This window comes from Ranitomeya imitator, chromosome 3 (assembly GCF_032444005.1).
Source record: "Ranitomeya imitator isolate aRanImi1 chromosome 3, aRanImi1.pri, whole genome shotgun sequence".
NCBI classification, from domain to species: domain Eukaryota; kingdom Metazoa; phylum Chordata; class Amphibia; order Anura; family Dendrobatidae; genus Ranitomeya; species Ranitomeya imitator.
Window position 1 is genome coordinate 111,732,957 of NC_091284.1, and position 234,207 is coordinate 111,967,163.

General features: G+C 43.6%; 1 protein-coding gene across 2 annotated transcripts; it reads left to right on the forward strand.

Moving 5' to 3' along the window:
• Nucleotides 1-10,261: 10,261 nt before the first annotated feature.
• METTL16 (methyltransferase 16, RNA N6-adenosine) lies at nucleotides 10,262-145,690 on the forward strand. 2 transcript variants are annotated; one of them, XM_069761283.1, is made up of 10 exons: nucleotides 10,262-10,298; nucleotides 19,846-19,980; nucleotides 42,258-42,457; nucleotides 82,853-82,993; nucleotides 87,932-88,047; nucleotides 91,486-91,628; nucleotides 97,720-97,789; nucleotides 100,819-100,908; nucleotides 118,004-118,168; nucleotides 144,905-145,690. In XM_069761283.1, exons 2-10 carry the CDS (start codon nucleotides 19,853-19,855, stop codon nucleotides 145,481-145,483), a joined length of 1,632 nt encoding a protein of 543 aa, XP_069617384.1. In that variant the 5' UTR covers nucleotides 10,262-10,298; nucleotides 19,846-19,852; the 3' UTR covers nucleotides 145,484-145,690. The 2 variants fall into 2 exon arrangements, with proteins under 2 accessions (XP_069617384.1, XP_069617386.1); XM_069761285.1 differs by having other exon boundaries at nucleotides 10,297-10,324.
• The last annotated feature ends 88,517 nt before the right edge of the window (nucleotides 145,691-234,207 follow it).

A 234,207-nucleotide genomic window follows, 5' to 3' on the forward strand; every position in this document is an offset into this window, starting at 1 on the left:
GCAGCTCCACTCCTATGGGAGTGGAGTGGGGTCCATCTTCATTACTGTAATGAGCGGTACCATGTGACCGCTCAATACAGGAAGAAACTGTCGGCGCTGGGGAACCAGGGACCATGCCAGGAGCAAGTGAGTATGATTACATAGCTGCTGCTCCACCTCCCCTGCCGACCCCTCGGTATGACTCGAGTATAAGCCGAGAGGGGCAATTTCAGCCTAAAAAAATGGGCTGAAATTCTCAGCTTATACGGTAATTGTTCTATCTGTGATTTTCACAAATGGACTACATACCCATTATAGTCTATGTGGCTGTTCACATATCCATGTTTTTTGCAAACCATCTGTCCATGTAAAAAATCATGGAGACATGTCCATTTTTTCCTGGCATCATGGATCAAAAGCTCCAATACAAGTCTATGGGTCCATGAAAATCACAGACAGTACATGGGCGGCATCCCTGTATGTGAGTAAAAAGGTGGTCCAAAGGCAAAGTCATTTTCATTCTAAATCCCTATTTAGTGCCATAATATAAACTATTTTCTAATATACTTGGACTGAAAATTCCCTACCGTTCTCTAACTACACTATCTAATTGTTATTCTATTTTTTCCCTACTTCCTTTCTGATGATGTGTCATTTGAGAATTCCAGTGCATAGTGGGATACTCAAAGCATCATCAGGGGGCAGAGGCTGCAGTCACTGCCGCAGCCCCTGCACCCTGCCAGAAATGAAGTGTCATCAGTGATGCGCGATTCAGGGGCTGGGCTAGGACTTGTGCACTGTGTAGTGTGCACAATTACAGTGCACGCTCTGTTGTCAGCTCAGATCAGCAGTAACGAGTCGGCAATAGAGCGATGTCATAATACTCTTGCTAAAACCAGGACCGCCCTGACGTCACTGGTCTTTGCACCAAGTGTCCCGACACCCCACTGTTGCCTGCTCATTACTGCTGATCCGAGCCAACAATAGAAAGTGTGCTGTCATTGTGCACATTGCACAGCGTGCATGGACTAGCTCAACCCTTGAAATGAGCATCACTGGTGGTAAAAACTGATTTACTGACCAAATACTGATGAAACTCTAATCCAAAGCACTGTTGACACTTGTACCATTTTTTTTTGTGTTCATGAACAAACAAGGCTGTCCGGATAAGGCCTTAAATTGAGTATTCCACCAGTCCAGAAAAAAATTGATTTCCTAAAAAAAAAAAAAAAAAAAAAAAAAATTGATCCCAGACATGACTCATCATTGGAAACAGCAGCTTACCTTCAAGCTATCTATATGTATGACATGTTGCTATCTCCTGGGAGAATGTGAAAACCTTGACATTTCATTTTATTTATTTTTTTTGTACAGGTTGCATACAAAGCAAATAATATTGAGTAAGAAACCCTGATACCATTTCATCTCTTTGATACATTTTCATCATAATAAACTTTCATGCGCCCCTTTATTAAAGTCATTTTTTATAGATGCCTGATGGTTACAAAAACTCATTAATTTAATTTGATTTATTTTGATAAAAAGGATTACTGTCAAAACCTTGGCTTTACTTGCAGGAAACTCACAGAGTGCAATTATAAGAATCATGGCCATTTATAAGAATTGTCATTACTGTTTATACAGACATGGCCATTTCTGCTCATACTTGTTCAACACATTACATTTTGTGCCCACATTATTAAAAATATACCCAAAAGGCTTGAAAAGAATCCAGATTTTAAACATTGTCAAAATTTTATTCCTTGGACATAGCATCAATATGCATCAAATATAATCCCAGTATTTGATTCTTGGAGTCACCAAATCCCCGACCCCTAGGATTAAATAGCTTGACTATCTTCATTTTAAGCTTTGTGAAAAAAATGTAGAAAACCTGAATAAATTCACCAGAGTTTGTTACATGGTCTGGAGTAAAATTAGTATAAATCCCCCAGAATACAGACAAATTAAGGTTACAGAACTTTGCTTTTCTTACATGAAAAACAAACTCCTAGTTTGTATTAAGAATTTGAGATACATGAAATCTGTAAATTCGCAGCAACAATATCTTATAAATTACATCTTACGGTGAAGTACTTGCTCAGTTATTATATCACATAGAAATATTTTTAATGTATTTTTTAATCACATAATATATGGTATGCTAAGAAACAACTTATTCATATTACAAATTACATCTCAGTGATGCGCAAACATAGATGAATATTGAAGCTTCGTTGATGATTTGCTGATTGCTGTAGGTCAATGAATAGCTGTCATCGCCTGCAGAATCATCAATTGCCAATGCAGCGGTAATGTAGTACTACGCAGGATCCGTGCAATATATGTCAGTGCAAAGTATGAGAAGAGAAATACATGACGGCGCAGATTTATGGTCAGCGGAAAGTTGGAGGATATATACGATCTAAACACTGTAATAGGAAGGCTGGCCACGCACGCTAGATGGCTGCCGGCAGAACGATGCTTCGGCCGATCATTTACCATGACAGCCATCTCAGCCGACTCTACTGTATAAAGGAAAGCTCATTGGGCTGAACGCTCGTGTTCTCTATGAGAAAGTCGCCAGCTGACATGTTGGCCAGCGGCTAATATTAGGTAGAATAATGCGATTGGCAGGCCGACATTTATGCAAGACATCCCTCGCGACCACCAGTTGACCGGCGCCCCCCACCCACATTAGACCGTTGTCCGACTCCGTCGATATTGGTTGATTCAGCCAATTCTAGTCTATCGCGTATGGGGATCTGCTGCAAACACTATACGCAACAAATCCAGGCATACTATCTGCAGTGAAGTCAGCCACATCAGATCCAGACAGAATTGTGCTGATCCTGCTGCAGATTATCCCACGGATTAGCAGCGTATTTGAAAACCTCTGCAGGTGATTCTCCAGGCTCAATGCATCCAGGCCTCCTGCTCCAACACTTCATCCTATGTGATCACTACAGTTTATGATTGGTTGTAGCTGTCACGTGATGGAAAATCTGCACAAGATGTGTAGAGACTGGCACAGAGGCCATGCTAGAACGGGAGAAATCACTGGCAGAGATGACAATACCGATTTTCCTACTAGGATTAGTGATGAGCGAGTATACTTGTTGCTCTGGTTTTCCCAAGCACGCTCAGGTGTCCTCCGAGTATTTGTTAGTGTTCTGAGATTAAGTTTTCATCGCCGCAGCTGAATGATTTACAGCTATTAGCCAGGCTGAGTACATGTGGGGGTTGCCTGGTTCTAGGGAATCCCCACATGTACTCAGGTTGGCTAGTAGATGTAAATCATTCAGCTGCGGCGATGAAAACTTAATCTCAGAACACTAACAAATACTCGGAGGTCATCCGAGCGCGCTCGGGAAAACCAGAGCAACAAGTACACTCGCTTATCACTAACTAGGATGCAAATTTATTGATATTAGCCTCCCACTCTTGCCCATCATTTATGCAAGCGAAATTGACATACTGTTAATTGAAAAATCCGCAATCACGTGCATTAGAAAAATTTTGACCGATTTGCTAGGAGTACAATCCATTGCATATTTTGGGGCCCCAAAATTAAGATTTAAGCCATGTTCACATCTTGCGTTTTTGCTGCTTTTTTTTGCAGGCAAAACCTGCTCTATTGGCAGTGAAAAAGCTGCTTACAAAAACAGGTTTTGCTGCTATTTTGTGGTCTCCTGTGCACACTGATAAAGTTTAGTGACCCCCCAAAAAATCGTGATGCAACTTCCTTAAGGTTTTTGCACCAAAAACGCAGCATAACCCGATCGCTGCGTTTTTGCACTTATTCATTGCTTTCTATGAATGAAAAAACGCTGAAAGAAATGACATGCTGCAGTTTGCAAAAACGCAGCAGTTTTCCAAATCAGTCAGGAAAAAAACCCAATGTGTGTGCATGAGATTTCTGAAATCTCATAACTTTTACCGGTACTGTAAAACGTAGCTTAAAATTTGCATTAAAAAAATGCAGCAAAAACGCAACTTGTGAACATAGCCAAAGTCTGATCATATTCTAATGGTGTAACTATTGTTGTTATTATTATTTACATATTAGTAAAGCAACATTGATTCCATAGTGCTATTGATGCAGAGAGGGATACATACAAATGCATACAGTATAGAAGTTACAATAGACAAACAGTTACAGGTACACAGGGGGACCCTGCCTGCACGGGCTTACAATACAGTGGTTACCCTGTGTCTGTTAGGATATATTCACATTAGCATTATGGTTTTTAATTCAGAAAATATTTGAATTTTGCTGATTATATAGTGAATTTGTCATTAATAGCAGAAAAAATAATGCACAAAGACCTACTGATGCATCATTGAATAGAAACCTTTTTATCTATATATTGTGATATACCCCAGCTCCCTAAGAAAAAAAATAATTCTGTATTTTGCAATTTAATACATAAATATAAGCACATAACTACATTTTGTAAGGGGGAAAGGTCAGGGTGACTAATAGCTCACCCCCTTACATATGTGCCTCGTTTACTGTAGACACTGGCAATAGAGCAGACGTATGCATTTGATCAATACTGAATAGGATTGCTAGGTTTAATTGGGGATAGCTGTCAGCAGGGCAATAGCCGATGGTCAAGCTGAGAGCGGCAGACGCTGCAACAGAAGCTCAACACCAGGGGCTTTATTAACAGACCGTTAAGCAGCTTTATGTGACGAGCAGTTGGGCAGTCTGTGCGAGGTTCTGAGGTGGTGGATAGCCTTTGTGTAAGAAAAAATTCTGCTCTGTTCTAAAAAAAAAAAAAAAATTGCAAAATAATTTCATTTTTTTTCAGGATATTTTATAACATTTGAAGGGAACCTAGGGCTATAGTAAAACACAGCTTATAAAAAATAATATTTTGCCAGACGCAAAACCAACACAGAAGCCAGGCTGGTTTACATGAAAAAATGCAGCGACTGAGGATTTTTGACATTACATATTTAGATGTACAAAAAAATATGATAAAAATCCATTTAATACAAAAGCTGCTAACACTAGTTCTGCTTCAAAGCTTGCACAGCAAATACAAGACCCATGATAGTGATTGACAAGACAACCCCTGAATAGGATTTCTCTGATCTTGGGCAAGTGGTGCCTATTAGCATATATCATGGATCAGCAAGCTCAATTTCACACCTGCCCTTCCAACCATTATAACCTTGTCCATAGTGGAGCAATGAATAAGAAATACTTTGAAGATACAATGAGAATGATATCTTATGCCAACATCTCTGTGTATTACACAGGCCAACACAGTGCGCACATACAAGCTGTATCCAAGACCATGTTGTGCCACGTTGTGTGCTGTATATACGTTACACTCCGCTCTACAAATACTAAACTGTTATTTCTAATGAAGAATAAAGCCCTATAAATGCCACCGGATAAAACTGTATGCTGCGGTTATGTAAATTCACACAAGTCATACACCGCCTTTATAGGAATTGTGGTAGGTCGGCTCACTCTGCTGCTTAGCGAGGCAGTCACGGGAATGCTTTCTGTTTAAATTTTCAACTGGTTTATTAAAACAGGCTTCATAAACCAGTGCAAACAAAATAAATAGACAAGTTCAGTCTTCTTGCCATCAACAAAAAAAAAAAGAATAGCACTCACTATAGTCTTTATAATTGCAGGGATCTTCCCGCAGCGGATTTTTCCGGGCAGAAACGCTGCAGTTCTGCAAAGTGATTTACAGTACAATGTAAATCAATAGAAAAAAGAAAATGCTGTGCTAATGGTGCGGAAAAATCCGCATGCTACTTCTTTTGTGCGGAAATGCAGTGTTTCTGACCCATTCCATTCTAGAAATCCGCAGGGGTAAAAAACGCAGAAAATCCGCATCAATTCCGCAACAAAACCGCACAAAATCTGCGGCAAATCTGCACCTGCGTATTCTGCCAGCAGATGCAGATTTTGTGCGGAAAATTCTGCACCCCAATCCGCAACGTGTGCACATAGCCTAACACACTGATGAAAATCATATAGTTTTTTTTTCATACCGGAAAAATCACAGACATTTGATGATGCCTAAGTAAGTCTTAAGGTACCTTCACACATAACGATTTCGTTAACGATATCGTTGCAACGTCACGCTTTTTGTGACGTAGCAACGATCCCGCTAACGATCTCGTTATGTGTGACAGCGACCAACGATCAGGCCCCTGCTGGGAGATCGTTGGTCGCTGGGAATGATCAGGACCTTTTTTTGGTCGCTAATCACCCGCTGTCATCACTGGATCGGCGTGTGTGACGCCGATCCAGCGATGTGTTCACTTGTAACCAGGTTAAATATCGGGTTACTAAGTGCAGGGCCGCGCTTAGTAACCCGATATTTACCCTGGTTACCATTGTAAAAGTAAAAAAAAAAAAAACAGTACATACTCACATTCCGATGTCTGTCACGTCCCCCGCCATCAGCTTCCTTGCACTGACTGCTTTACGGCCGGCGCTGACACAGTCAGTGCGGGAAGCTCTCGGCAGCAGCGCGTGCATTAGCAGCGCTCTTGCCGAAAGCAGTTTTAACCCTGTGGACGCCGGCGGGGGACGTGACAGACATCGGAATGTGAGTAGGTAGTGTTTTTTTTTCACTTTTACAATGGTAACCAGGGTAAATATCGGGTTACTAAGCGCGGCACTGCACTTAGTAACCCGATGTTTACCCTGGTTACCCGGGTGCTGCAGGGGGACTTCGGCATAATTGAAGACAGTTTCAACTATGCCGAAGTCGTTCCCCTGATCGTTGGTCGCTGGAGAGAGCTGTCTATGTGACAGCTCCCCAGCGACCACACAACGACTTACCAACGATCACGGCCAGGTGGTATCGCTGGTCGTGATCGTTGGTAAGTCGTTTAGTGTAACGGTACCTTAAGACTAGATGCAACTATAAGCCAAAATTTGGTGCATTTTCGGCTAAGGTCAAGGCAAACTCACAATAGTAATAATGTGCCTTAGGCTACTTTCACACTAGCGTCGGTACGGGGCCGTCGCCATGCGTCGGCCCGGCACAAACTGTGAAAAAAATGAACAACCGGGGCAGCGGATGCAGTTTTACAACACATCCGCTGCCCCATTGTAAGGTCCGGGGAGGAGGGGGTGGAGTTCCCGGTGAGCATGCGCGGTCGGAAATGGCGGACTCGACGCACAAAAAAAGTTACATGTAACGTTTTTTTGTGCTGACTGTGCGCCAAAACACAACGTGTGGCAATACGTCACTAATGAAAGTCTATGGAGGAAAAACACATCCTGCGGGCAACTTTGCAGGATGCGTTTTAAAACAGTATAGCTAAGGCATATAATGGAATAGGCCCTGTCTATATCCTCAGGATCGAATATAATAACATAACAGCAGTGGAGGATATCCATTATATAAAACATAACTTTTAATACATATAGTTAAAATATGGATCCTAACAAACACAAACAGAAAAGAAAACCGTGCTCAAGTGAAACAGTGCTCAAGATAAAAAATTGGAGCAGTCTTACCAATTAGACGGACAAATAAGGGAAATCCCTCAGATTGTAGGAGGAAGGTGGTACCGATTGTACTAGCCAGGTAAGAGGGTAGGGAAATAATATGTAAACCACTGTCTTCCCTGTGAACCCTCCACGAGCTCCTGTCCTGACAAGGACAGGCCCCAAGTAGATCCTGCTATGGATACCCACCAACCAAAGAGAAAAAACAACAGAAAAAAAGAAAAGAAAATAATGTCTATAATCTCCCAACGCGTTTCAACTCCGATGGGGGAGAATCATCAGGGGAGTTGTATGATTCACGACCAATGGGTCTGCGATAGTCCGTAAAAAATAATCAGATCTCATTCATGAGGGTCCGTGTAGAGCCTGGGTCCCGCAGTGGCAGGGAATACCCATATGAGGTTAACAGATATCCGTTGTATCCGTAACTTGTAAGGAGTCCCTTAGGATGCGTTTTAACTCCAAAACGACGCATTGCGACGTACGTCAAAAAATGCTAGTGTGAAAGTAGCCTTAGGTCTCCATCACATGTCTGGAACTCCAGTATAATCTATGCTGCTATGTAGGACCATGTGTCCATGCAAAACACACAGACATTTTCCGGCATCCGTTTTTTTCCGGCAGCACGAATGACAAAGGCCAATACTATGGGTCATTGAAAAACACGTACAGCACAGGGATGGCGTCTGTGTGCTGTATGTTCTACACTACAAAGTATAGTAGAAGCTTGGTAACTTTTTTCTTTATCCACACAGGAAAAACACTGATGACGACAGTGATGGTAAACATGGATGACACACTGATCCAAAACACTAATGACACCGATACCATTTTTCGAGTAAGTGATTAACCATGGTCATGTGATGGAGGCCTTAGGGTATGTGCACACAGCTTCTTAGGCTATGTGCACACGTTGCGGATCCGCAGCGTTTTTTTTTCCGTGCAGAAACACTGCAGATCCGCAAGTGATTTACAGTACAATGTAAATCAATGGAAAAAAAATGTTGTGCTAATGGTGCAGAGAATTCCGCACGGAAAAGCTGCGGATTAAAAGGAGGAGCATGTCATTGATTTGTGCGGATCTGCAGCGTTTTTTGTACCCATTCCATTAAAGAAATCCGCAGGGGTAAAAACGCATGAAATCTGCACAAAATCTGCATAAAAAATGCATCAAATCTGCCAAGAGATGCAGAATCCACACAAAAAAATCCAGAGGCAAATCCGCAACGTGTGCACATAGCCTTAGGCTATGTTCACACTTTGCGGATTTTGCTGCGGATCCGCAGCGGCTTTGACCGCTGCGGATCCGCAGCAGTTTCCCATGAGTTTACATTACAATGTAAACCTATGGGAAACAAAAAATGCTGTGCACATGCTGCAGAAAAATCCGCGCGGAAACGCTGCGGATTACATTCCGCAGCATGTCACTTCTTTTCTGCGGATTTTCACCTGCTCCAATAGGAAACTGCAGATGAAAATCCGCAGAAGAAACCGCAGTAAAAACCGCGATAAATCCGCAGTAAAAACCGCAACGGGTTTTCACTGCGGATTTTGGAATTCTGCTGCGGAAAAATCCGCAGTGGAATCCGCAACGTGTGCACATAGCCTTATTGGCACACAATATTTTTTTCAGGCAGATTCTGCCCAGAATCTACGCGTAAAAACCACCCAACAAAAAGAACATAATGCACAGCAATGTCAAAACCACTATGCACGTTACATTTTCTTTCACTTCTTTTAACCACTTCAGGGCTCAGAAACCCCAAAGCAATTAAAAAGTGACTTGTTTATTCTAGCGGAAGCCACCGCTCTCTACATCTAACATTATAGAGAAAGGGGCGCTGCAAAAACAACGGCAAAGCCACCGAAAACGACTGCTGGTGATATCCTGGTGCAAGCACTGATTCCGGCCAGCTTTAGGCCACGTTCACACGCTGCGGATTACACTGCGGATTTTTCCAGACTGATTTTGGTAAATCCACGGGTGAACCACACTGCGGATTACCTGCGGAATTACAACCGAATTTTTTTTGCATATTTTGTGTGGATTCCACCTGCGGTTTTACACCTGCGGATTCCTATTATGGAGCAGGTGTAAACTGCTGCGGAATCCGCACAAAGAATTGACATGCTGCGGAATAAACAATGCTATGTTTCCGTGCGTTTTTTTCCGCATGTGCACCGCAGATTTTGTTTTCCATAGGTTTACATGGTACTGTACAACGCATGGAAAACTGCTGCGAATCCGCAGAGGCCACTCCGCTGCAGAGCCGCAGCAAAATCCGCAGCGTGTGCACATAGCCTTAGGCAGCCAGGTTGCATCTGCGGCGACTGTTGTATGAAACTTTGGAAACGTCCATTATTTGGGTTTTTTTTTACACTAAAATAAATCCAAATTAAAAACCAGTCCTTTTCTTGCAGAAATGGGGAATCACTCAGGTGTGAATTCTGGCCGAGATTTGTTTCCTGGCTAATATTGTTTAATGTGAACGAGGTTGTTGAAGCCCCCAGTTACCTACACGGGGCATCACGTGGGTTGGGGGGCCTTGTCCACACAACTGTTGTTGCCAATAGCTAATAGTTACTGAATTTTACCATTACAAAATTAAGACTAAAAATGACTCTTTGTGAGACAAAGAATTGCATCTCACTGCAGCCACATCGCCCCCGGCCACGTGCCACTGCTTCTGTGCGGAAAATTACACATTGCCCGGTGGTAAACAATTGCTTATTATGCAACATCTAGAAACGCGACGTGAAAAGGTTTGTCCCAACCTTCGCGCCGTACCGGTCTTTCCCGTCACGTGACAGAACCAGCTGGGTGAGTTACTGAGTTTCGAACCTCATGTGAGTCTGGTAGCGGAGTGTGTGGAGGCGGGAGAGGGTTAAACGAGTCGTGTGAGTGCGTCACGTCACCGGCCGCGTCTTGTAGACACGGTGTGCTCACTGCTTGTGTCTGTGTCACAAACACACCGTGCTCTGTAAAAGCGGCGCGCTTCTCTATGCATGTTATCTGCCAACCAGACTCCAGCTTTCATTTCAGTGCTGGTTACAGAATGACAGCAGTGATGTGATTGGTTACGTCTGCCTGCTTCTGTGGCAGTTCTACATGAGGCAAGTTGTGCCCAACTCCCAGGAGCCAAAGGGGCAATTACTGAGCCACAGTCACAGCGGGGGGAGGGGATATATACATCTATATCTGGGGGGAGGGGGTATATACATGTATTTCTATATCTGGGGGGAGGGGGTAGCTACATGTATATCTATATCTGGGGGGAGGGGGTATATACATGTATATATCTGGGGGGAGGGGGTATATACATGTATATCTATATCTGGGGGGAGGGGGTATCTACATGTATATATCTGGGGGGAGGGGGTATATACATGTATATCTATATCTGGGGGAGGGGGTATATACATGTATATCTATATCTGGAGGGAGGGGGTATCTACATGTATATATCTGGGGGGAGGGGGTATATACATGTATATCTATATCTGGGGGGAGGGGGTATATACATGTATATCTATATCTGGGGGGAGGGGGTATATACATGTATATCTATATCTGGGGGGAGGGGGTATATACATGTATATCTATATCTGGGGGGAGGGGGTATATACATGTATATCTATATCTGGGGGGAGGGGGTATATACATGTATATCTATATCTGGGGGGAGGGGGTATATACATGTATATCTATATCTGGGGGGAGGGGGTATATACATGTATATCTATATCTGGGGGGAGGGGGTATATACATGTATATCTATATCTGGGGGGAGGGGGTATATACATGTATATCTATATCTGGGGGGAGGGGGTATATACATGTATATCTATATCTGGGGGGAGGGGGTATATACATGTATATCTATATCTGGGGGGAGGGGGTATATACATGTATATCTATATCTGGGGGGAGGGGGTATATACATGTATATCTATATCGGGGGAGGGGGTATATACATGTATATCTATATCTGGGGGGAGGGGGTATCTACATGTATATCTATATCTGGGGGGAGGGGGTATCTACATGTATATCTATATCTGGGGGGAGGGGGTATATACATGTATATCTATATCGGGGGAGGGGGTATATACATGTATATTTATATCTGGGGGAGGGGGTATCTACATGTATATCTATATCTGGGGGGAGGGGGTATCTACATGTATATCTATATCTGGGGGGAGGGGGTATCTACATGTATATCTATATCTGGGGGGAGGGGGTATCTACATGTATATCTATATCTGGGAGGGGGGGGAATATACATGTATATCTATATCTGGGGGGGAGGGGGGTATATACATGTATATCTATCTGGGGGAGGGGGGTATATACATGTATATCTATATCTGGGGGGAGGGGGTATATACATGTATATCTATATCTGGGGGGAGGGGGTATATACATGTATATCTATATCTGGGGGGAGGGGGTATCAAAGATTCAAAGAAGCTTTATTGGCAGGACCAAATACACATCAGTTTTGCCAAAGCAAGTGTATAAAGGCAATAGGGATAGGGACTGTGGGGATGTTGGGTAGGAGCTGTAGGGAAGGTGGATGGGGGCAGATCCAGGGTAGGGACTATAGTTCATGGCGTAGGGGAGGTGGGGGTATCTACATGTATATCTATATCTGGGGGAGGGGGTATATACATGCATATATTTGGGGGGAAGGTGTAATATATATATATATATATATATATATGTGTATATATATGTGTATATATATATATATGTACATCATAGGTAGACCTCAACTATGGGAGACAAACTGAGAAAAAAAAATCCAGAAAATCACATTGTCTGTTTTTTTAACATTTTATTTGCATATTATGGTGGAAAATAAGTATTTGGTCAGAAACAAACAATCAAGATTTCTGGCTCTCACAGACCTGTAACTTCTTCTTTAAGAGTCTCCTCTTTCCTCCACTCATTACCTGTAGTAATGGCGCCTGTTTAAACTTGTTATCAGTATAAAAAGACACCTGTGCACACCCTCAAACAGTCTGACTCCAAACTCCACTATGGTGAAGACCAAAGAGCTGTCAAAGGACACCAGAAACAAAATTGTAGCCCTGCACCAGGCTGGGAAGACTGAATCTGCAATAGCCAACCAGCTTGGAGTGAAGAAATCAACAGTGGGAGCAATAATTAGAAAATGGAAGACATACAAGACCACTGATAATCTCCCTCGATCTGGGGCTCCACGCAAAATCCCACCCCGTGGGGTCAGAATGATCACAAGAACGGTGAGCAACAATCCCAGAACCACGCGGGGGGACCTAGTGAATGAACTGCAGAGAGCTGGGACCAATGTAACAAGGCCTACCATAAGTAACACACTACGCCACCATGGACTCAGATCCTGCAGTGCCAGACGTGTCCCACTGCTTAAACCAGTACATGAAAACAAGACCACTAAGGGCCAAATATACAATAGGGTGCTATAACAACTGATCCCCATGTGGGAATCTGCACCACAAGGACACTCCCGAGATAATGTTACAACCCAAATAGAACAAAAAATAGGAGTAAAGAACGTCCAAATAGAAAAGAATAATTTTATTAACAAGGTCAAACCGCACCTTGAAGAAGTTTAGCGAAACGCGCGTCGGTGCTGGCGTGGCGCTTGTCCGGCCGCAGTCACATTATGGGTAAGCTAGGATAAGAGGAGGGAACGGGAGCTTTATCTATTGTGTACACATTTGTTTCACCGCCATTGCGGTGCTAGATGGTTTATGCCCTGCATTCTCTGATTCCCTTATTTACAATATGCACGTAGCACTTTATGTACTTGCCCATTTATGTTTTCTGTGTGTCCGGACATTAGTGGCCATCACTATTTGATCCCAGTCTATTATATTGTTTCTATATTTGTTAATAAAATTATTCTTTTCTATTTGGACGTTCTTTACTCCTATTTTTTGTTCTATTTGGGTTTAAACCAGTACATGTCCGGGCCCGTCTGAAGTTTGCTAGAGAGCATTTGGATGATCCAGAGGAGTTTTGGGAGAATGTCCTATGGTCTGATGAAACCAAACTGGAACTGTTTGGTAGAAACACAACTTGTCGTGTTTGGAGGAAAAAGAATACTGAGTTGCATCCATCAAACACCATACCTACTGTAAAGCATGGTGGTGGAAACATCATGCTTTGGGGCTGTTTCTCTGCAAAGGGGCCAGGACGACTGATCCGGGTACATGAAAGAATGAATGGGGCCATGTATCGTGAGATTTTGAGTGCAAACCTCCTTCCATCAGCAAGGGCATTGAAGATGAAATGTGGCTGGGTCTTTCAACATGACAATGATCCAAAGCACACCGCCAGCGCAACGAAGGAGTGGCTTCGTAAGAAGCATTTCAAGGTCCTGGAGTGGCCTAGCCAGTCTCCAGATCTCAACCCTATAGAAAACCTTTGGAGGGAGTTGAAAGTCCGTGTTGCCAAGCGAAAAGCCAATAACATCACTGCTCTAGAGGAGATCTGCATGGAGGAATGGGCCAACATACCAACAACAGTGTGTGGCAACCTTGTGAAGACTTACAGAAAACGTTTAACCTCTGTCATTGCCAACAAAGGATATATTACAAAGTATTGAGATGAAATTTTGTTTCTGACCAAATACTTATTTTTCCCTTCACCATGACAGCGCCGCACGTGAGAGATGGCATCCGCCCCCAGGAACAGGAAACCTGTAGCAGAGATATAAGAATGGGGCGGCCCCTCTCTCCTCAGTTTGGTTTCCTGTTCCTGCAGGTGGACGCCTGTCGCAGAGCTCCTACCTCCGGAGGGATCTCCCTCTGTTGATGCCGGTCCGGAGGCCGAGGTCCACGCGGGGGCCAGCCGTACTCGGCGGCATCGCGTGCGGTGCTGTCCGGTGTCAGGCTGCTGGATCCGCGCCATCCCTTTCCCTCGCTGGACTCCCCGGCGACCGCTCTGTGCAGGAGGCCGGTCCGGGGATAAGGGGGCGTGTCCTTCACTGACGCTGGCGCCGAAGTGAAGGATGACGACTTCCAGTCGCAGGAAGTGACGTCACACGCCGAAGGAGCCGGTGTGCTGGACACTTCCGGGCGGAAGCTGATCCAGTGGCGCGCACACCGCTCCTCTATATAATAAAGCAGCAAAGAGGAGTTGCTGGTCCTGCTCTTCAAACGGAGATGACCGAACCAGCGGTAGATCCGGAGCTGCTGATGCCTGCGCCCAGAATGTCGGAAGACACTCAAGCTGCAGCGGTACCCAGGGTCCTGGAGGGGTGAGTGCCTTTGTAAGGCAAGCCACACACACACTGATACCCTGTACACTGTGTTTTATAGGAAGGGAAAGCCACCTCCAAGCAAAAGAATAGGGTCTGTCCACTATGTAAAGAAAAACTCCCTAGGCTATACAGCAAAAAAATCTGCCAGCCCTGTATCGACAGAACAGTTGCGGAGGAATCTTCTTCCTTATTGCAAAACATTAAAACAATTATACGGGAGGAAGTTAAATCTACAGTTAAAGAACAGTTGAAACATCATACAAAGGAGACCCCCCCTCCCCCAACAAGTGAACAAGGGTCGGACATAGATTCAGGGGATGAGCCGGGAGCCTTAACCCCCTCTGATGCCTCAGATTTAGACTCCTCAGATGAGTATGGCCACCCATGTTTTCAGTCGGAGGACATTGGAAAGCTGCTCAAACTTGTCAGAACGACTATGGGGGGTAGAAACCCCTAAAGAACCGCGGACAATCCAAGACACCATGTTTAGCAATTTGGAGGAAAAGAAGCGGAAGTTTTTTCCCTTCCATGATAACATAATCAAATTAATAAAACGTGAGTGGAAAAAGCCTAATAAAAAGATGTCCATCCCTCAGGCTTTAAAATGCAAATACCCCTTTGATGAGGAAGTCTGTGAAAAGTGGGATAAGGCTCCTAAGCTAGATGCAGCCATCGCTAGCACCTCTAAAGGGGTTGCGTTACCATTTGAAGACATGGGAGCCCTGAGGGACCCCCTCGACAAGAAAGCAGATGCTTTTCTAAAGTCGGCTTGGGAAGCAGCGACATGGTCATTTAAACCCAGGGTTGCTGCCACTTGCACGGCACGTGCTATGGTCAAGTGGTTAGAGGAGTTAAGTGACCAAATCAAAAACAAATGCCCGAGAGAGAGACTTCTGGAAGCATTGCCCTCTCTGCAAGGCGCCGCGAGATTCCTAGCAGACGCCTCAATAGATTCTGTTAGAAGTGCCGCACGGGTATGTGCATTATCCAATTCAGGAAGGAGAACATTATGGCTAAAAAATTGGACGGCTGACTTCCAATCAAAGGTCAAACTCTGTGGAGTACCTTGTGAAGGGCAATACCTTTTTGGCAAAGCTCTAGGCGAGATCATTAAGAAAGTGTCGGACAAAAAGAAGCGGTTTCCACCTCCTTCCTTTCCCAGGCGCCGATGGGATGCCTCACGTTCGTCCTTTCGTGGATCTGGATATAGAGGGACCCGCGGCCGATCAGATGACAGGTCTAGTCGAGACAGACCCTGGAGGGAGCGGAAAGAAAGGGGATTCCTTTTCAACAAACCTCCCCCCAAGCCTGATCCCAAAAGTCAGTGACGCCAGCATTCCGGTGGGGGGAAGACTCCGGCGGTTTGTCCATCACTGGGCAGCACTGCCGGCTTCTCAATGGGTAATAAATTTGTTGTCAGAGGGTCTAAGGTTCAAGTTCTCCAACCTCCCACCAAATCGTGTACAAATGACCCAGGTGGCGGGAAAAAATCAGGCCATATTAGAAAGAGAAATTCATCTCCTCATGCAAAAAGAGGTGTTAGTAGAAGTACCCCATCAAGAGATAGGGAAAGGGTTCTACAGCACTTTATTTCTAACACCAAAACCAGACGGCTCGCTGAGAGTAATATTCAACCTAAAGGCCCTAAACCATTACATTCAAATAGACAAATTCAAGATGGAAACTTTAAAGACTGCAGTGAAAGTACTCGACCCAAACTGTTACATGGTGGTGATCGATCTTACAGATGCTTACTACCATGTGCCAATCGCTGTCCAACACCAACAATATCTAAGATTAGTGGTAAATCTGGAAAAAAACCCTGTCCATCTACAATATCAATGTCTTCCTTTTGGGGTAGCCATAGCGCCCCGTATATTCACAAAAATTATTTCCGAAGTAGCATCTTTCGTCAGAAAAGACGACATAATGTTGGTACCCTATTTGGACGATTTTTTGATAATAGCAAAAAACAAAGAAAGTTGCGAAAAAGCGGCCGCAAGAGTACTGGAGGTGCTACCCAGTTTAGGATGGATGATAAACCTGAAAAAATCAAGGCTTGTCCCAACTCAAACTCAAGAATTCCTCGGAATCGTGTTAGATTCAGTCAAGCAGGAGTGTGTCCTCCCACAGAGGAAAGTTCAATCTATTCAACAGAGAGTACAGTCATTCCAACTACAACAGACTATCTCTCTGAGGAATGCAATGTCGCTCTTAGGAGTCCTAACGGCAACAATTCCAGCAACGCGATGGGCACAAAGCCACACACGAGAGTTACAATGGCAGATACTAGCCGAACAAGAAAGAAATTCATACAATCTGAATCGGAAAATTCTTCTATCACCAAAGGTTCAAAACTCACTAGAGTGGTGGCTGAAAAGAGAAAATCTAACCAACGCAGTGCCATGGTCAATACGGGATCCAGTAGTCATTACTACCGATGCGAGTCCGTGGGGTTGGGGGGCACACTTAGAAAATCAGGTCCTACAGGGTCAATGGGAGAGCCCAATGACAACAGCGTCCTCCAATCTGAAGGAATTATCTGCGGTAAGGCTAGCACTTCTTCATATAGGAGAAAGGATTCTAGGAAGACATGTGGTGGTGTTGTCCGACAACAACACAACGATAGCTTATATAAACCGCCAAGGGGGCACAAGATCAACATCCCTAATGGCAGAGGCCAAAGAACTTGTTATATGGGCCGAAAACAACCTTCTTTCACTAACCGGAACATACTTAAAAGGGTCAGAGAATCAAGTAGCCGACTACTTAAGCCGTCACACGTTACATCAGGGGGAGTGGTCCCTGAACCAGCGAGTATTTGGAAAAATATGTGCCAGCTGGGGGGTTCCAGACATAGACTTGTTCGCCACAAAAGAAAATCGGAAGGTGAAGAGGTTCTATTCTCTGAACCCGAGAGAACACCCGGAGGGGGTAGACGCGTTCCTATATCGGTGGAACTTCCATCTAGCATACGCATTCCCCCCAATACCATTAATCCCGACAGTCCTCAGGAAAATTCGGGAAGACAAAGCACGAGTGATCCTCATAGCTCCTTTTTGGCCGAAAAGAGCATGGTTCACGTGGCTCAGGCGCATGTCTATCTCGGACCCGTGGATCTTTCCGGATGCCCCGGATCTCCTACACCAAGGGCCAGTTCAACATCCCCAAGTTCACAGGTTGCATCTCATCGCATGGAACTTGAAAGGGGACTTCTGTTAGCAAAAGGATTCTCAAACCCTTTAGTGACCACATTGCTCGCTAGCAGGAAAAAGGTCACCTCAGACAAATACCAAAAAATCTGGCAAAAATTCCTAGATTTCTCGGGGCGACAATTGTCTAACTCGAGTCAACAAGTCCCGGTAAAAGAAATTCTTGAAATTCTCCAAAAGGGGTTGGAAAAAGGTCTGTCTACTAGCACCTTAAAGGTGCAAGTCTCTGCCCTGGGTGCACTGTTTGATCATAAACTTGCTGACCACCCTTGGGTCTATAGGTTCATTCGAGCCTCCTTTACTTCCAGACCCTCAAAATTATTACCTAAGGTAGCTCCCTGGGATTTGAATGTAGTTTTGAAGGCTCTAACCGTTTCCCCCTTTGAACCTCTTGATTCTATATCAATAAAATCCTTGACTCTAAAAACGGTTCTCCTAGTTGCCTTAACGTCAGCCCGCCGTACTTGTGAGCTGCAAGCTATGTCGGTGAACCCTCCTTACACTATTTTTCATGATGACAAAGTGGTTATTAAAACCGATCCTGCCTTTCTTCCGAAGGTCAACTCTAAATTTCATAGAGACCAGGAAATTATTCTGCCCTCTTTCTGTTCCAAACCAAAATCCCAGGGGGAGCAAACCTTCCATTGTCTCGATGTCAGACGCTGCCTCCTTCAATACTTAGAGGCCACAAAATCTTGGCGTCAGTCATCGGCCCTTTTTGTCACCTTTCAGGGGACAAACAGGGGAAAAAAGGCCTCAAAGGCAACTATTGCACGGTGGTTGCGTACGGCTATTTCACTTTCATATTCTTTTTCTGGTCAAGTTCCCCCACAGGGTGTTACGGCTCACTCCACGCGTGCTATAGCCACATCCTGGGCGGAAAGGGCAAACGCCTCGATAGAACAGATTTGTAAAGCGGCAGTATGGTCCTCACCCTCTACCTTCTTCCGACATTATAGGTTAGACTTGGGTCTATCGGACTTGTCTTTTGGGAGAAAGGTGTTGTCTGCTGTTGTCCCACCCTAGGAATCTTCTATTTCTTCCTCTCACGTGCGGTGCTGTCATGGTGAAGGGAAAAATGATAATTACTTACGGGTAATTTGATTTTCCAGAACCATGACAGCGCCGCATTAATTCCCGCCCTATCTTGGTGATGGTTGTGTGATTCACAAAAAAAAAAAAACAACAAAAAAACAAAAAAAACTTATTGTATATAAGTAAATGTATATATGCAAAACATGTGTGTAGACAGAAGCTAACGAAAGATTATACAAATGTAAATATGATACATAACTGTGTACTAACAAAGCGGTCATCTTCCATACTCTGGAAACAAACTGAGGAGAGAGGGGCCGCCCCATTCTTATATCTCTGCTACAGGTTTCCTGTTCCTGGGGGCGGATGCCATCTCTCACGTGCAGCGCTGTCATGGTTCTGGAAAATCAAATTACCCGTAAGTAATTATCATTTTCCACCATAATATGCAAATAAAATGTTAAAAAAACAGACAATGTGATTTTCTGGATTTTTTTTTTCTCAGTTTGTCTCCCATAGTTGAGGTCTACCTATGATGTAAATTACAGACGCCTCTCATCTTTTTAAGTGGTGGAACTTGCACTATTGCTGACTGACTAAATACTTTTTTTTGCCCCACTGTATATATATAAACAGTCTCCATTTCTGTACATTGGGGCACGCTATTTAACACTTTAGGGTGCTCTCCTCTATGTGGGCAGTGAAGGGTTGTACTCGTCTAAGCACAGCCCTATTGAAACAATATAAAAGTGTCAGAAAACGTTCTCACCGTCTGTGTAGTGTGAAATAGTCAACACTAATGGGACCTATAGGGGGCGCTGTAATATTTTCTATTCTTTCGCTTCAGATAAGGAATGGCCTTTTTTAAATCCATGCACCCAAGGAACCGCTACAAGGATAAACCTCCGGACTTCGCGTACTTGGCCTCCAAGTATCCTGAATTTAAACAGCATGTCAATGTCAATCTGTCAGGAAAAGTTGGGTGAGTGTATTCCTTGCTATGTCTGTCTGTTATACATGGTAACATTGCTCTTGTCAGTGATTGTGGCTGTAGAGGGGATGGAAGAGTCAATGATCCCATTGTAATTGTGAAATGCAGGCACTGAACCCGCCGTATCCCTTTAAAGTCCGTGGTTCATACATTTTAAGAAAACCTGTTGGATTTCAACCCACCCGCAGCACAACCCCGACCTGATTGTATTCTTCCTGCCCTTAGTTGCCCCAGGCCCTGAGTCATTTTGCCCACTTATCTTCAGGGACCTCAATCAAGACAAACGTGGGGTGGACAGCTAGCCTTGGCTCTGCAGCGTTTCCATCCCCCTTACGGGACAGACCTAAGACTCTGTCACCCCCCAAACGTCAAATTCAGCTATTTAAACATTTATATAGTGGACTTGGCCCCTATATTAATCATACCAGTAACATATATTTTAGTGGTGCACCGTATCTTGCACTGTCCCTGAGTTTGATAGGCAGCACACCTCTGTGTTGCACATGGGTGTTCAATCCTTTTTTTTCATGCATAGACACTGCTGGAAGAGACGTATTGGGTATTAGGGGTTGTACATTGTCACGGATCCTGTACCTCTGTGCAGTTTGGGGTCTGTTACCAGACTGTACAATACAAACTGCATCACATTATTATTTTGTAGGGGGCTATTATAGCTGGGGCACGAGCGCATCAGCAGTCTCGCAGCATTCGTGTACTTGCTTTGAAAATACGAGTCAGAAGGATTGTCCCCCAACAGTTATCCCCGCCGTACACTGTATAGACCGTTTCCAGGTGATGCAGCTCAGCACTGATTCATTTCAATAGGAGCTAAGCTGCAGCACCCGAGCGGCCATTGTTCTGGCTCCGGACACTGTTGACATCCTTTCAGCCTTGATGACAGCTGATCGGTCGGGCTGCCGGGTGTTTTACCCATGCTGACCTGATATTGATACGGATGATTGACCTTGTGGAGACCAAAACATCCAACACCGCGGAGACACTATCACGTGTTTCTCAACGCAGTGATCCAGAACACTGCCCCCAAATATGCAAATGCATGTAGAGGAGCTGCGGAGACACCATCACGTGTTTCTCAACGCAAGCAATGAATAGCCAGGCCTTTCCCCGGGAAGGAACAACCAAGGGAAGGGCAGCATCCAATAAAGGAAAACATCCAATAAAGGAAAACCACCTATGCCAAGCATGGTATCCATCCACAGACAGCTGTTTCGGGGAAAGGCCTGGCTATTCACTGCCTGCGTTAAGAAACACGTGATGGTGTCTCCGCAGCTCCTTTACATGCATTTGCATATTTGGGGGCAGTGTTCTGGATCACTGCGTTGAGAAACATGTGATGGTGTCTCCACGGTGTTGGATGTTTTGGTCTCCCCGAGGCCAATCATCTGTGCCTTTATAGACTTTTCCCTTCACCATGACAGCGCCGCACGTGAGAGATGGCATCCGCCCCCAGGAACAGGAAACCTGTAGCAGAGATATAAGAATGGGGCGGCCCCTCTCTCCTCAGTTTGGTTTCCTGTTCCTGCAGGTGGACGCCTGTTGCAGAGCTCCTACCTCCGGAGGGATCTCCCTCTGATGATTCCGGTCCGGAGGCCGAGGTCCGCGTGGGGGGCCAGCTGTAGTCGGCGGCATCGCGTGCGGTGCTGTCCGGTGTCGGGCTGCTGGGTCCGCGCCATCCCTTTCCCTCGCTGGACTCCCCGGCGACCGCTCTGTGCAGGAGGCCGGTCCGGGGATATGGGGGCGTGTCCTTCACTGACGCTGGCGCCGAAGTGGAGGATGACGACTTCCGGTCGCAGGAAGTGACGTCACACGCCGAGGGAGCCGGTGTGCTGGACACTTCCGGGCGGAAGCTGATCCAGTGGCGCGCACACCGCTCCTCTATATAATAGAGCAGCAGAAAGGAGTCGCTGGTCCTGCTCTTCAGACGGAGATGACCGAACCAGCGGTAGATCCGGAGCTGCTGATGCCTGCGCCCAGAATGTCGGAAGACACTCAAGCTGCAGCGGTACCCAGGGTCCTGGAGGGGTGAGTGCCTTTGTAAGGCAAGCCACACACACACTGATACCCTGTGCACTATGTTTTATAGGAAGGGAAAGCCACCTCCAAGCAAAAGAATAGGGTCTGTCCACTATGTAAAGAAAAACTCCCTAGGCTATACAGCAAAAAGATCTGCCAGCCCTGTATCGACAGAACAGTTGCGGAGGAATCTTCTTCCCTATTACAAAACATTAAAACAATCATACGGGAGGAAGTTAAATCTACAGTTAAAGAACAGTTGAAACATCACACAAAAGAGACCCCCCCTCCCCCAACAAGTGAGCAAGGGTCGGACATAGATTCAGGGGATGAGCCGGGAGCCTTAACCCCCTCTGATGCCTCAGATTTAGACTCCTCAGATGAGGAATATGGCCACCCATGTTTTCAGTCGGAGGACATTGGGAAGCTGCTCAAACTTGTCAGAACGACTATGGGGGTAGAAACCCCTAGAGAACCACGGACAATCCAAGACACCATGTTTAGCAACTTGGAGGAGAAGAAGCGAAAGTTTTTTCCCTTCCACGTTAACATAATCAAATTAATAAAACGTGAGTGGAAAAAACCTAATAAAAAGATGTCTGTCCCTCAGGCATTAAAACGCAAGTACCCCTTTGATGAGGAAGTCTGTGAAAAGTGGGATAAGGCTCCTAAACTAGACGCAGCCATCGCTAGCACCTCTAAAGGGGTTGGGTTACCATTTGAAGACATGGGAGCCCTAAGGGACCCCCTCGACAAAAAAGCAGATGCTTTTCTAAAGTCGGCTTGGGAAGCAGCGACATGGTCATTTAAACCCGGGGTTGCTGCCACTTGCACGGCACGTGCTATGGTCAAGTGGTTAGAGGAGTTAAGTGACCAAATCAAAAACAAATGCCCAAGAGAGAGGCTTCTGGAAGCATTACCCTCTCTACAAGGCGCCGCAAGATTCCTAGCAGACGCCTCGATAGATTCAGTTAGAAGTGCCGCACGTGTGTGTGCGTTATCCAATTCAGGAAGGAGAACATTATGGCTAAAAAATTGGACGGCTGACTTCCAATCAAAGGTCAAACTCTGTGGAGTACCCTGTGAAGGGCAATACCTGTTTGGCAAAGCTCTAGACGAGATCTTTGAGAAAGCGTCGGACAAAAAGAAGCGGTTTCCACCTCCTTCCTTTCCCAGGCGCCGATGGGATACCTCTCGTTCGCCCTTTCGTGGTGGATATAGAGGGACCCGCGGCCGATCAGATGACAGGTCTAGTCGAGGCAGACCCTGGAGAGAGCGAAAGGAAAGGGGATTCCTTTTCAACAAACCTCCCCCCAAGCCTGATCCCAAAAGTCAGTGACGCCAGCATTCCGGTGGGGGGAAGACTCCGGCGGTTTGTCCATCATTGGGCAGCGCTGCCGGCTTCTCAATGGATAACAAATTTGTTGTCAGAGGGTCTGAGGTTCAAGTTCTCCAACCTCCCACCAAATCGTGCAAAAATGACCCAGGTGGGGGGAAAAAATCAGGCCATATTAGAAAGAGAAATTTATCTCTTCATGCAAAAAGAAGTGTTAGTAGAAGTACCCCATCAAGAGATAGGGAAAGGGTTCTACAGCACTTTATTTCTAACACCAAAACCAGACGGCTCGCTGAGAGTAATATTCAACCTAAAAGCCCCAAACCATTACATTCAAATAGACAAATTCAAGATGGAAACTTTAAAGACTGCAGTAAAAGTACTCGACCCAAACTGTTACATGGTGGTGATCGATCTTACAGATGCTTACTACCATGTGCCAATCGCTGTCCAACACCAACAATATCTAAGATTAGTGGTAAATCTGGGAAAAACCCCTGTCCATCTACAATATCAATGTCTTCCTTTTGGGGTAGCCATAGCGCCCCGTATATTCACAAAAGTTATTTCCGAAGTAGCATCTTTTGTCAGGAAAGACGACATAATGTTGGTACCCTATTTGGACGATTTTTTGATAATGGCAAAAAACAAAGAAAGTTGCGAAAAGGCGGCCGCAAGAGTACTGGAGGTACTGACCAGTTTAGGATGGATGATAAACCTGAAAAAATCAAGGCTTGTCCCAACTCAAACTCAAGAATTCCTCGGAATCGTGTTAGACTCAGTCAAGCAGGAGTGTGTCCTCCCACAGAGGAAAGTTCAATCTATTCAGCAGAGAGTACAGTCATTCCAACTACAACAGACTATCTCTCTGAGGAATGCAATGTCACTCTTAGGAGTCCTAACGGCAACAATTCCAGCAACGCGATGGGCACAAAGCCACACACGAGAGTTACAATGGCAGATTCTAGCCGAACAAGAAAGAAATCCATACAATCTGAATCGGAAGATTCTTCTATCACCAAAGGTTCAAAACTCACTAGAGTGGTGGCTGAAAACAGAAAATCTAACCAACGCAGTGCCATGGTCAGTACGAGATCCAGTGGTCATTACTACCGATGCGAGTCCGTGGGGTTGGGGGGCACACTTAGGAGATCAGGTCCTACAGGGTCAATGGGGGAGCCCAATGACAACAGCGTCCTCCAATCTAAAAGAATTGTCTGCGGTAAGACTAGCACTTCTTCATATAGGAAAAAGGATTCTGGGAAGACATGTGGTGGTGTTGTCCGACAACAACACAACGATAGCTTATATAAACCGCCAAGGGGGCACAAGATCAACATCCCTTATGGCAGAAGCCAAAGAACTTTTTATATGGGCCGAAAACAACCTTCTTTCACTAACCGGAACATACTTGAAAGGATCAGAGAATCAAGTAGCCGACTACTTAAGCCGTCACACGTTACATCAGGGGGAGTGGTCCCTGAACCAGCGGGTATTTGGGAAAATATGTGCCAGCTGGGGCGTTCCAGACATAGACCTGTTCGCCACAAAACAAAATCGGAAGGTGAAGAGGTTCTATTCTCTGAACCCAAGAGAACACCCGGAGGGGGTAGACGCGTTCCTATATCGGTGGAACTTCCATCTAGCATACGCATTCCCCCCAATACCATTAATCCCGACAGTCCTCAGGAAAATTCGGGAAGACAAAGCACGAGTAATCCTCATAGCTCCCTTTTGGCCGAAAAGAGCATGGTTCACGTGGCTCAGGCGCATGTCTATCTCGGACCCGTGGATCTTTCCGGATGCCCCGGATCTCCTGTACCAAGGGCCAGTTCAACATCCCCAAGTTCACAGGTTGCATCTCACCGCCTGGAACTTGAAAGGGGACTTCTGTTAGCAAAAGGATTCTCAAGCCCTTTGGTGACCACATTGCTCGCTAGCAGGAAAAAAGTCACCTCAGACAAATACAGAAAATCTGGCAAAAATTCCTAGATTTCTCGGGGCGACAGTTGTCGAACTCTGGTCAACAGGTCCCGGTAAAGGAAATCCTTGAATTTCTCCAAAAAGGGTTGGAAAAAGGTCTGTCTACTAGCACCTTAAAGGTGCAAGTCTCTGCCCTTGGTGCACTATTTGATCATAAACTGGCTGACCACCCTTGGGTCTATAGGTTCATTCGAGCCTCCTTTACTTCCAGACCCTCAAAATTAATACCTAAGGTAGCTCCCTGGGATTTAAATTTAGTTTTAAAGGCCCTAACCGTTTCCCCCTTTGAACCTCTTGATTCTATATCAATAAAATCCTTGACTCTAAAAACGGTTCTCCTAGTTGCCATAACGTCTGCCCGCCGTACTTGTGAGTTACAAGCTATGTCGGTGAACCCTCCTTACACTACTTTCCATGATGACAAAGTAGTTATTAAAGCCGACCCTGCCTTTCTTCCGAAGGTCAATTCTAAATTTCATAGAGACCAGGAAATTATTCTGCCCTCTTTTTGTTCCCAACCAAAATCCCAGGGGGAATCAACCTTCCATTGTCTCGATGTCAGACACTGCCTCCTTCAATACTTAGAGGCCACAAAATCTTGGCGTCAGTCATCGGCCCTTTTTGTCACCTTTCAGGGGACAAACAGGGGAAAAAAGGCCTCAAAGGCAACTATTGCACGGTGGTTGCGTACGGCTATTTCACTTTCGTATTCTTTTTCTGGTCAAGTTCCCCCACAGGGTGTTACGGCTCACTCCACGCGTGCTATAGCCACTTCCTGGGCGGAAAGGGCAAACGCCTCGATAGAACAGATTTGTAAAGCGGCAGTATGGTCATCACCCTCTACCTTCTTCCGACATTATAGGTTAGACTTAGGTCAATCAGACTTGTCTTTTGGGAGAAAGGTGTTGTCTGCTGTCGTCCCACCCTAGGAATCTTCTATTTCTTCCTCTCACGTGCGGCGCTGTCATGGTGAAGGGAAAAATGATAATTACTTACGGGTAATTTGATTTTCCAGAACCATGACAGCGCCGCATTAATTCCCGCCCTATCTTGGTGATGGTTGTGTGATTCACAAAAAAAAAAAAAAAAAAAGAAAAACTTATTGTATATAAGTAAATGTATATATGCAAAATATATGTGTAGACAGAAGCTAACAAAAGATTATACAAATGTAAATATGATACATAACTGTGTACTAACAAAGCGGTCATCTTCCATACTCTGGAAACAAACTGAGGAGAGAGGGGCCGCCCCATTCTTATATCTCTGCTACAGGTTTCCTGTTCCTGGGGGCGGATGCCATCTCTCACGTGCGGCGCTGTCATGGTTCTGGAAAATCAAATTACCCGTAAGTAATTATCATTTTCTACTAGGCACTGCTCCTGATAGCCAGTTCCTACTCCACACTGATGAGGGGCAAAAACCCCGAAACAGCTGTCTGTGGATGGATATCATGCTTGGCATAGGTGGTTTTCCTTTATTGGATGTTTTCCTTTATTGGATGCTGCCCTTCCCGTGGTTTTTCCTTCCCGGGGAAAGACCTGGCTATTCACTGCCTGCGTTGAGAAACACGTGATGGTGTCTCTGCAGCTCCTCTACATGGATCTGATATTGATGACCTATTATAAGGATAGTTCATCAGCATCACAGTTTAACCCCTTTACCCCCAAGGGTGGTTTGCACGTTATGGACCGGGCCAATTTTTACAATTCTGACTACTGTCCCTTTGAGGTTATAACTCTAGAACGCTTCAACGGATCCCGGTGATTCTGACATTGTTTTCTCAAGACATATTGTACTTCATGATAGTGGTAAAATGTATTTGATATTACCTGCGTTTATTTGTGAAAAAAAAACGGAAATTTGGCGGTTTATATCGCAGAGCCGTGAAAATAAAAAATCCTTTTTTTTCCCACAAAAATTATTTTTTAGCCCCCAGTTTTGTATTTTCCCAAGGGTAACAGGAGAAATTGGACCCCAAAAGTTGTTGTCCAATTTGTCCTGAGTACGCTGATACCCATATGATGGGGTAAACCCCTGTTTGGGCACACGGGAGAGCTCGGAAGGGAAGGAGCACTGTTTTACTTTTTCAACGCAGAATTGGCTGGAATTGAGATCGGACGCCATGTCGCGTTTGGAGAGCCCCTGATGTGCCTAAACAGTGGAAACCCCCCAATGATAACTGAAACCCTAATCCAAACACACCCCTAACCCTAATCCCAACGGTAACCCTAACCACACCTCTAACCCAGACACACCCCTAACCCTAATCCCAACCCTATTCCCAACCGTAAATGTAATCCAAACCCTAACTTTAGCCCCAACCCTAACTGTAGCCCCAACCCTAGCCCCAACCCTAGCCCCAACCCTAGCCCTAACCCTAGCCCTAAACCTAATGGGAGAATGGAAATAAATACATTTTTCACATTTTTTAATTTTTCCCTAACTAAGGGGGTGATAAAGGGGGGGTTTGATTTACTTTTATAGCGTTTTTTAGCGGATTTTTATGATTGGCAGCCGTAATACACTAAAAGACGCTTTTTATTGCAAAAAATATTATTTGCGTTACCACATTTTGAGAGCTATAATTTTTCCATATTTTGGTCCACAGAGTCATGTGAGGTCTTGTTTTTTGCGGGACGAGTTGAAGCTTTTATTGGTAACATTTTCGGGCACGTGACATTTTTTGATCGCTTTTTATTCCGATTTTTGTGAGACAGAATGACCAAAAACCAGCTATTCATGAATTTCTTTTGGGGGAGGCGTTTATACCGTTCCGCGTTTGGTAAAATTGATAAAGCAGTTTTATTCTTCGGGTCAGTACGATTACAGCGATACCTCATTTATATCATTTTTTTATGTTTTGGCGTTTTTATACGATAAAAACTATTTTATAGAAAAAATAATTATTTTTACATCGCTTCAGGGACAGGAAACCCACAGGTTAAAAAGGCGGGACCTCTCCTCCACCTCAGTTCGGTTTCCTGTCCCCGACGGGGATCCCACAGCTCACCATTCAGGAGTCCAGGGACCATCGGGCCGAGTTCAGGCAGCGGGGGGCCCTGCCACGGTCTCAGGTGGATTCCTCCCTGAAGGCGCGTTCCGGGGTCGGCGGGCCTCGTGGATATGCGCGGAGGGGAGGCAGTGAAGAGGTTACCGAGCCTGCCTCTTCTCTTTTCAATGGAGTGGTCGGTAATAGGTAGCGGCGGCTACCTGGAGGTTTTCCTCCGCCGGTCCATGAGGCGCACAGGGGGTGGTGACGCCGGTCACCGACAAGCGGCAGGACGCAGGGTGCAGCGGCGGCTGCAGAAGCTCCGTCCCTCCTGTGAGCCGGCAAGTAGTGAGGCCGCGCGCGAGGTCCGGCAACTTACTGCGCAGGCGCGGGGGTCACTTCCGGGGTCGGCGCAAGGTACCTCTGGGTAAACCGGAAGTTACCTGGCGCCGCTCTGTCAGCATAAAACCGGGAAAAAAGGGGCATACCGCTGCTCAGTAATTACCACCATGAGTGGAATAGAGCAGTCGGTGGAAGAAATTTCACAGGCCCCTGTGACAAAGAATCCGAAGGAGCGCCATTCGTCACGGAAACCTACGCAGCGCAGCAGCTCAGGATCCCAGCGCAGCAGAGGCTCTGGTGGATCCAGGAGGGAGACGGTGGTTCAAGTGGAGGAGGCATCCTCAAAGCCACAACCGGTATCTTCCTCACATTAGGAGGGTAAGTGACCTCCGTGGAAGTATATATTCTAATAGGGGTTTATTGTTTCCTAGGGAAAGAAATGCCAAGGGAAAAGTAAACATAAAGTGTGCCCACTTTGTTCAGCAGATTTGCCAGATTCGTGGGTTAAAAAACTCTGTGCGTCATGTATTAGGAACACCATTAATGAGGAGACGCCGAGTTTCACATCTGAATTAAAAGACTTAATTAAAACCCAGGTGGCAGACGCACTAAAAAGCGTAAAAAACCGTAAAAGAAAACGTAAAGAAAAAACTCCAGATTACAGCTCCAGCGAGGGAGATAGCACGAGTGAGGATTCAGATAGCTCTACAGCTTCAGCATCCTCCTCCGCATCTTCAGAAAGCGGCCGCAACTGTTTCCCAATAGATGAAACGGATGCACTGGTAAAAATGGTTAGGGCGACAATGGGCCTGGCGGACACTCGTTCCAAAAAATCCGTACAAGATCTAATGTTTAGTGGCCTGGAACAAAAGAAGTACAGAGCATTCCCATTAAACGAAAAAATACAAACCCTAATAAAAAAGGAGTGGAAAAGACCAGACAAAAAAGTACTGTTGACACCCAAAAGAAAATACCCATTTGACGACCCAGCCTGCGCATCATGGGGAAAGGCGCCAAAATTAGACGTCGCCATTGCGAAAGCCTCCAAAAAATTCGCTCTGCCTTTTGAGGACATGGGAACCCTCAAGGATCTTATGGATAAAAAGGCCGATGTCTTTCTAAAGGGGTCCTGGGAGGCCGCCAGCGGGGGGCTAAAACCCGGTATAGCTGCTACTTGTACAGCGAGAGCTCTGATGGTCTGGCTAGATCATTTAGAGACTCAATTAAAAAATAAAACCCCGAGAGAATCTATACTGGACTCAGTGTCAGCAATGAGAGGTGCCGCTGCGTATCTAGCAGATGCCTCAATAGACTCAGTTAGGCTGACGGCAAGATCAGCTTCTTTCTCAAATGCGGCTAGGAGAGCATTATGGCTGAAGTGCTGGCCGGGGGATCTGCAAACTAAAGCCAAGCTGTGTTCCATACCGTGTGAAGGGGAATATTTGTTCGGTCCCACCCTAGACGATGTCCTCGAAAAAGCGGTGGATAAAAAGAATGCCTTTCCAGGATTCCCAAATCAGTCTTACAGGCGGCCCTTTCGAGGGAGAAGGTTCACACAAAGACGCCCCCCAAAAAACCAAAAGGAGGGGTGGGAAGACAGAAAATTCAAAAAAGGAGGGTTTATGTTTAACAAACCGGAGAATAAAAAACAGCCACAATGAGGGTGCGCCCCAGGTAGGAGGGAGACTGACTCACTTTCTTCAAACCTGGGGAAAAATTTCTGGAAGTGCCTGGACTTTAAACATCATAAAGACGGGCCTAAAACCAGCCTTTCACACAATGCCACACAGTCAGTTTGTGGTTACACCACAAAGAAAGTCGGAGATCGAGCAACTGAGTATCCAGAGGGAAGTTCTCAGTCTTCTGGAAAAGAAAGTCTTACAGGAAGTTCCACCACAGGAAGAGACGAGGGGATTTTATTCTCCACTTTTTCTTCGAACGAAGCCGGACGGGACTTTCAGGGTGATAATAAATTTGAAACTACTAAACAAATACCTGGTGATAGAGAAATTCAAAATGGAAACAATAAAATCATGTGTCAGATCCCTTATCCCGTCTTGTTTCATGACTGTAATAGACCTAAAAGACGCGTATTATCACGTGCCAATACATCCGGAGTTCCGAAAGTACCTCAGAGTGGCAGTGATGATACAAGGGAGATTAAAACATTACCAATACAGAGCTCTTCCGTTTGGTCTAGCCATTGCCCCAAGGGTATTTACAAAATTAATGGCGGAAGTAATGGCCCATATAAGGGAACAAAACATATTGATTGTGCCTTATCTGGACGACCTACTAGTGATGGGCAGTTCCTCTCTTCATTGCAGCCAGCAACTAGACAGAGTGATGGTAGCCCTATCAAATCTAGGATGGTTTCTGAACCTGGAAAAGTCCAGGCTTATCCCGTCTCAAGTGCAGCTGTACTTAGGGATAGTAATAGACTCGACAAAGCAAGAGTGTCGTCTACCAGAAGAGAAAGTATCCAATATGATACATCTAGTGAATCAGTTAAGTTTTTCTCCTCTGATCACTCTAAGGAAAGCCATGTCCATACTGGGATCAATGACATCTTGTATCCCAGCGGTCCAGTGGTCTCAGAGCCACTCGAGGGATCTCCAGTGGGAAATACTAGAAGCAGTATCCCACGCAGGAGGAAATTTAGAGACGCAATTAAAAATATCCTCTCGGACAAAAACTTCCTTAAGCTGGTGGACAAATCCATCCAACCTCAGGAGAGGGGTTCCATGGGTATGGCCGGTCTCGATAATCCTGACCACAGACGCAAGTCCTTGGGGGTGGGGGGCCCACCTAAACAGGCAAATTGCCCAAGGTCCTTGGTCAGGGGAAGAAAAAGACCTTACTTCGAACATGAAAGAGCTTTTAGCAGTTCAGTACGCCATCAATCATTTTTTAGCATCTCTCCGTTCCCACCACGTGAGAGTACTGACGGACAACAGGGTGGTAGTAGCATATTTAAATCATCAGGGAGGGACGAGGTCTCAATCCCTAATGAAAGTGACAAATTTCATCATGTCGCAAGCAGAAGCCAACTTGTCCTCCCTGACAGCCCTTCATATAAAAGGGTCAGAAAATCAAACTGCAGATTTTCTAAGCAGGACCCAATTAAAACAGGGGGAATGTGAGTTAAATACAAAAATATTCAAACGCATAGTGGATCTTTGGGGGGCCCCGGATATAGATCTATTTGCAAACAATCAAAATCGGAAAACGGAGGCCTTCTGCTCGATAGATCCTCGGGGGAGTCCAGTGGCTATAGACGCGTTGTTAATTCCATGGAAATTCCATCTAGCTTATGTGTTTCCTCCGATAGCTCTAATTCCCTTAGTCTTGAAGAAAATCAGGGAAGACAGAGCCAAAGTGATACTGATAGCTCCGTTCTGGCCGAAAAGAGTATGGTTCCCATGGCTACGCCTAATGTCCATAGCGGATCCATGGGTACTCCCAGATATCCCAGACCTTCTGCATCAAGGGCCAGTGAATCACCCACAAATAAAAAGTTTGCACATGACGGCCTGGCTTTTGAAAGGGAACTGTTAACAAAAAAGGGATTTTCTTCAAATTTAATTTCTACCCTGCTGGCCAGTAGAAAACCTATAACTACCAGAGCCTATGGCAAAGTCTGGAAAAAGTTCCTCTCCACGTCAGGGGTTATCCTATCAAATCAGATGCCAATTCAGGAAATTTTAGAATTTCTTCAAAAAGGATTAGAGAAAGGCCTAGCAACAAACACTCTGAAAGTTCAGATTGCAGCATTGGGTGCCCTTTACAACCAGGATTTGGCGGGGAATCACTGGGTAAAAAGATTTGTTAGAGCATCTACTAGGTCCAGACCAGTTATACATCTCACTGCTCCTCCCTGGGATCTGAACTTAGTCCTTTCAGCACTAACTAAGGCACCGTTCGAACCTTTATCTCAGGCTTCACTGAAAATAATATCTTGGAAAACCTGTTTATTGGTGGCCCTAACCTCAGCTCGCAGGATTAGTGATCTGCAGGCCTTATCAGCTTACCCACCTCTAACCCAAATATTAGATGACAGAGTAATCCTTAAAACTGACCCTTCTTACCTTCCCAAAGTGGCGTCAAAATTCCACAGATCTCAAGAGATAGCGTTACCATCTTTTTGCCCCCAATCCAAAAAACAAAAAAGAGGAGGCTCTACACACACTAGACGTAAAGAGATGTCTAACACACTATCTGTCAGCCACAAGGGAGTGTAGGAAAGGGAGGGCTCTGTTTGTCTGCTTTCAGGGACCAAATAAGGGTCACAAGGCATCGAAAGCCACGTTGGCAAGGTGGGTAAGAGATGCCATCAAGATGTCATATACCTCTTCCGGAGAACAAGCTCCGGACACAATTAAGGCCCATTCAACCAGGTCGGTGGCAACCTCTTGGGCTGAACATGGTGGAGCATCAATAGATCAAATATGTAGAGCAGCCACTTGGTCTTCTCCCTCTACATTCTTCAAGCACTATCAGCTTAATCTATCTTCTCCCTCAGACTTAACTTTTGGTAGGAGAGTTCTTGAGGCAGTAGTCCCACCCTAAAACTTTCATTCTTTGAAATTCTCTCGTTAGTGCCGTCATGGGGTAAGAGAATATCGTAGTTACTTACCGATAACGGTATTTCTCTGATCCCATGACGGCACCTGTATATTCCCTCCCTTCACTTATGGGTGTCCACACTACTAATAATTTAAGTCACGAGGTGTGCAAAAAAAAAAAAAATATATATATATATGAGCTTATATAAGTTATATAGTTATGATTTGTTGTGTAAAAGTAACCAATTAAGTTACAGCAGAAATTCCCTGCAAGGCTCTGTAAACCAACTGAGGTGGAGGAGAGGTCCCGCCTTTTTAACCTGTGGGTTTCCTGTCCCTGAGGGCGGATCCCTCTCTCTCGTTAGTGCCGTCATGGGATCAGAGAAATACCGTTATCGGTAAGTAACTACGATATTTTTGCTGATGATGCTGTATGGCGGCTCGTTTCTTGCGGGACAGGATGACGCTTTCAGCGGTACCATGGTTATTTATATCTGTCTTTTTGATCGCACGTTATTCCACTTTTTGTTCAGTGGTATGATAATAAAGCGTTGTTTTTTGCCTCGTTTTTTATTTTTCTTACGGTGTTTACTGAAGGGGTTAACTAGTGATATAGTTTTATAGGTGGGGTCGTTACGGATGCGGCGATACTAAATATGTGTACTTTTATTGTTTGTTTTTTTTATTTAGATAAAGAAATGAATTTATGGGAATAATATATGTTTTTTTTTTTTCATTATTTAGGATTTTTTTTTTTAATTTTTTTTTACACGTGTGGAAATTTTTTAAAACATTTTTTTACTTTGTACCGGGGGGGACATCACAGATCGGTGATCTGACAGTGTGCACAGCACTCTGTCAGATCACCGATCTGACCTGCACCACTGCAGGCTTCACAGTGCCTGCTCTGAGCAGGCTCTGTGAAGCCACCTCCCTCCCTGCAGGACCCGGATGCCGCGGCCATCTTGGATCCGGGCCTGGAGCAGGGAGGGAGGTGAGCAGACCCTCGCAGCAAAGCGATCACATTGCGTTGCTGCGGGGGTTTCAGGGAAGCCCGCAGGGAGCCCCCTCCCTGCGCGATGCTTCCCTGTACCACCGGCACAGGTGTGCCGGGGGTGGTCCGTGACCGCACCTGGCACATAGTGCCAGATGTCAGCTGCGATAGGCAGTGAGCGCGGCCGATCGTGCTGGACGAACTATTCCGTCCTTGGGAAGTAGGGCCCACCCCACATGGACGGAATAGTACGTCCATTGGCAAAAAGGGGTTAAAGGGACTATGTCGGCACAGAATGACTTTTCAGACCAAGTAAATTCGCTCGCTGCACCCTTGGCGTGGCCGAACATTTAAGTGCTCTTTCCCACCTACAGTTGTGGCCAAAAGTATTGACACCCCTGCAACTCTGTCAGATAATACTCAGTTTCTTCCTGAAAATGATTGCAGTCACAAATTCTTTGGTATTATCTTCATTTAATTTGTCTTAAATGAAAAAACACAAAAGAGAATGAAGCAAAAAGCAAAACATTGATCATTTCACACAAAACTCCAAAAATGGGCCAGACAAAAGTATTGGCACCCTCAGCCTAAAACTTGGTTGCACAACCTTTAGCCAAAATAACTGCGACCAACCGCTTCCGGTAACCATCAGTGAGTTTCTTACAATGCTCTTCTGGAATTTTAGACCATTCTTCTTTGGCAAACTGCTCCAGGTCCCTGATATTTGAAGGGTGCCTTCTCCAAACTGCCATTTTTAGATCTCTCCACTGGTGTTCTATGGGATTCAGGTCTGGACTCATTGCTGGCCACCTTAGAAGTCTCCAGTGCTTTATCTCAAACCATTTTCTAGTGCTTTTTGAAGTGTGTTTTGGGTCATTGTCTTGCTGGAAGACCCATGACCTCTGAGGGAGACCCGGCTTTCTCACACTGGGCCCTACATTATGCTGCAAAATTTGTTGGTAGTCTTCAGACTTCATAATGCCATGCACACGGTCAAGCAGTCCAGTGCCAGAGGCAGCAAAGCAACCCCAAAACATCAGGGAACCTCCGCCATGTTTGACTGTAGGGACAGTGTTCTTTTTTTTGAATGCCTCTTTTTTTCTCCTGTAAACTCTATGTTGATGCCTTTGCCCAAAAAGCTCTACTTTTGTCTCATCTGACCAGAGAACATTCTTCCAAAACGTTTTAGGCTTTTTCAGGTAAGTTTTGGCAAACTCCAGCCTGGCTTTTTTATGTCTTGGGGTAAGAAGTGGGGTCTTCCTGGGTCTCCTACCATACAGTCCCTTTTCATTCATACGCTGACGGATAGTACGGGTTGACACTGTTGTACCCTTGGCCTGCAGGGCAGCTTGAACTTGTTTGAATGTTAGTCAAGGTTCTTTATCCAATATCCGCACAATCTTGCGTTGAAATATCTTGTCAATTTTTCTTTTCCGTCCACATCTAGGGAGGATAGCCACAGTGCCATGGGCTTTAAACTTCTTGATGACACTGCGCACGGTAGACACAGGAACATTCAGGTCTTTGGAGATGGACTTGTAGCCTTGAGATTGCTCATGCTTCCTCACAATTTGGTTTCTCAAGTCCTCAGACACTTCTTTGGTCTTCTTTCCTCCATGCTCAATGTGGTACACACAAGGACACAGTACAGAGATTGAGTCAACTTTAATCCATGTCAACTGGCTGCAAGTGTGATTTAGTTATTGCCAACACCTGTTAGGTGCCACAGGTAAGTTACAGGTGCTGTTAATTACACAAATTAGAGAAGCATCACATGATTTTTCCAACAGTGCCAATACTTTTGTCCACCCCCTTTTTTATGTTTGGTGTGGAATTATATCCAATTTGGCTTTAGGACAATTCTTTTTGTGTTTTTCATTTAAGACAAATTAAATGAAGATAATAATACCAAAGAATTTGTGTTTGCAATCATTTTCAGGAAGAAACTGAGTATTATCTGACAGAATTGCAGGGGTGTCAATACTTTTGGCCACAACTGTACTTGTTGAGCACCTTTACTTGATTTGAACAGTAATTCTTTGCTGACAGAGTCCCTTTAACCCCTTCACCCCAAAGCCTGTTTTCACCTAAGTGACAGGGCCAATTTTTACAATTCTGACCACTGTCACTTTGAGGTCATAACTCGTAAACGCTTCAACGGATCCTGGTGATTCTGACACTGTTTTCTCGTGACATATTGTACTTCATGATAGTGGTAAAACTTCTTCGATATGACTTGCATTTATTTGTGAAAAAAACAAAAATTTGTCGGAAATTATGAAAATTTAGCAATTTTCAAACTCTTAGTTTTTATGCCCTTAAATTAGAGAGTTATATCACATAATATAGTTAATAAACAACATTTCCCACATGTCTGCTTTACATCAACACAATTTTTGAAACATAATTTTTTTTGTTAGGACGTTATAAGGGTTAAAAGTTGACCAGCGATTTCTCATTTTTGCAACAAAATTTGCAAAACCATTTTTTTACGGACCACCTCACACTTGAAGTGACTTTGAGGGGTCAGACAGAAAATGCCCAAAAGTGACACCATTCTAAAAACTGCACCCCTCAAGGTACTCAAAACCACATTCAAAAAGTTTATTAACCCTTCAGGTGCTTCACAGGAATTTTTTGAATGTTTAAAAAAATTGAACATTTAACTTTTTTTTCACAAAATTTTTACTTCAGGTCCAATTTGTTTCATTTTACCAAGGGTAACAGGAGAAATTGGACCACAAAAGTCGTACAATTTGTCCTGAGTACGCCAATACCCCATATGTGGGAGTAAACCACTGTTTGGGCACATGGCAGAGCTCGGAAGGGAAGGAGCGCCATTTGACTTTTCAATGCAAGATTTGCTGGAATTGAGATCGGAGCCCATGTCACGATTGGAGAGCCCCTGATGTGCCTAAACAGTGGAAACCCCCACAAGTGACACCATTTTGGAAAGTAGACCCCCCTAAGGAACTAATCTAGATGTGTGGTGAGCACTTTGAACCTCCAAGTGCTTCACAGAAGTTTATAATGTAGAGCCGTAAAAAAATTTTTATATTAATTTTCACAAAAAATGATCTTTTTGCCCCAAATTTTTTATTTTCCCAAGGGTAACAGGATAAATTGGACCCCAAAAGTTGTTGTGCAATTTGTCCTGAGTACGCCGATACTTCATATATGGGGATAAACCACTGTTTGAGCGCATGGCAGAGCTTGGAAGGGAAGGAGCACACTGTCAGATCAACGATCTGACAGGCAGTTTAGCTGGCTTTCCAGCGCCTGCTCTCAGCAGGCGCCGGCTAGCCAGGTCATTTCATGACCCGGAAGAAGTCCGGCGGCCATCTAGGATCCGGGGACTCCTTCCGGGTCACCGGAGCAACGCGATCTCATTGCGTTGCTCCGGTGGGAGAGCGCAGGGAGCCCCCGTCCCTGCGCGATCCCCCTCTATGCCGCTGTCACTACTGACAGCGGCATCAGAGGGGTTAAATGCCCGCGATCGGCGTTAGCGCCGATCGTGGGCATTGCTGCGGGGTGTCAGCTGTTATATACAGCTGACACCCGCACCCGATCACCGCAGCGCTCAGCGCGAGACCGCGGTGATTGGTGCGCCGTACTAGTACTGCTGCTGGCACAAATGCAGTGCCGGCAGCGCAGTACTAGTACGGCGCGTGGCGCGAAGGGGTTAAGGGTAACATATTCATTCTGACATCGATTTTCAAAGTAATTACACAGGTCTCATGAGGTCTAAAATACCTATTTAATAATGTGTGCGGTTTGGATTGTGAAATCTGAAGACTGGTCCCCCTTTTATATGAATCTGTACAGACTCCACTGGAGTGATTATTCCCTAGAAGCAGTGCTCTGTGTAAGGTTGGAGACAAATCAGTTCCCTTAAATGACTTGTCTTGTAACAGATGATTATTATTTGTCTGAGGAATTTGCATTTGACTGGTCACGTCCTCTGCAGTTGCTGTAGAGTATTTTTTCTCTCCGTTTTGGTGGTTATGGTTACTTTCCTTTGCCTCATAGAGAAGTGTCTTGGGCAGACGACCCCTCTAATGTCCATATACCCTAATAGGACTTATAGAAAGGGCTTGTTGAGATTATACAGTCCATATAAACTGCTAATAAATATTATACAAACCCAATAATTAGGCTGCATCCCAGACGATCTAATGTGTATGGGGCCTCCAGACGTTAAACTTGTCCTATCCTTTGTCTCTGTGGCAGATTACTAATGTATCACCTGCTTTACAGGGGGACACACAATATTCAATATTGCCTCTAGTTTTTATCTACCCTTTTAGATTTTTCATTTTTTGCCCTTTTGTCTTTTCCCCTTCTCCCAAGAGTTCTAACTTTTTTTTTTTTATATACGGTATATTTAATTCAACATAGCAGTTTTTAGGGGGAGAGAGTGGGTTGGGGAAAATTGTAGTTTGGTGTGACGCCATTTATTATGCCATACAATAGATTGAAAAATAAAAAGCAAATTCCTTGTGGTGAAATGGTGAAGGGAAAAAAACCCAATTCCTGCCATGGTTTTTTTGGGTTACATTTTTCCAGTGTTCATTATGCTGTAAAATGACTAACATGATTTTCAAATTTTTCAGGTCAATTAGGTTATGATGATGCCAAATTTGCTCAGCGTATTTTTTGTTGTTTTTCAATTACTTTAAGTTCTAAAAAAATAGTTTTATGTTGCCATTTTTTGAGACTTGTAACTTTTTTTTATTTTTCATTGTTGGAGCTGTATCAAGGTATGTGCATACGATCCGCTGCGTCCAAAGCATTGCCGTCTATTGAATGCAGGTGATTCTGCATGTGTTCACTGAACCGTGCGGATTCTCCACGTCCAGTACATTGTATGGGTGACATTTCTCTTGCGTCTTCACAAGAGAAAGTGACATGCTGCGGTCTGGTAAGACGCGCCGCACATCCTTCTCCACAGGTGATCTGTGAGCATCTCTGGACGCATAGCGGACATGCGATTTCTTGAAATCCCATCCTCTATGCTGTAACATTTGTACGCTGCAGAAGTATGCAGCGTCCAACCTTATAGACCTAAGATGGCAGCCATGGGGACCTACTGCCATGACAACCCATCAACACCCCATTATCACAGTAGGGGGAGTGAAGGGGAACAGATCTGGTGCTTGCACACATTGGTAGTCATGCAGATTAAATGCTACTGTCGGTGACACAGTGGCATTTAAATGGTTAAAGAGTGTAGCTAAACATTAGCAATTAGAGGGATCTCCATTTGCTGCTTTGACAGGCAGTGTCACAGGGATACCGCAACAGACAGGAGCCAGAAGATTGTGGTGTCTGGTTTCACGAACTCCTGCACTGGTTAGAGGTTCCTCACCATCTTATTTAACAGTTCAGGTTTCTTCCTTGCTGGCAGTGCAGGGGTTAATCTGTTCAGTTGAAGCTCCTGGAGCTTTCCAGCCTTGATGATCTCAGCTGTTCAGTGTTGGCCCTTCCACTCTTCTATATATGCTCTTCTCTGGCATTTAGGGTTTGCCAGTGTTAGTTCTTACTGCATGATTTGGAATTGGAGGTGTAGTTTGTGGTTGGAGTTGGTTTTGTGTTAGTTTAGGACATTGTTGCTTGGAATTTTGTCTGTATGCACATCCCCTCCTATTTGGTTTCACCTTTCTAAACCTCCCCTGTGTTCCACTCTGTTTGGTGTGTGTATTTTGTACGATTGTTATTTTCATTTATCCCTGTCCGTCTTGCCTTGTTTGTCTGGTTAGTATTATCCTATACACTTGGCTTCTCACCTCCCTGGATAGGGGAAGGGAACACGTAAGTAAGGGTCGATAATAGAAGCATAGCAAGGCTTGTGACCCTGGCATCTCCACCTTCAGGAGTTATCCAAGGGACAGGGACAGATAGGGAAGCCCTAGTTCTAGGGACCTGACTAGCACCTGCAGTCCCAAGGCACTGCGTGACAGACAGATGCCAACTGTGTATCACACATGACATCTACAATGCGTGGTACGGGCTCATCTCCATAGCTAGCTTTATACACCGGTACCTGACATGTGACAAATTATAATGTTACATGTATGGGAAGGAGCGAACTCATACTGATAATGCTCTCTCCTATATTTTTTTTTAGGCTTTGTACACACGCGCAGGATTTTTGCACCAAGGCTTTCAATGCAAATTCCTTTAGATTCTGAAGAAAATTTTTCATGCTGTGGATTTACCCAAATACCGTATATACTCGAGTATAAGCCGAGATTTTCAGCCCAAATTTTTGGGCTGAAAGTGCCCCCCTCGGCTTATACTCGAGTCACGGTAGCGGTGGGGTCGGCGGGTGAGGGGGTGAGGGCGCTGAGGCATACTTACCTAGTCCCAGCGATCCTCGCGCTGTCCCTGCCGTCCCACGGGCTTCGGCGCTGCAGTTTCTTCCTCTCTTCAGCGGTCACGTGGGACCGCTCATTACAGAAATGAATAAGCGGCTCCACCTCCCATAGGGGCGGAGCCGCTTATTCATTTCTCTAATCAGCGGTGCCGGTGACCGCTGATAGAGAAAGAAGCTGCGGCACCGAAGACAGGAGGGGACAGCGCGAGGATCGCCAGGACTAGGTGAGTATAGCATATTCACCTGTCCTCGTTCCAGCCGCCGGGCGCCGCTCCATCTTCCCGGCCGGCGCCTCCATCTTCCCGGCGTCTCTGCTCTCTGACTGTTCAGGCAGAGGGCGCGATGACGCATACAGTGTGCGCGGCGCCCTCTGCCTGATCAGTCAGAGCAGAGACGCCGGGAAGATGGAGGCGCCGGAACGAGACGCCGGGAGCTGCAATCAAGGGAGGTGAGTATGTGGTTTTTTTTCTTTATTGCGGCAGCGGCGGCACAAATTTATGTGGAACATCTATGGGGCACAGTGAACGGTGCAGAGCACCGTATATGGCACAGCACAGCTATGGGGCACAGTGAACGGTGCAGAGCACCGTATATGGCACAGCACAGCTATGGGGCACAGTGAACGGTGCAGAGCACCGTATATGGCACAGCACAGCTATGGGGCACAGTGAACGGTGCAGAGCACCGTATATGGCACAGCACAGCTATGGGGCACAGTGAACGGTGCAGAGCACCGTATATGGCACAGCACAGCTATGGGGCACAGTGAACGGTGCAGAGCACCGTATATGGCACAGCACAGCTATGGGGCACAGTGAACGGTGCAGAGCACCGTATATGGCACAGCTATGGGGCACAGTGAACGGTGCAGAGCACCGTATATGGCACAGCACAGCTATGGGGCACAGTGAACGGTGCAGAGCACCGTATATGGCACAGCACAGCTATGTATGGGGCACAGTGAACGGTGCAGAGCACCGTATATGGCACAGCACAGCTATGGGGCACAGTGAACGGTGCAGAGCACCGTATATGGCACAGCTATGGGGCACAGTGAACGGTGCAGAGCACCGTATATGGCACAGCACAGCTATGGGGCACAGTGAACGGTGCAGAGCACCGTATATGGCACAGCTATGGGGCACAGTGAACGGTGCAGAGCACCGTATATGGCACATCTATGGGGCACAATGAACGGTGCAGAGCACCGTATATGGCACAGCTAGGGGGCACAATGAACGGTGCAGAGCACTATATGGTTCACACCTATGGGGAAATATGAACGGTGCAGAGCACTATATGGCACAGCAATGGGGAAATAATGATCTATTTTTATTTTTGAAATTCACCGGTAAATGCTGCATTTCCACCCTAGGCTTATACTCGAGTCAATAAGTTTTCCCAGTTTTTTGTGGCAAAATTAGGGGGGTCGGCTTATACTCGGGTCGGCTTATACTCGAGTATATACGGTACATCAAGGGGGCCAAATTCACTGTGGAAATCTGCAACTTAGATAACTAGCTGTGTATTTGACAATTGCTTTTATAATCCTAATTGTATCTTTTAACCCCTTTTTTTTAAGCCTCCAGCTACAGCCCACAGTACCTTTTTTCTTTAACTTATGCTGTCTATTTTTCTTTTTCTAGCTTGAACTTCAAAGACCCTGAAGCTGTCCGTGCGTTGACCTGTACGCTGCTGAAGGAAGATTTTGGCTTGACCATAGACATACCCTTAGAGAGGCTCATCCCCACTGTGCCACTAAGGCTAAACTATATTCACTGGGTGGAAGATCTGATCAACTTCCATGGTTCTGACAAAACAACAGCCCGACATGGGATTGACATAGGTAACATAGTGCTTAGATTCAAACTGGGATAACATTGTGTTTAACCTCTTAATGACCGGGCTACATTTTTGACATCTGACCATTGTCACTTTATCTAAGCAATAACTCTGGAATCTAGCCCAATGATTTGGAGATTCTTTTATCTTGACACATTATACTTTATGATAATAGTAAACTCAGATTGATATGTTTTGTGTTTATTTATAAAAAATATCAGCAGTTTGACAAATTAAAAAAAAAAATAGCAATTTTGAAACTTTGAATGATTATCCCTTTAATCCAGATAGTCATACCACACAAAAACAATAGTAAATAACATTTCCCTCCTGTCCGCTTTACATCAGCACCATTTGTAAAATGTTTTATTGTGTTAACATTTAAAAAGGTTTAAAAATGTACCAGTAATTCTTCATTTTTTTTCAAGGGAATTTACAAAACTTTTTTTTTTTTTTTTTAAGCGACCAATTCAGTTTTGATGTGACTGTGGGGATCTTATATATTGGAATCCTCCAAAAGTGATATCATTTTTAAAACCACGCTCCTCAACGTATCCAAAATTGCTTTCGGGTAATTTATTAATCCTTCAGGTTCTTTTCAGGAATTAATGCAAAGTGACAGGAATGAAAAAAGAATATTTTTACCACCTAAATGTTTCTAGCTTCTGAACTGGCCACTGTAGCTGGAAGACTTTGAGGTTATCTGGAAGACTTTGAGGTTATTTGGTCATGAATTGTCATCGAAAACATCAGCACCACACGATCAAGATCTCAGGGTGCCGTACAGCAGTATTTAAGAGGTTAAACAGCCATGGTCGATGCAGAAAGTTGTCAGTTATAGTGTACAGTTGATAATTTCTGGATTGTCACCTGTCGGCGGATGCTATTCTCTTATGTCGCAGGTCAGTTTTAACTCGTATCGGTGATCATTAACTGGTTAAAATACTGGTCACCTCCAGAAAAAAAAGCTGTTTATCTGCAGGTATAGTGGTAATGTGAAGGTTTATAGTGTTTACTGTAAGCCTCACAGCGGCTGCAGTGAGAATAAAACTTAATTTTCTCCCTGTATCCGCTGCTCCAGTAAGCCTGCCATAAATTATTTAATCGCTGTTTACCTGCAGATTAACACTATATTTGCAGGTAAATAGCATTTTTTAGAGGTGATGGGTTTGATTCAATTGTTAACCAATAGGTCATTCTTTATTAGATCAGCATTGCTTGGGGATTTTCAAGTGTTGCAGTAATATTTGGGGTTTGCTCACCAATTCCCAGTATTTCAGGAAACGTCTGTTCTTGTTGTGCTCACTTGGCCTGTGTACCGCATCTCTCATTCATGTCCCTTCCTGCTGTGCTGTCTGCACTTGCTGATGCTTCTTCTTGCTCACCATCTGCTGCATGAGAGGAAACTGCAGATCTGTTGCTTTTGTGGGGTCGACAGTTGTTGCTGGAACTCTTCTGATCGATGTTTAGCTGCACCGATGTGTTTGCTGGATCAGAGTATGCCCGCATGCAAATATTTGGATTGTTTTTATACATTAAGCTTTAATGTGCACTGATAGTTGTCAGATTTTCTTGTCTTGTTACCAGACCTGCTGTTTTGTGACATTGCTTTAAAACCACCCCACCCCTCCTCCCAAAAAAAAACCAACAAAAAAAAACGTTTTGGAAAATGTGATCTTTTTTTTTTTTTTTCCAGTTTGTAAATGCACCTCAGTGTGTATATTCAAAGTTGCAATCTAGAATTGAAAATTAAAGGGATTGTCTACCCCAGTGATATTATGTACTAGTATAGGTCATCAGTATCAGATAAGATGGTGTCCAACACTGATTTTAGCAGCTGGGTATAACCATTGAATGGTGCTGGACAGTGCGGCGCCAGCCACTATGTTGTGGCCATTGTCAAGAACTGCAGCTCACCTCCATTGGATAGCAGCCAAGCTGCTGTTTCAGCCCCGCACACTGTTTACTGAAAGTAATAGATGGGGGTGCGGATGTCAGAACCCGCACCTATGTGATATTGGCCTATGCGAAGGATAGACAGGGTAACCCCTTTAATAGTTGCTTCATTCAGGTGCAGTCTATTCATTCCTTTTCTGTGGGAATAGTTGAATTACAGGTGCCCTTTACTTCTTCCCTGTTTATGTCAGCTAAAGGAGCAGAAATAATATGATGGCTAAGATAACGTGCTGTTTTTACCAATAAATGAAATGGATGTTAAATGGAATCTGTCAGAATTTTTTTCTTCTTTGTAGTCTGAGAGCAGCATAATGTAGGGCCAGAGAGCTTGACTCCAGTGATGTCACTGGTCTGCTTTCTGCAGTTTTGATAAAGAATTTCACGAACCAATAGGGTTAAGTCCAGCGGACTAAACAACTTGCTCCAAACAAGCAGATGGAACGGGGAGAGGAAGGCCCTAACAGTAGGGAAGAAGGGATGGGGCACCTCCTGAACTCCAACCTGTGCCTGTCCCTAAACTCCCCTAAGGCCCTAAGCGGGTCCTACCCCCTCCCACCGGCGTCTGATGCCTAAACCCTGTTTGTCTCCTCACTATTCCCTGGCTAGTGCACTGGCCGGCAAGGACGCTAGCCTCAACAACAACAAAAAGGCAGAGAGGAAAAAGGAAAATAGAACTTAACACTGTCCCCCCTGAGAAGCACCACCCAGCTGAGGGTAGGCACCAGGACCACAAACTTCACGAACGCAGCAGAAGCACCACTGTAACCAGAGAGCTCTTTACTCCAGGCTTGGTCAACATAGATTACTCTCTCCCCGGCAGTCAGCTGATGGGTCATGTGACTTTTTAAAGGATGGTGGAAGTGGTCACCACCCACATCAGCTGACTAGCAATCAAAGCAGCTGCCAGCAAGTAAACTGACATTTAACCCTTGCTGACCTGAAAGGAAAAAAATCTACATTTCAATTATAGCAGAGCCAAAATGAATCGTGACAAAGTCCCTGTTTTCTCAGCTCTAAATGTATCAGTATTATGAATGCTGAGCTCTGCGTAACCCCGCCTACACCCCTGATTGGCAGCTTCCTGTGTACACTGTCAGCCAGCCGCCAATCAGTGGTGGGGTGGGGTTACAGAGATTAGCTGGACTATCCGGCACATGACACCTAGTCCTGCAGTGATATGTTGGAGCAGAAATTGCAATGTAAGGCCGGGTTCACACTAGCGTTTGTGTACGCAGCTTAGGGCTGCATACTTCTTACCTTCAGATCCGCATCCTTCCTGCGTACCTATCTTTAACATCGTGTACCCAGGGACGTGCGTGGTCATGCTTTGTATGCGGATGCGTCCCCGTGCGGTGTTTTGACGTGCCCGCCGAACGTGTAACTGTGTAACCCAAATCTAGAAATATTGATAACAATATATTTTTTTTTCTATAGTATTTGATGCCTAATTTTAACCTACGGTATTTGTATTTTTTAGAACTTTATTTTTTATTTCAGCCTTACTAAGGGAAGAAAAAACATGAATTGGAAAATTGTGGTCTCAACTGCAAATAATAATGATCCCTTAAATACGGCTTAGTTTTCCATGCCGTTCATGCAGACTACAAAATGAATTGTGCCATGAACGGGAATATAGGATTTCAGAAGACAGTCTAACTGGGAACTCATTATTTATAAATGTACTTAAATGGGACCTGACTTAATGTTCACTGGTCCTTCAATAATCATTCTAAAGGTTCTGCTCAATTTAACACATTTTTCAAGTGGCAACGGGTAGGCATTGTCATAAAATAGGCACTGTCCTATTTACCTCTTCTGTTCTTCTGACGATCTTTGTTTATTTGATTTGATTGACTTTAGTATTGACATGTCACCTACTCTTGACTGCTGCAGCCGATCACAGGCCTCAGCAGTGTACAGCGTGAAACCATTGAGGCAAACGATTGGCTGCAGCAGGCATATATGTAAACTGCTCATTAGCACTACAGCCATGTAAACAATGACGGCCAGTGAGCAATTTAATGGTTTAGTGCAGGATCTTTTGCTGTTTTATCAAAATAAATGTCACTGGTTTACAGCGACGGAGAGGCGCCAGAAAACTGCAGTGTATGATTTCTTTTACTCCTTCACGGAATAGAAGCACTTCAGCTTCTTATTTAACGGTGTAAATTTCTATAGGCACTGCAGGGGTTAATCTTCTCTGTTGAGATCTCCTGGAGCTAAGGCTCTCAGCTGTCCACTGTTAGCCGCTCCCATCTTCTACATAAACTGTGCCCTGGCTAGCACTCATTGTCAGAGGTAGCTTTTGCTGCATGGCTGTGGGTTGTTGCTGGTGGTTATTGGAGAATGCGTGTGGTGGATTCATCTGTGACTGTTGCTTGGCTTTGAGTGTGTGATAATTCCCTTCTCCTTCTTTACCTCATCCTCCTCTTCCTGCTACATACCTCTGTTAAGCTAGGTTCACATTGCGTTAGTGCAATCCGTTTAGCGGATACGCTAATGGATTGCGCTAACGCAATGTCCAAAAAGGATTGCGTTCGGCAATCCCACTAGCACAGATGCCCGATCTGCGTTAGCGAGGAACGGACCCTGAACGCTGCAAGCAGCATTCGAGGTCTGTCCGAAACTAACGGCACATCGCAGACGCATGCCAAAAATGGCATACGTTTGCGATCCGTTAGCACATTGCAGTCAATGGATCCGTTACATAGCGTTAATTGCGACAATTGTGCCATGTAACGGAGTCCGTTAGCGGACACCCAATAACACAATGTGAACCTAGCCTTATTATATGTGTGTATGTTTGGTATTTTTCATTACCCCTGTTCGTATTACCTTTTTAGTCTGGTTGATATATTACGGTACACTACTTCTCCCCTCTTCCCTGGGCGGAAGAAGGGTACAGACCGAGGGCGGATTCAGGAGCTAAGGCAAGGTGCGTGGCCCCGGCATCTTCACTGTAAGAAGTAACTCAGGGAACAGGGTGAGCTAGAGCACCCACTAGCGTTAGGACCAGGGAAAGAGCTTCTGCTCCTGGAACACCTGACGAGTTGTGACAATACCCTTTGCTAATGTTTTTTAATCTTGGAAAACCCCTTTAACCCCGTTCTGACATCGGACGTACTATCCCGTCGAGGTGGGGTGGGCCCCCATGACCACGGACGGGATAGTACGTCCAGCGCGATCGGCGGCGCTCACGGGGGGAGCGCGGCCGATCACGGCCGGGTGTCAGCTGCCTATCGCAGCTGACATCCGGCACTATGTGCTAGGAGCGGTCACGGACCGCCCCCGGCACATTAACCCCTGGCACACCGCGATCAAAGATGATCGCGATGTGCCGGCGGTGCAAGGAAGCATCGCGCAGGGAGGGGGCTCCCTGCGGGCTTCCCTGAGCCCCCCGCAGCAACGCGATGTGATCGCGTTGCTGCGAGGGTCTTACCTCCCTCCCTGCTTGATCCAGGCCTGGATCCAAGATGGCCGCGGATCCGGGTCCTGCATGGAGGGAGGTGGCTTCACAGAGCCTGCTCAGAGCAGGCACTGTGAAGCAGCCTACACTGCTATCAGATCGGTGATCTGACAGAGTGCTGTGCAAACTGTCAGATCACTGATCTGTGATGTCCCCCCCTGGGACAAAGTAAAAAAGTTAAAAAAAAAAATTTCCAAATGTGTAAAAAAAATAAAAAAAAATATTCCTAAATAATGAAAAAAAAAAAAATATTCCCATAAATACATTTCTTTATCTAAATAAATAAAAAACAATAAAAGTACATATATTTAGTATCGCCGCGTCCGTAACGGCCCAACCTATAAAACTGGCCCACTAGTTAACCCCTTCAGTAAACACCGTAAGAAAAAAAAAAAAGAGGCAAAAAACGACGCTTTATTATCATACCGCCGAACAAAAAGTGGAATAACACGCGATCAAAAGGACAGATATAAATAACCATGGTACCGCTGAAAACGTCATCTTGTCCCGCAAAAAACGAGCCGCCATACAGCATCATCAGCAAAAAAATAAAAAAAGTTATAGTCCTGAGAATAAAGCGATGCCAAAATAATTATTTTTTCTATAAAATAGTTTTTATCGTATAAAAGCGCCAAAACATAAAAAAATGACATAAATGAGGTGTCGCTGTAATCGTACTGACCCGAAGAATAAAACTGCTTTATCAATTTTACCAAATGCGGAACGGTATAAACGCCTCCCCCAAAAGAAATTCATGAATAGCTGGTTTTTGGTCATTCTGTCTCACAAAAATCGGAATAAAAAGCGATCAAAAAATGTAACGTGCCCGAAAATGTTACCAATAAAAACGTCAACTCGTCCCGCAAAAAACAAGACCTCACATGACTCTGTGGACCAAAATATGGAAAAATTATAGCTCTCAAAATGTGGTAACGCAAAAAATATTTTTTGCAATAAAAAGCGTCTTTCAGTGTGTGACGGCTGCCAATCATAAAATTCCGCTAAAAAACCCGCTATAAAAGTAAATCAAACCCCCCTTCATCACCCCCTTAGTTAGGGAAAAATTAAAAAAATGTATTTATTTCCATTTTCCCATTAGGGTTAGGGCTAGGGCTAGGGTTAGGGCTAGGGCTACAGTTTGGGTTGGGGCTAAAGTTACAGTTAGGGTTTAGATTACATTTACAGTTGGGAATAGGGTTGGGATTAGGGTTAGGGGTGTGTCAGGGTTAGAGGTGTGGTTAGGGTTACCGTTGGGATTAGGGTTAGGGGAGTGTTTGGATTAGGGTTTCAGTTATAATTGGGGGGTTTCCACTGTTTAGGCACATCAGGGGCTCTCCAAAAGCGACATGGCGTCCGATCTCAATTCCAGCCAATTCTGCGTTGAAAAAGTAAAACAGTGCTTCTTCCTTCCGAGCTTGCCCGTGTGCCCAAACAGGGGTTTACCCCAACATATGGGGTATCAGTGTACTCAGGACAAATAGGACAACAACTGTTGGGGTCCAATTTCTCCTGTTACCCTTGGGAAAATACAAAACTGGGGGCTAAAAAATAATTTTTGTGGGAAAAAAAAGATTTTTTATTTTTACGGCTCTGCGTTATAAACTGTAGTGAAACACTTGGGGGTTCAAAGTTCTCACAACACATCTAGATAAGTTCCCTGGGGGGTCTAGTTTCCAATATGGGGTCACTTGTGGGGGGTTTCTACTGTTTAGGTACATTAGGGGTTCTGCAAACGCAATGTGACGCCTGCAGACCATTCCATCTAAGTCTGCATTCCAAATGGCACTCCTTCTCTTCCGAGCCCTCCCATGCGCCCAAACGGTGGTTCCCACCAAAATATGGGGTATCAGCGTACTCAGGACAAATTGGACAACAACTTTTGGGGTCGAATTTCTCCTCTTACCCTCGGGAAAATACAAAACTGGGAGCTAAAAAATAATTTTTGTGGGAAAAAATCTTTGTTTTATTTTTACAGCTCTCCATTATAAACTTCTGTGAAGCCCTTGGTGGGTCAAAGCGCTCACCACACATCTAGATAAGTTCCTTAGGGGGTCTACTTTCCAAAATGGTGTCACTTGTGGGGGGTTTCTACTGTTTAGGTACATTAGGGGCTCTGCAAACGCAACATGGCGTCTCATCTCAGTTCCTGTCAATTTTGCATTGAAAAGTCAAACGGCGCTCCTTCCTTTCCGAGCTCTCCCATCTGCCCAAACAGTGGTTTACCCCCACATATGTGGTATCAGCGTACTCAGGACAAATTGTACAACAACTTTTGGGGTCCAATTTCTTCTCTTATCCTTGGAAAAATAAAAATTTGGGGGCGAAAAGATAATTTTTGTGAAATAATATGATTTTTTATTTTTACGGTTCTGCATTATAAACTTCTGTGAAGCACTGGGTGGGTCAAAGTGCTCACCACACCTCTAGATAAGTTCCTTAGGGGGTCTACTTTCCAAAATGGTGTCACTTGTGGGGGGTTTCAATGTTTAGGCACATCAGGGGCTCTCCAAACGAAACATGGCGTCCCATCTCAATTCCAGTCAATTTTGCATTGAAAAGTCAAATGGCGCTCCTTCGCTTCCGAGCTGTGCCATGCGCCCAAACAGTGGTTTACCCCCACATGTGGGGTATTGGCGTACTCAGGACAAATTGTACAACAATGTTTGGGGTCCATTTTCTCCTGTTACCCTTGGTAAAATAAACCAAATTGGAGCTGAAGTAAATTTTTTGTGAAAAAAAGTTAAATGTTCATTTTTATTTAAACAGTCAAAAAATTCCTGTGAAGCACCAGAAGGGTTAATAAACTTCTTGAATGTGGTTTTGAGCACCTTGAGGGGTGTAGTTTTTAGAATGGTGTCACACTTGGGTATTTTCTATCATATAGACCCCTCAAAATGACTTCAAATGAGATGTGGTCCCTAAAAAAAATGGTGTTGTAGAAATGAGAAATTGCTGGTCAACTTTTCACCCTTATAACTCCCTAACAAAAAAAAATTTTGGTTCCAAAATTGTGCTGATGTAAAGTAGACATGTGGGAAATGTTACTTATTAAGTAATTTGTGTGACATATCTCTGTGATTTAATTGCATAAAAATTCAAAGTTGGAAAATTGCGAAATTTTCATAATTTTCACCAAATTTCCGTTTTTTTCACAAATAAACGCAGGTACTATCAAAGAATTTTTACCATTGTCATGAAGTACAATATGTCACGAGAAAACAATGTCAGATTCACTGGGATCCGTTGAAGCGTTCCAGAGTTATAGCCTCATAAAGGGACAGTGGTCAGAATTGTAAAAATTGGCCCGGTCATTAACGTGCAAACCACCCTTGGGGGTAAAGGGGTTAATGGAAATCGCTTCGTAAACATATGACACCAGGAGAAACGCTTTTAAATAGCTATATATATGTGTATATAGAACCAGAAACACATGGGCTACTTGCACAATGAACAAGTCTGTAGGAACTTGTTCACACACCACCAAGAAACTTGAAGACACAAAAGAGCACAGTGAGGTCAAAAATACTCTGTGGTAAAAAAAATCAGAGTAATAAGCAAGTGCCAGTCAAAAGGTAGAAAAAAACAGGGTATTTAGTTGATACGTTTTTTGCAAAAAAAGTATACTAAGCTGCTCCACCAATTGTCAAGGTATACCCATATAGAGCTGTCCTTCCTAATGTATATAATCCCTATCTGATGTATTTAAAAACCTGATCATCTGTATAGTACCTGTATAAACAGGGTTCAGAGAAGGAATTTTCATGTGGACATGCTGGATGGAACAGCTTTGCTGCAAATGACCCATAACGAGTGGTGGACTCCCTAGTCTTGCAGAAACAAGAGAATAATTACAGAACCAGAAACACATGGGCTACTTGCACAATGAACAAGTCTGTAGGAACCTGTTCACACACCACCAAGAAACTTGAAGACACAAAAGAGCACAGTGAGGTCAAAAATACTATATGTGTGTATATAATCGTATACTGCTCAAAAAATAAAGGGAACACTTAAACAACACGATGTAACTTGAAGTCAGTCACACTTCTGGGAAATCAACCTGTCCAGTTATGAAACAACACTGATTGTGAATCAATTTCTCCTGCTGTTGTGCAAATGGAACAGACAACAGGTAGAAATGAAAGGCAATTACCAAGATATCCCTTTATAAAGGAGTGGTTTTGCAATGGGAGACCACAGACCATTTCTCTGTTCTTATCCTTTTTGACTGGTTTGGTCACTTTTGCATTTTGTCATAGCCCTCACCCCTAGAGGTACTGTTCAGTAGCATGAGGCGGTGTCTACAACCCACAGAAGTTGCTCATGTAGTGTAGCTTATCCAAGATGGCACATCGGCGCTAGCTGTGACAAAAAGAGCAGCTGTGTCTTTTAGAACAGTGTTTGAGGAGATACCAGGAGACAGGCCAGTACACCAGGGAAATTGGAGGGGGCCATAGGAGGGCAACAACCTAGCAGTAGGACCTCCTCCTTTGTGTAAGGAGGTGCAGTGCCAGAGTCCTGCAAAATTACCTCCAGCAGTTGACTAACATCCATGTGTATGCTCAAACTGTCAGAAACGGACTCCATGAGGGTGGTATGAGGGCCTGACATTCACAAGTGGGTGTTGAGGTTACAGCCCAATACCTTGCAGGGTGATTAGCATTTGCCAGATGACACCAAGATTGGCAGATTCGACATTGGCACCCTATGGTCTTCACAAATGAGAGCAGGTTCACACTGAGCACACGTGACAGAGTCAGGAGATGCCGTGGCTGTGGGTCAGTAATAGTATGGGGAGGCATTTCTTTGGAGGACCTCACAGCCCTCAATGTCCTAGCCAGAGGTACCCTGATTGCCATTAGGTACTGGGATGAGATCCTCAGACCGATAGTGTGACCATATGTAGGTGCAGTGGGCCCTGAGTTCCCTGACAATGCTAGGCCATATAAGGCTGAATTGTGTCAGCAGTTCATGCGTGGTGAAGGTATTGATGCTGTGCACTGGCCCGCCCATTCCCCAGACCGAATCCAATTTAGCACATCTGTGACATCATGTTCCATCCACCAACGCCACATTGCACCACAGACTGTCCAGGAGTTGACTGATGCTGTAATTCAGGTCTGGAAGGAGATCCCTCAGGAGAACATCTGCCACCTCATCAGGAGCATGCCCAGGCGTGGTAGGGAGGTCATACAGGCAAGTGGAGGCCACACACTACTGAGCATCATTTCCTTGTCTTGAAGCATTTCCACTGAAAGTTGGATCAGCCTGTAACTTCATTTTCCACTTTGATTTTGAGCATCATTCCAACTCCAGACCTCCCATGGGATATTAGTTGTGATTTACGTTGATCATTTTTAGATTTTACTGTTCTTAACACATTCCACTATGTAATGAATAAAGATTTACAACTGGAATATTTAATTCAGTGATATCTAGGATGTGGGATGTTAGTGTTCCCTTTATTTTTTCAGAAGTATACATGCACATATAGCTATTTAACCCCTTAACGAACCGCCGATACGCCTTTTAACGGCGGCAGTTAAGGGTACTTAAACCACAGCGCCGTTAATTAACGGTGCTGTGGAAAAAGTGAATAGCGCCCCCAGAATCGGATTTTCTCTGGGGGTCTCGGTTGCCGGGGGTAGCCGAAACCCCAGAGAACATGATTCGGGTTTTTTTCTACTGACCCCCGGGTTGCGATCGCCGGTAATTAACCGTTTACCGGCGGTCGCAAAAAACAAAACAAAACGCAATTTCCCATTTAATTTCTCTGTCCTCCGATGTGATCGCACATAAGAGGACAGAGAAATGGGGTCCCCGTTAGCCCCCCGATACTCACCTGTCTTCCCCGGTGCTCCTCGTGACTCCTGATGGGCGCCGCCATCTTTTTCCGGCAAAAAAATGGCGGGCGCATGCACAGTGCGCCCGCCACCCGGAAGATCTTTGGGGTCTCGGCTGCCAGGGGTAGCCGAGACCGAAAAGAACATGATCGGGGTCGGTTTTTACCGACCCCTGTTTTGTGATCGCCGGTAATTAACACTTTACCGGCGGTCGCAAAAAAGAAAAAAAAAAACAAGCGATCTGTCATTCTCTGATCGCACATCAGAGGACAGAGAAATAGGGGGATTCGGGGACCCTGTTATACTTACCGGTGTCCCTGGATCCTCCTGCGTCCCCTCCTGCCCGCCGGCTTCTTCATCGGTAAAGAAAATGGCGAGCGCATGCGCAGTGCGCCCGCCATGATCTGCCGGCCGGCAGCTAGAGGAGTTGGGGCTAAAATTAGGGTTGTGGCTAAATTTAGGGCTAGGGTTAGGCTTCTTTCACACTTGCGTCAATACGTACCGACGCACGTTGTGAAAATTGTGCACAACGTGGGCAGCGGATGCAGTTTTTCAACGCATCCGCTGCCCAGTCTATGTCCTGGGGAGGGGGGGGGCAGAGTTACGGCCACCCATGCGCGGTCGGAAATGGCGGACGCGACGTACCAAAAAAAGGTTACATTGAACTTTTTTTTTGTGACGACGGTCCGCCAAAACATAACGGATCCAGTGCACGACGGACACGACGTGTGGCTATCCGTCGGCAATACAAGTCTATGGGCAAAAAAGGCATCCTGCGGGCACATTTGCAGGATCCGTTTTTTGTCCAAAACGACGGATTGTGACGGATGCCACACGACGCAAGTGTGAAAGTAGCCTTAGGGTTGGGGCTAAAGTTAGGGCTAGGGTTAGGGTTGGGGCTAAATTTAGGGTTAGGGTTGGGGCTAAATTTAGGGTTAGGGCTAAAGTTAGGGTTAGGGTTGGGGCTAAAGTTAGGGCTAGGGTTGCGGCTAAAGTTAGGGCTAGGGTTGGGATTAGGGTTAGGGTTTGGATTAGGGTTGGTATTAGGGTTAGGTTTGGGATTAGGGTTAAGGTTAGGGTTGGGATTAGGGCAGGGTGTATTGGGATTAGGGCTAGGTTTGAGGTTAGGGTTGAGATTAGGATTAGGGGTGTGTTGGATTTAGGGTTTTGATTAGGGTTATGGTTAGGGTGGAGATTAAGGTTGTTTTGGGGTTAGGGTTGTGGTTATCGTTAGGGTTGTGATTAGGATTATGGATCAGGTTGGGATTAGGGTTAGGGGTGTGTTGAGGTTAGGGTTGGAGTTAGAATTGGGGGATTTCCACTGTTAAGTTACATCAGGGGGTCTCCAAACACGACAGCCAATTTTGCGCTCAAAAAGTCAAATGGTGCTCCCTCCCTTCTGAGCTCTGCCGTGCGCCCAAACAGTGGGTTACCCCTACATATGGGGCATCAGCGTACTCGGGATAAATTGGACAATTATTGGGGTCCAATTTCTCCTGTTACCCTTGTGAAAATAAAAACTTGGGGGCTAAAAAATCTTTTTTGTGGAAAAAAAAATTATTTTTTATTTTCACGACTCTGCATTATAAACTTCTGTGTAGCACTTGGGCATTCAAAGTCCTCACCACACATCTAGATAAGTTCCTTGGGGGTTCTAGTTTCCAAAATGGGGTCACTTGTGGGGGGTTTCTACTGTTTAGGTACATCAGGGGCTCTGCAAACGCAACATAACGCCCACAGACCATTCTATCAAAGTCTGCATTCCAAAACGGTGCTCCTTCCCTTCTGAGCTCTGCTGTGTGCCCAAACAGTGGTTTACCCCCACATATGGGGTACCAGCATACTCAGGACAAATTGGACAACAACTTTTGGGGTCCAATTTCTCTTGTTACCCTTGTGAAAATAAAAACTTGGGGGCTAAAATGTCTTTTTTGTGGAAATTTTTTATTTTCACGACTCTGCATTATAAACTTCTGTGAAGCACTTGGGCATTTAAAGCTCTCACCACACATCTAGATAAGTTCCATGGGGAACACTAGTTTCCAAAATGGGGTCACTTGTGGGGGGTTTCTACTGTTTAGGCACATCAGGGGCTCACCAAACGTGACATGGCGTCCGATCTCAATTCCAGCCAATTCTACATTGAAAAAGTAAAACGGCACTCCTTCTCTTCCAAGCTCTGCGGTGCGCCCAAACAGTTGTTTACCCCCACATATGGGGAATCGACGTACTCAGGAGAAATTGCACAACAACATTTGTGGTCTAATTTCTCCTGTTACCCTTGTGAAAATAAGAATTTGTGGGCAAAAAGATAATTTTTGTGTAAACAAATGCGATTTTTTTTTTTTTTTTTTTTTTTTTTCACGGCTCTGCGTTATAAACTTCTGTGAAGCACTTGGGGGCTCAAAGTGCTCACCACACATCTAGATAAGTTCCATGGGGGGTCTAGTTTCCAAAATGGGGTCACTTGTGGGGAGTTTCCACTGTTTAGGCACATCAACGGCTCTCTAAACTTGACATGGCATCCAATCTCAATTCCAGCCAATTCTGCATTGAAAAAGTCAAACGGCGCTCCTTCACTTCCAAGCTCTGCGGTGCGTCAAAACAGTGGTTTACCCCCACATATGGGGTATCGGCGTATTCAGGAGAAATTGCACAACAAAATTTATGGATAAATTTCTGTGTTTACACTAGTGAAAATAAAAAAAAATGGTTCTGAAGTAAAATGTTTGCAAAAAAAAAGTTAAATGTTCATTTTTTCCTTCCACATTGTTTCAGTTCCTGTGAAGCACGTAAAGGGTTAATAAACTTCTTGATTGTGGTTTTGAGAACCTTGAGGGGTGCAGTTTTTAGAATGGTGTCACACTTCATTATTTTCTATCATATAGACCCCTCAAAATGACTTCAAATGTGATGTGGTCCCAAAAAAAATGGTGTTGTAAAAATGAGAAATTTGCTGGTCAACTTTTTAACCCTTATAACTCCGTAACAAAAAAATTTTTTGTTTCCAAAATTGTGCATATGTAAAGTAGACATGTGGGAAATGTTATTTATTAACTATTTTTTGTGACATATCTCTCTGATTTAAGGGCATAAAAATACAAAGTTTGAAAATTGCAAAATTTTAAAAATTTTCGCCATATTTCCGTTTTTTTTCATAAATAATCGCAAGTAATATCGAAGAAATGTTACCACTAACATGAAGTACAATATGTCATGAAAAAAAAAATCTCTGAATCAGCGGGATCCGTTAAAGCGTTCCAGAGTTATAACCTCATAAAGTGACAGTGGTCAGAATTGTAAAAAATTGGCTCGGTCGTTAAGTACCAAATTGGCTCTGTCACTAAGGGGTTAACATCGTTTCTCCTTGCATCATATGTTTGGTCTTTACTGAGCGATTTCCATTTAAGGGGTTTTCCAAGATTAAAAAACGTTAGCAATAGGTATTTTGATATAACAGCAAAATATCCTACACTAAACCATTAAATTGCTCACTGGCTGTCATTGTTTGCATGGCTGCATTCCTAATGAGCTGTCTACATATACGTCTGCAGCCAATCTTTTGCCTCGGTAGTCTCACGCTGTACACTACTGAGGCCTGTGATTGGCTGCAGCAGTAGACTAGGTGACTTATTATATGTTCATATATGTACACGGTGAGCCTGTTTGAAATAACCCCCAAGCATTGCAATGAGTAGTCTCTGGGGGGGGGGGGTGGAACAGAGAATCTTGTCAGGATGGGTGATGATGTTCTCATTAGTTTTTGAGGCTGCATCTTGTAGGCAATGTGCTGTGCCTTGTGTGCGCTGCTTCCACTGATCCCAGCATTATTCTGGAGCATAGGGACCGAGAGGAGCACGCAGAGCTGTGTGTTCATTACCATAATCCTGCCGCCTTCCCTGCTGTACAGAGGGTTAGATGTCGCATTTGGCTTCCAAACCTCCTAAATCACAGTTCACTGCATGTGCAGAGGCTATGAAATCAGCCATGGAGGGGGCAGCCTTCCCCTTTAGCACAAGCAGCCATGTGTGACAATCATCCAGGTTGTGCCCCTGGTGTATGTGACTCCCATGCCTCATCCCACTTGTGGGGTCAGGACTGCTGTGTCACCACATCCACTGTGTCTGTGCATAAATTAATGAATCCCTGTCCACAAAACGAGCTGACTGCACAATTAACAATTCTGAAAAAAAAAAAAGATCAATGGTATCAGACGAGAACTTCTTCAGACAAGGTCATTGTGAGAATATACCCACTCTATTTTTTTTGTACAGTAACAAAAAAAATCAGCTTTTCCTGTTTTTTTTTTATTTGTTTTTTTTAATTTTTTTAAACTTTTTAAACTGCTTTCCATTATTTTTGTAATGAATATGAATAATATATACAATATTCATTACAAAAAAGGTAGAAAATGGATTAATTAATTTTTTGGGATACTGTGCAAAATGTTTTTTTTTTTTTTACGTTTTATTCGCTTTTCTTTCACTTTTTTTGTAGTCTATCTTCTCAGTAATGGGGAAAACTAGCTTTCTCAAAATAATCTTCCCTTTTGAGGTCTGTGCAAAGAAAGATTATCTGCTGAGTTTTTGGAAAAATGTTTTTGAGGAGTTTTGAGATTTGGAGGAGGATTTTGAGAGTTTGCTCTCAGTTTCTGCTCCAAAAACTCAACGTGCACACGGGGATCCAGTACGACCCAGTATCATGACATTCATGTAACTACCAAGATCAACTCACTGCCTCTATTTCTGTTCACAGTACCTATCTTATCTACTCCTTCCTTATGCCAGTGATAGAGATAGTAGTGAAGAAGGACATTCTATCCCAGTGTGGAGATAAGGAAAGCATCCAAGTCATGAGGGAGGGCAGAGCACACAGGCTGTTCTGTGCTTACTGTAGATAGGGAGATAAGTACATACAGAATAGTCAGAAGAGGGGTTGTGGAGTCTTGTATCCTGTGTATGAGTGTGAAGAGGAAGCATAGAAGAGGAGGGGGAATCGCAGTCTGTCGGTACATGGCAAAAGAGAGCTCTCACGAACTGCAGAAGTGGAAATTACTCCAGAAATGACGTTGCGCCAATACATTCTCTCTACTGGAGACTGTGGCACCTTGGACGCACTTCCTGGATGTATTTCTGGGGGGAAAAAGACCACAAATATAAAAGTAGGAGCAGTTTGAAAATTTCATGTCAGGGGTCCTGAGGATGAATGGTGACGGCAGCGTGACACTTTGTGCAACTCAGGTACTAACCTATGTAAGGGTGTGTTCAAACAGACTTTTCTTTAACCTGGATTTTTTTTTATTGATTCAAGACCAAAAAACAAGTTTTATTGAGCAATCTGTGGTGATTTTTTTTTTTGTGAATGTGACATTGTTTATTCTTCAAGTGATTCATTGTGGAAATTTGAAGCATTTTTTAAAATAAGAAATGTCCCAAAATTGTAAATGTTGCTTCTTTTTCCACTCTGAATAAAAACAAAGTATTCAGTATGCAGAATCTACATTCAAAAACGCTGGTAACATACCCTTAGGCTATGTGCACACGTTCAGGTTTTTTCGTGTTTTTTTTTTGCGGTAAAAACGCTATAAAAACTCATAAAAAACGCATACATTATGCATCCTATCATTTAGAATGCATTCTGCATGTTTTGTGCACATGATGCGTTTTTTTCCGAGAAAAAAATCGCATTGCGGTAAAAAAAGAAGCATGTTCATTAATTTTGCGGATTTTCTGCGCTTTTCCGGCTATTATATGCATTCGGGAAAAAAGCATGAAAAAACGCGAAAAAAAACGCATGTGGATTTCTGGCAGAAATGTCTGTTTTTTGTCAGGAAAATTTCTGCAAGAAATCCTGACGTGTGCACATACCCTTTAAGTATGTTTGACAAAGCCTTCACGTAGTTAAGTACCTTCATCATTTTGGTTCATGTAGCACTACTCTCATGGGAGACTTCAAGGGTGCAGTTTTCCGGATAGCTGACTATCCAGCATAATCCAACCAGTAGTAACATTTGTGAGCAGAATTCCATAGGCAACGGTCCTGCTTGAAGATCATTTATTGATGCGCAAAAATCCAAAAGTTCACAGTGGAAGAGCAGTATTTACAATTGTAAATGGAGCCGGTCAGTAGGTTTATTGCAGCCAGGCATGTCTGTATTTGTAGGGCTACAACCTTTAGGCTATGTGCACACAATGCGGATTTTGCTGCGGATCTGCATCAGTTTCCAATAAGTTTACAATACAATGTAAACCTATGGGAAACCAAAAACGCTGTGCCCATGCTGCGGAAAAAACGCGCGGAAACGCAGCGTTTTATTTTCCGCAGCATGTCAATTCTTTGTGCGGAATCTGCAGCGTTTTTACATCTGCTCCAATAGAAAACTGCAGATGTAAATCCGCAGCGGAATCCGCAGTAGAAAACTCGATAAATCCACAGGAAAAACCGCAGCGGTTTTCCCCTGCGGATTTATCAAATCTGCTGCGGAAAAATCTGCAGTAGACCATTCAACGTGTGCACATAGCCTCAAGAGAAAACATGCTTTAAAAAGCCAGTCAAGGATTATAGGGAGAGACCTGATTAGTCCTGCACTTCCCACGGACAGCTTCTGCCCACTCCAGTTGATTGACAGGTCTGTTCTAGTGATGAGCGAACATGCTAAGAGTGTCTTCTGCGTGCTCGAAAAATATGTTCGAGTCCCTGCGGTTGCATGTCTCACGGAGGTTCAACAGCTGCAAGACATGCGGGGATTGCCTAACAGCCACGAGTCATGCAGGCGCAGGAACTCAAACATATTTTTCGAGCACACCAAAGACACTCTGTTAGTACCTGAGCATGCTCTGATAACACCTATGTACGCACATTAGAGATCTGTCAATCAATTGGAGCGGGGCGACAAGACGCTGACAAGTGCAGCGCTGGAATTGTCAGGTCCCTGCCTGGCTTTTTAAACTGTTTTCCCTGAATAAGTGTTCACCCCTTTTGTGAGGACACCCCTAAAATTTTTGTGCTCAAGCAATTACCTTCATAAGTCACATGTTTAGTGACAGGACCTCCACCTGTGTGCAATCTAAGTGTCACATGTCTGTCAGTATATATTGAGCTGAAAAAAAAAAAAATGTGTGTGTGTATATATATATATATATATACACCTACCAAGATAGGGCCGTCCACCAAAACTCTCAGCCCCGGCAAGGAGGGCATTATCAGAGAGGCAGCACAGAGACCAAAGGTAACACTGAAGGAGCTGCAGAGTTCCCAAACAGAGACTGGAGTATTTGTCCATACGACAACAATAAGCCGTACACTCCATAGAGGTGGCCTTTATGGGTGAGTGGGCAGAAAAAAGCCATTATTTACACACAAAAATTGTAAGGCTCGTTTTGAGTTTGCTAAAAGATATGTGGAAGACTCCCCAAATGTATAGAGGAAGGTGCTGTGGTCAGATGAGACCAAAATTGAACTTTTTGGCCACCAAGGTTGTTATTTATTTTTAGAGCACCATTGATTCCATTGTGCTGTACATGAGAAGTGAACTATCAATGACAGACAGGTACAGAGGGGAGAGGCTCCTGCCCTAGCGGGCTTACAGTCTACCAAGGTTAACGCTATGTCTGATCCCAAACTATCACAGCTCATTACCCCAAGAACACCATCCCCACAGTAAAACATGGTGGTTGCAGCTGTCGGGATGTTTTTCAGCAGCAGGGATAGGGAAAATGGTGTGAGTCAATGGGAGGATAGATGGTGCAAAATACAGGGATATTCTTCAGCAAAACCTGTTTGTCTGTCAGTAATTTGAGACTGGGACTGAGGTTCACCTTCCATCAAAACAATGACCCAAAGCATACTGCTAAAGCAACACTGGAGTGGTTTAAGCTGAAATGTGTAAATGTTTTGGAATGGCCTAGTCAACGTCCAAACCTTAACCAATTGAGAATCTATGTTCACCAGAGGAAACCGTTAGTGATGAGTTAGTGTACTCGTTGCTCGGGTGATCTCCAAGTATTTGTAACTGCTCGGAGATTCAGGCTATGTGTACACGTAAGAAAAGAGGTGCAGAATTTTCTGCACAAAATCCGCATCTCCTGGCAGAATCCGCAGCCGCGGATTTGGCGCGGTTTTTATGCAGATTTTGTGCGGTTTTTATGCGGAATTGCTGCAGATTTTGTGCGGTTTTTGCCACTGCGGATTTTTAACATGGAGGGGTGCAGAAACGCTGCAAATCCGCACAAAAGAAGTGGCATGCACTTCTTTGAAATCTGCAGCAATTCCGCACTGATTTTTCCGCACCATCTGCACATCTTTTTTTTTTTCCCCATTGACTAACATTGTACTGTACATCACAGTGCGGATCTGCAGCGTTTCTGCGCGGAAAAATCCGCTGCGGATCTGCAGCAAATCCGCATTGTGTGCACATAGCCTCCGTTTTTGTTGACGCAGCTGTATGATTTATGGCTGCTAGGCAGGCGGAATACATGTGGAGGTTGCCTGGTTGCTAGGGAATCCCCACATGTATTCAAGCTGTTTACAACTGTAAATCATTCAGCTACGGCAAGGAAAACTAAATCTCCGAGCAGTTACAAATAATCGGAGGACACCCAAGCGTGCTCCGGAAAACCCGAGCAACGAGTACACTCGCTCATCACTAGAAACTATCTAACTAGGAGGAACTGGAGCCGTTTTGCCTTGAGGAATGGGCAAAAATCCCAGTGGAAAGCTCATAGATATTTATCCAAAACTATGTAATCATATAGTACCCTAAAACAAGAAATTTTATTAAATATAAATTTAAAATGCCAACAACCAATGGCATACCAGAAACAACACACCGTGAAAAAACTAGAGTGGGGGAAGAGTCATACCCTAGTATATGTATATGCTGTGAAGCTGCCTATCTGCGGGGGTTGGCACCCTAGGGGAAGCGTTGTGGCGCCCCCCGCTCCGCGATGGCTGGCCCTGGGGTCCCTAAATTGACCCTGATTGACCCACAAGGTCCCTCTACCCAGACAAAGTAGCACTAAAGGTACCCCTATTAGCTATACATAGACCAATCCTATATCTAGGGAGACCTAAACCCCACACTGTGCATATTAAAAACAATAAGAGAACATGTTGTTAAGGCGTATAGTGGCAAAATTTGCAAAAAGACCCTGATTGTAGATACTCTTTGGCAGAAAATGCCCAAAAACGGATTATCACAGTTTAATAAGCCCCAGCTCAGATGCAAAAAGCAAATGTTTCACCCAATAGATGAAGTATTGAGTACATAAAATGGTGAACTATATAATCCAGAGTTATTTGATGAGTTTTTGTAGATAGCCACAATATCATTATCCGCAGCTCAAAAGCAATGGCAATTGTTTCACCCAATAGATGGAGTTATGAGCACATAGAGTGGTGAACAATACATTTCAGAATTATTTGATGAGTTGTAAATGCACAACATCTTGCAAGAGCTAGAGCATATCTATCCATATATATTTGGTACTCATCGTTCAGATGCAATGCCGCCCGCCTGCTGTCTGCTTAGCCTCAACGCGTTTCGCCTCTCTGGCTCATTCTGGTTCACTCTATTGAGAAACATGATGAGTAATCGGGCCTCCTGATGAGCCAGAGAGGCGAAACGCGTTGAGGCTAAGCAGACAGCAGGCGGGCGGCATTGAGTATCAAATATATATGGATAGATATGCTCTAGCAATATGTTGTGCATTTTAAACTGTGATAATCCGCTTTTGGGCATTTTCTGCCAAAGGGTATCTACAATCAGGGTCTTTTTGCAAATTTTGCCACTATACGCCTTAACAACATGTTCTCTTATTGTTTTTAATATGAACAGTGTGGGGTTTAGGTCTCCCTAGATATAGGATTGGTCTATGTATAGCTAATCGGGGTACCTTTAGTGCTACTTTGTCTGGGTAGAGGGACCTTGTGGGTCAATCAGGGTCAATTTAGGGACCCCAGGGCCAGCCATCGCGGAGCGGGGGCGCGACAACGCTTCCCCTAGGGTGCCAACCCCCGCAGATAGGCAGCTTCACAGCATAGACATATACTAGGGTATGACTCTTCCCCCACTCTAGTTTTTTCACAGTGTGTTGTTTCTGGTATGCCATTGGTTGTTGGCATTTTAAATTTATATTTAATAAAATTTCTTGTTTTAGGGTACTATATGATTACATATGTAAAATTACTACCCCTTTGTATTTATTTAAAATATAAACTTAATTTATCCAAAACTACTTGCAGCTGTAAATGTCAAAAAAGGAGGCTCTACAAAGTACTGACTTTCGTAGGGTGAATAGTTATGCACACTGAAGTTTTCTGTTATTTTGTCCTATTTGTTGTTTGTTTCACAAAAAAAACAAATGTTCGCAGCTGTAGGCATGTTCTTCACACGAACTGATGGAAACCCTGAAAAAGAGTGAAATTCCAAATTATGTGGTAGCAAAGTACAAAAAATTCCAAGGGCAGTGACTTCTTTTGCAAGCCATGGTATACTTGCATTTATGTGGTGCTATTTTATGAATTAGTTTCCTATATTTTTGTGTATATGTAACTATTGCTATGACTAATAAAGAACCCCTTTTACACCACAGTAGTATCTCAATGAGATTTATTGCGCACTAGATGAGCTCCATGTTGCCACTTCTATAAGAACTAGATGGTGGCCCGATTCTAACGCATCGGGTATTCTAGAATATGTATGTCCACGCAGTATATTGCCCAGCCACGTAGTATATTGCCCAGCCACGTAGTATATTTCCCAGCCACGTAGTATATTGCCCAGCTACGTAGTATATTGCCCAGCTTGCCCAGTCACATAGTATATTGGCCAGCCACATACTACGTGGCTCTGTGCTGTATACTATTCAGCACAGAGCCACGTAGTATACAGCACAGAGCCACGTAGTATACAGCACAGAGCCACGTAGTATACAGCACAGAGCCACGTAGTATACAGCACAGAGCCACGTAGTATACAGCACAGAGCCACGTAGTATACAGCACAGAGCCACGTAGTATACAGCACAGAGCCACGGCCACGTAGTATACAGCACAGAGCCACGTAGTATACAGCACAGAGCCACGTAGTATACAGCACAGAGCCACGTAGTATACAGCACAGAGCCACGTAGTATACAGCACAGAGCCACGTAGTATACAGCACAGAGCCACGTAGTATACAGCACAGAGCCACGTAGTATACAGCACAGAGCCACGTAGTATATTGGCCAGTCAAGTAGTATGCACCATATCCCTGTTAAAAAAAGGAATTAAAATAAAAAATAGTTACTCACCTCCTGGAGCCTCCGGATCGAAGCGGCCGGTTCCCGATGCTCATCGCGTGCTCCGGTCTGAAGATTGCATTGCGGTCTCGCGAGATGATGACGTAGCGGTCTCGTGAGACCGCACATCATCATCTCGCGAGACCGCAATGCATGCAGCGGTCACCGGGGCGTCGCGCGGAGCGGGAAAGGCAGGTTCCTGATCCGGATGGGGGCCACCGGAGGGTGAGTATGTAACTTTTTTTTTTTTTTTTTTTTTAATTATTTTTAACATTAGATATTTTTACTATTCATGCTGCATAGGCAGCATGAATAGTAAAAAGGTCACACAGGGTTAATAGCAGCGTTAACCGAGTGCGTTACACCGCGGTCAACGCTGCCATTAACCCTGTGTGAGCGCTGACCGGAGGGGAGTATGCGGGCGCCGGGCACTGACTTCGGGGAGGAAGGAGCGGCCATTTTCTTCTGGACTGTGCCCGTTGCTGATTGGTCGTGGCTGTTTTGCCACGACCAATCAGCGACTTGGATTTCCATGACTGAAGAGGCCGCGACCAATGAATATCAGTGACAGACAGAAGGACAGACAGACAGACGGAAGTGACCCTTAGACAATCTATAATATAACGGTGGGAGCGTCACTCTGTCCGAAGCCTTTATAGACTGCGCAAGCGCGACTCACCACGCCTGCACAGTCTGGACAAGAGTGACGCAGCCGAACTTACTTATCCCCCCCCCCCAATATACCGGCCATGGGGGCTCCACACACCCGTGTATCCCCCATAATATAGCGGCCATGGGGGCTCCGTGCTCTGCAGCTCCGGTCAGGGTAGATGTAGAGCCCAGCGGAGCTCCAGGACCTTCGATGATGTCACCAGCATATGACCAGTGACACGAGTGGGCGGAGTCAGCCCTCGCTGTGCTGGCTGCAGGGGTGCTGTATCCATTATAGCCAGCGCCGCACTCAGGCAGTAAGTACAGCCACACTAACGCAGTACAGCCACACTCGCCCGCACTCACACAGTACAGCCACACTCAGCCACACTCAGTACAGCCACACTCACACAGTACAGCCACACTCACACAGTACAGCCACACTCAGCCACACTCACACAGTACAGCCACACTCACACAGTACAGCCATACTCAGTACAGCCACACTCAGCCACACTCACGCAGTACAGCCACACTCACGCAGTACAGCCTCACTCACGCAGTACAGCCTCACTCACGCAGTACAGCCTCACTCACGCAGTACAGCCGCACTCACGCAGTACAGCCGCACTCACGCAGTACAGCCGCACTCGCAGGACAGCCGCACTCGCAGGACAGGCGCACTCGCAGGACAGCCGCACTCGCAGGACAGCCGCACTCGCGCAGGACAGCCGCACTCGCGCAGCACAGCCGCACTCGGGCAGGACAGCCGCACTCGGGCAGGACAGCCGCACTCGGGCAGGACAGCCGCACTCGGGCAGGACAGCCGCACTCGGGCAGCACAGCCGCACTCGGGCAGCACAGCCGCACTCAGCACAGCCGGAGAGAGAAAGATGGGAGCAACATATGGCAGAATGGAAACAGGAACAGGCAGAATGGGTACAGCACATTACAACAGAATGGGGGCACAGGATGGGAGCAGAACATGACAAAATGGGGACGCAGGATGGGAGCAGAACATGACAGGATGGGGGCAGGATGGGAGCAGCACATGACAGGATTGGGGGGCAAGATGGGAGCAGCACATACCAGGATGGAGACCATATACCAATATAAATGCTCGCCACCTGGGCGTAGAACGGGTTCAATAGCTAGTTATATATATATATATATATATATATATATATATATATATATATATATATATATATATATATATATATATCTGAAACCACAGAAAGTCTTAATAATCTAGCTTCGGCAGTGCACTCCTATGAATCAGAGATGTAGTTATGTTTCCTTTTGTGTGGTTCATACTTTTACATCTAAAATGTTTGTTCCTGCTTATTGACTTAGGTCAATTTATTCCTCTTTCCTAGGAATTTGATGTGTTAGAGTCCCCGTGATACTTTTTATTTTTCTTTCATGGCCAAGGTCTCCACATAATCCATCTGGCATCGGATTCCTCCCTTCTCCTGCTTGTCTACCTCATTTGGCTCCCTGCCCTCTGCGTCCCACAGCTATTCCTTGCAGGGCAGAAATTAAACTGAATGTCAGTGTGTGATGAGACTTGGTGGGGGAACCACAGCTTACAGACGGCTGCTCCCCCACCCCTCCACCCTCTCCTCTAGACCACATCACACATGCAACTCGGGCGGCACATATTTCCCCTTATTCACCATCATGCATTAAAAAAAAATGTGGTTAATATTTCATAACAGTATTTTACTCGTGATGGATGTGTAATAGTATTGCTATGTGTAGATTTGTTACATTGTCGTTCTGTGCAACAGTGTCGTTACATGCAACATCATCATGCAAACTATTCCAAGTGCGATGTTACTAGACTATAAAGTTGCCCATGCATGTGCTAAACCAAGGCATAAGTCCTAGTGCAATCGAAAAGTACTGGTAGTTTATATTCTAGATCCTTTTTTTTTTTTTCATGCGGACCCTATACCAAAAGATGACAGCAAAATAATTGCTGTTTTACAGAATTTTCATAAGTGTCCCACTGTGAAGTGGCCGGGTTTGTAGAAATACTGCACCATTTAACAGCACAGTAGCCATAACTCAAAGAAATGAACTACCTCTATGGGAAACCTCATTTCAGTCGTTCATGTTTAACTCTGATTTTACATATCAGTTGTATCATCTGTATTTTGGAATCAGTGTGGAATATACAACCTGGCAGTTAAAGAGATTTTTTGGGTTCTGAAACGCTTTAATATCTTATACTTGTACACTTTCTTTCGATTTCCCCATAAATTTTTAAGCCATCTACTTTTAAGCAATGGAGGCATTCATTGTTCATTTGACCTAGGGGTAAATTCAACAAACAAGTCTTCATAAAAATCTTGTGACTTTAGGTATTTTTTTGCCAGCTCCACCAATAATACTTAGCAAGAAGGCACATATCTAATCGCAACTCGATAAATTCATCATAATTTACGCCTCAAAAATGGCGCAAATAACAGATGTGTTATCCAGTTATGGACTCTACACCATGACTGGATGGAGTACATTTCTGATGGAAGCTGAAAGGTACACCAAATTTGCCTATATTTGAGAACAGGCCTATGCACCACAAGGAGAACTCCATGCAAACTTGACTTGGTCTTCCACCCAGCCAAAGAAACGAAAAAAAAAAAGTTGGTGTTGGGCACCACTATTACAATAGATCAAGAGTGCTACAATATGTATTTTACTATACAAAAGAAAAAGATTCACATAAAAATAAACCTGTGCATACCCGCAAAAATAATGAAAAAAAAAACAATACAACAAATTTATTTAACCTAAAAATACAAAACAGGACATACAGAAATAAACCTCATAACGTTTGTTATAGGTGAAAATTGCATTTTATTGTATGTTTAACAATGCATAGCTTATATGTACTGCATACTATGTTCAATAACCGTGGACGCAAATGTGTATGTAGCACAGTTTATTTTGTTGTTAATAAACTAATTAAAAAAAGAAAGAAAAGAAATGAACCTCTGTTTGTAGCTAAAAGAGAGAACTCATTTCAATTGCACCTAAAATAAAACTATAACCCCTCAAAGGCCAAATTAATAAAGGTTAAAAAAAAAATAGCACAATAGGGAAACAGTAACAAAAACTAAAATAAAAAAAAAATGAATGCATAAATATTACATTTTGGCACAATGGAAATCAAAAACCAACAATGACTGTATTCAAATACCATAAATAGTTGTCATAAACTGATATTGCCAAGAAGGAAGAAAGAAAGGCAGGGAAAGAGCGCCCATGTGTTACTCTACTTCCAAGGGCAGCATCATCAGGAACCTCAGGATTATGCAATTTCCTACTTTATTAACTTGGCATTTAAGGTGTTTTAGTTGAGTCTCGCCCTGTATTTTATAGGTAACTCCCTTTAAAGTGAACCAGTCCGCTGATATATGCCGCCCAATCCACAGGCAGCATGTATCAGATACTGGGTGTAGAATCTTAACCAGGTATGTCTGACGCTGCAGGGTTTCAGAGAGAGACATACTTTAAAAACCGCCGGTGACTGAGACTGTGCTGTAGACTCGTTGGACAGGCAAATGGCAGCTTTCCCCCACCGCCCTGGATTGACCGGTCTCTGCCTATACGCGCACGTAGAGGAAACTTACAGAATTGGACAAAGAGTGCACAATAGTGGTAATCATCTAAGGAGGGAGAGTCGGTAATTGCTTGGTAGCGCTCACCTTGTGGAGTTGGGACAGTCACAACTCCTACAAAGACATGAAGAAACAGATGCTGATAGCCCTGTCGCTGGCGGAAGAGATTCTCCAGGAGATATTGGATCCAAAAGGATAAGGCTATGTGCACACGTTCAGGTTTTTTCGCGATAAAAACGCTATAAAAACTCATTAAAAACGCATATATTATGCATGCTATCATTTAGAATGCATTCTGCATGTTTTGTGCACATGAAGCTGGCTAGAAATGGTATATGAAGTGAGCGAAGGGACACAGATTACCAAGCTAGTTTAGAACCCTAGATTTAGCTAGTTAGCTATACTGACATTTATGTCCCTTCAAGCTATCCACATTTTACATTGTACGTGTGATATATTTCTCCCCCTGTCCTATTAGGGCATTGTAGGGATAGTAGGAATAGCCGGCGTGGAGCGGGGGCGCCACGGCGTAGGCAAATAGGGTGCCAACCTCCGCAGGCAGGTAGGGGACACATAGAGAATGTAGGGCTTGGCACTATTCCGGCCTTTCCTATAGTACGCTTGTATTTACTGGTGATGGTTTTTGTCAAGTGCACACGTATGTTTTTAATATATTAAATAAAAGTTATATTTTATGGTTATCTTGGAAATTGCCTTTTGGGGATTTTTCTGTGAGTTGAGTTTCAAGCTACCCTAAGCATTTATATTATAGACTGTGAGAGTTCATCTAGTCCCGCTAAAAATAAGCCACCATACAGCAGCTCCATCCGGGTTAAATAAAAAAAGTTATAGCTCTCAGAATAAAGCGATTCAAAAATAATAATTTTTTTCTATAAAATTTTTGTTGTTTAAAATCGCCAACACACAAAAAAACCTATATAAATGTGGTATCGCTGTAATCGTACTGACCCGAAGAATAAAGCTGCCCTATCAATTTTACCAGACGCAGATCGACATACAAAAAGCAATTCCTCAATTCTGCCTGCCAAATATCGGAATAAAAAGCGGTCAAAAGATGTCATGTGCCCGAAAATGGTCCTGCAAAAAACAAGCTGTCGCATGACTCTGTCGGCAGAAATATGGAAACATTATAGCTCTCAAAATAGATCTGGTGATCTGCCAATGTGACATGCACCCACTGAACTCCAATATGATGCTTCTTCCCTTCTGAACTTTGCACTGTGCCTTAAAAGTAGCTTTCGACCTCATATGGGGTATCTGCGTACTCGGGAGAAATTGAGCAACACATTTTTGGGTCCATTTTTTCCTGTTACCCTTGTGAAAATAAAAAATAATGGTGTCTTAAGTAAAGTTTTTGTGACAAAAAGTTAAATGTTCATTTTTTTTCCTTCCACATTCTAAAAATTCATGTGAAGCACATGGAGGGTGAATAAGCTTCTTGAATGTGGTTTTGAGCTCCTTGAGGGGTGCAGTTTTTATAATGGTGTTACTTTAGTGTATTTTCTGTCATATAAACCACTTCAGATGTGAGGTGGTCCCTAAAAGAAAAATGGTTTTGTAAATTTTGTTGAAAACAAAAAATGAAAAATTGCTGGTTAATTTTTAACCCTTATAACTTAAAGGGAACCTATCACCCCCAAAATATAAGTTGAGCTAAGCCCAGCAGCATCAGTGGCTTATCTACAGCATTATGTTATGCTGTAGATAAGCCCCCGATGTATCCTGAAAGATGAGAAAAAGAGCTTAGATTATACTCACCCAGGGGCGGACCTGGTACGATGGGTGTCGCGGTCCGCCTCCCATCTTCATAGGATGACGTCCTCTTCTGGTCTTCACGCTGCGGCTCCTGCACAGGCGTACTTTGTCTGTCCTGTTGAGGGCAGAGCAAAGTACTGCAGTGCGCAGGCGCTTGGCCTCTCTGACCTTTCCTGGCGTCTGCGCACTGCAGTACTTTGCTTTGCCCTCAACAGTGCAGACAAAGTACGCCTGCGCTGGAGCCGCAGCGTGAATACAAGAAGAGGACATCATCGTAAGAAGATAGGAGGCCTCGGACCGGACCGCGATGCCTATCGGACCAGACCGCCCACCCAGGTGAGTATAATCTAACCTCTTTTTCTCATCTTTCAGGATACATCAGGGGGTTATCTACAGCATTAGGCCGGTTTCAAATGTCCAGATAATTCTGGTATCGGAGTTATCCGTGTCCGTGTGCTCACGTAGCACATCAGTGTGGCACACGTGCGGCAGCCAGGTGCCGCCCGTGTGCCGACTGAGGACCACACAGACCGTGCAGGAGACAGCGCTACAGTTAAGCGCTGTCCCCTGCTTTTGGTGCTGAAGCCGGCATTCATTCCTTCTCCCCAGCAGCGTTCGCTGGAGAGAAGGAATGAAAAATCAAGGTTTTTTTTTTTTTTGTTTGTGTTAAAAATAAAGTTTGGGGTCACCTCCCGCCTCCCATCCCCTGTGCACCTGCCCGCTTGCCGAGAAATACTCACCCAGCTCCTGCGATGTATGCTCTCAGCGCCAGCAGCCTGTCCTGTGTGAGCGGTCACGTGGTACCGCTCGTTACAGTGATGACTATGCGCATATTCATCACTGTAATGAGCGGTACCACGTGACCGCTCACACAGGACAGGCTGCCGGCGCTGAGAGCATACATCGCAGGAGCTGGGTGAGTATTTCCCGGCAAGCGGGCGGGCGCACAGGGGGTGGGAGGTGACCCTTTAACTTTATTTTTAACACAAACAAACAAAAAAAACTTGATTTTTCATCTCTTCTCTCCTGCAGGGGACAAGAGATGAATGCCGGCTTCAGCACCACACGCAGTGGGGACAGCGCTTACTGTAGCGCTGTCTCTCCTGCGGGTGGTAAGTGCACACGGAGGAGAGTGCACACTGTTCTCCTTATGCATGTGTGTGGGATGTATTGCGGTACGTGCTGCTGGAGAAAAGCGGACATGTCTCCGTGTTTTGCACACGGACACACTGTCCGTGAAAACACGGAGACATGTGCATAGACCCATTCATTTGAATGGGTCTACGTGTGTCAGTGTCTCCGGTACGTGAGAAAACTGTCAGTACACGTACTGGAGACACTGACGTGTGAAAGAGGCCTTACAGAATGCTGTAGATAAGCCCCTGATGCCGGTGGGCTTAGCTCACCTTCGATTTTGGGGGTGACAGGTTCCCTTTAACAAATAAAATTGTTTAAAAAATTGTGCTGATGTAAAGTAGACGTTTGGGAAATGTTATTTATTCATTTTGTGTGACATAACTCTCTGGTTTAAGGGCATAAAAATTAAGTTTGAAAATTGCAAAATTGTCACCAAATTTTCATTACTTTTTCACACAAAAAACACAAGTCATATCGAAGAAGTTTTATGACTATCATATGTCACGAAAAAGTAATCTCCGAATCAGTGGGATCCTTTGAAACGTTCCAGAGTTATTACCTCATAAAGTGACAGTGGTCAGAACTGTAGAATTTGGCCTGGTCATGAAGGTGAAAGCAAGCTTGGGGGGTGAAGGTGTTAATATAGTTTCCCCCATTTTTGCTGATTTATATATGCATGTTGCATTTAGCACTATTGTTAAAGTCCCCATGTTTTTTTTTAGTTCATGTCGCTAAATCCAGGATATTTGTATTAAGAGCATGCTTTCTGCCTATTGCAATCATTTGCCTATTGTTATAGGTTCTGCAAATGCGGTAAGTGCTCGAGCGATGGAGATTAACTTTTAATTCAGCTGCTGTGATTAGTGATTCAGCAGGTGACTAGCCAAGCAGGGATATCCTGAGCCGCAGACACCGCTCCGTGGAGGATTAATCTATAGAAACAATCCGTTCTGTGCAATGTATGGGCTGCTGGATCCATCAGTCTGTCAATCCCATGTGTAATTACACCTCAAATTGTTCAATTAGAAACCTCTTGAATACAAGTGGGTTGATAAATTGATTTTATTTTATATGCATGCCTTGAGCAGGCTAATAATTGATTGTACCCGGCAACAGTACACATGCATTTACTCTTTGCACAAGAACTACTATGATCTGAATATTTTATCATATATAAATTCTTTTTCTGGGATTTTTACAGATGGTTAGACATCTCATATACTCTAATATGTCACTTTCTACCATCTTCTGATTTTCCTATATTTTACTTATTATTATTTAGTTAACTGTCATAATGGATATGTACTAGCTAGAAAACTAGAGGGACATTCACTGAACCCAGAAAAAAAATCAGATTGCTGCAATGTTTGGATCAGTGGCGGGTCTCTTGACCTGAACTCAACAGTGTCATATGAATATAAGAGGATGTTGACTTCAGGTTCAGAGATGTGTAGCTGGTCTAGACATTGTTTTGTACGTTTACTGAGTGTTGGAAACCGACCCAATATTAAAAAAAAAACAAAACAATAATTCGGCTAATGCATTGAAATTGTGTAAGAAATATATATACCTTATATACTCGAGTATAAGCCGAGACCCCTAATTTTGCCACAAAAACTGGGAAAACTTAATGACTCGAGTATAAGCCTAGGAAATGCAGCCGCTACTGGTAAATTTCAAAAATAAAAATAGATACCAATAACAGTAAAATTAATTGAGACATCAGTAGGTTAAATGTTTTTGAATATCAATATTGAATCAGGAGCCCCATATAATGCTCCATACAGTTCATGATGGGCCCCATAAGATTCTCCATATTAAAATGCGCCCCATATAATGCTGCATAAAAGGTTAATGGTGGCCTCTTAAGATGCTGAATGGAATATTATGCCCCATATAATGCTCCATAAAAGTTGATGGCCCCATAAGATGCTCCAAAGAATAATATTCCCTATATGCTGCTCCATAAAGGTTAATGGCCCCATAAGATGCTCCATAGAATAATATGCCCTATATGCTGCTCCACAAAGGTTAATGGCCCCATAAGATGCTCCATAGAATAATATGCCCTATATGCTGCTCCATAAAGGTTAATGGCCCCATAAGATGCTCCATAGAATAATATGCCCCATATGCTGCTGCTGCAATTAGAAAAAAAAAATGACATACTTGCCTCACGTCGCTAGGGGTCTGGTGGCGGTGTCCTGAGCAGGCGGGGACACCGGTGCGCTATGGCGGCCAGGTGTGGGAGTCGCCATTGGCTCAGACCCCTGGCACTTGCGATATTCACCTCTCCCCGTTGCACCGCCACGCGCCGCTGTGTCTTCCGGGTCTCTGCAGTGACTGTTCAGGCAGAGGGCGCGCACTAACCTCGTCATCACGCCCTCTGACCTGAACATCACAGCCAGAGGTCATGGAAGACAGCCCGGCGGTGGAATGGGGACAGGTGAATATCGCATGGCTCACCCTCCCCTGTCATACTTACCCCCTCCTGGCACGGTCTCTGCTTCTCAGATGGTCTCTGGTGCCTGCAGCTCTTCCTGTGTTCAGCAGTCACATGGTACCGCTTATTAAAGTAATGAATATGTGCTCCACGCCTATGGGAGTGGAGTCGCGTCCATATTCATTACTTTAATGAGTGGTACCATGTGACCGCTGAACACAGCAAGAGCTGCGGGCGTCGGAGACCATCGGAGAAGCAGGGAAGTGCAGAGACCGCACCGGGAAGAGGTGAGTATGATGTGACAGCTGCCGCTCCCCCTCCCCCGCCGACCCCTGAGACAATGACTTGAGTATAAGCCGAGAGGGGCAATTTTAGCCTAAAAAAAATGGGCTGAAAATCTCTGCTTATACTCGAGTATGAACGGTACGTATTGTTACTCGCAAATTGATTCCCTCTTTATCCTAGTGGTTTCTTCAGGAGTGGAACTGATGATGTTTTATTTTTTCTGGCAAATTCCACTTTAGTACCCCACGCTAAAAGTCGGGTTACGTTAAACGAGGTGCGGCACTAAACGACCGGCTGACCAGCTGCTTGCTTGCTGATCGGCTTTTGTTTAACAGCCTGTTTACGCAGGCAGGGCACGCTTCAAATAAGCACTGAATGATCTGTAACAGATCGTGCAGGGCACATAAGGTACAATTGTTCTCGGCAGCACATGCCCTGGTTATACAGAACAATGCACTGCCAAGAACTTTTTTTTGTGTAGCGCAAAACATAGTTTCACCCAACGAGCAATCGTTTTGCCCAATTGTCAGGTGTGATAGGCAGCCTATTACATCATTACAGCATTTGTGAGGTGAGGAGCTGATCCTGAATTCAGAGGGCTTGGCCCATAATCTTAGAAATTAACTAAAAGGAAGGTGTTTCATGTTTTGTGTTTTTTTTTATAACCCTTTCATGACCTTTGAAATACCTATACATTATGGTTCGGAAGGGGTTCCGGCCTTTGAAGTATGGCTACGTCATGGCGATCACATGCGACACAGGAGGTCTACCCTCACTATTGCCTCTGGGAACTCAGCTTATGTGACAGCCGCGACATGGCTGTCACTGCTAGGAGCGGTACACGCACCACCCCAGGCTGGTAACTCTCTAAATGCCACGATCGATATCGATCGCAGCATTTGGGAGGCCGGGAAAGGGAGGGGGCTCTCTGTTTCATCTGATTGGCGCCCCCACAACATAATCGTTATGTCCTGATCTTTTACATGGCAACCCAAGGTCGTCATGATGACCTCCGAGTCAGCCAGCTACGGCACGCATTTTAGACCATGCCAGGAACATGGTCTAACAGGTGATCTGACAGTGCAGCACTGACAGGTATAATGCATTGAGCGTCCACATGTTTGGCATTTCTGTAGCGATGAGAACCCCCTTAGTTTATGGGTAAATGTCTCCAGAAGCACGAGCTGGGCACTACATTGATTGGGTACTACAATGTAGGGCTGTGGAGTTGGTGTCCATTTTGGTGGAGTCTGAGTTGGAGTCGGTATATAGTGGCACAGTAGTTCAGTACGAGATATGCTGTAAATTTTTTCATTAGAATTTGGGAAAGTTATGACATGTCTTAAAAATGCCTGTTCTTTTCCAGACCTAAGGATTTAAGCTTTTAGGTGTGATGAATCTGTGCTGCACTTTATCAACATGCTCAGTAGTGACCAGTGCTGTGGAGTTGGAGGTTTGGCTTAGCACTACACCACTACAATGAGTACTGGGTACTATAACGTACGGGCCTTACACTGGCAGATCCACAATTTTCACTTAACAACATCCTCTGCTTCTTGTTTCTGGAAAACACCCATGGAATCAAAATAGTCAATACACCAGTAAATAAATTCCCAGTCGGGTGTAATTTCCAAAATGGGGTCACTTGAGGAGGGATTCTGCTCTTCTAGCACTTAGGGGCTCTGTGTATAATGTCCACAAACTATTCTACAATAAATGTTATGTACCCCAAAATGGTACCACAAAAAATAAGCCCCCTGGCTGACAGCTCTGTTTGCCAAATAATAAAAAAGCTACAGCTCTCAGAATATGGCGATGAAAAAAACTACTTTTTATGAACAAGAATTTTTGCTGTGTGATAAAAAGATGACATAAATCTATATTGTATTGTATATTGTATTGCTGTAGTCACACTGACCCAAAGAATATATCCATCTTATCACATATACCGCACAATGAACTGCGCAAAAATGAAAATAAGAACTATTCTTGTAATGCTATTTGTTCATTCTACCTCCCAAAAGTGGAATCAGGCTCCGCTGACAGTTATCCTGCGCTCTCTTCTGAGCGCTTTTGTTTTGTTTTCTGTGTAAATTCCCCAAAATTGCGATTCAGACAAAACCCCGGAAGGAACCACTCACTTATGAGGCAGACGGCGTCACTGTGGACTGGTCTCTGTTCCAGCGGTGTCCCATCATTTTAGGAGTCATTTTAGCGCACAAGTGTGAGTGACCACAGATCTGAGCATGCCTAATAAGATGGATACCTCCGGAGCAGACACTAAACAGAGTCAACGTGCCTCCATCTGCCTCATGGTGGCTCTGTTGGGGTTTTGTCTGAATCACATTTTTGTGGAATTTACTCAGAAACCCAGACATACCGTAAGTGCTAAGTGTTGAACATGAACAGGAGAATGTGCTCCAGCCTTAGTCTGGAAGCTATCAAAAAATATTACTTACCTCAAGATGTTACCAATAAAAACCCTAATTTCTCCAGCCCCCACTCAGGTCCATCACCTGTCACTGGAACTATAGGGGGTTCCCACATTACTGGCAGATCAAAGACTGTGGACTCCGGCTCCCTTAAATAAAATCAAGTGAATTCTGCTCTCCCAAATCCAAATGCCCCCTCCTGAGCCCCACTGTGCCCAAAGCACAGTAGGCAGCCACACGAATAGCATTATTGTAGTGGGGACAGAGCACTTACAGTGTGCTTATCACTAGAAGCACAAACTGGGCACAATGGAGCGCTGCAATATATGTGGGCACAATGTATGGGCACCAAACTGGCATATTTGCAATTCTGCAGAAAAAAGGCCTTGTGTGGATGTCACAAAAAAGTCACTGCAGCCATAGAAAAATTAATTCTATTCTTCAATGGGGGTCACTTTTGGTGGTTTTCTGATGTTCTGGCCCTTTAGGGTCTTAGGGTTTCGCCCGTAAACTATTCTACCAAAATCTGTACTGCAAAAGCCAAATAGATCTCCTTCCTTCTCAGCCCTGGCCAAACAGTAATTTCTGACGACACATGGGTCATCACCGTGTTCGAGAGAAGTTTCGTGATAAATTATGGAGTCCAGTTTCAGATATTAACTCTTGTGTACCTGACAAATTTGCAACGAATGCAAAAATGTCATATTTTATTGCCTCAATGTTATAAAATTCTGTGAGGCACCTATGGGTATAAAATAGTCACTGCACCCTTAGATAATTTCCTTAGGTTGTAAGGTTTCTAATAGGGGGTCACCTGGGTGGGTTTCTGCTGTTCTGGTACCTCAGGGGCTCAGCTAATGGAGCCCACAATTTATTAAACATTTGAAATCTGAGTGCTAAAAGCCAAGCATAGCTCTCCTTTCCAACCGATCCCTGTCTTGTGCTCAAACAGTAGTGTACAACCACATGTGGGGTACAGCCATATTTGGGAGAAATTGCATAACAAATTGTGGGGTCCAATTTCTCCCTTTACCCCTAGTTAGTAAATTATAAATGTGGTGTTAAAACAGTATTTTAGTGAAAAAATATATATATTTTTGTTATAAATGTGGTGTTAAAACAGTATTTTAGTGAAAAAATATATATATTTTTGTTCTCACATCTGAAATATTATAAAGTTTTGTGAATCACCTGTAAGTTAAAAATGCTCAGTACACCCCTAGATGAATTACTTGAGTGGTCTAGTTTCCAAAATGGGGTCACGTGGGGGTTTTCACTGTTTAGGCACTTCAGGGACTCTCCAAATGCGATATGGTGTCCGCTCTCGAATGCATTTTTGCCTTCCGTGCCCTGCCATGTGCCCAAACAGTAGTTTCTCCCCCCATATGGGGTGCCTGCGTACTCAGGAGAAAATGGACACCAAAAATTGTTGTGCAAACGAGCCAAAAAACAACGCTTTATTGTCATACTGCCGGACAAAAAGTGGAATAACACGCGATCAAAAAGACGGATATAAATAGCCATGGTACCGCTGAAAACGTCATCTTGTCCCGCAATAAACAAGCCACCATACAGCATCATCAGCAAAAAAAAAAAAAAAAAGTTATACTCCTCAGAATAAAGCGATGCAAAAATAATTATTTTTTCTGTAAAATAGTTTTTATCGTATAAAAGCACCAAAACATAAAAAAAAATCTAAATGAGGTATCGCTGTTATCGTATTGACCCAAAGAATAAAACTGCTTTATCCATTTTACCAAACGTGGAACGGTATAAAAATCAGAATAAAAAGCGATAAAAAAAGTCACATGCCCAAAAATGGTACCAATAAAAACGTCAACTTGTCCCGCAAAAAACAAGACCTCACATGACTATGTGGACCAAAATATGGAAAAATTATAGCTCTCAAAATGTGGTAACGCAAAAAATATTTTTTGCAATAAAAAGCGTCTTTTAGTGTGTGAGGGCTGCCAATCATAAAAATCCGCTAAAAAACCCACTATAAAAGTAAAGCAAACCCCCCTACATCACCCCTTAGTTAGGGAAACATAAAAAAATTAAAAAAATGTATTTATTTTCATTTTCCCATTAGGGCTGGGGATAGGGTTGGGGTTAGGGCTAGGGATAGGGTTGGGGTTGGGGCTAGGGCTACAGTTAGGGTTGGGGCTAAAGTTAGGGCTGGGGCTAAAATTAGGGCAAGGGCTACAGTTAGAGTTGGGGCTAAAGTTAGGGTTTGGATTACATTTACGGTTGGGATTAGGGTTATGGGTGTGTCAGGGTTAGGGGTGTGGTTAGGGTTATGGTTGGGATTAGCGTTAGGGGTGTGTTTGGGATACGGTTTCAGTTAGAATTGGGGGTTTCCACTGTTTAGGCACATCAGGGCTCTCCAAACGCGACATGACGTCCAATCTCAATTCCAGCCAATTCTGCGTTGAACAAGTAAAACAGTGCTCCTTCCCTTCTGAGCTCTCCCCTGCGCCAAAACAGGGGTTTACCCCAACATATGGGGTATCAGCATACTCAGGACAGATTGGACAACAACTATTGGGGTCCAATTTCTCTTGTTACCCTTGGGAAAATAAACATTTGGGGGGCTAAAAAACATTTTTGTGGGAAAAATTTTTTTTTTATTTTCACGACTCTGCGTTATAAACTGTAGTGAAACACTTGGGTGTTGAAAGTTCTCACAACCCATCTACATAAGTTCCTTGGGGGGGTCTAGTTTCCAATATGGGGTCACTTGTGGGGGATTTCTACTGTTTAGATACATATGGGGCTCTGCAAACGCAATGTGACGCCTGCAGACCAATCCATCTAAGTCTGCATTCCAAATGATGCTCCTTCCCTTCCGAGCTCTGCCATGCGCTCAAACGGTGGTTCCCCCCCACGTATGGGGTATCCGCATACTCAGGACAAATTGGACAACAATTTTTGGGGTCCAATTTCTGCTGTTACCCTAGGAAAAATACAAAACTGGGGGCTAAAAAATAATTTTTGTGGGAAAAAGAAATAATTTTTATTTTCACGGCTCTGCGTTATAAACTGTGGTGAAACACTTGGGGGTTCAACGCTGTCAAAACACATCTAGATAAGTTCCTTAGGGGGTCTATTTTCCAAAATGGTGTCAATTGTGGGGGGTTTCAATGTTTAGGCACATCAGGGGCTCTCCAAACGCAACATGGCGTCCCATCTCAATTCCAGTCAATTTTGCATTGAAAAGTCAAATGGCGCTCCTTCCCTCCCGAGCTCTGCCATGCGCCCAAACAGTGGTTTACCCTCACATATGGGGTATCGGCGTACTCAGAACAAATGGCACAACAACTATTGGGGTCCAATTTCTTCTCTAACCCTTGGGAAAATAAAAAAATTGGGCGAAAAGATCATATTTGTGAAAAAATATGATTTTTTTATTTTGACGGCTCTGCATTATAAACTTCTGTGAAGCACTTGATGGGTCAAAGCTGTCAAAACACATCTAGATAAGTTCCTTAGGGGGCCTACTTTCCAAAATGGTGTCACGTGGGGGGTTTCAATGTTTAGGCACATCAGGGGCTCTCCAAACGTAACATGGCGTCCCATCTCAATTCCAGTCAATTTTGCATTGAAAAGTCAAACGGCGCTCCTTCCCTTTCCCGAGCTCTGCCATGCACCCAAACAGTGATTTACCCCCGCATATGGGTATCAGCATACTCAGAACAAATTGTACAACTTTTGGGGTCCATTTTCTCCTGTTATCCTTGGTAAAATAAAACAAATTGGAGCTGAAGTAAATTTTTTGTGAAAAAAAGTTAAATGTTCATTTTTATTTAAACATTCCAAAAATTCCTGCGAAGCACCAGAAGGGTTAATAAACTTCTTGAATATGGTTTTGAGCACCTTCAGGGGTGCAGTTTTTAGAATGGTATCACATTTGGGTATTTTCTATCATATAGACCCCTCACAGTGACTTAAATCGTGATGTAGTCCCTAAATAATATTGGTGTTGTAAAAATGAGAAATTGCTGGTCAACTTTTAACCCTTTTAACTCCCTAACAAAAAAAATTTGGTTCCAAAATTGTGCTGATGTAAAGTAGACATGTGGAAAATGTTACTTATTAAGTATTTTGTGTGACATATCTCTGTGATTTAAGGGCATAAAAACTCAAATTTGTAAAATTGCTAAATTTTCAAAATTTTTGCCAAATTTCCGTTTTTTTCACAAATAAACGCACGCTATATCGAAGAAATTTTACCACTATCATGAAGTAAAATATGTCACAAGAAAACTGTTTCAGAACCGCCAAGATCCGTTGAAGCGTTCCAGAGTTATAACCTGATAAAGGGACAGTGGTCAGAATTGTAAAAATTGGCCCGGTCATTAACGTGCAAACCACGCTTGGGGCTTAAGAGGTTAACATAAAAACTTGATTTTCACAATGCATCATTTTCTTATGACACGTTCCCTTTAAATAGATTGTGCAGCTCAATATAAATAAAAATAAATCATCGTAACTGATTTAGCAGGGAAATTCTTACTTTTTGTGTTGTGTTCCTGAAGCTATGGAGCTGCACCGTAGGTGATGTTAAGCTTTGTGTTGTTATGCTTTTCCTATAAATTAGAAATTGAAATATTGGACATTACTTCATGTTTCTAAAGGAGCCGCCCCAATCATCCAGAGCGGTATTAACTAATGAGATATTTTCCCGGGCCTTTCAAGGACAAATCTGCGGCTGCTTTTTGCTTCCCATATATTTGGTTATTAGGATTTTCAGCCCACACTCCCTGCTGTCTATTGATTTAGCTCATTAAGTGTGGGAACATAGTTTCATTTTCTAAGATTGAATACAAAACCTGAATGTAATATTATTGTTTTTTTTTTTTCCTTTTTGGGGAAAAAGCTAATGAAATTACTAATAATCAGGTATTAAATTACTAAATCTGTTGATTAAGATATAGTTAAAGGAGCTTGGCTTGTCTGTAGCTCTGGCATTGTGGAGTCAGATAAATGTACCGTATTGAGCAGGTCTTCCCCATGCTGTTTCCTTCTTGGGAGAGCGGCCGTTCATACCGTGGAAATCAGGGGACCACGTTCTCCTTTGTCTGCATGTGTTCTAAAAAACCAGACATCTATGGGTCCGTAGGTGAATGAAAACTTCCAGTTTAGATGGTATTTTCTAATTGAGGTTTTGGTTACCCCTGCAGGAGAATGTTATAAAAGTATACATGTTATTAACAAATTTGCTGAATATATTCTTTTCAAGATTCTGTAGGTTATATTCAAAAGAAACAATACATTAATCATCATGTGTGCATCAAGATGATGAGAAAATAGCGCTATGATTTTGGGTGGTTGTTTTTGTTTTGTTTTTTTACATTTGTGGAGTTAGTCCTTATTCTTTTGTCATTAGACATTGAAAATGTTTTGTTTTTTTTTGTTTGTTTTTATTACATTTTTTGTTTCATTGAGTAAAAGAACCCAAGTAGCACATGAAATATTCTACTGTTTCTTTGCGCCCAGGTACCGGTGCATCCTGCATATATCCATTACTGGGGACCACGCTGAATGGCTGGTATTTCCTTGCAACTGAAGTGGATGACATCTGTTATAATTACGCCAAGAAAAATGTTGAGCAGAATCATTTGGCAGAGCTCATTAAAGGTATGTATTCAAGACGATGAAGATCTAACGTGAGTGATAGAGTACAGTATTTTATTACTTGACATACAGTAGTTGTGTATTGACCCTATGGCCACCGCAAATGCTGTTCATACAAAGTGACGGACATGTCATTATTTTATTATAATTTTTAAAGGTTACATTTCTGTGTCTGACTTGTACTGGTCCTCCCAGATGTATACGTAACTTTTTGCATTTATCTTTTGTCTAACTCCATTTCTATAGAGACCTACAGATGGGTCCAGAAATATTTAGATAGTGATACAAGTTTTGGCATTTTAGCTGTTTACCAAAACAAATTCAAGATAGTGATATAATCAATCTGGGCTTAAACGGAACCTGTCAGCAGTTATGGCTGCTATAAGATGCGGCCACTGCCTCTTCATTGCTCCCCAACATCGCGCTCCTGTGCAGGCGTACTTCTCTGTCTTGTTGATTTGTTGAGGGCAGAGCAAAGTACTGCGGTGCGCAGGTGCCGGGAAAGGTCAGAGAGGCCCAGCACCTGCAGTACTTTGCTCAACAGGGCAGATAAGAACACCTGCACAGGAGCGTGATGCCGGGGAGCGATGAAGCAACAGGAAGGCAGCATCGCAAGAAGATGGGAGGTACCCGGACCTGCAACACCCATCGGACCGGATCTTCCCCTTGGTGAGTATAATATAACTTATTTTTCTTCACTTGCAAGTTGGATCGGGGGCTTGCCTACAGCATTATAGAATGCTGTATACACTGTGTTTCAAATTATTATGCACATTATATTTTTCTCGGATTTTCCTAAATGGTCGGTGCAAATGACAGTCAGTCTAATAAAAGTCATCACCCGTTAGAGTATACATCTAATCTTATTGAAGAAACCTCCCAATGATAACAGTATAATCTCCAAAATGAATAATAACTCAAAATGCACTGTTCCAAATTATTAGGCACAGTAGAATTTCTAAACATTTGATATGTTTTAAAGAGCTGAAAATGCTCATTTGTGGAATTTGCAGCATTAGGAGGTCACATTCACTGAACAAAAAAGCTATTTAACTCCAAAACATCCTAACAGGCCAAGTTACATGTTAACCTAGGACCCCTTCTTTGATATCACCTTCACTATTCTTGCATCCATTGAACTTGTGAGTTTTTGGAGAGTTTCTGCTTGTACGTCTTTGCATGAAGTCAGAATCGCCTCCCAGAGCTGCTGTTTTGATGTGAACTGCCTCCCAACCTCATAGATCTTTTGCTTGATGATACTCCAAAGGTTCTCTATAGGATTGAGGTCAGGGGAAGATGGTGGCCACTGACCACACCATGAGTTTATCTCCTTGTATGCCCATAGCAGCCAATGACTCAGAGGTATTCTTTGCAGCATGAGATGGTGCATTGTCATGCACGAAGATGATTTTGCTCCTGAAGGCACGTTTCTGCTTTTTAGACCATGGAAGAAAGTTGTCAGCCAGAAACTATATTTACTTTGCAGAGGTCATTTTCACACCTTCAGGAACCTTAAAGCACCCTACCAGCTGTTTCCCCATGATTCCAGCCCAAAACATGACCCCTCCACCTCCTTGCTGACGTCGCAGCCTTGTTGGGACATGGTGGCCATCCACCAACCATCCAATACTCCTTGCATCTGGACCATCCAGGGTTGCTAGACACTCATCAGTAAACAAGACTGTTTGAAAATTAGTCTTCATGTACAGTGCCGGCAAAAAAAATCTTTACATTTGCGCAGCAAAAAAAAAACTTTACATATAAAATCCACATCATAATTTCACTTTTTAAAAGTGTGCACCATGGGGGAGATAATAAAAAACTGTCTAATATTAAAGCTGGCTTTGTTGCAAATATCAACCAATCAACGCTCAGTTTTCACTTCTTTGGTAAAGCGAAAGCTGCCCTCTGATTGGTTGCTATGTGCAGCGTAGCCGCTTTTGCTATTTGGCAGTCTTGTAAAGATTTTTTTTTGCCGGCACTGTATGTCTTGGCCCACTGCAACCATTTCTGCATGCGAACACTGTTTAGGGTTGGACGAATAGTAGGTATACGCACCACAGCAAGCCTTTGAAGGATCCTACACCTTGAGGTTCGAGGGAATCCAGAGGCACAAGCAGCTTCAAATAACTGTTTGCTGCATTGTAAAGGTATTTTGGCACCTGGTCTCTTAATCCAATGAATTTGTCTGGCAGAAACCTTCCTCATTATGCCTTTATCTGCATGAATTCTGTCTGTGCTCTGTTTCAGTCACAAATCTCTTCACAGTATGATGATCACTCTTAAGTTTTCGTGAAATATCTAATGTTTTCATCCCTTGACCAAGGCATTGCACTATTTAACTTTTTTCAGCAGCAGAGAGATCCTTTTTATTTCCCATATTGTTTGAAACCTGTGACCTGCTTAATAATGTGGAACATCATTTTTAAGTAGTTTTCCTTTAATTAGAATCACCTGAAAAACTAATTATCACGTGTTTAAGATTGATTTCAGTGATCCATTGAGCCCCGAAACACAATACCATCCACGAGTTTATTTGAAAAACAAAGCAATTAAATCTTTGTGACACTTAAATCCAATTTGCATAATAATTCGGAACACAGTGTATAAGCCCTGAAAGGCGGGGGCCGCATCATATATCGGCCAAAACTGCTGACAGGTTCCCTTTTAATATGCAGACTGTCTGCTTTAAAGGAAACCTGTGACCCCCAAAATCGATGGTGAGGTAAGCTCACCGTCATCATGGGCTTATCTACAGCATTCTGTAATACTGTAGATAAGCTGCCGATGTTAACTGAAAGAGGAGAAAAAGAGATTAGATTATACTCACCCAGGGGTGGTCCCGCTCCAATGGGCGTCGCAGGTCTGGTCCGGGGCCTCCCATCTTCATTCCATGACGTCCTCTTCTGGTCTTCACGCCGCGGCTCCCACGCAGGCGTACTTTGTTTGCCCTGTTGAGAGCAGAGCAAAGTACTGCAGTGCGCAGGCGCCGGGCCTCTCTGACCTTTCCGGCGCCTGCGCACTGCAGTACTTTGCTCTGCCCTCAACAGGGCAAACAAAGTACGCCTGCGTGGGAGCCGCGGCGTGAGGACCAGAAGAGGACGTCATGGAATGAAGATGGGAGGCCCCGGACCAGACCTGCGACGCACATTGGAGCGGGACCACCCCTGGGTGAGTATAATCTAATCTCTTTTTCTCCTCTTTCAGTTAACATCGGCAGTTTATCTACAGTATTACAGAATGCTGTAGATAAGCCCATGATGACGGTGAGCTTACCTCACCATCGATTTTGGGGGTCACAGGTTCCCTTTAAAGCAGACAGTCTGCATATTAAAAGGGAACCTGTCAGCAGTTTTGGCCGATATATGATGCGGCCCCCGCCTTTCAGGGCTTATACACTGTGTTCCAAATTATTATATTTCTATAATGGGACTTATGACTGCGTTTTTCTTAGATTTGTGTTCTTTATGAATATGCAGTTTGTCCGTGATGGTCCTAGTCAGTCATATATTGGTACTTAGATCAGTAATATGTTGTTATTGACTGATATGCTTCCCACTAAGTACTTTCTATTGACCAGATACTGCCAGTGTGACGGCAGCCTAAGGGGTGCAATTTTTAGAATGGTGTCAGTTTTTAGTATTTTCGGTCATATAGGCCCCTCAAAGTCACTTTAAATGGAATGTGGTCCCTAAAAAAAAAAAAAAAAATGAGAAATTGCACGTCAACTTTTAACCCTTATAACTTCCTAACAAAATAAAATTATGTTTCAAAAATTGTGCTCGTGCAAAGTAGACATGTGAGAAATTTTATTTATTAACTTTTTTTTTTTACATAACTGGCAGGGCATAAAAATTAAAAGTTTGAAAATTGCAAAATTTTCACCAAATATCCAATATTTTCACGAATAAATGCGAGTCATATCGAAGAAATTTTACCACTATCACGAAGTACAATATGTCACGAAAAACAGTTTCAGAATCAGTGGGTTCCGTTGAAGCGTTTCAGATTTATAGCCACATAAAGTGACACTGGTCAGAATTGTAAATTTTGGCCTGGTCACGAAGGTGAAAACAGGGTGAAGGGGTTAATAAAGATGTCTAAATCTAGCATCATAGGCAGAATGGCATTGTGGGCTGTGCGAGGGCCCAAAGCGGCTTGTTGTGCACGTTGGCTTGACATGTACAAAGCTACAAATGTTTGTTTTTTTTTCCTTTTTATTTTGTTAGTGAAAGACTCCTAATTAAAGTAGAAATATACCCGTGTCCCTGGATGTAGCCATAGAAACCAGATAGAAAACCTCCATTGTTTACATCGGTACCTGCATTCAGAGATCTGCAAAATGCTTCACAATAGAATAAAAGGTTTAGATGACAAACTCCTCTCTGCTCTTTATACTTATTAAAGGCAAAATCGCTTATTAAATTTAAAAAAAGCCCTTTAAAGTTCTTTATCTGGTCCAATCCGACAAGCTGGTGATTTTCCATAGGTATGTTTTTTGCTTTTCCATGTGAAAAGAAGCCGCTCTTTACATGGGTAACATCGGGCAAATAATGGGGGTGACAGATACTTTCATTGTAGCATTTCCATGGGGCACCACTTTCCCAAGGTAGATTTCCAGACCAGCTTAGCCTGAAACGTTTGGCCCCATATAACCCCCCACATTTAGACATTGGCTTTCCTCCATTGGAAAATTCACCATGAGCACCAGATTCATGCTGCCTTCCATAAAGACTGTTAGGGAGGATTAATTATCTGTTTTTTGGTTTGTTTGGTTTTTCTTATGTTTGGGTCCATTAGATCCATAGAAAGATAATGTTAATGTTACAACATGCAGGAAATTCTCGATAATAATTGGTGAGCGTTTCATGTTTTGCAATTATTTACAGTGAATTGTGGTTAAATTGTCTCACTTTAACATCATTTTTTTTTGTCCTTTAGTTGTTAAAGTCCCTCAGAAAACACTTCTGATGGATGCGTTGAAAGAGGAGTCTGGCATCATCTATGATTTTTGCATGTGCAATCCTCCTTTTTTCGCCAATCAAATGGAAGCTCAGGTACAGACGGTCACACCGCGTTCATTAATCACTAGTGATCTCAGTATAGAGTGACACGTTAGCGCCTGTCTGTCTCACTAATGTTTCAGGCCTGGATCATAGCAGGATACATAGCAGCCTGTTTGTGCCTTAAAGGGGTGGTCCGTTACCTATAATGCCCTTTATAAATATCTATATTTAAGCCCCAACTGCTTAATTATAATAATTAGCTTTATTCTACATTTTCCTGGTAGGCTACCTATTCTCACCCCCTCCCACCGAAAGAGGACGTCATCAGGAGATGGCAGTGACAAATCTGTGGTAAGTGGCCACAACGCTGCCCCCTGATGATAGCCTAATTCAGGAGGGGTGATGGAAGCTGTGGGGCATTGACTGCAGGGCCATCCTCCTGTGTTGTCCTGCTCGAGACTCCCCTCAAACGAAACATCACAGGAAATAACATTAAATAACAAATATAGGGATGTGCTGTATAGGGAGAACACTGTCAACATTTATAATTAAGCAAATTACAAAGGTAGTTAGGGCTAATATATAACGCCCTTTATAAATGTGTATCGGACCACCCCTTTTAATTTCCCAACATGTGACAGAGCTACATATATGTCTCTCCTGGCTGCAGTTTTTTGGCACAAGGTTAGAGGAGGCTGGGTTTTTAAATAATTTAATAATAATAATAATAATTTAATTAATTTATATAATTTGTTATTGTGAACCGTTAAGCAAGTTGAAGATGAAATGATCTCTAAAGTTAAAACACATTTCCTTTGTATGTTAGGCACAAAAATTATTATATATATATAATATAATGTTGTCATTTTTTAAATTTTAAAAATGATAAAAGTGGAAATGGGCTAATGAAAAAGTTTGGGCACCCTTGGAGATTTGTGTGCTCAGATAACTTTGCCCAAAGTTTCAGGCCTTAATTAGCCTGTTAGACCTACACAATATTGGAAAGGTGCTTGTAATGTTGTGGTTTATTGAAGTATATGGTTACAAGGCAAATACATGGAAGTTTTTGACCATTTTAGCTTGGAAAGAATTGATGCTCTGACTTCCTGATGTGTCCTATTTTTTTTTATCTTTTGCATAAACCATATCTCCTATGCAAGCAGCAGAGTGTTCTAATTGTGCTGCGCAGGATGCTCCCCGCTGACTCCTTCTTCCTGAGGTTTCCAAGGCAGCTCTTATTAAAGGAAATTATTTTTTACTTTGAGCTGCTCTAGAATAGTCTTCATGGCTAAAACTGTCATTGATTTTTACATGATGGTACATTCATCAAAGGAAATGCACCAGAAAAGTGGCATAATGTCCTTTTGATAAAATCGTACGACTGGTTTGTGTAATATTAACAGTCCGTGTATTTTTATTGGGTTTTTTTTTTATGACAAGCATGACAAGTTTGCAAAAAAAAAAAAATTAAAGAGACACAGATTATTTACAAATTCATTCAGCTCTCAAATACCACTATAAGCACGGATTAAAGGGGTTGTCCACTTGTACACTACTCGGATAACTACTTATCAATCACTATATTTCCCCGATGTAAAATAATCACAGCCTATACTCCCCTATTGTGCCGGCATCGGCTCTCCCGGGGCATGTGTGCTTGTGTGACGTTGTTGCGTCATGTGAGCCCAGGAGCCAATCGGCAGCCGCTTCCCTCTCACTTCCTTCGGTTGTAATTGACATTCATAGGAAGTCAGAGAGCAGCAGTCGCACTCTCTTCCTCCAGGAGTCCGTTCTGTCTGAAGGAAGTGAGAGTGAAGTGGCTGCTGATTGGCTGCTGGGCTCACATGACACAACAACGTCACACAAGCCCCGAGGGAGGCGGCACTGACATTGCTGGAACAGCGCCGGCACAATCGGGGAGTATAGGCTGTTGTTATTTTACATGAGAGTGATATAGTGATTGATTGAGAAGGGGTTGTCCAAGTATTGGACAATCCCTTTAACAGAGGGATGTCTGCTCTAATTAACCCCATGTACCTGTGCCCTGTTAGAACATGTTTATATGTCAATACAGTTAGAAGGGAAATCAAAATGGAACTCTTTAATTGCATGAAGAACCAAACACCAGCAAGATTTACAATTAATCATTAATATTCTAACCCTTCATCAGAGGAGAAGGGGTCACTGTTTCTCATTGTTCAGATTGACTGCTGGTAGCGGGAGACTTACAGGCCAGGCATTGCTCTCTTGGGAAAATGTATGCAAATTAGCTCCCCTCCAGAAGGATGAAAACTGCCTCTGTAGCGTCACCTACCGTCATTGGTCTCGAGCAGTATACTCCCTCACAAAGCCATCCAGTACCTTGTTCTGCAGTGACAAGGAGCAAGACGCTTGCAACGGCTGTCTGCAGATGGGTGTCCTTTTCTTTTAAAGCACCACTCCAGCGTTTCCTGTTGTTTTTTTGGCAGCATTAGAGTGGTGCCACTAATCTACGTTCCCTGCTCCAGTACTATACTTCCCAGCCTCCGTCTTCATCTGTTATCGAGGCTGCTCCCGTCATCTTCTCCAGCTTGTGACCTGTCAGATTACTCCAGAAGTCACAGCTTAATGTAAGTCTGTAAGAGGCAGAGCGAGGCTCTCATAGACTTCCATTTAGAGCTTGCGGCTTTCAGTCAGCCAGAAATTGCGTTCACAAGATGGCAGCTTGAGACCGGAGCGGCATCGGGAGCAGCTGAAGACGATGGCTGGTGAGTATAATACTAGAGCCAGGGCCGACTTAATTTAGTGGCCCCACTCCAGCGCTGAAATGTAAAAACAAAACTCTGGAGTGGTGCTCTAAGAGGCACCTTAATTTTGGCTATCGTACATAAAGTCCCTATGCACAATGGATGAATGTCCGTACATCAAATGTGTTTGGAGGCCTCTGCTTGACAACTTGTATCAGCGGATATAAGGATAGAAGATGCTGCCACAAGATTCTGGCAGCGGCTCTGGCTTAGAAGTTGAGCGGAGAGTCATGTAGGGAGTTGGAAGAGATAGCTGTCAACCAGGCAATCATTCGGCCGATGGCGGTCAGATGTGTATGGTCCGCTTTAGTCATGTTGCAAGACTTGTTAAAGGATTGGTCACAGTCTTCTAGGCGAATGTGTCCCCCACGAGGAGGCACTGTAGAGCGAGCTTTCTTACCGTTGTCATTGTGTGGCCATTCTCCTTCGTCGTGTTGCAGGGCCCCTAGCCTCCGGTGGGGTTGTGTTAGACCGCCAGCGTACGTCTGCTTTGGTCGCCCTGTGATTGATGGACAATTTTCTTGTTCTCACTTTGTGAAAACTTTGCTATTAAATCCACTGATCTACTGTCCTGGATCGGTGTAGAGGATTAGAATTCTCTGAAATATAATTCTTATTTCACAGCGTCTTCCATATAAATGTCTTCTAACTATACTATTAGTTTTTTCCTTAGTAAACTTGAAACCATCCTCTGCCCTCACAGGGAGTGAACTCTAGAAACCCTCGCCGGCCGCCCCCCAGCTCTGTGAATACCGGGGGCATTACCGAGATCATGGCCGAAGGGGGAGAGTTGGAGTTTGTGAAAAGAATCATTCATGACAGTCTGCAACTGAAGAAAAGGTTAAGGTGAGACGTTTCTGTCCTGGCGGAAAAGAATAGCGAGTCAGTCCTTGTATAATGTCCGGGTGCTTGAGATTGCCACATGGAACGTAATAACTTGCAACTAGCGCTGTCCACTTCCTCTCAGGTTATTCTTCTCACTCACATACGTAATAACCTGCAACTAGCGCTGTCCACTTCCTCTCATGTTCTTCTTCTCACTCACATATGTAATAACCTGCAACTAGCGCTGTCCACTTCCTCTCATGTTCTTCTTCTCACTCACATACGTAATAACTTGCAACTAGCGCTGTCCACTTCCTCTCAGGTTATTCTTCTCACTCACATACGTAATAACTTGCAACTAGCGCTGTCCACTTCCTCTCATGTTCTTCTTCTCACTCACATACGTAATAACTTGCAACTAGCGCTGTCCACTTCCTCTCAGGTTATTCTTCTCATTCACATATGTAATAACCTGCAACTAGCGCTGTCCACTTCCTCTCATGTTCTTCTTCTCACTCACATATGTAATCACCTGCAACTAGCGCTGTCCACTTCCTCTCATGTTCTTCTTCTCACTCACATACGTAATAACTTGCAACTAGCGCTGTCCACTTCCTCTCAGGTTATTCTTCTCATTCACATATGTAATAACCTGCAACTAGCGCTGTCCACTTCCTCTCATGTTCTTCTTCTCACTCACATATGTAATAACCTGCAACTAGCGCTGTCCACTTCCTCTCATGTTCTTCTTCTCACTCACATAAGTAATAACTTGCAACTAGCGCTGTCCACTTCCTCTCAGGTTATTCTTCTCATTCACATACGTAATAACCTGCAACTAGCGCTGTCCACTTCCTCTCATGTTCTTCTTCTCACTCACATAAGTAATAACTTGCAACTAGCGCTGTCCACTTCCTCTCAGGTTATTCTTCTCATTCACATACGTAATAACCTGCAACTAGCGCTGTCCACTTCCTCTCATGTTCTTCTTCTCACTCACATAAGTAATAACTTGCAACTAGCGCTGTCCACTTCCTCTCAGGTTATTCTTCTCATTCACATACGTAATAACCTGCAACTAGCGCTGTCCACTTCCTCTCAGGTTATTCTTCTCACTCACATATGTAATAACCTGCAACTAGCGCTGTCCACTTCCTCTCATGTTCTTCTTCTCACTCACATATGTAATAACCTGCAACTAGCGCTGTCCACTTCCTCTCAGGTTCTTCTTCTCACTCACATACGTAATAACTTGCAACTAGCGCTGTCCACTTCCTCTCATGTTCTTCTTCTCACTCACATACGTAATAACTTGCAACTAGCGCTGTCCACTTCCTCTCAGGTTATTCTTCTCACTCACATATGTAATAACCTGCAACTAGCGCTGTCCACTTCCTCTCATGTTCTTCTTCTCACTCACATAAGTAATAACTTGCAACTAGCGCTGTCCACTTCCTCTCAGGTTATTCTTCTCATTCACATACGTAATAACCTGCAACTAGCGCTGTCCACTTCCTCTCAGGTTATTCTTCTCACTCACATATGTAATAACCTGCAACTAGCGCTGTCCACTTCCTCTCATGTTCTTCTTCTCACTCACATATGTAATAACCTGCAACTAGCGCTGTCCACTTCCTCTCATGTTCTTCTTCTCACTCACATATGTAATAACCTGCAACTAGCGCTGTCCACTTCCTCTCAGGTTCTTCTTCTCACTCACATACGTAATAACTTGCAACTAGCGCTGTCCACTTCCTCTCATGTTCTTCTTCTCACTCACATACGTAATAACTTGCAACTAGCGCTGTCCACTTCCTCTCAGGTTATTCTTCTCACTCACATATGTAATAACCTGCAACTAGCGCTGTCCACTTCCTCTCATGTTCTTCTTCTCACTCACATAAGTAATAACTTGCAACTAGCGCTGTCCACTTCCTCTCAGGTTATTCTTCTCATTCACATACGTAATAACCTGCAACTAGCGCTGTCCACTTCCTCTCAGGTTATTCTTCTCACTCACATATGTAATAACCTGCAATTAGCGCTGTCCACTTCCTCTCAGGTTCTTCTTCTCACTCACATACGTAATAACTTGCAACTAGCGCTGTCCACTTCCTCTCATGTTCTTCTTCTCACTCACATACGTAATAACTTGCAACTAGCGCTGTCCACTTCCTCTCAGGTTATTCTTCTCACTCACATATGTAATAACCTGCAACTAGCGCTGTCCACTTCCTCTCATGTTCTTCTTCTCACTCACATCGCCGGAGCAGCTTCTGACCAGCAGAATAATACTGATGGACGTTATGGACGGTGATTTACACTTTTTGGTATTGCATAGAAAGATTTACAAGTTATGCCTGAAGCTTTATTTGCCTTTCCCTGATGGAAAGAATTAAAAAGAAACAATAAATTTGTGGAAAAATTAGTTTTCACAATAAAAAAATGCCCTATAAATATGTAAAAAAAAGCATTTGCAAAGCACTGCTAGAGATGACATAATACTGTTTTTTCCATGCTGTAAAAATTCCATAGAAAATAAAAGCCATGTACACTATAGGTGCAGTTTCACATTGAAATAAATAGAAAAGGAATCTGTCTGTAAGATCATCCGTTACCCCACCCCTCTCCCCCATCACATATGTGGGCATGCAGGTCTTTGAAATGTAATTAATGTGGCGTTTTTTTCCTTCCATAAGCAAATAAATGAAGTGCTCTGGGCGTAACAGAGCACTTAAGATGCCCTTACCTCCTGAGGTTGTTCCTCCATCTAGCTCCAGCCTATTTATCTTCATTCATAGCTCATTGTCTGACTTCCATGCCTGTTGCCTGACGTCGCACAGGCAGTGAGCTATCACTCAAGCTAAAGAGGTTGATGGTGAACTGGAGGCAGAGGCTTGTTAAGTGTTCTGTTATGTCCAGAGCACTTCATGTCTCATGTACATATTAATTATACACTAATTACTCAGGAATGCAGCAACAGATGGAAGATATAAAGGTGTCGATGGATTTACCCTTCAAAGACCTGCATGCCCATATATGCAGTTAGGGGCGAGTTGATCTTACTGTTAAATTCCTTTTAACCCGTTTTCAATGTCTTTTTACCATGTGGATTTTGGAACTGAGTGCTAAAATCTACATTACAAAACCCTTATGTACATATCCTTCCTAAAAAAAGAAAAAATGTATCTAGCTGTGGCCAACTCTTCTGGCGGGACAATGACCACACGATTTTGTTTGATAATCGTGTGGCCACTGCAGTTGGGCGGATGTTCAGCCTTGGTGTTTGGCCTCGCCCGTACTGCTGGGTGTATAAGCACCTCTACCGTACGCTGCATTATGATCATTACGACACCACTGCCATGTTACCGGGAAGCGCCTTCTGCTTGGCGGCTCATGGATAATGTGTTGTGTCAGCCTCGCGGTGGGCAGTGGGTGCTATTATGCTTAATTACTAATAAAATCTCTGCATTTCACAGCTGATCTGGGCCGAACCGCTGCGACAATTTACTCTGTGTGATCCCGCACTCTTATCGCCCTCTGTAACAGTCAGGTGTGGCATTAAGCATGATTGGTGAAGACTGTCTCGTTCCTGACATGACACCTCTCTGACAGCGAGCACAAGTGACTGCCGTGCTTTGTGATTAGGAAACAGATGGGCTCCCCGACTTAAATCCTGAGCATGGCTGCTCTGAGCGCGCGATAAATCCTCCAGCGGGCTGCATTTATAGGAACGGCCCCAAACATGTTACCCGGGACTGCTGCATTGAGCTGTCAGGGGAACCCGATATAACATAGTAACATAGTAACATAGTTAGTAAGGCCGAAAAAAGACATTTGTCCATCCAGTTCAGCCTATATTCCATCATAATAAATCCCCAGATCTACGTCCTTCTACAGAACCTAATAATTGTATGATACAATATTGTTCTGCTCCAGGAAGACATCCAGGCCTCTCTTGAACCCCTCGACTGAGTTCGCCATCACCACCTCCTCAGGCAAGCAATTCCAGATTCTCACTGCCCTAACAGTAAAGAATATAGTGAATCCTTTCCCGGGGAAAGTGTGATGGAGATCTGCTTTTGAAGCCTAATTACGGGAGTATTTAACTGGAAGTAGAAGTCATAAAGAAAAAACACACCGGCAGCAGAGCTTTGGGTTCGAAATGAAAAACGTCAAAAACAGCAAAAAACAATTATTCAAGAAAGTAGTCACATGCTAAGATTGAGAATTGTAGAAAAGAACTGAAATTCTGGGTTAACTTCATGAGCTAAAAAAAGTGATAAAAATGGCTGATTTCATTCAAGGCTCGTGCACACGACCGTATTCTTCAGTCGACCATGAAAACAACGAACAGCACTCGGACTATTGTTAATCAATGGGACAGTGCCAATGAGTGATTAATTTTTTTTATTTTATATTTTTCCCACTGACCGAATCCATTGATGTTTTGTAACATAAGAAATTATTGTAAATGTTCTTGTAAATGATTAATAGCTGCTTTAAAAAATGAAAAAAAAAATCAGACTGCACTCGGATGATAAGTGAGAAAAAAATCAGCAGAGTTTAATGGATGAAACTAATTTTTCAAACACTCGTGTGAACATGTACTCAAAACGTGAGCACTGATTCACTGGGGAACACAATTTTTTAAGAGTTAGGTCACACAACTGTTCTTAATTAATTTTTGGATGCTGAATCCAGAAATGATCTCAGTTTTTCTCTATCACGTCAAGTTTTTGAACTATAGGATTTTTGTCTTCTCAAAACTATGTAAACTACTGTACCTAAAAAGTGTTGTTTTTTTTTAAATAGTACAAATATGAACAAAAAATGAAATCTATAAGAAATGGGCATGACAAAGTTGTGACTACTCTTACAAGTTGCCACGTAACTCTATATGAGTCGAATTGTAATCAGATAACAAGTCTTATTACAGATATCAGTGCAATTTTGCTTCTCTGGCAGGTAAGTTGTGGAGGAAAAACTTGACGTGCTAGAAAAAAACTGACTACATTTTTGGAATCAGCATGCCAATTTTAGTATAAACCAGCTCAAAAACCTAACTCAACAGAAAATGTTTTTCAAATTGTTCCCCTGTGTATCATTTGGAAAGAAGTCAGTTCACAGTTTTTGACAGATAATTGCGAGTCCAACAAAGATCTGTCCATGTTAGAACGTTCCCATAAAGATTATCGACCACAAACATGTGACCACTCTGAACGCTTTTCAATTCTTTCAGCGTTTTTTTGCTGTGTTTTTGGTGAATAAAACTAAGTTTATTAAATATGTACGATGTACAGATCCGACATGTAAACAGCTGTGCTTTATATGCAGCGTTTTTACTGCGAAGAGGGATGGTTTTGGCTGCAGAAAATAAACGTTGCGTGTAAACGAGGCCGTACCCTGCACAGTGGTGGTCCTGGCAACCCACCGTACAGGGAGCTGCAACACCGCTTTAGGCACATGTTTCAATGTTCAGAAGCTCGATCAACTTTCAGCCAATGGATTACTTGAATCAGGCCCCCCTGCAATACCAGACTCAACCCATGGAAAAGAGTGGTGCTGTTTCTTGAACAAAAATCAAAACTTTTTTTTTTAAGCTCTATCAACTCCTTTGGTTCGTAGGAAAATCAACTCTTATTCCACATTCTTATAATTTTTTTATTCTGTTTTTAAACAAAGGCAAATGTTTAAACAAAAAAAAAAATTAACCAAAACGCAAAGCCCTCTAATAAGATCTACAGTGTGGTCTTTTACCTGGATTGTAATGCTTTGATTGCACCAAAATGTTTGACACTGCAGTGTACCGTCCTGGTTATTTAGATATTGGCTTTTGCTCCTGAGGTCTTTGTCTCCTAAAATGTGCAGTCAATTATCTCCCTATGCGACATTTCCACAGTGTCACATTAGAATGTTTTAAAATTGATTAATTAATGCAAATCAGAAATTGTGTTTCCTATATTCATGCTGTTGCAGGGAGAGATGTCAAGATGTCTGAATCACTACCTAATAATTTATTCATGATACGGGGGCTGCCCCTGGCGCATGGGTTTTCCTGCAGTGATTTAAAGCTCCCCAATTATGTACCCTGTTGGCTCTTTCTTTGTAGATGGTACAGCTGCATGCTGGGGAAGAAGTGCAGTTTGGCTCCATTAAAGGAAGAGCTGCGAATACAAGGGGTAGGTTTGTTCTTATACCTATTATTCCATCATTGCAATTTTTGCTCTTGAATTAGAAGCTGATGCGAGATTTCAAGTGAGTCAGCAGCCAGTATAGATTTTATTGCACGGCATCTGTCAAAGTATAAAGAACTATATCTAAAATAGACGTTGCATGGAATTTAGCAAATAAGGTATCAACTTCAAAATCTGTAAAATCCATCTAATAGTCCAGTAGTTAAAAATCAATAATTGGGAATCTCCTGGAGCTCAGGGCATCTGTGCATAATGTAATAGGCAGCGGTTAGTAAATGGCATCCACAGTTCTAAAGTAAAAATGCCATAGCTGTAGAAAGACATAGGACCGCACATCCAAAAATCTCACATTGATCTATTGCAGCCAAACAAAAATTTCCAAAACTGAACAAGAGCTTCTTGGTTTCCCATTCTGATCTGATTGTATGAAGCCCATTGACACGTCACGGTGAACTTTTTCAGACCTAAAGGGTACGGCGTCATGAGCCGACTATTGTCCAGGCCACAGAGCACCAGCAGGAGGACAGACCTGGTGCCTCATGGCACGAGTGCTGCAAGGCAAAGCCTCACTGCCCCACAGTCACAGCACCGCAGCAACAATGGCCACCGCCAAGCACCACTAACACCCAGTGAGAGAAGCTAAAAACTCACCTTCCCCTTGTATATGGGGTAGATTTTAATGTACCTGATTTATTGAAAAGTAAAAGGAACTACATCAGGTGTATGATTATAACTTTGGATGCCATTTAGAGTATAAAGTAAAAAGCCTACATGTTACGTGCATGGCGGAGCAGCGTGCAGAGAGCTTCCTAGGGCTCTCAGAAGCATTAGCGGGGCTCACATGATGCTAGATGTTTCTGCAGCAAGGCATGCAACTCCATCTTTGCAATGATGGTCTATTTACAAGGACGGACTGGCAGCACGATACAACCGTTGATCGGTAAACTTTCACTGATCGGCGGTCATTTCCTTGTTTATACAGACAGACCAAAGTAAACTGTGCACACCGTGATTTATGCCAGATCGCTCAGTGCACACAGGCTGCCATAGTTCTCAGCAGTGCACAAGCCGATGCACCACCAAGAGCTATGATTTTTTTGTTAAATAAAAGCTCATTTCAGCTGATGAACGATCGTTTTGCTCTTTCATCAGGTGATCCGTCAGCCTGCTTACACAGGAATATAATAGTTTAACGAGCAATTGTTCATGATTATCTTGCAGGGTAAATGCCCCTTATATGTCTTCCCCTTAACTATGCCCCATTCCCTTCTAATGGTCCTTTTTCTATCAAAGCCCTACAGGAGTTGACAAATAAGATAATTTTTTTTTTTTTTGCTAGATCCTTGTGGGAATGACTAGGGAACAGTTTTTGGTCTGATCCTTTAGATTAGGACAGGATTTCACCCCCTAAACTATTAGTATGCACATATAGCTCTTTCAAAGACATGCCCAGCAATCAAGTGTTTGAATTGACATGCTAAAGATTGTTTTTGTAGATGTAAAACCTCTTGCACTCCAGCTCTATTTCCCTTCCAGTGCCGCTTCCTGCTTGACCTTGCATGAACTCACAGCACAGAGGATGGCAGTCAAGCAGGAGGCGGTGGCGCAGGGAGGGGAATAGAGCTGGAGTGACAGAGGCTTCAGATCTACAATTAGCTCTTGGCCTCGTTTTCATATAATTTCAAACACTGGTTTCTCAGTAACACAGGGATGAACTGTTCATGGGAAGGTATTGCTGGACTTGTCTTTGATCTACATATTCTTTCTACAGTCCCGCTGACAGATTTATTTTTATAGTTTTTTTTTCTAGGTAGAGACTTGCTATAATGTGTGCACAGATCAATAGTGTAACTGTGTCCTCATATGAGCCAGGGTGAATGTGAGAGTGATTCAGAGGTTTAATATGCATTGGGGTCTGCATTGAAATCTCACCCATGAGACATTATTACTGGTAGATTATTCCTATCAGCTTTCCCATCATGTCTGTTATAGTAAATGTAAATACTCCATGAAAAAGCGGTGCTTTAGCTATTTTTTTAGATTTTTCTGCATTATTCCTAAATTTCTCATGGGATATATGGACTAATAACCAAATGGGAATTCTCTTCCTCTTGTCAATAGTGTGTATCCCTACAGTCTCACATAGTGCTGTAGGCTGCATTCACACATCGCCGTAACACATCCGTTTGCTGGTCGTGTTTTTTTTCTCCCCCAGACAGCACACTGAGCCATGGAGTTTACTAGACCCATTCACACATCACTTTTAAAAACGCGATCCGTGACCCCGGTCCAAGAGACTCAGAGCTTGTATTTTTCTCATTCGTTTTTTGCGAATCAGACTCTGCCATTAAAGTCTTTGCGGACCCATTAAGACCAGATGAAAAGAAGACGCATCCAAGTTTCATCCGTTTTTAACCGATTAATTGCGAAGTCAATAAATAAACAGCAGATTGCAGAATTCGAGAAATGCTAAAACACTGCTATTTCATGAGGAGTAAAAGTGTTTACTAAAACAAAAATGTTAGGAAAGATGACGCTCCTGTTTGGTGGGAACCTTGGGGACAACAAATGTGTTATCTGTGCCAATCTAGGCCACAAAGCCAGAGGAGGGCACCAGGGGTTATTTATTACTCCTTATAGCCGTCACTTGTTAAATTTGATGGACGGACCAGAGGGACACTTCTTCCTTACCTGGTTTTTACGGCCCGGTTAATTATGTTCCAAAGACATACTGATAGGGAATATAGATTGTGAGCCCCATCGGGGACAGCGATGATAATGTGTGCAAACTGTAAAGCGCTGCGGAATATGTTAGCGCTATATAAAAATAAAGATTATTATTATGTGGTTTATATATTGGTTTAGGGATAGGGAGAGACACTGCATTTTCCCTGACATGTTTTATATGCTTCAAACATACATTGAAATTGGCCTGGGATTTTGGGGAACATTGTTGATATTTTTTTTATTTATGTTAATCAGACGATTGTCTTTGTCTCTTTATTGCATGTTAGGTTCCTAAAGTAGCACACACGGAATTTTACCAGGGTCGTACAATGCGGTGGGCACTGGCGTGGAGTTTTTATGACGATGTGGTCATCCCCGTAAGTATAAAACCTTATATACTCTTCTGACACTAACAGTTTTTTTGTGACCCAGGTAAACTTAATTTTCTGGCTGACACAAAATATGTTTCAAACCTGATATTGGCAGTGGTATGTCAGGTCTTCACCATAAAACTATCATTTTGTGAAATGTTGCAGATCTGAGAGCACGTTTTCTATACATGTGACATGTTGAGATTACATGTTTTGCAAATACAGTTGAGTGAAAGTGTTTGCCCCCTTCCTGAATGTTTCAGATCACTAAACAAATTTAAATATTAGTCAAAGATAACACAAGTAAACACAAAATCCAGTTTTTAAATGAAGGTCTTTATTAAGGGAAAAATAAATCCAAACCTACAGGGCTCTGTGTGAAAAAAGTGATTGCCTTCCCCCCACCCTTTAAAACATAAATTACCTGTGGTTTATCACATCTTTGGGATGCAGAGTTCAAATTCCATAGTCACACGCAGGCATGATTACTGCCACACCTGTTCTCAATCAAGAAATCACTTAAATAGGACCTGCCTGACAAAGTGAAGTAGACCAAGTGATCCTCTAAAGCTAGACATCATGCCACCTTCCAAGAATAGTCTGGAACAAATGAGAAACAAAGTAATTGAGATCTATAAGTCTGGAAAAGGTTATTAAGCCATTTCTCCAGCTTTGGGACTTCTGCAAACCACAATGAGAGCCATTATCCACATATCGAAAACATGGAACAGTGGCAAACCTTCCCAGGAGTAGTCGGTGGACCAAGATTAACTCAAGAGTGCAGTGACTACTCGTCCAAGAGGTCACTAAAGACCCCACAATAGCATCCAAAGGACTGCAGTCCTCACTTGCCTCAGTTAAGGTCAGTGTTCGTGACTCTCAATATATGAAATAGACTGGGCAAAAATGGCCTGCATGGCAGAGTTCCCGGATGAAAACCACTGAAGAGCAATAAGAACATAAAAGCTCTTCTCTGTTTTGCCCGAAAACCTCTTGATGACCCCCAGGACTTTTGGGACAATACTGTGTGGACTGCTGAGACAAAAGTTGAACTTTTTGGAAGGTTTATGTCCCATTGCAACTGGCATAGAAGAAACGCAGCATTTCAGAAAAGGAACATCATACCAACAGTAAAATATAGTGGTGGTAGCGAGATGGTCTGGGGCTGTTTTACTGCTTCAGGACCTGGAAGACTTGCTGTAGTAAATGGAACCATGAATTCTGCTGTCTACCAAAAAATCTTGGATTTGTGACTTCAAGCTGAAGCGCACTGGGGTTATGCAGCAGGACAATGATCCAAAACACACCAGCAAGTCCACCTCTGAATGGCTTAAGAAAAACAAAATTAAGACTTTGGAGTGGCCTAGTCAAAGTCCTGACCTTAATCTGATTGAGATACTGTGGCATGACGTTAAAAAGGTGGTGCATGCTCGGAAACCCTCCAGTGTGGCTGAATTACAACAGTTCTGGAAAGATGAGTGGGCCAAAATTCCTTAGGGAAGCATAGTAAAAGACTCATTACCAGTTATCGCAAACCCTTGATTGCAGTTGTTGCTGATAAGGGTGGCCCAACCAGTTATTAGGTTTCGGAATCAATCACTGTTTCACACAGGGCCCTGTATGTTTGGATTTGTTTTTCCCTTAATAATAAAGAACTTCAATTAAAAACTGCATTTTGTAGTATTTAAATTTGTTTGTTGATCTGAAACATTTAACATGCACAAACATGCAGAAGAAGAGGAAGTCAGGAAGGGCGCAAACACTTTCTCACACAACTGTATATCCCCAAACAGATAGGTGAAGTGAGCAAACCGATGTCCTAAGTATTTAGACATCTCTCTTAGGGCTGTGAAGTTGCTAAACCAAGGTCAGGCTCCTCTATTTTTTATACTCCACAACTTCTTCATAAATTGGCTATAATTTGTAAAAATAATCCAGCTCAAAGGTAAGAGAGGCCACGCCGTTATTTGGTGCAAAAACCGGAAGAAATAAACTGGTATATAAAGTGGGATACGTGCAATGTGTAGGCGCATGTTCACACTGGCCACTAAACAGACAAAACCTAAGATAAAAACAAATTGATAGCTATATTTCCTTTGTAAAAAAGTATGGAGAATGTGTCGGCCAGTAATTGCGAACAAGGGCCAAGTATTATTTGGTAGTAATTTTCTCTAGTAACCCCCCACGACAGCACACCTGGAGGATGTTACCCCTTTCCTAATAGGGACAGGAAATGACAAGAGGTTAAATAACCCCTCCCTCATCCTCCCCTCAGTGTTCTTTCCTGTCCCTACTAGGGATGAAGAGGTCATCCCAGGTGCACTGTGCCGGCAGCGGTCACCGGGGGGAATACAGATAATCTGGCCGGGCAGCTGGGATCAGACTTACGTCCATTCCCTGTCGCTGCTCCCGTCTCCTCCGACTCGGGACTCCTTCGCCACCATTCCGCGCCTGCGGGTAAGGTCTGGGGCGTTCTTCGGCTGGAGGCCTCTCTGAGCTCTCCAGCCCTTCTCCTCCTCCGCACCGCGCGCGCGTGTGTGGGTACTTCCAGTCTGAAGCCGGCGGCCGGATGTGACGTCAGACGCCGGCCGGCTTCTCTGAATCAGGAAGTTCCTCGTGCGTTCCAGCCAGGAACGCTAGGAGATAGCATGGAAGACGTCGGCGTTCTCCCCCCACGTACTTCCGGACACCGGAGGAGGAGGTCCTCATCCAGGAGGACAGGTGCTGCGTCCGGTCGCCTATATATTCAGGCCCTGGACAGGAAGACATCGCAGGTAGGACCACTGTGTGGTGAAGACTATGGAGATGTCTGCTTCCTCGCGCTCTGCACCTGCAGAACACAGCACCATCCCGGCCCCAGTGAGTAGTCTGGCCCCGGGTGTCCATTCCCTGATGTGGGTTGTAGTCTTATGATTCCTTCTTCCCTTTCTTTTTAGGGGGACAAGGAACCCACATCAGGAAGCAAAACAAAAACTACCCGCAAATGCGCAGTTTGTATGAAGAAGCTGTCCTCTTCATACAAGAAATCATTGTGCAAAGAATGCACAGACAAAATTATCAGCGAGGAACGGCCATCCCTGATAGAGGAGATTAAAACCTTAATCCAGCAGGAGATTAAAACATCTCTGGCCACTCTTTCTCAGCCTACACCATCTCCTAGTGCCCCTCCTGAGGCTAAGAAAAGGAAACTTAATCCACAGGAGGAAGAGCAGGAGGACTCTCAGGGAGAGACGTCGGACGAACCCCCAGAGGAGGGTGAATTATCCCTGGACTCTGAAACTGTCCAGCAAGAGAGATACTACTTCTCTTCATCTGATATAGAAGAACTCCTTACGGCTGTAAGGAAAACTATGGAGGTTGAGGAAGAGAAGACGGCACAGTCCGTGCAAGAAGAGATGTTTGGAGGACTTCGTTCTAGGAAGCGTCAGGTGTTTCCTATTCACCAAAACATCCGAGATTTAGTTCTGGATGAGTGGGAATCCCCAGAAAAGAAGCTGACTACTCCAGCGGAAATTAAAGACAGATTTCCTGTGGATGCCGAGACAGCGTCATGCTGGTCAGAAGTCCCAAAAGTGGACGTCCAGATTGCCAGAGTAGCCAAAAAGACCACGCTACCATTCGAGGATGCCTCCCAACTGAGAGACCCTCTGGAACGTAAGATGGACGGACTACTAAGGAAGTCGTGGGAAACGTCAGCATCTTTACTGAACATCAATTCAGTATCCACTTGCGTGGCTAGATCGATGCATCGCTGGCTGGGGCAGCTAGAGGAGCACTTGTCCTCAGGTACTCCGAGAGAAGATATTCTGGCCTCCTTGCCTATCTTCCAGAAAGCAACAGGCTTTTTAGCAGATGCTTCTGCAGAATCCGTGAGAGTGACGGCAAGATCATCCGCACTGTCAAACTCGGTAAGGCGTGCACTCTGGCTAAGATCCTGGTCTGGGGATATGACTTCCAAGATGAGGCTGTGTTCTATTCCCTTTAAAGGAAAGTATATGTTTGGACCAGCCTTGGATGACCTTTTGGAGAAGGCTTCAGACAAGAAAAAGACCTTACCAGAACCTAGAAACCCTAGGAAAAGACCCTTCCGCACTCAGCAGGAGCATACTCCTCAATACAGAGGAAAGGGTAAAACAGGTCGCTGGAGCTATCCGAAAGGAGGGAAAGACAGGAATCTTTTTCTTTCACAACCCCAAAACCAGAGAAAGCAATGACGCCGTCATAGTGGGGGGTCGGATTTCGAACTTCCTCCCAGTCTGGCAAGAGATCGGTGTGGATCAGTGGACCTTAAGATTGGTCAAAGAGGGGATGAAAATAGAGTTTACATCATATCCCCAAAAAAGAATGAAAACTACAACGTTATCAACACCGAAGCTACAGTCCACCCTGATAACTGGGATAGAAGATCTCTTAATCAACAAGGTGATCTCCACAGTCCCAAAAGACGAAAGAAACAAGGGCCATTATTCCAGCCTATTTCTGATAAGGAAACCAAACGGAACCCATCGGATGATAATCAATCTGAAACCGCTGAATCAATATGTAACCTACAGAAGATTCAGAATGGAGTCCGTCAGATCGACAGTACCCTTAATAGGGCAAGACTTCGTCATGGCAACCATCGACTTACAGGACGCATATTATCACGTCCCAGTCCATCCAACCTATCGGAAATTTCTAAGGTTTGCAGTCACCAGAGGAGAAGTTATAGACCACTTCCAGTTCAATGTCCTCCCATTCGGACTATCATCAGCTCCAAGGATCTTTACAAAGGTCATGTCCGAGGTGATGGCGTACATCAGAAGTCGACGGATATGCATAATCCCATACCTCGACGACCTCTTGGTAGTGGCTCCCACGGTTCCAATTCTACAGGAACATCTTCAAACAACAGTCCAGATCCTGTCATCTCTGGGTTGGGTGATAAACCCCAAAAAATCGGATATGGTTCCGTCCACAACGAAGATCTTTTTAGGGGTCTTATTAGACTCCCACAGACAAACATCTTTCTTGCCCGAACAAAAACGGTCCCTGCTTACATCAAGGATAAGAACATTGCGGGACAAGAAGAGAGTATCTCTAAGATGGGCCATGTCGGTTCTAGGTACCATGACATCTTGCATCCAGATGGTGGCATGGGCTCAAGCCCACACCAGGATACTTCAGACTCATATTCTGTCAAGCTGGGACGGATCCCCAGGTTCTCTAGACAAAAAGATCCGGATACCACCGCATGTAAAGTCCTCATTAACATGGTGGCTACAAAAAGAGAACTTAATGAGAGGAGTTCCCTGGTTGCAGGTCCCCAGCAGTGACCATAACAGTAGATGCCAGTGGAAAAGGTTGGGGAGCTACGGTAGACCAGCACATATTCCAGGGATTCTGGTCAGCCGAAATAACACAACAATCCTCGAATTACAAAGAGCTAAAAGCAGTAGAAGAAGTTCTCAAAGCGGCGGTAACTCTTGTACAAAATTCCCACTTAAAAATATACTCAGACAACATGACAACAGTTGCCCACCTTCGCCACCAGGGAAGTACAAGACACGAAGATCTAAAAAGAATATCAGCAAGAATATTTTCGTGGGCCGAAGAACATGTTCTCTCCATATCCGCCCTACACATAAAAGGGGAGATAAACGTACAAGCCGACTTCCTGAGCAGAACAGAGGTCCATCCAGGAGAATGGAGCCTAAACCCAGAAGTCTTTCAGATACTAGTCAAAAGATGGGGACAGCCAGAAGTGGACTTGTTCGCGAACAGTCAGAACGCAAAGGTAGACCAGTTCTTCTCGCTAGATCCGATGAATCCGGGGTTAGCTGTGGACGCATTGGTCCAGCCATGGACATTCTCGCTAGCATACGCGTTCCCGCCATTGCCGATCCTACCAAAAGTCCTGCAGAAAATAAGGGCAGAAAAACTCAAGGTGATCCTAGTGGCTCCACTTTGGCCCAAAAGAGGTTCGTTTGGGGCCCTCATCAGTCTAAAGATAGATGGGCCAATAGCACTTCCACCGGTCAAAGACCTTCTCTACCAGGGGCCAATACTGCATCCAGATCCCGAGAGGCTACACCTAAATGCCTGGCTTCTGAATTCTCAATTCTGAGAACTAGAGGACTATCAAAGAGAGTAATTGAAACATTACAAAAAAGTCGCAAAACGGTAACTAATTCTATTTACCAAAAGATCTGGAAGACGTTCATCACGTGGTGTGCTCCTGAGCAACCTAACCCAGATAAACCAAACCTAGCCAAGATCCTGGATTTTCTACAAGATGGGCTGGAGAAGGGTCTCAGACCCAGCACCCTCAAGGTACAAGTGGCAGCCTTGAGCTCTTATTTTGACCAGTCTTTAGCCAACCATAGATGGGTAAGAAGATTCATGACGGCGGCATCCCGCATATCTCCAAGACCCATAAATATAGTTCCATCCTGGGACCTGAATATAGTCCTGAAAGGACTTACACTGCCACCATTTGAACCCTTATCTTCCATAACCATGGATGAACTCGCTTGGAAAACCACCTTCCTGGTAGCTATAACAACAGCCAGAAGAGTGGGTGAACTACAAGCCCTATCAATCAACGAGCCCTACATGAAGATTCTTCAGGACAGGCTTATCCTACGATTAGACCCATCCTTTCTCCCAAAGGTCGTCTCCGATTTCCACAAATCGCAGGAGATAATTCTTCCATCATTCTATCAAGAACCAAAGAATGAGGAAGAGGAACATTTCCATACTTTGGATGTTCGAAGAATGGTACTCTATTATCTTCATGCATCAGAAAAGATTAGAAAAGATCAAAATCTGTTTATTCATCTTCTCGGCCAGAATAAGGGGAAGAAGACTTCCAGATCCACAATTGCAAATTGGATCAAAAGAGCAATCCTGGAGGCTTATCAAATTCAAGGCCTTCCACCACCAGGAAAGCTTACAGCCCATTCTACTAGAGCAACAGCTGTCTCCTGGGCCGAGAAAGCCAGTGCTTCCATCGAGCAAATATGCAGAGCGGCCACGTGGTCCTCGGTCCATACGTTCTCCAAACATTACAGGCTTGACCTGATGTCAAAAGAAGACTTAGCCTTCGGAGAAAAAGTCCTTAGTGCTGTAGTCCCTCCCTAAAAATTACTCTTGGGTACTGCTCCAGGTGTGCTGTCGTGGGGGGTTACTAGAGAAAATAGAATTATTCTTACCGTTAATTCGGTTTCTAGTAACCCACCACGACAGCAGGAGTAATCCCTCCCTTTGCTTAATATACGTTCTGAAAAGAATAAATATAATTTGAAGCATTCATTCTCCTGTGGTCCTTTATAATAACACTGAGGGGAGGATGAGGGAGGGGTTATTTAACCTCTTGTCATTTCCTGTCCCTATTAGGAAAGGGGTAACATCCTCCAGGTGTGCTGTCGTGGTGGGTTACTAGAAACCGAATTAACGGTAAGAATAATTCTATTTTTTATACTGCTGTAGATTGGGCTCCGCAGTCCATATTGCACCTCCGTGTCGTTTTCTCCCAGATTGCGCTGTGTCTCTATTATTCCTCCTGAAAACTTGTAATATCTTGGACATGACCATTCCCCTTTTTCTATAGTGCGTCTTAATAATAATAATAATAATAATAATCTTTATTTTTATATAGCGCTAACATATTTCGCAGCGCTTTACAGTTTGCACACATTATCATCACTGTCCCTGATGGGGCTCACAATCTAAATTCCCTATCAGTATGTCTTTGGAATGTGGGAGGAAACCGGAGTGCCCGGAGGAAACCCACGCAAACACGGAGAGAACATACAAACTCTTTGCAGATGTTGTCCTTCGTGGGGCTTGAACCCCAGGACTCCAGCGCAGCAAGGCTGCTGTGCTAACCACTGAGCCACCGTGCTGCCATCTTCCTATACTCTGACACTGTCAAGGCTGTGCTGACGGAAAACACTTGTCAATTTATCAGCCATTTCCCAGTATATTCTTCAATTTCCTGAATCAATAAAGGTTGTGCCCATGCGTTTCAGATGGCGATGTGGACGATATTTTGCTTCACAATCAAGTGACCATTGGCTCACAGTAGGTGGGGGGTTGGCCGCATCGCGATCTGTAGCGCGTGGATGCCCCCAGCTTGGGTTTTTATCTAGGCGCTTTGTAGAGGGTTCACTTTGAAAGCTGCCTGAAAAAGCGCTAACAAAACTCTGAAAAGAATGAAGATTTGAAGATCTATGTAAAATAGACTGTTCATATGTTCAGGCTTTCAAGCGTCTTTTATCAGGTTCAGGTTTGGCAGGAAAAAGCTGCAGAAAAAAGCATGTTTTACTTGTTTTTTCTTCTGTTTTGTTGCTGCGGTTTTTGCATGTTGATAAACTTTAGTGTTGAAAAAAAAGTCCAATTTTATACAATCAGGTTTTGGCACAAAAAACGCAGCAAAACCGGATACCTACGTTTTTGGTGCGTTTTTTCATCACCCATTCATTTTAATGGGTGAAAGAAGTGACATGATTCATTGTTAAAAAAAAACCACAAACCTGATGACCTAGTGTGAACTTAGCCTAAAAGGGAATAAATGTAGTTTCCAAATTAGAGCTGACAGGGTCTTTGTAAAGTGGGGTTCCAGAAAAGTGTTGGCTACAGGGACCGCACTAATCCTGAGACCTTGGCAGTACCCTTTCCTATCTCTGGTACAGAGCTGGCTGTGTTTGTGTTGCCCCTTTCCTTTAAGTGATTATCAGTATGAAAAGCCCTTGCGTAAATGGAAGAATGTTCATATACCTGTCAGTGTCTTTGGAAAGCTGGGTGACCTCCCTTCTGGGTACGATCAGCTGATCTGCGTAGTAAATCGCGTCGATCCTGACATTGCGCTGCTGGCGCCTATAGATATGTGCTTCCTTGTCAGTATTGCATCGCGGCGTTCGTTCCCTGGTCTGACCGGCCTGACCTGTGCTCCCGTGGGGATGTGTCCGCTGCGTTCCACACTTAGGAGTTTCTCCAATCCTTGCACATCGCCTCTAGGTGAACATGCTCTCTGCCCCGCGTCTGATAACCGCCTATTGTACCGCCGTCTTGTGACAGACCGCCCTGCTAATGCCCATTTGTCTGGAGGATTAGACATGCACACTGATTTTTCCAGGCTTAACAAATTAAAAAGGCATTAGCTGACAGCTTCTATCACAATATCGGCATAATCATGGGCTGGTGTGAAACAATGAAAGTACCATGGTGTCTTGGGCGACCTGTCAGACCTCCTTTTGTAGCCCAGGCTAGCGAGAAGGTGGTTTATCGATTTTCAAGACTTTTTTTTTTTTGTCTTTCTTCACGTGGGTTGGGGGTTAACTGCAGATGTCTAGCCTGGCAATTACCATTCAGAGGGTTGGCATTAAATTGGTATGATTGTAAGCAGCCTGTGAAAGGCCTGAAAGGATGACTAACTGTGATTTCAAGCCGAGCGTGGCTTGATAAAATTGATTGTTTGTGCAGCCCGTCTCGCCATTTAAAGCTGTCGTGCTGCATTTTATTCCCCTTTTTTTCCCTTTTTGTTTAATGTGTAATCTTAAGCATGTGTATTCTGAACATGTTCAGCTTGTAGCTTTAAAGGGAAAACACTTAAATCTTAAAATACCCTAGATTTGTACCCCCAGCTCGTCAATGACAGACGCCGGCTGCCCTCTAAGATGCACCCCTGCGGCTCTCAGTGAGGGGAAGAAGGCATTACTGGAGATTTGCAGCATAATTTAGATGTTAAAAGGTGACCTTAAATCTGCACCTGCCAATGCTCCTTATTATCAAGGGTTAAGGAGCTCTTACAGATTTACACCAAAGATTCCACATCTCTAGTACCTAAAACAAGAATATAGTAGAGTAGTGATTTTGTGTCTGACGTGCTTTTCGTGAATCATTGCTATATCATTAGAAGTAGTTTTCAGATATTGTTCACTATGTCCAGTAATTAGGATTGATAGAATAAGTCACACACACTATCACTACCTGCTCCCATGGGATTCCATATAAAATGTACCAGTTTTTTTTTTGCTACCCCGTCTGAGAGCAGCATGATATAAGGGCAGAGACCCTGATTCCAGGGATGTATCGCTTACTGAGCAGCCTGCTGCAGTTATGATAAAAATCAGTGTTTTATTTGCTGCAGATCTAGCAGAACTCAGAATGCTGAGCTCTGTATAACCCCATCCACAGCACTGATTGACAGATTTCTATGTACACTCTGCATAGGCCATTAGCAAACGCTCCCTCCACCATCATTCCTCCTCGGCGTCTGATGTCTCTGCACAGTGGAGGCGATGACGTCACTACAAAGCGACCCTACGCAGAGATGTGCGACACTTCAGAATGCTTGTAGCAGAGACCGGTGCCTGAGGAAATGAGGATGATAGTGACTATTTACTTTGCCATAATACTGTATGGAGGACTATAGGGTGAATTATGCTATGTAGACGACTGAGAGGAGTGCATTATACTATATGGAGGACTATGGGGAGTGCAGTGTACTATATCAAGAATTATGGGGAGTGCCTTATACTATACGGAGGACTGTTGTGAGTGCATTATGCTATATGGGACTTTGGGGGGCGTATTATACTCCATGAAGGACTATGCAGAGTGCATTATACTCTATAGAGGACTATGGGGAGATCATTATACTATATGAAGGGCTATGTGGGGTTCATTATACTATATGGAGTGCAATGTGGGGCCCATTATAGTGCCCTCCATATAGTGTAATGGACCCCACATAGCCCTCCATATAGTGTAATGGACCCCACATAGCCCTCCATATAGAATAATGGGCCCCACATAACCCTCCATATACTATATGAAGGGCTATGTGGGGTCCATTGTACTATAGTATACTATGTGGGGCCAATTCTACTACATGGAAGACTGTGGGGGCTTTTAGTTTATTTGTAAAGCTATGTGGAGGCTATTATAATTTTTGGATGGCTATGCGGAAGCTTTTATACTGTATGCAAGCAATTATACAGTGTGAAGGTTTGTGTGAGGTCCATCATGCTGTGTGGGGACCATTATACTGTTCGGAGGGCATTGAAGTATGCTGCATCAAACCCTCATTGTGGGAACTTAACCTGTGATATAAAGTCTGAAGTTCCTCTGTCTGCAGCACACACAGAGGAATCGTGACAGTGTGTACGCTGCACACTGAAATGATTTGGCGGTCTGAGATTTCATGAACAATAGAGATTCAGGAAACAGTTGAAGTACGGGAGTGAGTCCGGCCTCAGAGCGGCGTGTTCGTACAGGGGGTCGCTGTCCTTCCAGCACACAGATGACAACGCTTTTCCTTCACATTTGGAATTGCTTTGCTCCAGCCATAGACGCTTCTCCGCACATGGCAGGCTAACAAATGGAAAGTTTGTGTATAAATTCAGATCGCCCAGGAGCTGGAAACTTTGACTGTGTGTATACTCGCGTAAACCTCCATAATTACGCATACTAATAAGGAATTTAAAATGTACGGTCATTTTTTTTTTAATTACCAGTATTTGAAATGGGCATCATCTGTATGTCATTGCATTCTTATAAATGGCTAAATTCTGTATATTAATTAAAGGGAACCCTTCACCATGAAGTTGCAGCGGAGCACACTGATATACAGCTATGTGAGGAAAGATTCAGTATAACGTTTGTTTTCATCATTTTATTTTCTGCTATTCTAGGATTTTCAGTCCAGTGGGCGGTCCTATCAGTGACTGACAGCTAGGTTTGTATACATTATTATACAAAAAGGCTGTCAGTCACTGATAGGATCGCCCATTTCGCCGTTGGCTTCTTCTTCACACTCGCAATTTTGCTGAGTACTAGTTCCGTTGATATTGCTATAGGTAACTGCATAGTGGTCCATGTAGCTGATGTGCAGTTTCTCTGCCGGGAGATCAGAAATGTATGTTTTTTGACGCCTTAGTAATTTATATGAACCTCCAGGATGGGTCACCGGTACATAAAATTATATTGCATTGTTGCCAATTTCTTTGTTTCCTTTTCTATTGGTAGATGACCATTGTTTTCACTATTGAGTGCTGTATATTTTCATTAGCCTTTGTCTTTAACACTACTTTATAATCAGGATTATGTAGTGTCTCATCCATGAGCTACTCTGCTTTTCTATTTCTTTGTATTTTGGATTTTAAAATAATTAATAAAAACGTGATTTTATTATAATGGATCTTTTCATTGCTGCGGAAGAAATTTTGTACCAGGGTTTGGGTTCAATATTTATGTGAAGTGCCATTGATTTTCGTAATGTGGTCATTTTTTCCTAATTATTTATGGAGAAAGGGCTACACCTAGGACCGAAACATCGCCATATGGGCCAATAAAGGGCACCTTACAACTGCATTATGGAGTGCTGCTTCAAATCTACTATATAAAGCTGAATGTGTGTGTGTGTGTGTGTATGTCCGGGATTGGCATCTGCACCGTCGCAGCTACAGCCACAAATTTTTGCACAGTCACACGTCTGGACCCTGAGAGCGTCATAGGCTATGTTGTGAGGTGAAATTTTAACTCCGCGCTTTCCAATTCACCAAACTATTTTTCCCCTATCTACATAATGGGGAAAAGTGAAAGGAAAAGTGTTGGAGGCAAATTGACAGCTGCCAGATGTGAACAAGGGGGACTTAAAGAGTGAGAGCGATGGCGCAAAAGAGTATATACTGTACAGTTGCTAAGGTGGGGCCCCGACATGAGATATTCACCACACACGGGGATATGAACACACACACAAAATGCACCACACACTACCACGTGCTTGAACACATATACCACCCTCAGCACACATTTCACCACACATACACCAACCTCGCCACATAAAAGTCGAAACACAAAAGTCGCCGCTCAAAATTCGCCACGCGCAAAACTCGCCACATGCAAAAACTAGGCTCACGCAAAACTCGCCACAAGTGCAAAACTCACCTCATGGAAGACTCGCCTCATGGAAAACTCGCCACACGCAAAACTTGCACATGCGGAAAAATTGCCACATGCACAAAATTTGCAACACATGCAAAAGTTGCCTCATACAAAACTTGCACATACTCAAAAGGCACCACACATAAAACTCGCCACGCGCAAAACTCGCCATGCGCAAAACTTGCTGCACACAACTTGCTACACTAACCTGTCACATGCAACTCGACACACAAAAAGTTGCTACACGCATGTTGCCACACGCAACTCAACACACACAACTTGACAAACGAAACTCACCCTAAAACACACACAAGTCTGGTATTATCCTTCAAAAATAAAAATCTGATTAATAAGCAGACAAACTACAAGAGCAACAAATGTACCATATAGGAAATACGGCAGCTGTCAGTCACATGACCTGTCTATTATGTGTATGTGTGAGCTAATATATACTGCCAGGGGGAGGGCTTCCTGTTGGCTGGGGATTTATCAGGCTGCCATTTTATCTTACAAATACTGAGGTAAAAATACTGAGCAAATAACGTGTGAACGAGGTCTAATACAGGAGATCACACAGGTATATACTATATACAGGAGAGATGACACACAGGTATATACTATATAGAGGAGGAGATGACATACAGGTACATACTATATACAGGAGGAGATGACATACAGGTATATACTATATACAGGAGGAGATGATACACAGGTATATACTATATACAGGAGCAGATTACCTACAGGTATATACTATATACAGGAGGAGATGACACACAGATATATACTATATGCAGGGGAGATGACACACAGGTATATACTATATACAGGAGGAGATGACATACAGGTATATACTATATATAGAAGGAGATGACATACAGGTATATACTATATATAGGAGATGACATACAGGTATATACTATATATAGGAGGAGATGACATACAGGTATATACTATATACAGGGGAGATGACATACAGGTATATACTATATACAGGAATGACATACAGGTGTATACTATATATAAAGGAGATGACAAACATGTATATACTGAGGTGAAAATGAAAAGGTGTGAGTGCAAAATGAGAGGAGTGAGGGAAAATAGTGGAGTGATCGGAAAATGACAGATGTGAGGTCGAAATGACAAGTGTTAGGGGGGAATGAGAGGAGTGAGGGAGAAAATGAGAGGTGTGAGGGAGAAAATGAGAGATGTGAGGGGGAAAATTAAAGATGTGATTGGGAAAATGAGAGGCGTGATGGGAAAATAAGAGAAGTGAGGTGCTATAACTAACCACAGATATTTACTATGCCCAGACAACGCCGGGCTCTTCAGCTAGTGTATATATATATATATATATATATATATATATATATATATATATATATATATATATATATATATATATATATATATTATTTTTTTTATTTTTTTATTTTTTTTTTTTTAAGATTATGTTCCTATTGCTATATTCGTGCCTTGATCCAGTGGAAATCTAGTTAAGATGATGAAAGGGCCCTTTTACAGCGCGCACAATGAGGTGCCATGTGCACATTTTCGGTGAAGGCCCTGGGGATCAGTACCTGTGTAATATGCCCCAATGACAGCTGTGCTACAATGTGCTAATGCAGCATATAACTCAAAGTGCTGAGTGCGGTGTCCACATCTAAGATTTCGTTAGATTTCATGCCACAACACCACAAAGTGAAATTCTACCACATATCAGCAAAGCCATCTGATAATAACCCCCCTGTCGTCCTTATGTGTGCACAGTGAAGGGGAGCCAGAAGTGTGCAGTTACGTTCTGCTGGATGTGTTTCCTCCAGACATTCCAATTCTTGTAAGAATACATGCATTTTCAGTGCAGTAATTGCCATGTTTGAGAACTATTGTAATGGACCAGGATGTAACTGTAAGTGTTATCATTAGGTCTAATTAATTGTGTGGCCCACTGCAATCTTATCGACACTTGTGCTTTTTTTTGTGATGATGAATGATGCACGTGGGCTGCTGTGGTTCTGCCTTACCACGGTGTTAGCGATCAATCCCTGCATGGTAACCGCGTCCATTCACATGCTGTACACTCTGTGGACACGGGGTCCTATCTACGGTGTGGCGCATAGGTAACAATCAGGACTCCGCTGTGTGCTGCGTCGTATTTGCAGACATTACGGAGTTCTTTTTGTAGATCTCTGGATTATGCGTGAACAAGGTTGGGCGGATGCTGCAATTATTGTAGTTGTGTGGATCCATCTAGTGGTAAATTTTGGGAACAGAGATTATGTAGTGCTTTTGTTAAGTGCAGAGTCAAAATGTTGTAATTTTCCTGTAACCATTTAGTCAAAAAATGTTGAGTTCGGTGGAAAGTTAAGGAGAAGTATTAGGGTTCATTGACGGGTACAGAATTTATTTCCCAGGCTGGAAAATCTGCCGCGTATTGCAGCAACATTGTGGATAAAGTTTTCTGAAATTTACTCCACATGTTGCATTTAAAAAAAAAAAAGCAAAAAACTAAGGAATTGACCAGAAGTTAAAGTGCAGCGCTTTATTTTATTCTGCAGATTTGTAGTGTTATGAAACCTGCGATGTAGTGCATTGGGTCTCTATAGCATAAGAATAGTAGTATGACAGTAATGGAAGAAATACTCTTCAGACCAACTCCTTTCTGTTCTGCGGATCTTCCGTAGCGGTGACGTTCATTCACAAGGCTGAATGCAGCGCTACCGGCCGGAGACTGGGACTCGCCCATCATTCACCCACAGAGACGTTCCATAACTCGGCAGTGACGGATGGTCTACAGTCGCTTCTTATCCGGTACCCCTGAAAGCTTTTATGTTTGGATACATTGAGTTTTGGACTACCATTCTAATAGGAATAGCATTTCTTGTAGGCTATTATTATTATTATTATTACTGTCGTACTGCTATTGCCATGCTACAGACCTTGTGCACTACAGCGCAGTTGTCAATTTTCTTTACACTTTTTCTACAATACAATCGGGCCGGGGTACAGCTGATAACCTGCCGCTCAGTGCAGCAGCAGTGCATGCATAAAGATGGGAGCCATGATATATTTATTAAATAGATTTTTAATATCGGGAAAAACCCACATACAAACTAAATCTGCATAAAAAATTAGCACAAAAATCTGCACGTTTCACAATTTGGAGCAGATTTGACCATGGATTTCATTGTTTTCTTAGCAATGAATTGCATCAGCAGTGAAAATCCATGTTTCTGCAATAGAGGGGATATTCTACAGATCATCAGCTGCTATTTTTTTATTATTATTATTATTATTTACACTATGTTGTAGGATAACCATTCCAATATTTTTATTTTTTTTTAACCTTTTTTCCTCTAGTATGTATCTTTTTGTCTGTGTATATTTCAGGATTTCTTTAGCTGCATACTTACCATAATATGTGTGACGGCTAACTCAGATTTTGGTAAACCTACGTGGGCTAAGCAAAAGCACATTTCCTACTCTGGTCACCAGGTTGCCTACAACATAAGTATGTGCTGCTGATGTCATTGGGGCACAATAGATTGTTTTCATTCAAACCCCAATTTCCGGGCGATTCTAGGTTTGAATGGGTTTTCAGGCCTTCGATATAAGCAACAATGTTTCAGCAAGTCTCCTGATGGTAAAGGGTCATCTTGGACTCTACATTCGATGATCCTTCATTATGATGTTTGGGAACTCAGTTTGGTCAGAATAATAAGGAACAGTGCATTTTGAGGGTTTTTTTTTAGTTTTGAAAATATTACTGTTATCATTGGGAAGTTTGTCCAGTACAATTTTATTTATCTGTTTTAATTTCTAACGGTTGAGGAGAACATTACACTGACTCATGTGCATCACTCATTTAGGAAAATCAGAGAAAAATAGCATTTGCATAATTTGCAAAGCAGTGTAGAAGAATTGACGCTGCTTTTACAGCAATGGGCGGTCACTCAAAATAATTGATTAAGATTTCTCTTTTGTTCACTCACCGTATATTTTGTGAACTGATGGAAACGAACTAATATCCTACCATTCTAATTTTTGTAGCTTTTTTTTGTAGATATGCCTAAAACTTTTGCACAGTAATGTAGCTGGATCGTTTCCACCTTCAGATATATTTTATTCTGGTTTACTAATTTCTCATTATTTTATTCTTTTTATCATTTAGGACCGGCCTTCTAAAAAAAGGAAATTGGAAAAATCGCGTAAGCCTATGATAATCTATATGTTGGAGGCAACGGTTAAAATGCTTAAGAATAAGACTGACTGCTCTGATAAATCAGATGTTTCCGTAGTCACAGACTTCTTAAAGAAGACACTTGGTGATCTAAAGGTAGGTGCCCAGAGCGTTGTAACCGAAAGCTTTATAAATAGTATCATTCATTGTTTTCAGGCTTACAATTTTATTTAACTTGATCAAATTAGCTAGGAAATATCATCGATAACTCTAATGGAGAAACCCATTTAACAAAAACAGTAATATAGGTGTCAAAAACTCAAAACAACTAATTTAAATCAAGCAAAACCAGAGTATATTTAGCCCATAAAAAAATATTTGTATTTATATAATATTAAAACCGAGAATTAATCATAATCAGTTTGATGGAAAAACATTAACCCCTTTCTGACCTCGGACGGGATAGTACGTCCGAGGTCAGATCCCCTGCTTTGATGCGGGCTCCGGCGGTGAGCCCGCATCAAAGCAGGGACATGTCAGCTGTTTTTAACAGCTGACATGTGCCCGCAATAGGCGCGAGCAGAATCGAGATCTGCCCGCGCCTATTAACTAGTTAAATGCCGCTGTCAAACGCAGACAGCGGCATTCAACTACCGCTTCCGGCCGGGCGGCCGGAAATGACGTCATCGCCGACCCCCGTCACATGATCGGGGGTCGGCGATGCTTCAGAATTGTAACCATAGAGGTCCTTGAGATCTCTATGGTTACTGATTGCCGGCAGCTGTGAGCGCCACCCTGTGGTCAGCGCTCACAGCACACCTGATTTTCAGCTACATAGTAGCGAACAGCAGATCGCTGCTATGTAGCAGAGGCGATCGCGTTGTGCCTGCTTCTAGGCTCCCATGGAGGCTATTGAAGCATGGCAAAAGTGAAAAAAAAAAGTTAAAAAAAATGTGAAAAAAAATAAAAAAAAATAAAAGTTTAAATCACCCCCCTTTCGCCCCAAACTAAATAAATCAATAAAAAAAAATCAAATCTACGCATATTTGGTATCGTCGCGCTCAGAATCGCCCGATCTATCATATAAAAAAAAGCATTAACCTGATCGCTAAACAGCGTAGCGAGAAAAAAATTAAAATGCAATAACGGGCGATCAAAAGAACGTATCTGCACCAAAATGCTATCATTAAAAACGTCATCTCGGCACGCAAAAAAATAAGCCCTCAACCGACCCCAGATCATGAAAAATGGAGATGCTACGGGTATCGGAAAATGGCGCAATTTTTTTTTTTTTTTTTAACCCCTTCATGACCCAGCCTATTTTGACCTTAATGACCTGGCCGTTTTTTGCAATTCTGACCAGTGTCCCTTTATGAGGTAATAACTCAGGAACGCTTCAACGGATCCTAGCGGTTCTGAGATTGTTTTTTCGTGACATATTGGGCTTCATGTTAGTGGTAAATTTAGGTCAATAAATTCTGCGTTTATTTGTGATAAAAACGGAAATTTGGCGAAAATTTTGAAAATTTCGCAATTTTCACATTTTGAATTTTTATTCTGTTAAACCAGAGAGTTATGTGACACAAAATAGTTAATAAATAACATTTCCCACATGTCTACTTTACACCAGCACAATTTTGGAAACAACATTTTTTTTTGCTAGGAAGTTATAAGAGTTAAAATTTGACCAGCGATTTCTCATTTTTACAACGAAATTTACAAAACCATTTTTTTTAGGGACCACCTCACATTTGAAGTCAGTTTGAGGGGTCTATATGGATGAAAATACCCAAAAGTGACACCATTCTAAAAAATGCACCCCTCAAGGTGCTCAAAACCACATTCAAGAAGTTTTTTAACCCTTCAGGTGCTTCACAGCAGCAGAAGCAACATGGAAGGAAAAAATGAACATTTAACTTTTTAGTCACAAAAATTATCTTTTAGCAACATTTTTTTTATTTTCCCAATGGTACAAGGAGAAACTGAACCACGAAAGTTGTTGTCCAATTTGTCCTGAGTACGCTGATACCTCATATGTGGGGGTAAACCACTGTTTGGGCGCACGGCAGGGCTTGGAAGGGAAGGAGCGCCATTTGACTTTTTGAATGAAAAATTGGCTCCACTCTTTAGCGGACACCATGTCACGTTTGGAGAGCCCCCGTGTGCCTAAAAATTGGAGCTCCCCCACACGTGACCCCATTTTGGAAACTAGACGCCCCAAGGAACTTATCTAGATGCATAGTGAGAACTTTGAACCCCCGGGGGCTTCACAAATTGATCCGTAAAAATGAAAAAGTACTTTTTTTTCACAAAAAAATTCTTTTAGCCTCAATTTTTTTCATTTTCACATGGGCAACAGGATAAAATGGATCCTAAAATTTGTTGGGCAATTTCTCATGAGTACACCGATACCTCACATGTGGAGGTAAACCACTGTTTGGGCACATGGTAAGGTTCGGAAGGGAAGGAGCGCCATTTGACTCTTTGAATGAAAAATTATCTCCATCGTTAGCGGACACCATGTCGTGTTTGGAGAGCCCCCGTGTGCCTAAACATTGGAGCTCCCCCACAAATGACCCCATTTTGGAAACTAGACCCCCCAAGGAACTTATCTAGATGCATATTGAGCACTTTAAACCCTCAGGTGCTTCACAAATTGATCTGTAAAAATGAAAAAGTACTTTTTTTTTTCACAAAAAAATTCTTTTCGCCTCAGTTTTTCATTTTCACATGGGCAATAGGATAAAATGAATCCTAAAATTTGTTGGGCAATTTCTCCCGAGTACGCCGATACCTCATATGTGGGGGTAAACCACTGTTTGGGCACACGGCAGGGCTCGGAAGGGAAGGCGCGCCATTTGACTTTTTGAATGGAAAATTAGCTCCAATTGTTAGCGGACACCATGTCGCGTTTAGAGAGCCCCTGTGTGCCTATGCATTGGAGCTCCCCCACAAGTGACCCCATTTTGGAAACTAGACCCCCCAAGGAACTTATCTAGATGCATATTGAGCACTTTAAACCCCCAGGTGCTTCACAGAAGTTTATAATGCAGAGCCATGAAAATAAAAAATAATTTTTCTTTCCTCAAAAATGATTTTTAGCCTGGAATTTCCTATTTTGCCAAGGGTAATAGGAGAAATTGGACCGCAAATGTTGTTGTCCAGTTTGTCCTGAGTACGCTGATACCCCATATGTGGGGGTAAACCACTGTTTGGGCGCACGGCAGGGCTCGGAAGGGAAGGCACGCCAATTGGCTTTTTAAATGGAAAATTAGCTCCAATCATTAGCGGACACCATGTCACGTTTGGAGAGCCCCTGTGTGCCTAAACATTGGAGATCCCCCACATATGACCCCATTTTGGAAACTAGACCCCCAAAGGAACTAATCTAGATGTGTGGTGAGGACTTTGAACTTCCAAGTGCTTCACAGAAGTTTATAACGCAGAGCCATGAAAATAAAATAAAAATTTTATTTTCTCTAAAATGATTTTTTAGCCTGCAATTTATTATTTTCCCAAGGGTAACAGGAGAAATTTGACCCCAAAAGTTGTTGTACAGTTTCTCCTGAGTACGCTGATACCCCATATGTGGGGGTAAACCACAGTTTGGGCACATGTCGGGGCTCGGAAGTCAAGTAGTGACATTTTGAAATGCAGACTTTGATGGAATGCTCTGCGGGCGTTACGTTGCGTTTGCAGAGCCCCTGATGTGGCTAAACAGTAGAAACCCCCCACAAGTGACCCCATTTTAGAAACTAGACCCCGAAAGGAACTTATCTAGATGTGAGGTGAGCACTTTGAACCCCCAAGTGCTTCACAGAAGTTTATAACACAGAGCAGTGAAAATAATAAATACGTTTTCTTTCCTCAAAAATAATTTTTTAGCCCAGAATTTTTTATTTTCCCAAGGGTTACAGGAGAAATTGGACCCCAAAAGTTGTTGTCCAGTTTCTCCTGAGTACGCTGATACCCCATATGTGGGGGTAAACCACTGTTTGGGCACATGTCGGGGCTCGGAAGTCAAGTAGTGACTTTTGAAATGCAGACTTTGATGGAATGGTCTGCGGGCGTCACGTTGCGTTTGCAGAGCCCCTGGTGTGCCTAAACAGTAGAAACCCCCCACAAGTGACCCCATTTTGGAAACTAGACCCCCCAAGGAACTTATCTAGATATGTGGTGAGCACTTTGAACCCCCAAGTGCTTCACAGACGTTTACAACGCAGAGCCGTGAAAATAAAAAATCATTTTACTTTCCTCAAAAATGATGTTTTAGCAAGCAATTTTTTATTTTCTCAAGGGTAACAGGAGAAATTGGACCCCAGTAATTGTTGCCCAGTTTGTCCTGAGTACACTGATACCCCATATGTGGGGGTAAACCACTGTTTGGGCACACGTCGGGGCTCGGAAGGGAAGGAGCACCATTTGACTTTTTGAATAAAAGATTGGCTGGAATCAATGGTGGCGCCATGTTGCGTTTGGAGACCCCCTGATGTGCCTAAACAGTGGAAACCCCTCAATTCTTACGCCAACACACCCCTAACCCTTATCCCAACTGTAGCCGTAACCCTAACCACAACCCTAACCGCAACACACCCCTAACCACAACCCTAACCCCAACACACCCCTAACCCTAACCACAACCCTAATTCCAACCCAACCCTAACCCTAAGGCTATGTACCCACGTTGCGGATTCGTGTGAGATTTTTCCGCACCATTTTTGAAAAATCCGCGGGTAAAAGGCACTGCGTTTTACCTGCGGATTTACTGCGGATTTCACCTGCGGATTCCTATTGAGGAATAGGTGTAAAACGCTGCGGAATCCGCACAAAGAATTGACATGCTGCGGAAAATACAACGCAGCGTTTCCGTGCGGTATTTTCCGCACCATGGGCACAGCGGATTTGGTTTTCCATAGGTTTACATGGTACTGTAAACCTGATGGAACACTGCTGCGGATCCGCAGCGGCCAATCCGCTGCGGATCCGCAGCCAAATCCGCACCGTGTGCACATAGCCTAATTCTAAAGGTATGTGCACACGCTTTGGAAAACGTTGCGGATCCGCAGCAGTTTCCCATGAGTTTACATTTCAATGTAAACCTATGGGAAACAAAAATCGCTGTACACATGCTGCGGAAAAACTGCACGGAAACGCAGCGGTTTACATTCCGCAGCATGTCACTTCTTTCTGCGGATTCCACAGCGGTTTTACAACTGCTCCAATAGAAAATCGCAGTTGTAAAACCGCAGTGAAATGCGCAGAAAAACCGCGGTAAATCTGCCATAAATCCGCAGCGGTTTAGCACTGCGGATTTATCAAATCCGCTGCAGAAAAATCCGCAGAGGACCAGAATACGTGTGCACATACCGAAACCCTAACCCTAACCCTAACCCTACCCCTAACCCTATCCCTACCCCTAACCCTACCCCTAACCCTACCCCTAACCCTAACCCTACCCCTAACCCTACCCCTAACCCTAACCCTACCCCTAACCCTAACCCTACCCCTACCCCTACCCCTAACCCTACCCCTACCCCTAACCCTAACCCTAGTTCTAACTCCAACCTTAGTGAAAAAAAAAAAAAAATTCTTTATTTTATTATTGTCCCTATCTATGGGGGACAAAGGGGGGGGGGGTCATTTACTGTTTTTTTATTTTGACCACTGTGATAGATTATATCACAGTGATCAAAATTCACATTGGAACGAATCTGCCGGCCGGCAGATTCGGCGGGCGCACTGCGCATGCGCCCGCCATTTTGGAACATGGCGGCGCTCGGGGAAGAAGACTGACGGACCCCGCCAGGATCGGTAAGTATAAGGGGGGGAGATCAGGGCACAGGGGGGGGAGATCAGGGCACGGGGGGGCGTCGGAGCACGGGGGGGGAGGGATCGGAGCATGGGGGAGAGTGATCGGTGTGCGGGCGGGTGGATCGGTGTGCAGGGGGGGGGATCGGTGTGCAGGGGGGGTGGTTCGGAGCACGGGGGGGGATCGGAGTGCGGGGGGGTTTGATTGGAGCACGTGGGGGTGTGATTGGAGCACGGGGGAGCGGACAGGAGGACGGGGGAGCGGAGCACAGGACGGAGGGGAGCGGACCACAGATCGGGGGGCTGGGGGGGCGATCGGAGGGGTGGGGTGGGGGCACATTAGTATTTCCAGCCATGGCCGATGATATTGCAGCATCGGCCATGGCTGGATTGTAATATTTCACCATTTTTTTAGGTGAAATGTTACAAATCGCTCTGATTGGCAGTTTCACTTTCAACAGCCAATCAGAGCGATCGTAGCCACGAGGGGGTGAAGCCATCCCCCCTGGGCTAAACTACCACTCCCCCTGTCCCTGCAGATCGGGTGAAATGGGAGTTAACCCTTTCACCCGATCTGCAGGGACGCGATCTTTCTGTGACACAGCATATGCGTCACAGGTCGGATTGGCACCGACTTTCATGACGCATACGCTGTGTCACAGGTCGGGAAGGGGTTAAGCAGAGTTTGGAAATTTGTTTCACCACTTAGGTAAAAAATAACCTAGTCATGTTAGGTGTCTATGAACTCGTACTGACCTGGAGAATCCTAATGGCAGGTCAGTTTTAGCATTTAGTGAACCTAGCAAAAAAGCCAAACAAAAAACCAATGTGGGATTGCACTTTTTTTGCAATTTCACCGCACTTTGAATTTTTTCCCCGTTTTCTAGTACAACGACATGCTAAAACCAATGATGTCGTTCAAAAGTACAACTCGTCCCGCAAAAAATAAGCCCTCACATGGCCAAATTGACGGAAAAATAAAAAAGTTATGGCTCTGGGAAGGAGAGGAGTGAAAAACGAACACGTAAAAACGAAAAATCCCAAGGTCATGAAGGGGTTAAAGCAGATGATGCTGTCTTTTGGCAGAGACCTTTAAACACATACACATTGTTGGTAGCAATTTACAGAAATTCCTAGTGTTGATTAGAGTACTGTACTGTAATCTAATACATTTAATCCTTCCATATCTTCAGTTAACTTGTTAATACATGGTAGCTACATGTGAAAGAAAATAGACTTACATGAAACATACCACTTCTGTGTGTGTTGTCTCCACCGCTCTAACGCACGTTTCGATGTATTCTTCGTCAGGATCCTGTGTTGGGGTGGGGTGGACATAGGCTACTCTTTTCTATTTAACTAACCAAGGGGGCGTTAATCACACACCTCACAGTGTGTATGTTTCCTAGCGTGTCTAGTTAATTTGAATAATTAGTAAGTTTGGGGCAGAGAATCATTTCCCAGTCTAATGGCGAGTAAACCACCAGGGAAATCCACATAGGAGGGACATGCCCACTTCCGGCGGTGGAATGCATGCGATGCCATTTCCTAGAGATCGCGCATACACAGATTGGACCCAAGCGGTCGCTCACATAGATGTCAGCAGAGTGAGCCACACGCATCAGAGCAGAATGAGGCCAAGATCAAAGGTGCCGGATTACGGTGGGGAATCATTCTCGATCTATCGGCGCGTGGCTCACTCACATCATCCACATATTGAGGCATGTCAGTTTGCGGCCATGGAAGGCAAGCATTGCTGACGATGCGTGAGCGAGCAGATCCCATTGGCCACTTGCAGAGATGCCAGTGAGTGAGTAACTAGTCATGCGCACTGATGCAGAATGATTATACCACTAGGGATGAGGGACCAAATACATGAATTACATAAAGGGATAAATGTTGGCTTTCATTATTATATAAGTATGAGAGGAAATGCTAAAGTGCATGTTTTAATTGATAAGTGTAAATCTATTGTGATAGAAATATTAATTTAAAAGCTGTAATACTACGGTCAATGTGCAAATAATGTGAACCATTGAAAGTACATGCTAAATGTATATAAATTGTTAAGTTATGCAATGTGCATAGAATATATACAGATGGTGAATTAAAGTGCAAGTACTAGGGTTGAGCGACTTTTTTCCTTTTTTGAGGTCGAGTCGAGTTTCGCGAAACCCGACTTTCTCAAAAGTCGAGTCGAGTGAAATCGGCCGATCTTCTTGAAAAGTCGGGGTCGGGGGATCGGCCGAAACACGAAACCCAATGCAAGTCAATGGGAAATCTATATATTTTTATATTTTCTTCAGTAAACCATGTCATATCCCCCTTTTTTTTTGCATATTCCACACTACTAATGTTAGTAGTGTGTATGTGCAAAATTTTAGCGCTGTAGCTATTAAATTTAAGGGTTAAATCGCGGAAAAAATTGGCGTGGGCTCCCGCACAATTTTCTCCGCCAGAGTGGTAAAGCCTGTGACTGAGGGCAGATATTAATAGCCTAGAGAGGGTCCACAGTTATTGGCCCCCCCCTGGCTAAAAACATCTGCCACCCCAGAAAAGGCACATCTGGAAGATGCGCCTATTCTGGCACTTGGCCACTCTCTTCCCATTCCCGTGTAGTGGTGGGATATGGGGTAATGAAGGGTTAATGTCACCTTGCTATTGTAAGGTGACATTAAGCCAGATTAATAATGGAGAGGCATCAATTATGACACCTATCCATTATTAATCCAATTGTCTGAAATGGTTAAAAAACACACACACACACACACACACACACACACACACACACACACACACACACACACACACACACACATTATTACAAAGTCTTTTAATGAAATAAACACACAGGTTGTTTTAATATTTTATTGCTCTCTCAATCCACCTGAAGACCCTCGACCTGTAACAAATTAAAAATAATAAGCCAACAATATACATACCTTCCGTAGATCTGTAACGTCCCACGATGTAAATCCATCTGAAGGGGTTAAAATATTTTACAGGCAGGAGCTCTGCTATAATGCAGCTGTGCTCGTGCCTGTAAAAATTCGGGGAATGAAGGTAATGTAGTCAATGACCTATAGTTACCTTCAGTCGCGGTGATGCGCCCTCTGCTGGATGTCCTCATATGAACTTGAGCCTGGGAACTTTTCTGAATATTTTCCCACGCTCGAGTTCATATGAGGACATCCAGCAGAGGGCGCAATCCCGCGAATGAAGGTAACTACAGGTCATTGACCTAAATTACCTTCATTCCCCGGGGTTTTACAGGCACGAGCACAGCTGCATTATAGCAGAGCTCCTGCCTGTAAAATATTTTAACCCCTTCAGATGGATTTACATCGTGGGACGTTACAGATCTACGGAAGGTATGTATATTGTTGGTTTATTATTTTTAATTTGTTACAGGTCGAGGGTCTTCAGATGGATTGAGAGTGTAATAAAATATTAAAACAACCTGTGTCTTTATTTCATTAAAATACTTTGCAATATTGTGTGTGTGTTTTTTTAACCATTTCATACTATTGGATTAATAATGGATAGGTGTCATAATTGACGCCTCTCCATTATTAATCTGGCTTAATGTCACCTTACAATAGCAAGGTGACATTAACCCTTCATTACCCAATATCCCACCGCTACACGGGAATGGGAAGAGAGTGGCCAAGTGCCAGAATAGGCGCATCTTCCAGATGTGCCTTTTCTGGGGTGGCTGGGGGCAGATGTTTTTAGCCAGGGGGGGCCAATAACCATGGACCCTCTCCAGGCTATTAATATCTGCCCTCAGTCACTGGCTTTACCACTCTGGCGGAGAAAATTGCGCGGGAGCCCACGCCAATTTTTTCCGCGATTTAACCCTTAAATTTAATAGCTACAGCGCCGAAATTTTGCACATACACAATACTAACATTAGTAGTGTGGAATATGCCAAAAAAAAGGGGGCATATGACATGGTTTACTGTATGTAAACCATGTCTCATATCATGTCGGGTTTAGGCAGGAGAAATGAAAAGCCGGCAATTGAATTACCGGCTTTTCTGCTATATCGCGCTGAAGTAAATATAAATATTTATATATGTGTCTCAATGATATATATATATAAGTCCACATTTTTTTATTATTTGGTGCTGCTTTTCCTTTTTTCCTGTATTGTTTGAGGCCATTTGGATTGCTGGCTGGAAGAGCTTTGCACCGTGACTAAAGGTACTTTCTGGATGCTGTTCCAATTTTTTTCAATATATATATATATATATATATATATATATATATATATATATATATATTTATATTTATATTTATTCGGTCGTCCATGACAGCACTACGGAGAGAGGGAATCCGCCCTTCAGGAACAGGAAACCTACAGATACATAAGGGTGGCACCTCTCCCCACGCATCAGTTGGTTTCCTGTTCCTGGAGGACAGGATTCCCCACAGATTTGTCTTCAGTCACCTATCAAGCACCCAGGCCGGCTGTCCGACCCAGGTAGCGAGGGGGTCTCCTACCTCGGGCAGTGCGGGTCCCTGGAAGCGCCACGGTGGGCCCGGGTAGGGCTCCACGACAGTGAGCGGTGCAGTGGGGAGCAGCGTCCAGAGGAGGTCTGTCTCTGCGGCCAGCAAAGATGAGTATGTCTCCCCCACCCCCCCGGTCCATTCGCTTTCCCGAGCCCCTGTCCTCCCTACCTCTGAGGCCTATCCATGCGGCGCGGGCTTCCCGGAGCGCCCCTCTGCGCTCCTTTGGGGATCGGGGCGGATCCGGGGGTCGGGCGCCGACTTCCGGCGCGATCGCCGCTGTGCTGGGGCCATGTACGGTGATGGCATGGCGGCGTGCGGCTGGGGGATCCGGCGACGCCGTCCCCGGCTTCCGGGCGCGTCTCTGAGCGCTCTAGCGTTGCCGGAAGTGACGCGAGAGGGGGGCGGAGCCGGGACCGGAAGTTAGACGCCGGCCGGCTTCAGCTGGGAATGCCGCAGTCCTGCATGCGGTGGGGCTGACGGGGAGGGAGCGTCCAGGGGTGGGGGAGGGTGGAGCAGGGTCCGGCACAGGGGGGGGATTGATTAAACTGGCCATGCACACCTGCACATGTTCCGGATGGGGGAGGGCTATATATGGCCGGATAGATTGCTGCTGAGCTGCTAATGGCATCTGCAGCTATGGATGTGCCAGAAGCTGCCGGTGATCTGCTGGAGCAAGAGGACAGATCCTCGGAGGCAAATACCCAGCAGAAGACCCGCGGGCGCAGTGTTCAGGCTAGTCGCTGATCAAGACAGAAGGATCTGGACCGACCCCCCAGTAATCCGGTACCTACCGCTACTGCCTGGGTAAGAGATCTTCGTGAATGTACCCTGATGCAGTCTTTTCCTATGTTTATTTCCATAGGGGAAAAAAAGCGCTGGTAAATCAAAAAACAAGGAGTGCGCGCTATGCGCTTGCCCTTTGCCAGACGCCTACCCTAAAAGACTTTGTCAGTCGTGTGTGCGGCAGACGGTAGGAAATAGATGAATAGGATACTATATAGCGGTAGCACCGGAGGAATTACATAGCCTTTTTTCCGCTCCCATAGGTGGCGGAGGAGTCTTCCGGTTTCACATCAAATCTTAGGGAGATTATCAGGAAGGAGGTGAAGGACTCCCTGAAATCCCTGTCCCGGGGGGAGCCTTCCAAAAGGAGAAGGGAGCCTAGCGCCTCAAATTCGGATTCGTCTGTTGGCCCAAGTAGGGAGAATGATTCAGACGCCTCTGTCTCCTCAGCGTCCTCTTCGGATGAAGAGTCTAACCGGTTCTGTTTCCCGTTGGACCAAATGGACAAACTGATTAAATCAGTTAGATCCACTATGGGGGTGGCGGATGAAAGGCCAGAACTTTCAGCACAGGACTTAATATTTGGCGGTCTAGACCCTAAAAAACGTAGGTCTTTTCCACTCAATGACAAGGTCCAAAACCTCATTAAAAAAGAATGGAAAAAGCCGGAGAAAAAAGGCTCTTTTCCACCGGCCTTTAAACGAAGATACCCCTTTGAGGACCCCATGGTGAACACATGGGATAAGGCACCAAAATTAGACGCGGCGGTGTCTAAGGCATCTAAGAAATCTTCTATCCCCTTTGACGACATGGCTTCCCTAAAGGATCCTCTAGATAAAAAGGCTGACTCGTTCCTTAAAGGGACATGGGAAATGTCGGCTGGTGCCTTGAGACCTGCGGTAGCTGCGACATGCGCAGCCAGATCGATGATGGTCTGGCTAGATCAGCTGGGGTCTAAATTGGAAGAAGGTGTTTCCAGAGATTCCATGTTGAAATTCCTGCCAACAATTCAAAATGCTGCTGCCTTTCTCGCAGATGCTTCTGCGGATTCCGCGAGAATGGCGGCTAGAGCGGCAGGACTATCGAACGCAGCGCGCAGGGCCCTATGGCTGAAATGTTGGCCGGGTGACCTTCAGTCCAGATCTCGTCTGTGCTCTATCCCATGCGAAGGGGAATACCTGTTTGGGCCAGTCCTAGATGAGCTGCTAGAGAAAGCCGGAGATGAGAAGAAGAAGTTTCCTAATCTACCAACTACTTCTTACAGGCGGCCCTTCGCAGGGAAAAGATTCTTTCGGAGGAGACCGGCCAGAGATCAGAGCAGATGGGACGAGAAAAAGAAGAGAGGTACTGGGTTCATGTTTGGTGGAGGACGTCAGGAGCCACCCCGTGAAGTCAAAAAACCACCCCAATGACTAGTCGCCCCGGTGGGAGGTAGACTATCTGCCTTCTACCCGGCCTGGTCCAAGATCTCCAGTAGTGATTGGATTTTGGGGGTGATAGCTACGGGTCTGCGGCTAGAATTCTCCTCTATCCCTCAGAACTTCTTCAGAGTCACCCCTCTCAGATCCTCTCCAGCGGAACAGGCAGCCCTGGAAGCGGAAGTTCACGATCTGCTCAATAAAAATGTCCTATCTGAGGTTCCGGAAGGAGAACAGGGTAGTGGTTTCTACTCTCCTCTATTCCTAATAAGTAAACCAGACGGCTCCTTCAGAACAATTATCAACCTTAGAGCGCTGAATAATTTTCTGACCATTCAACCATTTAAAATGGAAACCATTAATACCGCAATAAAGTTGCTGTTTAAAAACTGCTTTATGGTAGTATTGGATTTGAAGGACGCCTATTACCATATCCCTATTTATGCAGGTCACCAACGATACCTGAGGGTGGCGGTACGGTTGGATGGGGTAATAAGACACTTCCAGTATAGGGCCCTTCCCTTTGGGATTTCAGTCGCCCCTCGGGTATTTACCAAGGTAATGGCGGAAGTTATGGCACACCTACATGAGTCCAACATTCTAATAATCCCCTACCTGGACGATCTCCTTATCGTAGGTAAAACGGCGGATCACTGTCGAGAGCAGTTACATAAGGTGATGTCGGCTCTAGAGCGTCTGGGGTGGATGCTAAACGTTAAAAAATCTCGGTTACAGCCCATGACGGTGCAGCGATTTTTAGGCCTGACCCTGGATTCCCAGGTTCAGGAATGCCGTTTGCCTCAAGAAAAAATTGATCGCCTGCACCTTCAAGTGCTGAATGCCTCAAAAAACCCCACCATGTCCCTACGTAGAGCCATGTCTCCGTTAGGCTCTCTCTCGTCCTGTATTCCAGCGGTCCGATGGGCTCAGTATCATACGAGGATACTCCAGGGCGAGGTGCTGTTACATCAAAAAAGGTTGGGAGGAGGTCTAGACAGTCTGCTGACCCTATCCCAAGACGCTGTGGTATCCCTCGAGTGGTGGTTAGATCAAAAGAACCTGTCCACAGGGGTCCCCTGAGAGTATAATATAACTCGTGTTATCACCTCGGACGCTAGCCCTTCTGGGTGGGGGGCTCACATGGGGGATTCATTGGTCCAGGGGCTTTGGGATCATGATCAGATGGAGATGTCTTCCAATCTAAAGGAGTTAACGGCTGTGGAGCAGGCGGTTAAAACACTCCTTGTCTGTCTACAGGGCCACCACGTGCAGGTATTCTCGGACAATCGAGTCACCGTGGCATACATAAATCACCAAGGCGGGACTCGTTCCAGATCCCTGATGTGTGTAGCAGATCGTCTGTTTCATCTAGCAGAGCAACATCTTCTCGTTGACGGCTCTACACATAAAAGGGGCAGAAAACACTACAGCGGATTTCTTAAGTCGCAACACATTAAGGCAGGGAGAGTGGTCCCTGAACGGCACCATCTTCGACCTTATCGTGGAAAGGTGGGGACAACCAGAGGTAGACCTGTTTGCCACAAAAGAAAACAGGAAAGTGGCACAATTCTGCTCTCTGAACCCCAGAGAAAATCCCCTGGCAGTAGACGCCCTCCTCATAGACTGGAACTTCAGGCTAGCCTACGCCTTTCCTCCCCTGTCTCTACTTCCTCTGGTGGTGAGGAAAATCAGGAAGGACAAAGCCACAGTAATATTAATTGCCCCCTTCTGGCCCAGAAGGACGTGGTTTCCATGCCTGAGGGCTATGTCGTTGTCCGATCCATGGGTCTTGCCAGACATTCCGGATCTCCTATCCCAGGGCCCAGTCTACCATCCTCGAGCGGTTGGCCTTCATTTTATTATTATTATTATTATTATACATTTTTATAGCGCCATTTATTCCATGGCGCTTTACATGTGAATACGGGGCAAATATAGACAATTACATTAAACATGAGCAGATAACAAGGCACACGAGTACATAAGGAGGGAGGACCCTGCCCGCGAGGGCTCACAGTCTGCAGGGGGTGGGTGAGGATACACTAGGAGAGGAAAGAGCTGGCTGTGCGGCTGTTCAGTAGGTTGAGGATCACTGCAGGCTGTAGGCTTGTCGGAAGAGATGAGTCTTCAGGTTCCTTCATCTGACGGCGTGGATTTTGAGCGGGCGCTGCTAAAAGATAGGGGTTTCTCGCCGGCCCTCATTAACACGCTGCTGAAAAGCAGGAAAGTGATAACCACAAAAATCTATGTCAGAATCTGGAAGAGATTTCTTCAGAACTCGGGGGTAATAGCTGGTCAGTCAATACCAATAGACCAGATCTTGGAATTCTTACAAAGGGGGTTAGAGATGGGGTTATCCCCAAATACTCTTAAGGTGCAGGTATCAGCCTTGGGGGCCCTCTTTGGCTGCAACATTGCTGAGAATCACTGGGTCAGCAGATTCATCAGGGCAACAAAACGGTCTAGGCCAATTGTGAAGAATAGAGTCATGCCTTGGGACCTGAACCTAGTCCTCTCAGCCATGACAGAGGCCCCATTTGAGCCAATTACTTCAGCCTCTATTAAAAATCTATCCCTTAAAGTAGCCTTCCTGGTAGCCCTAACATCGGCACGTAGGATAGGTGACATACAAGCATTATCCAGGGTTCCCCCTTACATGCAGCTTAGGGATGATAGAGTGATACTATCCCCTGATCCAGCATATCTCCCTAAAGTAGTGTCCAGATTCCACAGAACACAGGAAATAGTTCTTCCATCTTTCCTCCCCAATCCTACTAACGATAAGGAAAGGAAGTTACACACTTTAGATGTAAGAAGATGTATCCTGAAGTATCTAGCGGTAACTGATCCCTGGAAGTTAGATAATGCCCTATTCGTGTCCTATCAGGGTAGTAGGAAAGGGCATAGAGCTTCGAAGTCTACTCTAGCTAGATGGATCAGGGAGGCTATCTCGCTGGCTTATATCTCAAAGGGCAAGCCGGCGCCTGAAGGTCTTAAAGCGCATTCCACTAGAGCTATGGCGGCTTCGTGGGCGGAAAGATTGGAGGTGTCGATCGACCAGATTTGTAAGGCTGCTACTTGGTCTTCTCCAAACACTTTCTATAACCATTATAGATTGAACCTGGGTGCCTCCTCTGACCTCTCTTTTGGTGTAAGGGTGCTGCAAGCTGTAGTCCCTCCCTAGTTAGTTACTCTCTGTAATTCTCTCCGTAGTGCTGTCATGGACGACCGAATAAAGTCTTAGTTACTCACCGGTTAACGGTGTTTTTCGGAGTCCATGACAGCACCTGTACATACCCTCCCGTCTTCTTAAGTTCTGGGTGTACACCTCTTCCTTTATATATAATTCACGGGTAGTGAATAGTTAATATTGTATTATTGTTTATTGTGTATGCTATTCACCTTGATGGTCCTCTTGTGCTCTGTAAACCAACTGATGCGTGGGGAGAGGTGCTGCCCTTATGTATCTGTAGGTTTCCTGTTCCTGAAGGGCGGATCCCCTCTCTCCGTAGTGCTGTCATGGACTCCGAAAAACACCGTTAACCGGTGAGTAACTAAGACAATATATATATATATACAGTGAGATCGGGTCGGGTTTCATGAAACCCGACTTTGCCAAAAGTCGGCGACTTTTGAAATTGGCCGTTCTGTTTCGCTCAACCCTAGCAAGTACATTTAATATAAATTGAACCAATTAAAAATAATGCAAACAAAATGATGAATGAAAATAACAATAATAATTAAACTCAAATATAAAAATAAAAGATAATTTTAAAAAATAGAAGAATAATAAGATAGTTAACATAATAATGAACAAGCAATCCCAATAGATGGATGTTATTTTTTTTTTTTCATTTTACTTTTATCCTTTTGTTTTTTTCCTTCTTCCCTTGTATTTTGGATTCCATCCTACAGTTATCTAAAAACAAATCCACCGCTCAGAGAATGAGTTCAGTAAATAATATTGTTTAAATAAAAAAAATTTTAATGGACTAAATATACTCTGGTTTTGCTTGATTTAAGTTAGAAAATATCATTGTAAAATCTGATATATCAGACTAATAATATTCATTTGTTCAATGTAATAATAAACTGTGCTGCAGGTAATAGGGCTAGGTCCTCTTTTTATTTATTTTAACATGGATGGCAAGGTGTGTAGGTACATAGGCCTAAATATCCAGGTCCTGATTGATTATTTGCTGTCAGGACCGTTATCACACTGTTGACAAGAATAAAACCCAAATCTTATCACACTCCCTTAGGCTGGGTTAACATTGCGTTAGTGCAGTCCGTTCAACGCATACGTTAAACGGGCTGCGTTAACGCAAGTGCCGAAAAAGATCGCGTTTATGCGATTGCGCTAGCACAGATGCTCTATCTGCGCTAGCGGTGACGGACCCGAAAACGCTACAGACTGTGTCCGAGGGTCCGTCACAGAATGACGGCACATCGCTAACGCATGCCGATTATGACGTGTTAGCGATGCGCTACATAATGGCAGTTAATGGGTGCGCTAACGCATCCGTTACATAGTGTTAGTGCCGCTATGTAACGGATGCCGTCAGCGCATTGCCATTAACGCAATGTGAACCCAGCCACTCATATTTTTTAAATGCAGACATACTGTTAATATGCCATCCAGTACTTGATAATTGTCCGCATTCATGCAGTTATGCACTAAAGTGTAACTTTTTGCATGTAATGCATAGAAATTCAAGTTTGTTAGTTTTATGTATGTGTAATATATATTTATATGTGTGTGTGTATATATATATATATATATATATATATATATATATATATATATATATATATATATATATATATATATATACACATACACACACCACACTATATACTCAAGTATACCTAATTTTTACCATAAAAAATCCGTACCCTGTTATGCATGGCTCCTCATCCCCATCCTGTTGTGCATGGCGTCCTCATCCCTATCCTTGCATGCATGGCTCCTCATCCTTATCCTTGTATGTATGGACCCCATCAGAAAAACATAAAAAAAATAAATAAAACATCCTACTTACCGTCCCTGCACTCCCTCGCAGCTTCTTGTTCCGATGCCGGCAGCTGCAGTAGCCGGATGATCACGTGTCCCCACTACTTATGAGAAATGAATATTCACTGCGCTCGCAGTGAATATTCATTCCCTTAAGTAGCAGGCACACGTGGTCTCTCGGCCGCTGCTGGAAGCCGGTGGCTGTAACTAGTGTGCCCACTATTAAAGAGAAATGACAAATTGTTTAAAGGGACTCTGTCACCTGAATTTGGAGGGAACAATCTTCCTCCATAGGGGCGGGGTTTTCGGGTGTTTGATTCACCCTTTCCTTACCCGCTGGCTGCATGCTGGCTGCAATATTGGATTGAAGTTCATTCCCTGTCCTCCGTAGTACATGCCTGCCTGGAGAAAAGTGCTTGTTTAAACAATCCGTCTGAGAAAGGTCTGAGTTGAAGACCGAAATGTTATATTTCTGTTGGGTTTGTTCTATTACAAATAAATATCTTCTTGATGCCAATAAAGAGTGACAGATTTTTTCTTCCAAATTTTTTTTCTAAACATTCCCTATCCTGGTATATATCCCCATCCTGATACACATGGCCCCCCTCATTCCTACCCTGGTATGCATGGCCCCCTCATCCCTATCCTGGTATGCATAGCCCTCATCCCCTTCCTGGTATGCATGGCCTCCTGACCCCTAGCCTGGTAGGCATGGCCCCCCTCATCCCTATCCTGGTGTGCATGGCCCCCTCATCCCTATCCTGGTATGCCTGGCCCCCTCATCCCTATCCTGGTATGTATGGCCTCCACATCTCTAGCCTGGTAGGCATGGCCCCCTCATCCCTATCCTGGTATGCCTGGCCCCCTCATCCCTATCCTGGTATGTATGGCCTCCACATCTCTAGCCTGGTAGGCATGGCCCCCTCATCCCTATTCTGTCAGGAATGGTCGCCCTCATCCCTATCCTGGTATGCAGGGCCCCATCCTTATCCTGGTATGATTGCCCCCAATCCCCACACTGGTATGCATGGCCCCAACTGAAAACATAAAAAAAAAAACACATTACCCTTACCTTCCCGGCGCTCCCTCGCAGCATCTTGTTCCGATGCCAGCAGCTACTTTATGCTTGTGAGCAGCGCATGACAGGGACATCATGCGCTGCTTGCAAGCCGGAAAACTCACTGCTCTGCATGCCGGGACTGTGTGTGTGGAGAGCAGTGAGTATTCATTTCTTTTTGAAGCGAGCACAGTGTCAGCTGCAGCAGTCACGTGTGCCGCTACTTAAGAGAAATAAATGTTCACCTCATTCCACTCCCATGGGTGTGGAATGCAGTGAATATTTATTTCTTTTTAGCAGCAGGCACAGGAGCACCCAAAATGTTCCTCCACATTTTTGTGTGTCTTATGGTCCGAAAAATACGGTGTGTGTGTATATGTTTATGTACTACATGCACATATCCTCACATTTTAACCAGAACTGATGGGATCAAAATCTCATAACCATTTGCCCCAAATAAACAAAAAAAAAGTTGCACTCTGTATTGCTAAAGCATGTCAATATGAATAGCTATACCGCTTCTGGATACTAGGATAAAAATGAGACGCTTAGCACGTAATTTGGCCAATTCCTGCACACCCAGCAGACAGCAAAAAGGCTTTCTCTAATTTGCTGGGTCCTGTGTGTCTAGTGTGAATACCTCTCTGAATCTGAAGTCTGAATTCCTGGGTAGATGTGAATACCTCTCTTCAAAGTCTGATTTTATGGGTAGGCCGGTCGATGTTGCAATTAAAGTCCACCACATGCTGCGGGAGGGTGGAGTGCTCGGTCAGAGAGATAATATACCACTGACAAAAGACTGACTGGCACTATGGACATGGCCGCTCCTAGTATGCACCTGTTCACACTGGCTTGGAAGTACCAGTCAGTCTTTTGTCATTTGTCACAATTGCCCTGATTAGGCTTAGAGGCTGAGATACCTCTAAACTTATCACTCATTTAGTAGGAAAAATGCCCTGAATAAGACAATCCCAGTGCACATATCCTCTTTAATTGGTAAGGGAGGTGATACCATGAAGGAAAGTTTCCTCTGTATCTTACTCCCTGACATCCAATCAAAAAGTAAAACTTTTCATACTGCCCTTCGAAGTGAATGCAGTGCCTAAAAATTCAGGCTCGTTGATTGAAGCAGATAGCTTTTATTATGCTTCTGACTACCGGTAATGTATACATTTCTACTTTTTTTTATATTATATGAGCTGTTTCTCAGTGCATGTGACAGTTTGCTTCTCTATCATTAGTTAATAGCAGGTTTTTATAGAAGGGGTTTATTAGCTGGGGGATGCATAATACAGGATCGGCAGGTCTTGTAACAGGCACTTGACCCTTAATGCATCAAGATTGTCTTATGAGTAATAATGGAGCTTAAAGAAATGTTCTGGGAGGAAGAAATACAGCATGATTTGTACAGTTCTTGGGACAGTATTGGCTGGGGTAGTAACAATGGGGTCTCTTCCGAAACCCACTCTAATAAGCTGGTTGTCAATGTTATGCTTACTGGTACAATACCCAATGATAAAGACGTATTCCAGTGCCCACAAAAAAACAAGATGTCACAGCAGGGATGAGAAATAATTAAAAAAAAATGATGACTCTCATAATATGGTGATATGAAAGAAAATCATTTATGCAAACATTTCGTGTTACGGTGAACATAAAACAAAACTGAAAAGAAATGCAAAATTGCTTCCCCAGCCCAACTCCCTTAAAAAAAAAAAAACAATAGTTTTTCAATACAATATATGAATATGTAATTCAAGATGGTACCTATTAAAATAAAATACAACTTGTTTCTTAAACATGTCCTCATATCGCTGAAATATTAAATGGCAGTGGCTCTTACAGCACAGTAATTTAAAGGGAAGGTGCCACCAGTTTTCTTGTATTTTGTTTTTTTGTGAAATTAAGCTTAAAATAGTAATTAAAATGTATTACTGCAATGTTTGCACTGTTTGCAAACATTTCTATATGAAAAATATTATATATTTTTCTACAAATATACATATTTACCACTAGGGGGAGCATGTTCCGTTTTAGACCTCAAGCAGCTATAGTAAGATTAAGCAGCTTTACTCTTTGCTGGAAAATTGGGGCAGTAACTGCTGACATCACCATTTCCCTCCCCTTTTGGGTGGTCTAATATCCCTGGGGCAGAATGAAGAGCAGCATCACAGGGCAGCACCATTTTGTGTGTGACTGCCCTGTGACCTGCTATCACCAGCAGTTACTGCATCAGAGGCACAGCTTGTTTACAGAGGAGCAGAACACAGTGGGCTCAGCAGCATTTTTTGTGAATAACATTCTTGCCATCCCCCTTCCCCCACGTTAATCCCTGTCCTGTCAGCTGCCCTGCTCTCTCTCTGTCACCTCCCTCTCTGCAGGCTGTGAGTGTAGCTTACCAGAGATCACAGGGACCATGTGTGAGGGGGAGGGGGAGACACAGCAGGAGAAGCACACAGGGAGGGCAGCGTGTGAGGAGCAGAGGATGTCTGCCTGCTTGGAGTACAGAGGAGCAGTGAGGGCTTCTTCTGTCCTGCCATAGAGAGCACAGGGCTATAATAAAATGGCAGCTAGTCACACCTACAGCAGTGAGTTGTGCAGCCCACAGAGGCGTGCCCAGCTCACTGCTAATGCTGCTGCAATGTTACTGATAGGGTCAGCGCCGGTCTATTATCTCCTATGTCCATGGGGTGCCGTAATCTGACACTGTTAGTGCCCTGCTACTGCTGCAAAACCAAGATGTCAGCCCCCAGTGCATTCTTTAAACTCATATAACACATGAAATCTGTTTCATATGCATTTCAAACTTGCTTATAGCAGCATGTTATGCTACATTACAGTGATTTATTAATGACCTACAAACGCGGTACCTTACCTTTAAAAAAAATCTGTAAATTTTAAAAAAGCGCTGTGTCTTTAAGGCCCAAAAAAGTATCCTTATGGGATTATTCCCAAAGTAGTAAGTGTAGGGGGATAAAAGATCACATACTGTCCCCTGAGGGTCTGGGATCCGGGAACAAGGCTCTTTAGATGGCCTCCACACCATTCGTTGCACATGGGACAAGTCTCTTTGTAGCACCATCTTGCACGCAGCGGTTACACATGTGCAGTATTCACACATCGATGGAGAACTTTTGACTTTTTGCTATGTCTGTCCCTTTCATCCTTTTCCTGTTTAGTATGTGATGCAAGCGACAATCCAAGTGTGCGTGTCTTTACATATGAAAATGCAAAATGACAGATGGAAGAACAGATGAATTTGTGAAATATTATAGCAAGTTTACCCAATTTGTAAAAAGTTAATTAACAGTAAACAGCCAATCATCCTTAGTGTTCACAGAGAGTTGCCAGCAATGCTTAATTAGTGCAGAATAACTAGGAGATGGCGGAAAGCACCATTTGTGGAAGAACCCCTAGCACTGTCATTAATTAAGACAACAGATACTTAGTCCCTTTATTGAAATATACAAACAGCATTTTAGAATGTGTGTACATAGATACATGGATGGATGAGCGCTCCACCCATCAGTTTAACGATGTCTTTAATTAATGCTGGATCCAAATTATTACTTATTATTATAGGGCCATTTATTCAATGGCGCTTTACATGTGAGTAGGGGTATACATAATAAAACAAGTACAATAATCCTAAGCTATACAAGTCACAACTGGTACAGGAGTAGAGAGGACCCTGCCCGCGAGGGCTCACAATCTACAAGGGATGGGTGAGAATACCACAGGCGAGTGCAGAGCGGGTCGTGCAGCGGTTTGGTGAATCGATGGTTACTGTAGGTTGTAGGATCTAAATCTCGTCACATACCCTGCCGTACATGTGCATCACGGTTAGAGAGTGCGTCTATGGAAAATGCTCAAGAGCTGTGTGTGCGCCATCCATGGCTGATGCCAGCTGTAATCTGCCTATAACACCAGCAATTGGCGCTAGCCACGATCACTGCTAATATATCGCTGTCAATTTCCGGTGGGTGTACTGACTGGCGTCCAACACTATAGCAGGGGACCTGTGGGTTATCATTAGTGATGAGCGAACATACTCGGATGAGGCGGTATCCAAGCATGATCGGTGAAGCATGAGCTAACAGAGTGTCTTTGGCATGCTCAAAAAATATGTTGCGGCTGTTGAACATGCAGGCTCGTGGACTTCAACATATTTTCTGAGCACGCTAAAGACACTTGGTTAGCTCCCGAGCATGGTCGGTTAACACCTTATCTAAGCACATTCACTCTTCACTAGTTACCATGACAGTAGGGGCCTGCTTAAGGTCCTTGTTGCAGCCATCTTGATACTGTGGTATTGCACTATATGCCGTAGTATAAGTGATCCAACGATTGTAGACTACCGTAATCCCTTAGGCTGGTTTCACATTTGCGTTTAAAAACGCAGCGTTTTAAACGCAAACGCATGTGGTGCAAAAAACGCATGTAAACGCGTTAAAACGTTTTTTAGACGCATGCGTTTTTGCATGTTTTAATACAAACACGGCGTTTTGACGCGTTAACATGCGTTTTTTCCTGCGTTTGCGTTTTTAAAACGCATGATGAGAAGTGTGTAACAGCTGCCAATCATCAAAATCAAAAAGAAAACCCACTATAAACAGAAACAGCTAGGGTTAGGGTTAGGATCCCTAGTTAGCCTAGGGATCCTAACCCTAAGGGATCCTAACCCTATCCCTAACCCTAAGGGATCCTAACCCTATCCCTAACCCTAAGGGATCCTAACCCTAAGGGATCCTAACCCTAGGGATCCTAACCCTAACCCTTAAGGTTAGGGTTAGGTTTTGGATCCCTAGGGTTAGGGTTTGGATCCCTAGGGTTAGGATCCCTTAGGGTTTGGGGTTGGCTTATCAGTGTGTATTCTTGTGTTTTTCTATTATAACGCATGTGCTTAAAAACGCATGCGTTTTTAATGTTAAGTATAGGGAAAAAAACGCATGCGTTTTTTTGCGCTAAAACGCAGCGGCAAAAAATGCAAATGTGAAACCAGCCTTAGAAGTCTAAAAAATAAAGTAAATTTTAAAAAAGCGTTTTAAAAAGCATAAAAAACATAAGTTTAAATCACCACTCTTTTTTTCCAGTTTCAAAATAAAGAAATTATTTTTTTTAGTTGGTGTGTCCATAAAAGTTCAATATATTAAACTATTTAAAACATATGTTGAACTCCTTAAAAAATTTAAAACTCCATATTTGCAGTTTTTAAGTGGCTGTGGCTTACACACACACGCATTGCCATTATACATGTTTTGTTATACACGTTTATTTCCTTTCTTTGTATAGCAACAACACAAAAAAAGCTGAGGAGAAAAAAGGCAAATTGAACATAACTTCACACTAAACCCCCAAAATTTTTCTGATAAAATATGAAAAAAAACAAAAAAACAGTAATTGCGATAATTTTTCTGTGAGGGATAATTTTTTTAATGTGGTTTTGAGCATTTTGAGGGGTGCAGTTTTTAAAATGCTGTCACTTCTGGGTATAATCTTCAATATAGGCCTCTCAGTCACTTCAAATGTAATGTGGTCTCTATTTTTTTTTTTTGGGGGGGGGGGAATAATGAGAAATTGCTGATTAAACTTTTAATCCTTATAACTTCCTAACAAAAAAAATGTTTAAAAAATGATGCTGATGTAAGGTAGACGTGATGTTATTTATTATGGTAAATATTTAATGTGATATTTTGGTTTAAGGGCATAAAAATAAAAAGTTTGAGAATTGTGAAATTGTCACCAAATTTGATATTTTTACAAATAAATGAAAAAATATTGTCCTACATTTACCATTACCACAAAGTACAATGTGTCACAGAAAAAAGGGAAAGGAACACATGGCATTCAGTTTGGGAAAGATTCCGTTTCAGATACAGTGACTGATGACATGATGTTAGAGATAACGGACAGACAGCCACTGGTATTTTGCAGCAATCTAGGAGTCAAATCAGGAGATGATTTGTATAATGGGTATCACCAGCATAAAGATGGTACTAGAAACCAAATCAGCTGGTCATGTGTCCAATACAGGCAGTGCATAGAGAATAGTGGAGGGGACCTAGAATGGAACCCTGACTGTAAGTGGGAGAACAAATAAAGCCAGCACAAGACACTAAAAAGGAGCTGTCAGGTAAGGTAGGTGGAGAACCAAGAGAGAGCGATATCGTAGAGGTCGGTAGAGATGGAGCAGAGTGAAGAGGAGCTGTTGATCCATGGTGTCTGTGATCAGAGTTTGAGCAGCGTGGAATACGATTTTCTTGAATAAGGAGAAGATGGGGGGAAAAAATATGTATACGGTAACCATTTTTATCTAATTTGCACATGTTTATGTGGGAGTAGTGTGTGTAAAAATAATAGCGTCAATTCTGCCTTCCCGCTCACGCCTCATATGCGACGTACCAACATGATGCAACTCCACCTCGCATATGCTGGAGAGACTGCGAGCAGCAGCAGGCAATAGTGGAGTTTCATCTGCAGCACCCGTGGCTGAGTCGCTCTGTGGAACATCACCACTTCACCACCAATGAGTTGGGCTCATTCGGCGGGACGTTTGTACCATGTTGTGCTGATTCTAATGCTTCAGACATGTGGCCAGCGATGATGTTGCAGTGTTGCAATACCACTTCTATGGCTACTGGAAGAACCACTTCAGGCGATGATGCCTAAGGTGATTGCACAGAAAAAATAGGAGCAGTGTGAATTCACACAGATACCAGGCCTGCTTTTAATACAAGGCTTGGAGGGTGGGTGAGGTGACTGGCCTCCAGAGTACACCACTGCTGCCCCGCCTTGTCACCCAAGGCGACGCACAGGGTCACTCAGGAGAGGAGCGAGGGCGTGGGGGCCTATGCGGCGTCTCTGTCAGGCTTAGACCTGCCTCTGCAGCGAGGGGTCCCATATATTTATTTTTTATTCTAAGTTATTTTAAGTCATCTCCCTATCCACATTTGTTTGAAGGTGGATTGTTCTGCTTTTACCCCCAGAGACCTCAGGTTCTCATGCCAATACACCGGTGACCCGCGATCACGTGACTGGGTCACCGGTTTGTGTATTTCCGGTGCGATTGCCAGAAGCATGATTTAAATGACGCTGTCAGTTTGACAGCGGCATTTAACTGGTTAATAGCTGCGGGTGGAATTGCAATCCAATTGCAGGCACATGTCAGCTGTTCGAAACAGCTGACATGTCTCCGGAAAGATGTGGGCTCATCGCCACAGCCCGCATCAAACGGAGGGAGACCGATATCGGCGTACTATTACTCCCGATGTCAGTAAGGGGCTCAATTTAAAAAAAAAAAAAAAAGACATTTCTGTAAAACCATGAGTGTTGTATATAGTTGTGGTGTTTATTGTTTTTTTTCCTTAAAGTCTGGATCCTGCAAGTTCTCTGTTTGTGTTCACAGAACTCCCACACACGTCCTCAATATATTGTGTACATGAGCATGAGTGTTTTGAGGAAAGGCCATTGTCTATGTATAACGATTAGTGATGAGCGAGTATACCCGTTATTCGAGATTTCCCGAGCACGCTCGGTTGTCCTCTGAGTATTTTTTTTAGTGCTCGGAGATTTAGTTTTCAGCGCCGCAGCTGAATGATTTACAAATCTGTTAGCCAGCATAAGTACATGTGGGGGTTGCCTGGTTGCTAGGGAATCCCCACATGTAATCAAGCTGGCTAACAGATGTAAATCATTCAGCTGAGGTGAGTTAAACTAAATCTCCGAGCAATAAAAAATACTCGGAGGTCATCCGAGCATGCTCGGGAAATCTCGAGTAACGAGTATATTCGCTCATCACTAATAACGATCTAACATAGGCAGCCTTAAGGTACCTTCACACTCAGCAACTTTACAACGAGAACGACAACAATCCGTGATGTTGCAGCGTCCTGGATAGCGATCTCGTTGTGTTTGACACGCAGCAGCGATCTGGATCCCGCTGTGCCATCGCTGGTCGGAGCTAGAAGTCCAGAACTTTATTTCGTCGTCAGGTCGGCGTGTATCGTCATGTTTGACATCAAAAGCAACGATGCCAGCAATGTTTTACATGGAGCTAACAACCAGCGAGAACGATAAGTGAGTCGCCGTTACATCACTGGATCGCTCCTGCATCGTTCTGGAGTTGCTGTGTTTGACGTCTCTACAGCGACCTAAACAGCGACGCTGCAGAGATCGGCTCGTTGTCTATATCGCTGCAGCGTCGCTGAGTGTGACGGTACCTTTAGGATTGATCACAAAATTTCATGTGCAGTATTTCTTCATGCAATTAAGTCTTCTTTTTTTTTTTTTTTTTACAGGTACAACATAAACCTGTTCCCTGTGGAAATGGAGAAGAAAGCTTATTTTTGACAGCAATTGAAAACTCGTGGGTGCACAACCGTAAAAAGAGGAGGGATCGAATGAGACAACTGAGAGAAGTACCTCGAGCTCCTGAAGAAACTTTCCTGCCAGTTAGGAAGGATGAAAGCCAACTTGAAGATGGTGAGGCCTCACTAAAACCAGCATCCTTTGATGAAAAAAATCTTTCTACTACCGGCACAGTTGTTGCTGCAGCTTTGCCTGACAACACTGCTCCCGAATCTATGGAGGAGGACTCCAGACCATTTCCTGAACAGGTGGAGGTGTGCTCTACCTTAGATCAGGTCACTGAAGTTGATGAGCATGATTCTTCTGAAGTCAGCCAAGTCGGCACAGGATCGTCACAGCCCGTTTGTAGCAGTAACGCCCCCTTTCTTTTTAAATGTGTAATGAACATTAAGAAGGAGGCCACCACGGTATTGGTAGAGTTGCACTGGGTGGAAGGACACAACAGAGACTTGCTCAGCCAACTGTGCACACACTTGAGGAACCTGATTTGTAGACTTGCCATGAGTTAATTCCCGTGTAACCATTTGATGTTTATGTTCTGGTTTCTAATGTTTTTACAATTTTTTTTAACTCCTATAACAATTATGACCTTTCTCTGTGCCAGTATAACCAGGGTTTTATTCTTTACACACTGCTCCATCAATGTGAATCTGTCACCCCATTATCTACTGGAATAGCCAGTGTCATTTAAATAAAACCAGACAAATATTTGCTGAGGAGTGTGGTACACAATGATTTGTACTAGGGTTTGAGTTAATATTTTAACTTTTCATTATTGAAAAGTGCTGTTACTTTAAGTATATAAAGCCTGTACAAAGGTGACAACAGAAAAAATACACGTTCTTCCTGCTCTGGTGTTTTAATATTGTAAGACAGAAATCTATTCGGAAACTTATTTTAAAGATGTCGGTGCGTTATAACAGCTATTCACGGGAAGTCAGTGAGGGCATCCTACTCATATTTCTGGACATAATTATATCAAGTCCATGTCTTAATCTCACAACACTTTTCCACAAATAGTCTGCCTTTCTTGTGTGACCTCCCTATTTGCTCTTTTTATTTGCTGCTCACACAATCTTCTGCATTTATTCACTATTCTCTGCAACTCACTGCCCCAACAATTCAAATTTTCCTCCCACCGTAAAGAGAAGCTGCCCCCAAGGTCAAAAGTGGCCAGGTTTTGTTCTCATTTTATTTATGGTTTTCCCCTGATTATTCAATATATATTTTCTTAAATCCTCCATGCCTTTCTAGAGATATGGGCCATTTTTATTAATGCTCATTTTTATGGTCTGTACCAAGGGGGTGCTCACAGGATTATCTGGGTGTGTGTCTTTAGGCAGCAATGCATAATGAGCCACGCTCTTTTGGTAAAGACCATCAAAGTTAGCATTAAATAAGGCCCATATCTCTGGGCACATATAGCGGATACAAAAAATGGGAGCAGAAGATGTAAAATATGACAAAAACTGCCCACTAGTGATGAGCACACGTGCTCTGATAAGGTGTTATCTGAGTATCCTTGGGTGCTAACCATGTGTATTTGGTGTGCTCGAAAAATATGTTCAGGTCCCTGCCCCTGCATCTCTCGCGACAGCCACAACACATGCAAGGATGGTCTGTTTGTTAGGCAATCTCTGCATGTTTTGCGTCTGTTAAACAGCAGAGCGACATGCAGCCGCGGGGACGCAAACATTTTTTTCTAGCACGCCGAAGACACTCAGCACCCAAGCATGCTTGGGTAACACCTTATCTGAGCACGTTCGCTCATCGCTATTGCCCACCTTTGACCTAGTGACAAGTCCTCTTTGAAACCCTCAAAAGCAACCTGAAAACTCACCTCTTCAAAAAAGATTACTTCCTAAAATGCCCTCACCTGCTCGCTCTTTTTTTTTCTTCCCCTTATAGATGTTAATCTCAGTCTTTCCCTCCTCCCGTGGAGACCATTTCCATGTATATGGACCAATGTTCCTATAATACTGTAAGAAATACCGTAATAGAAAACTAGTATCTTAAGTGGCATAACTTTTGATGAACTTGTTGGTCGGGTGTTGCCACGCTGCATCCTGCCCATGCTTTGCCCACATAAGCAGAACTGACCAGGACTGGCATGAAAACGCCAAAGCCTCAATTTCGTGCAGCTTCACTTCAAACTTGCCTATACACCTTGATGAATTGGTCCCTAAGAATTTAATCAATGCTTGTTTTACTTTGGCAAGAATGTTGCTAGGGCATGAATAAATGGGAAAAGAATCAATGTAGGAGCACAGGTGGAGAAAATTGAGTAATGTATGAGACTACATAAATGTGCAGCCTCAAAAATGCAATTAAATAAAATGGTTTTAGTGTAGACTACATACAAGCTACAAGATAAGAAGTTGCTAAATCTGGTCAAAAATCAACCATTTCCCTTCCTGAAGAGTAGGAAGGAGAAATAGTGAAATGTGTCGTGGTTTCTATGTGGTTTACAATGAAACCTTTCCATTCTATTATATTATTGAGCCTACACATTTATGAAGTCTGAAGCTACATGTGACGATCCAGGATAAGGAGGTCAGTCCCATTCCTTTACCATTATGTTTGCTCATATAGATGCTACAACAATATTATTAGTTTATTTTCTTCAGCTGTATCCCAGTCACTGTATTCTTTTTTTCTTTTCTCATTTATGTTTGCTGTCAACATTTTTTTAGTTTCTCTTGAAGGAAGGTGACTCATCTAATAATTAGGATCTGAATTTCTACCCTAGGGATGGAGTGATATACTCTATCCATTGTTCCCCGAGATATCTCAGGGATGCACTAAGGATTGGTGTATGGTCTACTGAAACATCACATTCTGGGGGTTGGATACTTGATCACTAGATACTTGATCACTAGATAACTTGATAACTTCATCTGTTACTTTTCACACTTTTTGTCACCATATCCCATTGGCACCATTACATACATCTTTTTGTATATATTTTTGTTTAGCTAAGCCATAAAGACATGGATGCAAAGATACACTGGAAGTCTTTATCTAAAAGACTTGAAATAGTACTGATGAGATTGGTGTATATCTATCTATCTTACATAATTTAAGTATAACAATTGGAAGATGGCATCCATATGCAATTATGGAGAATGGTCAAGTAGCTAATCGTCCCATTATATGCAAGAATTACATGCATTTATTTGCTTTAGAAACATTTGCTTTGAGGTTATACAAAGAGCACCAGGGAAGAAAGGCATAATAGTGCTTAGGTACAGTAGTGTTCAAAATAATAAGGGTGTTCAAAAACATGAGTTACTCACACAATCTTTATGCTAGTTTTTATTTTCAGCATTGGAAACATTGCACTCTGTTTTGTAATGCAAAACATGAAGATAAATGGATATCATTTTTAACTACTTTAAAGAAAATAAAAAATGAACATTGGACATTGGGCTTTTCTAAAAAAAAATAGCAGTGTCTGCATTTGTCTTTACAAAATCACAATATGTACTTTTTTGTGGATTTAGCCTTCCTGTGAGTCACTAACCTAATATTTAGTTGTTACCCAAAGTATTTTAGAACTGCTTCACATTGTGTTGCTTCGAGTCAACCAACTTCTGGCCCCTGTCACCTGTTATTCCAGCCTGGGATGGTCGGACTACAACCCACAATCATTTGGCATTTGTTGCTTTTGCCTCCATAACGGCATTTCTAATATCACCCCACAAGTGTTGTATTGGATTAAGGTCCGGGGATTGGGACGGCCACTCCATAACCTCAGTTTTGTTGGACTGGAACCAAGATTTTTCTCATTTACTGCTGTGTTTATGGTTGTCTTGTTGAAACCCCCATTTCAAGGGCATATCCTTTTCAGCATAAGGCAACATGACCTCTTCCACTATGTTAATATATGCAAACTTGTCCATGATCCCTGGTATGATGTAAATAGGTTCGACACCATAGTAAGAGAATCATGCCCATATCACGATGCTTGCTCCACCATGCTTCACTGTGTGCAGACTGTACTGTGGCTTGAATGCAGAGTTTGGGGGTCGTCTGACGAACTGTCTTCTGCACTTTGGCTCAAAAATAACGATTTTACTTTCATCAGTCCAAAAATTGTTTCTCCATTTCTCTTTCGGCCAGTTGATGTGTTCTTTGGCAAATTGTACCTACTTCATTACATGGGACATTGCGGGGACTTCTTGCTAAGAGATTAGGGTCACACAGGTGTCTTCTGTCACAGTCCTCACAGGTAACTTGAGACTGTCTTTCATCATCCTGGAGCTGATCATTGGCTGAGCCTTTGCCATTCTGGCTATTCTTCCATCCAATACAATGGTAGTCTTCCATTTTCTTCCAGGTGTCTCTGGTTTGGCTTTCCATTTTGAAGCATTGGAGATCATTTTAACTGCACAGCCCTTCATTGTCTGCCCTTCTTTATAAGTTTTACTCTCTCCAATCAACTTTTAAATCAAAGTATGTTGTTCTTCTGAACAATGTCTAGAACGACCCATATTTCTCAGACTTTCAAGGAGGAATGCATGTACATGTCTCCTGACTTCACCCTTAAGTAAGGGCCAGCTGATTCACACCCGTTTCTTCACAGAATGATTGACCTCACTAATTGAACTCCACAGTGTGATTATTTTGAACACCCCCTCTCAACTAATTATTATAATATACAGACTCAAAAATCTATTAGAACAAACAGAAAAAAATTAACGCAACATCTTAAATGGAAACAAAATCCGTATATAAACATCTACCGTGAGTAATGATGGCATATACGTCCTAAACAGTGAATGGCAGACATTCGAAAATGTAAACAACCAAAGAAACTACTGGGCATGGATCAAAACAAATTAGTGATGGGACAATGGTGATAGAATAAATTACCTTTATTGAAAAGTGGGTGGCAAAAGTTGGCACTGTGTGCAAGAGTGCCTGCACAATTACAATGAGGAGATAAAAAGACAATTAAAAAAAGAGACAAACTGTGTACAAGATACAATTAATACAGAAGGGGGACCAGAGAGAACATGATAGCAATCAGATTTTAAAGTGCTATTGCTTTTCCAAAGTCACCGTTTCCAATCTTTCACTGCACAAACTTTAGTTATGTCTTTCTTCTCATGTAATTTCATAAAAAGGCTACACCCATTAAACACTTGGTCAACTTACTCGCTAACGCACCTGTATGTCTTAATTCTTTCATATAATCCAACGTTATAGCAATTTCACTGCTTCCTCTGGAACAATACCCTTTGCCCATGTCATCCAATCTTTCCACACTTTTGCATGTTCTTACCATGTTTCTGCAGACACTGAATTCCACACTAAACTGACTAGTTTGTCTCTACCGTGCTCCTTAAGAAAAGGGGACAAGGCCGACCCACAGGATCTGCAGACTGATGAAGCTCTCTGAAGACCAGCATTTGAGAACGTGATAGAGCATCAGCCACAATGTTCTGCGATCTCGGGAAATGCTTGGCCCTCAACCAAATGTTATGTTGCAGGTACCTAAGCACTAAAAGTCTTAATAATGCTCGGACCGGTGGAGATGCTGACATTTGTGTATTGATTGCCAATACCACCGCGGTGTTATCCGTCCAGCAACAAATCCTTTTCTTGCTAATCATTTCAACCCACAATTCCAATGCTTCTATTATTGGGAAGGACTATCATGTTTCTATTTAAACCCGCCTCCATCCAATACTGCGGCCATTGCCGCCTACACTACTCATTGCCACAAACTGCTGCAAATATATCACTTCCAGCTGCATGAATAAACAGGCTAAGGTCGTCACTAGACACCTCCTCCTTTTTGAAAGTGTCCTGCCATTGAAGGTTTGTAGAAATTCTTTCCAAATCATTAGGTCATCCCTCATGTTCCGTGTCACCCGATGAAATGGTGCTGTTGCAAAATACCTCTGGCTGCTAAAGATAATCTCCTGGTAAAAACTCTACCCATGTGCAAGGCCGATGTTCGCAGCAAGCAGACTAGGCTTCTGCTAAGGGCCCCCTCTCCCCCAGCCAGTGGCATGACCCTCCCTCCCCCATCATTCCCCTTTGCCTCTGACGCATTGCGATGACGTCACTTCATCACACACCATGCTTTCCCGGGCAGTTGAGCTGCTGAGACGCTCTTTAGACACTGAAGCAGTGGGGGAACAAGGAGGAGAGGCGAAAATATAATATGTGATTACATGGTGGCCATAATACTGCAGGACTGTGGGGCTGCATTATACTCTATGGGGTGGCTGCATAATACTTTGAGGGGGCTGCATTATACTCTGAGATTGGGTTACCTTTCCCACTTTTCTTGTTATAAATCTGCTAGAACAGTCTTTAAAGCAGAAAATAAATCCTTGTTTGAATCATGCGTATAATAAAGTGGTGTGGACCATGCCTGTAGCATGGGACACTCATCCTCCAGACGACTCCAGATCCATGTCCCCGTTGTTGCACTGGCTGGCTCTCCGGGTTTTAAATCCCACTCCATCCTCTGCGTAGAAATAGAAACCCCAATCTACAACCGTACAGAAACCCCAGACCCTGAGCTGTGAAACAATCACTCTGTGATGACGAGACAAAGTGTGCAGCTTGTTCCTTCCTTCTGGCGAAGAGGCCGAAGTGCCGGACTGAGAAGATGGACTATCAGCTGGGGACAACCTTCTCTCATCATGTCGTCTTCAACCAAACCTGTGACATCCTCGTCTGATTGTATTATTGTTAACAATGTTACTTATGACGTGTATGAACTGTTAACCGGTAAAGCGCTGCAGAATATGTTGGCGCCATATAAAGATTAATATTACTATAGGCATACGCAGCCCCATTATTTTCCCACACTTTATTTTAACCCCTAAGGACCCAACCAACTCCCTCACTGTCCTAAACCCTTTCCTTATTCAGTTCAGGCCCTTCTAGTCATTGTTATTGTACCAAAAGGAGCCGTTTTCAGCGTATTCTTGCTTTGCTTGGTGGATTGTTTGCCATTCCTTTAGGTTTCTGCTAAGTCTGTAGTTTGCCAGTAGGTGGCACCGTCTGTCCACATAAACCCTGTTTCAGCATTTCAGTAATTTAATCTTTGTACTTTGATGTGATAGTTGTAGCCTAGAAATCCTGGTCAACAGGAATATTTTCTGAATTTATCTCATAGTCTGATACTAGGGCTACTGAGCAATAAAGGTCCATCAGCCTTATGCGGACATACCTTGTGTATTTTTTTCATTAATCTACCATAAAAAAGGGACGGTAAAATACTTTTTAGCCATTTATATTTAGTTTCTTTGAGCATACTCATTTAACAGTATAAGATTGATATAGTATATATCTATAAGTACTCTCTATATAATAATAATATAGGAATATATATACTGGGCATCTATATATTGGGCAGCACGGTGGCTCAGTGGTTAGCACTGCAGCGCTGGGGTCCTGGGTTCTAATCCCACCTTGGACACCATCTGCAAAGAGTTTGTATGTTCTCTCCATGTTTGCGTGGGTTTCCTCCGGGTTCTTCAGTTTCCTCCCACATTCCAAAGACATACTGATAGGGAATATAGATTGTGAACCCCATTGGGGACAGTGATGATAATGTGTGCAAACTGTAAAGCGCTGCGGAATATGTTAGCGCTATATAAAAATAAAGATTATTATATACTGTAATGTGTAATTGTATGTACAGTTTCTTTCTCTGGCAAGCAGGTTACACTATGAAAAGAAACCATTAGGCCATGTACCCCTTATGCAGAATCGCTCCACTTTTTTTCTGTATGGTTTCTGCAATACACAATAGTAATCTGCTCTGTTTATTGCGTTTTGACTAATTTTCCCTTCTTGATACATTTTTGGAGCAAGTTTGACACTTATTAAAAAAAATGATGTGCAGAAATTCTGCAATTCCTCGCTTAAAATTGTAATAGCGTTTTTTTTCAGCCTCCCCATAGAAGTCTATAGGTAAAAATGCACCGATCAGAAACATCTTTAAATTCACAGTGTGTGTTTTCTACAGCAGACCACCTCTGCATGTTGCCTTGGGGGGCTATACCGCTGTGATTGGCTGGTCAATTCTGACCAGCCAATCATCATGTTTTAACAAAGTAAAAAAATAAATAAATCAATGTGGCAAAATGTGATTAGTGCTGTCTCAGACAGAAGTGAAAATGAAGGGGGTGATCGCGACATCATGGTTGTTCATTTGCTCTTTTGGCTGAACAGCAGTTACTGACCAATCTGAGCCAAAAGGTTTATTAAAATAACAATTGCCGCTCTGCACGCCATTTTTTTCTCAAAAGTAGATTTACAGTGGTAGACAGAAAAATATTTAGAATTGAGAGTCCACAGTGGTTGATACAATATAGCAAAAACGGCTGGCGCACTCCTGAATACGTATCAATATAGAATTAGTGGGGGTGCAGAAAAAGTGGCTAAAATAATGTCACAGAAACAAAAAGAAAAAAGAAGCCACTCAATAGAAATTCGCACACCACCTATAATCAGTATCAAAAAGGAACAACTTTAATTGGTAGCACAATAATAAAAACATTTAAAAACAATACAACAACACTCCCCCTGTCAGGTCCATAGAACAAATATATATACCTGCTGCACAAAATACATAAATGTACGTTGAAATGTGTTCAAAATAAAGAACCATACAATGACATGCTGGATGAATATACCAGGAACCGGATGTCCAGATGCACAAACCCAGGTGCCCCTCAAAAGGACTATGGGGGGGGGTGGGGGAAGGAACAACCACCCAACACCCTCACATGATAAACCCTAGAGCACCATAATACATGACGGGTCTAGTGCAATAATCCCAATAGCATGTACTAATGCCACACGCACCCTACAGACGATAAGCAGGGGCAACAATGCCAGGGAACTCAAGACCGGAACCACCAGACAACGTAAAATAAAACAAACAGTTGCTATATGATCACCTACAATAAGAATAGCAACCACGCAGCCACATGGAAGACAGGACCGACAGGCGGGGAGGACCCAACGCGTATCGCGGTTACACGGACCGCTTCGTCAGGGGAAGTGCTTACCATGAAAGGAAGGCTTCCTTATATGCAAAGATAAGTGATCGGTATGCGCCCCACATGTGCGCCGCCAGAGGCCGGAAATGACGTGTCCGGAAGGGAAGGAGTCACCACGTCAGGGACAGAGAATGAGAAGCCGCCTGCGCAAAGGGAAAGAAGCGTTACAAGTGGGCAGACGTCTCTGCCCACAGAGTTCCAATGCGCACGCGCCGGTACCATAACCAGCGGTCCGCATTGCAACCAGGGAAACAGAACCACGGGTACATGCAAAAGGCAACATGCACAATACTAAAGTGACAGGTAAGAGGAGGAACATGCAGACACCGGAGCTATAAGGAGTCCAAACCACTGGCCACCCACAGCAGGATAAGCTACAGGAAGCTCATGCCCGGCCCACCAATCTGTTAGGAAAAATAATAATTAAGGCATAACAATAAATAAAAAAACAAATAAAAAACAACAAACAAAGTCAATTAACAAAATAAGCATAAGCGCCGCACTGAGTACCCAAAAGGGGAAATATATAAATTGGAAATCCACTCCACAATATAGTACATACAACAAAACCGATTGAAATGGACCATTGCCATCATGACACCATGCCTTCGAATCCCATCAAAAAGAATGGAGTAATCGTCCCCAAGAAATTCAGGCCCATCCGGTTGACTTAGGGCCGCGGGTCACCAACTAGAAGTCCCCAGTGTAACCAGTTTATAGATATAAGTCCATATTAAAGCCACCGGACTGGACCCAAACCAGGCCCAATAAATGGCCAGAAGAACTATGGTCCAAATGGCCACTTTAGCCCAAAAAGCCTGTAAAGTGTAGATCCTCATTGATGCCATGGGGCGCTATGGAGTTGAGTAGGTAAATCCAACGGGACTCGACTTGAAGGAGACGTTTGTGTAGAGAGCCACCTCTGCCCGAACTTCTGATCTGCTCCAAGCCCACAATCCTGGTGTTGGCACAGCTGCCCCCATGATGGAGCAAGAAATGTGAGGCAACTGTGCTCAGCGTTTTGCCCTTCCGGATGTCCACAGATGCCATGTTAATGGTGGAAAAATGGCCTTGCATTCTCCGTCGCAATTCTTGCGAAGTTTGACCTACATCAATGCAAGGACACGGACAGAGCAAAGCATATACCACATGAGAAGATCTACAGTTAATATAGGTCTTTAATTTGTACTGTTTTTGATCCACAGGATTGCAAAACACATCCCGGACAGGGCGCATGAAGGAACAAATGCTGCAATCCCCGCACTGGAATGACCCCCTCAAAGTAATGCCCCGGTTGAGCCGCCTTGTCGGTCTCCTATAATGACTCCGGGTTAATAAGTCCTTGAAGTTCGGGGCCCTTTTAGCCGTAATCAATGGCCGAGAACTAATAACCTGAGAGGTCAGTGGATCAGTAGCCAGAATCCTCCAGTGATCATTTAGGATCCTGCTCATCTCAGGCCAATGGGTGTGATACCCAGTGATAAACCGCACATAATTGTCCGGTATTCTCCTGTTGGAAACCAGTAGGGAGTCCTGTGACTGCCCACTAGCCCTCTGATAGGCCCGGGAAATGCATTTCTTAGGATAATACCTGGTTTTAAATCTAACCGAGAGGTCCCTCGCTTCCCTCTTGAAGTCAGAGTCCTGGGTACAATTGCGCCTGGCTCTAAGGAATTGACCAGTCGGGACACCTTCTCTCGTGTGTTTGGGGTGAAAGCTCCGATAATCCAGAAATCCGGTGACAGCTGTAGGCTTCCGATAGAGACATGTAGATAGCAAGCCATCCCGACATCTAACCTCCAGATCCAGAAAATTGACTGCAACGGAAGAAAATTGATAAGTCAAAAAAATATTGCAAGGGTTGTTGTTAAGGATCCCCATAAACTGGGAAAGTTCCTCCGAGGAACCTGACCAGATGAAAAAAACATTGTCGATAAAACGCGACCACCGTCGCACCCTGCTCTTGAAAAAATCTGAAACAAACACAAAAGTAGACTCCCACCACCCCAAAAAAAGATTTGCAAATGAGGGGGCATAACGAGCCCCCATGGCCACACCCGAGGTCTGTAAATAAAAAGCCCGGTCAAATAAGAAAAAACTGTGCCTTAAAGCAAAATCAAGCAAATCAATAATAAAGGAGTCGTGTAATCTGTCCGAGTTTGCCTGTTGGTCAAAGAAAAAAAGGACAGCCTGCATGCCATCATCATGGTTGATGTTCGAATAAAGCGACTCAACATCGCATGTGCCATGAGATCTCCTGGAGCCAGTGCAACCCCCTTCTGGGCATTGATGAACTGTGAGGAATCTCGTATGTAAGACGGGAGTGTGGTCACAAAAGGCTGTAAAAAGAAGTCAATATACGAGCATGCTTTCTCACACAAACTGCCCCTACTAGAAACTATCGGACGACCTGGGGGCTTGATAGTACTTTTGTGAACTTTGGGTAACATGTAGAACGTGGGCGTAATCGGTTGATCTACCCAGATGAAATCCCTCTCATGTAGATTGATAATCCCTAGCTCAAAGGCCCTGTCAAGTAACGCCCTCAACTTGATAGAAAACACCCCAGTGGGGTCAGAGGGCAGTTTGCGATAAAAGTGAGAATTATTTAACTGCCTATGGGCCTCCTCCAAGTACATATGATGGGGCCACAAGACGATATTGCCCCCCTTATCCGCCTCTCTAATCAAAAATTCCTCGTTATTACTGAGACCGAAAAGAGTTTTACGTTCTAGGCTGGTCAGATTAGCACCCACCCCAGATCTAACAGATAAAGCCTCAATGTCCTGTTTGACCAACTCAAAGAAGATCTTTACCGCCGGAATCGTAGAGAGGGGAGGGCAGACCCTGGATCTATTTTTATGAGGAAACCGTGGCCTACCTCTAGGGGAATCACCCTCATCTAACAAATCCAGGAGGTCCTGAAACACTTCCTGTTCAATTCGATCAGGGACAGATGGGGGATGTGGCTGATTGTGTAGGACCTGTAGCGTAATCTTCCTACGAAAGAGAAAAAGATCCTTAATAAGTGTAAACTTATCCATCCCCTGTGATGGTGAAAATGTCAACCCCCTACTCAGCACAGACATCTCAATTGCACTTGGAGAATAACCAGATAAATTGATAATTTGAAGAGAGTAATTCATGGTGGAGCAGTCATACTCACGGGCGTCATTGGTGGACTGTATGGTTACTTGTAATTCTTCCTCCGTTGGTTGTAATATACTGGCCTGCGGTTCCTGTTCCTGGTGACCCGCGTGAACAGGCCTCCGTCTCCTCCGCCCGCGCCTGGTCCTGAACCTGTGTCGGGCTCGCTCTCCGCGGAAGATAAAAAAAAATCGCTGGACATATGACCATCAGGAGATGAAGAATTCTGTGCTGGTTCACTGGCATTAAATTTTGCATTTTTTGTCTCGTCGCTAATTTCCCTGATGTTTCCAATTGAAAACTGTTTTCCGGTCAAAATCGGATTTGTCCCTCAGAAATTTAGATCTTTTTTTGTCCATAATTTCTCTGTCAAATTTGTCAAGGACCTCTTTGAGTTTTGCCCTGAAGGGCTGGATCTGTGAAACTTCATCAAATTTGTTGAGGTCATTCTCCAACCCCTTAATCTCCAATTTGACAAGGCTTAATTGATCTCTATCATGTGTAATCAAGAGGTTAATCAATATCTGCGAACACCGCAGAAGGCCCCCCTCCCAAGTGGCACGAAAGCTATCTGAGGGTTCCCAGGCGGGAAAAATGGACACTCTTAAACCCCTTGGAACCAAATTCAGCTTGAGGTACTCCTCCAAGCACCTGATGTTCCATAATAATTTGATCCCTTGTTTTTGGGCAGCCATCAGCTTAGTGGTGACCCGTGTGAAATCCGACTCTGGACCAATCGGAGCCTGGTCCATGAAGGCAGCAGAGGCAGAAGCCCTCCATGCGGCCTCTCTGGCGTCCCAATCCATCGTGCACAACTGGATAGGCGTTCACCTGACCACCGAAAAAATATGACAAAAAATGATACAAATCAATATAAGCAATTCAAGTCACAATAGACCGTGTGCCGCCAAGCCAGAAAAGACATCACATGATGCCTAAGACAAACGATACAATATAGCAAAAACGGCTGGCGCACTCCTGAATACGTATCAATATAGAATAAGTGGGGGTGCAGAAAAAGTGGCTAAAATAATGTCACAGAAACAAAAAGAAAAAAGAAGCCACTCAATAGAAATTCGCACACCACCTATAATCAGTATCAAAAAGGAACAACTTTAATTGGTAGCACAATAATAAAAACATTTAAAAACAATACAACAACACTCCCCCTGTCAGGTCCATAGAACAAATATATATACCTGCTGCACAAAATACATAAATGTACGTTGAAATGTGTTCAAAATAAAGAACCAAACAATGACATGCTGGATGAATAAACCAGGAACCGGATGTCCAGATGCACAAACCCAGGTGCCCCTCAAAAGGACTAGGGGGGGGGGGGGGAAGGAACAACCACCCAACACCCTCACATGATAAACCCTAGAGCACCATAATACATGACGGGTCTAGTGCAATAATCCCAATAGCATGTACTAATGCCACACGCACCCTACAGACAATAAGCAGGGGCAACAATGCCAGGGAACTCAAGACCGGAACCACCAGACAACGTAAAATAAAACAGTGGTTGATACCTTTTAATGGCTAACTGAATAGATGGTAACATTGCAAGCTTTCAAGACTACACAAGTCTCTTCATCAGGCAAAGACTAAAAGAAATTCTGAAGAATCACATATTTGTGCACAACATGGTATAGAAAAAAAAAAAACCCATGGATAAGACAGGTGACATGAAGCAGAATTACCATGAGTGATAAACAGTTTTGTCCATAAATATTGGACCAGTTCTTAGATAAGGAATGTTTTATTGTCCTGTGATTGGGGTCGGGTTCTGTTGTGATGACCCCTCATAGTCTGAGGGGCAAGTCCCTTAGTTATTGTAAAAAGACATAAATCCATGCGACACATTCATTCGTGCACTAAGACTGTCAAAGGTCGTCATCAGTTTGTGTTCCCAGACTGTTCTGTCTCTCTGAGATTTGAAGCTACCTTTTAACACAAGTAATTTCATGTCCATAATGTTATGATTTGGGAGACAAAAATGTATTGCCACAGGTAGATCCATTCTTTTTTCTCTTATTGTGTGGCGGTGAGAATTCATTCTTGTTCTAAGCTTTTGCCCTGTCTCACCCACATACAGACCCCCAGTTGGACATTTAGTACAAATAATTAGGTACACCACATTAGAAGTGACGCAGCTGAAAGTACCTGGGATCTTGTAGTCCTGATGTGAATTGGCGATCTTTATCTTGTCCGTGGTCATTATAAATGGACAGGTTTTACATTTTTTCTGATTGTAAGGAAAGGTGCCTGCAGCTGTTGGAGAGGACAGGGAGCTCTTGACAATGATGCTTCTTAGATTTGGGGGCTGCCTAAAACACAGTAGTGGGGGGTCTGGAAAAATGGATTGTAACTGGGCATCTTTGTGTAGTAAAGGTTGTAATTTCCGTGCAGCTCCCCTTAGCACCTCCAGATTTGGATTGTAGGTAACTACTAGAGGTACCCGATTGTTTTCTTCTTTAGCTTTGTAATTTAGCAGGTGATTCCTTGATATTCTGGTGGCTCTTGTAATCTGGTTTTCAATTGTTCTTGGATGGTAGCCCTGATTCAAAAAGGTCTTTCTGAGGCGACCAAGGTGTTCATCCCTATCCATGGGGTTGGAACATATACGATTGTATCTGATGGCTTGGCTGTAGACAATAGAGTTTTTTATGTGTTTTGGATGGAAACTGTCCCATTTAAGGTATGTTGGACGGTCTATTGGCTTCTGATACAGGGATGTCTCTATTTTATTGTTCTGCAGCTTATTGATGGTGTCCAAAAAGTTAATTTCAGTGCAGGAGTAGTTGAGTGTCAAGTTGATGGTAGGATGAAATTGATTAAACTGTTCATGGAACGTATTTAGCTGTGGCTCAGACTCCATCCAGATGATTAAAATGTCATCAATGTAGCGGTAGTAGGCCAGAGGCCTGATGGGACATGAAGACAAAAAGTCGCTTTCAAGCTTGGCCATGAAAAGATTTGCATTCTGTGGGGCCATTTTACTTCCCATTGCTGTGCCAGTCTCCTGTAGATAGATCTTCTTGTCAAATTCAAAGTAATTGTGGGTGAGGATGAATTTTATAAGTTTCACCACAGAATCTGCATCAGTTCCTGTGTTTTCCAGGAAGAATTTGCAGGCATTTAATCCATCCTGGTGTGGGATATTGGAGTACACATGGATTCCACATCCATGGTGGCCAGGATGGTTCCTTCTGGTAGAGGACCTATTGCTGATAGTTTATTCAGTAGGTCAGTTGTGTCCTGAATGAAGCTGGGTGTATCCTTTACCAGGGGTTTAAGAACACCCTCTACAGATACCTGCTCAGTAAGGGTGCCCACACATGAAATAATTGGTCTTCCTGGATTTCCAGATTTGTAGATTTTGGGAAGCATGTAGAATGTCCCTGTTCTTGGACTTTCTGGTATCAGGTCATTGGCTCTTATGGATTCGTCGGGCAGACAAGATACCAACTTGTTTAGTTCCTTGTAATAATCCTGTGTAGGCTCTGACTCCAATTTTTTGTAGTAGCGTGTGTCCATAAGTTGTCTGTTTGCTTCCTTCATATAGCCTGATGTGTTCATCATGACTATTGCACCTCCCTTGTCAGCAGGTTTGATGTTGATTTCTTTGTTGGTTTTCAGAGACTGCATGGCCTTTCTCTCCTGGGCACTGATGTTGGATGCTTGTCTCCTGTTAGTATCTATGATCGTGGATTTTATCAAATGTCTGAAGGAGTTATCCAAATGAGGGTTGCGTCCCGGTGGAGGTGTCCAGTCTGACCTCTTCTTTGTTGTTAGGATCTCTTTTCCTTCAGTCCAGGTGGGTTCTGAATCTTCTGTATCATTGAAATATTCCCTCAGGCGCAGTCTCCTGAAAAAATGTTCTATATCACTGCAGAGTTTAATTTTATCCAGGTCCTTAGGACAAAATGAGAGTCCTCTGGAAAGCACGGCCAGCTCCACTTGGTTGGGTTTATAATCTGAGAGAATAATGACGCAGTTAGATGCTTCTGTGTCTGGAATGGAGTGGTTGTCCAATTTGTCAGGTTTTGGCTTTGTTTTGTATCTGTTTGTATAGAGTCCTGAATTGAGGCGCAATCTGTGCAGTTTCTTTTCCTTGTTATAAATCAGATGGGTCCGTAGTTTGTTGTAATATTGTTGTAATTTTTGTCTTCTGTAAGTGTCTTCCTCAGAGTTTCAAATTGCCCTTGGACTTTACTCTTTATGCTGTAGCAGACATGCAAAAGATGATTCCTTAATCTCTCAGAAGTCCTGTGACACAGGTTCTGTGCATAATGGGTATTGTAGGTATGAAGAATTGGGTTTGTAATCCAGAGTCCTTTGGGAATTAGATTCTCCTTTTTGCATTTAGATAGGAAAAAAAATGTCGCTGTCCATTTGTGCACGTTTCTTCAGAAGTGGTTTTAGTTCCATAAAGATGCGGTACATTCTGGTATCCTCCAATTTGATACAGGAAAGAAATAAATCTTGGTACCGTGTTAGCCAGTAGATAGAAAAATATTTAGAATTGAGAGTCCTCAGTGGTTGATACCTTTTAATGGCTAACTGAAAAGATGGTAACAAATTGCAAGCTTTCGAGACTACACAAGTCTCTTCATCAGGCAAAGACTAAAAGAAATTCTGAAGAATCACATATTTATGCACAACATAGCACAGAAAAAAAGGAAAAACCATGGATAAGACAGGTGACATGAACCAGAATTACCATGAGTGATAAACAATTATGTCCATAAATATTGGGCCAGTTCTTAGATGAGGATTGTTTTATTGTCCTCTGATTGGGGTCTGGTTCTGTTGTGATGACCCCTCATAGTCTAAGGGGCAAGTTCCATAGTTTTTGTAAAAAAGACATAAATCCATGCGACACATTCATTCCTGCAGTGAGACTGTCAAAGGTCGTCATCAGTTTGTATTCCCAGACTCTTCTGTCTCTCTGAGACAGTACATTCAATGCTTCTTGCAGATTTCTTTTAGTATGGGGTGTAAATTTTCCCTTAAAGTTTACAGTTTGTTGCTATACATTGTGCTAACAATATCCTATTTTTAACTAAACAGACTATTAATACACTATGAGTATTTTTGCAGCCCATTGACTGCCAGGATTTCCACAGGAGAGTGGCACAGCGACACTGCTCCTGCTGTTCTGGATCAGCATATTTGGGCACAGAATAGTGCAACAGAGAGAAAATACTGTTAGGGACTTGGTGAGGAATAAAGTAATAAGATGGTCTTATTTTACTGGAGATTCCCTTTATGGACCCAGCTAACCTTCAATAATTATTTTCTTATTTTGTATCAATTATCATTACCAAAAATACTGAAAGAGAACCTTACAGCTGACACATGCTGCTTGTATCAGGCACTGGCTGTATCATGTCAGCCAAGTGCTGACTCTGACTCTGAAACGCTTCAGCGGAGACCGAGGTGAACGAGAAACTAGTCGAAAAGGGAGGTCTGCAGCGGTTTATCCCCACCCAGTCCCCTTGAATGACAGGTCTCTCCCTGTGTGCGTGTATAGGGAGAGATCTGTGAGTTAATGGCGAGAAGCTGAGAACAGGAACCTGCCATTTCGACTAGTTAACTATGTAGCTTAGTCCCCAGTGGCTTTTAAAGTATTTTTTCCTGCAGCATTTCAGAGTAAAACAGTCTTGGCCAAAACTGTTTACATCCTTAACATTGTCCCAGAAAATGAACTATTTCTCCCAGAAAATTATTGCAATTACACATGTTCCAATACACACAAAGGAAATAAACGTGTTTCTCAAAACACAAAAAAGGGCGGATGGCAAATTGGACATAATTTCACACAAAACCCCTAAACCCAAAATGGGCCCAACAAAATTGTTGCCACCTTCCCAAAATTGTCAGTAAACAACTTTGAATCAAGCATGTGATGCTTGTTTAACCTCACTTGTGGCAAGTAACAGGTGTGGGCAATAGGAAAATCACACCTGAAACTAAATAAAAAGGGGAGACGTTGACTCAATCTTTGCATAGTGTGTCTGTGTGTGCCACACTTAGCATGGAGAACAGAAAGAGAAGAGAATTGTCTGAGGACTTAAGAACCAAAATTGTTGAAAAATATCAACAATCTCAAGGTTACAAGTCCATCTCCAGAGATCCTGATGTTCCTTTGTCCACAGTGTGCAACATAATAAAGAAGAAGTTTACAACCCATGGTACTGTAGATAATCTTCCTGGACATGGTCAGCAGAGAAAAAAAATTGGTGAAAGGTTGCAATGCAGGATAGTCCGGATAGTGAATAAGCAGCCTCAATCAAGTTCCAAAGAAATTCAAGCTGTCCTACAGGCTCAGGGTGTATCAATGTCAGTGTGAACTACCCATCAACATTTGAATGAAATGCTATGGCAGGAGACACAGGAGGACCCCACTGCTGGCACAGAGACATAAAAAAGCTAGACTGCAAAATGCACGCGAATAAGCCTAAATCCTTCTTGGGAAGTGTCTTGTGGACAGAGGAGACCAAGATAGAGCTTTTTTTGTAAAGCACATCATTCTACTGAATACTGTCTACAAAGAAAAGAACACAATGAACCTCCACCATATTTGACTGTAGGTACTAAGATGTTTTGGGGTTGTTTTGCTGCCTCTGACACTGGGTGCCTTGACTTTGTGCAAAGCATAATGAAATCTGAAGATTCCCAAAAGATTTTGGGTCGCAATGTAGTGACCAGTGTCAACAAAATGGGTTCGTGTCCTAGGTCATGGGTCTTCCAGATGGACAATGACCCCAAACATACTTCAAGAAGCACCCAGAAATGGATAGAAACAAAGTGCTGGAGAGTTCCTATTGAACACCTGCTTTAGAGAGATCTTAAAATTGCTGTTGGGAGAAGACCCCCTTCAAATATGAGAGACCTGGAGCAGTTTGCTAAAGTAGAGTGATCCAGTTGAGAGGTGTAAGAAGCTTGTTGAATGTTATATGAAGCGACTGATTGCAGTTATTTATTCCAAAGGGTGGGCAACCAAATATTAAGTTGATGGTGTCAACAATTTTGTCCAAACCATTTTTTGGGTTGTGTGTGAAACTATGTCCAAGTTACCAATAAACGTGTATAGCAAAATGTGAAATTGCAATAATTTTCTGAGAGAAATACTTCATTTTCAGGAACAACTTCAAGGGTGCCAACACTTTTGGCCATGACTGTACATGACTGAGATCATACAGCCAGTGTCAGACATGCAGCCTGCAGATGGAGCAAGACGTATGAGCCGCTTTAAGGGATATTCTCAAGCTTGAAAGTTATCCTCTATCCATTGAACAGGGAATAATTTGACGAACCCTGGGGGTCCAACCACTGGACACCACCTTCCCCCCAGCAATTATGAGAACCGTGTGAATTAAGCCGAAGTAAAAAATGAGCATTATCGCACCACTCATTCTTATGGGAGTGCTCGGCTGCACTAAGGTGTCTCCGGCACTCCCTATAAGAGTGACTGAAGAGGCAGTGCACATGATGGATGATCGGTGAGGGCCACAGTGGTTATACCCTCAGTGATTGTCAAGTTATTCCCTATTTGATAAATAGAGGATAACTTGCAAATTTGAGAATACCCCTTTAACTGCTACCTCAAAGTAACTCTAAAAGGCAGCCCATGTTGAGTGGCTCCATTGCGGAGTGTGCAGGTGTTTCCTATTGACCGTCTCAGTGTACAGCTCAGAATACTGCAATCTTAGGCCACAGAGGGAGTTGGAAGGATCTGCTCACATGGAGCGCCATGTTGCAAAGTTGCGTATCATGTTATTTTCGAATACACATCATATTCCTTTACAGCGTAGCTGACACTGACTGTCCGGAAATTATTTCAGCCAAGTCATGTTTTCCATCTTCCTGTTAATACGTCCTCTCTGTCTCATTGGACACTATTTTCTCCATTTCTGAGAGTCTCTTGCACTCAATATAATTTTTTAAAGAGATTTTTTTCAATAAATAAAATTAATTTTCCACAAAGTAGGCAAGTATCCTATTGTTATGGCTTTATCTTTGAATTTCGAAGAAAGATCTTGATATGCCAACGAGCGATGTACTTCAGGCCGGAGTAACGGACCGTGCTCATGTCGGAATATCCTGCTTGATCTTTCAGTCCTGTGACCTGAGTTACCTGCCTCCAATGCATAAGCTAATGAGAGAAATGCCTCATTCACAAGTCAGGTTTTTTAACGCACGAGAAAAACGTTTTCATCAGAGTGTCATTAGAGTTTCATCAGGTTTTTTTTTTCACTTATGAGAAGAAAACTTTCTTCAGCTTCTCTGATCAATCGGTGAAGAACGGAGCGTACACGGATGGCATCCGAATGCCGTCAGATTCTTTCATTGACCCATAGACTTACATTGATGATATTCATTAATATTTGACATGTTTCTGCAATTTTTCATGGACCACTTTGTCTGGGTAGAGAATCGGACATGTGAATAGCCCCATAGACTGTCATAGGTACGATTGATATCCGTGACAAAAACGGATAGCACTCGTACATGAAAAACTGAAGTGTGAAGGAGCCCAAAATAAGCATAAGCATTTTGTTAATTATTTAAAATATTAAAGGAACCCTGTCACCTGAAAAAATGCAATTATCCTGCAAATATGGGGTTAATCTGCAGCCTAATCTTGTTCTGAAAATGCCTGGTGCCTGCACTTAGACCCCCGTTGCTGGGAGGAAATTAACTGCATTCCTCCGGAGAGCGTCCCGTCATAGGGGATGCGCCAGCATGGATTTAGTCACCGCCCTGTGTATAGAGAGGGCGGCTGTAACCACAGCCCCGGCCCTGACTGAAAGCTTGCCGTAATGCAGAGCTGCTGTCAGTTCGTACCGGGGGCATACAGCCGCCGCTCTCTATACACAGAATGGAGACTGATCCCACACTGGTTACACCCCCATGACCGAAAGAGCGGGCATGCCAGAAGCATTAAAGTTTATTTCCTGGCCTAAGCACTGGCCAGGTTCAGAGCACTATTAACCTGCAGATTAAGCCCATATCTGCAGGTTAATAGCATTTTTCACGTGATAGCAGTGGCGTACCGCCAATGAGGGCAGGCCACGTGGTTGTTATGGGGACCATGAGTCGAGGGGGTAGTGCTAGTGTCGGCACCACCTTCGCTCGGCATCTTACTTTCAACTGTATCGGCATCCTAAATGACAATACAGTTGAAAACCATGATGTGAGAGGGAGCCGTCAGCTGACACGCTCTCTCCCATTATTTCCCCTCTGCATCTGAGCTCTACGATGTCTCAGTACAGAGGGCACAATGATGTCACTATAGCACGTCCTCTTTGCTGAGCAGTGCAGATGGTCAGAAGGTGCGCTGCAGTGACAAGAGCTGTGGGGGAACAGGGATAAGCGTGTATTTTTTAATGTGAGGCCCATAATACTGTATGAAGGATTGTATTGAACCCATAATAGTGTATGGAGGACTATATAGGGCCCATAATAATACAGTGTGGAGGACTATGTGGAGCCCATGACACAGTATGGAGGACTATGTTTGGCCCATAACACAGTATGGAGGACTATGTGGGGCCCATAATACAGTGTGGAAGACTATATGGGGCCCATAACACAGTATGGAGGACTATGGGGGGCCTATAATACTGTATTGAGGACTATCCGTGCCCATTATACTGTATGGAGGATTGTGTGGGGACCATTATACTATTTGGAGAACTACAGTGGGGCAAAAAAGTATTTAGTCAGTCAGCAATAGTGCAAGTTCCACCACTTAAAAAGATGAGAGGCGTCTGTAATTTACATCATAGGTAGACCTCAACTATGGGAGACAAACTGAGAAAAAAAAATCCAGAAAATCACATTGTCTGTTTTTTTATCATTTTTTTTTGCATATTATGGTGGAAAATAAGTATTTGGTCAGAAACAAACAATCAAGATTTCTGCCTCTCACAGACCTGAAACTTCTTCTTTAAGAGTCTCCTCTTTCCTCCACTCATTACCTGTAGTAATGGCACCTGTTTAAACTTGTTATCAGTATAAAAAGACACCTGTGCACACCCTCAAACAGTCTGACTCCAAATTCCACTATGGTGAAGACCAAAGAGCTGTCAAAGGACACCAGAAACAAAATTGTAGCCCTGCACCAGGCTGGGAAGACTGAATCTGCAATAGCCAACCAGCTTGGAGAGAAGAAATCAACAGTGGGAGCAATAATTAGAAAATGGAAGACATACAAGACCACTGATAATCTCCCTCGATCTGGGGCTCCACGCAAAATCCCACCCAGTGGGGTCAGAATGATCACAAGAACGGTGAGCAAAAATCCCAGAACCACGCGGGGGGACCTAGTGAATGAACTGCAGAGAGCTGGGACCAATGTAACAAGGCCTACCATAAGTAACACACTACGCCACCATGGACTCAGATCCTGCAGTGCCAGACGTGTCCCACTGCTTAAGCCAGTACATGTCCGGGCCCGTCTGAAGTTTGCTAGAGAGCATTTGGATGATCCAGAGGAGTTTTGGGAGAATGTCCTATGGTCTGATGAAACCAAACTGGAACTGTTTGGTAGAAACACAACTTGTCGTGTTTGGAGGAAAAAGAATACTGAGTTGCATCCATCAAACACCGTACCTACTGTAAAGCATGGTGGTGGAAACATCATGCTTTGGGGCTGTTTCTCTGCAAAGGGGCCAGGATGACTGATCCGGGTACATGAAAGAATGAATGGGGCCATGTATCGTGAGATTTTGAGTGCAAACCTCCTTCCATCACCAAGGGCATTGAAGATGAAACGTGGCTGGGTCTTTCAACATGACAATGATCCAAAGCACACCGCCAGGGCAACGAATGAGTGGCTTCGTAAGAAGCATTTCAAGGTCCTGGAGTGGCCTAGCCAGTCTCCAGATCTCAACCCTATAGAAAACCTTTGGAGGGAGTTGAAAGTCCGTGTTGCCAAGCGAAAAGCCAAAAACATCACTGCTCTAGAGGAGATCTGCATGGAGGAATGGGCCAACATACCAACAACAGTGTGTGGCAACCTTGTGAAGACTTACAGAAAATGTTTGACCTATGTCATTGCCAACAAAGGATATATTACAAAGTATTGAGATGAAATTTTGTTTCTGACCAAATACTTATTTTCCACCATAATATGCAAAGAAAATGTTAAAAAAACAGACAATGTGATTTTCTGGATTTTTTTTTCTCAGTTTGTCTCCCATAGTTGAGGTCTACCTATGATGTAAATTACAGACGCCTCTCATCTTTTTAAGTGGTGGAACTTGCACTATTGCTGACTGACTAAATACTTTTTTGCCCCACTGTATATGGGATCCATTATACTGTTTGCAGGTCTATGTATGGAGGGCATTATACTGTTTGCTGGTGTGTGGGGGCCAATATACTGTTTGCAGGACTACGTGCGGGTGCCATTATAATGTGGGGGGCATTGTACTGTTTGCAGGACTATGTCGGGGGGCATTATACAGGTTGGAGGGCTATGCATGGTCCATTATACTGTTTGGAGGGCAATTTGGAGGTCATTATACTGTATGCAAGCAGTCATACAGTTTGAAGGTTTTTGTGGGGCTCATCATACTGTGGAGAGGCCTTTGTAGGGAACGGTATGCTCTTTGGAGGGCTCGGTGGGGGCCATTGGTCCTAAGAGTACATCATACTGAGTGGAGGGGTGTGAGAATCATTAAGCTGTATGGAGGCCAATTCTACTGTATGGAGGGCTGTGTGGTGATCACAGTTGGGGCATTATACTGTGTCTGAGTCACCATAGTTTGCCAGGGGAGGGTCATCATACAGTTAAGTGGAGGGTACTGTGGAAGCATTCATTGTGGGGGTATCATACTGTTTTTTGGGGGGACACTATAATATGCATCACACTTGATGAGGGCAATGAAAGAGCAATCTAGGAGCTTTAATAAGGAGAAATTACTTTGTAAGGGCTGCAAAGCTGTGAGATATGCTATTTTGTGACACTGCCAAATGTTAAGGGTTTTTTTGTTTCTTGTTTGTTTTTTGAGAGGTGAGGAGGGGCAATTAGAAATTCTACTATGAGGCTCCATGACTTCTATTTACGCCCCCGCATGACAGATTGCCTTTAAGGACCCATTCACACCTTTTTTTTTTCTTCAGCTGCCATTCGTGGGCTGTCTGTTTTTCACTGACTGATAGATAGAAGGTATAGAAACTTTATTTCATCAGTGAAAAAAGCTAATGAAAATCAATAATACAAGTACGTTAAAAAACCTAATGTCTGAGTGAGGCCTAACATCTATATTTGAAAGCATTCTTACTTTGCAGCAATTTTCCACACCTCCTTAAAACTTTCACTGTATATAATATGAAAGTATTAGTTGACATTTAGTTCTACCATATATCTGCAACATAAACCCCTGGATGGGCATATGGTGTCTTATGTCACCCATTGTAAACAAAAACAAGAAAAAAAAAAGTAAAAAACTACTGCTAAGTGGTAAAAAATGTTTTTGTATTTTTCTGTATAGAAAAGAATCCATTCTTTTACAGGTATGCAAAAAAAAACAGCCTTGTGTATGCCAAAGGTCCGGTTCTTTGGGCACCTAGAGCCCCATGTATAGATTTGGCATTTCGATCAGGAGCAGATTATAAGCAGGGCTGTCAGTACAGCAACCAGCAGCGGATCTATGCCCGTCCCCTCCTTCTCATACACCCTTCTGCGTAGCCGCTATCACTGGCGACACACTATTACGAAGTACCCCAGATCAGTGCAGATCCCATATAATTGATCTAACAATGTACATTCAGATAAATAACTTTTTCAATATATATCATTAAAAACTAATTTTTACTTGAACCGCGAGTGGCCGCAGTGACGTGTATACACACTGTATATCGCTAGTTCATGGGTTGTATCTGTATTCACATGGCCTGCTGATTTCTGAGTAGGGAGTGCTGCCTCGGCTGCTGCGCTCTCTTTGCGGTGACCTAGTTTTATCTCCTCTGCATTCATTTTAGTGAGGTGTGAGTCACCCAGCTTTGGTACTTTGCTGGATGCGTCATAGATACTCAGCCTGAAACTTCCATCTGATCTCCGACACAATTCCCTAAATTTGTACCTTTGTAATATTAGCTTTATCTGTTATCTTTTTCTGCTCGCCAACATTACAAAAATTATTGGTAATTCTCACAACGAGCCACAACCTTTTATACAGGTGATCTATGAAAAATGTAGTCATGGTGGGTTCATCAGGTACAACATTTGCATTGGGGCCTTGGTGGTGTAAGCTTCAGCTCCGGCCGGCGGTGGCATGACAGAAAGTTAAAGGAGTTTTCAGCTACATAGGATATTTTACAATTATTTGGATGTGGTATAAAATAACAAAAGGATCAAGACTCATCTTACCAAATCACTGTCAGCTCCATCCATAAGCTTCCCTGGTGCTCTGCCAGTCCCTATTTATCCAGATAAAGAAGTGACATGGTAAGTAAACAAGTGACCACTGCAGCCCATCACTAACTTTAGTGATGATGTATCGACAATGATTGGTTGCAGTGGTCAGATGTGAAAACAGCATGACATGATTTGATCAAGGTGATCAGAGACTAGAAGGGAATTTTATGATTGTCAGGCACCGCTACACGTCCTATAAACCATAGAGGCCAAAACACTGAAATTAAACCAAACCTTTAGAAGGCCAAAGTGCTAAAATTTACAAACCTGGAACCAGAGCAGCCGTCAACATTTTTCTTATCCCAATTTTCTTCCCACATTTCATGTGTGTCTCTTCACACTACAATTAAAAACATTTTACCAAGATCCATTGCTAGATGATTAGATAGCGTCTTGTACTATGGAAACCCATCACAAGCCAATGAATTCATTATGAAAATATTGTCTCTGATAGCCATGACTCTAGCATCAACCAAGCTTTAGGCCAAGTTCAAACATGCAGAATCCTGCATCTTGTTCTGCATGTATCTGCACCCAAATATGCAATAGCATTCTGCTGGCTTATTATTGTAGTTTTGCCGAGTTTGCGAATTCCCCTTTTTCATGCTTTTTTTTAATATGTTTCTTAATCAAGAAATGAATGCAATGGCATTTTTTACATGCCTTTTTCAGGTTCCTCATAGGAGCTTATTGTAAAAAAAAATGCAATTTTTTAAAACCATGCCATTGAAAGCACAATTTGCATGAGTTTTCTTGAAATCACAACCATTTTGCTTCAATTGTTAATTCTAGCAGATTTTCTGCACAACAACACAGCGGAAAATGACAAAGCACTTATGTGTGGGAACATGGTTATATCATATCTAATTCCATTATATGCCCTCAATTAGCCAATTTGTGAGCAAAAGTGATACAAGAATTAAAATCGCCAGATGCAGGGCATTTACGGTACATTTTCTGCACCTTTTCTCTGCATTTATTCACACACTGAGGTCAACTCTGACACATGGTAAGGTTTTTAATATTAGACAGCGTAGGACCATCCAGATCAGGTCACCTTGTCGACGGAGGGATGGCTTTTATGCCATTTTTGATCAAAAACAGTATTACTAATAACCCTGAGTTATTTAAATGCACTTTTGCTTTTTACTTATTTAGTTTCGGCAGGGTTTTTGCTCATTTTGGTTCTTGTAGGTTTTTGTATCTTTTACAAGTCCCAAAAAGAGCTATAACTTGCTTTATTACAGATCACAGCTATTGTCACTACAAGCAAACTATAACATTTGAGAATTAGTAAATGGGCTCTTTAGCTATGATTTTACCAAAGAAGAGAGAGCTGCGGATGCAGTCGATCCCCGTGCTCGTAATATGACATCCAATATATTCAGTTGGATAATTTCAGGTACGGTCCAAGCAAAGTTAAATAACATCAATGTGGAAAAGGCCCCAGGCCAAGATGGCTTGCGTGCTGCGTACAAGAGTTCTTAGGCCCCAATTCATCCAAGCTGTTCTGCCAGAAAAGTAGCTTTGAAAAGTCTCAAAATTTTTGCACAACAGAAGGCTACACAAAAAAATTGTGACTGAGTATTTTTTACGCCATTTTCACCCAACTCCGACAAAGTGGGTTATCTCTGCTAGTCAAATTCCAGTCCATGACTGGAGTAAAAATGACAAGGAGCAACAGTGACTGGTGCTGTGCCGAGCGAAACGCACAATGCTAATGTGATGGCATTTTTAAAACGTGCTCAAGGTCGTTCTCAGGTAATTATAGACCAGTAAGCTTAATATCCATTGTGGAAAGATAGTTTGTGGGACTTTATACAGGAGTCTTTGGTAAAAAAAAAAATAATATTAGGCCAAGTGCAACCTTTGTGTATTTCGTGACTTTTTTACCTTAGTATTTGTAAGCCAAAATCAGGAGTGGACAAAAAAAATGCAGAGATAGTCACGTGTTTCTATTATACTTTTCCTCTGATTGTAAGCCAAAACCAGGAATGGGACAAGTGCTGAGGTAAAAAAATGACCAAATAATGAGCGAGTGAATATGGCCTTAGTGATAGGTCAATAGGCTTAGAAAATAAAGTACCATATATAATCGAGCATAAGCTGAGTTTTTCAGCACATTTTTTGTGCTGAAAATGCCCCTCTCGGCTTATACTCGAGTGAGGGTCCAGAAGATGGAGAGGGAATGGCAGCGACGGAGCAGCGGGTCGGATGAGGTAGGACCTGGCTGCTGCGGCTAAAGCCTGTACCCTCTTTTAAAGAGAAATGAATATTCACTGCGCTGGCAGTGAATATTCATTTCTCTCTAATAGTGTGCACAGTGTCAGCCGCAGCCGCTGGCTTCCTGCAGAGGCCGGGCGATCACGTGTGACCGCTACTGAAGAGCTATGCAGATATGTACTTCACTCCATGGGAGTGGAGAGAAGTGAATATTCATTTCTCTTAAGTAGCGGTACACGTGACCGCCCAGCCGCTGTAGGAAGCCAGCATCTGCATCTGATACTGTGCACGCTACTAAATAGCAATGAATACTCACTGCCCTCCACATGCATAGTTTCAGCGTGGAGAGCAGTGAGTATTTCGGCAGCTGTGCTCTGCTTGTAAGCAGAGCATGACATCACTGCCATGCGCTGCATACAGGCATAAAGCAGCTGATGGCACTGTAAAGCTATGTGCACACGTTGCGGATTTACCTGCGGATTCGCAGCAGTTTTCCATCAGGTTTAAAGTACCATGTAAACCTATGGAAAACCAAATCCGCTGTGCCCCTGGTGCGGAAAATACTGTGCGGACACACTGCGTTGTATTTTCCGCAGCATGTCAATTCTTTTGTGCGGATTCCGCAGCGTTTTACACCTGCTCCTCAATAGGAATCTGCAGGTGTAAGACCGCAGGTGAAATCCACACAAAAAAACGCAGGAAATCCGCTGTAAATCTGCAGGTAATCCGCAGGTAAAACGCAGTGCATTTTAGCTGCAGATTTTTCAAAAACAGTGGGGAAAAATCAGCACACGAATCCGCAATGTGGACAAAGATCGGTATGAGGGGGCCATGCAGAGCATGATAGGGTTGAGGGGACAATGCATACCAGGATAGGGATGAGGGGACAATGCATACCCGAATTATACTCGAGTCAAACAGTTTTCCCATTTTTTGTGTGGTAAAATTAGGTGCCTCGGCTTATACTAGGGTTGGCTTATACTCGAGTATATACTGTATGTAAATTAAACCGAAAACCTAGATGGCACCCAGAGAGTTTTGGTGAATGATTGCTACTCTGAATCGTCCCCAGTTAGAAGTGGTGTACCCCAATGGTCAGTGCTGGATCTGCTAATCAACTTATTTACTAGTTGTATAAAAGATGGAATTAATAGTGTTGTTTCTATTTTTGCATTTGACACTACATAATGTTCATAAGTTACAGACTGTCTTAGACAAACTGAGAGTTTGGACACCCATATGGTAGAGGAGGTTCAATGTGGAGAAATGTTAAGCTATGCATCTAATACTATATGGCCATCATATATTCTGGATGTAGTAAAACTAGGAGAGTCACTAGCAGAGAAGGATCTGAGTGTACTTGTAGATCATAGAAGCCACTGACTGACACTGCATGCTATGACCAGCTGGACATGGTCATGGACTTACAGGACAGGGACATAATATACCGGTCACACCACTCCACTGACACTGCCCTAAGACCACCAATGACCTCTTAACTGCCAAGAGCAAGTGACACTACTCTGTCCTCCTCCTGGACCTGTCGGCTGCCTTTGACACAGTGGACCATTCCCTATTACTTCAGACCCTCTCATCCCTTGGCATCACAGACTTGGCCCTATCCTGGATCTCATCATACCTAACAGACCAGACATTCAGCATCTCCCACTCACACACCACCTCCTCACCTCGCCCCCTATCTGTCGGAGTCCCACAAGGTTCAGTCCTAGGGCCCCTGCTCTTCTCCATTTACACCTTTGGCCTGGGACAGCTCATAGAATCTCATGGCTTTCACTATCATCTCTATGCTTATGACACACAGATCTACATCTCTGGACCAAATATCACCTCCCTACTAACCAGAATCCCTCAATGTCTGTCCACTATTTCATCCTTCTTCTCCGCTAGATTTCTGAAACTTAACATGGACAAAACAGAATTCATCATCTTTCCCCCATCTCACGCGACCCCCCCAACGAACCTATCCATTACAGTAAATGACTGCCCACTCTCCCCAGTCCCACAAGCTCGCTGCCTCGGAGTAATCCTTGACACTGATCTCTCCTTCAAACCACATATCCAAGCCCTTTCCACTTCCTGCCGACTTCAACTCAAAAATGTTTCATGAATCCGTTCATTCCTCAACCAAGAATCTGCAAAAACCCTAGTCCATGCCTTCATCATCTCTCGCCTTGACTACTGTAACCTCCTGCTCTGTGGCCTCCCCTCTAACACTCTCGCACCCCTCCAATCTATTTTAAACTCTGCTGCCTGACTAATCCACCTGTCCCCCGCTATTCCCCAGCTTCTCCCCTCTGTCAATCCCTTCACTGGCTCCCCGTTGCCCAGAGACTCCAGTACAAAACCCTAACCATGACATACAAAGCCATCCACAACCTGTCCCCTCCATACATCTGTGACCTCGTCTCCCAGTACTTACCTACACGCAACCTCCGATCCTCACAAGCTCTCCTTCTCTACTCCCCTCTTATCTCCTCTTCCCACAATTGTATACAAGATTTATCTCGCGTATCACCCCTACTCTGGAACTCTCTACCACAACACATCAGACTCTCGCCTACCATCCAAACCTTCAAAAAGAACCTGAAGACCCACCTCTTCCGACAACCCTATAACCTGCAGTAACCACCGATCGACCAAACCGCTGCATGACCATCTCTACCCTCGCCTATTGTATCCTCACCCATCCCTTGTAGATTGTGAGCCTTCGCGGGCAGGGTCCTCTCTCCTCCTGTACCAGTTATGACTTGTATTGTTTAAGATTATTGTACTTGTTTTTATTATGTATACCCCTCCTCACATGTAAAGCGCCATGGAATAAATGGCGCTATAACAATAAATAATAATAATAATATACCTTTACAAAGCATTAGTGCAACCTCATCTGGAATATGTAGTTCAGTTCTGGGCAACAGTTCAAGAAAACGATGCCCTGGAGCTAGAAAAGGTACAAACAGCTGATAAGGAATATGGAGGAACATAATCATGAATACAGATTAAAAGAATTACATTTATTTAGTCTTGAGAAGAGACATCTAAGGGAGGACATGATTAACATATACAAATAAATAATGGGGCATTCAAAACTTATGGTCAAAAGCTGTTTTATGTAAAATACGCACATTCTTTCTGGAGAAATAAAGGTTCAACCTCCAATGCTTCTTTACCATGAGAAGTATTAATCCATGAAACAGCCTACCTAAGGAGCTGGTCACAGCAAGAACTGCAAATGGTTTTAAAAAAAGGAATAAATGCTTTTTTAGAAGAAAATAAATACTTGTATAAATGTGTAAAATTCTTGCTAAGGGCTCATACGGACTGTAGATCTCTGTCCGATCACGGACTGCAATGCATGGACTCGCCTTGAGTCTCTGGACTGGAGCGTGACAGCCTCATAGAAATATACAAAGTTATCACACTCCGGTCCGGAGACCCGCGGCCAGTCCAAACATTGCGGTCTGTGATAGGACCAAGATCCACAAATGTCTCCATGAGCCCTAAAACTTCAGATCCTGGCTATGTGGTCCTTCAGCATATGCTAGCACCAGTCACATAAAGGCTGTGATCAACATGGCTTGTTCTTCTAAATAGCTGTTACACAGCTGTAGTAAAAGGTTTTCATGTCGCCCCTTTGTTTTCTTGCGCTGTCTCTTTAAAGTCTATATTTTCTCTTCCATACCTGTCAACATCAGAGAAGAGGAACCTACAATCACAACTTCCTTCAAATAGATTGTAGTTCTTAAGAGAGGTCAAACAGGAAATCTGGGCAGACTGTTCCTCTGATGTTGTAGATACATGTGAGAAGATGGAGAACTCTGATCTCAGACCACCACTGATTTCCAGAATGAAGGGGCTCTATAAAAGGATCCAACCCTATTTTTATGGCAGACAATCTAAGTCAGAGTGCCAAAATTAAAAACTTGGATAAAGTTACGAGCCACCCTTGATATTTATTTAAAAAAAAGCCTACAACTGAGGAAATTTTTCCTCATTATAAAATGTAAAAGTTTAACATGGAAACAAACTTAAAAGTGGTTGTCTCACGTCACGAACAAAGTACGTTTTAATTAATAAATCTTAGAATAAAATAAATACCTAATTACTAATGGGGCTACTGGAATAATATAATATGTAAGAGCAGTAAAAGCATATGACCCAAATGATTAGAATCTAAATATGTAATAACAAAGGATAATACAGAAAATAAAGTATGAAGGCAATAATAGTGCCCCCCCCCCCAAACACAGTAAGATATCCCCACAGTGAATTCCTCCAAAGTACCCTTTACACACACACAGCATGATAACCCTACTGTACTCCTTCCCCTCTGCAAAGTATGATGAAGCCATCACAATATGATTCCCCAACTGCGATCCCCACACAGCCCTCCGCACAGTATAATGGGCCCAAATAGTCCTCCATACAGTATAATAGTCCCCATGTAGTCCTTCATACAGTATGATGGCTACACAGTCCTCCATACAGTGTAATGGTCCCCACGTAGCCCTTCATACAATATAATGGCCTCACATAGTCCTCCATACAGCATAATGACCCCACATAGTCCTCCATACAGTATAATGGGCCCTGCATTGACTTCCATACAGTATAATGGCACTACATAGTCCTTTGTACAGTAAAATGGGCCCTGAAATACCTGCTATACAGCATAATGGGCCCACAGTCTTCCATACAGTATAATAGGCCCTGGATTGCCTTCTATAAAGTATAATGGGCCCCACATAGTCCTCCATACTGTATAATTGGCCATGCATTGCCTTCCATACAGAATAATAGCCCCATATATTTCTCCATACAGTATAATGGCCTAACATTAAAAATAATCTGCCCTCTCCCCTGTTCAGCAGTGAATGCTCTGGACTTTTGTAATGATGTCATCATGCCTGCCCAGAGTTGTGGGCCAAGTACACTCACCATGTGGGCTACAGTTTGGCATGTGTGATCCAAGTATTGAACCAAAGGCTTAATAATAACTATCATTAACGTGATCTTCCCCTTTAAGTAGGGAAGTTTGGGAGCTAAGCACTCCTGTAAATCTCTTTCTCTCCATTCAGGATGTATACTCTTTGATGTCATGTCATCTTTTTTCTGTTTGTCATGTCATCCCGATCATCCAGAATGTTTCACAACTAGGACTCAAGATGGTCAGATTAAAAGCATTTACTGCATCACTTCCGGCACAATGCAGTTGGTTTTCTCGTTAACAGACATCCTTGTATTACTTAATTGAAATCACTTAATTTACATTAATTAAATGTATCACTAAATACTACAGACATGTATTACGGTATATATTTGTCATCAATTTATTATTCATTAGAATATATTTTTCAGATAAATTACCTAAAACTAATTTGATGCAATGGATTAGTGAATTGCAACAATAGTATTTGGGGGACTGATAATTGCCCCTAATGCAGACTGGCCATCTACACCCCATACCAGAGGCCTCACATGGCAATGAAATGCAGTATTACCATGCCATATTGATAATAATCTGATATGAACATCATGCACCGATATGCTTCTGTAAATTCAGTTGCCAGGATTTTGAGCCTTGAGAAACCACAAAAACGTATATTTTTAACCCAATTTCTGCATCTATCATAGTTATGTTTTGGATGGTGTTGATATCAGATTATTATCGATACGAAATACAAATATTGCTTTTCCACTGCCATGTGATGTCTCTGGTATGGGCCGGAGATGACCAATCTGCCTTTGGGGCGAGTATATCCTCCCACATATTTTAGCATCTCTATGCTAGAGAGAAAAATACTCAGAGAACATTGGTTCTTTCTGCAACTTTGGACTAATCGCTAATTTAATTATCTGCAGGCAAGGTGTCCAGTTATATTGGACTTATGTAGCTGAACTATAAAATGCGGGAAAAGGGTTGTCAGGATTGGTGGTTAGGTTAGCGTGAAGGAATGGGCCTGGGGTGGGGGATATAAAACTAGAGAGGGGTAGGCTGTGCGGTCTCCTGCCTGACTGGTAAGCTACAGGAAAGAACACCCTCCGTCCCTTCAGATCCTTCCACCTTATTTATGCTGTTTTATCTCCGTTCTGTTACTTTATTATTTTGTTGCGCTTGTATATTGAGTTTCTGGCCTGCTCCTTTTTATTCTTCATAAGTCAGAAGTCGCAGGTTTTGGGGGCTGAATGGAGAAGAGACTTGTCTACTGACCACAGAGGTCGGCCATACAGGAAGAAAGACCTGAGGTTTGGTTTCAGTATGGTTAAATCATTCAGGGCTTGTTTTTCCATTTTGATGTTATGTAAGCAAATACGGTAAATACTGCAACCATTCATTATCCCAGTAAGCAATGTGAATGGGTGTTTTTGTTTGGTCCTTTTCCATCAAAGTGGCTCCTGTAGACCCTGTAGTCTTATGTTCCCTCAATGAGCTTTCGATATTGCATATTTTTGCTCCATTTCTGCACCTATTAAGTAAACTTGCATTTTTCAAAACTACGCAGCCTAAAAAGCTCACCAAAAACTCATGGTGGGAATGCAGCCCTAGCTAGACAATCCCTTTAACATTAAATATTCCCTGCCCAATTTTTTTTTTTTTTTAAGAAATGGTTTAGTACAACCTGTCTCCATCCCCCAGATGACCAACAAAAAAAGCTAAAAAACCACTGGCATTCCATAAGTTAAAATCCAACTTTTATAACCGAGTGCATGCTGTGTGGTGAAATATGGGAACAAGTCGTAGACTATGCCAGACATTGTACTAGAAAAAGACTTGGCAGAAAGAAACATACTAACATTGTTCTTTTCCTTTCTGGCTTCAATCAGCCTCACCCACCATTATTGTCTAGAGTAATATTTAGGAAAAAAGACTTCTGCTAGTTGCAGTTCAGTTCAGGTAATTGACAAAAAACTACTGCAAAGTGTAACACAGGAGCCCTGCACAGCGTCCTTCCATAATGACAGACCCTGCATGATACATGTGGGCTTTGCACTGAATTTTTTGCACATATGCAGCAAAGTCATGACCAGGGAATTTTCTAGTTGATTGGGCATCTACCATTAGTCCCTGTTCACACTGCGTTTTTGGCAGTGCATTTGTGTGTTCCACCTGAGTTCCCCTAAAAAGGGGATTCAGACAAACCCCCAATAGGGAGAAACTTTTCATAGCAGAATACGCTTTCAAAGGGGGAGGTGGAAAAAAACAAAACAAACGGGGTTAGTCTGAACTCCGTGTCACAACAGTTTATGTCCCCATTGGGGGTTCATCTGCATTCCGCTTTTAGAGATCCTTTCCATTTGCGAGAAACACGTCCGTGTCTCGCATGTGAAAACCAGGCTATGGCGCCGGCACTTGGGAGCGGAGCGTGCGGCCTCATAGTAATACATGGAGCTGCACGCTCCGCTCTGCTCCCAAGTGCCGGCGCCAGAGCTTGGTTTTCACATGCGAGACACGGACGTTTATCTCACAAGTGGAAAGGAGCCCTTAGAGGGATTTGGGTGAAACCTCTGAACACACTGCAGAAAACACAGTGTAAACTTTAGGACATTTAAAACAAATACTCCGTGCAAACCAGATAATAAAATAAACAATTATAGAGATCCAAGCTATGGTAGAATTATCAGTGATAAATATTTGATCTATGAAATTTCATGTCTCAGACATCAAAATATAAATTTACCATATGAAGAGGAGAAGGAATACATCATCAGGCTTATGCTTTCCAATCTGAGGGCAGCACAAAATGTGGACAGTGACCCCAATAACAGCACTCGGTCACTTACTGGGCCTTTTGCTTTAGTTTTGATAAAATCACTGTTTTTATTATTTGAATGTGGTTGTCTATTTTGGAAAAACGCCCTTAAGAGACCTTTACTCCAGCAAGATCTTCAATAACATATTGAAGGGAGCCTGTCAGCTGGATTTCACCTGTGGATTTTCCTCATCTCATTCAAGTCTATGGGGAAAATCTGAAAATATAACATATATTTTCTGCCAGAGACCTTGATTAGTTGCAGATTTGAAACACGCACAGGCTCGGACTGGCCCACAGGACAACATGAAAATCCTCCGATGGGCCGACCATGCAGGAATTGGCTCTCCACGCCACCTATAGGAGAAGATTTGTTTCACCATGTACATCATCTCAGCATTCATTTGTCAAACTACCCAGTTTATTAATACATAGAAAATAAGGCACATTTTTGAATGAGGGGAATGTGATATTTGCATATAGCTGAACAGTGGGCCACCAGAGACAATGTAAGGCCTGGGTCACACTTGCGAGTGTGATGTGAGAAACTCGCACAAATCTCTTGCATCAATACCCGACACTGCCGCTGGCTCTCGGGACCGGACATGTAGCCACATGCTCCAGTCCCGAGTGACGGTGGCAATGCCGGGTATTGAGGTGAGAGACTTGTGGGAGTTTCTCGCATTACACTCGCTAGTGTGACCTCGGCCTTACTGGAGGGTTCTTGGCACCCTAGTCTGGAGATGAACATGCACCACAGGTCAGTATACAGGCGTAAAAAAGGAGCACAATGGGCAGAGATTTCTATAATTCCCAGCAATTTTGCTGTAACTATAATATGCTGTGTTTTTTTGCACATGAAAATATGCAGTCTCAAAAACTCACCAAATACTCATTGTGGGAACTGAGTTTTCACATTATCAGTATTTTACATCAGTATTTGTAAGGCAAGCCAGGAGTGGAAGTATCAGAGGAAAAGTATAATAGAAACACATCACCACTTCTGTATTTTTCCCCCACTCCTGGTTTTGGCTCACAAATACTGAGGTAAAATACTGACCAAATACTGAATGTGTGAACATGGCCTAAGGGTAAATTCACACGCTGCCGATTTCATTACATAAATTTTTACGACTGAAAATCGATTATATTAATCTAATTGTTGCCAATTAATGGGACATTGGCAGAACCTATGTACTGTTAAGTCCATATATATTTGGACAGAGACAACATTTTACTAATTTTGGTTATAGACATTACCACAATGAATTTTAATCAAAACAATTCAGATGCAGTTGAAGTTCAGACTTTCAGCTTTCATTTGAGGGTATCCACATTAAAATTGGATGAAGGGTTTAGGAGTTTCAGCTCCATAACATGTGCCACCCTGTTTTAAAGGGACCAAAAGTAATTGGACAATTGACTCCAAGGCTATTTCATGGACAGGTGTGGGCAATCCCTTCGTTATGTCATTCTCAATTAAGCAGATAAAAGGCCTGGAGTTGATTTGAGGTGTGGTGCTTGCTTTTGCAAGGTTTTGCTGTGAAGTAAACATGCGGTCAAAGGAGCTCTCCATGCAGGTGAAACAAGCCATCCTTAAGCTGCGAAAACAGAAAAAAACAATCCGAGAAATTGCTACAATATTAGGAGTGGCAAAATCTACAGTTTGGTACATTCTGAGAAAGAAAGAAAGCACTGGTGAACTCATCAATGCACAAAGACCTGGGCACCCACGGAAGACAACAGTGGTGGATGATCGAGGAATAATCTCCATGGTGAAGAGAAATACCTTCACAACAGCCAACCAAGTGAACAACACTCTCCAGGAGGTCGGCGTATCAATATCCAAATCTACGATAAAGAGAAGACTGCATGAAAGTAAATACAGAGGGTTCACTGCACGGTGCAAGCCACTCATAAGCATCAAGAATAAAAACGCTAGACTGGACTTTGCTAAAAAGCATCTAAAAAAGCCAGCACGGTTCTGGAAGAACATTCTTTGGACAGATGAAACCAAGATCAACCTCTACCAGAATGATGGAAAGAGAAAAGTATGGCGAAGGCGTGGTACAGCTCATGATCCAAAGCATACCACATCATCTGTAAAACACGGCGGAGGCAGTGTGATGGTTTGGCATGCATGACTGCCAGTGGCACTGGGTCACTAGTGTTTATTGATGATGTGACACAGGACAGAAGCAGCCGAATGAATTCTGAGGTATTCAGAGCCGCCATACTGTGTGCTCAGATCCAGCCAAATGCAGCCAAACTGATTGGTCGTCGTTTCATACTACAGATGGACAATGACACAAAACATAAAGCCAAAGCAACCCAGGAGTTTATTAAAGCAAAGAAGTGGAATATTCTTGAATGACCAAGTCAGTCACCTGATCTCAACCCAATTGAGCAGCATTTCACTTGTTAAAGACTAAACTTCAGACAGAAAGGCCCACAAACAAACAGCAACTGAAAACCACCACAGTGAAGGCCTGGCAGAGCATCAAAAAGGAGGAAACACAGCGTCTGGTGATGTCCTTGTGTTCAAGACTTCAGGCAGTCATTGCCAACAAAGGGTTTTCAACCAAGTACTAGAAATGAACATTTTATTTAAAAGTATTTAATATGTCCAATTACTTTTGGTCCCTTTAAAAACAGGGTGGCACATGTTAAGGAGCCCTTCATCCAATTTTAATGTGGATACCCTCAAATGAAATCTGAAAGTCTGAACTTCAACTGCATCTGAATTGTTTTGTTTAAAATTCATTGTGGTAATGTCTATAACGAAAATTAGAAAAATGATGTCTCTGTCCAAATATATATGGACGTAACTGTATGTCCATAGCAAATACGTGTGGTCATACTGTCGAGGGGTTAAATCCCCTTAGGCGCGGTGATACTCTGCGGGTCCATCACGAGTCCAGCATCCGACATCTGCGCTCACGCTCCAAGTACGGACCCCGATTATAGGTCTCTTGGCCACAGGTATATATGAGGCTGTTTAGTTTGGGGTCAGTAGACAAAGAAATCAAAGTTTGTACGTGGACTATAAAACATGGGTGCACAAAACTGATGTGATAGGATTGTCTGATGGGAAATCCGGATAGATCTTCTGCAGAATATTCAGCATCATAACTTACACAAGCTCACCATGTGAAATGTTAATATTAATCCCCATATAGGTACGTCAGAAGTTGTCTACCCCCCTTTGATGCGGGCTCCGGTGCTGAGTCTGCATCTATTCCGACACATGTCAGATGATTTTATCAGCTGACATGTGTCCCTAACAGCCGCTGGTAGAATCACGATCCACCTGCGGCTGTTAACCTGTTAAATGCCGCTGTCAATCTCAGACAGTGGCATTTAATGTGATCGCACCGGAAGTGCGGCACTAATCCCGCCTATCAGCGCCGTGTCACATGATCGCGGGTTGCCAATGGGTTGGCATAACAACCCGGGGTCTGCAGCAGACCCCTGTGGTTGTTTGCCAGATTGCTATGAGGCTGCAGTCTGGTATTGCCGCGCTCAGAATCGCCCGATCAATATTTAAAATGTCCACAATCGATAGAAAGAAAATGTGACCGGCACTGAAAAGCTGTGTATCAAAGCAATTTTACATGTGATCTTACATGGAGTGGAAGCTACTGGCCTCTGATGAGATCCAGGTGGTGCTCTGCATACAGAATCCAGGAATCAAAGTGAGCCGGTATAAGAAAGAAACGTGTGAAACCGGCCTAATGATTGTAATAATTTTTTTTATATTGATAGATCGGGCAATTCTGAAGGCTGCGATACCAAATATGTGGATGTTTGATTTTTTTACTGTTTTATTTTGAATGGGGTGAAAGGGGGTGATTTGAACTTTTATATTTTTCTAATTTTCTTGATGTTTTTAAAAACTTTTTTTTCGCTTTTGGCATGCTTCAATAGTCTTCATGGGACACTCCAAGCTGCCATAACCTGATCAGCTCTGCTACATACAGGCGATGATCAGATCGCCTGTATGCAGCAGAAATGCCCACTTGCTATGAGCCCAACCACCGCGTGGCGCTCATAGTAATCTGGCTATGACAACCACAGAGGTCTGCTGGAGACATCTGGTTGTCATGCCAACCCATTGGTGACCTGCGATCACGTGACGGGGTCACCAATGGGCGGGATTTCCGCTGCACTTGCCAGAAGTGCAAGTTTAATGTCGCTGTCAGAGATTGACTATGGCATTTAACGGGTTAACAGCCGCTGGTTGATCGCGATTCCACCTGCGGCTGTTAGAGGTACATGTCAGCTTCTCAAATCAGCTGACTTGTGCCAGGAAAGATGTGGGCTCACCACTGGGGCCCACAGCAAAAGGAGGGAGTCCAATGTGGGTGTATTATGGTTACGCCCAATGTCGGAAAGGGATTAAATAAAGCAGAACCTAGACATGTTTGGTATCTGTGAACCTTAACCCCTTAATCCCATATGACGTACTATCCCGTCCAGGTGACCTGGGACTTAATTCCCAGGGACGGGATAGTACGTCATATGCGATCGGCCGCGCTCACGGGGGGAGCGCGGCCGATCACGGCCGGGTGTCAGCTGCCTATCGCAGCTGACATCCGGCACTATGTGCCAGGAGCGGTCACGGACCGCTCCCGGCACATTAACCCCCGGCACACCGCGATCAAAGATGATCGCGGTGTGCCGGCGGTGCAGGGAAGCATCGCGCAGGGAGGGGGCTCCCTGCGGGCTTCCCTGAGACGATCGGTACACGGTGATGTACTCACCGTGTACCGAGCGTCTTCTCCCTGCAGTCCCCGGATCCAAAATGGCCGCCGGGCTGCATCCGGGTCCTGCAGGGAGCACTTCCGGGTCAGGATCAGGCTGCAGCTCTAATCCTGCCCGGCTGTATGTCAGATCACCGATCTAACAGAGTGCTGTGCACACTGTCAGATCGGTGATCTGTATTGTCCCCCCCTGGGACAAAGTGAAAAAGTAAAAAAAAAAAATTTCCACACTTGTAAAAAAAAAAAAAAAAAAAATTCCTAAATAAAGCAGAAAAAAAAAAAATATTATTCCCATAAATACATTTCTTTACATAACAAAAAAACAATAAAAGTACACATATTTAGTATCGCCGCGTCCGTAACGACCCGACCTATAAAACTGGCCCACTAGTTAACCCCTTCAGTGAACACCGTAAGAAAAAAAAAAAAAAACGAGCCAAAAAACAACGCTTTATTATCATAACGCTGAACAAAAAGTGGAATAACACGCGATCAAAAAGATGGATATAAATAACCATGGTACCTCTGAAAACGTCATCAGCGTACTCAGGACAAATTGGACAACAACTTTTTATTTATTATGTTACCCTTGTGAAAATACAAAACTGGGGGCTAAAAAATTATTTTTGTGAAAAAAAAAAAAAATTATTTTAACGGCTCTGCGTTATAAACTGTAGTGAAACACTTGGGGGTTCAAAGCTCTCAAAACACATCTAGATAAGTTCCTTAGGGGGTCTAGTTTCCAAAATGGTGTCACTTGTGGGGGGTTTTAATGTTTAGGCACATCAGGGGCTCTCCAAACCAACATGGCGTCCCATCTTAATTCCAGTCAATTTTGCATTGAAAAGTCAAATGGCGCTCCTTCCCTTCCGAGCTCTGCTATGCACCCAAAAAGTGGTTTACCCCCACATATGGGGTATCATCGCACTCAGGACAAATTGCACAACAACTTTTGTGGTCTAATTTCTTCTCTTACCCTTGGGAAAATAAAAAATTGGGGGCGAAAAGATCATTTTTGTGAAAAAATAAGATTTTTTATTTTTACGGCTCTGCATTATAAACTTCTGTGAAGCACTTGTTGGGTCAAAGTGCTCACCACACATCTAGATAAGTTCCTTAAGGGGTCTACTTTTCAAAATGGTGTCACTTGTGAGGGGTTCCAATGTTTAGGCACATCAGGGGCTCTCCAAACGCAACATGGCGTCCCATCTCAATTCCAGTCAATTTTGCATTGAAAAGTCAAATGGCGCTCCTTTCCTTCCGAGCTCTGCCATGCGCCCAAACAGTGGTTTACCCCCACATATGGGGTATCGTCGCACTCAGGACAAATTGCACAACAACTTTTGTGGTCTAATTTCTTCTCTTACCCTTGGGAAAATAAAAAATTGGTGGCGAAAAGATTATTTTTGTGAAAAAATATGATTTTTTATTTTTACGGCTCTGCATTATAAACTTCTGTGAAGCACTTGTTGCGTCAAAGTGCTCACCACACCTCTAGATAAGTTCCTTAAGGGGTCTACTTTCCAAAATGGTGTCACTTGTGGGGATTTCAATGTTAAGGCACATCAGGGGCTCTCCAAACGCAACATGGCATCCCATCTCAATTCCAGTCAATTTTGCATTGAAAAGTAAAATGGCGCTCCTTTCCTTCCGAGCTCTGCCATACGCCCAAACAATGGTTTACACCCATATATGGGGTATCAGCGTACTCAGGACAAATTGGCCAACAATTTTTGAGGTCCAATTTCTTCTCTTACTCTTGGGAAAATAAAAAATTGGGGGCGAAAAGATCATTTTTGTGAAAAAATATGATTTTTTATTTTTACGGCTCTGCATTATAAACTTCTGTGAAGCAATTGGTGGGTCAAAGTGGTCACCACACATCTAGATAAGTTCCTTAGGGTGTCTACTTTCCAAAATGGTGTCTCTTGTGGGGGGTTTCAATGTTTAGGCACATGAGGGGCTCTCCAAACGCAACATGGCGTCCCATCTCAATTCCTGTCAATTTTGCATTTAAAAGTCAAATGGCGCTCCTTTCCTTCCGAGCTCTGCCGTGCGCCCAAACAGTGGTTTACCCCCACATATGGGGTATCAGCGTACTCAGTACAGATTGTACAACAATGTTTGGCATCCATTTTATCCTGTTACCCTTGGTAAAATAAAACAAATTGGAGCTGAAATAAATTTTGTGTGAAAAAAAGTTAAATATTCATTTTTATTTAAACATTCCAAAAATTCCTGTGAAACCCCTGAAGGGTTAATAAACTTCTTGAATGTGGTTTTGAGCACCTTGAGGGGTGCAGTTTTTAGAATGGTGTTACACTTGGGTATTTTCTATCATATAGACCCCTCAAAATGACATCAAATGAGATGTGGTCCCTAAAAAAAAAATGGTGTTGTAAAAATGAGAAATTGCTGGTCAACGTTTAACCCTTATAACTCCCTAACAAAAAAAAATTTTGGTTCCAAAATTGTGCTGATGTAAAGTAGACATGTGGGAAATGTTATTTATTAAGTATTTTGCGTGACATATCTCTGTGATTTAAGGGCATAAAAATTTAAAGTTGGAAAATTGCGAAATTTTCTAAATTTTCGCCAAATTTCCGTTTTTTTCACAAATAAACGCAAGTTATATCGAATAAATGTTACTACTAAAATGAAGTACAATATGTCACGAGAAAACAATGTCAGAATCGCCAAGATCCGTTGAAGCGTTCCAGAGTTATAACCTCATAAAGGGACAGTGGTCAGAATTGTAAAAATTGGCCCGGTCATTAACGTGCAAACCACCCTCGGGGCTTAAGGGGTTAATGGCAGGCCAGTATTAGCATTTGGTGAAGATAGTAAAAAAAAAAAAAAAAAAACTTGGAATTTTTTTCCCGTTTTTCAGCACACAATATGGTAAAATCAATGGTGTTATTCAAAAGTACAACTCTTCCCGCAAAAAAAAAAGCCCTGACATGGCCATATTGACAGAAAAGTAAAAAAGTTATGGCTCTGGGAAGGAGGGGAGCGAAAAACAGAAGCGGAAAATGGCCTGAGGGTGAAGGGGTTAAACATTTTTTTACACAGTTGGTATCGCCGCATTCAAAATCGCCCGATCTATCAAAATATAAACTAATCCGATCGGTAAACAACGTAATGAGAAAAACAAAACCCAGAATTATGTTTTTTGGTTGCGGCAACATTGCAATAACAGGCGATGGAAACATCATATCGGCCACAAAATTGTATCTGCAAACCGTCAGATCGGTGCACAAAAGTAAGAACGCCCCTCACCCCAGAGCACCGAAATGGGGACACTATGGGCTCGGAAAAAATGTCACCACTTTAATAAAAAGAACCTGGACATGTTTGGTGTCTGCGAACTCGTAACATGGTAAAAAAAAAAAAAAAAAGACGCTATTGTGGAATTGCACTTTTTTTTGCAATTTCATCGCACTGTGACTTTCCCCCCCATTTTCCAGTACATTATATAGTAAAATCAATGGTGTCGTTCAAAACTACAACTTCTCCTACATCTCTCAGACATCTTTGGGAACAAGGGGGGCGACAAAAACGACACGGCAAAGTCGTGAAGGGGTTAACAGCCGCAGAGCACTGCAGAGGTTATTCCGGACATTGCAGCCTCTCCACTGCCTGAAGTGGCTGACACCAGCGGGAAATAGACAGCTGTATACATAAGACTATAGGTAACATATAGCTCGGCTTATTATCCTGGTGATGGCGGTGCACACGTGACTGCAGCACTTCTTGGGGCTCCACAGCTGCACCTAGTGATCCGTGTCCACAGACCATGGAGCCCCCACAAGCTGCACACCACGTGACACTTCGCAGCGCTGCCAAGGATCGCCCCTTTAAGAGGAAGCCGGTCCCAGCAGTCGGCGGAGGGGCGTGGCCTCTTCTGCAAGGCCCCGCCCCTCACATCACGCGGTTGTGTATTCCCGGCTCCTCCCCGCTCCACGTTGTTTCTCTCTCTTCAAAACGATTGTGAAACGTAGCAGCCCTCGCTCGCACGCCCCGCCCACTGCATGCGGGGAAAACACCCGGCTGTAACCCTGTCACTGCCGCAGGGGTCATGCTTTGTCACTTGTGGCTCTGTAGCTGCAAATGCCCAGAAATGCTGGGAGTTACAGTACTACAACTAAACAAGATACAAACCATTGTGGTAACGGGAGAGTGCGGGGAGCAGAGCAGCCCAGGAAGCTGACAGAGCGAGAAGGAAGGGGACCAACCAATCAGACTGCGGCTCTCATGTCTCAGAGGCTAGCTGGGGAATGAAAGCCGCCAGCTCATTGGTCAGCATGGACACCTTGTTGCTCTGGTGTCTCAGGCCATGTTCACACAGTGCGTTTTTTACCGCGGAACCGCGGCGGTTTTGCCGCTGCGGTTCCGCGGCTGTTTTCCATGCAGGGTACAGTACACTGTACCCTATGGAAAACAGGACACACTGTGCACATGGTCCGGAAATTGTAAAAAAAAAGACGCGCTGAATAGCTCCCGGAAAAAAGAAGGAGCATGTCAATTCTTTTTCCGGAGCCGCAGCGGTTCTGCACCCATAGACCTCCATTGTGAGGTCCAAACCGCAGTAAAACCCGCAGATCAAAAATATATCTGCGGGTTTTACTGCGGTTTGATGTGCAGAACCGCTGCAGCAGGAAGTGCGGGGAGCGGGCGGAAGTGCGTGGGCGGAGTGTGGCTGCCCCCCCCGTGCTCCGATCCCGCCCCCCCGTGCTCCGATGCCCCCCCCCAGTGCTCCGATGCCCCCCCCCCAGTGCTCTGATGCCCCCCCCGTGCCCTAATCTCCCCCCCTTATACTCACCCGGCGTCCCGGTGTCCGTCCGGCCGTCTTCTCCCTGGGCGCCGCCATCTTGCAAAATGGCGGGCGCATGCGCAGTGCGCCCGCCGAATCTGCCGGCCGGCAGATATGGCGGGCGCATGCGCAGTGCGCCCGCCGAATCTGCCGGCCGGCAGATTCGTTCCAAAGTGCATTTTGATCACTGAGATATAACCTATCTCAGTGATCAAAATAAAAAAATAGTAAATGACACCCCCCCCCCTTTGTCACCCCCATAGGTAGGGACAATAAAAAAAATAAAGAATTTTTTTTTTTTTTTTTTTTCACTAAGGTTAGAATAGGGGTAGGGGTAGGGTTAGGGGTAGGGTTAGGGGTAGGGTTAGGGGTAGGGTTAGGGTTAGGGGTAGGGTTAGGGGTAGGGTTAGGGGTAGGGTTAGGGTTAGGGGTAGGGTTAGGGGTAGGGTTAGGGGTAGGGTTAGGGTTAGGGGTAGGGTTAGGGTTAGGGGTAGGGTTAGGGTATTTTCAGCCATTTTAACCCTAAAAAAATTCCTAGAAAACACACAGACTCTGGCTAGAAAACTGCATCAAAAAAACGCATCAAAAAACGCATCAAAAAACGCATCAAAAACGGACCAAAAAAGGACCAAAAAAAGGACCTGCGTTTTCTGCCAAGAGCTGCAGTTTTTTAAAAAACAGTCAGGAAAAAAAAAGGATGGAAATCCTGAACGTGTGAACATACCCTCATAGTGCTATGCTCACACTGGATTTGTTATGCGTTTTTTTTTTTGGTGGGAAAAAAATACTAGAAAAAAAGATTTTTTTTTTCCATGAAATTAAATGCTCTTGTTGCTAAACAATTTTGAACAAGATGTGGAAACCCTGCAGTAAAACCGCTGATAAAAGTGACATGCTGGGTTTTAAAAAAATGCACTGTGTGAATGACGTTTCAGAAATCCACGTTATTTTGCTGTTACTATAAAACGCTGCAGGAAAAATGCTACATGTGAAAGAGCCTGAGGCCGAGGTCCCACGTAGCTGCCGGTTTAATGCTGCAGTGTTATTTTTTTATGAAAATCGGCAAATAATTGTTCAAGCACAAGCAAAATGAATGTGATTTCATTAAAGCTCCGGACCACGGTGCATTGCTAGATGCCGGTACACTTTGAGGTGTTGGAGCGTTTTTCTCAATCGTGTGTAAAAGTGCAGTTTTTTTATCTTTTTAAAAAAGGTACAGAATCAAAGATTTTCTGTATTAAAAACCCCACTGTGTCAAATCTGCACCAAAAACGCATGAAGCAAAAAAGTGCAACAATCCGAGTAGATGAATTGTTTTGGTGCAGAAAAAATGTGGATAGAAAGTAGCAAAACAATGCATCAAAAACACTATGGCCCCGATTCATCAAAAACACTGGCCCCAATGCATCAAAAACACTATGGCCCCAATGCATCAAAAACACTATGGCCCCGATTCATCAAAAACACTATGGCCCCAATGCATCAAAAACACTATGGCCCCAATGCATCAAAAACACTATGGCCCCAATGCATCAAAAACACTATGGCCCCAATGCATCAAAAACACTATGGCCCCAATGCATCAAAAACACTGGCCCCAATGCATCAAAAACACTACGGCCCCGATTCATCAAAAACACTATGGCCCCAATGCATCAAAAACACTATGGCCCCGATTCATCAAAAACACTGGCCCCAATGCATCAAAAACACTATGGCCCCGATTCATCAAAAACACTATGGCCCCGATTCATCAGTGTGCTTTCCAGAAATCAGGCATAAAACACTGAGAAGATGCAAACTTTTTGTGCAACATTAGATTGGGAAAAAAATGTTGTGTCTTTTTGGAGTTTTGGCATCAGGCCAGTGCTAAAACGTGTAGGAAAATGTAACAAAAACCGCGAAGATCTATTTGTTCTAGTAACAGACCATACACTGTGATATATTCACTTTTGTAAAATTCTTCAAAATGGCACATGTGGTTCATGAATTTTATTTTTGCGCAAAATTAAAAATGCTCTTTTTGTTTTGAACCTCTTTTCACCTCAAAAAGTCTCATGTTTGTTGCAAAATTTTAGAAAAATGTATGAAGCTTAGAAAGGGAATCTTTCAGCAGGTTTTTGCTTCATCATCCGAGAGCAGCGTAATATAAGCAAAGAGAAGCTGAATCCAGCTATGTATCACTTAGATTACTGGGTGCAGAAGCTCCGACACAGAGTTCTTAGGTTTAGAATGAAGCAGAGCTGAGAGAGCTAACCCCGCCCACACCAGGCTCTGTATATACAATGTCCATAGACGGTGAGCTGCTTATCACAGGAGGGGGCGTGGTCAGACGAGTACCTAAGTGCCAGATAGGGCAATGAAAATGCCCTGGTGATAAAACCTTCATTGTAAGCAAACAACAGCACACAACGTGACACATCTTTAAAATCTTTGTTTGAAACCCTACCTCATACTGCCCTGATGTTATATCAAAAACCTGCTGACAGATTCCCTTTAAAAAGCTGCAGTTGATGAATCGGCTGAAAACATCTGAAAACCCCAACAATGGCAAACAAACAAAAAAACTAAACAGAACTACACACAAAACAGACTTTTAAAAGGTGCAAATTAAAAGAATAAAACAAGCAACAGTGAATCGACTATATTTCTTGTGTTGTAACTATCATTGGGGAGTATGCTAGCTGTAAGGTGGCATAATACAGAGGAAATTTAACGTGTCTTTTGATCAATATTTTTCTTTATAAATGTCCCCACCTGTGAGCTACAAATTTATGCTTTTATAAATTTGAATCTTTTTATGATACCTCGTATCCATGTCTTTTTTTTTAGATATTTTTCATTTAGGTGAAAAAGCGTACTTCACACAGTATTTTTTTGTGTTTTTGTCCTATGAAAAACAACCAATAGAAAAACAAAAAAACATACAACATGCACCCCAAAAATACTACACTTCTTAATTCACTATAGAGTTTTTAAAACTTTTCCTGCAGGGGTCTTATCAGACCAAGATATGATCAGAAAGTCTAAGTTGGTGCCTGGGCCTCACCGTCCACAGTAGAGGTTCATACAAAAATTAAAGAGATCATATCAATGGCTTAACTAGAGACCGATGGGCCCAAAGTAACATTTGGACCTGATATAAATATACACACACGGTATGATCCCTGTCCTGGTGTATACCAGGACAGGGATCATACCGTGTGTGTATATATATATCAGGTCCAAATGTTACTTATATATATATATCCCATCCTGATATATACAGTAGGGGGAAAAAAAAGTATTTAGCCACCAATTGTGCAAGTTCTCCCACTTAAAAAGATGAGAAGCGCCTGTAATTGACATCATAGGTAGACCACAACTATGAGAGTCAAAATGAGAAAACAAATCCAGAAAATCACCTTGTCTGATTTGGCAAGATTTATTTTGCAAATTATGGTGGAAAATAAGTATTTGGTCACCTATAAACAAGCAACATTTTTAGCTCTCACAGACCTGTAACTTCTTCAGGAAGCTCCTCTGTCCTCCATTCATTACCTGTAGTAATGGCACCTGTTTGAACTTGTTATCAGTATAAAAGACACCTGTCCACAACCTCAAACAGTCTGACTCCAAACTCCACTATGGTGAAGACCAAAGAGCTGTTGAAGGACACCAGAAACAACATTGTAGCCCTGCACTAGGCTGGGAAGACTGAATCTGCAATAGGCAAGCAGCTTTGTGTGATGAAATCAACTGTGGGAGCAATAATAAGAAAATTGAAGATATACAAGACCAATGTTAATCTCCCTCGATCTGGGGCTCCACACAAGATCTCACCCAGTGGGGTCAAAATGATCACAGGAACAGTGAGCAAAAATTCCAGAACCACACGGGGGACCTAGTGAATGACCTGCATAGAGCTGGGACCACCGTAACAATGGCTACCATCAGTAACACACTACGCCGCCAGGGATTCAGATCCTGCAGTGCCAGACGTGTCCCCCAGCTTAAGCCAGTACATGTCCGGGCCCGTCTGAAGTTTGCTAGAGAGCATTTAGATTATCCAGAAGTGTGTTGGGAGAATGTCATATGGTCTGATGAATCCAAAGTAGAACTGGTAGAAACAAAACTTGTTGTGTTGGGAGGAGACAGAATGCTGAGTTGCATCTAAAGAACACCATACCTACTGTGAAGCATGGGGGTGTCAACATCATGCTTTGGGCCTGTTTCTCTGCAAAGGGACCAGGACGACTGATCTGTGTATATGAAAGAATTAATGAGGCCATGTATCATGAGATTTTGAGTGCAAACCTCCTTCCATCAGCAAGGGCATTAAAGATTAAACGTGGATGGTTCTTTCAGCATGATAATGAACCCAAGCACACCGCCAGGGCAACGAAGGCGTGGCTTTCTAAGAAGCATATGAAGGTACTGGGGTGGCCTAGCCAGTTTCCAGATCTCAACCCCATAGAAAACCTTTGGGGGAGATGAAAGTCCACGTTGCCCAGCGACAGGCCCAAAACATCACTTCTCTAGAGAAGATCTGCATGGAGGAATGGGCCAACATACCACCAACAGTGTGTGCCAACCTTGTGAAGACTTACAGAAAACTTTTGACCTCTGTCATTGCCAACAAACGATATACAGTGGGGCAAAAAAGTATTTAGTCAGTCAGCAATAGTGCAAGTTCCACCACTTAAAAAGATGAGAGGCGTCTGTAATTTACATCATAGGTAGACCTCAACTATGGGAGACAAACTGAGAAAAAAAAATCCAGAAAATCACATTGTCTGTTTTTTTATCATTTTATTTGCATATTATGGTGGAAAATAAGTATTTGGTCAGAAACAAAATTTCATCTCAATACTTTGTAATATATCCTTTGTTGGCAATGACAGAGGTCAAACGTTTTCTGTAAGTCTTCACAAGGTTGCCACACACTGTTGTTGGTATGTTGGCCCATTCCTCCATGCAGATCTCCTCTAGAGCAGTGATGTTTTTGGCTTTTCGCTTGGCAACACGGACTTTCAACTCCCTCCAAAGGTTTTCTATAGGGTTGAGATCTGGAGACTGGCTAGGCCACTCCAGGACCTTGAAATGCTTCTTACGAAGCCACTCCTTCGTTGCCCTGGGGGTGTGCTTTGGATCATTGTCATGTTGAAAGACCCAGCCACGTTTCATCTTCAATGCCCTTGCTGATGGAAGGAGGTTTGCACTCAAAATCTCACGATACATGGCCCCATTCATTCTTTCATGTACCCGGATCAGTCGTCCTGGCCCCTTTGCAGAGAAACAGCCCCAAAGCATGATGTTTCCACCACCATGCTTTACAGTAGGTATGGTGTTTGATGGATGCAACTCAGTATTCTTTTTCCTCCAAACACGACAAGTTGTGTTTCTACCAAACAGTTCCAGTTTGGTTTCATCAGACCATAGGACATTCTCCCAAAACTCCTCTGGATCATCCAAATGCTCTCTAGCAAACTTCAGACGGGCCCGGACATGTACTGGCTTAAGCAGTGGGACACGTCTGGCACTGCAGGATCTGAGTCCATGGTGGCATAGTGTGTTACTTATGGTAGGCCTTGTTACATTGGTCCCAGCTCTCTGCAGTTCATTCACTAGGTCCCCCCGCGTGGTTCTGGGATTTTTGCTCACCGTTCTTGTGATCATTCTGACCCCACGGGGTGGGATTTTGCGTGGAGCCCCAGATCGAGGGAGATTATCAGTGGTCTTGTATGTCTTCCATTTTCTAATTATTGCTCCCACTGTTGATTTCTTCACTCCAAGCTGGTTGGCTATTGCAGATTCAGTCTTCCCAGCCTGGTGCAGGGCTACAATTTTGTTTCTGGTGTCCTTTGACAGCTCTTTGGTCTTCACCATAGTGGAGTTTGGAGTCAGACTGTTTGAGGGTGTGCACAGGTGTCTTTTTATACTGATAACAAGTTTAAACAGGTGCCATTACTACAGGTAATGAGTGGAGGAAAGAGGAGACTCTTAAGGAAGAAGTTACAGGTCTATGAGAGCCAGAAATCTTGATTGTTTGTTTCTGACCAAATACTTATTTTCCACCATAATATGCAAAAAAAATGATAAAAAAACAGACAATGTGATTTTCTGGATTTTTTTTTCTCAGTTTGTCTCCCATAGTTGAGGTCTACCTATGATGTAAATTACAGACGCCTCTCATCTTTTTAAGTGGTGGAACTTGCACTATTGCTGACTGACTAAATACTTTTTTGCCCCACTGTATAACAAAATATTGAGATTAACTTTTGTTAATGACCAAATTCATTTTTTCCACCATAATTTGCAAAATAAATCTTGCCAAATCAGACGAGGTGATTTTCTGGATTTGTTTTCTCATTTTGACTCTCATAGTTGTGGTCTACCTACTGTATGATGTCAATTACAGGCTGCTCTCATCTTTTTAAGTGGGAGAAGTTGCACAATTGGTGGTTGACTAAATACTTTTTTCCCACCACTGTATGTCCCTTATCCTGTGCCCCATCTTGATATATATATCCCCCATGCTGGTATATGATCCCCATTCTGCTACTGTTCTTCAATACATACAAAAAAAACCCAAAACATTACACCTTCCCACCTCTCCCCGCCTTGCAGGGCTTCTTCTAAAGCCAGCAGCTGACTTCAGCCTGCAAGTGACGGAAGCGCCTGATGTCACTGCCATGCGCCACAAGTCAAGTGCATGCCGACATCAACTGCTGGCCTCTGATTGATCGGCAGCATGTATTGCGGCGCACGGACTCGACGGATCTCTGCGCCACAATACACCAGCTGAATGCTTGTCCAAGGACGCACATCCAGTTGAAGTCTGTGATAGTGTTGGCCGGCCCCTCACCCGCACGGGTCTGGTCGAGACCTCTACAACCTAGGTCCTTACACCCCTGGATTAGATTCATGCTGAATCATACACTTACCTGTGTTGTGGAAAAAAACACTTTGATGCCAGCCAGGATCTTTCTCTCGCTTGACTGGTACTATGCAGGTCCTCATCATACTTCTCCTCGTCCAGCTACAGCTGACTGACAGTGTCTGATTAATGCTGCCGGAGGTTTGGGCATCATGAATCTGATGACAGGACCCCTTTAGAGATCTCTTACCATTTTCTTTGTCTTCTACAAGCAATATAATATTAAACTAAGGAAAAAATGAGTCAGTTATGTTCCTAAACTGGAGATTGCTGCAGCCATGGAAAGGACTGGGTAGGAAATGATCACGTCTATGAAAACTGCCTCACCAACAACTAGCTGACGCGCCGCTGTTTGAGGCCGGCTTCACACTCAGCGTATGAAAATACGGTCCGTATATTACGGCCGTAATACGCTGAAATGTCCCGAAAATAGTGGTCCGTAGCTCCTCCGTAGGCAGGGTGTGTCAGCGTTTTTTGCGCATGGCATCCTCCGTATGTAATCCGTATGGCATCCGTACTGCATGGTTTTCTCGCAGGCTTGCAAAACCAACATACCGCTATAGAAATGATCCATGTGTCCCAAAAAGAAAAAAAAAAATATATATATATACTGTCTATATATATATATATATATATATATATATGTCATTAGACACATATATGTATATATATTAATATTTATTCCAGCGCTATACAGCTTGAAAGCCGGTAATTCAATTACCGGCTTTTTCTTTCTCCTTCCTAAAACCCGACATGATTTGAGACATGGTTTACATACAGTAAACCATGTCTTCTCTCCATTTTTTTTGCAGATTCCACACTACTAATGTCAGTAGTGTGTATCTGCAAAATTTGGCCGTTCTAGCTCTTAAAATAAAGGGTTAAATGGCGGAAAAAATTGGAGTGGGCTCCCGCGCAATTTTCTCCGCCAGAGTAGTAAAGCCAGTGACTGAGGGCAGATATTAATAGCCTGGAGAGGGTCCACGGTTATTGGCCCCCCCCTGGCTAAAAATATCTGCCCCCAGCCACCCCAGAACAGGCACATCTGGAAGATGCGCCTATTCTGGCACTTGGCCACTGTCTTCCCATTCCCGTGTAGCGGTGGGATATGGGGTAATGAAGGGTTAATGCCACCTTGCTATTGTAAGGTGACATTAAGCCTAATTAATAATGGAGAGGCGTCAATTATGACACCTATCCATTATTAATCCAATTGAATGAAAGGGTTAAATAAAACACAAACACATTATTTAAAATTATTTTAATGAAATAAAAACAATGGTTGTTGGAGTATTTTATTCTACGCCCAATCCCAGGCTTTCTAGGCAAGTTCCCACGATCTATAAACAGCCAGCAGAGGGCGCCTCACCGCAAATGAAGCTAAATATAGCTCATTGATCTATATTTAGACTCATTCCCCGGGGTTTTGCAGCGAGGAGCAGCCTGCATTAGCAAAGCTCCTTGCTGCAAAATGTTTTAACCCCTTCAGAAGGATTTACATCGTTGGACGTTACAGATCTGCGGAGGGTAAGTATATTGTTGGTTTATTATGTTTTTTCTTTCACAGAACGAGGGTCTTCAGTGACTGGATTGGGCGTAGAATAAAATACTGCAACAACCATTGTTTTTATTTCATTAAAATAATTTTAAAGAATGTGTTTGTGTTTGATTTAACCCTTTCATTCAATTGGATTAATAATGGATAGGTGTCATAATTGACGCCTCTCCATTATTAATTAGGCTTAATGTCACCTTACAATAGCAAGGTGGCATTAACCCTTCATTACCCCATATCCCACCGCTACACGGGAATGGGAAGAGAGTGGCCAAGTGCCAGAATAGGCGCATCTTCCAGATGTGCCTGTTCTGGGGTGGCTGGGGGCAGATATTTTTAGCCAGGGGGGGGCCAATAACCATGGACCCTCTCCAGGCTATTAATATCTGCCCTCAGTCACTGGCTTTACTACTCTGGCGGAGAAAATTGCGCGGGAGCCCACGCCAATTTTTTCCGCCATTTAACCCTTTATTTTAAGAGCTAGAACGGCCAAATTTTGCAGATACACACTACTGACATTAGTAGTGTGGAATCTGAAAAAAATATGGAGAGAAGACATGGTTTACTGTATGTAAACCATGTCTCAAATCATGTCGGGTTTTAGGAAGGAGAAAGAAAAAGCCGGTAATTGAATTACCGGCTTTCAAGCTGTATAGCGCTGGAATAAATATTAATATATATACATATATGTGTCTCACTGACATATATATATATATATATACCTATTCTATGTGTACACATTTATTCTACCTATTGGACTGGAAGCTGTCAGTGTGATTTTACTGTACACCGCACTGAATTACCGGCTTTTCTCTCTAACAGCGCTGCGTATTTCTCGCAAGTCACACTGCTTGTCCGTGTGAAATCCGTATTTTTCACGCTTCCATAGACTTTCATTGGCGTATTTCTTGCGCAGTACGGTGACAAACGCAGCATGCTGCGATTTTGTACCGCCGTAGAAAGCCGTATAATACTGATCAGTAAAATACGGCAGATAGGAGCAGGGGCATAGAGAATAATTGTGCCGTATTTTTTGCGAGTTTTACGGACGTAGTTTCTGCGCTCTTACGTCCGTAAAACTCGCAAGTGTGAAGCCGGCCTGAGAAGTGCGGCTGTAATGCTGGAAGTCCGCTTCACATGTCTCATATTAAGTGTGGATTTTACCCACAAATTTTGAAAATGTAATCTGCAGCGTTTTTGCATTTGAAATCTGCGCATATGTACACACTTATTGCGCGCTTGTTTTTCTTCTGCATAATGAAACAGAAACTACTAAACAAGGCCAGGCCAGCAGATTAATCTTCTGGATATAGAGTCCCCATTGAAATTAATGGTTAAAATCCACACTAAAATGGTGCACATCTGTCAAAGAAATCTACACGCTTTAGATTTTAAAAATGGTACAAAATACATTTTACCTTAAGTACCAATTCGGGAGCAAAACATCACCTCACATTATCTGAAGGAGATTAAGAGTATGTGCACACGTAGAAAGATCCTCTGCGGATTTTTCAGCAGCGGATTTGATAAATCCGCAGTGCAAAACCGCTGCCGTTTTTCCTGCGGATTTATCGCGATTTCTATTGTGGATCCCGCTGCGGTTTTACATCTGCAGTTTTCTATTGGAGCAGGTGTAAAAACGCTGCGGATTCCGCACAAAGAATTAACATGCTGCGGAAAATAAAACGCTGCATTTCCGCGCGTTTTTTTCCGCAGCATGTCCACTGCGGATTTCTTTTCCCATAGGTTTACATTGTACTGTAAACTCATGGGAAACTGCTGCGGATCCGCAGCAAAATCCGCATCGTGTGCACATACCCTAACGGAGTTGTCTAGGCCGCCGCTCACTGCCTCTTCACTACTTATATGTCCGAACGAGGGGACAGTGACGCCAGAGCTGATTGGTCGCAGAGCTCACATGTGATTACAGCCTCATGTGAGCCCCGAGAACGCAGGTGCCGACACTCTCTCCAGGCCGCAGCATGTCAATTTCACCAATACAATGTATTGGACGCAGTGAATCTGCACAGCTCAGCAAACACATGCGGATTCACCTGCATCCAATAGATAGCAGCGCTTTGGACGCAGCGAACATGCAGTACACATGTGTGTGAATCCAGGCTTACACAACCATATGGCTCATTTTCACCCCCCAAAAATGCATTTTACCACACCTGTTAGGCAAACTTTTGCATGATGGAATATACCGTATATGCATACTGTGAACGTGGGAGAAGGAGTGAACTGTTAAAAACCAAAATAATAGCAAAAATACTCGTTTGACAGGTATATTTCAATCAAAAAGATATTCCTATAACCATTTTTATAAAGAAAAATGCACACATTTTTTGTAAAACGCCTCACACACCAGAGTATAGTGGTATATTGGGCTTATATGGCAGCATTATAAGATTCCATGTGCCTCCTTACAATTTTTCATGTACCATAACGGTAATATTTCTAGGGGAGAAATGTTCTAATGGAGTATTAACAACATATTGTGTTGGATTTGCATGAAATCTTCTATAGGTGTCCTATTGCAGCAGTGATATACTCTCTCTTTTGTAGCCAGTGTCGGACTGGGGCGCCAAGGGCCCACCAGTAACCAAGTCCAGGGCCCCAATTTTCAGCCTCATGTAAATGTGACATTATCGTCAATCACAAATTTTTATAACAATGAACGGGGTAGATTGATAAATGAATAAGATGCCGCCTGTGTCTGTACATAGGGATTCACATATATTGTACTGTTCATAGAAGAGGGCCCGTTCCTGCACAAGGGGCCCACCAGAGGATTCTCCTGTTCTCCCTTGGGCCAGTCCAAGCCTGCCTGTAGCTAACATTTGGATATTGTATTTTTATTTGAATTTGTGTAAAAGCACTCAAGAACATCCAATGCAAGTTTGCAATAGCTGAAAAGTTCTCCCACCTCTTGTTGACTTTGACAGCACTTGCACTTTGCAGTAATGTTGCATTTTTTTCTGGCAGAGTAAGCTGTCAATCAAGTGATTACAGCTCCCAGCACAGCCCTGATGGCTGGAAGCGAGCGGCTGCAGGGAGAATAAAATGTCATTTTCCCCTCTAGCCACTGCTCCTGTAATCCGGCTACACAGGGTTTAAATGCTTTTTACCTGCAGATGAACCTTATACTTGCTGATAAATAGCATTTCTGGACGTGAAAGGTTCCCTTTAGCATTACAGTAAATCATGATGCAGCTCTGCAAAATTATAGCTTGCAGTTCCTAGAAGAAGCAATAGTAAAACAACATAGCAGGCACAGACCTTGTGTTTGTAGTTATTGCCATTTAAATGTTACGACTTTCAATTCTACTAGAATCAGAGGGCTGTGGAAAAAGAATACAAGACAGGAAAATAAACATTGGGCCAGAAGAGTTGTCCCCGTCTGCTTTCTGAGTTCATGTATCTTATACTTTATATTTATAATGTTCTTCAAAACGTATCAAACGCCTGCTGTGAGGAGGAGGTCTAATCAGGACACTCACATTACATAGTTCTGCTGTCCGAACTCTCAGACTGACATTTTCCATCACAATCATCCTGACAGACCCTTTGTCCTTCTCTGACATAATCCGCCGCCATAGGTGCTTGAAAGCAGTTTATTCGATATCCATTAATAAACACAGTATTTGTTGAATCCGACAGCCAGTTTATGTGGGCAGGAAACACGGGCCAAATTCACAATGGATTTGTGGAGATCTGTTTTCCTGCTCCCCATCATTTATCAAAATCAAGGATACATTTTTGAAAAAAAAGGAGAAAAACAGTTACTACAGGTAGTGATTGGCTGCAGTGTTCACATATCCATCCAGACTCAGTAGCAAGTACAGAGAATGACTGGAGACCTAGGAAGCTCCGGAGCGGCAAAGGAAGCAGTAAAGTATTATTTTTTATATATATTTTACACTATTTTGAAGGGTTTTAAAAAATATAATGAGGTTTTCCAAACATACATGATGTAGGGGCTGAGAGCCTGATTCCAGTCATGTGTCACTTACTAACCTGTGTGTTGCTGTTTTAGTAAAATCAGTATTTTATCAGCAGCATAATATCACAAAAGGACTAGTTGTCTTGTGCCTCCGGGTCCAACTGCTCTGTGTAACCCTGCCCTCATCACTGAATAGCAGCTTTCTGCCTATGCACAGTGTATACAGAAAGCTGCCAATGTTGGGGGTTATACATGACTCAACATTCAGAGAACTGCTAGATCTGCAGCAAAGAAAATAGTGATTGTACAAAAATGACAGCAAGCAGGCCATAGGAGTGGCATTTTGCAATCCTATCTTAATGATGGGAGCACAGGTAAAATATGCGCCAAACTCTTTAAAGGGAATCTGTCACCTCAAATTGGCAGGATATTTAAATGAGTTTTTACTGGTCCGATGGGCGGCGTTTCATCTTCATTTCTCCACCCCGTCCGTCCCTGTTGTCCGCAATATGTTAGTGAATTAGAGTACGTGTGCGCCATAGTTGGCGCGTGCGTAATGCAATCTTCGGTCGCGCACGCGCAGTATGCTTTACCCAACTGAGGGGAAAGCCGAAAAGCATTACTGAGCATGTGCCCACGCACTATATCCCGGAAGTATTTCGCTGTGTTGCGGGACATAGTGCGCGGCACATGCGCAGTAATGCTTTTCGGCTTTGCCCGCAGTTGGGTAAAGCATACTGCGCGTGCGCGACCGAAGATTGCATTACGCACGCGCCAACTATGGCGCACACGTACTCTAATTCACTAACATATTTCGGACAACAGGGACAGACGTGGTGGAGAAATGAAGATGAAACGTCGCCCATCGGACCGGTAAAAACTCATTTAAATATCCCGCCAAATTGAAGTGACAGGTTCCCTTTAAGAGGCACACACCTCCACCAAACAGACAGATGCTGGAGTATTTGACATTAATGCAGTTCTTGTGACCCAGCATTTGTGTTGGGTGCTCTTGGCGTAAACAGCTGGATGAATCGGACCCCATGTCTAGTGTGATCCTACAATTATGTATTTCTTAACTTACCTTATCTATTTATGACCGGATTTGTAGCCCATATTATTTTCCATATATTGTTTCCAAAGTTAATGGAACAAGAAGGAAATTTTTTTCTATGAGATCCAACCGCACAAAAAGAAATTTCTAAATACAACTAATTAGTGTTCAGGGCACATCATTATCTGAGACAAATATTGTTCGGAAACTATGTAGCACATTTATGTATGTTGTGGCCATTGTGGTGCTGTCAAGGTCCAAATATGCAGCAGAACCAAACTACTGCCCACGTCCTGTAACCAGAGAATAGTGAAACGGGAGAAGTGTAGCAGCGAAGGCAATACAAGTCTGACGGTCTAGCACATCTGAGGCCGGGGTCACATATATACGTGAAAATGGTCCATGTTAGGTTTTTTTTTTTCACTGTGCTAGATCCATTTTGGTCCGTGTATCAGATTTTACAATTTTTGTTGCATCTGTTTTTCTTGTATTAAAGAAAACAAAAATTCTTAGCTTTCCTAAGACTAAGTTTCCATGATGAACTTTTATCACATTTTTGACTGCGTATTTTTGCTGCATCAAATACGCAACATTTGACACTTCCAGCAAAATGGATGGGATTTATAGAAATTTCCTGCCCACTGCGCTTCTTTTTAACTCAACGTAAACTGACCTGGGGCGCCTTTTTCAAATCCTGCAGCATGTCGATTTCTCTTGTGGATTTCCACCCCCCCTTCCCTATAGACTTAAATTAGGTGTGGAAATTTTGAAGGTAAAAAACGCACATGCATTCTAAGCGCGTTTCCGCTGTGGAAACGCATCAAAAACGCATGTAACCTGCACCTAAGTATATTAATAAAGTCCGATCGGCCCGAAGTAACATTTGGACCTGATATATGTACACACACACACACGGTATGATCCCTGCCCTGGTATATATATCCTGGAAATCCCGCGTCCCTGATTGGTCGAGGCCGCCAGGCCTCAACCAATCAGCGACGGGCACAGCATCGACGTAGAAATCCCGCGTCTCTGATTGGTCGAGGCCGCCAGGCCTCGACCAATCAGCGACGGGCACAGCGACGATGATGTCATAAAGGACATAGACATCCCGCATCTCTGATTCAGCGACGGGCACAGCGACGATGATGTCATAAAGGACGTAGAAATCCCACGTTTGATTCAGCGACGGGCACAGTATCGACGTAGATGTCATAATGGTTGCCATGGCGACGATGATGTCATAAAGGTTGCCTCGACCAATCAGCGACGGGCACAGTCTGCCGCAAATTCTGGAATCATCATTGTCCATATACTACGGGGACATGCATATTCTAGAATACCCGATGCGTTAGAATCGGGCCACAATCTAGTATATATATATATATATACACACACATATATATATGCATATATATATATATATATATATATATATATATATATACATATATATATATATCCCATCCTGATATATACAGTGGGGGAAAAAAATTATTTAGCCACAATTGTGCAAGTTCTCCCACTTAAAAAGATGAGAGAGGCCTGTAATTGACATCTTAGGTAGACCACAACTATGAGTCAAAATGAGAAAACAAATCCAGAAAATCACCTTGTCTGATTTGGCAAGATTTATTTTGCAAATTATGGTGGAAAATAAGTATTTAGTCACCTATAAACATGCAACATTTCTGTCTCTCACAGACCTGTACCTTCTTCTTTAACCCCTTCATGACCCAGCCTATTTTGACCTTAAAGACCTTGCCGTTTTTTGCAATTCTGACCAGTGTCCCTTTATGAGGTAATAACTCAGGAACGCTTCAACGGATCCTAGCGGTTCTGAGATTGTTTTTTCGTGACATATTGGGCTTCATGTTAGTGGTAAATTTAGGTCAATAAATTATGCGTTTATTTGAGATAAAAACGGAAATTTGGCGAAAATTTTGAAAATTTCGCAATTTTCACATTTTGAATTTTTATTCTGTTAAACCAGAGAGTTATGTGACACAAAATAGTTAATAAATAACATTTCCCACATGTTTACTTTACATCAGCACAATTTTGGAAACAAAATTTTTTTTTGCTAGGAAGTTATAAGGGTTAAAATTTGACCAGCGATTTCTCATTTTTACAACGAAATTTACAAAACCATTTTTTTAGGGACCACCTCACATTTGAAGTCAGTTTGAGGGGTCTATATGGCTGAAAATACCCAAAAGTGACACCATTCTAAAAACTGCACCCCTCAAGGTACTCAAAACCACATTCCAGAAGTTTATTAACCCTTCAGGTGCTTCACAGCAGCAGAAGCAACATGGAAGGAAAAAATGAACATTTAACTTTTTAGTCACAAAAATTATCTTTTAGCAACAATTTTTTTATTTTCCCAATGGTAAAAGGAGAAACTGAACCACGAAAGTTGTTGTCCAATTTGTCCTGAGTACGCTGATACCTCATATGTGGGGGTAAGCCACTGTTTGGGCGCACGGCAGGGCTTGGAAGGGAAGGAGCACCATTTGACTTTTTGAATCAAAAATTGGCTCCACTCTTTAGCGGACACCATGTCACGTTTGGAGAGCCCCCGTGTGCCTAAAAATTGGAGCTCCCCCACAAGTGACCCCATTTTGGAAACTAGACGCCCCAGGGAACTTATCTAGATGCATAGTGAGCACTTTGAACCCCCAGGTGCTTCACAAATTGAATTCTTTTAGCCTCAATTTTTTCATTTTCACATGGGCAACAGGATAACATGGATCCTAAAATTTGTTGGGCAATTTCTCCTAAATACACTGATACCTCATATGTGGGGGGAAACCACTGTTTGGGCACATGGTAAGGCTCGGAAGGGAAGGAGCGCCATTTGACTTTTTGAATGAAAAATTATCTCCATCGTCAGCGGACACCATGTCGCGTTTGGAGAGCCCCTGTGTGCCTAAACATTGGCGCTCCCCCACAAGTGACCCCATTTTTGAAACTAGACCCCCCAAGGAACTTATTTAGATGCCTAGTGAGCACTTTAAACCCTCAGGTGCTTCACAAATTGATCTGTAAAAATGAAAAAGTACTTTTTTTTCACAAAAAAATTTTTTCGCCTCAATTTTTTCATTATCACATGGGCAATAGGATAAAATGGATCATAAAATTTGTTGGGCAATTTCTCCTGAGTACACCGATACCTCATATGTGGGGGTAAACCACTGTTTGGGCACTCGGCAGGGCTCGGAAGGGAAGGCGCGCCATTTGACTTTTTGAATGGAAAATTAGCTCCAATTGTTAGCGGACACCATGTCGCGTTTGGAGAGCCCCTGTGTGCCTAAACATTGGAGCTCCCCCACAAGTGACCCCATTTTGGAAACTAGACCCCCGAAGGAACTTATCTAGATGCATATTGAGCACTTTAAACCCCCAGGTGCTTCACAGAAGTTTATAACGCAGAGCCATGAAAATAAAAAATAATTTTTCTTTCCTCAAAAATGATTTTTTAGCCTGGAATTTCCTATTTTGCCAAGGGTAATAGGAGAAATTGGACCCCAAATGTTGTTGTCCAGTTTGTCCTGAGTACGCTGATACCCCATATGTGGGGGTAAACCACTGTTTGGGCGCACGGCAGGGCTCGGAAGGGAAGGCACGCCATTTGGCTTTTTAAATGGAAAATTAGCTCCAATCATTAGCGGACACCATGTCACGTTTGGAGAGCCCCTGTGTGCCTAAACATTGGAGATCCCCCAGAAATGACCCCATTTTGGAAACTAGTCCACCAAAGGAACTAATCTAGATGTGTGGTGAGGACTTTGAACCCCCAAGTGCTTCACAGAAGTTTATAACGCAGAGCCATGAAAATAAAAAAAAAATTATTTTCTCAAAAATGATCTTTTAGCCTGCAATTTTTTATTTTCCCAAGGGTATCAGGAGAAATTTGACCCCAAAAGTTGTTGTCCAGTTTCTCCTGAGTACGCTGATACCCCATATGTGGGGGTAAACCACTGTTTGGGCACATGCCGGGGCTCGGAAGTGAAGTAGTGACGTTTTGAAATGCAGACTTTGATGGAATGCTCTGTGGGCGTCACGTTGCGTTTGCAGAGCCCCCGATGTGGCTTAACAGTAGAAACCTCCCACAAGTGACCCCATTTTGGAAACTAGACCCCGAAAGGAACTTATTTAGATGTGTGGTGAGCACTTTGAACCCCCAAGTGCTTCACAGAAGTTTATAATGCAGAGCCGTGAAAATAATAAATACGTTTTCTTTCCTCAAAAATAATTATTTAGCCCAGAATTTTTTAATTTTCCCAAGGGTAACAGGAGAAATTTGACCCCAATATTTGTTGTCCAGTTTCTCCTGAGTACGATGATACCCCATATGTGGGGGTAAACTACTGTTTGGGCACATGCCGGGGCTCGGAATTGAAGTAGTGACGTTTTGAAATGCAGACTTTGATGGAATGCTCTGCGGGCGTCACGTTGCGTTTGCAGAGCCCCTGATGTGGCTAAACAGTAGAAACCCCCCACAAGTGACCCCATTTTAGAAACTAGACCCCCCAAGGAACTTATCTAGATATGTGGTGAGCACTTTGAACTCCCAAGTGCTTCACAGACGTTTACAACGTAGAGCCGTGAAAATAATAAATCATTTTTCTTTCCTCAAAAATGATGTTTTAGCAAGCATTTTTTTATTTTCACAAGGGTAACAGGAGAAATTGGAACCCAGTAATTATTGCGCAGTTTATCCTGAGTATGCTGGTACCCCATATGTGGGGGTAAACCACTGTTTGGGCACACGTCAGGGCTCGGAATTGAGGGAGCACCATTTGACTTTTTGAATACGAGATTGGCTGGAATCAATGGTGGCGCCATGTTGCGTTTGGAGACCCCTGATGTGCCTAAACAGTGGTAACCCTTCAATTCTACCTCCAACACTAACCCCAACACACCCGTAACCCTAATCCCAACTGTAGCCATAACCCTAATCACAACCCTAACCCCAACACACCCCCTAACCACAACCCTAACCCCAACACACCCCTAACCCTAACCACAACCCTAATTCCAACTGTAGCCATAACCCTAATCACAGCCCTAACCCTAACCCCAACACATCCCTAACCCTAATCCCAACTGTAGCCATAACCCTAATCACAGCCCTAACCCTAACCCCAACACACCCCTAACCCTAATCCCAACTGTAGCCATAACCCTAATCACACCCCTAACCACAACCCTAATTCCAACCCTAACCCTAAGGTTATGTGCCCACGTTGCGGATTCGTGTGAGATTTTTCAGCATCATTTTTGAAAAATCTGCGGGTAAAAGGCACTGCGTTTTACCTGCGGATTTTCCGCGGATTTCCAGTGTTTTTTGTGCGGATTTCACCTGCGGATTCCTATTGAGGAACAGGTGTAAAACGCTGCGGAATCCGCACAAAGAATTGACATGCTGCGGAAAATACAACGCAGCGTTCCCGCGCGGTATTTTCCGCACCATGGGCACAACGGATTTGGTTTCCATATGTTTACATGGTACTGTACACCTGATGGAACACTGCTGCGAATCCGCAGCGGCCAATCCGCACCGTGTGCACATAGCCTAATTCTAAAGGTATGTGCACACGCTGCGGAAAACGCTGCGGATCCGCAGCAGTTTCCCATGAGTTTACAGTTCAATGTAAACCTATGGGAAACAAAAATCGCTGTACACACGCTGCGGAAAAACTGCACGGAAACGCAGCGGTTTACATTCCGCAGCATGTCACTTCTTTGTGCGGATTCCGCAGCGGTTTTACAACTGCTCAAATAGAAAATCACAGTTGTAAAACATCAGTGAAATGCGCAGAAAAAACGCGGTAAATCCGCCATAAATCCGCAGCGGTTTAGCACTGCGGATTTATCAAATCCGCAGCGGAAAAATCCGCAGAGGACCAGAATACGTGTGCACATACCGAAACCCTAACCCTACCCCTAACCCTACCCCTACACCTAGCCCTAACCCTAGCCCTAGCCCTACCCCTAGCCCTAACCCTAGCCCTAACCCTAACCCTAGCCCTAACCCTAGCCCTAACCCTACCCCTAACCCTATTCTAACATTAGTGGAAAAAAAAAATTCTTTATTTTTTTTATTGTCCCTACCTATGGGGGTGACAAAGGGGGGGGGGGGTAATTTATTATTTTTTTTATTTTGATCACTGAGATAGATTATATCTCAGTGATCAAAATGCACTTTGGAACGAATCTGCCGGCCGGCAGATTCGGCGGGCGCACTGCGCATGCGCCCGCCATTTTGGAAGATGGCGGCGCCCGGGGAGAAGACGGATGGACCCCGGCAGGATCGGTAAGTATGATAGCGTGGGGGGGAGCACGGGGGGGGGGATCGGAGCATGGGGGGGTGAATCGGAGCGCGGGAGGGGTGGAACGGAGCACGGGGGGCGGTAGAACGGAGCACGGGGGGGTGGAACGGAGCACGGGGGGGTGGAACGGAGCACGGAGGGGGGTGGATTGGAGTGCAGGGGGGGTGATTGAAGCACGGGGGGAGCGGACAAGAGCACGGGGGGGAGCGGAGCACAGGACAGAGGGGAGCCGGAGCAGTGTACCGGACAGATCGGAGGGCTGGGGGGGCGATCGGCGGGGTGGTGTGGGGGCACATTAGTATTTCCAGCCATGGCCGATGATATTGCAGCATCGGCCATGGCTGGATTGTAATATTTCACCCGTTATAATAGGTGAAATATTACAAATCGCTCTGATTGGCAGTTTCACTTTCAACAGCCAATCAGAGCGATCGTAGCCACTAGGGGGTGAAGCCAATCCCCCTGGGCTAAACTACCACTCCCGCTGTCCCTGCAGATCGGGTGAAATGGGAGTTAACCCTTTCACCCGGCCTGCAGGGACGCGATCTTTCCATGACGCCACATAGGCGTCATGGGTCGGATTGGCACCGACTTTCATGACGCCTACGTGGCGTCAAAGGTCGGGAAGGGGTTAAGAGGCTCCTCTGTCCTCCACTCATTACCTGTAGTAATGGCACCTGTTAGAACTTGTTATCAGTATAAAAGACACCTGTTCACAACCTCAGTCACACTCCAAACTCCACTATGGTGAAGACCAAAGAGCTGTGGAAGGACACCAGAAACAAAATTGTAGCCCTGCACCAGGCTAGGAAGACTGAATCTGCAATAGGCAAGCAGCTTTGTGTGATGAAATCAACTGTGGGAGCAATAATAAGAAAATGGAAGACATACAAGACCACTGATAATCTCCCTCGATCTGGGGCTCCACGCAAGATCTCACCCCGTGGGGTCAAAATGATCACAGGAACGGTGAGCAAAAATCCCAGAACCACATGGGGGAACCTAGTGAATGACCTGCATAGAGCTGGGACCACCGTAACAATGGCTACCATCAGTAACACACTACGCCGCCAGGGACTCAGATCCTGCAGCGCCAGATATGTCGCTTAACACTAGAAGTCCCAGAGAGGGGTCATTTAACATTTCTACCTTTGGATCCTTTGGAGCTCAAAATTTCTGGGACTTCTAGTGTTAAGCCAGTACATGTCCGGGCCCGTCTGAAGTTTGCTAGAGAGCATTTGCATTATCCAGAAGACTATTAGGAGAATGTCTTATGGTCTGATGAAATCAAAGTAGAACTGTTTGGAAGAAACAAAACTCGTCGTGTTTGGAGGAGACTGAATGCTGAGTTGCATCCAAAGAACACCATACCTACTGTGAAGCATGGGGGTGGCAACATCATGCTTTGGGACTGTTTCTCTGCAAAGGGACCAGGACAACTGATCTGTGTATATGAAAGAATGAATGAGGCCATGTATCATGAGATTTTGAGTGCAAACCTTCCATCAGCAAGGGCATTAAAGATTAAACGTGGATGGTTCTTTCAGCATGATAATGAACCCAAACACACCGCCAGGGCAACGAAGGAGTGGCTTTCTAAGAAGCATATGAAGGTCCTGGGGTGGCCTAGCCAGTTTCCAGATCTCAACCCCATAGAAAACCTTTGGGGGAGATGAAAGTCCATGTTGCCCAGCGACAGGCCCAAAACATCACTGCTCTAGAGGAGATCTGCATGGGGGAATGGGCCAACATACCACCAACAGTGTGTGCCAACCATGTGAAGACTTACAGAAAACTTTTGACCTCTGTCAAAACAAACGATATATAATAAAATATTGAGATGAACTTTTGTTAATGACCAAATTCATGTTTTCCACCATAATTTGCAAAATAAATCTTGCCAAATCAGACAAAGTGATTTTCTGGATTTGTTTTCTCATTTTGACCCTCATAGTTGTGGTCTACCTATGATGTCAATTACAGGCCGCTCTCATCTTTTTAAGTGGGAGAAGTTGCACAATTGGTGGTTGACTAAATACTTTTTTATCAAAGCCAGGAAGTCTAAAAAAAAACCAAAGCAGCTTCATTTACAGAATGACCTACTAAAAAAAGACAAAAAAAAACACATAAAAAATGCAATAAAATCACAGGTAACCTGATTTAAATGTGTGCAGAAATTCTGCAACATCAAAAGACACCCAAAGCTTAGCGTGGGAACGTAGCTTCACCATTACAATACACACCACACATGGATGATTGGATGACATCTGTGTGCTGTTTTTTTTCCACAGGGCACTTGACGAGTTTGATCCACAAAACGTATTAAATCAGGACTTGTTTCTGCGGCTTTTTTCAGTGGATGATCAGTATGCAAAACAAGGAACACATGAAACGACACATCGGTTGTAATGGGTCTGCTACCTATCCGCAAAAATAATGGTTGGCACACGTACCAAAAAACTGATGTGTGAAACCGGCCTAACACCGACAAGGGTTTCTTGCTAAGTGAAGCATGCATGTGTATGCAGGGTTGGGATTCCAATTTTTAACAACAGATTCCTACCTGGCGTGAGTATTGAGTGTCGAGTAGATTGCAGTGGAATAGTATTAGTACTCTAATAACCCAATATTAATGGTCAAGTCTGGTTGAAGCTATAGACGTTTTTGCCTTGTTGTGAGTCTAATGCTCCAAATGCTGCAGATTGTTCAAGAGAATCCAGATAAAACAGAGACACAATGGCATTCACTACTTATAGGTGACGCCACCTCTCATTGGAAGCATTGTCCTTTCTTTTCTTTCCCATCTCGTTTAGACCTTCATGACCTCTACAACTCTATCACCTCTAGAGAGTCTGACGACCAGACATCTTCAGCTCTTTGCTTTTGCAGCAGACTATCACACTACATACAAAGCTAAAATTATAGTGCCACAGATTGTGCCCCTAAAAATTATACTACCACACACTGCCCCTCTAAAAATAATACTACTACACTGTGTCCTCTGAAATTAACTCCTTTATGACCTTGGACGTATAGGTACGTCCAAGGTCACCTCCCCCTGCTTGCTGCGGGCTCCGTCAAAGAGCCCGCAACTTTTATAGCACATGTCAGCTGATTTCACCAACTGACATGTGCCCCCAACAACTGCGGGTGGAATCGCGTTCCATCTGCAGCTAGCTATTAACAATTTAAATGCCGCTGTCAACCACTGACAGCTGCATTTATCATGCCCACACCGGAAGTACGTCACCAACCCTGCCCATTGGTGCCCATATCACATGACCACCCAGCGGTCGGCGCTCATATTAGATGAGCATTCCGGCTACACATAGCAAGGTTGAAGCCCTGCTCTGTGTAGCACAAGTGATTGGATAATCGCAGCTTTTAGTCTCCTATGGAAACTATTGGAGCCAGTAAAAAAGTATATAAAAATATAAAATAAATAAAATAATTTAATTTTCCGTATTCAATATAAAACAATAAAAAATACACATATTTGGTATCGCCATGTTCAGAATCGCCTGATCTATCAACATTTAAAATTAATTAATCTGATCGGTAAGCTGTGTACAGAGAAAAAAAACAGAAGTTTTTTTTTTTTGGTCGCCGCAACATTGCATTGCACTGCAATAGCAGGCGTTTAAAACATTGTATCTATCCCAAAATAGTAACAATAAAAACGTCAGCTCGGCATGCAAAAAATAAGCCCCTCACCCAGCCGCACATGACAAAAAAAATGAAGACGCTACGGGTCTTGGAAAATGGCTACTTTTTTTTTTTTTTTTAACTTTGGATTTCTTTTCAGCACTTAAATAAATTAGAACCTAGAGATGTTTGGTATCTACGAACTCGTAATGACCTGGAGAATCATAATGGCAGGTCAATTTTAGCATTTAGCAAACATGGTAAAAAAACAACCCAAGAAACCCATTTCCCAGCACACTATATGGCAAAACCAATGGTGTCGATCAAAGGTACAACTCGTCCAACAAAAAATCAACCCCTCACAGGGTCATATTGACGGAAAAATAAAAAAAGTTATGGCTCTGGGAAGAAGGGGGAGGAAAAAAAGTGCTAACTCAAAAATGGAAAAACCGAAAGGTGGCGAAGGGGTTAGTACTGCTACACACTGCACCTTCCTGAAAATAATGCTTCCACACATTGTGCCGCTTAAAATTATAGTACACTGCGCCCCCTCAATACTCACCTGACCCAGATGCCGTCCAGCGATGCCAGCCTGCCTTATTCTTGCTAGGCCTGCTCCTGCTTGCTTGCTGTACAATGATATCATCACCGGCATTCATGCACAGGGCCTGGAATAGCCTATAACAGGCGCACTGCACTAAGGCACAAGGAGCAAAGGCCTCTGAACATTCTTAGGGAGAAAGTGAAGAAGGCAGGTGGAGAATTGGTCAATAAAGGCAGTGGCTAGGCCTGGAGGTCGATATATGACAGCCATATGGAGGTTGGAGGGAGAGTAGATGTGGACAGAGTGGGCTTCAAAAGAGGGGAGGATAAGGGAGGGTAGAGGTGGGATTGGGTTAAAGGTGCAGTTAGAAAAAAGGAGAAGACCCACTCCTCCACCATGTTTGTTGCCGGGGCGAGAGGTATGGGTGAAGTGGAGGCCGCCGTAGGTATGATATATATACAATATATATATATATAATAAAGTTCACCAGGCGCTATTGTCACAAAATTCCCATTGCAGCACAATAGACTGCATATATCCACCAAAAGTGCAAGTAAAGGTGTAATATCTAATATATAAAGCTGAATGTGTGTATGTGTGTGTGTGTGTATGTATGTATGTCCGGGATTGGCATCTGCACCGTCGCAGCTACAGCCACAAAATTTTGCACAGTCACACGTCTGGACCCCGAGAGCGTCATAGGCTATGTTGTGAGGCGAAATTTTAACCCCGCGCGTTCCAATTCACCAAACAATTTTGCATCTACATAATGGGGAAAAAAGTGAAAGGAAAAGTGTTGGAAGCGTCGCAGCTACAGCCACAAAATTTTGCACAGTCACACGTCTGGACCCCGAGAGCGTCATAGGCTATGTTGTGAGGTGAAATTTTAACCCCGTGCTTTCCAATTCACCAAACAATTTTGCCCCTATCTACATAATGGGGAAAAAGTGAAAGGAAAAGTGTTGGAGGCGTCGCAGCTACAGACACAAAATTTTGCACAGTCACACATATGGACCCCGAGAGCGTCATAGGCTATGTTGTGAGGTGAAATTTTAACCCCGCGCTTTCCAATTCACCAAACAATTTTGCCCCTATCTACATAATGGGGAAAAAATGAAAGGAAAAGTGTAGGAGGCAAATTGACAGCTGCCAGATGTGAACAAGGGGGACTTAAAGAGTGAGAGCGATGGCGCCAAAGAGTATATACCGTACAGTTGCTAAGGTGGGGCCCCGACATGGGATACTCACCACACACGGGGATATGAACACACACAAAATGCGCCACACACTACCACGTGCTTGAACACATATTACCCTCAGCACACATTTCACCACAAATACACCAACCTCGCCACTTAAAAGTCGAAACACAAAAGTCGCCGCTCAAAACTCGCCACGCGCAGAACTCGCCACATGCAAAAACTAGGCTCTTGCAAAACTCGCCACAAGTGCAAAACTCACCTCATGGAAAACTCGCCACACGCAAAACTTGCACACGCGGAAAAATTGCCACATGCACAAAAGTTGCAACACATGCAAAAGTTGCCTCACACAAAACTTGCACATACTCAAAAGGCACCACACATAAAACTCGCCACGCGCAAAACTCGCCATGCGCAAAACTTGCTGCACACAACTTGCTACACTAACCTGTCACATGCAACTCGACACACAAAAAGTTGCTACACGCATGTTGCCACACAAAACTCATCTCACAAAAGTCGCTACATGCATGTCGCCACACGCAACTCAACACACACAACTTGACAAACGAAACTCGCCCTAAAACACACACAAGTCTGGTATTATCCTTCAAAAATAAAAATCTGATTAATAAGCAGACAAACTACAACAAATGTACCATATAGGAAATATGGCAGCTGTCAGTCACATGACCTGTCTATTATGTGTATGTGTGAGCTAATATATACTGCCAGGGGGAGGTCTTCCTGTTGGCTGGGGATTTATCAGGCTGCCAATTTATCTTACAAATACTGAGGTAAAAATACTGAGCAAATAACGTGTGAACGAGGTCTAATACAGGAGGAGATGACACACAGGTATATACTATATACAGGGGAGATGACACACAGATATATACTATATACAGGAGAGATGACACACAGGTATATACTATATAGAGGAGGAGATGACATACAGGTACATATATATACAGGAGGAGATGACATACAGGTATATACTATATACAGGAGGAGATGACACACAGGTATATACTATATACAGGAGCAGATGACCTACAGGTATATACTATATACAGGAGGAGATGACATACAGGTATATGCTATATATAGAAGATGACATGCAGGTATATACTATATACAGGAGGAGATGACACACAGATATATACTATATACAGGGGAGATGACACACAGGTATATACTATATACAGGAGGAGATGACATACAGGTATATACTATATATAGAAGGAGATGACATTCAGGTATATACTATATATAGGGGAGATGACACACAGCAGGTATATTCTATATACAGGGGAGATGACATACAGGTATATACTATATACAGGAGATGACATACAGATGTATACTATATATAAGGGAGATGACAAACATGTATATACTGAGGTGATGAGGTGAAAATGAGAGGTGTGAGGTGAAAATGAAAAGGTGTGAGTCCAAAATGAGAGGAGTGAGGAAAAATAGTGGAGTGATCAGAAAATGACAGATGTGAGGTTGAAATGACAAGTGTTAGGGGGGAATGAGAGGAGTGAGGGAGAAAATGAGAGGTGTGAGGGGGAAAATGAAAGATGTGATTGGGAAAATGAGAGGCGTGATGGGAAAATAAGAGAAGTGAGGTGCTATAACTAACCACAGATATTTACTATGCCCAGGCAACGCCAGGCTCTTCAGCTAGTATACAAATAAAGTGCTATTAGGGCACCTGATATGACTACAATATTTAATGTGTCTGTCACTGAAGGATGTGCTGTATGCTAATTTGTACCTTAGAAGCATTTGTTGCCCACATGGTAGAGATACCACGGCCGAGTGCTTTCTGATGGTTTATCTGATAGCACTTGGCCCAATGCTATATTATGGGGCAGTGCAGATCTGCTATTTTTTTCATGCTGTAAGTGGCGCCAATATTCAGATCACGTGCACCCATACAAGTCTGTATGGACATGTGCTGCGTCCAAAGCGCTGCCGATTACTGACTGTGGGAACATGGCCTAAGAAAGATCAATGTTGTGCAATTTTCTATAGTTGAAGAAAGGTATGCGAAAGCCAGTACAGAAGCCAAAAGGTCATTCTACTAGTTTATGGCAGGTGAATGAGGCCCTATGTATACAATATGTTGAGCATATGACTCTGATGCATGTGCCCTGAGCCTTAAAACATCCCATATCTGCTAACGGGTGGGCAGGAATACTACAGGGTATTTCATTTCAGGGCCCCTGCCCACCCTACTATTAGAAAGTTCCAGTTTGTAAAAACAGGAGAGCTTACAATAAGTATACATTATGTAATGGCTTTTTAGGCAGTTATCTACTATATTATTATCTACTATATTATTATATAGATTGGAAAAAACAAAGTATCAACACAAAGCTACTGATGTTGAATCATTAATCCTAAATAGGGCTGGATACTGATGACTATACCAAAAACCTCCATATACACACATCAGAAGCTAATCTTAGATACTCTATGGAGCCTGGTAAAAAAGACCATTAAACGGACCCCTTCACAGGACGCTCAGCTTACCCATAGTAATGTCCGTCAGTGTGTGCTCCACAGCAGCCCCAACGCGCGTTTCGCGTGGGCTTCTTCCGGGGGCTGAGTTATTGTGTTTACCTTTCATGCCTGTTTTATACCCTTGTGATTTTGTATTTACGGTACTAATAAAATATTTATACTGATTCAATTTAGTGGGACATTTACTCCTTTTTTGGTTCTCTGTAGGATTTATGATATTCGGAGTGTCCTGAGATGTTTATGAGCAGTCTATCTATGTGGCATTTTGCTCCCTGGAGATATCTGTGTATGTTTCAGTGGATTTTCTTTCTATTTGATTTTGAATCATTTCCTGAGCTATTTCAACTAAATCCAATGTAATTTCACTTTCAATATCTAGGTCCCCAGCAGTTGTGTTAAACAAGCGTATGATCGGTCTGCTATGTAAAACAGGGAGTATACGAACAGCACACTGTCCAATGTAATTCAACATGGAAGTTCACATGAACGTTTTTATACACGGATCGATGGTCTGCATGTCAAAAATCGAAGCATGTGCTACGTTGATCCATTTTGCAGTAATGGACTCACCTAATTTAAGTCAATGGGTCGGGTGCACAAAAAAGGATCGCATATGGGTTACCATCAAAACCTTATGACATGCTTATTTCACGGATCCTTTACATTTATTAACTTAGGATATTGTATTTCACCGTTTATTATTTAAAGGGACTGTCAGCACAGAATGATTGTTCAGACCAAGTACAGGCGCCCGATGCTTCATGGCGGGGCCAATCATATATATTCATGTGAAACTTCCCCGTTAGTCTCTCTGTGTCAGATAATATTTCCAACCAATCCATTTTGAATAGGAAGATTATTTTAGTCTGTATTAGTGATTGGGATGGTATATTTTGATTCAACCAATGGTGTAATATGCTCTTCCTAACTGCCCATATTACCAAGATTGCTTTTTATATGTTTGGGCAGAGATTGCTGAGATTCCCCCAGTATATTGAAGATTGCCCATTGCTGTGTAAGTGGGAATGTAATATGAAAGGTAGTCTGTAGTTCTACATGTATTCTATGCCACAGATTTTGTATTCTTGGATAACTCCACAGGTGATGGAGGATGTCTGTGTTGTGTGTTCCACATTTTGAGCATGTATACAATGTTGTAGGTGTCCTTTTGGCCTGCATTGACGGAGTGATGTATGCCCTATGAAGAATCAATAAAGCCATGACCGTGTAACTACTATAGGGAATACATTTCTTCTGTGACATCGTAGCATCCGAAAAGTCCCCAACTTCAAACCCTGGGATTTCTCTCACCCATCTGGAAGGCCCGGAGTCTCTCCCCTCCCAAGACCAACGCTGACGTAGAATGGAGTATATTTTGTTCATTGAAGCATTCTGCAACCTCAAGGTTTTAAGAAAGTTCTCTATGTTATTCATCTCAGCTGTGTCTTTGCTACCACTAATATATTTTTGGGCTAGGCTACGTGCCTGAAGGAAGAGGAACGGTCTGTGTCTAAAAAAAGGAAAGCGCTGTGTTATTGTTTCAAAAGATAGTAGGGGGAAATTCTGATGAACATGTCAGCCACCATGGTGCTTCCCTGTTTTGCCAAGGCCACATAATGTACAGGTGGACACCTGCTTGTTTTCTATATCTCCACTCATCCTGGATCTATGAAGCCAGAGCTGTTAATCAAAGAAGAGGCGGGTGTGGATATAAGGGGAAACAAGCAGGTCGGAAGGTGTATATAAATGATTGGCCCCACCGCAAAGCACCGAGCGGCGAAAATTAGTTTGAACAGTCATTCTGTGCCGATAGAGTCACTTTGAAGTATTCATGCAAGAAATGGATGTCATACTGCTGCAGAGATTGGTCATACAGATGGCATACAGATATAAAAAATGGACATAAGGTTACAGATGGATAAGAATCTGCCTCCAGAGCTTATTGTAACCCCTTAATGATATGTGACGTAAATGTACGTCATATGTCATGACCCTGCTTTTGATGCAGGCTTGCACACCGAGTCTGCATCTTTCCCCACACATGACGCCTCATTTAATCAGCCATTATGTGCCTTTAACACCCACAGGTGGAGCGGTGCTACTCCCGAAGCTGTTAACCTGTTGAATGCCGCTGTCAATCTTTGATTTAACACACACCAGCAGGGAGAGCGCCATTCCACACTGCTGGTTGTCATGAATGCCAGGAGTTTGCTGATGACCCCCCATGCCTGTCATTATGATCCTGATGCACCGCTGGGTGTAGTGCAAGCAATCAGATGATCGCAGCTTCAAGTCTTCTAAGGGGACTAGAAAATACAGTAAACAGTTAAAAAAAAGTTTTTAAAAATACAAAAAAAAATAAAAACACACAATTTCAAATCACCCCCTTTTTGTCCCATTGAAAATAAAAATCAAAAAAATATTTAAACACACATAATTGGTATCACTGCTTCCACAAATGTCATATGTCAAAATATAAAATAAACTAATCCGATTGGGAAACGATGTAACGAGAAAAAAAATTAAAAACTCTACAATTAAGGTTTTTTTGTCCGACCCAACATTGCAATAAAAAGATTTCAACAGCTCATTTACATATAAGAAAAACTGGATTCCTCCAGAATAAGACATTGGATCGCAGATCTCAATTTATCATTTTATTCCGTTCACTAGGACCAACATTCACATATAGATTAGAAAGGTAAACACGTGCACAGCCTGATAGTGAGGTGCCTGGGTAGATTCCAATATCATAAATAGTAGTAAAAAGACCCAGCACTCTAACTTAGCTTTTAGTCAGTGGTTTAATTGTGTCCACGTTAAACAACAGAAACGTTTTGGTCGCATGGACTTACGGTGGAGGCCGCGTCCCTTCAGACCACACACACAGGCTCCAGATTCTCCCTAAGGGCACCTGCCGGATACTTTTACAAGCCCTGAGACACTGTCTGTGTCCACCATCCCCCATGAATCTACTGAGATCTCACAATCCTGGGGTCTGCCTGGTGTCAACCATATCTTATTACTGTGACTGAGGAAGGTCCGAATATTAGGACCGAAACGTTTCTGTTGTTTAACGTGGACACAATTAAACCACTGACTAAAAGCTAAGTTAGAGTGCTGGGTCTTTTTACAACATTCACATATAGACGGATTAGGAGAGATATTTCATACCTCTGCTAACTGGCCTCAAGTACGACCATTATGGTCAACAAACAAAACAACAAACTGCCACACGTTATGGTCGCTCTTCATGGGTTTAGTAAAATGAATAAGGCATTCTGTTCTAAAAACACCCTTCATAGAAAAGCATAGGGACTGTGAAAAGAAAAACCTGGGCCCAAACCCTCAACCAAACTCCTGAGTTTCCTATTTTATCATCCTTTTGGATGCGATAAGTGAAGTTTCAAACTGAATTTACTCCACTCTTTTGGGAACGATACCAAGCTGGGACACCCACAAATTAGAAAACGAGGTAACCAAAGGGGACTAATCACAGGCCCAGGGAAACTTCTATTGCAATTATTTCTTCATAATAGCGGGAATCTCTCTGATTTTAAATTTACTGAAAAGTATGGCTCCTTGGAATAAATGAAAGGGATGAAAAAACAAATGTACAGCACAGCTCTGCCGCTGCACTCTTAGGCCGGTTTCACACGTCAGTGGCTCCGGTACGTGAGGTGACAGTTTTCTCACGTACCGGAGACACTGACTCATGTAGACACATTGATATCAATGTGTCTCTGCACATGTCAGCGTTTTTTCACGGACCGTGTGTCCGTGTGCAAAACACGGAGACATGTCAGTGTTCATGGGAGCGCACGGATTACACGGACCCATTAAAACACGTACCGCACACGGACGCTGTCCGTGTGCAGTCCGTGTGCCATGCAGGAGACAGCGCTACAGTAAGCGCTGTCCCCCCAGCATGGTGCTGAAGCCGCAATTCATATATTCTCTCCAGCAGCGTTCGCTGTAGAGAAGATATGAAAAATCAAATAAAGATCCCTGTCCCCACCCCCCTCCCACCCCATGTGCGCCCGCCCGCTGTTAATAAAATACTCACCCGGCTCCCTCGCAGCGTCCTCTCAGCGCCAGCTTCTCCTGTATGAGCGGTCACGTGGTGCCGCCGATTACAGTCATGAATATGCGGCTCCACCTCCCATAGGGAAAAAAAAAGGATTTTTCATATCTTCTCTACAGCGAACGCTGCTGGAGAGAAGATATGAATGGCGGCTTCAGAACCAGATGCAGGGGACAGCGCTTATCTCTAGCGCTGTCTCCTGCACGCTCCGTGTGGTACCCAGTCGACACACGGCTGCCGCACGTGTGCCACACGGATGGCCTACGTGAGCTCACGGACACACGGACACGGATAACTCCGGTACCGATTTTTCCGGTACCGGAATTATCTGGATGTGTGGGACAGTCCTTATTGGGTACCGGTCTAGCCATGGGAATATCACGATCACACTCACCGGGGTCTGCCGGGGAGTTGACCCTTGTTAGAAAGCCAGCATGCCCCCAGGTCTTCGAATGGCCGTGGCTCTTTGAAAATACAGGGAAGGAATAACGGCCATAGATTGAAAGGTGGGGGGAGTTCTGTAACATCATAAGCCGAAGCCACATGTCTGTGGCTTTCCCCCCCCCCCCAGACTAATGTTGGGTTGCAACACCAGACATATTTGGTGTCGTCACGCACATCACTGTCCAAGTTGCTAAAATACTATAATATTAATCCCATATTGTGAATGCCAAAACGTAAAAGAAAATCTAAATTTATCTTGTTTGGTTGTCTCTAAAAGAATTGTAATAAAAAGAAAACGGAAAGTCGTATAGACCCCCAAAATGGTAATTCTAAAAGAAAATTACAGCTCATGCTGCAAAATACAAGTCCTGAAACCATATTGAAAAATAAAGTTATAGCTTTTGAATGGTGCAGAGAAAAAGTTTGAAAGCAGTGAAGGATCCACTGGAAGTTCGTCACCCTGGGACCTGCATACAGCCGGAGCCAGACCTGTCCATAGCATCTAGTTCGGCTGCATTCACGCATCCGTGTGTCACCACCTGAGAGAAATGGAGCGAGAATTTCTCAGATGTCATCCTTTTTCACTGGAGCAGGTAGACTGTCTGAACTTCTTTTACTCATTGACTCCTGAGGCTACTTTCACACTAGCGTCGGCCTGTCGCAGTGTGTTGGGCCGACGTACCGACGCATCCTGTGACAACGCAGCACAACGGGGGCAGTGGATGCATTATTACAAGGCATCCACTGCCCCATAGTGAGTTGCGGGGAGGAGGGGGCGGAGTTCCGGCCGTGCATGCGCGGTCGGAAATGGCGGACACGACACACAAAAAAAGTTACATGTAACTTTTTTGTTCCGACGGTCCGCCACAACACGACGCATCCGTCGCACGACGGTTGCGACGTGTGTCAATGCGTCGCTAATGTTAGTCTATGGGGAAAAAATGCATCCTGCAGCCAACTTTGCAGGATGCGTTTTTTCACCAAAACAAGGCACTGCGACGTGCGTCTTTAGAAGCTAGTGTGAAAGTAGCCTAAGGCTCCTTTCACACTAGCGTCAGAATCTCCCCGTCGCAATGCGTCGGGGAGAGATTCCGACGCTAGCGTTTGCTGCATTGCACAATGGGTGCAGCGGATGCATTTTTCCGGCGCATTCGCTGCCCCATTGTAAGGTGCGGGGAGGTGGGGGCGGAGTTCCGGCCGTGCATGCGCGGTCGGAAAAAGCGGTCCGTCAGGAGAAAAAAACGTTACATGTAGCGTTTTTTTCTCCCGACGGTCCGCAAAAGCACGACACATCCATCGCTCGACGGATGCGACGTATGGCAATCCGTCGCAAATGCGTCGTCAATACAAGTCTATGGGGAAAAAACGCATCCTGCAAGCACTTTTGCAGGATGCGTTTTTTCTGCAAAACGACGCATTGTGACGGATTGCAGAAAACGCTAGTGTGAAAGTAGCCTTAGACGTGTTCACACAAGCATATTTCATGATTTGTATATAGACTGGTGGGGGTCTTCTGACCTGGACTTACAGTCTGATATGTGTCTATGAGACTGTAGAATTGGGTGGGAGACCTGTCGTCATTCCAGGCATTGCGGTATATAATGACCATGAAATATGCTAGTGTGAACTGAGCCGAAGGCCGCATTCACAAAGCTGTGTTGAAAATCCGGCCAGTAACAACCTCAAAGTTAAGACCTCCCTGGTTCTGTGAGCGGTGTTGTGTGCGGCTGGTGCCCGAGCTGCCTCTACACTGCATGCGTTCGATGCATTATTCTGGTCCAAGTATTGTGACCCAAAGGGAACCTGTCATGTAAATAATGCTATTACCCTGTAGATAAGGGGTTAATCTGCAGGGTAATAGTGTTCTGGTACCATGTGGCGCCTGCACTGAGAGCCCCGCTGCTAGGAGGAAATGAACTTTATCCCTCCCAGCATGCTCACAGTAACGGGGACCGAGTCGGTGCAGTTACAGTTCAGCGCATAGAGAGCGGCGGCTGTAACCGTACCCCCGATACTGACTGACAGCCGGCTCAGCATTAGAGCTGGCTGTCAGTCAATGCAGGGGCGCAATTACGGCTGCCGCTCACTATGCGCTGAGCAGTGACTGAAACCGTGTCAGTGCCATCCATGTGACTAAAAGTGTAAGGCGCCTATCGGGAGAGGGGTGATACAGATAATTTCCTCCCGGCAGTGGGGCTCTCAGTACAGACACCGCACGGTGCAGGACGCTATTACCCTGCAGATTTACCCCATATCAGCAGGTTAATAGCCGTGTGCCTGATTCATATAGACACATACAAGAGCAGATTACGTAGGATTTTGGAAGCAATCTATTTGGGTACATGACAGCGCCCTGTATGCGGCTCTACCATTACGTGGTACGCGCGCTGCCACTCACCATCAGATCCATTCCTTTCATAGACCAGTGATCAGGGGCCATTGTATCGTCAGGAATACTGTACTGGGAGTTGTCTGAGGCGCTCAGCCTCCCTGATACACACACGTACAGTGCAAGTCTCTGTGATTGCACAATCTCTGTAATACTGCCATGACTCATATGTAAAACACACCAGTGACATTTTCTCACAATCAACAACAAATCTGCGGTATAGAAAAAAGCGCCTGCCCCTTTAAATGGCTGTCTCTCAGCGTCAGACAGAGCAGGGTGTCCATGTGGAGCCGATCCATGCCTTGTTGTCCCGCCTTCTGATTGGCTGAACTGGGAATGACATATTTTAATGAGATGCAAACGCACTGCGGGGGGGCGGAGCGTCTGGAACGTCCGGACTGGATTCTGCTGGAGTCTCGCACTGTGCAGGGAGGAGGAGCCCCGGCGATGACGTCATTCTGCCACTGTGCGGCTTCCTGATAGGTCACCTGGACACCAAGCGGTTAATAACCCGTGACTGTGCCCACACTTTCCCGCACAGTACTGCAGACAGGAAGCGGTTAATTCTGGCGCTATGTATCGTGCGTGTCCCCATACATGTGACCGAGTGTGGTATAAGCCCGATATGTGGTTCTGGGGGGCAGGACATCCTGCCTGTGCGCCTCTAAGGAACTACAAGGCTCAGCTGAGCCCAAAGACAGACTGTGGAATATAGCGTTCTCCTTCCTAATGAAATTACTGACGCATTGTGGGGTCTTCGAATTGGCCCCCATTTCTTGGCTGTACCATCGCTTCATAAAGTTCCTGAAGCGACCAAACCTCAGACACCACAGTGGGATCCGACAAACCCTAGTGTAGGTCAACGGGGTCCGTCAGGCACAGCTAACGCTCTGCGGCACAGTGCTGTGGGGTTCATTAAAGGGAGATGTGAACAAAGCCTCAAAGTACATTCCTAATACTGCACCCGTACCGTTATGTGCCCATATAGTACCTCCGCCCTATGTGCCCATAATATACCTCCACTATATATGTGCCCCTACTGTACCTCCACCCTATATATCCATACAGTAACTCCACCTTATGGTCCCATGCAGTAACTCCACCCTTTGTGCCCATACAATATACCTCCATCTTATGTGCCCATACAATACCTCCATCCTACATGCCTTTACAGTACCTCCACCCTATGTACCCATACAGTGCTTTAACCCCAGGTGGCCATATAGTATATTCAACCTATGTGCCCATAAAATAACTCCACTATATATGTGCCCCTACTGTACCTCCACCCTATATATCCATACAGTACATCCACCTTATATTCCAATGCAGTAACTCCACCCTTTGTGTCCATACACTACCTCCTTCCTATGTGCCCATACACTACCTCCTTCCTATGTGCCCATACACTACTTCCTTCCTATGTGCCCATACACTACTTCCTTCCTACGTGCCCATACGCTACCTCCATCTTATGTGCCCATACACTACTTCCTTCCTACGTGCCCATACGCTACCTCCATCTTATGTGCCCATACACTACTTCCTTCCTATGTGACCATACACTACCTCCATCTTATGTGCCCATACACTACCTCCTTCCTATGTGCCCACACACTACCTCCTTCCAATGTGCCCATACGCTACCTCCATCTTATGTGCCCATACACTACTTCCTTCCTATGTGCTCATGCACTACCTCCTTCCAATGTGCCCATACGCTACCTCCTTCCTATATGTCCATTCACTACCTCCTTCCTATATGATACACTACCTCCTTCCTATGTGCCCATACATTACCTCCTTCCTATGTGCCCACACGCTACCTCCATCTTATGTGCCCATACACTACTTCCTTCCTACGTGCCCATACGCTACCTCCATCTTATGTGCCCATACACTACTTCCTTCCTATGTGCCCATACACTACCTCCATCTTATGTGCCCATACACTACCTCCTTCCTATGTGCCCACACACTACCTCCTTCCAATGTGCCCATACGCTACCTCCATCTTATGTGCCCATACACTACTTCCTTCCTATGTGCTAATGCACTACCTCCTTCCAATGTGCCCATACGCTACCTCCTTCCTATATGCCCATATGCTACCTCCTTCCTATATGTCCATTCACCTCCTTCCTATATGATACACTACCTCCTTCCTATGTGCCCATACACTACCTCCTTCCAATGTGCCCATACACTACCTCCTTTCTATGATACACTACCTCCTTCCTATGTGCCCAAACACTACCTCCTTCCAATGTGCCCATACACTACCTCCTTCCAATGTGCCCATACACTAAGTCCTTCCAATGTGCCCATACACTACCACTTTCCAATGTGCCCATACACTACATCCTTCCTATATGATACACTACCTCCTTTCTATGTGCCCAAACACTACCTCCTTCCAATGTGCCCATACACTACCTCCTTCCTATATAATACACTACCTCCTTCCTATGATACACTACCTCCTTCTTATGATACACTACCTCCTTCCTATATGATACACTACCTCCTTCCTATGATACACTACCTCCTTCCTATGATACACTACCTCCTTCCTATGATACACTACCTCCTTCCTATATGATACACTACCTCCTTCCTATATGATACACTACCTCCTTCCTATGATACACTACCTCCTTCCTATATGATACACTACCTCCTTCCTATATGATACACTACCTCCTTCCTATGATACACTACCTCCTTCCTATATGATACACTACCTCCTTCCTATGTGCCCAAACACTACCTCCTTCCAATGTGCCTATACACTACCTCCTTCCTATATAATACACTACCTCTTTCCTATGATACACCACCTCCTTCTTATGATACACTACCTCCTTCCTATATGATACACTACCTCCTTCCTATGATACACTACTGTTGTGAATTCTGTGGCAGAGCTCCCTCCTGTGGTCACAAGTGGTACTTCGGCTGATTCTCTCTGGGAGCTTCCGTTTGTGGAGGAAAGTGGTACTGCGGCTTCTGAGTTTCCTCCCTCAGGTGATCTGGTGAGGTCGTTAGGTGCTTCTCTACTTAACTCCACCTAATGCTTTGATCCATGCTTCCTGTCAATGTTCCAGTGTTGGACTTGTTTTTCCCTGGATCATTCCTGTGGCCTGCTGCTCTGCATAGCTAAGTTCTTCTTTGCTATTTGTTTGCTATTTTTTCTGTCCAGCTTGTCTAATTGTTTTGCTGGAAGCTCTGGGACGCAAAGGGTGTACCTCCGTGCCGTTAGTTCGGTACGGAGGGTCTTTTTGCCCCCTTTGCGTGGTTTTCTTTAGGGTTTTGTGTAGACCGCTAAGTTATCCTTCCTATCCTCGCTCTGTTAAGAAAGTCGGGCCTCACTTTGCTGAATCTATTTCATCCCTGCGTTTGTCTTTTCATCTTTACTCACAGTCATTATATGTGGGGGGCTGCATTTTCCTTTGAGGTATTTCTCTGAGGCAAGGTAGGCTTATTTTCTATCTTCAGGCTAGTTAGTTTCTCAGGCTGTGCCGAGTTGCATAGGCAGAGTTAGGCGCAATCCACGGCTGCCTCTAGTGTTGTTTGGAGAGGATTAGGGATTGCGGTCTGCAGAGTTCCCACGTCTCAGAGCTCGTTCTATTATTTTGGGTTATTGTCAGATCACTGTATGTGCTCTGACCGCTATGTCCATTGTGATACTGAATTGCCTATCACAACAGTACAGGAAGCCAAAAGTGCTAATGATTCTCAATAGAGGGAAAAAAGAAGTTCTGAGACCATTTTTTTTTCTTTGTGTTTTGCCTTTTTTTCCCCCTAGACATTTGGGTGGTTCAGGACACAGGTGTAGCAATGGACATTAAAGGTCTGTCTTCCTTCATGTGTGGATCAGCTCACGGCAAGAGTTCAAAATATTCAAGATTTTGTGGTTCAGAATTCTTTGTTAGAACCGAGAATTCCTATTCCAGATTTGTTTTTTGGAGATAGAACTAAATTTCTGAGTTTCAAAAATAATTGTAAACTATTTCTGGCTTTGAAATCTCGCTCCTCTGGTGACCCAGTTCAACAGGTTAGGATCGTCATTTCTTTTTTGCGTGGCGACCCTCAGGACTGGGCATTTTCTCTTGCGTCAGGAGATCCTGCATTAAGTAATAGCGATGCGTTTTTCCTGGCGCTTGGATTGCTGTAGGATGAGCCTAATTCAGTGGATCAGGCAGAAAAAAATTTGCTGGCTCTTTGTCAGGCTCAGGATGAGATAGAGGTATATTGTCAGAAATTTAGAAAGTGGTCCGTTCTCACTCAATGGAATGAATCTGCGCTGGCAGCTATATTCAGAAAGGGTCTCTCTGAAGCCCTTAAGGATGTCATGGTGGGATTTCCTATGCCTGCTGGTTTGAATGAGTCTATGTCTTTGGCCATTCAGATCGGTCGACGCTTGCGTGAGCGTAAATCTGTGCACCATTTGGCGGTATTACCTGAGATTAAACCTAAGTCTATGCAGTGCGATAGGACTATGACCAGAGTTGAACGGCAAGAACACAGACGTCTGAATGGGCTGTGTTTCTACTGTGGTGATTCCACTCATGCTATCTCTGATTGTCCTAAGCGCACTAAGCAGTTCGCTAGGTCTGCCACCATTGGTACAGTACAGTCAAAATTTCTTCTGTCCGTTACCTTGATCTGCTCTTTGTCATCGTATTCTGTCATGGCGTTTGTGGATTCAGGCGCTGCCCTGAATTTGATGGACTTGGAATATGCTAAGCGTTGTGGGTTTTTCTTGGAGCCCTTGCAGTGTCCTATTCCATTGAGAGGAATTGATGCTACGCCTTTGGCCAAGAATAAGCCTCAATACTGGACCCAGCTGACCATGTGCATGGCTCCTGCACATCAGGAGGTTATTCGCTTTCTGGTGTTGCATAATCTGCATGATGTGGTCGTGTTGGGGTTGCCATGGCTACAAGCCCATAATCCAGTATTGGATTGGAAATCCATGTCGGTGTCCAGCTGGGGTTGTCAGGGGGTACATGGTGATGTTCCATTTCTGTCAATTTCGTCATCCACCCCTTCTGAGGTTCCAGAGTTCTTGTCTGATTACCGGGATGTATTTGATGAGCCCAAGTCCGATGCCCTACCTCCGCATAGGGATTGTGATTGTGCTATCAATTTGATTCCTGGTAGTAAATTCCCAAAAGGTCGACTGTTTAATTTATCCGTGCCTGAGCACACCGCTATGCGCAGTTATGTGAAGGAATCCCTGGAGAAGGGGCATATTCGCCCGTCATCGTCGCCATTAGGAGCAGGGTTCTTTTTTGTAGCCAAGAAGGATGGTTCGCTGAGACCTTGTATAGATTACCGCCTTCTTAATAAGATCACTGTTAAATTTCAGTACCCCTTGCCATTGTTATCTGATTTGTTTGCTCGGATTAAGGGGGCTAGTTGGTTCACCAAGATAGATCTTCGTGGTGCGTATAATCTGGTGCGAATCAGGCGAGGCGATGAATGGAAAACTGCATTTAATACGCCCGAGGGTCATTTTGAGTATCTAGTGATGCCATTCGGACTTGCCAATGCTCCATCAGTGTTTCAGTCCTTTATGCATGACATCTTCCGAGAGTACCTGGATAAATTCCTGATTGTGTACTTGGATGACATTTTGATCTTCTCGGATGATTGGGAGTCTCATGTGAAGCAGGTCAGAACGGTTTTTCAGGTCCTGCGTGCTAATTCTTTGTTTGTGAAGGGATCAAAGTGTCTCTTTGGTGTGCAGAAGGTTTCATTTTTGGGGTTCATCTTTTCCCCTTCTACTATCGAGATGGATCCTGTTAAGGTCCAAGCCATCCATGATTGGACTCAGCCGACATCTCTGAAAAGTCTGCAAAAGTTCCTGGGCTTTGCTAATTTTTATCGTCGCTTCATCTGCAATTTTTCTAGTATTGCCAAACCATTGACCGATTTGACCAAGAAGGGTGCTGATTTGGTCAATTGGTCTTCTGCTGCTGTGGAAGCTTTTCAAGAGTTGAAGCGTCGTTTTTCTTCTGCCCCTGTGTTGTGTCAACCAGATGTTTCTCTTCCGTTCCAGGTCGAGGTTGATGCTTCTGAGATTGGAGCAGGGGCTGTTTTGTCGCAGAGAGGTTCTGATTGCTCAGTGATGAAACCATGCGCTTTTTTTTCCAGGAAGTTTTCGCCTGCTGAGCGAAATTATGATGTGGGCAACCGAGAGTTGCTGGCCATGAAGTGGGCATTCGAGGAGTGGCGTCATTGGCTTGAAGGAGCTAAGCATCGCGTGGTGGTATTGACTGATCATAAGAACTTGACTTATCTCGAGTCTGCTAAGCGTTTGAATCCTAGACAGGCTCGTTGGTCGCTGTTTTTTGCCCGTTTTGACTTTGTGATTTCGTACCTTCCGGGCTCTAAAAATGTGAAGGCGGATGCTCTGTCTAGGAGTTTTGTGCCCGACTCTCCGGGTTTATCTGAGCCGGTGGGTATCCTCAAGGAAGGAGTAATTGTGTCTGCCATCTCCCCTGATTTGCGGCGGGTGCTGCAAAAATTTCAGGCTAATAAACCTGATCGTTGTCCAGCGGAGAAACTGTTTGTCCCTGATAGGTGGACGAATAAAGTTATCTCTGAGGTTCATTGTTCGGTGTTGGCTGGTCATCCTGGAATCTTTGGTACCAGAGAGTTAGTGGCTAGATCCTTTTGGTGGCCATCTCTGTCGCGGGATGTGCGTACTTTTGTGCAGTCCTGTGGGATTTGTGCTCGGGCTAAGCCCTGCTGTTCTCGTGCCAGTGGGTTGCTTTTGCCCTTGCCGGTCCCGAAGAGGCCTTGGACACATATCTCTATGGATTTTATTTCAGATCTTCCCGTTTCTCAAAAGATGTCAGTCATTTGGGTGGTCTGTGATCGCTTTTCTAAGATGGTCCATCTGGTACCCTTGTCTAAATTGCCTTCCTCCTCTGATTTGGTGCCATTGTTCTTCCAGCATGTGGTTCGTTTGCATGGCATTCCAGAGAATATCGTTTCTGACAGAGGTTCCCAGTTTGTTTCGAGGTTTTGGCGAGCCTTTTGTGGTAGGATGGGCATTGACTTGTCTTTTTCCTCGGCTTTCCATCCTCAGACTAATGGCCAGACCGAACGAACCAATCAGACCTTGGAAACCTATCTGAGATGCTTTGTTTCTGCCGATCAGGATGACTGGGTGTCCTTTTTGCCTTTGGCTGAGTACGCCCTTAATAATCGGGCCAGCTCGGCTACCTTGGTTTCGCCATTTTTCTGCAATTCTGGGTTCCATCCTCGTTTCTCTTCAGGACAGGTTGAGTCTTCGGACTGTCCTGGTGTGGATACTGTGGTGGACAGGTTGCAGCAGATTTGGACTCATGTAGTGGACAATTTGACCTTGTCCCAGGAGAAGGCTCAACGTTTCGCTAATCGCAGACGCCGTGTGGGTCCCCGACTTCGTGTTGGGGATCTGGTTTGGTTATCTTCTCGTCATATTCCTATGAAGGTTTCCTCTCCTAAGTTTAAACCTCGTTTCATTGGTCCGTATAGGATTTCTGAGGTTCTTAATCCTGTGTCTTTACGTCTGACCCTCCCAGATTCTTTTTCCATACATAACTTATTCCATAGGTCATTGTTGCGGAGATACGTGGCACCTATGGTTCCATCTGTTGACCCTCCTGCCCCGGTTTTGGTGGAGGGGGAATTGGAGTATATTGTGGAGAAGATTTTGGATTCTCGTGTTTCAAGACGGAAACTCCAGTATCTGGTTAAATGGAAGGGTTATGCTCAGGAAGATAATTCCTGGGTTTTTGCCTCTGATGTCCATGCTCCCGATCTTGTTCGTGCCTTTCATGTGGCTCATCCTGGTCGGCCTGGGGGCTCTGGTGAGGGTTCGGTGACCCCTCCTCAAGGGGGGGGGGGGGGGTACTGTTGTGAATTCTGTGGCAGAGCTCCCTCCTGTGGTCACAAGTGGTACTTCGGCTGATTCTCTCTGGGAGCTTCCGTTTGTGGAGGAAAGTGGTACTGCGGCTTCTGAGTTTCCTCCCCCAGGTGATCTGGTGAGGTCGTTAGGTGCTTCTCTACTTAACTCCACCTAATGCTTTGATCCATGCTTCCTGTCAATGTTCCAGTGTTGGACTTGTTTTTCCCTGGATCATTCCTGTGGCCTGCTGCTCTGCATAGCTAAGTTCTTCTTTGCTATTTGTTTGCTATTTTTTCTGTCCAGCTTGTCTAATTGTTTTGCTGGAAGCTCTGGGACGCAAAGGGTGTACCTCCGTGCCGTTAGTTCGGTACGGAGGGTCTTTTTGCCCCCTTTGCGTGGTTTTCTTTAGGGTTTTGTGTAGACCGCTAAGTTATCTTTCCTATCCTCGCTCTGTTAAGAAAGTCGGGCCTCACTTTGCTGAATCTATTTCATCCCTGCGTTTGTCTTTTCATCTTTACTCACAGTCATTATATGTGGGGGGCTGCCTTTTCCTTTGGGGCATTTCTCTGAGGCAAGGTAGGCTTATTTTCTATCTTCAGGCTAGTTAGTTTCTCAGGCTGTGCCGAGTTGCATAGGCAGAGTTAGGCGCAATCCACGGCTGCCTCTAGTGTTGTTTGGAGAGGATTAGGGATTGCGGTCTGCAGAGTTCCCACGTCTCAGAGCTCGTTCTATTATTTTGGGTTATTGTCAGATCATTGTATGTGCTCTGACCGCTATGTCCATTGTGATACTGAATTGCCTATCACAACACACTACCTCCTTCCTATATGATACACTACCTCCTTCCTATATGATACACTACCTCCTTCCTATGATACACTACCTCCTTCCTATATGATACACTACCTCCTTCCTATGATACACTACCTCCTTCCTATATGATACACTACCTCCTTCCTATGTGCCCATACACTACCTCCTTCCTATATGATACACTACCTCCTTCCTATGTGCCCATACACTACCTCCTTCCTATATGATACACTACCTCCTTCCTGTGATACACTACCTCCTTCCTATGTGCCCAAACACTACCTCCTTCCAATCTGCCCATACACTACCTCCTTCCTATATAATACACTACCTCCTTCTTATGATACACTACCTCCTTCCTATATGATACACTACCTCCTTCCTATGATACACTACCTCCTTCCTATGATACACTACCTCCTTCCTATATGATACACTACCTCCTTCCTATATGATACACTACCTCCTTCCTATATGATACACTACCTCCTTCCTATGATACACTACCTCCTTCCTATGATACACTACCTCCTTCCTATATGATACACTACCTCCTTCCTATATGATACACTACCTCCTTCCTATATGATACACTACCTCCTTCCTATGATACACTACCTCCTTCCTATGATACACTACCTCCTTCCTATATGATACACTACCTCCTT

Coding starts and splice junctions, on each gene's coding strand:
- METTL16 (XM_069761283.1), top strand. CDS start 19,853: ATGGCCTTTTTTAAATCCATGCACCCAAGGAACCGCTACAAGGATAAA. Junction 19,981..42,257: donor AATCTGTCAGGAAAAGTTGG/GTGAGTGTATTC, acceptor TTCTTTTTCTAG/CTTGAACTTCAAAGACCCTG. Junction 91,629..97,719: donor CAACTGAAGAAAAGGTTAAG/GTGAGACGTTTC, acceptor CTTTCTTTGTAG/ATGGTACAGCTGCATGCTGG.